This window comes from Strongylocentrotus purpuratus, unplaced genomic scaffold, assembly GCF_000002235.5.
Source record: "Strongylocentrotus purpuratus isolate Spur 01 unplaced genomic scaffold, Spur_5.0 spur5_scaffold_10, whole genome shotgun sequence".
NCBI classification, from domain to species: Eukaryota; Metazoa; Echinodermata; class Echinoidea; order Camarodonta; family Strongylocentrotidae; genus Strongylocentrotus; species Strongylocentrotus purpuratus.
Genome location: NW_022145595.1, coordinates 22,682,114 through 22,950,148, shown reverse-complemented (window position 1 = coordinate 22,950,148; position 268,035 = coordinate 22,682,114). Strand labels below are relative to the sequence as shown.

The following is a 268,035-nucleotide window of genomic DNA, read 5'->3' as shown; positions in this document are numbered from 1 at the left end:
AAAGGAGAACAAAATAAATACATAACGAGGGAGAACTTGCATGGGGATAGATTGAAGGAAAAACAAAGAAATATATAACGAAGGAGAAAAAGGATAGATTGAAGAGAAAAATAGAAATACATGACAAAAGAGAAGAGGATAGATAGAAGGAGAACACAGAAATACATAATGAAAGAGAAGAGAGGATAAATTAAACCCGAAACAAATAACGAGTATGCACACATGTAAAGCTCCAGCAATCCAATAAAACTGCTAAGGGTAATGATAGACTCTGTCTCTAGTCGTTTGCACAGTATATTTGACTAAAGTGGCTAAACAGTTGTGTAAAAAAATATGCGCGTCCGGGGGTAGTTGTCTGGGGGTAGTTGTCCGGGGGTAGTTGTCCTAGGGGGTAGTTGTCCGAGGGGTAGTTGTCCTAGGGGGTAGTTGTCTGGGGGTATAGTTGTCCGGGGGTAGTTGTCCCGATGGTAGTCGTCCTAGAGGGTTGTTGCCCTAGTGGGTAGTTGTCCTAGAGGTTAGTTTTCCTAAGAGGTAGTTGACCGGGGGTGGCTATCCGGGTGTTGATATCCAGGGGTAGTGTCCGGATACGGTGCGTGTGTATGTGTATGTGGGTGTGCGTGTGTGTGTGTGTGTTTGTGTGTGTGTGTGTGATATTTACCTCAATTTTCTTACGGCATTTCTAACTGTAGTTGTTTTTACTTTACAATTATGACATCATTCGCACATGAATGGACACCATAACGTCGACAACGATGGCACAATTCTCAACAACGGCATATTCCACAGCTATTCCTACAACTACACAAATGACCACAGCACCAACTACAGAAATGATCACTGCACCACCTCCACGTATGTTGAAACGTCAAGAATTCGATTTTGATTTGATTTTTTGAATTCACCATAATATGTATAGGCTACATGTCATCTTTTGAAAGTTAAATATCAATGCTTATCAACGTGACATTGATACAAATTTCTAGTTCATTCCCGATATATCTAAAACTGTAAATATTTAAGTTAAACATGCCTAAAGCAAACGTATAAACTATTCGTGATTTACCATGGATTTATAGAAGTCCATGGTTTTGTACGTCGCGTACGTTTTTGACATTATTTTTTTATCCATCCTTGCTGGTGAAATTAAGGGAATGATACTTTGTGGGGATAGGTACCGATTTTCGTTCAAATTTTTTTCTTCTTCTTTTTTTTCTTCTACTTTCTTTTTATTCTTCTAATCTTCTGTTTCTTTTCCTTCTCTTCTTCTCCTCCTGCTTCTTCTCCTGCCATTATTTTGTAGATTACGATGGTCGGAGTTCATAATCACTCCTTCTTCTTCTTCTTCTTCTTCTTCTTCCTTTTTTTTCTTCTTCCTTTTTCTTCTTCTTCTTTTCCTCCCCTTCTTCTCCTCCTACTTCTTCCTCTGCCATTTGTAGATTACGATGCTTATCTTTTTATTTGTGTCCCTGCAAATAGACCTTATGTTTTCAGGCAGTCCTTTCTAACAATGTTGATCTTCGCAATGACAGTGTATCTTTCTCTTTAGAAAATGAACTTGTGTGTAAAGGCGTGAGAAGCTATATCAAATGCGATGAGGGACTTATCCACATCGTTTCTGCCATCTGGGGGCGCACTGACGCCGATCCAACTTGTGGCGAAACTAGTGACGTCACAGATTGTGAATTGGATGTGATCGACTACTTGACGCCTCTGTGTGAAAATATGGAATCGTGTGATTTTAAACCCAAGGGGTCTCTCTTCGGCGGGGGCTCGGAGAACCCTTGTGACGGTGTCAAAAAGTACTTGAATTTTACGTACACCTGCGAAGGTAATAGGCCTTACTCTAGTTATCAACTTAAATAGTTTCGATTGTGTCATTAGGAAGCACAAAAACGTTCATGAATAAAATCATTAGATTTTCCATCAAGATGGGGAATTAATTTAAAGAAAGAGAGAGAAAGAGAGAGAGAGAGAGAGAGAGAGAGAGAGCGAAGTAGCATTGTAATAGAAACTCCATTAATAGAAATAAATTCTAATTGAGTTAAGATTTATTTTTTCCGGGATAGGGTGAATATTAAAGGATTTCTTTGGGTGAGTTTCAGAAAGAACTGTTGGAATTTAGGGAAGAAGAAAAGAATATTGCAGGGAGGGCAGGTAAATTAGCCTTATATTTACAGAAGTGGGGACAAGTGAAGTTTTCATGAAGTTTTAATGGTGGGCTATTGTAGCCTCGTTTAAATGATTTTTAATGATATTTTTAATTTTGTTTTAAATAAGAATATTTCTATTTTTCTGTCGCTCCAATTGTGGGTATATTCTGAGGAGGCTAGGAACACTGTGTGTGGTATATGTGTGGGAGCAGGGGCGGATCAAGCCGGCGGCAGGGGAGGGGGCCCAATTCGTGAGAAAATATTTAGCGGCGAAATAGCCGGCCGATAATTCGCTCTGAGGGGGGAGGGGGGGGGGGGGTAGTGAGCACTAATGTTTTGGGAGCCATCGAAAGAGTAAACTTTTTCCGCACACCCCCCCCCCCCCGAGCGCCACGGGAGGGGGCCCAATTCCAAAAAAAGGTAAATTTTTACACGTTTTTTTTCCCAGGGGAGGGGCCCGGGCCCCCTGGATTCGCCACTGTGTGGGTGTGTGGTCGGGTGGTGTGTGTGTGTCGCATGGTGGGGGGGGGGGGGTAGTAGTGTGTTTGGTTGGATGAGGCTATTTGTTATATGTTACAACTGATTTTTTTTTTCTTTCTTCATCAATTGTACAAGTTGTGTAATGAATATGTTTAGAATTCATGTTAAGATGAAAAACAACTGTATTTTATTTCTAAGACTGATTTCTATTGTTTGGAATCATAAAAAAAACTATTGAAGAAAAAGAAAAGGGGAAAAAAGTGGATAGATGTGCTAAAACTAATAAATTGATTGAATAATCCTTTTGGGCGGTGTATTTGATTATGTTGCATATCCTGAAATGAAATTGATTTTACTTATTTTCTTGTATTATTATGATCTTGCACCCTTTTGATTTAAATTGAAGAACCAACGACAATGCAGCCGACGACAACGACAATGCAGCCGACGACAATAGCAACGGAGCCGGCGGTACCACTGCCAGCAAGTATGTAGACCTATGTTTACCTACAGAAATTGACGATAATACTGGGGTTGTAGCTGTCAGTGTTGTAGATAAAGGAGGCATAGGGGAAGGAGATCACCCATCCCCTTTCCACAATCGAATTACACAAAAAAGGGAGTGAATCTGCGATTGCAAACACTGCCGCAAAGTTGACCTGGGGCTATGTCAATAGCCCTGTCAATCCTCTAATAAAACATAAGAATACTACAATAACGTATATCGTAATCTGAACGTGATTTATATAGGTTGTGAAATACGTTTCTGAAAGCTCCCTTTCGATTTCCTTCAAAGTCGTTCCTTCATTTTAAAAGGGAAATGATCAGGGGCGTAGACAACGGGGGGGATGAGGGGGATGCATCCCCCAAGCTCACAAGGTGGGGGGGGGGGGGATGGCATGTACAATCATTCCCCCCCCCCCCCCAGGTTTTGGGGAATGATATTTGCTTACTTAATAAGTCATAATGATGATAATAATAGTAATAATAATAATGATAACAATTATAATATTAATAATAATAATAATTATGATGATGATAATAATAATCCTCATCATTATTGTAATTGTGTTTATTGTTATTAGCCGCATTCACACGGTGAAAGCCAATTCAGACGGTAAAAAAAAGAAAATCTTACAAGTATTTTGTGGTTATCTTGTGGTTTGGAAACCACAAGATAACCACAAGATTAAACAGGCGCGGATCTACGGGGGGGGGGGGGGTTAGGGGGTTTAAACCCCCCTGGGGGCGGCCCAAAAAAACAAACAAACAAAAAAAGGAAAAAAAGAAGAAAAAAGGGGAAAAAAAGAAAAAAAAGAAAAAAAGAAAGAAAAAAGAACGCACGCTGGAGAGAAACCCTTTCAAGTGCAAATATTGTGAGAAGATATTCAACTCATCTGGTAACTTAACCAAACACATGATAACTCTGGATATAACTGTGTATTTAACCGTTACTTGATTTAAAAAGACGTTATCATGCACTGCTTTTTATGGTCTCCATTGTGTTAATAGATGCCAGGAAAACATCACTTACGGGGTTCAAATAAACACCCCCCCCCCCGCATCGTCATTATTGGTCACCCCCCCCCCCCCCCTTAGCAAAAAGCTAGATCCGCCCCTGAGTCATCCCCCCAGGTGTACGAACCTGTCTACGCCACTGGAAATGATAAATAGACGGAAAATAAATAGAGAGATAATGAAAGACCGAAAGAGACAATCCATGGAAAATCGATGAGAAAAGAAGTCGATAGGACCAAACGTCCCCCTCAAATCAGAGGTTTTGCTAAAGCAGGGAAAGTTTGAACAAAAACCGATTACAAAATTAATGAGAAAGTTATGATTTTTGAAGGTGCAATCTGGTTTTATCTTGCTTTTCCTCCCACTACTGAAAAACTTAAGGGAAATTGTAAATTTGTTAATCATACATTAACTCACGACCCTGTGAGTGTTTGTGTTCCTATCAATTAATTCAAGTGTCGTGGTATAGTGGTCGATTCACTTGACCCTCAATCCAACATGGCTTGGGGTTCGAATCACACCCTTGTACCATGGACCTACTACGCTTGTACTAACGTACCTAGCTCAGGAAGACATTAATACTCATTTGCCATTCTCCACCCAGGTGTAAATGGGTACTTGCAAGGCCTTTGCATATTGATGACGATTAGGCTTCCCTGCATGGGTAAACAAATTATCATTATAAATTGAATTCCAATTCTCTTACCTATTTTAGAATGTTTTAACCCCCCCCCCCCCCCACCCCCATCTCCCTCCCTCAAACTCAAAGCCCCTGTATACCACCTCTCAGCTTTCATTTCTTAATCCTGCTATTTTTATGTAATTTCTATGAATAAGTCCAAATTCATTATTTTCACCACCCTCTGTTTTGTCGTTTATATCATCTGCACAGCGATTATGACTCCAGTGTGTCAAGGTACATTTGGTACGATCGATTGTGGCCTGAACAATGTCGTCATATGCAGCGCTTACTACGGGCGGAATAACAACATCATATGTCCAAGCGGTCAAGCCAACACAGCCAGCTCGTGTTTCGAAGATGTAACGGATATCCTGCAAAACCAAAGGTGCAAGGACAGGACCAAATGCTATCCTTACGCGGTGGGAGCTTACAACGGCAATAAATGTGCATCGAACCCTCAGGCCTATTTGGAAGTCACGTATGCATGTGGTAAGGCACTTGGAGAATACATTTTCGGGGGGGGGGTGTGAGTTTAAAACGTTATGAGCCAGTTAATTTGCTTGCTGTATTTAATATACTCTTGTTTCATGGCGAATTGTTTGGCAAACAAAAATTGACGAGTCTGGTGGGGTCCTTCCGTCTTCTGGTTTTCTTTCCTTTCTCCTCTAATTACTTCTACCCTCGTATCTCTCTTTCGTTCTCTTTTGTTCTCCCGCCGCCCCCCCCCCCCCCATTTTCTTTTCTTTTCATGCCATCGGGGCTTGCAGGGATACATGGGTCCATATGGGAACATTGTATTATCCGCGCAATCTGTCTTACGATGCATAGAGCAAAATCATTTTTGCATGAAAAAGTGAAGTTTTCTAAAAAGTGCGTTTCTTTCCAGCATCGGGGTGCCCGAGAGTCACTTAGGCAACCTTTCAAAAAGTAGAATATAAACACATAATATGCACTTTCTTTGTACTTTTGTCGGAAAAAACATAGCAATCCAGCACAATGTCGTCTCTTTTTGCTTTGGAGAAGAGCAAAATAGCGATCGAGTTTCGGCCCCTCTCACAATTAAGTCCTCACTCGTTCCATTGTGGTCAGGCGGCTTTGGGGTGAGCGGCTAATGAATAAACTAATCGTTAGCTTTATTCTGGTATTACACTTCTTTGGATTTGTTTTATATTGTTGTCGGAATTTACTCATTCGCAAAATGTAACTTTTGCTTCTGTAGCTGATACTTTTTTCTGTTCTTGCAGAGGGCGCTACACAATTTGTTTTGGTGAGATAATGAAAACTGATTATCAAATTTGAAAGAATATACAATTAAAATATCAAAATCAACCAGCCGGCCCGTGTATTGTTATTATTGATTAATTAATTAATTAACCGTCACCGTATTAAAAAAAAGTAGAGTTGAATTGGTATGATCCTTTTAAATCTACATTCACACATTTTGGGGTCTAAAATATAGAAATATAGAAATTCTACAAATTCATCATTATTTTCCTCTTCTTCCTCCGCCTCTTTTTCTCTTTTTCTTCTTCTCCTTCTTCCTTTTCTTCTTGTACTTATTATCATTTCTATCATCAGTTGAATGTTTTATTTGTTTAATATTATTATCTTTAATAAGTAATTCTTTTATTTTTCTTATATGTCTGTAAATAATTATTATCATTTTAAGTTATTAATTTTATACATGTCTGTAAAGGACCCCACTGGTAATAAGCTCTCGAGCTTTCGTGGGTTTTCCTGTTCAAGCTGACTTATTTCTGATCTGTTATTATTGTATGTTGTTGTATGTTGGAAGCTTGTCGAATAAAAATCAATCAACCAATCAAAATTACCTTCATAGCAATTGCAGTCTTAAACAATAATCGACTTTTCATTTAAGCTATAATATAGTTCTACCCAGAGCCATATATTCTACGCCATTGTTGTGACCAAGTGAAACCAATTTGGTCAAATTCTGTCACACCGAAGCTGTGACGTCATAAAAATCTATTTTTAGAATTTCTCAATTTTTTCTTCATTTTCCGAAAGAGCATCAAAATAATGTCCAAATGTTGAAAAACAATTGAATATGTTCAGTATTGGCTGAGATATGACCATCTGAATAAACATATTTCCTGTAGGAACTCAGTGTTATTTGCTCTGGCTCGTAATGGTTAGACAGTGGACAGTATGACGTCACACTTAGGTACTCTTATATTATCATTAATGGTTCATCAAAAAGATAAACCTTATTAATTCTCTTCTTTTTGTTTTCTTCTTGCCATCCTTCATTCGCTCTCTCCCTGCGAATTCGAATTCTTCCATGTGTGGATCTACCATCTGTCCGGTGACAACAGCACCAGAAGGATGTACTGAGCCGGAAACTCTTCCTTAGAATTCCTACATCAGAACATGGTATACCAGCAACTGTTCGCTGTCCCTTTCAATGATTTTTCATCAATTTTATTGTTGAATGTGTAATCAGTAGAACAAACGAACACAAACTGGTGTAATTTCATCCTTTTTTCCAACTGCAACAATACCAAAAAACACGCAAAAACACGCAAATTTAAAGTTATCGAAGATTGTAAATCATGGATTAAAATTAATAACGGGACATTAAAACATGCACAAATTAGCGCATTATCCTAAAATATTGAGTTTTTGTCAGGATCTTATTTTTCTTTTACCAACTCTGGCACACAAATTATGGGCAGGGCGGAGTACTAAATTTGAAAAATTGTTTGATGCACTATTCCTTATACATTCCCCACATAAAATTTATAATTTACACTGAAATTTTTCCGGTAATTTAATATGTTGTAATCAATGTGAAACTGGTGTCTGGCCTCCGAAATTCACCGCAGTGGAAGCGCGGTTCGGAGCATGGAACTTCAAAGCGGAATGTTACACATCCCATTGTTATGCTTTAGAACTCACGAATGCGTTTGAATAAATTAATTACAAGAGTTTTCCACTCCTTTCTTTCATCTTCCTCCATGTACGTACTAGCCATTGCTTTGTTTGTTTGTTTGTTTTATTATATTTTAGCACGGTTGCATACTTCAGCCAATGGCTGTTCTTCAACATGGCCGTGCACAGGCGCGTACACAGGGGGGGGGGGGGGGACTCCCCCCCTTTGGTAATATTTTGTGTGTAAACCCCCCCCCCCTAAATTTCTCTTAAACCCCCCCCCCCCTTTTTTTTTTTTTTAATTAAAAAAAAAAAAAAAAAAAAAAAAAAATCCCATGGTTGACCTAAAAAAGCTGACCTTACCCCCCCCCCCCCCAACGGAGCAAAATGTCAAATTTTCGAATTTAGAGACCAAAAAAAAAAAAAAATGTCCTCTTACCCCCCCCCCCCCCCCCCCCCCCCCCCCCCCCCCCCCCCCCCGCCTATTCAGCGGCCGGCTGAGTCGTTGCCTCTTACCCCCCCCCCCCCCCCCCCCCCGCTTATTCAGCGGTCGGCTGAGTCGTTGCGATTTTTTTGGGACCAAAAAAAGAAAGAAAAAAAAGTGACCTCTTAAGTGACCTCTTATAAATGTTAAACCCCCCCCCCCCCCCCCCCCCCCCTTGAAAAAATCCTGCGTACGCGCCTGGCCGTGCATAGTTACCCATTGCATAGTTACCCGATGCACTGGCACCACCTTGCAAAGAATTCATTTGAGCAACTATATATCTGTTGGGCACTTCCATACAAGCCATGCAAGCGATGGCGGAAGCACTTTGTATTTTGCTATAACTAAAAGGGCGATGTTAACACCGTCAGACAACACAGTCGCAAACGCACGGTACAGTGTTTCGTTTACAATGGAAAGCAGGTTTATGTCTTACACAAAGACAATAAAATTGTAATATTTGATTTTTAATTATTGAAAAGCACTCACTGCTTTAACACAAAATTAACAGAAATATAATGTGTACGGGAATGTCCCTGTCTAAAACAGAAACATGAAAACAATGAAGTAGAACAAAGATTCTTCTAAAAATATAAAGTCATTTTGATTTAATGTATTTCCGGGGCGCTTGCTCCTTTTTAGCTGTCATGGTGGTAAAAGGTTTTAGGAGGAACCTATATTATGCATAAATCAAAGGAAATATCTCTCCTTTGCTGAATTGTATTTTATTTGTTTTAATTACTTCATAATAGAAAAAGAAAAAAAATTGATGAGTTGAATGCTGAATGAATACAACTAGTTTTTTCAGTGCATTGTAATCAGTACTCATACTATTATATATGGTGTCTTAAGTTTTTTGTACTTTCATTTAATATAAACTTCTTGTATGCGCTTCTTGCATAGGAAGATATCGTAATATGTGCCTTGTAAAATACTGCCATAATTGTTGTGAACATTACTGAAGAAGAAAAAATGATACCGGTAGTTCGTTTAAAAGTAAAATCGTAATTATACGTAATATATGAAGTAATCGAATATAATTGTAGCCTATTACTGAATCATATTTGTGTCATAGAATATTTGTTGTTTGGGCAAGAAAATCCTGAAAGTATAATAGGTAACGTTCTAGACTTAACTATTGTCTTCGTCATAGTAAATAATTGAATTTTTCGTAGTTTTGTTAAGATTTCTAGGTTGAAGAACAATGTACTAAAGTGTAACTATCACAATAAGGTTCTAGATTTTTATTAAATATCTGATGAATCCTGGAAAAATCCGAGGTATTCTTTATGGTTATTATAGTGTAACATTATTGTAGGGTATTGTGAAGTAGTTTTAAATTGACATCAAACAGGTCGTTCCACTTCATTTTTAGTTAGATAAAAGCTCCATTAGGGCTATAAATTCAATACAATTATCACGTATACTAAATCTTAGATGTGGTCTGAGACATAGGCCTACGAGACTAATAGATTGTTGCCAGAGCCTTAAAAGGACGTCACATTGCCTTAAAAGGATGTCACATGTGGCAGTCAACGTTCTCGTCGTGCAAATCTAAAAGTCCCTATTATCTGAACAACGCCTTAGTCTGGATCACCCGTTCCTTAAACAAGCATGTCTTTTGCTGCGTAGAAATACTAAATTTCGTAACTAAATAATCAATATTATATAAGAAACTTCTCTTAATGGTAATAAAAACTAGTCATGTAGTTCTTTCAGCTTATAATGTGTTTCAGTGTCATTCATTTCCCGTGTTGTATCACTTGTTCGTTTGCTTTTTCATCTGCGATCTAGTCCCTGTTTCATTAAAAATTTCAATAACAAATGCTAAATATCTAGGACAAATTTGATATGATTTGATTTGATTTATTTTTGTCTGTTTGATTTTCTTTTTCTTTTGCATTTTTACAAATATATAACAAACAAAATATTGCAAATTTTACACATTTCAAAAGAATATAATCAAAGTAAGTAAAGCTTGATAGCATGACCACCCTCAATGGATACATAATAATACGAATATAGTGGACAAAATATTGGTAAAAGGGGAAAGAGAGAGAGAGAGAGAGAGAGAGAGAGAGAGGGAGGAGAGAGGGAGAGAGAGAGAGAGAGAGAGAGAGAGAGAAAGAAAGAAAAAGAAGAAAAAGAAAGAAAGAAGGGGTGTACATCAAAATTCACAGATGTATGTGGTACAATGTAGTTGGATTTCAATTTGATACATGAAGATAAACAAAAAGAGATGCACATTGGAATATTGGGTGACCAACTTGGGATATTATAGAATGAGAAAACTCACGAGGTTTCTGGACAATATAAATAGAATTATTGTGAGATCAGCGAGCTGGTTTATATGTAGACTGTAAACGTTTGTTTGTATACAAAACAGGTTTTGGAAGTATCCCAAGTATGCCACTCTTTATTCATAAGTTTATTCATACCAGGTCATGGAAGGTTATAATGAACGTTTCAATGAATGGAAGCAAAAAAGTAAGAGTACTGAAAATCGAGTTTGGTAACGACGGGTTTACGAGGGGAACTTATAAAGATTGAAAGTAAGCAAATTTTGATGGTGGATTTAAAGATAATGCGCAATAAGAAACGTTGTTACCGTTCTTTTAAAAGATAGCATTGTATTAATCGATTTTATGTCAGGGGGTAGTGCATTCCAGGTATCAGGGCCAGAATGTCTAATTGAGTTTTGAGCTAAGGCTGTTTTGGCGTTAAATAGGTGATAGTCATTGGAATGCCTGGTTGGGTAGGAATGAAAATTAGCATTATGTTGGAATAATATGACTAGTGATGGGGGGGGGGGGGATGCCGGATTTAAATCGAAACATGAACATAGATATATCACTTATTTTTAGAGTTTTTAACGTGGCAAATAAAGGGTCATCCAATCACATGCCATGATTTCAGTAGCTTATAACAGTAGCTTGTAACTTGCGAGTTTTATGAAACAAGTCCCTGGTCCAGTTTTCTTGCTTTTGAGTTCCGTGGTCTCCATCTGGGAAGCACCTACAAAATGTGCCAGATATGTCTTGGAAATGTGTATCTGAAACAAAAATGACATGTTCCAACGTTTGAAACTTGAGCAGTAACTGATAACGGTGGAAAACCAAGAAAAAGTTAAGAATTGGTTGCCCAGCAACTATAATAGGGGAGATATTTATTAGAATGTTTTGAGGCAAATATGCTTACTCTGCATAAAGATGGTGTTTTGAGAAGTGTGAAGTTATGAATTGATGTTCAATCACATAAAAGTTTGATGTGCATATTAATATTGTTAAAAAGTCTCATAAACCTACATGAGTGTGAGTGGTATGATTGAGAGAGTGAGATCATTGTGAAAGATTTAATATAGTGTATATACACAAACCTGATATCAGTATGAACATAGAATCAGATGGATTTGTATATTTATCAAGTTTCCCAAAAGTCACATGTCCAATACCCCCTTACCCCTTAGCTTTCCTTACCCCCCCCCCCCCCCCCCACGAAACCAGCTCTATGGAGTGGAAACGACATAAACATACAGTAGTTTCCAATCATTCGATCAGCAAAAGATGTTTTCTAAGCAAATTTTATACCATGCTCGTTCTATCATTCACACACACAGCCGCCCCTACCACACATAGATCTACATGTATATGCACACATGAAGGCAAGCCCTCCCCCCTCCCACACACACTTACACATAGTAATACCAAATGAAATAATGAATGAAACTAATTACCAAAAAAAGACAGATTTGTGACATGTAAATTCAAATGCCCCTCATGCATATGAACAAACAAGTCACAGGGTCCAGGGTGCGGAGCCCCCGGACACTAGCTCAGGGGTTTTAGGCCGATTAATTACGGTCAGAGAAGGAGCCCCCGGACACTAGCTCATGGGTTTTAGGCAATTAATTACGGTCAGATGAAGGCTCCTAAAATGAAATATTTTTTGCCTGACTGTAAATTTTCCAACACACGCATAAAAAAAAAATTGTTTACAAAGTTGAGAAAAAAATCCCTAAAAATCATGTCATTTCAGCTACAGGCATTTATTAATCACTGGTATCGAATTCGAAATAAACCACGTCTAATTTTTTTTTTTTTTTTTTCTGGGGGGGGGGCAACTTCCCCCCTCCCCCCCCCCCGCAAAAAAAAGAGAAAGAGAGAGTGAGAGAGAGAGAGTGAGAGAAAAAAAGAAGGGAAAGAGGAGAGAAAGGGAAAGGAAGAAGAAAAGAAGGGGGAAGAAGGGAAGGGAAAAATAGGAAGAAGAAAAGAAAGAAGGGGAATATCAGTTGTAATTTTCCCGCCAACAACGTGTGAATCGGGGCGGGCCTAAAGGCCCTTAATTGCCTCCCCCACCCCCCCCCCCCTTTCTCACCCCAGCAAACCTAAAATAGAGAGAAGGAAGGGAAGGGGAAGGGAAAGAGAGAGAAAGGAAGAAGAAAAAAAAAGAGAAAGAAGAAAGGTAGGGGAGATCAGTTGCGATTTTTCCCGCCAAAAAGGTGTAGATCTGGGGGGGGGGGGCTTGGGGAGGCATCCCCCCAATAAAATCCGATACCGGTGATTTACATATGTTACTGAAATGACGTAAGTTTCAGAGATTTTCCTCACTTTTTAGTAAATTATACTTTTTTATGCGTTTCTTTGTTGGAAAATGACAAGTTCCTAAATCTAAAGTCAGGCAAGAAGTATATTTATTTGGAGGACTACATGTCAGGGCCCGCGAAACGGCGGGGCTCTGGGGCCTCGAGCTCACCCCACTTAAAAGAAGTATATTAAAAAGAAATAAGAGAGAAAGAAAGAAAGAATAGTGACCTCTCAGCGTCACATAATAATGCTCATCTGACCGTGATTAAATGCCTAAAACCCCTGAGCTTCCGGGGGCTCTGCCCACAGGAACCCTGGATACTTATCTGCCGTTATTTAATGCCTAAACCCCTTGAGCTTCAGGGGCTCCACCCCCTGGACCCCACGTCAATAAGTGACCTGCCAGTGACACACACAAAAAAATAATGTATCAAAATAATGCCCATCTGACCGTAATTAAATGCCTAAAACCCCTGAACTTCCGGGAGCGCTGCACCCTGGATTCCACGAAGGGCCCTAAGGCGAGCCCCTGCGTGCTGGCTCAGTTTGACGGTAATGTAATGCCTAAAACTCCTGAGTTTCTGGGGGCTCAGCCTCCTGTACCCCCACGCCATTATTGTCCTGCCAGTGTCACAAAATAATAAGAAATCAGAAAAATGCTCATCTGACCGTAGTTAAACGCCTAAAACCCCTGAGCTTCCGGGGGCTCCACCCCTGGACGGATGACCCCACGCCATTAGTATCGTGCCAGTGTCACAAATAAGGTATACAATATGCTCATCTAACCGTAATTAAATTGCCTAAAACCCCTGAGTTTCCGGGGGCTCTGCCCCCTGGACCCCACCTAGGGCTCTAAGGCGGGCCCCAAGATGCTCATTTGACGGTAATTTAATGCCTTAAAACCCTGAGCTTCTGGGGGCTTCGCCCTCTCGATCCGACCAGGGGGCCTAAGATAGCCCCCTGAATGCTTATCTGACCGTTATAAAATGCCTCAAATCCCTGAGTTTCAGGACCCAACGCCAATTAGTGACCTGCCAATGTCATGAATAAGGTATCAAAATATGCTTATCTGACTGTAATTAAATGTCCATACCCCCTGAGCTTCCGGGGCTTTGCCTCCTTGACCCCACGCCAATTTATGCTACGCTCTACTAAGCCTCCCACACACCCACTTTGAAAAACGTCCAGCGGGGTCTTCATGTAAGACTGGGGCGATGCGATTTTTTTTCTTCTGCCCCCCACCCCCAATTTTTTTGTGTGCTCATTACGCCACTGCTGGTCACCATTACCTACCAATATTTGGCTTGTATAATTTCAAATTTGGGCCCCCTAAGAAATCCTGGATCCGCACCTGCCCCCCCCCCCCCCCCCCCCCCCCTCTGCATCAGTACGCAAGTGTTCAGTGGCTCACGTCGTCTTACCCCTATTATTATTAAAAAAAACGCTTTCTCATCCTCTCACAATATTTCCACGATATGCGCGTATCAAAAAAAAAATTACACCTAGAAAATTGCTAATTATTAAAAAAAAAAATCATCTATGAACAACAAATTATTATACATCTTATGAAAGAGTGTTTATCCCAAATCATTTGGTATTATTTTTGCGTGGTATGTGTTCAAGCTTGGATGAATAGGAGGCATTGTTTGCGAGAATGCAAAAATCAACTTGCGCCAAAGTTGCTTATGTGATGTTTTAATAATACAATTGGGATTTGGGTATTAAATCGGTTTTTGCAGATCCAAATAACATTCCTAACAAAATTAATCGTGCCACACCGTCAAATATCGAATATCAAATATCAACGTGAATTTGTGCGCGCGTGTGTGTGCGTGTGAGACTTTGCTTCTGCAAAAAGCATATGCAATGCATTTCATTTGATACATTCAATTCATTCTCCCACTCCGCTAAACCCAACATAATACATGATGTAGGCATCGATCCCCCCCCCCCCCCCCACTCCGGGAACGGAGGGACCACATGCGTGTTCCCAAAATCTCCGGCCTCGTAACAAAGAAAAGGGTCTACCCCTATTGACTTTACACACCGGACTTATGCTAAAAGGGGGGAGGTGCTGGGAACACGCATATGCGTACCCTAAATAGAGTGGGGGCCGGGTAGGCATCACTTTGGCGAAAGTCGATTTTGCACTCTCGCAAACAATGCTTCCTGTTCATCCAAGCGTAAACACATACCACACAAAAATGATACCAATTTACCGTTGATAGATTTTTTAAAAATAAGTAGCAATTTTCAAGGTGTAAACTTTTTTGTGACTCACACGGTAGTTGTTTTTATAGGCCCAAGGGGACGCCGAGGGGCGATGGCAGGATGTATTCTCCCTCTCAAAGCAGTTATTATATCTATACTATCAGAAAATATGGCCGTCTTGCTTTAAAATATTGCGTATAAACGCTCCTAATTCTTATCTCACTTTTATGCAATCAAAATATCGTATTTGGGACTTTCGTGTAATCGCAACTTTTATTGAATTCAAGAGGGCCGTCCGAGACTATTTATCTGTAGGCTTTTGCTATATGTAGTGGTTAACTCACGGGTAGCGATCCTGGGGATGAAAAAAGATTTTGCTCAAAAGATAGAGATAGTAAGATTGAAGAGCGAAAGAAAGAAAAGAAGAAAGAAAATAAGAAAGGAAGAGAGAAAGGAAGAAAGAAAGAATACGTACACATACTCATCATCATACATAATAATACACACCACAATCTTTAGATACTGAAGTGGCATTTAGTGCATAGCTCACTATTCTCAAATTCCGTTCTGCCCGGTTTCTACGCTTCCTCGGGTAGGGAAAGCAACCGTAGACCACCTAAACGGGAGACGAGAACTGTGGTCTTAATAGGCAGGTGATCTTTATGTACAGGTTCCTTTAGTACACATTTCAAAAGGAAACCATTTCAAAGGGAAACAAAAAGTGTGGTCTTTGTAAACAGGTGGTCACTAAAACATGTTGACTGAATAACGATATAATATTACTGAAGATCTGTCAACCGTAATTTTTTTTTTTTTTTTAATTAAAGATTTTTTTATATATTTTGTTTTTATTGGTATATCAAAAGAAATCACATGATTAGAAACAAATTCCGTCAACCGTAGATAACCTACACCTTCAAAACTCAGTAGGAAAAATGGGATGTACAGATGATAGCGGACGTCACAATGAACATGACGGACAAAGAAAGAGGACAAAATATACAGTTCCTCATTCTACCCTCAACAATTGCTGCGGTAGACAAAGGAACATCCCTTCACTGCTATTATGTAAAAATATGTAGAACAGGTGAATATGCATGTGACACCTGTTCGACACACTTTGTCCGTCATGTTCATAGTGCGTGTATGCCTCTCCATGGAAACTGCCCACGTGTCATTAACTCTGAACAACAAAACAAACAAAAATCCCTTTTACAATAAACGAATTACCATGGTAACAAAAGCAACATGTTTACCAACTTCATAAAATTGGAAAAAACATCTCCACACTGATGTTCACCTTTATTTGGTTTTCAGAAAAAAGCAATAAAAAACAAACTGTATATTACATAAAAAACTTTTGCAGTAGTTATTTAAGCCACTGTATAATTGCTTAATAACATTACATAACATGAATACATTAAATGCCGGACATTGTACAAGAAATAAAGATAAACAATACTCAGCCTCTTTTGCAATAATCATATTAAAGGGTCACTAAATTACAAATTCATGTTGACTTTTTTTAAAATCTGTAATAATGTATACATCACATATCTTTAAGTCATATATTTTATATTATTTTTTATATTACTTTTGTTCTACCTGCTAAGCTCCACCCCTAAAAAAACACCTTCAAAAACAAAATGACTTTTGTGACATCATCATGCCAGTCATTCATCATTCAGCTAGATGAACAAAATACATTGGTATGTACCTTTCCATCAACTGACCACCTGTTCACAAAAGACAGTGGCATGTCCTCAGCCACGGAGTACCTTATTGCATTAGCACTGCATGTTTTTCATTTAATAGCCCATTGAAACCCTTCTCTTCATGGTAGTGCTTGGAGATTTGTGAAATAGCAACTGATTAAAATGTAATTGAATTTTGTGAGATGGCATTATATCAAACATGCAATGCTAATGTGAACTCAACAGGTGGTCAGTTGGTAGAATGGGTTGTTTTAGGGGTAGAGCTTAGCAGGTAGAAAAAGAGTAATAGAAAAAGATAATATAAAATGTATGACATAAAAAATAAGTGATGTATACATTATTACAGATCAAAAAAAGTCAACATGAATTTATAATTTAGTGACCCTTTTAATGGTAGTTTAAATTAAGTCGCACGAAAAGACGCGATAGGCATTACACTCCGTAATGTTTGTTAATTGACCCTACCGCAATACGATGTTCAACAGTAGATGGCGACCTTACTCCTAAACTGCGCTGGTCAGCCCATACGCAGATACGATACTGGGGAAGACGATAAGACAAGGATTCTGGCTTCCGTAGAGAATGTGCAGCAGTGTCAACTAATTCTTTGTTTTACCAAACTATTGTTCAGGTTTCATGAACTCCCCCGATAATTTGATGAGATATATATAGACACCATCACAATCTGTTACTTGTGGTTTATTGGTTCCGAAGCTATAATTTCTATCGGCCTCTCCAGTTCTTGACCATTGTATTTGTATGGGAACCAGAATTGCCTTTGCAAAATATACCAATAGCCAGTGCTGCTCTCCATGGCCAAATACCGTAGTTAGGGTAGTGAGAATCTAAAGTTCTTTTTGACAAAGCTGAATGAAAGTTTATGTAATGGAGATAGTACATGCAATCATCAGCTCCACATCTTAACAATGTGGATCTACTTGTGTGTGGTAGAATTATGCATTTTGCCTTCTTTACACGTCTCTTCTTGCCACTCCATTTCGCTAACCTACTTGATTTATAAATACTACGGACGGTATTCTGAAAAAAGTACATTCAAAGCTTATTAAAGAAAATTCTGTTAATATCCTATTAGTGTTCTCTGCACAGAACGATTAGGGTTATGACATCTAATCATCTGTCAAGACAAACAGCATTATATGACCTCACAATGAATTTAATGTGGAAAGAAAACAAGAAGTTACCATGCACGATTGATGTTCAAAATATAAGCAATGACCATGGCTCAGGCTATTGTTTTGTTTCTTACTTTCATAAAGCAAATCCTATGGTCTAGCTTAATTAAAGGTACAGACTGTTATCAACATTTCAATATAACAATAACATTTAAAATGTCTGACATATTCTTACATGCTTGCAAAAGATATTCATAAGATGTCACTTATTTAAATCAACCCAGGAAAAGTAAAAATATTTCTCTGGAAGGGCAATGAATTATAATTTCTGTATTTTTCTTCTTCTCATCTTTCACATAATAACGTCAACATCGACATCGTCTGTTCAGGGCCAGAAGGGGGCGTTAACTCATATGGGAGCTGGCTCCTAAAAGATATTATAACTATATTTACGCAATCCACATTTATGTCACAATTTTGAGAACAATGGAGAATTTGTGTAAAGAATATCATTAAAGAGTTTTTGGTATTAAATTTTGATTCAGCCTTGACTCAAAGTAGTAACATAATATCTCATTTGGTACAAGATGAATATGTAAGCATGCTCATCAAAATAACAATACATAAGTGTTGTTTTATACCTGACAGTGAATTCGCTGGGACATTATATGCCCACACTTTAATGTACAGGTACAGTGTATGGAAGCAGCAAAATTCACACAAAAATAGAATGTGATCCATGTATCGGATCAGAGTGCACTATAAATATTCATACATATATATGTACAAATCTTGACCCCGTTTCATAAAACTTGATATCAATAACAAGTTACAAGCTACTGTTATAAGCTACTGTAATCGTGGCATGTGATTGGCTGAGAGCAAATTTGTCATAGAAATTTAGCATTTGTTATAGATAACAAGTTTTATGAAACAGGCCCCTGGTCATATACAGCAGTTGCAAGAGAGTGAGGCACTTGCAAATGTGCATCATGCTGTTACGTGATGATAAATTTTCTCTTTGTGTTGTATACATTGCAAAAAAATATATATATTTGAATATGTTGCTTTATAATTCAGTTTCCACGCACAGCTTTTTATAAAAGAAACATATTTGATAGGAATTGTATGGTCTAACGCAGATGACCAAACTATATATTTCAACAGAAATTAATTTCTAACCCTGTAGTTATGATTTGATTATCATTGGAAATAAATGAAGATGCTGAAAAGGACAACTCCTCCTGAAATCCGGAATAGTTTTCCTAGTTTAATGGTTGAATTGAACAGATGAAATTACCAGATTAATGTCAATTTTTTGTGACATTTTATTTTGATCTTTTGATCCAATTTTTTTTTAAATTACACATTGTACTTGAGCAGGAAGTGCAAAATCCATTGGAAAATGGAAGTCCATTTTTGTTGCAGTACGTTGTGCCATTCATGAATAAGATAGATTTAATCAAAAAGTAATCAGTGAAGTCTCTAAATTGGCAACACACAGTGAAATTCATAATCACTTAGTTCATGTTCAAATTTCAAATAGATTTTGGAGTAACTTTCATTCACACTGTACATGTTTATCTTTTAACAATAAAAAAGTGGAATATGCAATTGATGCTAATTTGAGGACTCGAGGAAAAGCCGATTTATATTGACCTCTGAACTGCTATGACTTGATCAGTATGAGGAACCAAGTGTTGACATGGACGTCCATCTCACAAAGTAGTCTACACCTCTAGAAATTTTATTGCAATAGAAATATAAAAATTCATTAAAAAAGAGAAAATATGATAATTATTCAAGATCTTAACCGATACAGTCCCGACACACAAGCAAGTGAAGCAACCACAGCACAAGGATCCGTATCCACATAAGAGATTTGGTTTTGAAATAGAAAAGAATTATCTATTGCCATTCAAATTTAAGACCTACTGTACATGTATCCGTATTAGAGGTCCAAACTGGTTGGAATAGCTAACTAGCCTATTTCATCTTGGCTCATAAATTTGTATTCCAAACTGTAAAACAATATTATACCAGACGCAAAAGTGGATAGAGTCATTTTTTGACTGACGCAAATAATTTTCAAAGGAAAATAATAATAATAATAATAGCTAGTTCTTATATTTACAGGTACATATACAGGTACATATATTATTACCCCGGTCATAGGATTCAGGCTTACCCGCACACAATGTATGCACATTCTCCACTCCCTGGGGAGCATTCCAGCCAGGCGTCTTGTACAAGTGCACACTTGCTCATCTAACCACATTAGCTTTCGCATCCTACCGGTTACCCATTTAACACCTGGGTGGAGAGTGGCAAATGTAGATCAATGTCTTGCCAAAGGACATTAGTGCCGCGGTGGGACTTGAACCGCAAACCTTGTGATCCACAGTCCGGTGACATATCCACTCGTCCACGACACCTCTACTGTAAATAACCATTAACATTCCTAGCTAGACAACATAAAAACAAGGTACCGGTATAACATTTTGTTTTTCCATACAATGTTGGTTTAGGTTTTCCTTACTATTTCAACAGTTTCTGTCCATGTGTATTCTGTTCAAATACACAATATAAAAAAACAGAAGTTGATACAACCTAAAATACCAACGTTGCCAATCGGAAAATAAATATTTATCAAAGTAGCCTAAAAAAATTCAAGTCCTGGAAAAAAATAATGAGTGGGCCAGTAAAATTTAAATGGGGGGGGGGGGGGGGGGGGGGGGGGGAAGGGGGTGAGCACCTGACTCACATGTGAGCTAAAACATAAAGACCTGTATAAAAACTGTCGGCAAAAGTGGAGGGTAAAAAGCCCAAAGTGGAAAAAGGATGTTTTTTGATACCCACACTGCTTCCCAAATTGGATACATGTACGATAGATTGCCTTTTGACCTGCATCTGTTGTGAACTTTGACCGGGGGGGGGGGGGGGGGGGGGGGGGGGTGTTTCATAAAGCTGTTCGTAAAGTTACGCCTGACTGTACGAACAATTGGCATATGAAGTGCCAGATATGATGCCCAAAGTTTTTCCTGATGTTTTAACAAAGTGTGACTATATTTCCAATAACCTCAATAAATTATGGCAAAAAATATACTTTGCATTAAAAATGTTGTAATAATAAGAATGTTAATCTATATCTGCACAGTTCAACTTTTGTTGATGCAGTTACAAATTATCTGAGCACCCCATTAGGCTTTTCATATTTAAGTCATTCGTAAAGTCATGCGTAACTTTGCGAACAGCTTTATTAAACACCCCCTGACATACTAAAAATCTACATCAACCATGCAAAGCATATAAATTACATTCAACCGCATATGATAATGTGATATCCCTTGGTTGACTGCATACAAGCAGCAACACTTACATGTATGAGGTTCCTTTAGTACAGAAAGATTCAAACATTTCAGCAATTTTCACTTAATACAAAAACATGGAAAATAGATATATACACCCCAAGTACACACTTTTTAAAAGTTATAAATGTTTTGCTATGCTACATGTATATACAAGAACATTCATGAAACAAAGAATCAAAATCTTTCATATTATCTAACAAGTATTATCAATTATTTAGAAAAAAGTGCATGTAGTTGAAAGTTATGAAATTTAGTGACCAAATTTGGACCAATACTTATTCTCTGATCAAATAATTGATCAAAAACATCAAAAGCCCAGAGTGAGAAGAAAAATGACGCTTTCAAGATATTTAAATGTGAAAATACCAGGGAAATATAATACTTATGTGGCCTTGCAAAGCTGGAGATACTTTTCGGTCAAAATTAAAAAATTGCCTATTCGGTGGGCTTGCACGCTCAAATTCAAACTGAATAGAAACTTTGAAGACTTTGATGAATTGAAAGTTGTCATGTTTTTTTTCAAATGAGAATCCACTAAGAGAAAGCACGATGCAATTTAAGACAACAAACTGCTGAAATGTCAATTAAAGCAAGGTAAATTTAGAAAAGGAAAAAGTGAATCCCAGAAATAGACCCAGACAGCTGGGCCCATCTCAAATTTCACACTTCGTGTAACAAAAAAAATCCATAGGAAGCCGTAAGATCGTGATAGCAGAAACATTAACAATTTAGTACTATCTAGAATCATACTAAATGGTACATATGTAAATATTGTCTCACAAATATTAATTCTCTATTTCTTTAAGCATTCTTTCGACAGCAACATCTTTTTATTCAGCAAAAATAGCAACAAAGATTTTCATTAAGTAAATCGGTCTGTCCATAATACTTAACTTTTATTTACAAATTCAAAATTCAGATCGAGGAAAAGTAATGCTGTATAGTGAAGACAACTTCAAGACAAACTTGCAATATAAATGAAAGCCAAGTTTCTCACAAAGAGGTGATAATGCTTAGAAAAATTTGGAGTACATATTTCTTTTGTACAACGAGCACTTCAAGTAATTAATATTATTGCATACCCTTTCTTTTAAAAGTACTTTACAGTGATAAATGTTGCATGTTCTGAAAGGGGCATATTTAAGCTGCATTCAGGAGTGTCACCTGATCAGTCTAGGAAGGTCACATGTGCAATCACATGAACTGGAGTGTCAGTGGGTTTGGACTGAACTCTCAGCTTAATTGATGAACGTGAATATTAAGCCGCTATGCTGGAAGGTCACCTGTTCATAATTGGTCTCATGTGCAGTCACATGACCTGAAGTGTGACCTTCATGTCAAAGTTGATGGAATTCCTGATTCTTTGGGTTCTTTGGTGAAGACGACGTTTTGAATTGAGACACAAGATTTGCACTAGTTTTAGAGCTCCCTTGGTGTTTTCATCTCTGCAAAAGAAACAAACTTGTTTGGAAACTCTCTCTCAGGTTTCTGCTCAGGCTAATATGTTTATTATCGAAACACAACATAATGGCTCTTGCTTGATTTCTTGAAGCATCATTTCAAAGCTATCCAATTCACAGGCAATTGACCAACTGCACGGTGAGGCAGCTCACTATAATGTCTCTGCTTGTGGAGAAATGCCAGTTGTGATCGCTATCCACAAGAAACAACTTAAAAGAGCAGCACACCTTTAGCTATAAATCACGTTGGAGCTTTCCAAACACAATAACTTTTGGTACATCTGTTTTGGGAAGCCTCGGAAGCGTAGTTCATTCATGATCAAAGACGGGTGCACGGCACAGAAAGACTTCTGATTGTCTCAAAGATTCCACAGAGCAGGACTAGGTGGGATAGAACTCTCATCTTTGGCCCTTGGTGTAGACTGGATGACCTAATAAGCTCAAATTTGTCTGCAGATCGAATGGATTGGAAGAATTCAGTGGGTGGACTAGCGCCAATACCTTACCAAGAATACTTTCTCATATCTGGAAGAAGTGCATAAGCTGCTGCAGGTAGCACATTTTCAAATGATAATATGATTCTGATTTTACACCATTAGTTTTTTTTTTAATTTCCCAGTTTTGGGGCAATAACGTTTGAGAGCAATCTCTTAAAACAGAAATCCATTTCGTTCACACATTTCATCCTAATTTGCAGTTTCTGCACCCATTCTAGACTTTCTGGCGATATTATTCTTTTTTGTTGCGTTACAAATGATTTTAAATCATCTGATCGGTATCACAAAAGCACTTGGTGCTCCTGAGCCATTTCCAGATCAAATACGTCCTGCTTCAAGCATACATGAATTCCAAAGGCAAATCCTATTCCACATCATGTTGCTTTGAAGTGGCAGTTTGACCGGCTATGCGGTAAGTCTTTTTATACAGCTGGGGAAATGTGACACGCTACACTTCCAAGTCGCCCTTCCATGAAATGTCTTCACTATACTGCAGGTAGGTTGTGATCCGTGGACGAGTAGGAGGCATTGGCGTTGAACCCATGACCTCCATGGTCGGACTGGTTGGCAATCTGAGGCATAGTGGTATGGTGACTCTTCTTTGCTTTGAGCTTCTTTTCCTGACGCTCTGATGTCTTTGCTATATAAAAATGAACACAAAATTGGGAGGTGTGTCAGACAGGGCCCTGCTTCACAAAACATGTTATCAACGACAAGATCCGGTAAATCTCTGTGTGTAAGGCGCACCCCTATTTTTTTTTGGGGGGGGGGGGGGGAAAGAAAAAGATTTATTTATTTATTTGTTTAATTTATGCTTGCAAACTCGTCACAAATAATAGTAACAATGTCGTTTTTAGAAGAATGTGTAAGATCATTAATGTAAATTTTAAAAAAACAGAGTACCTAGGATAGAACCTTGTGGTACGCCATGTGTAATAGAAGAAAATTTGAGGAATTATTATTATAAACTACATATTGAGGTCTGTTAGAAAGATTACTTTCAAACCAAGATGACAGACAAATTTGAGTGTTGTTGTAGTTTCCGAGTGGTGGTGAGTCAACACACACATTACTGAGCTGGGAGACATTGCCAGGCATAGCACCGGGCATAAATCTAAACATTTATAACTGTTATAAGCTACTGGAATCCTTACATTTGATTGGCTACAAACAGATTTGTCATAGATTTGTGGCAGATTCAAACCAGAGTGCAAACCTCCGCCATGGAATAAAATAAGCGCATAATCATTAAGCATATAAGTGACCTTTGGACAGGAGGACACGCGCATCCTATGCTTATTAAGGTTTAAACATCCTTTGGGAAGTCGGGACAGTGACTTTTTGCAACTTCTCTCTTTGGTTTAGGGTTACACAGAATTTATCAAAGGCTAAATTCATTACAGTTCTTCTTCAAAGTAGCCACACTGTTTCATATATTTTTCTTTGCTTTGCTTTGAAATTCTACAATCAGTGCCCAACACCACCACGGTACCACTAAACAATCTCATCTTTAAGGTAAAGACCAGTATTGGAAACGCCCCAATTTCAAAAAATGAAACGGAAGCTCTTATTACCAATCATGTGAAAGAATATGTTTTAATATTACATGACAATAACAATTTTGACGGGAAACCGCCTACTAATTGATATATTTGGTAAATTAGTATATCTATATTCTGCTGAGAGATACAAATGCACATGTCGCGCACGTGTGTGTAGTCCCATATACATCTTTCTGTGTACAGTCCTTCTAACTTTATGAAGACTTGGCCAAATTTCTTATAATTTTGAGGATTCCAGAACCTTGCAGTACATCTATGCTAGATGATCAACCTTTTCTGATCGATTTCACAACATTTCTTTCACTATGCAATTGCATGACCATAACTGGTCTTTAGCTTTAAATAGTCAAATTACCATCTTTTCCAGTCAGGTTTGGCAAGTGTGTGACTTCTCTATCGCTCTCCCGGGGCGAAGTATTTGAGACGTCCTTCTTGGATTTGCGTTGGCTGGACATCATGGCATCAAACTGGAGAGTCTTCTCGTGAATCATCGTCTTCTCACTGCCCGACGCACCAACTTTCTTGTAGTAAGAGTTGGTGGACTTCTTAGTCATCTTGTCATTGGGTCTACAATAATAATAGTAATATTGGTAATAGTACCTCCTTGAAAAGAGAACATCACATAATGATGTATTTAACGTCACTATTGGGGATGATAGTGAGCGCTAAAATAAAAAAATAGGTTTTTATAAATACGAGCACTTGCGCAAGACGTTCAAGCAAAGCAAGGCACCTCCCCCCCCCCCCCCCAAAAAAAAAAAAAACGTTTTTGTTACATTTTTACAAGAATTTACATCAATCTCAGGGACTGTCCATTTTTTGAAGAAGAAAAAATAATTTAAATCGGGTAATTGTCAGGCTTGCACTAAGCAACGATCCTAAAAATGCTTTAGCAACGTCTAATCTAGGCTTTGTTCATTAAAGATCTATGATGAAGGTCAGGGATCCGGTTGTGACTGGGTTTTATGTCAGGTTTGAAATAAGGTTTAGGTACTCCAGGCATGAAGTTGGGTATTTTTCCCAACAGCTTTTTCTTTTCTTTTTGAGGGGAGGGTCAGGTTTTTTAGATTGCGTTACTTTCTTTGCCCCTCGATCTCTCCAACGCATATTGTTCTTGTAAGTGCACATTTAGACTATACATTCATGGTATGCTCTACAGATTTCTTTCATTTCATGTCAAAGAAATGCTTTGCTACTACAAGTTTTGGTTTTTTGATAGAGGTATATAAATTCCTACGCAAAACAGCAAACCAATTTTATTGGCCTATTCGGTACCCCCTTTTCAGAGACTGCCAGTATGACCAGGGGGGCGTTTCACAAAACTTGTCATCAGTGACAAATAACAATTTGTGTTATAAGCTACTGAAATCCTTGCTTCTGATTGGATATCAGCAGATTTGTCACTGATTTTTGTTATTTGTCATTGAAAAGAGGCTTTGTGAAACGCCCCCCAGCTGTCAACAATTACCTGCTGATAAGTGAGTATATTCCGCAACTGCACAATTTATCCAAACTAATATTTAAAAAGCACAACCACACAAACCAACCAACCAATAAACAAACGAACAAACAAACAAACCAATATTGACTCACCTTAATGGAGGTGGACCTGCCATATTGGTGGAGGTGAAGTTGGACTTGTTGGAGGTGATATTGCCCATGGTGAGGTTGATGGTGGTCTGGGTGGGACTTGAACCCTGACCTGACGGGTGTGAGGTGGTGTGGTTGGTGGGACCGTTATGACCCCCTATGTGCTGGGGAAGCTTGCTGGACGAGCTGATGGATTGGATGGAAGGACCAGACGTGTTGGATGTGGAGGCGATGGTGGAGGACTTCTTCTGTGACTCGGCCACTGTTGACGGGTTACTCTGTAGAGGTAAGAATGATAATTGTGATAGTATTAATAATGACAATAATTTCTTTAAAGCCCCATTGCAGTATTTATAGCTACTTGCGCCCTCTATATAGCAAACAATGCCTAATCGGTGCCTGTTGCTCCCCCATGATCCCCTTTTTCTTATGTTAATTGAGAGTTGATTTGATGAGATAACTACCTGTCAGTGACCTTGCAGGGAGCTCTTATTCCCCCTGGCCAACTAGTGCAGACGGGCTTCATGACTTAACTTGTATAAACTAAAATTGCACCACATAAGAAAACTTTTGGGGAAAAAATACAATTACGATTCTTCTACATACCTTCTTCACATCATACTTTGGGCTGCTTTCATGGTGCGCATCCCTTGTGGGGTCGATGACCTCTTTAGTTTCTCTGTCTCTGAGTGACGTTTTCTTGACTTTTCCTTTTCTCGTTCTCTCTCCAACTTTTCACTACTTGATTGCTGTAAAATGAAAGACAAAGAAAAGACTTATAATAATAATAATAATGATGATGATAATAAATCTTCACTATCTCTATCACACAGCAATTTTCCCTTCTAAATATTCTTTCCACTTTTTACAGTCTGCATCAAAGTGATACACAATGTTACTTCAATCTGGAAGAATGTAAGAATAGTTTTCCAAGATCGCAGTTAAATATGACCTCATTTACCTTTTTTCCCACTTAAGTGCTTGCCTTTCTAAAGAAATAATGTTAATGATTTAACAGATTTACAGAATGAAGATGGGTTGTGAACTTTGATTTCTCCAACATTCAAGTGCTTCAAAACTATTTCAAAAATAATAATAATTCCACTTTTATATAGCACTTAACACATCTAGATGATGTCTGTAAGCGCTATGCAGATATACTATTACCCTGGTCATTGGATTCAATACTTGCCCGCACACACTGTGTGCGCTATCTCCACTTCCTGGGCAGCATTCCAGCCAGGCGTTGTACTTGACGCTCAAAAACTGTTTGACCAACGACGGTCGCATCCTACCGGGTACCCATTTAACACATGGGTGGAAAGTAGCAAGTGCAGGTAAATATCTTGCCAAAGGATATTAGTGCTGTGTCGGGATTCGAACCCTCAACCTTCGCATCTCCAGTCAAGCGCCTTAAACCACTCGACCACGATATCGCATGGTAAGTTGATATGATTGGACACTCACCTTCTTACTCCTGTGTTTGGGTTTCTTCTCTTCGTCTCCCTTTTCGTCCCCAAGCAAAGACTTGAGGAGGGGATTCCCCTCAAACTCCTTCTGGACCTTGAGACTGAGCTCGGAGGGGAAGACGTCGCAGAATCCGTCCTTCTTGAAGAACTCATGCTTCAAGAACTGTGTGCAGGTGGGTCGCTGGTCGGGGTCTAAGTGTAGACAGCTCTGTGTAAAGAATGCAAGTGAAAGAGCTCAGCGATTAGTACTTTAAATCATCATCATCATCATCATCATCATCGATATACGGGAGTGAGGTAGTCCTGTAGGTATACCGGTCGTCTTTCAAGATATAATTTCAATCGTCAGTTTGCGACTTAAGACGTAGGTTACATGAAATTATTTTTAGCAAGCCAGTGTTTATCTAGACCAGTCTTAAAGATACCTATGTTACAATGACATGTTTACTGAAGAAACAGCCTCTGATATTAAGCTTGCAATGAATATTAAACAGCTTAAATGGAAGTCCACGAGTGAATCAGTAGGATCATGATAGAGCTATGGTCTTTTATCTTTTTGTGTCTGAATAGTTTCTCGACACACCCGCCTTCCCTTTAAAAACATAATCATAAAGGCTGCCTTGGTGACTTAAAAATTTGAAAACAAAATTAAACCAGTTTGTCTTCTCATTTTCAATTAAGCTTCATAATGAAAAATTCTGAAATCCATTATTACAAGTAATAATTTAAGCAATTTAACAATTTTCCCTTAATGTGAAAAAAGAAAGAAAAATCAACCATGACCTTTAAACTTTGAACCTTACCTTCATCATTGAGATGGAGAGACCCGAGAGTGTAGGAAACCTCTTCTCAAGGGGTTCGACATTCTTGACCTCCGGTAACCTCATACCAACAAAGAGAGGGTTCTTGAGGAAAATCTCTTTGTGTCTCTGGATCAGGGTACCTGTGGACAGAGATGGAACCATTTTAAGATGGGTTGTTTGGATTGGTGACCGGATATCTCTCCAGCGACAATTGCTCCAGGCATTACAATGTACAGTCAACCCTGCTTAATGCCTTAGTCACACCTTTGCTTATTTGGCTTGCGTATTGCTGCGTATTTATGGCAAGCCGTTTTAACATTTATTCCTACTGCTTGATATCAAGAAATGATTTTCTGTTGTAAAGCAATGGTAATTCTTGATATCACGAATTCATTTCTTAATATAAAGAATTCAATTCTTGATATCAAGAAATAGGAATACGCAAGCCAAATACGCAAAGGTGTAACTGAGGCATTAGGGACCACAATGTCTACAAAGACCACATTTTTGTTTCCCTTTGAAAATGATTTCTTATTGAAACATGTATTATAGCCACCTGTCTACAAAGACTACCTGCCTATAAAGACCACTTTTCTTGACTCCCTTGGGTGGCTTTTATAGACAGGTTTCACTTAATAATTGGATTACTACAGCTGCAAGGGGTTTTACATGTACTGTACATGTAGGTCAGATTAAAATTTATGTTTTACTCGTGAAGGTATAGTGTTTGATCCTGGTACATGTGAAGTTAGTGTTAACAAATTTGAAGGCAGAGCAACTAACATTGGAGTGTTTGCTGTTGAACTGTATGTAGAACATGAAACTAAACTGACAAAAGCTCACTGGATCACTCTTATTGACATATGTGTGAGTCTGCTTGTTTTGCATTTCATCTTGAGTACTATTATGGTTTCCATATTAGATAAATTTATTGGTACACAAATCATTTGGCAGATATAATTTAGTTTTAGCTATTATTATTCAATACAATAAAAATTGATTAAATCATCATAATTCAACCTTTATATTTATATCCAATATCTTTTTTTAAACAAATTGTACTTTGCTATGAAATACATTTATTGAAAATACTGTACTCAAGAGTCTTATCTATGTGAACCAGTACAAAGTAAAACATGAAATCTTTTTTTTTATAAATATGATGACATTTGTCACTAAGCCATATCGCAAAATTGCTTACAAGTGCTATAAAGTTTTGTTAATTATTTAACTCTTTGATATGTACAAGCAATAATAACGTAATAAAAAGAACGGCAATCTGATCGTATATCCTTGAACTCTGGTATTTTAATCAGAGATATCACATTTCAAAGTCCTCGCTCACAAGATAATGTACTGTTTGTACCACAGATATCAATATACAATGGAGATTTAGCTCTAATGTGAACTATTATACTGCCTTATCTATTAATTTCACACCCTCCAGAATTCCTGACACAAAAGCATCCACATGTACACGTACATGTACAGTGTGTATAATGAGTTTTAAGGTGTTTTCTATTTGAACAAGTTAATTAAATCAGACCGGCAAATAAAATTGCCCCTTGAGTTAACCAATAAAATATATATAAAATAAATGACATTGAAGTGAAGCCTGAGCTTTTCACCAGTCTTGACCACTTTTCTCAGACTTACCAAAGCACCTAATGATGTGATAGAGTTGATCAATGTCACTATCACCAGGAAAGAGGGGTTCACCAGTCAACATTTCAGCTTGTAAGCAGCCAACTGCCCATAAGTCTATTGCTCTGTAGAGATGAAACAAAATGGTGGTTAGATGTTGATTAATAATAATAATACAAATAATAATAGGCATTTCTATAGCGCCGTCTATCTAGAAATTCTATTCCGAGGCGCATTTGTTATAATAATAATAATAATAATAGTAATAATAATCTTTTAAAGTCCACTCCAAATTTTATTAAGTTAAACCGAAAATGGATCGTGAGCCCGGCAGCCACTAAGCAGCGCCAGATCAACGTTGCTCTATCCCTTATTGTTGAATGCCAAACAAGGTAGCAGCAACTCCCATCTTTTAACGTCTTTTGGTATGACGTGGCCGGGGTTCGAACCCACAACCTCCCGGTTGTGAGGCAGACGCTCTACTAAGTGAGCCAACACTCCGGTATTATTACCCCAGCTTTACCCTAGCTGCCATTACAGCGCTCCAGCATTTTAAGGAATTAATTCATTATAGTCTTCATCCAATAACCCAAATACGGAAGAATGGTTCAACATATATAATAACATTTAGTATATCTGTAACTACAAGTAAGTGAACATGCATAATTCACTGACTGTCTTGTAATGGGCATCAACAATTACTAATCACTTCACTTTAACTGTTAGTGTTTCATGTTCACATGCATGTAGAGAATCAAAGTTACACTGTACATGTATATTATCACAAAGACAACATCTGGGTCAATAATGGATTTCACATGTTCCAACAAGAAAGACTCGTTATTTGAATACCGGTAGCTACCTGTAGCACTTCAGTAGTTAATTTGCTACATCCTTAATTTTTTGTTTTGTTTTTGTATGTTTGTTTTGGGGTTTGTTTTTTTCTTCTTTTGATTTCTTCACATTTACATGAATTTGAAGGTGAAATAAACAACAGGTAATCAAACGAAATGTTCAGTGGGAAATCGCTAATTGCTGCTTCTCTTTGGAACACAGACAGCGTTATTTGAACTTGCTATTTGCACCATCTTCTTGTTTGCCATCTCCAGGCTTACAAACACATTCCACCGAGACATGTTTACCTCCAATTAATTAAACACACATTTACATGTTGAGAGACTCTTAATTAACTAAAACACAATAAGTAATTGAGGTGAGGTGTATAGTGTTTATCTTCACAGCAGAGCGATGACACTTAGAACTAAGAGATAGATGTTCATGGTTGCCAAATTGAGTGTACAGGGTCGCTACACTGAGTGGCTTGTATTCATAAAGGCAAACTTAAGTTAAAGCTATTCCACTTTATTCATTTACATGTATGTGTAGTCCAATAATCAATAGAGTGCTACAAATCAAGCATCTTATTCTGTACAAAATACTATAACTCTTTTTTATTTTTTTAAATGAATAAACAAAATGATGAATCCATCAAAAGGAAACTTGGGCTCCGAAAGTCCAGGTTTTTTTTCACAAAGGTCATAAGTTGAACTTATCTCTAAGTTGGACTTAACAATTATGGAAAACCATTAGCATCTTTGAAAATATTTTGTAAAAGTTATTTTAAAAAGGCATAAATGTTGATTCAAATCATATTTTCTTTTATCATGGGAGACTCCATGTTCTTGATGTGGAATTTATGAAACGTCTAAAATACTTCAATTTTTGCTTTTGAATATACTTAATTTTAATACTTCAAATGGCTCTCCATAACTTTTAAATCCAACTTAGAGTTAAGTTCAACTTAAAATCTTTGTGAAACACCCCCAGAATTCTTTACATGGGGCTCATGTATACAGACTGGACAAAATTTATATCTGGAACCCCCTTCCCCCCAAATTAAGTGAGGCGCTCTGCTTCAATCTCAGTGAACATTACTTACTTTCCATATTTGGTATCTCCCACGAGTAGCTCCGGTGCTCTGTACCACCTTGTTGCTACGTAGTCTGTGTAGATTTCACCCGGGCCGGCTATCGTCCGGGCAAAGCCAAAGTCACAGAGTTTGACCACCTTGGATTTGGAAACCAGAATATTCTCTGGCTTGATGTCTCTATGAATAATCTGTAAAGGAGGGATACAATCAAAATATTACCGATTAAAAACAGAGTTGAAAATGAAAACAAATCATAGGAAAATACCTTTTGATACATGGATATTTGTGTATGCAATGGATGTAAATAAAAAGTGGAATTAATCAATTAACTAGTTTAAAAAAAGATAAATCAGACATTCAAGAGAAATTATGGGAAATAAAGCTGTATGTCTCTATGAAGGATCAAGAATGAAAAAATAAGTAACATTCCTGCAGGTTTATGAATGATAGATGTAAAACTTGGAAGAGATCTTCAGAAATTACACAATATAACCTTTTTGTACTTTTTATTCACTTTGAAATAATGAAACTAGTGGAAAAAATAGAAATAGTTTTGAAAGAAAAGGGCAATATTGAAGAAAATATGACTTCTTTTAAAAAAACAGACTCACAACAGCAGTTTAGGCAAATTATGAAATTTCTTCATTCCTATAAGATTATACTTGGTGTTTCTTGAAACTTTGCTCAAACTTTTTTTGATTGGTTTGTCTGATTTTTCTGCTTCTATTGAAAGTAAATTATTTTTGGAGTGGACTTGCCCCTTAATTAATCCCAACTATAGTCCAGGACTCCAGGGTTAAGTAAAATTTTGCCAGTGTGAAAACAGTATGATTGTACTCTTAACCTGCACTCTGGTGAAGCACTTTCTAGAGGTTTTGTTAAAATCCACTGATTGTGTGAACAAAGCAGAAATTGTAAGGGGTCTCATCTTTCGCAACACGGACATCTACCAAACACAAAATCTGCTGTGCAAACACCGCTTTTCAATAGATACACCCAAAGCACACTCGTGTAATTAAAGGTGTATCTCAACCATGCCATCATCATCCCTTGTTCAAACACTCCAAGCAGTTGTCTAGCTTGTTGACAGAAACAAACTGGGAATAAGGAAGCGCAGACCAACCCTGAGAATTGACTTACCGGTATTAAAGGCATCGTTTAACAATGTTAAATCTGAGATGCACGGCCCTACGTATTATCAGTGTCTGTGATATGGTGTAATATTGAAGCCCTAAAAAAAAAATGGTGCTTCAAAATGATCAACAAGTGCCTAAAAAAAGTTAAAATCTTTGAGTGACCGGTTTTGCCATACTCGTTTTCCTCAATAGACTGTAGTGTCATGAAAACCGTTAGGAAACAACAAAAATTGGGTTTTGATTTCCAATCATAAATATCTTGATAATCAGACAGGCGATCTGCTTGTAAAAGTCATGGGTTAGCTGACTGACCTAAAGGTTTATAATTATCATTGCAGCATGAGTTAAATCCAGGAATTGGTTTCAGAATCTGAGACAAAGTTACCGGATCCCTTTAAACCTAAATGATATCCATGGCATGGCGGTCCAATGCCTACTCCCAAATTGCTTTTAACAGTTGGTCTTTAACTATGTGTCTGTTGACAAACCCGGTATTGGAATTACTGATACAAGAAAGTTGTGTGCTAAAGTTCTTTTGCCACTTTCAACAATCAAAGATATTTTGTTACTACATTGTATTCCACCGATGGTTGCTGAAATTCCACTCAAGTACTACTGTACGGGTGGTTTACAAAGTAATTAAGACAAGCACAAAATGATACCTGTTTATTCTTGACATGTAGTCTGTTGCTATGGGCTGTTGCTATGCACATACTGTACAATGTACAAATACCTTTGTGTACAGTTACAGTATATACATGTAGCTTTTGTATGCATATACTGTATATACAAGTCATCCAAGTACATACATGTATATATATTTGGCTTTAATACAAAAAGGTTAATGACAACATTTTTAAAAAGTGGAAAGTAATTTTGACAAGTTGGTTGCTCAAATGATGTTCAATTCTGATACTACCTGTTGGTAAGCATGTATTCCTAATTTCCTACTCCTTTCTCCACAAAAATACCCTATCCTGGAAAATGCTTTTTCTAAGTATGCATTGCATTATATACAGTATATTCCTATAGATGGACACTTGATACAGTCATAGATACTACTATGCAGATGTATGTTTCACGCCCAGTAGATGAGGATGAGCGAGAATCTGCCCGGAGAATTCTACAGGGTAACATCATCCCCACTGCACCTTATAATCAATATCAAATTGGAAAGAAAATGCAGCTGGTTTGCGAAATTGACACCACGTTGTCTTTCCAGGGCTCGTATCAAAGGCGGTAATGAATGATTCATTAGGGGAAGGTTCTTTTTCTTCTTTGGGTTAAGCCTACCTCCTTCACAGTTGAAAATTCTTGCAGGTTCATCGACACATGCACATATTAGTATAAACAGATGCGTGAGTTAGCAGCACATGAATATATTAATGAGCCTTTGATATCATTTCTTGAGAGTTAAATGGGCATTAACCCTGTGTTAAAATATATATGAATTAATGCCCTTCTGGCTCCGATAAACAATACTAATATATTTCCTGCAAAATATGCCACTAAATATCTCCCCTATTATGGTTGCTAGGGAGGAAAGTCCCTAGCAACCAATTCTTAACTATTTCTTTGTTTTCTGCCCTACATGTACATGTAACTACCTTCGCTACTGCTCAAGTTTCAAACGTGGGAACAAGTCATTTTAGTTTCAGATACACATTTCCGGTTCCATGACACATGCTCCGCCGACGATTGCTCCGCCGACATTTACTCCGCAAAACGCGACAATTGCTCCGCGACATTTGCTCCGCGACATTTGCTCCGACGTCAAATGCTCCGCCGACAGGTGCTCCGCCGATAGTTGCTCCGCCGACAGTTGCTCCGCCGACAATTGCTCCGCCGACAGATGCTCCGCCGACAATTGCTCCTCCGACAATTGCTCCGCCGACAATTGCTCCGCCGTCAATTGCTCCGCAAAACGCGACAATTGCTCCGCCGACATTTGCTCCTCCGACATTTGCTCCGCCTGAAGCGACACTTGCTCCGCCGACAATTGCTCCGCCTGAAGCGACAATTGCTCCGGTGACATATGCTCCGCCGACAATTGCTCCGACGACATTTGCTCCGCATGAAGCGACACTTGCTCCGGTGACATTTGCTCCGACGACATTTGCTCCGCCCAAAAAGTGTCCCATTAAATACAAATGCTACTAGTACTACGACAAATTCTTCGCCGACAATATTTTTTTTCACGGGTTGTTTTTGTTTCTTTCTTTTTTTCTTCATTTTTTGAATGCATTTCATGACATTATGTAAATGAAATGAAATGAATGAATGTTGATAATGTGGGAGGAAAAAGCAGTTGCCTAAAAGTCATATACTGAAATAACTTTCCATCTATCACTGTACGTCCCACATAATGTACACTAAACACTCATTACATGTCATGGGAAGTTTTTTTTTTTTAAAGTAGAGCAGCAAGCCACATTCCCCAATACGCACATACCTCCTAGTTAATTTCAAACAGCTCATCAATATGTAAGACCTGAAATTACCTCAATGAAAGAAGACTAATAACATGAGAGGAAAGAAAAGAGCAAAAAAGACAACCGTTTTTTGCTATTCCCCATAATGTTTGATTTAAAAAAATAAAAAATAAAATTATAGCTCCTTACGCAAGTTCTCCGGCGAAAGATAATTACTCCGCTCAAAATCTGTTTCATGTATTACTCATTAGCTGATCCAAAGCTCAAGGCTATCTCTGTCTCTCTCTCTCTCTCTCTCTCTCTCTTTCTCTCTCTCCCATGCTCCTCCTTTTCCTGTTTACACCGCTTTCTTGTCTTCTTTGCTCTTTTCTTTCCTCTCATGCTATTAGTCTTCTTTCATTTCCATCACTTCTTCTCTGCTCCCCCTCTCGAGTTTTATTTCTCTCGTGAAATTGAAACGTAAAGTAATACAATCATGTAGTACATTCTTGTTTAGAATAATATTTTCAATAATATCCAGTCCATTTTCTAAAGGTTTCTTTCCTTTAGTTAAGTGTATGTAGCTTTAATATATATATGTTAGTGTGCAAAACACTCCGTTTCATTCGAGTACTTTGTTTTCACTAAATAATTTAAGGGACTCACGAAGCCACCGGAAGAAGAGCAATTGGCTTATCATGAAGAACTAACATCAAACTGCAACAAAATGATTTGTATAAATGTGAATAAGCAGAAAGGCTGCCATCTCATTTTCCCGTCTGAATGGGTTCTCTTCCTTACGTATATAAGTGCCCTTATTTTCTAAACTTTTTTTTTTAAATATTTGTGTGTTTATTAAATTTTCAATCATATAAAAATTACATATTTACAAGTCATTGGTAATAATTAGACAAACAAAAAAAAACCAATATGTATAAGAACAACTAACAATAATGAAAGGACAAGAAAGTTATAAAAAAAAAACATTATAGTAAAAAAAAATACACTGTACACATATAAATCATAGTTTGAACTCCAGTGCATAAAGGGGAGTGAGGGGGCACAGGAATAAAAGTTAAATCAACATGACTATCATAAGTCAAATCGCCATTTCTTAAAATGCGAAACAAGCTTGTTCCTTTTTTTCGCTGAGAAATATTCAATATCTTTTTGTTTCTTTATAAAACTCTTAATTAAAAAGATCAACACTTGGTAAATCCCCCTTACTTATTTTCTAAACTTCCATGATGACCTATTACATTGTATAATGCTTTACCTAGTAAGATGCATTGATCGAGGTAATTTCAGGTATTACATATTGATGAGCTACTTGAAATTAACTAGGAGGTATGCGCGTATTGGGGAATGTGGCTTGCTGCTCTACTTTTTTTAAAAAACTTCCCACGACATGTAATGAGTGTTTAGTATACATTATATGGGACGTACAGTGATAGATGGAAAGTTATTTCAGTATATTCGAAATGACTTTTAGGTAACTCCTTTTTCCTCCCACTTCATCAACATTCATTCATTTCATTTCATCTACATTATTTCAAGAAATGCATTCAGAAAATGAAGAAGAAAAAAAGAAACGAAAAAAATAGGTGTAAAGAAAATATTGTCGGCGAAGCATTTGTCGTAGTACTAGTAGCATTTGTAGTTTATGGGACACTTTTTGGGCGGAGCAAATGTCGGCGGAGCAATTGTCGGCGGAGCAAATGTCGGTGGAGCAAATGTCGGCGGAGCAAATGTCGGCGGAGCAATTGTCGCTTCAGGCGGAGCAATTGTCGGCGGAGCAAATGTCGGCGGAGCAAGTGTCGCTTCAGGCGGAGCAAATGTCGGCGGAGCAAATGTCGGCGGAGCAATTGTCGCGTTTTGCGGAGCAATTGACGGCGGAGCAATTGTCGGCGGAGCAATTGTCGGCGGAGCAATTGTCGGCGGAGCATCTGTCGGCGGAGCAATTGTCGGCGGAGCAACTGTCGGCGGAGCAACTGTCGGCGGAGCATTTGACGTCGGAGCAAATGTCGCGGAGCAAATGTCGCGGAGCAATTGTCGCGTTTTGCGGAGTAAATGTCGGCGGAGCAATCGTCGGCGGAGCATGTGTCGGGTTACCACATTTCCAAGATATCTAGCACATGTGTACACTGGAGGTACTTCCCAGTCGGAGACCACGGAATTAAAAAAGCCCATGGTCTAATATGCCCATTTACACATCCCAAAAACCATTTTGAAAAATCATCATTTTTGGGGACTGCCATTTACATTACTGGAAAAACCCATCAAAAATGTTGGTGTTAGCTCATACCGATTTTGGGGTGAGTAGTGCACATTCGGCAGGTGTTTAAAAAATCACACTCCAGGGGGGTGTCTCACAAAGATCCTTAGTAGAACTTAACACTAAGTTGGACTTAAAAGTTATGGAAAGCCATTAGCATCCTTGAAAATATTTTGTAAAAGTTATTTTAAAAGGCATAAAATGTTGATTCAAATCATTCATATTTTCTATCATCTAGGAGATTTCATGTTCTGGATGTTGAATTCATAAAAAGTCTAAAATACTTGAATTTCTGCTTTTGAATATATTTCATCTTAAGACTCCAATGGCTGTCCATAACTTTTAAGTCCAACTTAGAGTAAAGTTCTACTTAGGATCGTTGTGAAACACCCCCCTGAGGTGGATTTTTCAATTTTGTTTTTTCGTGGTGTGCTGGTGTTTACTGACGAAACACCGGAATGTAAGATAAAACACTGATTTTTGCTTGTAATTTTGCAAATGCAGCTTAAATGTCTACAAATTTCCCCTGCCTACTTTGAGAGCAACTACTGTATAATCAGAAAATGCATTGATGCATATTTAAGAAATGGGCTTTTGCTTACTTGAATCAGACACGGTACCTAGACTGCAGGAACTATCCTTTTGTTCAATGTCAAGAAAAATCAATTGTTCTGCCATTTGTTTCTGCAACTAGTACTTGAGTATACATCATATTTTTTATGGAATGAGTCAAAATCATCAGTAAATTATAAATAAAAATATTCACAGCTCCTCTTTGAACTATTACATAATTTCTTTGATTTCCTTTTCCACCTTTTCCTTCTCCAAAAGTGAATTCTCTTAAATAAGGTCCCTTTGCAAAAAGGGTAACTTTAACAATTTTTTAAATCTAAATGTGCTTTAAACATATATTTTTCTTGTATTACAGTTCTTCTAGAAATATTTCATATTGAAGTTAATAACATCCATGGTCCTGGATTACAAGCACATGCGGCTATCGAAAGACATCACCTCTGGATTTAATCTCCATGAAGACCTACAAAGAACATCTTTATCTCTAGCTTAAAACACTTTTAAGACTTCTATAAGAAGCTCATTCGATTATTTCACACAAATTACTTACATTGTTGATGTGACAGAACTTGATTCCTTTGAGGATCTGCCACAGTATGTATTTCCGGACCAGGCTCTCCTTAAAGCCCCGCTGTACTACTTATACATGTAGCTACTTAAACCCTCTATAGCAAACAATGCCTAATCGGTGACCACTGGTCCCCCATTATCCTCTTTTTCTTATATTAATTGAGAGCTGAGTTGATGAGATAGCCACCTGTCAGTGACCTTGCAGGGTGGTCTAATCCCTCCTTCACACTAGTACAGATGGCCTTTAAGACTTCTATAAGGAGCTCATTCAATTATTCCACACAAATTACTTACATTGTTGATGTGACAGAACTCGATTCCTTTGAGGATCTGCCACATATATTTCCGGACCAGGCTCTCGTCCAGACCCATGGGGTACTTCTCCAGCTCGTCTAGGACCGTGTGGTCCATGAACTCAAAGACCAGGTACAGACGCTTCTTCCGTCTAAACACCTCGATCAGGTTCACCAGGTTCTCATGTCGGAGTTGCTATATATTCAAGAGAGAAAATAAAAGAGAAGAATTGATGTCAGAACAGGAATACAGTGAATGATGTTTTACACATTCAATGCCTAGAAACATGTTAAAACGGTTTTATTTATTTCAGAGTTACAAGTGATATAATGTTTTTTAAATTCTGGAGAGAGATTTGTGTATTTTGTTTTGTATAGAGCCTTTCAAAGTACAGTAAGTGCGCTTCATAAATATTAAATATTTATTAATATTATTATTATTATGTTATTATTTTTTTTAAAGTAAGTTCTCATGTTGGAGACACTGCTCAAATGAGAGAGAAAGAGAAAGAATATGCAAGGACAGAAAAACATAGGATTGCACAAAATTGAACTACAAGCAGGAGGAAGAAACAAAAATAATTGCAAATTAATGAAGGGAAAATCTATTCAAAAATGTATTTATTTTCTACTAATTTTTTTTTTTTCTTCCTTGATATTTTCTTTTCTTTTTTTGTTTTTGTTTTTGTTTGTAGTCCACACAATTTGAGTGAACTTGAAGCAACAATCAATGTACCTGTAGTCCAATTGCCAATAGTATAAATTTTAAAAGCCAAGGTCTTCACAGAAATAATTTAAACAACAGTGTCTGCTATTAAAAGAGGTCTTTGTAGTTTGAGCATTTTGAGAAAAAAAAATAATACAACAAAAGTAAGATACTGTACATAATGTAATAATAGTTCAGTTCTGTACATGAACATATATGTTTCTACTAAAATCTAAAGCAGCTACATGTACATGTACATGTAGGTGCTGCATATCATGAATGTAGCAAGTTTGTTTTTAATATTGATTTGCTCTTGTTTACATTAAACGCACCTACATGTACATGTACAGTACATGTATTAAAGAGGTATCCCTCAAAATTGACACATGAACCCTTGATACCGATAGTCATCATGTACACACATGTATTATGCATATTAAAAAGCAATAGTTTGAAGGCTGTGGTGAGAGGGCCTCCCTTAGCTTGAAATCTCACCGTGTTATTTTGCAAATAAATCAATGCTACAAGTGTAGCACCTACAGAGTAAAGGGACACTTTTGGGAATCAATGAGGTTTAATTGTGGTCTAACGATACAACAGCTTTGGAGGCCTGGAACACAATGCCTCGTCGTCACATTAACTTGAGATATGACCATGAGAGCGACAGGCAACCAAAGTAAGTGACCACATGAAAAGCGTACAGGATTAAAGTACAACTGAATTAGACGCTGTTCAGTTGCTTGGAGTGCAGTCAAAGTAGAAGAAAAAAATCAATACCGGCGAGAGATGGGTATCGAGGCCTTGAATAGCGGTCGCCCTCACAACACAGGAACAGTATTGATCGGCCGTAGGACTAGACAAAAGCTAGCTGTGCTTTTAGTATAATACGTTATGATAGCCTGGCTGGTTATTACTCACGGAGTGCATGGTGACAGTGTATTCTTTAATTGTATCGGTTGCATAATCTAATTGCAACAGTTTTCGTCACTTAACTTTTGCCATGAAACATAAAACATAAAACCTGGCTCATCTCTTTCAAACTGCTTTCACAAAAAAAAATGATTTCACAAAAACCAGATATTACAGATTTGTTTGTACATGTTCCATGTACTTGTATAACCAGGGCCATAAAAACCTACTAAATTTGTGGCATTTGATTGGCTGAGAGCAAATTTGTCATAGAAATTCAGCATAAAATTTGTTGTTGATGAAACAGGTCCTTAATCAGTTATTAAAGGCCAGTATAATCTTGTGTTGTTATCTGATGTATCGCTTTATTGTTTCATCATTTACCTTATTTTGTACTCTTGATGGATTTATACTGTTATTCTGTCATGCTTGATGCTTGTATTCTGTTTTGTATATTTCATTGGAATGGAATAAACTGAATTGAATTGAGTATGGTGTTCGAGTATTAATTTGTAGCACTTTTGGGCTTACTTTCCTCACTAAATAAAGAAACTCATCTGTTTGAGACTACTTTATAAATAATAAATCATGACAGGGATTTTGCTTTCATTGGGTTGTATGCTCCAGACTAAACAAGAAATTTAGTTCACACTTCTATGGAATGCTAGGTTTCATCTTCCTCCTTCAATATTCATGACAAAGATAATCTATGAAAGACTTTGTTAAAATTCAGTTCATACTCATATTATCTTTTTCTTCCCATTTCATTGCAAAATTAATTTTTTGGGACACTTTTCATTGAAGGATTAAAATAATCTGTACACGGTAAATGAGTTGGCAACTGGCACTCCATAAAAGTGTGGACTAACTTAGTATGCGCTACCGGAATACCACCCATTATCTTTAATACCCTCAAGCCACTTAACTAAGTGGAAATACACGTATGTATGTACAGTACAGTGACAGTGTTTGATTTCTTTTTAAATCTATTATTTTTGTTTTTATTTCTACATATTGGATTTGTCTGTTCAGTATTCATCTCTTTGAAATTGCTTCCTTAATTCCCCAGGAACAACACCCGGCTCAAGAAAATAAGATTGAATCAAATCTCCCATAATTAACATTATAAAAGCACTTTGCAAATAACATTTAAACCCTGAATTGATATTGAGGAGCACCTGGTTGAATATGTATGTTCACCCGTTACCATGGTAACTATCAAATTCAACAACGCATCAATCACACGCTCTTGCTATAGAGCTATATCCTGATCAATCACGATGATCTTTGGGGAGACAATTGTAGGGGAAGTCCTGGCAGGTGTTTGATAAAGATAGATGTGTCTGATATTTGTCTTGCTTTCTATGCGATAGTCATTTTCTGTCGGGTATCACTGCACCGAGAGAGAGAGAGAGAAATCACTGATCAAATGTAGGAGAGAGCAACTTCAGGCAGGGGCAATTCTGGGCAATGTGTCCCATATATTTTATTTCATTCTTATTTTTTTATCCATTTATTTCATCCAAATATAATGAAAGCTCTCTTTATAAAAATACTGACTATTAAATGGCTTTATGAAGTGTTACCCCAAAACAAACAAAACAAAAACAAACAAGCAATGGTCATATGAATGTATTTGTCTTGACATGCTTGTACATGTATGCATGCTGTTTCTAATGTTATTGTCTTTTGAGTTTAAGACTGCATATTGCCACCTTAATTGAACTTGCATGTATTTGCATATCATATATGATTGGAGTCCACTGGACCCTATAAAAAAAAATATACAAAAATTGCTGATCAGGGTGGTTCACCCCACAAGTGGGAGATATAATGAATAAATAAACAAATGAATAAATAAATAAATAATGAACAATAACAAATAAACAGTTCAAGTACCGGTATACTGTACATACACCTCCAGCATTTTCATTGACCGAAATGGAGTACAATGTAACGTAGTAACGCTGGATGTTTTTAACTGAATAAAACTATCCTGTTTACCCCCAACAGCTTAGCTTCAGTGTACAACTGATATTGCACTGCCATGGTTCCTTGACTAGGTACAATGGTGCATAGAACATGTGTAGATCTAATCGAGACAAAACAACAATACTTTTATTATTGAATATCACTGGGCTCTCGCGAACCATCTCTCCAATTTCATGCATCCATTGTGTTCTTGAATGACAACCAGAAGTGTATCATAATTGGATCCCACTGTGTTTACATTGTAATCAGAGATTAAGCAGAGATTCAGGAAAGAGATACCTGTAACTAAATAGACCATTTTTGTAATGCAATCAAATTCAATGCATTTAAATCTTTGATAAGTGCAATGTTACAAATTATTTCATTCACCTGTTAGTAATATTTGTATTTCAATAGTCAGAATAACAAATTGCAACCATTAATTGTTGCTATGTACAGTACATCACGTAGGACAATCAGTTTGGCTTGTCCTACCTAGCAACATGTAATGTATGCAATTCGCATTCTGACAATTGAAATACAAATATTCCTAAAAGATGAAATCAATAATTTGTATTAAGGTACTATTAAAGCAAAGATTTGTGCTTAAAATTTGATAACAGGTACATCATGTAAATGGTCCATTGTCAAGGCTTTTTGTCTTGCACCCATCAGAGTAATTGCAGAAATAAACCAAAATCAGACAACGTGAACAGAAGCTAAAGGGGCAAAGAACGCCCCCCAAAAATAACGGGCTGTGATCGTGCTACATTCCATGTATTCTGGCAAGTATTGTTACAGCCCATTTTCTTTAAACTGCTGGCATTATGTCTACAATGTACTTTCCAGCAGCCAATCACAGACCATTATTTTGTTCCTTTAACTTCTGTTTATATTTTGGGCTTTGTGTTTAATACTCTTTCAATTTACTCTGATGAGTGTAAGATGAAATGCTTCAGTATCTCTGTATTTGTTCTTTGAAATTGCCTACATGTAAGTGTAACCCTTATTCATTACAATAAAAAATAAAAAGTGGTCTAAGTGAACAGGTGGGCTTTGTAAACAGGTTGTGGATTTTGCATTATACTGCTGCACTGCCAGACTGATGAACTTGCAAATGTAAATTTGGTATCATTGTATTAAAGAACATGTACTGTATTTAATGCCCAACTTTTGCTGTGTGTTTGTATTTTGTACAATGTACAATGTACGTGTGACTCAATTTAGGAAAATTGTTTCAGAGAGCACACTCTTATGATAAATATAAAATAATAAATTTGAAACAAGTTACAGTACATAATTAAACTGTTTGACACTTTTTAGACTTGGGGAAGTTTGATACAACATTTGACTGTTAGTGTTGCCTATTTAGGAAAAGCTTTTTCATTCAGCATTTTAGAAAAATTCCTCTCTTTTGATGAGTTTGTATTCAAATCTCTTCCAGAGTAATCTTCTTAAAATACTCAAATAATCTTCTTATACCCTTACACTCAAATGGGCAATTCTTTGGCTGCAATTTGAGAGACTTATAATGTAAGAAGTGCTGCCTATTTAGGAAAAGCTATTTATTCAGTATTTGAGGTGAATGACGAGTCTACATTAGTTTACTTTCGACATCAAAACATTTAGTCGTCTACCACATCCAAATGGTAATTATTTTGCTGCAATTTTCACTGTTCGTTATCACACTCTTTAATGTGAGAGTGATTGATTCTAATTTATAACCCAGTCACACAAAGAGACCGACATCAGACTGTCCACACCGAAAAACACCAGAAAAAAAGAGGGAAAATTGAAGATGACATTGATGGCTTATCTTGTATAGCACTGGTATCCACCTTTGATAGGCAGTCATGGAACTTTCTCTAACTCATACATGTACTGTACCATGCATCCAGGATTGGCCAAGAATCAGTCAATTTGGTTTTGCAGTGGTTTGGTGTCGCATTGAGGGTGCGACCAAGGTACTGGAGAACGACTAATTCATTTGATTCTTACAGGTGTAACCCTTTGATGACAGACTCTCTTAATTGCCTAGTTATGAAAGCAGGAACCACATGTATACTGTAGCTCTTTGGGGGCAAACTTTCTTACTTTACTTTACTTTAATACAGGATGTTGTACATGTAGGTCTAAGCCTGTTCATTGATCCAGGATTCTTCCATGGTTACTGCTATTTGTGGAGGAAGAAGATTGTGTGCTAACATGAGACAAAAGACAACACCTAGACTGGCTCATGTCATACTGAAGGCTTGCATTCTTTGACCAGTGACTATCAAGTCTATTCTTAAATGAGTTGACCAACCCAGCTGCCACAACATCTTCTGGGAGACTGTTCCACAGCTTCCCGACTATTGCTAAAAAAGTATTTTCTAATATCTAGCCTTGAATTAATATTTCTTTTCCAGTTTTCTAGAGTCGTGTACTTTACCTTCAACATGCGGACTTCTCTCATGGCAATCTTCTTGACCATCTTGTCGTCCTCTCCTTCGAGGAACTTCTTGATGGCGACCACCTGGTTGGTTTCCTTGTGCCGGCATTTCAGCACCTGGCCGTAGCTTCCCTCCCCAACCAGGCCAAAGCTTTCGTATTTCTCCATGGCAAGGGCGGGGCCCTTCATCAGGGGGAGGGGGGTTCGCTCTGCTTGGGAACGACCTCCGCTACCCTAACTGTAAAGTGAAAGTGATGGTAGAGATCAATTGAAATACATGCACATGTACACTGTTGGTATACAGTATTTTTACTTATTTCAAATTTTGGTACTTGTAAGCCTGTCAAAGTGTACTTTTAGGAAAAATACTCCAAAAAAGATAAGAAAATTCACACGAAACAGATAAGAATCATGACAAATTTTGAATCATGACCATTAATTGAACAATTGATGAAGATTTAGTTAATTTTCGGTATGTTTTAGTAGGGTATCTCCACGCCGGAGCTCCGGGTCAAAGTCTGGATAGGCTTCTGAACTAGTGCCTAATGCTAAATTCTTCTTCTTCTTCTTCAAGATAATCTGCCTCCATCAATACTGAAGATTCTTGCAGATATGCCGCATACTCGGCCTGATTGGGGTGTGCAGGTGGACCATTACACAGGGGTTTCCCCCTACTCTTATACAAATAGTGCAATGGGTTCTTAACGTGCAAGGGTGGTGACTCTCCTGTACACAGGGCCTCCATTTAACGTCCTATCCGAGTGTTTTTCACTTGACATAGCCTGCGTCTACGAACAAGGGAAGGGGCACGTTAACACACAACGCAGGCTTCAGTCATCCGCCTGGGTGGAAGTCATACCCAGGATCTTTGGTTCAACAGGCACACGCTTTACCGACTGAGCCAACTCGCCTCCTGTTCATAGAAATTCTGCATTTCAGCCCTCAGCCAAACTCTAAAATTGCAAAATGTTCTATGCATCTTATACTAGTCTTACAGTCACTTACAACTACAGGGAATAAATTTACATCCTCAAACTTGATAAGCAAATTAAGCGGATAGATCAATGTTTCAAATGAAATTGTGTACACTTTAACTATGGAAGAAAATTGCTACACACATGATATTTTGTATATTAGCAGTCATATAAAAAATGCATAGCAAATTGCTATGCGATACCAGGAAAATTAGTCCCTGAACTAATACTTAAACTATATTACAAGTACAGACTACAGTCAGATCTGAATTTCATACTGATTTAGAGTTTTTTTTAGATATGCATCATGAGACATGACAATAACAAGTCAATTGACATTAAAAAAAAAGTAAAACTAAGAGTTTTTGTAGATTTAGAAATTAGACTCTAGATTTGAATAGAATCTAAATTATCTAAAATCTTAATCTTATGACTACAAAACTTACCGATGTATTTTTGCAGAATTGGATAATAAAGTTCTTTTGTTTTGTATAATCGCCCTGTATTTCCTTTTCTTGTAACCTTTCATTTTGACGAAGTGAACATTGCTCTGCCTTTTGAATTTCTTTCACAAGCACAATCCGATGAACGTGGTCGTGGTTAAGGTTCCATGTTTACATGATAAGAAGTTCAAAACAGAGTTTGACTTATAACTAAAGATGTAATTCCGTTCAGAGCCGAATTTGTGGGTAGACGAATAGATCGGTACACAATCTTGACCTAGACCTTGTCTATTTTAGCTGAAAGTGGAGAGACCTTGATGGCCACCACGACAAGATTGCGCAAAACACAGGGGAAGATCCGAAGTTTCATAAACTATCACGCTTGATGAGATGGCTAGCTTTGCTGTTTACAGGGTTCCACAGAAGCTTCTTCACCAGCAAAAAATGTATCTAAGCACGGTTTCTGATGTCACAGTGAACGTTTGTCCATCATCTTGAAGTTGTTACAAGGGCACAGATTAAATTTACTCTTCCACAAATGTAAACGAGAAATGTGTGTCAACCTCTACGATGCTTAACGCTATGTAAATGTTCGTACTGTACGTGCGCCGCGCCGAATTTCGCGATGCAACGGTACGGGAGCGAGAGCTAACGGGGGTCAAAGCTTGAGTTACTCGGGGGTCCTGCCGTGCTGAGCCACTGTGGTTGCACTGTATAGAGACTGCATGGGTTCAGTACAGTTGCTACGGGTAACTAACGTCAATAGCTCTGGGATGAGGGTGGGGGGAGGGGATCAAAAGCGAATCGTGTCGGCTATACCAAACTTTCAAGTTAATATGATAGTAAAAGCGTGTGAATTTCTACGATTTCTTATCATTATGATTTGTGTTATCAAATTACCTAACATGTTATGTGTGAGCATTACAGGAAATATGATTCTATAAGTATTTTGGGAAAGTTTATGCCAAACATCAGTTACGAATCCGACTTCACGTTTCAGTACCTCTGCTGAATAGATCGATGGTGTTTCTCTGACCGCTTTGGCATGCAAATGCAGCATCAACTGACTTTCGGGCTGGTCCCATTGAGGGTCTTTTTTTTGTATAGTATTTATATTTAGTGACAGCATGCCAAACAAAAACTCGTTGCACTTTCCATTGATCAAATCAAACGAAGAGGCTTTCATATGCAGGGTATATGTCAGCGGATAGGCCTATTGATAAACTCTGTGATTAAACTCCTTTGGCCTATTGTTGTAAACTGCAAGCCTTGAACGCTTTAACGGCTTAAGAACGCATTATTGGTGCCATGGTGTTTATGATGATTTCATATGATTAAAATGAACTAGGATAAAAAGATCTGTGCCTATTATAAACTTTGTCATCCCTCCAATCCGACCGTTCGAGAGCAATAATTATTAAAGCCAAAGTCAACCACTTACTTATAATATAGAAGCAGAAAAATCAGACAATTAAACCAATTAAAAAAAGTTTGAGCAAAATCGGATAACTAATAAGAAAGTTATGAATTTTTATTGACATGAAATACTTTGAAAATCACAAGACAAATTGGCGACTCACTTATGAGTCTGTGACGTCATGTCTCACTATCCACTAATTGTTTTCTTTAAATTGATAATATAAATTTCCCATTTCCCCCTTAGAATCTTATTTCCACACCATGCACCATCCAAGTTATATTGAAAATAATATGTTTTTGTGTGGATGCACTAATAAAGAGTAATTTTTTTCAGTTGAATAATGAAAAATTTGAATTTTGATAAACCATTTATATAAGAATCAATAATTATCAATATAATATTCAGAAAATAGTATCAATTCTTCAAAGTACATAAAAGATTTTATGAAATGTCAAGCACGCAATATTATATAACCTGGGCAAAGACACGGGGAAATCTTTGGGGATAAAAAGGGAAATTGGATAAAAATATATAAAGCAATTAATAAATAGTGAGGCAATGACGTCACAAACTGATTGGCAAGTTGTGTAGTGATTCATAACTTCCTTATTTGTTATCCGATTTAACTATGTTTTATTGGTTTGTCTGATTTTTCTGCTTCTATTGAAATTAAGTTTTTTTGGAGTAGACTAGGTTCTCGGGTGGGGACGGGAGTCAGTTCCCGAAAAGGGAAAAGTCCTTGGGGGGGGGGGGGGGGCTGGTACTCAGATTTGGTTTGGACGGGGATTCATCTAAATTAACCCATATATCCCATGTTTAAGGGTCATTCTGGCAGAAAATGGTACCGGCCATTCAAAACGCAACCCATGTTTTTTTTTTTTTTGCCGTATAAAATTATTGGTCAGAAGCGGAGCTCAAAATAAATCTGTGTGAACATCGGCGAGGACTTTGGATGAAAAAAGCGAAATAATTTTAATTATTCAGTTGCGGTATTTTGCATTTTGCATTTTCATTTTAGCGAGATTATGGGTGAGATATTATCCTGAAGAAATGGTAACCCATGTTTAAGGCCAAGATCTGAAAAGTGGGAGAACTTTAAGGGGTTTTGCAGCACAAAATCATACCCCCATCATGAGGCATGTTCAGGTATTTTTTTTAGCGAGAAAGGGCCCATTAGAGCGGCGTGCACGTCCCCGTATATTGCGGCGAGTACCCCCCCCCCCCCCCCGGCCCGTGGAAAAAGTTTGATATGATGTTCACATGTTAAAGATGTGGGGGGGGGGGACAGATCGACCCTGTCCCGAGTCAACCTTTCAATACTTTTAATGAAAATAGTATTTTTTTACTGTTTAATTGTGATATATAAGCTCAAATACTATACTTTCATTTTGAAGGCACCATTAAGTTTTGCATGTTCCTACGAATATATAAGCCTATATATATATATATATAATATTATTCTTATTATTCTTTTTTTTTGGGGGGGGGGGATTCAACCTTTTTGTGCAAGGTTGGGGGAGGGGTATAGAAGAACCATATTTTGTCAACCCTCCCTTTCATAAAGTAATGCCATTGTTGATGTATTATGCCTATATCTTCGTATTTATACAAACAACAATTGCTAGTGTATCTTTATCTTACAGAAGGAGAAAAAAGGAAAGACAGAAAGAAAGGAAGACAGACAGAAAGAAAGACAGAGAAAAAACAACAATGATCGCCTTTTGTCCATACACACAAATACCGCTTTTCTTGTATAAAGGGGAATCATAAAAAGATCCAAGACCACAAGAGGGCGACATGTATGTTACATGCAACGGGCGGTAAGCACCGATGTCGGTAAGTGACTATAGTAACTTGGCACTGAGCCACAAAAGACAAACAAACTTGTAAAAATAACAATTACAACAGCAGCATCAACAAAAAATAAATAAACTAAAAACAATGAAATAAACAAAAGCAATAAAAACAAAGAACAAGCAAAAACAAAACAACTACAAACAGACAAAATTATGACACATCAAAAGGAAAAATATGGAAGCAACATTTTCAGACAGTCTCTCTCTCTCTCTCTCTCTTTCTTTCTCTCGCTCCGTCTCCCCACCCCCCCCCCAGAATGTATCTGCTTTCACTAAGAAAGTATCACATTAAAGTACACAAATAATGATGCACATAACAAAGAAGCTTAAAATATTAATTTTATTGAATCATAGATCAAATCTTCATGATAAATCACAAATTGCACAAACTGACCAATGTCTTGTACCCAAACAGGCAGGAATATTTTCTCCTTCTAAACCAGCTTCAAACGATAAAAAAGATATATTCTTGTTATGCTATTCTCACACAACTTATCATGCAAAAGGCCTAAAAAAAAAATGTTGGATTGCCCTTTGCGACCGACCCAATCTTGAGATCTATGGTCGGCTTTTTAAAAGAGCTTTTTTTTCTACCGTTTTTTAGAGAAAAAAAATGTTAGGGCATTAAAAACTGAGAAATATCAACCCAAAGAGGGAGAAAAAAAAGAAAAGAAAAAGTTTTAAAAAAATAATTTCTGATCGACCGACTCATGTTTTGGCACCGAAAGGGCAATACAAAATCTTCTTTTTTTAGACCTAATAGAAGTAAGCACACATCTATAAACAAGATCAGTTACATGAATTTAATTTTCAACATGTAAATCGTGTTGGAGTTATTGACAATGAAAAAAGTTCTTTATAAACTCATGTTATGCTTTCACATACACTGTAAGAAGTTATAATAAGTAGCAGAAGTTAGTATAGAATAGATGAGTGCAAGGTTAGTTATCCATCTGTCCGCAGGTACGCAACAAATATATTAGCACTGATCTGATGTCCAAGAGATAGGCAGATACCATCTCATTATAATGATTCCAAACAAATTTGCTAACAAAGGGTACAGTCAGCATTGTAATGGCTTGATAGCTTAAAAATAGGGCAAGTTATGTACATGTAATTCTGTATTTATGGTAGAACTCTAGGTTCCATATTGTTGTACAGTCAAACATGCTTTAGTGACCACTTGTCTACAAAGACCACCTGTCTTCAAAGGCCACATTTGTTGTTTCCCTTGAAAATGGTTTCTCATTGAATCATGTACTAAAGGAACCTGTCTACAAAGACCACCTGTCTACAAAGGCCACTTTTTGTGTTTTCCTTGGGTGGTCGCTATAGGCAGGTTTGACTGTATTAGAAAATGCATTGAGTTTTTGACAAAATCGCTACAGTTTGCAAGTTTTGATCAGCACTAAAATTTGATTACTTTTGCTAATGTTCCGATATCCAACAAAAACACAAATCACTCAAATTTGGTGTAATAAGAAGTTAAACTATTTTGTGGTTGTTGTTGGTTATCTTACAGCCCCAATATTATTGAATATTTATAGAAGTTTTATATTAAATAAAACTTAAAAATGGCACTTTCAATTAACACTATAGCACTACGGTACACTGCTACATGCTTCTTATCCAAGCAAAACATCTGAGAATCAAAACATGATTAAGTAGACGACAAGCTAAAAAAAGGAAGAAAAAAAAAGGGGGGGAAAAAATCCCTTACAAATGGTTTCTAAATATCTATAGACACCCAAACTATATCCTTACATTATTTTAAAACATAAAACCTACTTTATTAGTATTCAAAAATTACTATTTTTCTCTCATTTTGTGTTTTTCAAAACTGATATCTTTATAGGATTTAAAAAAAAAAGTCTTGTAAAAATAAACTACTGAATAAGTAATAACTATTTTGTACATACATGTACACTTCAGACGAGCACGTATTACGGTGAATTTGTCATAAAAAGAAGTATTTACTTTTAAATTATTAAATACATATATATATTAACTAAAGAGTTGATAAAGTTCATTGCAAAGAGTTGAATAGCAATATACTCACCGGTATACTATATTCATTTCAGATACAAGCAAGTACCTTACTTTTTCAGCCCATCCACTAATATTGTTTGTGAGAACAAATTGGACACTTCATGTAAGTCAACAAAGACTGTAAGCGCTTGAAATCCCATTAATTCAGCAGTTGTATTATTCTACCTATATGCTTCTAAAATATAGTACTGTTTTATAATGACAATATGAGTTTTTTTGATAAAATGTATTGCATGTTAATTCATTATTTATAAAGGGTAGCACCCCCAAAACATATAGATTAATGTTATAATACTGCTCCCTGATACACCATACCCATAGCATATTCAGACCATACCTAGTCTCCAAAATTATGCAAACTCTTCTTTACATCACACTATATATTGCATCTTGGCTTTAGTATAGCCCGAAAAATAAAGGAGAAGACAGAAATAAAGAATACACTTTTCCTACGCTAACCAATAACAAACTTCAACCCTAGACCAAACACTAAACCCAACCCTAACCCTACACCTAAACCTACCCTTACTTAGCCTGAAACCGAATCACAACTCTAACCCTAAGTCCTAAACAATTTCTTTGATGCAAACAAAACTTGAAGTAGTTGTTGCTGGAGCAAAGGTCAGAGGAGATGTAGGGCCAATAACAAAAATGCATCTTGCATTTATAACCATGCATATTTTGGACCCAACTCTCCTGAATGTACATTTATTCGTATACGGTAGTGGTAGTCCAAAGAAAGAATACTTCCTCAGTTTTCAGTGAAATCCAGTTGTCATGCAGTACTTAGTTCTTCTACCACAGCTTCAGTGACATTGTCAATGTCATCAACATCAACGCGACTATCTACTTGTCTATCCAGGAAATCAAAGAAGTACTTCCCCACGCACAGAAAACAGAGACTAGCAAGAATGGCGTAGATGCTCCCTATCAATCGGTCTTCCAAAAGAACTTGTTTGCCCGTTCCGAAGAGAAGAACAGATCCAAAATTGAACATGGCGCTGCCGTAGAGGCTAAAGAGGACACGGTGGGATATGCTAGCCTTTTGGAGACACGGCCGGCTGTAGATGTAGAGTCCGACACCTAGATGAGCATTGAATAACAGTCCGTTCGCAACTGCCAGGTGCCATTTCGGGAAACATCTAAACAAGGATGAAAATGAAATCCACATTACAAAATATGGGTGTATAGTACTTACATGTATCAATATCACATGGCTTTCAGAGCTATATGGACATCATAAAAAAGGGACCTCATATAAATGTTTATAATATACATGTAGCTTATGCAGAAGAAACAGAATATGTTTACTTTGGTTACAATTGAAAAACTTGCAAGCGATAACTTATTAATTTAGTATTTTGAATACAAAATTGATAATCTTTGTGCGAGGACATGAATAAATAATTTGGATTATGCAAGCAACAGTAGAGTCTAGTGGTTAAAATACATTTGAATCCATTTTTGGTCAGGCCAGCGCCAGCCGGCCCGGATTGTTGAGTTTTATTCACAAAATTACTTTCCAAAACGAATTTTATTACAACAGTTCATTATCAGAACACAGACAGTAATTTAATGCTGCTCGTTACATCCATCAATCAACCTGTACTAAGCTTTTTTTGCAGATTAAAAAAAAAAAAAAAAAAAATCTGTTTATTGATGTCTTTGTATTCAACCACAGCCACGCCTACAACATCACCATTCAACCCATTAGCAAAGCACTGCACTGACACGGGGCACTGCACCCACGGACGCGGCGCGGACTTACCCTCCCAAGAGTGAACGATCCAAAATGTGCACTGCAAAAGCGGTGTGGCTAATCGCACCGGTTACAGGCAATATTGAGTAAGATACCCGGTTCAAATATCTTCTACAATTCAGGGACTCCATCTTCCAGCTCCATTTGTTAGCACTCATCTCCTTGTTTATTTATTAATTGGTCAGTCACTCAGATAATCAACAATTAATGCCCAAAGGGGAATCAATACCAGCTGATCGGAGCAAGATGTTGTTGTTGTTGTTGTGTTTTGAGTTATTGGCGATTAGTCAGTGATTTGACTATTGTCGCCAAAACATCTATGGTGTCCTTGAGGAAGTAACAAATAAAAGGAAAAAATTGCAGGATTCAGTCCATAATGTTCACGATGCTTTTGCACTGCCTGAAATAGTTGTGAAATGGCAAGGGTGAAGCACTCTCTCTCTCTCTCTCTCTCTCTCTCTCTCTCTCTCTCTCTCTCTCTCTCTCTCTCTCTCTCTCTCTCTCTCTCTCTCTCTCTCTCTCTCTCTCTCTCTCTCTCTCTCTCTCTCTCTCTCTCTCTCTCTCTCTCTCTCTCTCTCTCTCTCTCTCTCTCTCTCTCTCTCTCTCTCTCTCTCTCTCTCTCTCTCTCTCTCTCTCTCTCTCTCTCTCTCTCTCTCTCTCTCTCTCTCTCTCTCTCTCTCTCTCTCTCTCTCTCTCTCTCTCTCTCTCTCTCTCTCTCTCTCTCTCTCTCTCTCTCTCCTCCCTCCCTCTCCCTCCTCTCCCTCTTTGCCTTTTCTTCAGAGCTACGACTCTTCTCTTGAAAGTACTCATAGCCAATCAACTTTCACCACAGAAATTTGATTCATTCTTGCATTGATGATAAGTATAATATCTATGACACATTAAAAAAAAAGACTCTGTGGTTCCATAATGATATCGTGAAACAAGACAAAGGAACACATTTTGTTGCCCAGAAAATAATTTGTATTTTTTTCTTAAATATTCTCTAGCTGGAAGATGAAAGTTGAATCTGTTTCCAAAGTCATGATTGCATATACATGTATTAATCATAGAGCATCATTTGTCATTTACTATTACTATTAAAAAAAAAAATTAACAATACACAATTAAAAACAAACAAATGATAATAATAATTGCATAAGTCATACCACTATGTCATTAATTCAAAATATCACATCACAAGCAACTAACTTTACTCCTGATTTTATATACAACGTTCTTTCACTTATATTAAAGAAAAAACAAACATATATGCATTGAACTATTGTGTTTCTCAATAACTCATGGATTGCACACATAAAACTTTGGAAGACACTAAGTATGAGACAATACCAATACAGATTTTATCATAGTGAGTTAGTGACCTATAGATAAAGTTTTCAAATTAAAGACAACTTTGAGTTCTGCTCAGGGCATGAGTTACGAATTACGAATTGTTTTTCAGTCACGCAGTAAATGGGTGTCTCAAATCAAACTTTGCATTCAAGTAAATGTAAAATGCTTTACAATAATTAGATAGAATACTTTCAGTTACTTTTTCATCTAGCAATTACAAAAAGAACTGCTCTAATCATCCTGTAAATAAAGTAAAAAGGGAACAACAAAGACTGACATCAGTGAAAGAATATTAAAAAGATAGATATCCTTTGACCATATTTCTTTAAATTCAAGGCACTACATATTCTTTAAAAAAAAAATATTTTGGCAAGTATATTAGCATTTTCATTCAGCCTGCAATTTTATATAGCACCAAGTACGAAAGTTATTCTGTCTAACTTCCATAATCTTCATCTATAGTTCAATATGGTTGGAAAGGCGGATGTAATGCACAGTGATACCATACATGTGTTCTCCTCTGACATATTTCAAAAATATACTTGAACTTTATGATCTTGATGAGAAAAAGAAACTGAAGCTATTTTATTTTAAATATAAAGATAGGTGGAATACTCACTCTACACCTATGCTATCAGTGAGTACTTTCATGACAGAAGAAATGATTGGGGGCAACCGGGGCATGCAAGGCATGAAACACTAGGATCTTTAGAATGTGTGATTTAATATCTGAACAGTGATATACAAATTCACCAAATACACATTTTTAGCTGAGGTAATATGTGATTGGAAATGCCTTGTCTGTTTTTACATATATATATATAGAATCCCTCCATTACTATTTTTTTTAATTGGTGCAAAATATAAAGCCATCATTTTCCTATTCCCTTGAAGAATTACACAAATCATAACAACAATATTAAATTCTTGTTATATTACTCAACTGAGATAGACAAAAATTGAGATGAAACAAAGAAATTGCTTAATTTCTTATCCTTACATGTACATACATGAAAGAGGTCTGTGCAATATAGAGAAAACCTCAACTGAATGGAAAGAATAAAGACACTGCCTGCAATCATAAAACTGTCAGCAAGTTATTCAAAAACATCATCACGCACTTCACGTTGCACATGCAAATGTGCCTAACAAATGGCCTACAGGTAGATGCGGATGAGCACTTTATTACACCAGCATTCAAACGATGGTTAATGGTTATCATCTATTAAGTGCTGTTGAAGGGGAGGAGGAGGGGGGGGGGGGGACAAAGGATCATGCCCTCTGGTGAACAGTGCTATTTTTACATTTGTATACATATTACGCCCCATTACCAGTAGAAAATGATAATGCATTGCTATTTTTACTTTCTGTATTTGTCAGACAATTTGACTTTGACAAATATGCAAAATTTATCCTGGAGCTGCCAATATGTTGTGTTATCCAGATGTGCTTCAAGGCCGATGGTTTTCATTATAAATATCCTCCATGACCTCAAAGAGTTTGGAAGAATCCTTTGCACCATCCTTGATCATTTCCTCCAGAGCGACCACCTGGTCCCTCATTCCCCAGTAGTCCTGAATCCAGTTATGAATCCTGCAAAAGATCACAAAAAGCAAAAAGCATAAATAATCATCCCAGGTATAAAAAAGGTGTCGGTTTGGAAAGAAAGAATCTTGTATGATTGCCAGATTGGTATGTACACGAAAGCTATTGTAACACAGATATGTATCCTCTTAGTCTGGAAGCACAGACTACCGTATTCTTTTTTTCCTTCCAGTTATAGACAGAGTCTATAATAACTTTCAACAGGAATCCCAAACTAGAAAATGGCTGTGTCATACAAACAGAAGCAGTCAATCACAGGGAATCTGCAATATACTAGGCAAGGGTTTAGAATGGACTATAATTGCCTCCTATTCATAAACAGGTATGGATGCATTTCCACCACCCTTGTAAATCCTGATACATTTATTTAAAAGCAAAACACATCACTATAACTATAAGTTTTAAGAAAAATATGAAGAGGGATAACAAAAGAAAAAAGAAAACAGAATGCACTTTTGTTTTGTTATGAATGGTTTGATTTCATCCCATTCTGCTTGGGAGCAATATACAAGGGTGGCTGTTTTTTTTTTGCACCTCTAGATCTACCTACAGATTACAGAATGTATTACATGAATCTATCCCATTCTCACCCTTCGGTTGCAGGTATATCTTCTATGTTTCCAACTGAGGGTGCAGGGGGTGGACATCCCATATGAGAACTATCTCCTATCTTCTTCTCTGGGGCGGGATGACTAGGGTCCAGCTCAGCTTTGTACCGCTCGGAAATCTTTTTGCAGACGTGGCACTCGAAACCAGAGATGAAGCTGTGCAGGTTCCACTGGTTTATGGCATAGTCGCGATTATTCATGTGATCTACCAGGGCTTTGTTTGTGATGCCCGTTTCCTTAAACGACAAATATTCTAAATAAATATCATCATTTTCATCTAGGAGTTTGATGAAGTAGGCAAGCTGCCTTGGGGATTCAAACTGGTTAACGTCGATGAATGATCTCTTGCTCGGAGCCCAATCCTGGGCAGAGGGGGACCCTCGGTAGATTGGTACAGATCCGACGTGAAGCGGGCGAAAGAACTTCTCGGTGATGTAGTCATCGCAAATGGCATTTTCAAAAGCAAGGTGGAATTTGTACTTTGAGATAAAGTCATAGAACTGTTCTGATTCCATTGAGTCAATAGGATTGCTCAGATCTTCTGGAATCTTCTTGTTGTTCAAGCATTGACCATAGGAATCAACTCGTATATGTTTCATAAGCTCCTTGACGAATCTATCTCTGTCTCCTGCTACGTCACAGTGAGACTGGACGTAGAGTATCGGCGCAAAGTTCTTCTTTCGTAATCTGTTCTTTTCTTCAATTGGAACAGGTTCCCTCTCGGTTAAATAATCCACATTTGTAAGAGAGTGTGTCGTTATTGGATAGTCTGATCCTCTTTTGAAAGTAGCTGTGTGGTTGAAGAGCCGCATGCCGTGGACCAAGGCATAATTATTCATGGGTGATTCTTCATGAAGCAGCGCCCACTCGTGCCATGGTTTTCTTGGTAGCGGTGCCTCATATGCTCTGAAATCTGTTCCATAAAATAAAATACCTCTTGTTAGTGGGTCAGACAACACCCGTTTGTCGCTTGTTGTCAAACAAGTATGCTCTCCACAAGTGATGTTCGAGATGTGACCTCGATGAGAATGAGGAAACAGTGCATCAGTCCACCAGAGGATTGTCTGTTTGTCCAACACAGGCTTCGAAGGCTTTTCCTTCATCTCTCCATTTCTCTCAAATTGATTTTCAGAATGCATCAGGATTTCATCTGCTGAAAACCCATCATTATTTTCACGCACATGACCATCATAATCTTTTTGATGAAATGAATCACTTGCTTTTTGTTCCCTGTCATGAAATGTGGCCTTCGTGGGATTTAATTTTTGTTCTGTTTGTCCTGTCATTCTATTGTTAAGTGTGCTAAATAGAGAAATTGGAAGGGAAAATCTAGATCCCAGGGTCACGCTGCCTAAAAACACAACAGCAAACACGAGGAACAAAATAATAATTGCACATTTGCAGTCCACACCATCATGACCATCATCTTGGACTTGGTCATCCTCTTCCTGTTGAATCACATTTTTTGCAGTCTGTTCGGTTTGGTCAAAATCACCACGAGCGTTGTCGGCTGTGACTTTCTTTCTTTGTCTAACTGGTGTATCAGCGGAATCCATTTTTATTTCCAGGTCGTTTTGGAACCTCAAATACAGACTCGCTTCGTTTTGAACCGCCACACGCAAGCAAGGAACTCACAGAACTCTCTACCACTGCGTCAGGTGAAGACACGGGAGAGGAGCGGGGTAGATCGCTGTCGAATGTCTGTAGAACTAACTCACGCCTACTCGGTTGGATTCGAATGATTATAAATGAATTGTTGGCTGAAATCATCCACGTTCAAAGCAATGAATTGAGCTGAGCACTTGAGAGAATAACTGTTCATTGGCGGAAATGAGGTAATAGCCTCCAGGATCAGGACAAAGCCTGTCGATACTTTGTTTACGGAAACTACGGAAGTACACGTTGACACGTTGGGTATGTTCGAGGGAACAAATCATAAATGAAAAATTATACACATGACATGATTGGAATATGATTTAGAGTTTTAGACGAATGATAAGTCCTCCTAATGCTTTCAAAAGAGAGGACAGTTGCAGTTTTTCAACAGTTTCGTGTCTTTATTCACATTATCTCTGCAAGAAAAAAAGGAAGCTTGCGGTTCATGTCGGGTAAGTGCCGACAAGCCCCTGCCACGCCCACTTCTGCCACGCCCACCCGTAACTTGACGATGGTTTTATACTACCAGGAAGCTGTAATGAATGGAGATCCCGTCCAAGAGGCCCCTTTGAAGCCATCCGTGGCACCGCGCGTCTTTTGTTTCCCCTACCGTAATCCCCTTAATCCCCCTCCGAAACCGTACAGCTCCCTAGTAGCACTAGGTCCTCCCTTTCCACACACAGCCCAGCCCAGCGAGCACGGCGGCTTTTGCTTTGTGGGCCCGTATTTGGGGTGAATAGTGGTGATAACTTGACAACTTCTAGCCCTCAATCAATAAATGCGCAAACATACAACACAATTTCATTTAGTTATTTAGGAAGATAAACCTTTAGACTACCTTACTAGCTATGTACAAATTTCGGAAATTTTCGGAAAATGTCAATAATTAGATGAGAAAATCATGATGATGAAAACCTTTCATTCGCTCTAACTCACGATTTCCTTGGTCGATTTCGCTGGTTGAAATGGCCATGTCTTCAGTAGAGCTACCCGAGAACAGAAAAAGCACTTGATGACTAATATAAAGTTGCACTGGTCTTATGTTGTTAATTCTGTCTTTTATATGTTACAGCTAAATACATCTTCACTGAACATGACTTAATTTGTCGGTGCTACGCATGGCTTCAAAGCTCGGTGCTTGCATATATTTGCAAAAGAGTGAATAGAGAACTTATGGAAGCAGATGGCGTTGCGTAACATTTCGTACTATTTGGAATTCCAGAGACGGACTGTGCATTGATATGGACAGCTGTTGATGGAAATGATGGTTGGAGAGGGTTACATTTCTTTTTGTTAAGCCAGGTTAATCTTGAATATTTTCCCCTCGGAAAATTCTTTCGAGACGGTATCTCCATTCATTACAGCTTCCTGATACTACTGAAATTTTGTTCCTGAAAAGTTTGTTTTTCCGCCCCCTCAAAAAAAAAATGCACGAGAAGGGAGGGAGGGAGGGAGGAAGAGTGTGTGGGTGGCAGGAGGAGAAATTAAGAAGGATATATAGATGGGGGGGGGGGGGGAGAGAGAGAGAGAGAGAGATAGAGGGAGAGAGAAAGGGAGAGAGAGAGAGAGAGAGAGAGAGAGATGGGGAGAGAGAAAGGGAGAGAGAAAGAGAGAGATTGGGGGGGGGGGGGGGGGGGGAGAGAGAGAGGAGATAGAAATGGGGGGGGGGGGGGGGGGTATAGGTCAGCTTCTACGAACGTAACTAATCTAGTAGGCTAACTTTTATCCTTTCCTGTGGAATTTTGCCAGTCAATTTTTTATGTAAACCTCACACATTGAAAGTTTTCTCCATGGGGTTATTAATAGTTACTTTTCATTACTTTTCATAATTAATTTTTATTAATTGTTACTTCCTTGGCTTACAATATTTATCATAGCAGGTCAAGGGTGATAAACGTGCAGGTTGTGTTAGAGCAGTCGAGTTGATGAATCCATTGGATTTGATCCAATGCTGCCCTCTCTTGGCAATGCTCAAATATTAATTTTGATAGTGATTTCATACAGGAGTTCACAATTTTACCCGTTATATCATATCTGCAATTTTTCTGCAGAGTCATGGCTTGTATATGAATGCACTCATTCACCCATACATATTAGAATGTAGGCGAGGCTTATGTGACATCAAAGTGAGGGGGTCACGTTTGAAGTGAATCTAAAACTGGTAAATTTAGGGGGAGGGACGAGGGGGCACTTCCGGTCTGTATCCCTTGCATCTTTAAAACCAAAGTCCAGTAATTATCTCAAGTCCTCAACTTTAGAGGTGTGGCCCTTCCTTTGTAAAAAAATTGTGCCCCCTTATTTTACAAAATCCTGGATCCGCTCATACATTATATTTCCATGACAATGATGACGATGATGATTGATCTGCGATTAACCTTTGAGAATTTTCCAAGCTTTAAAGGGAATCGTTTAACAATGTTAAATCTGAAATGCTTGGCCCTACATGTTATCAGTTTTTCTGATATGGTGAAATATTGAAGCCCTAGAAAAATTGCGCTTCAAAATGATCATGAAGTGCCTCAAAAAAGTAAAAATCTTTGAGTGACCGGTTTTACCATACTCATTCCCCCCAATAGACTGTAGTGTTATAAAAACCGTTAGGAAAACGGAAAATTTGATTTTCGATTTCCAATCATAAATATCTTGATAATATCTTGATAATCAGACAGGCGATCGGCTTGAAAAGTCATTGGATTCCTGACTGACCTAAAGGTTTATAATTATGATTTCAGGCGTTTTTGCAGCATGAGCTAAATTCAGGAGTTTGTTTCAGCATCTGAGGCAATGTTATCGAGTCACTCTTAGTTACTTGTATGTTTTCTAATAACTAGGGCAAGTTCATCTATTGGGTGTGATCAGCTTTGTAAGTACTCATAAATGCATTTTATTGATTTTGAAGCCAAGGACAGTGTTGATGCAACCGCTTGAGTGGGTGCTATGATACGTGATCATGCATGAAACCTTACAGTATAAATACAGAACTTTAAAAGTTCATCTCTCATAAAGACGTGCAGCTCAAGTGTTTACTGAAAAAGCAGAAAAAACAACAACAGATCAGAGAAAGTTTGAGGAAAAGGAAGTTCTGAATATTTTTAAAAGTCAAGATCCCTTATGGAATTTGCCATTTGCAATGTGCCCATGAATTGTTGGTATTCAAGGAACTTCTTCAATCAAGTCAGAAGGATGTATATCTATATCAAAAACTATATTAGGTATAACACCCTTTCACTTAAGCCTCTCTAAAGTGTTGGGAGCTCCAAAAATTTGGTGGTAATTAATAACTTAAATTGGACAAAGATGTGAAAGGGTTGTCATTTTAACACACTTCTGCAATGATTTTCAAGCAAATGTGTTTGAAGACGAATATTGATGAAAGAATAAAAAAATCAAGGTTTTCTGCATACAACAGTAAACCAAAATATGGCATTCTGTCATCAATACTCATCTTTGAAACACATTTGTTTTGAAAATCCTTGGAGAAGTGTGTGTTAAATGACAAACCCTTTCACATCTTTGTCTACCGGTAATTTAAAAAAAAAATTTGCCAACAATTTTTTTGGCTCCCAACACCTTAGAGGGGCTTTTAAGACACCTTTTCTCTGATGGAAAAGGCTGTTATCACTCGAGGACATGTGAAGAATGTTTCCTATATTCTAGAAAATTTCGGAATAAAAAACACACATCAAGGTTAAGGGTGAAAGCAATCCTCTGGCTGGTATTGATCCATACTACTCTAAATACTCTCCTTCCAGTCATTCATAAAACAAGAACATTTGCCAAGTTCCTTATTTATTTATGGAAATAAAATAAATGAGGATAAGTGAATAAATACAGATGGTACTCAATATAAAAGAAACACTCCCGGAAATATTTTCTTTTCAGCCGATTTTGTATTTCACTACAAATAACAAAGGGCCACATAGCCATGTACATTTTCATTCAAAATTCAAATAATCTTCCATATAATTGACATGTACAATATCATACAATCAATTTTATATCATCAATATATTACAGCTCTCTATACATAATCACATAAATCATGATATACAGCAAATATTATATACATTTAGAATCAAAGTACACACCACACTTAACTTCTTGTAAGAATTTAGTTGGTTTACCCCTTTCTCTACTGTCTTAATAAAACAATTCAAAATAATATGATGAGTTGCAAATCACTTGGGCATCAAATTTTTACAACTTTTTACTCTATTCTGGATTTAATGAATAACAATGAAAAATAAATGTGCCACCTCTTCTCTCTCTAACTTTCAATATCATAAAAAATTTAAGTTGGAAAATAATTTTAAGGATATTGTATTTTGTATTTTTTCTTTCAATGTTATCCCTTTCTCCTTCATACAAATATGATCCCCCCAAAATAATTTGTGTATGAAAATGCATGTAGCAATGCTACAAGGAACTGGATCATCCCCCACAAGCTGCATACTGAGAACTAAAGGTAACAACCAAAGTTTAGGAGTTTTGTAAAACATTTTTTTCATCTGTTTTCTATTTCCGGTAGCAGTTAATATATACAAATTAATTAACATGTTTATAACACCAAAAGTTGCATGATAATTTTTTTTTTGGCGAGAATTAAAAGTAAGTTTAGGAGTTAAAAATATTAATGCCGTTTTTACAGATCACATTTTGCTTTTCTATTTATGAGTAGCTTGTATTTGAATCATGAAAAGATGAAGTTTAGATTGCCCAATCAAATTTTGATGGCAGACTAATTGCCAGTCACATAATTTGGATGTGGTATTCTGAGAGATTTATGATTTTCTTGTCAAATAGTCTACAAGATTCCCCGGCCACCAAAGTGTATGAGAGAGGCATAAAGCAAGAATAATGTACAGTTTCTCAGCATGACATGGACATTGCCTTTTTCCTGATAAAGTGACGTACTATGTGAAGTCGTTTATCAAGTAAATGTATTCAAATTTATGGATGCTTCCTTCCCAGGTGTGCATGGTGATGAAGCATTTCATTCACCTGCTATCAGTGAAAAAAATACACGGGGGCTCGGGGCGAATTAGCCCCCGAAATGCCTAAAAGAGCCCCCGAAAATCAGAAAAGAGCCCCAGTAAATTTGCATAGAGTTCAATGCAAAACAAATTTTAGAATGTTATTTTCATGCAGGCAAGGTTGAAAAGTAGCCCCCGAAAAATGAATATTAATTTTTTCCCTGCCTGCTATTATCGTTTGTACTACAATTACCATAACGCAAATTGCACAAATAAGTTGTTGCTCTTTGGGGTGAAGGTTTCTCATAGTCATAATGAAATTAATTTGTCAACTGCTATATTTTAGTATTATTAAATGAATTAGTTACAACAATTGTTTCCTCTGTAAATTTTTTTACCAAATCTAATTTCTTTCTTCTCAGCTATGAATTTTCCTCATTGAAAAGTAAAGGTTTTGTTATTGATTTAAACAATATTCCCAACTAAAGCTTACTGCATGATACATGTACAACTTCATCTGGTTACGTCACATTTTCAAGAAAATGGCTACGCCCATGTCATGCTAAAAGGCATGACATGCCAAGAATATCTTCAATTATATATCTCTTGTACATTTTCATCAGGAATATTGTACATCAAAGGGCAGGAATACATATCATTGCTCAGAATACCTAAACTTATTCTTTGGGCTGAGGTTTCCTTTAATGCTCTTCTGCTTTTAGCAGAGGAAAATGTTTATTCTTCTTTTGTATTCTACACAGCACAGCAGCAGTTCAATTAATCTGGCATAGCTCAGAATTAGCCACATCAACATCACATCATTTGTTAACTGCTCAAGTGAATTGAATTCAAGCTATTATGAATCAAGTCAGCTGCTTGAGAAAAAAAAGAAATGCACATATTATGTCATGGGTGTACAGAGGATTCATAATATAAGATTGAAGCGCTGTTATTTAAAGAAAGTAATTGTGTAAAAGTCAATCTGATAATGCTTGATTGGTATAAATTATGTGAAATTTGTTTCTTCAACAAGCCTGCTTCCTAAACATTGCAAAATATATTCAAAAGGTAACAAATTCTCTATAAACATTATGGATTCATAATATTAGTTTGAAGTGTTATTATAAAAATAAACTAACTGAATTGTGTAAAAGTCAATCTGATAATGCTTGATTGGTATAAATTATGTGAAATTTGTTTCTTCAACAAAGCTGCTTCCTAAATATTGCAAAAATAAATTGACAAGGTAACAAATTATTTATAATCATGTCACTCAAAGAAATAAAGAATTAAAAAAACACAATTAACTTAATTCCCCTTCCCATCACTCTATTACAACTCAACTCTTATATATTACATCAAAATGAAATTGACAGGGTGAACATACTATATTAAATTCTCAAGAAAAGAGTGACCATGATTAAGTTTGTACAACATTTAACAATTTGTCCACTGATGCATATTGTTTCAACACAATAAGGAGGGTGGACTAATGCACAATTTGGAATGTAGATTTCGAAGAGGACTGTAATACTTGCATCACATATTATGCATGTATTTGTATGATGCATTAAGCCAGAATATGTCACTGCAATTTAATATAAATTGTGATAGGTTCCGGTAGTCATGTTTGTGGCAATATTCTATGGCATACATGTATGCTATAATACGTCAAGGTGGAATATATATCCCCCAAAATATGCTTTCAAGGGAGCAATAATCTAGTTTCTTTCAAATGGATTGAATATCATTGATCGTTTAACTTATAATCTTGCAGACAACATTGAAATTGAGCCTCATTACACATTCGTGCTCTCAATTCTTTCAATTGGTTACATTACATTGAAGGTTTTCACCCTCTATTGTTCGTTTTACAGCAAGAATCGGCACAAGACATCAAGGAAACACAAAGAAAAGAATGATTCATTAATCTAAAACGTTAACAATGGCAAGTGAACATAATAAGTACAGTGAGACAATGTGTCTTGAGGTGGAATGGAAAAGGTGGACAAATAAATTTGCAACAAATAAATCAGTTAAAGGCCAAAATGGTTGATCCAAGATTATTGAAGATTTTCAAAAACTTTGACATACTTTTTAATTTTTTACAGACACCAATTTCCTTTGCTGCAATATTCATTAAAAAAAAAGAAGTCATACTTGAATTAAAATGATATACCGGTACATGATGCATGTGAATGTTCTTTTTTAATAATTAATTTATCAATACTAATACTCACTGTATCCAATGCTTAACTAATGAAAGCTTAATTTATAGGTAAAATGACCTTTGGTCTTCGACCTAATGACCCATCTATGCAAAATTGAGATGAGGAGGGCATTTCCTTACACAGCTTTCAAAAGTATCATTTTGCGTTTATTAAATTTACAGGTATAAGTGCATCTCATGATTGGACTTAGAATTTTTTTTTTTTTTTTTTTTTTGGGGGGGGGGGATCACCTACACATTACATTTGTAATAGATATACATTTTATGTCGATGATCCCAGCACTGTTGATGGTTTATAGCAACAAAAAAGTTAAAAGTATATATAAAGAAAACTATATCACTTGATGACACTGATGTGCAAATTTGATCTGAAAACTTCTCAAGAACAGTCAATATATGAAGGTATAGACTTTTTGCAGATTAAAACAAATAATTACTTGGACTTTGGGGAAAAGGATCTAAAAAAAATATATTGAAGACTGGGCGGGGGAAATATATCATCTGTAATGGTTAACGCCCTTGTACATGTAGCTCCAAATAAACAAATTTGAAATAAATGTTTACGTAACAGCCCACATTAACATACATGCAATAATATAACTCAGTCTGAAACTAGCTCACACTGATGACCTTACTGGCTTGTGAAATTAATAGTACAAAGAAATAATTGAAAACAAACACTCCAACATGCACGCATGCATGATAAACAGAAGGAACACACACAGTATAAATAAAACACACACACACACACAGCAAGCAATTAGTGAGAGCTGGCCTATGAATAAAATCTCATAATGTATAACAACTGATACATACAAAATTCATAATAAAGAATTATCATTTCATGCATTTTAAATTTGTAACCATAACTACCATGATCCTTGATCCATAATTAATTCATAACTGATGAATTGAGGAGGGATGAATTTAGAATTGCTACATCACCCAACCATCAATCACGCACAATAATGCTATTTCAAAAAGTACTTTCATGAATTATTCCAATGTCTAGAAATAAATTATCAGCATTTATTCCCTGGCAAGAATCAAATAAAAAGGGGAGGGAAAAAAATTATTCTGGACCAATGGACTCCTGAATTCTCTCATCCTCATAATGTTCATTGCAGGATTTCCCCTTGTTCCAAAAGCCAATGGCTTAAAGCCCCTCTGCACTAGTTTGGCCAGGAGGATTTGACCTCCCTCCACTGACAGGTGGTTATCTTATCAAACCAGCTCTCAATTAACATAAGAATAAGATGATCATGGGGGACCAATTGTCACCGCTTAGACATTGTTTGCTTCATAGGGGCACAAATAGCTATAATTAGTGCAGTGGGGCTTTAAAAGGGAAGTCCACCCTAACAATTAGCTGGTATCAATAAACGCAGAAATAAACGAGAAGTAAATTAGTTAAAGTTTAGGCATTATCCGGTTCAAAGTAGTAAAGCTATGAATTTATTGGCAACACTGTATGTGTATCTTGCGAGGAGGCCAACCTAATTTGCTTTGTACAGAACTTTCATAAATTGTTCATCTTCTTAGTTCAATACTGGAGACAAAAAATATTTGTTCCATACAGGGGTTGTATAGAAACATATTTGCAATAATTATTTTTACGGTGCATGTACATGTATGATTGCACATTTTCTATTGGGAAAATAGACATTTTTGATTTTGTTTAATAGTACAGAGCAATAAGGAGGGAAGAACATCGCTAGATCGTCACAGAGTTGCCAATTTGTGTTTGATTGATCGCAATTTAAAATTAATCATAACTTTCTTATTTTCATTGGATTTTGCTCAAACTTTCACTAATCTGTTTCTCTCTATTTTTCTGCTTCTATTAAAACTAACTTAATAGCAGGGTGATCTTCCCTTTTAATGACTTTCAAGCTGCTTAATCAATCTATACAAAAAAAGGAATGTGTAAGAGTTGTATACAGAGTGTTCACATCATATGTGAAAATTGTGAATGAATACTTTAGTTGAATGACCCATAGAAGTTAGGGATTTTCTAAAGATCAAAATGAATCAATGTTTCCTCCTCAATTTGGCAACTATTTTTCTTACTTTCCACTTCTTTAACATAGTTTTCAGTATGTTTATAAAATGAACCAATGTGAATGAAGATGACTAAATTCAACAAAAGAATTGCCAATATGAATGCAAACATAGCATTTGTAAATATAAGTTTGTTTATGTTGACCTTTGACATTTGACCTCTTGATGTTTCTAAGAGCATCTCTACGGAGGAGTATGTACTGGTATAAAGTTTTTAAGAAAGGAAACATTAGGGTTCTATTAGTATTGCAATACCAAGAATAATATAAAATGTTCATTAATTTAACCAATAGCATTTCAACTCAATACCATTGGTTTTATAATTATCTCTGGAAAAAAAAAACCAGGTCTACTATTTATCCAAACTAATGCCGAAATGGTAAGATGCAAATATGATGAAATAAAATATAATATGATGAAATAAATAAAACGAAACAAATCAAAACATTACGCTATAACAATCTGTGCACAGTGGGGTGTTTCATAAAGAGTTTGTAAAGTTATGCATGACTTTACGAACAACTTGTATATGAGTGCCAGATAGGATGCCCAAAGTTTTTTCAGATATTTCCAATAACCTCAATTAAATTATGGCAAAAAATATACTTTGCATTAAAATGGTTGTTATAATAAAAATGTTAATCTACATCTGCACAGTTAAACTTAATAAATAATAATCAATAATGATTGAGCAACCCATTTGGCTTTTCATATACAAGTCGTTCGTAAAGTCATGCGTAACTTGACGAACAGCTAGCATTTACATGTACACTCTATTTACATGCACTGGGCAAGAGCACACACACACAGCTATAATTGTAGAAATCAAACCAAAACAAAATAAAGTAGTTGAAAAGTACACATAAGAGGCCAGTCTCACGATTCTTATACATTCAACAACTGAATTATTCATAACCTTTAAATAGTAAATTCTATGTTTTTCGTAACTCAAGGTTGAATTAGGGCCTTTGTTGAATACTTTTGAACGTAAGCTTGAATATGTCACATTTTCGAGAAATATAAATAGTGGCAAATCAATTTTTCGCTTTCTTCAAAATTTACATAACTTGGTAAGCCAAGGGTATGAATAATTAAGTTATTTACTGTATCAAATCATCAAATCACTGATAAATGCTTCATGATTTTCAGATATTTTGAACAATTATATATGAATTTAAATTCCTTATTAAATATGTCTATTTCGTGGCTTCAAGCCTACCTATTTTCAGTACTAATAAACTTAATCAAGGTTGTCATTTGTTCAACTACATTGCAACTGTTCATAATGTCACATCATACAAATAATTAGTTTAAGTTATCACTGTTTGTAGCAACCAAAAAATTACTTTTTTTTTTACGAGGGCTCTTTTCAGATTTTCCCTTAAAAAAATAGCCCCCCTTAATTATTTTGCGGTGGCTATTTTGGAGCTTAGGGGGGCTTTTTTTTTTTAAAGGTTGTATTTTTTTTAAACGCGGTTTTACCTAATTAAATTCCAAGCAAAGGCAAATATAGATCTAGATACAATTGTAGCGTACATATGTCATGTAGAGTATTGCAGACATTCAGATACCCATGATTTATTCACTTTGTGTTAAACGTGTGGCTTTATGATTTACATATACATGTAACTAAAACTTGTCAAAAGGAGTGTTTTGTTTAACTGTTCGTTTTTCATATCCTAAGAAAATATTATCACTGACACGCGGGCTAGGAATTAATTTTTTTATGGGGGCTACTTTTCCCCATTGCCTAAAAAAAAACCAAGGGGCTACTTCCTTAAAGCCATATTGTAAGCTGTAACAATAAGTTGTGTTTTTCCTTAGCCATCATACTACTAGCAACCAAATTGGTAGGTAATATGTTATTTAGTCTTTTTTTCTGTCCCAAATTTAATTGTTATCATGGACAATGCAATCCCAATAAAAAAAATGTAGACCAACTCCCTTTAAAATTGTGTTATTTAGACCATTTTATAACCATTAAACGTGAGTAAATATTTTTACTGTTGTCCCACATACCGATGTAGGGTCTATTTGTTGTGCCGAAACATGCAAAATCATGGCCTTATTTTTTTTTATAGACTCTAATTCTAAAGGCCAAGCCAAAGCTAGTTTCATTTCGTAGACAGAAATTGATGTCATCATCACTCATGACAATTGGCCTGGCATCGATCGTATATAAATAATTTAATTTAATTAAACAGTTGTAAGAAAGATTCTGAGGAGTAGGAACATCCTTTATATATTTATTTACGGTTTTTTTATAACAAAATTCAATTTCTGTGTACGAAACTTGCTTTATACCGATTTTACAGGAAAAAATCCGGCATTGATTTTGCACGTTTCGTTATTACAAATATATCAGTATGTGGGACAACAGTAAAAATATACTCGCATTTAATGGTTTTAACTTATAAATAACACAATTTTAGACGGAATAACATTTTTTTTAATGGGATTGCATTGTCCATGATAAAAATTAGGGCCAGAAAAAGAATAAATAAACATATTACGTACCAATTTGGTCGCTAGCAGTTGAGCTCTCGTCACTCGCAAATACTTATTTGCTTCATACAAGGAGCGTGCGGGCGCGCGCGCGCTGGAGCTGAGCTAGTACGTTTCTGTGTATTGTGAACGTGTGCGAACTGCGTATGCATTCATGCTGTGCACGAAACTACATCGGGGCCGGTGGCCTGTCCGGCCGCCGGGAGCTTAGGCGCAGGCAGGCGGATACCGCTGTAGATCTAGCTACAGTAGGTACGACCGCCGATCCGCTGCAACTCACAAAATTTTTAAAATGTTGATGGAAGTTACTAGTTTTGGAGTTGGTATTTGGAACGGAGATTTCACTCAGACACATCAATAAATTGGTTTATTAATTCATAGGGAATATCAATTTATGGCGGGGGCGATTTTTCAAGATATATTGATTTTTTTTCGCCCTCGTCTTGATTTTTACCGTGGCGATTTCAGAGGTTTAGGGGGCGAATCGCCCGTCGCCACCATGTATTTTTTTCGTTGGTTTGTAGGGAACTTTTTTTGCACAGTAGACGTGGTTGGAAAGAATGATGCATGGTCACATGGTGTCATCTGACCAATTAGATTGCTTACAGTCTAGAATCTGCTTGATAATTACATTTAACACATGAAAAAACCATCTGTCTGAATTTACAATGATATAATAATAATTAATAACCAGAGCATGATCATGAAGGGCTATACTAGCATCTACAGCACACTGATGGTAGGCTTCAATATGAATGAATTTACATTCATTATGAATGAAACAAGTAAAGAGTCTTCATAATTACTTGGATAAAACTGTAGGTATGTCAAACAAATAAAATGAAGAAAGAAATAATATGTGCTATTTCATAATTTGTGTTCGTGCTTTACAGTGTACATATTTTCTACAAAGTTACCGGTATGTGATTTTGTGTGCATTCTTTGCTGATTCAAACAACCTCTTAGTTGAGGATGATCATTTACTATACGAACAACTATTTAGAGTGACGTTTACCATGTTTTGTAGGCGATACCTACTTAAACTTACTCGAGAGTTATAACTTGAAGTAAATCTCATTCATATTTGCATTATAAAATGCAGGAGAACCAATATCAATTATTTGGGAATGCCTTCAGAAGCTGTTGTCCCTTCTCCATCAGCTTCTCTACAAATTGCAAGTAAGGTCAAACCAGCTTTAGTGACCACCTGTCTGCAAAGACCACATTTTTTGTTTCCCTTGAAAATGGTTTCTTATTGAAACATGCACTGAAGGAACCTGTCTACAAAGACCACCTTCTACAGAGACCACTTTTTGTGTTCCCCTTGGGCGGTCACTATAGACAGGTTTGACTGTACTCAAGTTTACCTAGCTATTTTTTTGTTAGCATAGTATGAAGAAACATTGACATTAGGAATTTTCGTCCCTGGTCAGTTGCCAATCTCCATCTATAAAACAGTTCCTCTCGTACTTGCAAGTAGTCAAGATTACCTAAGAATTTAACCTCATTTTGGGTTTCATAACATGCAAAAATAAATATCATTCCAGTCAGTTCACCTGTAAAACAGTTTTCTTGAATTTAGAAATACTTAAGATTAAAAGTAGTTAGTCACTCCAATTTCTGTATGGAGAAAATGCAGGAATGGCAGTTATTTGGGAATGTCCGAGGAATTGTCCCCCATTAGGTTCATGATCAACATTTATAAAACAGTTCCTCTCAAACTAAATCTTGACTTACTTAGGAATTCAGGCCGATTTTCTGTTTGCATAAAATGCAAGAAAATTACTGACAATTCCTGGGAAATGTCTGAAGAAGTCCCAGAGCCAGTTGATGATCTACATAAAACAGTTCCTCTTAACTAAAATTTGAATTACCCGAGAATTCGGGTCCATTATCTGTTGACATACAATGCAGGAAAATTACCAATGATTATTTGGGGAACATCCAGGAGTTGTCCTCTTGGTCAGTTGATGATTTCCATTTGAGGCTTGGGGGCTTCTCCCAACTGGTTCTGTTCCTTGACCTTCATCCTGACCTCCGGCGGGCAGTTCTGGACATAGATGACCCTGTTGTATGCCTTCAGCCGCCTCCAGAGCTGGACGTAGACCTTACACTGGACGTACATGAACACCAAGCCACCTGTGAAGTAGTACGAGAAAGACATTAGACGTTCAAGTGTTGTCAATCTCTCGACCAACCCTAAAATACTCTTTTGGGCCCTTTTCACGTTCATTTTAAATGCTGGCCTAAGAAGACAAATCTAGAGGCTACAAATGCAACTACCGATACTGTAAACGTGGTAATATTGGCGGTACATTAATTTTCGCCAAGTTTGTGCTTCAGTCGGTGTCCGCAAATTTTAGAACTCGCGAAAATGTAAGCATGACTTCTTGTGCATGTTTTGAATGGGATGAATTGCATGCAACGCAAAGTTAAGAACCAGCGAATATGTTTAGGGGTCGCTCAGCGCGACAAATCTATCACCCGATTATCAATGCATTTACTTTAGATGTCTGCATGACACATGCCCCACGAGAAAAATTCTCTACAGTTTTTATCCTGCAATAGCTGAATTCTACTTAGCCATGAACCGAAAACTATACCTAACCCTAAAGCTAAGCTAAAACCCAAATGTAAACCTAACTCTAACCCTAAATGTTTGACGAAATTAAACCAGGAGCAGCTGTCCCCATAGCAAATTTCGGATCACCTTTTGAATGCCTTCAGAGGCTTTTCGGGACATTCTACATACCTCCGCATGTATATGATTTGAAAGGGTCTAAAAATCACTGATTTTAAGAGAAAGGGTGCCTCATTCAGCGTGGGTGTCTTCTGATTCATACAAAGGGTAATGTATGCATCAATTGTTAGGCATGCTATATTCATTGTATTCAAATTGTGATTCCCCATACACTGGAGAGTGTATGGACAAAGACTAAGCACAAACAAATCCCTTGCTGCAACACAGATTCCATCTTAAAATGACACTTACTGCATCTGTAGCTATCACTATATTGCATTGTAATGGTTTAATGAGATTAAAATAAATGAAAATGCTGCTAAAAGCTGTAATTGTTCAACTTACAGAGTGAAAAGAACATGGCATATAAATACATTAAAAAAAATATGTTTCACAATCATTAAAAGAGAAGAAGTATTGTATTTATGAGCAAATTACAAATGTTGGTAATTCTTTAAAAAAAAAAACAACATGATAATCCCATTTTCAATCACTAAATCATCATTATGTACCTGTAAACCCGACAGCAACCACTACCAGCTTCGTCCAGAATGGCCATTGCATTTTCTCGTCTTGAATCTCATTGGACGTTTTGTCTATCAGCACGTATAGGGCCCATATCACACACGTCACTGCTATCAGGTGGAACGACACCGAACAGATGATCTTACGCCTTTCTGCCGCTGACATGTCCAGCTTCTCCCACTATAGAATTGAAAGAAAAAAAGATTTTGTGACTTAAAGCCCATCTGTACTAGTTTGGTCAGGACGGATTAGACCACACAACGTGATCACTGACAGGTGGCTATTTCATCAACTCAGCTCTCAATTAACATAAGAAAAAGAGGATCATGGGGGACTAATGGTCACCGATTAGGCATTGTTTTCTATATAGAGGAAGCAAGTAGCTACAAGTAGTACAGTGGGGCATTAAAATGATTAATTAATTAATGGAAGTGACGAGCTTGAAGTGGTTCATTGATTCATTCACTTGACTTTCTATGAAAAAGTTAGGGGTTCAAATCCCTTCCTGGCACTAATGTCATTTGGCAAGACATTATTCCACATTTGCCACTCTCCACCCAGGTGGGAATGAATACCTGGTATAGTAATCTTGTCATTACAAAACAAAAATTAGAAAGTATAATGTTGTATCTTACATTCAGGAAGAGAGGGAGGGATGGAGAGAGAGAGAGAGAGAGAGAGGGAGAGAGGGAGAGAGAGAGAGATAGAGTAAGAGGGAGACAGCCACAATGAGAGAATGATTAAGATAGATGTAAATATTAAGATAGATGTAAATATCTTGAATCTTGAAAATCTTGAATCTAGAGAGAGAGAGAGAGAGAGAGAGAGAGAGTCTGTGAACAAAAAGATAAAAAACTGATATTTAAAAAAAAAGAGAAGGTTGAGTTCTGGGAAAAGGGAAAAATAATTCATGAGCGTTATCATTGTTATTATGCAAGTGTGGTAGAACATCAGAGACCAAATGCTCCCTGAAAAGCTTGGCTTTTCAAACACTTTCATATTCTAAATATGACAAGTAACAGCTTAAAAATGAAGCCCGGTTTGTATGCCACAAGTTTGTGTAGTCTCATATATACATCTTTCTGTGTACAGTGCTTGTTTCTTTACCAAGACTGGGCCAAATTTGTTATCATTTTAATGGCTCCAGAACCTTGCAGTACACACCAATAATTATACGCTAATGTACATTATCAACTTTTTTTGATCAATTCCACACCGGGTCTTTCCCAATGCAATCGCATGACCAGAAATCAACTTTGTCTTTAAACATGATGAATTATACCTGTATATATATATACTCATTACAATTCACAAGGGGAAAAAATCTCAAGGCAGCAAGCACTCGTCTAATTGCCATTGAGAAACGTACTCAGCCCTGATGATAAATTTTCTTTCCAATTACTTGTTGCCGTCACTATGACATAATGCAATTACTGCCATCTCGCTTATTTACCCAAAAGATTTTCTGAAAGCAGACGGTCGCTATGGCAACCGTTTGTAAAGCCATAAATTACCAAACCTGTTGCTTGCAACTACGCTGCTTCTAGAGTCACAAATATGCTTACCGTAATAAATATAGAAAGGGATGAAAATTGTAAGCACTATCGTAAGCACTATTGAAACGGCAATGAATGCCCAACTACATCGAAAACACAATTCGATTGGGAAAATTACAATTACGAAAGAAAGGGGTGAGCACACATTAGAGAGAAGGAGGTGAAAAGAGAAAGAGAGGAAGAGAGAGAGAGAGAGAAAGAGAGAGAGATAAAGAGGGGGAGATGGAGAGACAGAGAGAGGGAAGGAGATTAAGAGAGACAGAGAGGGGGAAGAATTCACATTCTGTCATCAAATGAAATCAATACTGTAAACTTGGTAATATTTGCGGTGCTTTAATTTTGACGGATTTCGCGCTTAAGTCAGGGTCTGCGAATTTTAGAACTCACGAAAATTAGAACTCGTGAAAATAAAAGCATGACTTCTTATGCAAGTTTTGAACCAGCTGAACCCGCGAATATGTTTTGTGGTCGCTCAGCGCAAAAAAATTAATCATGCAGAATTAACAGCCTCATTTTCTGCACCCTTCCAAATTACGGGTCAACAGGGGTCAAATTTGCCGAAATTACAGTGATGACATTACATGTACATGTGGACATTACATTACATGTTCTCAATCCATCCCCCCCCCCCCCCCCCCCCCCCCCCCATGGCTGGAAAAACAAAAGGGAACTCATTTTCTATATTTTCACAGATATCAAGGATAGTCTGGAGCCCTGCAATATTTCTCCCATTCTGGGGGCTTTTCACATGCAGAGCTTAATTTTCCTATTTCTTCAGGATTACTTTGTTGACGAGAAGTCTCTTATAAAGCCTCCTCTCCTTATTAGTCCGCAGGCAGAGATTCTGCTTTGACACTTTAACACAATTACTAAAGCCTTGAGCAGAGCCTACATCTGTCAGTTTCTGGCTGCATCAAATAAAACTGGTATGGAGGAGCATTGAGTATGTTTTCAGCCTAGTCTCACTGTGCAGACACTGTTATACACAGCGACTGATAAGGGTCTGTGCTTGCAGACTATCTCCCGTGTTTGTTGCTCACATGTGACTAGACAGGTGAGAGATTGAACATGGATTTACAAACTGAAATGTCACCTACCGGCAAACCAAGTGGAAGTAATATCAATGCATGCGAATCATTACACCTGTCACACGCAAAAAAATGGAATTAAACACAAAAGACTTTGTCCATTTCGTAACGCCTACTGTTGAATTAGCATTGATTTGCCTTTCAATAAAATAAAGAAAAGGTTTCAAGTGCGTTCCTTTACTCAAAACTGTAGTTATTTCAAATTCTCATTACCTGAAAGACTAGGATATACATGTACATGTTTGTAATTTGTTTAATTTGTAAACAATTTTTTTTAGAATCTCTGTCAACATACACGGAGGCAGCTTTATATCTGGTGTTTTACATTCAATGCATTCCTGCCAAATCTTTAGAAACATTTGGTTTCACTGTGGGTTCTCATAACTTTCAGTAACAACAACAACAATATACTCTGAGAGAGGAAAATTCTTTTCCTTAAAAATACAACAAGGGGCTTCTTCGTAATTTCTAGAGTACATGTACCTTTTCTATATTTTGAGTATTCACAATCAGGGCCCGTTGCACAAAACTTACCATTTTTATGGTAACTTTGCCATCAATGGTACCTGTAACTACCATGGAAATCTTGATTTTTATTGGCTGTTGAGCCCTGTTGCTATGGTAGTTGCCACTAATGGCAAAGTCACCATCAATGGTAAGTTTTATGCAACTGGCCCCAGGTATTCACAAAAGGGTATAATCTAGATGAAACGGGTCATTTCTACTCTGAATTCATAGGCCCTACATGTACATACCTCATCAAATTACACTTGGGATACTGCCGAAACCCACACCCAAACAATAACACTACGCAAAAACAAAACAATATGATTCAATCACAAAAAAGCTTGAAAGAACATTGATTTAGGTGAAAATAAAGGAGATTCTGTTTTGACACATCCCTCAAAATAGGAAGGGGATGTCGTCGTACCCACCTTGCCAAGAGGTTTTAACTTGCTCTGCATGATAAACTCAAATCGACAGAGTTCACAGTTCTTGGTGTTGGAGCTCTTGATCCACTGCTGGATACAAGCTTGGTGTACAAAATGAAGGCTTCCTAGGCATAGGCACGGGTAAATCAGAGGCATTTCCTCGTCTCCTTCACAATGGCATATCCTGCAGATATCGCCCTGACTCGATACAATCGATGATACGATGGATGCCCGGTGCGACCACAGTTGCGGGCCGCCTCGCGATGACGACGACGCCACCGACGCAAAGTTTGTTTTGCTAAAGGATCCTGTGGAGTTCCGGGCTTTGCTTCCCCGCGATATACTGCTGGCTGTCGAGGGTCTGCTGGATGACTGGGTCACAGAGCCGGGGAGATAACTGCTGGACTGGCATACGACAAAGGGCATTGCGGTAGCTGGGCTGCTCAGGGTTCGTAACTCGACATGAGAGCTGGTTGTAGTGCGCCGTCTCTCCGATTGTGATCGACATTTTGCTGAGGGTCCTTTGCGGGAAGGTGCTGTAGTTGGCTGTCGGAAGAAAGAAAAAATGACACATACAAGTTAATAAATGTTACGAGAAAATGAAAATTGAACTCCCGTAACCGTGACTAGTCTATGTCTAGTCTATGTACATGTGTAGGGAAACATGGCATCTCTGTTATGTCACTGCCATGTCATTTTTTTTTAAACAACACCTACTGTATGAATGACCACATTATGTTCCTTCCCGCACCTTTTACATACATGTAATAGACAATCAATTTTGTCAATATATGATGATCTATCAATATATAAATGTACATGTACAGTAGATTATTATTATTTTTATTATTATTATGTAATTTTATCCAGAATGTCCATTTTCTTGTTATTTCTGAAAGAAAAGGGAAAGGAAATGAACAAAAAAATCAATCTAACATATATTTTTACAGATGGAAAGTATATAGTGAGGGTATGACTGACATCACAGTCTCACGATTGAGTTGCCAATTTGCTTGCAATATAATAATACCCAACATCACATCACTGTGATCTACTCTCATTTGTATAGTTCTTTGATAGTCTTCAAGTCTTCAACCCCCTTTCCCTTTATTGTTTACATGTTTAAAATTACATGCCACACAGCTTGCAGTATATTAATACTCATTGTGATCATACAGCCATACATAGGATGTTTGAAGAAAGCAATTTCAATTCTGTTTACCAAAATGGGGAGCACTACCATTAATAAACATTTCAGGAGTTATTCATCAGAACAACGATGTAGTGAAACTAAATTATGATTGCCATTATAATTCCTTGCATTGATCCCGGGCTGGTTGCCATGGAAACACGGTGTCATTTTAAATGAATCGGGCAAACAGGCTAGCCAAGGCAAGGCTGCGCCATCTCTCAGACTCTCACCCCGGCCAGAGCAGCTATTAGAGATCAGATGACAATAGAGATTCAAGCATGAATAGATGTAGATGCATCATGACTAAAAAGTACAAGGCTAAAATGCAGAGTCATATTTCACTACCAGTAGTTACATCAGAGCACCACAGGTTTATACAACTGCCACCTTCTACTTACAGTACAGACTAAGTCACATTTGATAAGTCAAATGAAATGGATTCCTAGTTTTTTGTCTCCTCCTTTCTTTTTCACACCACTTCAATTTTTTCAATTTAATACTGCATTTGATATTTTTGTTTTGAAATGATACTAAAAAGCAATCTGAGGATATATAGAGAGAAGATGACAAAAATCTTTCACATATTGCAATGCCACCATGTTTACAATCCCTGCATAAAGCACAATAATTTTGACCAAATAGCATTTCTATGCACAGGAAAAAAAATCAAATATCAAATAACATGGAATGCTCTCCTGAGTTTCCTCAATTAAAAAAAATCCAGATGAGAATCTAGTAATCGATTTTTACTCCCCCTAACTAGTTCATCTTGCCCTATGCATGTACAGTATATGTGGAACAGCAAGCAGCATCTCTGTTCCCAAGGTGGGGGGGGGGGGGGGGGGTTATAAAAGGGTGCTGAGCCAATGAACTGATTTTTTTTTATTCAGAGTTTCTCATTCTTTCATTCCTACATGTTTAAGGGTCCCTTAAAAAAAAAACATGTCTCCATTTATTTCCATACTTTTGTTATTCAATATCTGTTTTGGAATTAAATGAAGTATCATGTTGCACAATTTTCCGGATTCAAAGTCCATACACGTACATGTAGGTATGTATATTTTGTCAGTGTTTTCGATTTCACATCTGTGTTACTGTTAATGCAAATTCAGACACAAGTTAAAGTAGGACTTAAAAGTCCTCTACATTCCCTTCGTGTCTGATAATATGGGATATTTGCATTCAAATACAAAATATGTTTTAAGAAATTAACAGAACCAATGTGTGTCAGAAAAATAATGCAGGAAAAGGAAATTCATCTCATTGACTCATCTGCCTCAGTGCTATAATGTGTGAATAAACAAAATTCATATTTCATTCATATCACAGCCCCCCCCCCCCCCCTCCTCCCTCTTACCTCCCCCAACTCTATTGCCTCACTGATTGGAAGAACTCTTGAATAGGTCTAAACATTTGGTAATGAAAAATAACCTGAGTCATCTGCCTCAGTGCTTTATAATGTGTGAATAAACTGAATTCATATTTCGTTCATATCACAGCCCCCCCCCCCCCCCACTCCCTCTTACCTCCCCCAACTCTATTGCCTCACTGATTGGAAGAACTCTTGAATAGGTCTAAACATTTGGTAATGAAAAAATAACCTGAGTCTCGCCCAGCATGTGTGTGGTACATATTGCATATATACACATGCATAATACATGTACAAATACACAAAATTGATTTTCTCATACATGTAGATCTCTCTTCCTCAGGCTCTGATATTACACATGGTGAAAGAGCAGAACTATCTCTGCTTATTTATAAACAAAGGCAATGTTATTTCCTGCCTTTGGAAGAAACATAAATTGTTTTTTGCATGAAAAAAAATGAGATTTGAATGATTACAAATTTCCAAGATTGGAATCCTTCTCACCATTGCGTAAATGTGAATGGCCCTTAAATAGCGTCAAGAAAACGTTAAATTTGAAACATGATTTAGAAACCCTTTTGAATGTCACTATTTTATAGCTGTGTCTGTGTTAAGAACTCCACAATATTGAGGAGGATTTGATAAGACTTCTGTACAGTTATTACAGTATCAAGTAGTAATTCATAATCCCCATTACACGCTCTCTAAAATGTGCTCTGGGCTTCTTGCGAGATGAAACAGGAAGCTTGAATTTCCAAAGTAAAAGGTGAGTTTTCTTACAATTACTGCCACGTGCATGGCTAGCACATGTCAACAAACACAATTACATCTCATCAAGGTAGCTTTAGGACTTCAACAATTCCAAATACCGGTGTAGTAATTAAAGGGAAATCTAACCCAAATAGACAGCTACCGGTACTCTAAAGCCTAAACGAAAGCATAACAATCAGAGTCTAAGCAAACTGATAATAGTTTCTATTACATCTGACTAAATATAAGAAAGTTATGAATTTTTGAAACTTGTAGTCACTATGTACATGTACATAGGAACTTCAAATTGGCGGAAGCGGTAATGTCAATGTGATGTACATGTAATGTACAGTACATGTAGTGTCGGGCTACTTTCCCATCTGTTCAAAAATATAAAATGACTAAAATTTAACTTTAAACAAAATTCATGGCTCAGGAGGGTCTTTTCTTTTTAAAGGACCTTCTGACCTAGACTATAATAATATGCCCCAAGGGAGAAGTAACTTACAGCGTACATGTAAGAGAAAAACAGAAAGTAATTATATTTTTGTACACTGCAAATGGGGGAGTTATCCGCATCCTACATCACAATCCACTGACCAAACTACCAATATGAGATTCATGTAGTTATCTCATATTTCAAACATTCATAACTTTCTTTACTTTTGGTCCGATTCTATTCCAACTTTTGCCATTCTATTTCTGTGTTTTTTCTGCTTTCATACTTGTCAACATGAATTGCCATTTTAAAAAAATACACTCAAGACCCCAAATCAAATCACTATTCCTAACTTTAAATTTTGTCTCTTAACTTCCTCTCCTTGCACATATCAGACTCATAGTAAATTTTGTCTCATTTTTAAACTTTGTACATTTATGTCTGTCTTGTCTGATCAATTCATCATTTTGCATCCTATTTGTCATTTATTTGTTTGTAATTGGATATTCATTATGCTCTTTCAATCTTTTCACTTTTTCGTGAAACTTGCTTTGTGTGTACTGTACCGTGTAATTTGTGTATTGTTTGAACGGCGTAGTCTACATAAGTAATTATATTAATTTTTTCTTCATCAGCTCCTCGGAACTCAAGATATTTTGCTCAGCGTTCGCATTCATGTCTGTCTTGTCCGATCAATTCATCATTTTGCATCCCGTTTGTCATTTTGCAACTGATTACATTAGAAATCACTTGTTTGTTTGTAATTGGATATTATTATGCTCTTTTAATCTTTTCACTTTTTCCTGAAACTTGCTTTGTGTATTGTGTAATTTGTGTATCTTGAATATCTTGTTTGAACAGCGTAGTCTATGAGTAATTATATTAATTTTTTGTTCATCAGCTCCTCAGAACTCGAGATATTTTGCTCAGCGTTCGCGCATAGTTCGAGTTCGAGTCCTCGGGCTGGTGAAGACGCACCGGATAAATAGCGGGATATTTTGCAAACTAGCCCAAGATATCTTGGGATGATTTCCCGAGCAATAGGCCGCTATTTTCGCCTTCACCTGCCGAATGGCCTGCTATTTCATGATCGGGTTAATATCTAGGATCAGAAATAGCGGGCTATTTGGCAATCTCGAGCTGATGAAGCAAGCCTAATGCGCTCGTGCCCTTTGCCTTTGGTAAGGCATTATATAATCCTCATTACCAAATCCCTCTGGGAGGACTTAAAGCCGTTAATTCCCTGGTTGTTTACTTACTAGCAAATACTGTACATGCTTTCTTTAGTAGTCAGGTAAAACAATCATCATCATCCTCATCATCAAACATACATAATTTATGACAGTGTTGGACAATAAACTATAAATTATTATCTTGAAAGTGTAAGTACTATACAGCGTAAGTACAGAAAGTACTAGGTTCAATCATGTCTATGCAACATATTTGAATGAAAATCTCCTGAAAATCGATTGCAAAATGAGGAATTGTAAATTCTGCAGCGTGTCTGCCAGGTTTGACAAATTCAAATGAAATCTGATGAAAACGAAAGGACAAGCGTTGAAATTGATTGACCATTGAACAGCTTGAATGACAAATATCTAAATTAACTTTGACATTTGCACGATTCGAGGATTCCCAGGACAAAACTGAAGGGCACAAAGATGAATTTGAATGAAGAAAGTGATCAAACAACAGCTCAATGACACAGCAAGATGCATCTCATGGCAAGATTTCTTTAAAAAATCTCAGCGTACACGTTAAGGCTTCATAAATGTACCGGTACATGTTTTCTTTCATACCTGACTTTCAACCATTTTCTCATCTGAATCTTCAACTTTCTTCTCATATCTGATTTTCAACCTCATATGAATTTACATGTGCATGCATTTTATTTTCGTCTAATGGCAAAAGGAAATAGATTGTTATCTCTCCTAGAGGACGCATGGACAAATAAGTTTTTTTTTTTTCTCATTTCATTTGGAACTTAATTAACATCTTCTCTCTATCTTTGATTGAAGTTTAAAGAAAAGTATACCCCAATCAAGACGATATTCTAATTTTTCTGTTCTCTTTCCTCTCCCCCAAATTTGTTCTTCTTAACTGTATTAAAGGGATCGTTTAACAATGTTAAATCTGAGATAAACGGCCCTACGTGTTATCAGTGTCTGTGATATGATGTAATATTGAAGCCCTAAAAAAAATTGCGCTTCAAAATGATCAAGAAGTGCCTCAAAAAAGTAAAAATCTTTGAGTGACCGGTTTTACCATACTCGTTTTCCCCAATAGACTGTAGTGTTATGAAAACCGTCAGGCGAACGGTTTTCAAAATTTGTAATTCCAATCATAAATATCTTGATAATCAGACAGGCGATCGGTTTGTAAAAGTCACGGGGTTCCTGACTGACCTAAAGGTTTATAATTATCATTGCATCATGAGCTAATTCCAGAATATGTTTTTAGAATCTGAGACAAAGTTACCGGATCCCTTTAAGCTTCTAACTTATGTTACAATTTCACTTTTTTCTAGCCAAACATCGCGCAGAATTGCTCCGAGGAAGATGAGGTTGATATATCATCACAAAATTATCGGCCTATTAATTGTTGCTACAACAGTAGGACAAACATTATGGCTTGGCGTACTTGACACATAATGCAATTTGCATTCTGACTATTGAAATACGATTATTCATCACATAAGAATGAAAAGTTTGTAGAGAAGCACTGAACAAAAATGTGTGCATTAAATTAGGAAAAATGGCTTATTACTAATTAGAAAGCCTTTTTACAAAGAGAAAGTCTGCTCTACAGTATAATGTACATACACGTACATGTACTGTACATAATAAAAATAAGTGGTCTATTTTGAGAAGAGTACCGGTATGAAAAATTCAACAGGCCTTGGGAGTAACAATCGGTGGACTGTACTTCAATCTGTAATCAATACTTTCACAACACACAGATGATAAATGTCATGTTCATGTACTATCAATGATATCATACAGTAAAACATAATGCTAATCAGCTCTGTCAAAACATAGATGGAGAGGGGGAGAGAGGGGGGGGGAGAAAGAGAGAGAGAGAGAGAGAGGGAGAGAGGGAGAGAGAGAGAGAGAGAGAGAGAGAGAGAGAGAGAGAGGAGGGAGGGGGAGGGTGGAAAGAGAAGGATACATGGGGGAGGAAAGGAAGTGATACAGTGTATGTGGGAGGGAAGGGAGAGGGAAGAGGGAAGGGAGAGGGAAAGGGGGGGGGGGGGAGGAAGAGAGAAAGAGAGAGAGAGAGAGGAAGAGAGGGTGAGAGAGAGGGTGAAAGGGAGGGAGAGATACCGGTAGATGGGGAGGGAGGTAAGAAAGAGGTAGGGATGGGGGGAGAGGGGGTAAGAAGTGGTTCTAGAGCGGGAGGGGATTCAAGCTCCCTCAAAAATACTTCTCTAAAAAGATGGACTTTGTAAACATCAGGGATGAGACGGAGGAATTCAACAGGAATGGCAACATTTACACGTACATGTATGGAGACATATTAAGCCAAGAAAAACCATAGCATGGAATGAGATGTCGGGTTTTGCTTTGATACAAAAGCCAATTAATTAGGTGCAATCATCATTAGTTGATTATCAGGGAGTATTCATCATCTCCCATTGAGTATACATGTACACTGTAGTATGGCTTGCCATGTGATTGATGATGTGTACTCTTGTTACCATAACGATGACATCTATAAAGTATTGATGACCCTACAGAGCCAATGAATCCAATTCAAGCTTAAAATTGTTGCCTTCAATATGAGTGTACATGTACACGTACAGTATGTACAATTTGTACATGTACATTGCAGTTAACCTTTAATAATAATTCCCTAAATAGAAGCCAATATTTACATGTAGGCATAGTCAAATGAGTATTTTTAAAACTAGTTTATTCTCCTTCCAATGTTCCACACATCCGTTTCAGCTGCTGCATCACATGTTTTCTTTTCTCTTTTTATGGAATAAAACAGATTGATTAAAAATTGATGGAAATCTGAGTGATTTTCTTGAGTGGTGCTTTCTGACATGGAAATTCCTCCTTTGGCAATCTTTCGGAGCATACATGTAGGATCAAGGAGCTTTTAGATTTTTGATAAAGTGATATATACGTAACATTTTACATACATGTACATGTACTATTAAATCCTACATGGCATGCAATTCTGTCAAAACAACGTCTGGTGAAAGCAATTGTCAATCTTTTTATTTTTTATTCTTTTTTATTTTTTGGTACAGTTGTTGAATTCCAATGTCAAGTAGCCTTTGAAAGTACAATCACAAATAAACATACATGTACATGTGTCTTCATCACCTTTCATTTCACACGTTCAAATGAGTGACTATAATTTATTCTATTCACTCTATTGGGCTTATTTTTCTAGCCAGTATTGATTACCGTATTTGCCGGCGTAAAGGCCGCACCCCCGCATAGGCCGCACCCCCGATTTTAACATTTAAAAAAAAAAAAAAAAAAAAAAAAAAAAAAAATCATATTTTGTTGTTGTTGTTGTTGTTGTTTTGCTGCCGAAAACCCACGCGTGGAAGGACCTTCCTTTAACATCGAGGTGCAGTTAAAGGCGCTGATTTGTGCTTGTAAACTTGTCACAAATAATAGTAACAATGTCGTTTTTAGAAGAATGTGTAAGATCATTAATGTGAATTAAAAACAATAAAGTACCTATGGTACCAGTGGTGTACCTTGTGGTACACCATTTGTTATAGGAAAAAATTTGAGGAACTATTATTTTAAACTACATATTGAGATCTATTAGAAAGATTACTTTCAAACCAAGATGACAGTCAAATTTTAGTGTTGTCGTAGTTTCCGAGTGGTGAGTCAACACACTGATTACTGAGCTGGGAGACATTGCCAGGCATAGCGCCATAAATCGAAACTAAAAAAAAAATAAAAAAAAAAAAAACTTTTTTTTACTCTTTCGCCGCATAGGCCGCACCCCGACTTTTTGATATTTTCTCTTCCGAAAATACTGCGGCCTATACGCCGGCAAAATACGGTAATCTTACATGTACTTGATTGACTACCGGTAATGTTTTTATCACTATGAACATGACTGACAAAGAAAGCGGACAAAATATACAGTTCCTCAGTTAGACAAAGGAACATCCCTTCACTGCTATTATGTAAAAAGGTGAATATGCATGTGACACCTGTTCTACACATTTTTACATAATAGCAGTGATAGCAAATAGCAAAATATTGACAAAACATTAGCAAATTTTGCAGTCATTTGCGTCTGTTCCGAAAAATTCATTTTGAGAGCAGATTTCCTCAAAAAAGTAAAAAGTGGTACCAACTGATTGTATGATATCTTGCATTGCAATTTGCTAAGTATGAAATTACCTTATTTTTTATGAATCACATTTTTCATAAATCAGCTGTAAACCCATGTGCGCAAAGTAAGGTCAGGTTGTTTTTATGACTTTTTTTAGTTGCAGCGCATCAAATTTTCAGATGGCTATATCTACGGAATCTCCTGACGATAAATTTTCTAGTTGAACCACTTTGTCATAATACTTTGCGTATTTGGTAATAGATCTACATCTAATTGTAAATTTGTAATAAAAAAAATTGTGTAGAATATGACAAATCATAGATCAAATATCACATTTTTTAATATTTTCAAAAATCTCAGCAAACTTTGGTCACCTCATCACACTAGTATTAATTCTAGTAGTAGTAGAGTAATGGAGGGAGTTTTCGATCATCCCGAAAACGAGGATCGTCTTCGTAAACACGGACAGACGCGTGACGCGTCCGGAAAAATAATGATCCTCTACAAAAATGAGAATGATTCTGATTTCTGATCTGCACATTGGTGATGCGAAAAACAGATTCTGCAATGATTTTCTTGATGCTTTCACATCGACTTTGTACAGAGACTTTCACGTTGTGAGCGATAAATCCTCGGGAAGATGGAAAAGCCATAAAAGTAGACAGTGAACTGGAGGTATTTTATTATGCGGAATTCGTTTTTCACATTGCCAGCTATCGCGCAGAACTTTATTTTCTAGGAAGCATTTTGTCCACGTTTACGCGGATATCCTCGTTTATGCGGACGATCCTCCTTCTCGGACCAGGTTACTGATTTGACTTAGAGGTGAATTTGAATTTCCTGAAGTCAAAAGATCAAGAATGACCAACCAGGCCATTCCATATCTTTCAGTCATACTATTACTAGTCTAGACCCTGTAATATAGACCTCTTGTCTCTAGACAGTATGCATGTCGATGTCCATGGCATGATTAACAAAATGAATTATCCTAAATAAATTTATACACTAAATTAGAGGACTTAAGTTTTAGCTTTAGAAAACGAAATGTCTAGCGTGTTGCCACCCCATTCCCAACCCTTGTCCTTCTGCAGTGCTGCAGTCTTCACAGCAAGTTTCTGTGCGCCCGTATCCCATCGCCTACAGCTACACCTGATATCAGCCCGTACCGCCCGGCTAACTTACTTACCCGTGATCCGCTACGGTCTACATTTTCTCCTGCTGCTCCCAATGGGCCAACTGGAACCACAGCAATTTGCGTTACGGGCATGATCACTGATGATGGACGGTACAGTTCTCCAATATTACATCACAAAATTACACTTTATTTATTCTGCTGACTGCTAGAACTCATGAATAATATACAGTCTTGCCCGTAAATGTAGGGAAACCTTCTAAAAATGCACATCTTTGAAAATTACTGCACATGACGACGTGATCTGTATCCGAGTCGGAGACGACATCCTCCCTCCGAGCTCCGAGCACTGCACCATTCTCTAATCCGCTATGTGACGTAATATGACGCGTTCGATCAAATTGCGGCTATATTTATACACGGAACAGTGCTACGTTCATCTGTTCATATATTCAAATCATTATCATAAGATATTCAAATCATTATCATAAGATATTATATAAACATAAACATGTTACACTTACACTGTCATTTGATTACTTTCTACTTTCTTTCTATTTTTCTCACTATTTCTTTCCTGTATATCATTCATTTCCTCTATATGCCGGTATTGTATTTATTGGTACCACCAGGGATCCCTGGTACCACCAATTAACCCACTACTACTCACCCCACACATATATATTTGCAGGTAATATCTATAAATGTTTTTGTATGTGTTATTGTTTAATTTAAAAAAAAAACTATTGTATTTTGATATTGTAATTTTAAGCAGGGGATGATCCCCGATAAACCTCTGTGGTTTTTGATCACCCCCTCTGCAGGTTCATCTTTTGTTGTAATGCTCTTATATTTTATTGTAAATTATACTGTCTTTTATGAATCTGTGGAAATAAATGAAATTGAAATTGAAATTGAATTACAAGTTGACATAAAAGTAATCTAGTTCTCTATAAACAATATTTCTCTGCCGACATATCTAGCTGCATATATATTTCAGGTTTATATGAAGTTGCTATTATTTTCTTGGGATATGACCCATATCCTTATCTTTCATCACAAATTTATAAACTTGAGTATAAAATCATCATCATCGTCGTCATCACCACATTTCAATTATTTATTTCTCAATCATTGTCATGTATTGCCATACTCGTATTAAATAACAATTACACTCAAGTCAAACACTGTACTCCACATCTAAACAACAACCATGATACAGCCATCTATCAGCAATATCATTAGACCAGGGCCCTCCATCTTTTGCAATTGATATCAATCACATCTTTGTACATAAGAAATAGGGAACTGCGAACTTAATTGCGATCGATTTGAGGACTTGCGATTGATCCGCACTGAGCACCATTTCAAGAAACCATACAAAATAAATTCTCGCCAACAACCCATTCAAACATGTTTTAAATCTAAAAACACGCATTTCAATGGGATATTGGTGAACTTGTACATGTGACTTTTTTGTGAAATGATGCCCTGTTAATTCACTGATCCGGTTCATTCATTCATTTAGTCAATCAAATCAAATTTTATTTTATTTTATTATCATTATATCATACATTATTTGTTGGGGGGGGGGGGGGGTGCATGTGCCCCCCTGCAAGACCTAATCTGTCATACCCTCAATACATATTAAATAAGAAAGAAGACTGCCTCCACTAACGGACGTCCCAATTTTAAGCCAGAAAGAAAGGCACTTAATAAAGTAATTATCTTATCTTTGTATTCTTGTCACCGATTGTTCATGCAGAGGTTATTTAGCTTTATCTATTCAGGAATCTCATGCCAAGATTATATTAAAGTAAACTACTACAGTGTCAATTTCAGAGACCAAAAAGAAACTCTATTCATTGCATTACTGTTTCATAAATTTTTATTCAATTCATTACAATCATTAGATATATTGTTTTATCAGAGAGAGAGAGAGATAGAGATACAGAGAGATTGAAGACAAAGAGGAAAACAAGACAGCTATAGACTATTAAGACATGTACACAGTTGAACAATATAACCCAGTCCCCTCACATGCTGTAATAAAAACATAAAATAAGAAATTCACTACCTCCTAAAAGGCATTTCGACATGAATGGTTAGAAAAAAGGTTATTCTTTAAGATAATATATATATGCATTAAAACCACCATATCCAATCGACACATTCAAATGTTTAAATTCACCTCTCAAAAGATTAAAAAGGACAAAAAACTTGTAAAATACCAGTATCAGTGACATCAATCTGATTGAAATCACCTTTTCGTGCAAAACTTTTCAAGATGGAAAACTATGAGTCATAGAAACCTTAGCAGAAAAAATGAGGGCAGAGATGACACAATTTTCATTATAAGATCTACTAAGTACAAGAGAAGAAGACCTTCATAATCGGAATGCCTGCTATAGGCCTACCTGTACAATGATGTATGCAAAATTAAATGCATGTCTTCAATCATTACAAGTCTCAATCGGTTTTTATCAATTATACACACACATTTATTTACGGAGCTCTTGTATATAGCGCCATCTACTGTCAAATATGGTTCAGTGTGTTTATCATCATGTCCAAATAAAGTTGATGCTAATCATAATTTTATGACAATTACAATCGTTACTTTGATAGTAAAAGTCTAGCCATCACATTATAACTAAACCTGCCAGAACTTCAGCTGTGCTCAATCCAGTCTTAATTCTGTTCGCAAGATAAAGACTAATTAATCCTACCTACATGGCGATATTGCAGTACTTTTTGACTCGTATTTCTCCAGCTATTATTTTAGAAAACCTGTGATGAACCATTTCCCCTACAATTTAATGTATGGGGATTCGCTAGCCCTAGGTTTTTACACCTCAATGTATGGGAATAAACTAGCTTTACACATCGCATTAAAAAACGTAAGATTAAACTTCATACACCCTTTTCGCCTCTATAAGTACTTAAACTCTAATGTTCAAACATATGGGTAAAACCATTAATTCATGATTTGTTCTTTCAAGGGTATCGTTTCATGAAACTGTCATCGGTTCACCGACATTCCATTGAAAATGTGCTCATTTTAATACATGTGTTACAATGAGATGTCAGTAAACTTGTATTTTTAGTGTTTTTTTTTTTAACGATACCCAGATCACTAACCAACCAAAATTGTAGGTACATAAGAAAACTGCATTTATACAAAAGAAAAAATGGTGAAATCATTTGAGAGTTGATACATTTCATAAGCAATGCTACTCAGTTGCCATTCTCATTGATTAATAGATATAAAAGTGTTGTGTCAGTGCAGTGAGCATCCTACATTAAAGGCAAATCAAGCAACAACCACCTAAAGAGAACAGCGAACAGTTCATGAGAGGTTCCAACTTAACATTTTGAATAACGTTGTTAAAGTACAGTAACCAAGCCCCAGCCCCCCCCCCCCCTCCCCTGCAACCCTACACTCTCTGCTTTTTATAGATACATGTACATGAAAAACCACCTTCACTGTAATTAGAAACTCTGATGCAGGTACTAAACTCCTCATGTAACAGTGAAAAGTGACAATAAACCAAAGCAATTTCTAGGAATGCACCTTAAAGGCAAAGTATACTTCAACAAAATATTACTCAAAATCATATTAAAATAATAATGCACTTATAAATCTTACAGGAATATATTACTGTCCTATATAACTAGCTATACATGCTTTTTCCCCTATCTACTAAATTAATTTCACAACTAGGATTCTTTAAGAGATGAAATGAATATAAACAAAAATCTTTGATCTCTTTTAACTTAGACCTGTAACTGCAATGAACAGTAAACTGCAATAACTCCAATCCTAAACTGCAGAGCAGTGAGCATATATAAATCAACAATGTTGTAGGTTTGCTCTATTCTCTAATAGAAATCAAACGACAAACCGAAAACTGTTGCCTCAGTGAAGCTAACATTTTATCTTATTTGTGATAGAATGACAGCATGTTAGTACCGGGAAAACAAAGTGAAGGGTTGATGAAATCCTGTTCGAGGTTTATATTTTGTCAGAATAATGATATCAGGTGAAATATGAATAAGCTATTAAAATCGAAGGTCACACAAACTTCAGCATTACCAGTAAATAGCCTGGCAGAAATGAGCTGGCAGGGGAATTACAGCCAGAAAACTATGCAGACAATAAATGACCATGGATGTATTAAAGCCTCACATTTTTCACAATTTGTGAGTCTCTTTCCATGAAATTCAATGGTAGATGTTCATGATTCGTAATAGTTGAAAGTCAGGATAGGTTTATGGTTTAGTCCCCAGAGTACATTTTGTAACTGACCAATGCCTAGGAATAAAATCAAAAGCCACATTATGTTCCAACATGAAGTGACACCTGTTACAGATGCAGAAATGCACATGAGACTCACTCTTATATGTATAGCATCTCTTCACAGGGTTACTAAACAGCCCATAATAAAAGATATCAACCATTTAATGGTCTTTACATCAAGCACAAGCGAATACAATTGGCATGACTGTGAGTGCAATGGCTAAATCAACCTTTTAAATGAGTTGTAAGAATCAAAGTATTCCCAAAATGAAAAAAGAAGAAGAAGATAATTAAGTTACTTAGAAAATGCTTTTGAAGTGATAAGTGATCAGGGATGAATATCTACAGGTTTGAAAGATCACTTCAACTTCAGAGTTTGGGGGAGTAATTTATAAAAAACTACAAATAACATGGAGATATTTTGGGGGGTTTCTGTCTCACAACAATGAGACTTGGAAAACTTGTTTATGCACCATTCCCAGAGCAAAAAGATTAAACTTCTGTTATTATAATACCTTCCATTCCATTATATAAAAATCACAATACCTAAAACCCAAATTTCAGGGTCTCAAAAATATCTGCAAGTACTTAGATCATGGCTACTTACAACTGTTGTTATACAGAACTTGAAGTTCTCATTGAAATGCAGAAAGAGTAAGACTCAAAAGGAGAATGTATGACTATCGCATTCCTACTAAACTTTACCACATGACATACTACACGATCCGATGACAAACAAAGTTTGGAGAAAAAAATATACGTTGGTTAACAAAGAGGTCTTTAAAAAAACAGATTAAGTATTCATTTTCAATGTTGACAAAGTAAGAATGATTCTAAGAATTGTAAAGCGCTTCACTGTATCAAAACATCAAATATGTAATACTTTAATTAATATGAACAACAAAACTCTGAAGAGAAAGATTTTTTGATTTCTGTCTTTCCCAATTAATCCTCACAGACATTTCTACCAAACTTTGTTCATAATCAGATCAGACACTGTCTATTGGGTTATACCCTAAATTCAATATTTGTCGTAATTCGGTTACAAATGATGTGAACAGGATTCATGACTTTTAAGAGTTTGTGCCTTCAAAGATTTCAGATTTGGACTACTAGTATTGTAAAACTGTCACTAGCCCAGTTCTCAGATGGGTCCAGGATCTATTTAATTTCTTTCTGTAGATGCTGGATGAACTCGTAGTAGGACTTGGATCCTTCTGCTCGGTCCTGGATCAAATGGCCTAGGAACAAGCCTCGGTCCGGGCTATCATCCCTGTTGATGAAAAAACAAAAACAGATAGAGCTCAAATCAGAATATTTGCCATAACAATATCACAGGATTCTTTTCATCATTTTGATTGAAGGTGTGATAGGTGTGAAGGCTAAGTGGTAGAACAGTGGTCTTGTAAACTTGAAGGTTCCAGGTTTGAAAACAAGTTGATGCGCTAGTGCCATTTGGGATGGGATTAATCCTCAATAAATAACCCAAGTCCTTTATATAGAACTTCAAGAGAAGGTTGACAAAATTACCTTTCTAATTAGCTTTCTCATTCATTTTGAAATATATCATAGCAACTTTGTGCCCTGAAAAGAGTTTCTTTTCAGGTGCCCTAAAATTTGATTTATGACAAGAAAATCTAAAAAGTTAGTACCAAACTTTCATGCCAGATGCGTGAAATAACCGGGTCTGGAAGAAAAACTAGGCTCTAAACCCATGCTTTATTGTCGGGTCTTAGTTTGGAATATGGTGGGGTCTTAGTTTAAAAGTTTTTTTTTTTTTTTTTTTTTTAAACTTTTGAATAACCGGGTCTGGAGGAAAGACTATGTACGATTCTCATGTTCTCAGCGTCAATTTTTTTTTCCCCTCCTTTTTTCTGCTTCCATTTAAAAATATTAAAAAACTTGAATTCGGCCTAAATATATTCATAATTGAATGACACACGCCCTTAAGACTAAAACAACAACAACAACGTTATTCTATAGGAAAAGGATTATGGGGTCTTAGTTTTGAAGATTTTTAAATTTTTTGAAATAACTGGGTCTGGAGTAAAGACTGCGCACTATACCCATGCTTTATTACAGGGTTTTAGTTTTGAACAAATTCGACAAAATATCCCTTCAAATTTATTACATTTGTAGGTAAAGTCATTATTACATTTGTGGGTGATTCAAAATTATTACATTTGTGGGTGAAGTGGTTATTACATTTGTGGGTGAAATTATTACATTTGTGGGTAAAGTGTTATCACATTTGTGGGTGTTATTAAATTTGAGGGTAAAGTGTTATTACATTTGTGGGTAAAGTGTTATTACATTTGTGGGCGTTATTACATTTGTGGGCATTATTACATTTGTGGATGTAACATCCCCCCCCCCCCCCAAGATCTCGGCCGTTTCACCGCCGATCGCCGCGAAAATGTGCATGCATGTCAAGTGAAGTGTATAGAATACTATGGTAATTTCAAATTTCTGAAAAATTCACTCACTTGCATATTTATGGTAATTTATGCAAGTAAGGTCATACAATTCACATTTTTGCCCATAAATCATACATTATTCATATTTAAGTATTCTTTTTCACTACATATATGTATTAGACCATTTGGAATAATAATACATGTACAACAAAAAATATTGGAAGAGCCAGGTTGTTCCTTATGTTATCTCTTGTTTTTATAACTTCTTATGTATTTCATTATTTTTTAACTTATGTATTTTATTGTTTTTGTTGTTTTATTTCATTTATAACTACAATTTAACTATTTTGACCCCAAAACAAACATCTAAACTTTAAACAAGACGGAATAACCAATGTTTTATCTATTTTTAGGAAAAATGACTTTTACATATGTTTTGATCACAAATCACGAAAATGAGCGATTTTCGGGCTGACATGCAAAGACAAAAGGTCACGTGACCTTGTAACCGTAGGTCGGATTTTCGAAAAAATCATTTAAAAAGATGCGTAAGACTCGAAAGTAAAAAGTCATGAAAGGAAAATTTTATATCTGCCGCAGTTTCGGAGTAGTCCCAAAATTTCTACAGGGGGGGGGGGTCAAATTGAACCCCCCCCCCCCACCAGTTAACATAGGGTTAAAGCTGTTGCACCACTAAATGTTAATCTCCAACTGCGATATTTAAATCCATTCTATTATCAAATGAAGGAGAGTTTCAATGTCGGAGAATATAACTCACCTGATGACCAATAGAGGAGCATGGTACGGTCTCTTTTCTAACAGCCAGCTCACAAATAACCTCAGCTGATCAGACCTAGGGTTATCCAACTCGGGCAAGTCAATCTAAACAGAAAAATGAAATATGACAGGTGGCAGGTGGTAAGACAATGTATAAAGCAACCCACAGAAACAATAACTATCGGCATGCAAAGAATCCCATTGGTACAAACTATGCAATATCTACAAGTGTTGTGCAAGAATTAACTGTATAATCAAATTCAATTTTGTTTCATTTCATTCATTCATTTGTCCAATACATATTTGACATGGCTATTGTTTTTCACACAAATTTACGTTGCAATATGGAACATAATTTTGAGATAGATGGACATCACATTGTTCACCTGGCATCATAAAATCAAACGCAAAAAAAAATTACTTCACCTACAATTAGGGTAGCTATAAAGTTTCAACATAGCACAGTTTTGTCCTATTCAATAGTTTTCCAATGATATACCAGTACATACTATTTGATTGAAGAATGTACCAGTGAAACAAGCAAAGAAGAATGAAATTTATCATTCTTGCTAATTCAAAAAAAATTTGATTAAACCACTCCTTTCTTAATCCCCACTGTACTACTTGTAGCTACTTGCTCCCTATATATAGAAAAAACAATGCCTAAGCGGTGCCCGTTGGTCTCCCATGAACCTCTTTTTCTTATGTTCATTGAGAGCTGAGTTGAGATAGCCACCTGTCAGTGACCACACTGGGTGGTCTAATTCCTCCTGGCCAGACTAGTACTGACGGGCTTTAAAATCGTCTTCATTGAGGAGTGACTAACCTGCCCTTCTGGTATGCTAGCAAAGTCGGGTGCATCAAGAATATCACTGCAGAAGTCCGGTGAGACGTTCTGACCCACAAAGAGATACATGATGTCACCACAGTCCATGAGGAATGCCCCTTCCCGGCTCAGGTACTCCGATGATAGACCCACGAGGTTGGGCTGCGGGATGGCCTGGTCTTGAAGCAACAAGGCACCCTGTAGGAAGAGTTAGGTATCGGTTAGCATAATCAGTGATCGGGGCCCCATTTCACAAAACTTGTCATCAGTGACAAATGACAGTTTTTGTGATGAACTAGTGAAATCCTTGCTACTGATTGGTTCTCAGCAGATTTGTCACTGATTTTTCTCATTTGTCATTGAAAAAAGGCTTTGTAAAATGGGTTCGGGGTCAACAGCTGTAAGGAATGTAAAGCTGTGCTGTATTAAGATGAATCCAAATCAATCGCAACTAAATATGTGATTTAAATCAACTGTAACTCTGTACTTTAGAGACAGACAAGTGCAACTTTCTGATCATTTTTAAGGCCTCCCAATGAATTAGCTTTAAGACCTCTTTTATAGCAGTACAGTAAACTCTGTAAAAGTGACAACTATAATAACAATTAATAATAGCTACATCTATAATTAGCACATATACATGGCCCCAATGCTGGGGGGGGGGGGGAGGGGGAGGAGAAGGAAGTGGGGACCATGTTTATCCCTTCTAACATTAATAACAGCTACACTTATAATGGACACATACATTGTAGCCTCCCTAAGAGAATCTAGGAAACTACAATTGATGGTCGTATCTTAGCCAAGGTGTAATATTTGTATTAAGCGCTATATAAATCCAGATTATTATATTATATTAATCTTAAGGTGAATATTTACCTCATCAGTGAGATTGTGTACTGGGTAGAGATCAGGATGGACATGCAGCATGTTGTAGAGCAGTGGCATGCATTTGAACATCTCCATCGCAAACACACGGGTATCCAGCTTCGTGCTCATACCAATGCGAAATGCAAGCTGCACAGATAAATGAGATATTAATATCAGGTCTCAAAAAGAAAAGACATAAGGATGAATTGGAATAAATTACCATGATAACATAATTGTTTCATAGTTATATTGTTGTTTATTAATTATGTTATTACATTTTATTTTAATTTAGTGACAGATCAAATTATTCAAAAACATATTCATATGGGCATTTGGCATTCCATACTTAGTCGGTGGATTAAACCATGGACTAAAGTTAGTCTGCTTTCGAGAATACCACCCATGGTACTTACATTCTTCAACAGTGACAGTGTGTACAGGGGCAGCAACCTCATGTTCGGTGGACACATGAGAGCGCCCATTGTATGTGAATTAGCCAGAGTCGTCTTGTACGCAGCCAACGAATCCAGACAGACATTGACCAAAGCATCACGGGCGTCACCCAGAGACGAGGTTTGGCACTTGTCAACAGCTGTGATCAAAATCAAAGAAAAGGCCAGAGGTCAAAACAATAAAAAGTATTAACAATCAATTTAAAGACAATTCTTGCATTCAATATCATATCTAGAGACCGTGTTGACAATTCGACTCACAGATTTGAAGTATGGATTAAACAAATCCATAATTTTCTCATTTATTGTCCGATTTTTCTCAAACCTTCACTGATTTGTTCTTCTCATTATTCTCCTTGTATTGTATCAAAACAATCTTATTTTCAGGGTGGACTTCCCTTTTAACACGCAGTCAGGACTAGCTTGATTTTCTTATCTTCATTTACTCATTACTCTGCAGCTATTTTATATTTTCTACTGGCAGTCTTAAATGTGTTATTAATATGCAATCTTAAAGATTCAGTTAGATTATGGTTTGAACTTTATTTTCCCACCAATTATCAGGACATTCTCTTTTTCAATCAAAAGCGAGCAAAAACTCTACGATTCATTGGAGAACTTTTGCATGAATTAGGAACAATCACAAGTCTGTAATGTATACCTGAAGTTGCTGTTACCTTAAAAATGTATTATAAGATGATGACGGGGATCCTAATCAAATGATTGGTTGAGAGCGTACACATGACCACGCATTTATTTTGCCTAACGCGTAATTTGGATAATGACCAGTCATTATCCAATGGTAATGACCGGTCATTAGTAAAATCATGTTATAAAACATCATTTTATAAAACAAATAAAACATTATCTTATAAAACAAATAATACCCATCATTTTGTTCGGGCATTAGTAAAATTACGCACACTTGGTACCTTCGAAACAGTCCAAACACCCTCGGCAATACCTTCACTGATGTGTATTATTTGTATACTATAATATCAATAAATCTTACCCATTCTAGCAAGGAGCCCTGAAATGGCCTGTGCATCAGCTCCTATCATCACATCGGTCAGCTGGTTAGTTACAGGTAGACACATGGTGTGTACTCGGATACGACGCTCACCTACAAATAAACAGACACAGATGTATAAAACAGGATTTTTCTTTTCCTACCAGGTTTACAATTAATTCTCGCATCGAGAGTGACAAATATAGGTGAATGACTTGCCACTGGACATCATGGGCACTGTGTCAGGGTTGAAACTATGAATGGTCAAATGCCTAAGTAAGCCATTCGACTATATCGTCTGCTGAAAGCCATATAGGTGTTAAGTCATATTATTTTACATTGATATTTTGTTTACATACATTTTACATACATATTACATACATATTACATACATTTACATACATTTTACATACATATTACGTACATATTACATACATTTTACATACATATTACATTCATTTACATACATTTTACATACATATTACATACATTTACATACATTTTACATACATATTACGTACATATTACATACATTTTACATGCATATTACGTACAAAATACATATTACATACACTTTACATACTCTTTACATATATTGACACCTTTCTTCATTACATATTTATCCTACCTTTACTGCTGGTATACAGCAGAGCAGCCTGAAAGCATGCTAATGATGAACTGTTGAGGTTATCTTCGATGGAGACCTGCATTGCAAAGCCTGCATCAGGATTGATGTTGGGTAGTGAGAGCAGGTCTGTCGATCTCACAAAGAAGTTCCCATGGAATGTGTGTATGCTCATCCCTAAACAAATAAATTAAACAAATTCTATTAATTTACTATATTCACCTGTATATTCATCTTATTATCCCAAGCCAACTTCCTCTTGCAGATAACAACCACATAGAAAACAATTACTTTACCTTCCTTTTTTCTTTCTGTTGAAGGGTGAGGGCTCTAAACCTCCCCCTTCATACAGTAAGTGCTAAACAGCGATTTCTTTGCCTTGTAAATTACTGTTCTACCTTCAATCCTCGTTTGTATAACAGTCCTTCTTTAAGATCAATTTATGTTAATTTTACAATGTCATTGAATTTGTTGATAATGCACCAACTACATATTTCACCGATAATAACGATTACAGGGATACCAATCAGATGGTTTTACTCAATAAGCTTGAAAAAACCCAACTGGAGCCTGTAACTTCTGTTCAATATGTTACCTGAAAAGTCTGACTCAGCTTGGTGGCAGAGCCTGAAGTCAGGCAACAGCCTGGGAAGTTACACCCCTGTGATTATCATTTGCATACTAAATGTTGATCTATCCATGACAAGAAATAAATAAATAAAGTCAAAAGTGGTAGAAGAAAGGACCCCCCCTCCCCCCCCCCCCCCCCCCCAAAAAAAAAAAAAAAAAAAAAAAAAAATGTTTGCTTGAAATCAGGCAATAACCTGAAAATTGACATCCCTGAGGTAATACAAAGTTTTGTGAAATTTTGAAAATTGGCTGGATAATGATTCTTTACCATTTTGATATATTTGGATGCCCATGTGGATGTATTATAAGCACTAGAAAATTCGGCTCCTAAAACACTTCTGCTTTCAAGAACAAGGGAAACGCTCTCGGCGGTCTCGCCTGCATAACGCAATTCAATATGATAAACCAGAACGTCAATGACGTAGCGCTCATCCGCATCTCATAACAACAAATATCGTAAATTTATGTCGTACACTTTTGAACTGGTCAAAAAATAGAAATTTGATGCCCTGGAAGGGACATAATTTCATTTCAATTGCATAAAGTACCATAAATAATCAATGGAGCAAAATCTCACAATTCTGTGTAGAAGTTTATTGTTCCAAATTTAGCTCTACCAGATAAGGCAAAATCGGTCAAGAAATGAGGGAAAAGAAGCAATTTTTGTTATTTTTGGAATAAATTTGCATAAATTACCATAATTAATTAATGGAGAACAATTTCAAAATTCTGTGTAGAAATTTAGTGTACCAAAGTTAGCTCTACGATATAAAGCAAACCAAATCAAAATCGGTCGAGAAATGAAGGAGAAGAAGCCTTTTTTGTGATTTCGAATAAATTTGCATAAATTAGCATAGATAATGAAGTTCACGATTCTGTGTAGAAATTTTAAATCCCCTCCTAGCCCTATCATATGAAACAATCAGAATCAAAATCGGTTGAAAAATAACGAAGAAGAAGCATTTTGAAAATCTTAATGTTGATGCCACAACAAAGTCTAAGTTTGTTGACCTTAAATGGCCTTTGACCTTAACTTAGTAACCTGAAATTCTACTCACATGATTGGGGAGACTTGATAACCCTACAGTCCAAGTTTCATTGACTAAGAACTTATACTTTCAAAATTATATCAAAAATTCAAAAACTTAACCTTAGGTTAAGTTTTCAATGATGATGCTACAACATAGTCCAAGTCTGTTGACCTGAAATGACCTTTGACCTTGACTTTGTGATCTGAAATTCTACTCACATGATTGGGGATACTTGATTACCCTATAGTCAAAGTTTCATTGACTAAGAACTTATACTTTAAAAATTATACCAAAAATTCAAAAACTTAACCTTAGGTTAAGTTTTTGATGTTGACGCCGTCGCCGTCGCCGTCGCCGTCGCCGTCGCCGCCGCCGTCACCGGAAAAGCGGTGCCTATGTCTCGCTTTTTGCTACGCAGGCGAGACAAAAATGGAATATTAAAATTTACCGGTGCTCCCGGTAAATTTTGATGAATTTCAAATAGCGCTTACGGCCATACTATGGTAGCTGCGACCATGAAAATCTCAGAATATGTAGTTGTAATATATAATTTCCAAATGGGAATAGCCAATTGGTTGATTTTAGTCAAGAAACAATGTTTTTTGGCTTAATTAGAGGGAGTTATAAAACATAAAGAGGTTATTATTTACAATTTCATAACTCTAGACTCGATTTCAACCGCGACAACGATCACTGCATTATGTAGGATCGTATAATTATGCTTCCAATATGTTCATTCAAACCAAATTCATGGCCCCATACCAAAACTTTGTATTACCTTTAATAATTATAAATCACCCACATCGTTTTCCTAGATTTCAAGATGCTTGAAATAAGTTCAGAGTATTTACCCTTGGTGCATCGTATCCTCATGACAGCTTCGAATCCAATCTTTCTCGTCAGGTATCTCTTGAGATCAGACTCTAGCCTCTCAGCCTGGATAGGGTTCTTTACTGTGTGGAAAGCTGGGTAATAACTCAGGCTTCCACCAGAGAATTTGGCAATGCCAGCTGCAAGAAATGAAATTGAATGAATATTCACTGTGAGCTTGTGAAATTAGTATTAGGATGACAGTGTAAAAAAAGAAAATACAGACTTATGTATTGCATACCTGTCAACATTTGAAAATAAGAATTAGGAATTTTTAGCACGTTATACCTTCAAAAATAAGAAATTGCACTTACAGCGGCAGTGTAACTGGCGATACGTGGTAAATCTGTACCAAAAAGCGAATACAAATTTGCTGCTCGATCATGCAGCCATTCCACGCTCGCAATACGTGAACTCTCAAATCACAACACATGATAAAAACAAGCTTATTTGGCTTGTGCACAACAAAAAAAAACAAAAAAACAACAAACAACAAAATTGAAAAATCTGAATACCGTAAATCTCCGTGTATAAGGCGCACTTTTTTGCCGCCGAAAAAATTTGAAAGTCGGGGGTGCGTCTTATACACAGGTACAAAAAAAAAATTTTTTTTTTATAATTTTTTTTTTATTATTTTTTTTATTTTTGATTTATGGCGCTATGCCTGGCAATGTCTCCTAGCTCAGTAATCAGTGTGGTGACTCACCACTCGGAAACTACAACAACACTCAAATTTGTATGTCATCTTGGTTTGAAAGTAATCTTTCTAATAGATCTCAATATGTAGTTTATAATAATAATTCCTCAATTTTTTTTTCTATAACAAATGGTGTACCACAAGGTTCTATCCTAGGTACTCCATTGTCAGAAATTTAGAGGATGCTATTCATATCATGCATGACTATTGATGTTTGGCATAGAACACAGTGCTTCTGCTAGGTGATGTGAAGAGGCTGATGTGGGACACTTGGTATCATGAAGCCTTAGACTGTTGTTACTATTATTTTTGACAAGTTCACAACTTCGACTGCACCTCGATGTAAAATGAAGGTCCTTCCCCGCGTGGGTTTTCGGCAACAAAACAACAACAAAACAAAAAAAACGATTTTTTTTTTTTTTTCTTCCCAAAATAGGGGTGCGCCTTATACACAGGTGCGCCTTATACACGGAGATTTACGGTATTCAGAATTTTCAGGTCCTAGAAATCCAGAATTCAGAATATTCTGGATTATTCGAAAGGGTTGGCAGGTATGATATTAACCTTTGATGGCTTTTACAGACATGTTCGGCTGTATAACTTGAAAGCTTACCCAGGGTAGCGATGTCCATGTACTGTGCTCCCATCATGAATATATCTGCACAGATCTGTTGACCAGAGAAATCTAAAGACATCTTCTTGTAGAAGTCAGTGGCAGGACCAAGATTGGGTACACTCTGAATGATTAAAAATAAAAAAATAATGATAAAAAAATCACACAATGTACTGGATACTGGAATACTTTGCAGTAAGGTTAAAGACCGTCTGTACTAGTTTGGCCAGGGGGATTAGACCTCCCTGCAAGGTAACTGACAGGTGGTTTTCTCATCAAATCAGCTCTCAATTAACATAAGAAAAAGGGGATCATGGGGGACCAATGGTCACCGATAAGGCATTGTTTGGTATATAGAGGGTGCAAGTAGCTATAAGTGGTGCAGTGGGGTTTTAAAACAAAATGCCTCAAAGCATTGAAGAGAGGCTGAGTTCTGGTACAGATGCAAAAGAATTTGTGAGATTTTTCATTATTATATGTCAGTTTGGAAGAATATCGTTGTAAAATTGTCCCCTGAAACAGAATGCTCTCCAGATGCCTTCAATTTCACAGTATGATGAGAAGTACATATAGCAAATTGCCTTCTCTCCCCATCAATTTTCTCCACAGCCAATCATAACCATCCAAAAAAATTCTCATCTGAATAACAACACTCAAGAAACATAGAAATCAAGAAAAATAAATCAGTGTCAAATATTTGTTGAACAAAACTGTCAACCATTATTTGATTCCAAACATCATCCAGTGGGTTATCAAAGATAAATATGGGAGCAATACCTCAAAATTAGAGCAGTGGTCCCATTACCAAGATGTCCCGAGTACGAAACCAGGTCGATGCGCTAGTGCATTTGGGTAAGGCACTAATTCTCATTGCCATGTTCCTCTGAGAGGACCTTAAGCCTCCCCTGGTTGCTTACTTCGGCATACACATGCTCTCTCTAACCAGTCAGGTAAAAATCCAACCATCAAACTAACTAACCCTAAAAGATAATTACGAAGAAATTAAGTTGGTCTTACCTTTGCTGTCGCTCTCTGGTTAGGGTCTTCCCTTGCTTTGAGGGCTCCGACTCCTACAGATGGCAACGTACACTGGAAGATCGTCACCCGGCCTCCAGTTGGACTCTGAAAATTGACCACAGATATGAACTCCTTAAAAATAGTTCACATGACAAAGTTTTAAGGAGAGAAACAAAAGTGGGGTCCTGATACCCCACCTGATTTACATTGGTTCCTGTGTTATAGTGGTGGGATATAGTTTTAACGAGAGCTTTTCGTAATAAACAATTCAAGTTTGAACATTGATATTTCTCGTTCTCATGTACTAACACAATCAAATTTGGTATCATTGAAAGGCCTATTTATTCCGCTTTACAGTGATGCCCAATTTGTTGCGATTAACTTATCACAAAATGACTATCACACTTGAATATCGGGTCAATTAAAAAATGAATTGTCGCAAAATGTATTCATATTATCACCAGTGAATCAATAATTTTAGAGGGGTTTATAAAGATGCTAGTAATGTAAACTGGAATAATCTCGCTCAACCTTAGTTTCCAAAGCTCTTTGAAGCGCATAGAGATGTTATTTCATAACGTATTATGCGCTATACAAGAACTGAACTATTATTATTATTATTATTAACAAGGACTCTGGATCCAACCACAGAGATCACAGAGATCACAGAGATATTGAACCTGATAGATTGATAGCTCTTATCAAAAAGGTAACACTTATACTCAATAGATGTAATTCTATGTCAACCTAACTTGAAGAGAGAGAGGAGTAAGGTTAAAATTACAAATAATAGTAAGGTAATCCTTTGTTCTTTTGAAGCACAATTCAGATAAAAAGATATCATTACAACCCGTGAATTTATTGGTTGACCAGGGACCCGTTTCACAAAGCCCGTTTTCAATGACAAATTACAAAAATCAGTGACAAATCTGCTGATAACCAATCAGAAGCAAGGATTTTGGTAGCTAATAACAATAAACTGTCATTTGTCACTGATGACAAGTTTTGTGAAACGCCCTCCAGATAGCCATCAAATTCAGTGTAGGGTAGAAGTTACAATGATAATGGGAAAACTGGGTAACGTACCAAGAGTTTATGGGCAGCCTGAAGAGCTGGTCCAAGGGCTGTCTGTGTGTTCTTGTTATCAACAAACATGGCTGGTAGCTGGTTCAGCAACTCACATACCAACTAAGGGTGATAAAAAGACAGATAAAAATTGATAAAAATTGATAAAAATTGATCATATGTGAAAATCATTCATCCCTTATTACAATCTCTTTTTACTAACGTCAAATAAAGTCCGGCAGTTTCAAGTATTATACTTTGCCTTGAAACACATGGTGTACATTAAAAGCATCGGTATTTTGCAGCTCTGATTTACAGCATATCATATCATCTAATGTATTCCGTCTTCATGGGTATGAAGATGGTAGTCAAACAAAGGTTTGCAATTTGAAAGCTTTAGCTTTAAATTTCTGTAATGATGTTGATATCTAATTAGAAAATACCCATTATGCTTGGTTTTCTTTGGTACGTTTGGATAAACATTCATCAGTTGGGGTAAGTTAAATAATAATCAGGATTCAAATAGCTCTGGCTTTATACGGAATACGGTCTCTAAGCGCTTTACAGATACTATTACCCTGGTCATCGGAGTAATTCATGCACAATGTGCACCATTTTCCACTCCCTGGAGAGTATTCCTACTATTTGGTCACAGTGAGGACATAGGCAATTACTAACACAAATGCTTTCATCATCCTACCGGGTTCCCATTTCTCTTTTGGGTATTGAGTGGCAAATGTATATTTTAAATTGCCTTGACCTTGACCAACCACGACCTTTGAATTTCAAGTCAAGTGCTTAAAACAACTCGACTACAACACTTCACAAAATGAATTTAGTCTTACCTCTTTTGATTCTTGTATATTGACTAGAAGATCACTGGGACAAGGCAGGAATATATCTGTAAGAGGGATAAACATTTGGGGTTTGAGATAAGCATTCAGTGGCAAAAACAATCTATTAATCTATGAGAATGAGGAGGAAAAGGTATAAAATGAAAGGATGTCAATAATTTTACAATAGCTCTCTTAAAAATCCTAGGAATCCCACAGGTAGGGAACAATGCATGTAGTCCTACAATATCACAATATAATGGGTGCTATAAAAAAACAAACAGAACATTCAAATTTTTTGAATAACTCTGAAGACTATTTGATTTCTTTTTAGAATCAACCTTAATTTTGTACGCATCTTTTGAAAACTGAATTACGTTTATTTTTTATATATTTAATCTAGCTGTAGCTAGCTATAGAACCAGGACCCCCGTCTCATAAAGAGTTGATATTAATCGCAACTTATTTGTGATTGATATCAATCGCAAATATGTACATAACAGATAGGAGACTGCAAACTTGCAATTGATTGGAGGACTTGCGATTAATTCTTTATAAGACAGAGCCCAGATCTGTATTTTCAATGCGTAAGGAGAACTCACCATCAATGTCTGAGACCACCATCATCTGCGGCCTTGTTGCGCCCTCTGGTAACGAGTAGAAGTGAAGCATGCTATCGTAGGTGACAAAGCCAATCATCGTCCGCGCATCTCCGGGCATCTTGTCCAGGTTATCAATGATGGTTTGACAGACGACCGAGAGGTAACCCGACTCTATCGCACTGAACGATACGTCCAGGAGGAATAGATAAACTGCTGGCTGGGGCGGACGTAACTGTTCAAAAAAATAAGTCATGTGGAATTAGTTTTATTTCTAATGCATTTATTGATAAATCAAATATAAAACATTGAAATAACAATAATAGTATATAATATAATTGATTTACATAAAGAGTGACAACTTAAATACACACACAAAAAAATGCATATATATATACATATAATTGAAAACTTGAAATTATGGAGGTAAGTAAAATAATCAAGATAAATGTAGAGGCCAAGTATGATAAGACAATTTAATCACTGATCATTTGAAAACAACAGAGCGGTAGTCAGACTTTGTTGGAACAGAATGGCATGTCGAGTAGGAAGAAATAGACAGCTGCCTGGGGTGGACATAGCTGTCAAAAACAGATTTGCACAAGAAAATTTCATCAGGGCTTGTTTTATAATACAGATTGTGGGAGACTTGACAGTTAAAACAGATTAGCATAATAAGACAATTTTATCAAAGACTTCTGAAAGATGGAATTGCCGTAGCTACTCCATTGCAATGAGTGACACGTCTATGTGCAAGAAATAGACAGCTGGCTCGGGCAGACAACTGTCAAAAACAAGAACAGGATCAGTAATACAGGACAATTTAATCAAAGATTTTTATTTTTAAACAACAAAAGGAGTGTCATTTTCTCTTTCAAGCACAATTTAAGAGGACTGAGGAGGCCCCTTTCCCCTTCCCCTTCCCCTATTCTTGAAAGCTAAGGCAACCTACCATGTACTCTGATGGTGCTATGAATTCAATCGTTGATGACTTGATCTCTGGTCTCCGTTGGGGGTCTCCATATGTCTTAGTTACAGGGTCAAAGGTGAACTCTTCTGGTACTGAATACAAAAATAAATCACAAATAATTATTAGATAGCTGTTGAGTGTGATCACGTCAAAGTGACATGACAGATACTATTTTCAAGATTGCTGACTATAAACATGATAGCTAAATAAAGTTAAGATGAATTAATCTCATTACATTCATGAATTCTCACTATTGCATGCGGGCCAACATTTCACAGCAAATATAAGGAATCTCTCCAAGGCAAAATAAGGAATACGGTCTACTTTGTATAATTTTAAAACTGAATATTTCAGAAAAAAGAGAGAAATCTTGGGTTCAAAACAGTAGCTTGAAGACCAAAATAAAATAGGAATGGTTGGCAGCTGAGTTATCTAATGGAATAAGATATACTGATGTTACTTACAATCGTTGACTCTGAAGCATAGATTACATCTCCATCTCCTCTGATCAATGAAGGCTACAAAAGGGTTGATATACGTCCTACAAGACCGACATCGTACTATTACACTTGATTGTATAACAGGCAGATGCTGCAAAGAGAACAATTAAATAAGTATTGTTAAGTGTTCCATTTATTTAGCTGATATCATCTGTGCTAATTTTTCAATAATTCACTGAGACTTCTCGCCTCTGAATGTTAATTGGCTTAAAGAAGGTACCAGTAGTTGCACTGCGTAAATGCGAAATATAATCTTCATTTGGAAATGAGTTATCGAGACATCTTTGAACATTGCATCAACTTGAATTACATGTACATACCTGTACTCTAAGCTTTTACTAAAAATCTCTCCAAATAATAATAATAATAATAATAATAACAATATTTATAAAGCGCAACATATCCATCTCTAGAGATGCTCAAGGCACATACAAATAATTTATTACTTAGAATGTACTTAGAATGTACTGTACACGTAAATAAATATGAAAAGTTGATGACCCCATTTTTTTTTTTTTAAATGTATAAAATCACTTTAAAGCCCCAGTCCCATATAAAGCCGGACCAGCACGGACGAGCACGGACCACTCCGGACCATCCCGGACCATGGTCTGGGGTGATCCGGGATGGTCCGGGATGTTTTGTTCAAAAAATCGCAACCGCCGACCGTCTCCCCGGACCCAACACGGTACCACTACGGACCGCCCCGGACCGTCCGGGCATAGCCCCGGCAGCAGTACAGATCATTCCAGACCCAGCACGGAGCCGCCATGGACCGTCCCGGACCACCCCGGTGCCAACACGGTGCCAACACGGATGACACCGGACCATCCCGGATGGGGTCCGGGATGGTCCAGGGTGATCCGTGTCGCCACCGTGCTGGGTCCGGGATCATCCGTAGGGGCGCCGGGGTGATCCGGGGTCAATAACTCACTCCCGGACTGCCACGGATCAACACGGACCGCCCCGGCGCCACTACGGATGACCCGGACCCAGCACGGTGGCTACACGGATCACCCCGGATCAAACTATTGTCCCGGACCACCCCGGCAGTTTTTGACCGTCAAAAACATCCGGGGTCGACTCCCGGACCACCCAGGACCATCCAGGACCATCCAGGACCACCCCGGTGCCAACACGGTGTCAACACGGACCGAATCCCGGATCACCCCGGATGGGGTCCGGGACGTATATGGGACTGTAGCTTAAGGAACACTTCAAGCTTGTTCCCAATTATTCTTTATTAGTTTCACATGAAGGGGGAAGGGGGAAGGGGGAAGAGGAAATGGGAAAGGGGATAAGCCCCTGTAGCTCTACCACCTAGTCCCTTGGATAGGATACATACCGATAGATCTCTGAACGGATGGATGATCAGACCAAGAGGCAGTCGAGACTTCTGAAGCAACGATTGAGACTCAGGTATCGCATTCAAGGTGGACCGGAAAACACTGCAAGAAGTAATAAGAAACAGGTTCATAAGTACTCGTTCGTATGGTCTCCTTAGATCAAGATTAATGAAAAATTCCTAAATTATATTAAATTAAATTAAGTTCTTCCATTGCCCGATGGCTGCGATGGCCGTCTCATTTAAAAGGGCCAGGTCATAAATGCTGACAGTGAAGGATCCACAAAGAATTACATTGAAATGAACCGACAATTTTTTTTAATACAATCTATCTTCACAGTGTAAAGAATGAATAGACATGATTTATTATCAGAACATGTGCCATTGCCTACTAAGAACCCTGTTGGATACCTTGGGTGTCCTGGGGGGGGGGGGGTGTTTCACAAAGATGCTAAGTTGAACTTATCTGTAAGTTGGACTTAACAATTATGGAAAGCCATTAGCATATATGAAAATATTTTGTAATAGTTATTTTAAAAGGCATAAAATGTTGATTCAAATCATTCATGTGTTCTATTATCATGGGAGATTCCATGGTCTTGATGCGAAATTTATAAAAAGTCTAAAATATTTGAATGTTAACTTTTTGATATATTTATTTTAATGCTACAAAAGGCTCTCCGTAATGTTTAAGTCCAACTTAGAGTTAAGTTTGACTTAGGATCTTTATTAAACACCTCCTGGACTACCAAGCAATCCCCAACAGAGAGCCCTTCTATATACAATCATTGATATTTAAAGGTAAAGATAAGTTTTGGAAACGCCCCCCTCTCAAAAAATGAAATGGAAGTTGAATATTACCAATCATGTGAAAGAATGTTTGAATAATATGTGATGATACAAATTTTGCTGAGAAACCGCCTACTAATTGAAATATTTGGTAAATTATTATATCTATCTGGACCAGATAGATATCGTGCACGTGTCGCGTAGTCCCATATACATCTTTCTGAGTACAGTGCTTGTAACTTTACTGAGACTGGGACAAATTTCTTATCATTTTGATGATTCCAGAACCTTGCAGTACACACCAATACTTATATGCTAGATGATCAACCTTTTCTGATTGATTCCACAACGCTTCTTTCACAATGCAATCGCATGACCAGAACTTACTCTGGGCTAACTTGAATCTTCTGGTAGTCTGGATGTAGCTTGGGTTTAGGAGGATGGAACTCCTTAGGAGGCAGGACATGTCTCTCTTGCAGCAGATTGAGCGGTCTGGTCTCTTGCAGACGAACATTGCTCATTCCTGCGTTGATGTCGTTCATCGTCGTCTGCACATTCAAAGGGAAAACAAAAATGTACCAGGTATGCTCAAAAGTATGTCCCAAAAGACACAATTCAGTATTTTCTACTCAACATGATAGTATGAATCATACAGAATTTTGTTTCTTCTTAAAATGTTGTTTTATTTAAATTGACAATGTCATTTTAGTTAATAGATATCATTACTCGTGTTAAAGAAAAATTGCTCCTTTGTTTATCTCTATTTCCAAAGTATATTATGAAAAGACTAAATGAAAAGAAAAACTCCCAATACTTAAATCATTCATATTAATAATATTATTTTTAAAAACCCTTCTTGTCTGTTTTGCATGTTAAAATTCACATACACATTAAGAACACAGGCAAGGAACTCAGCATTTGTAAGTACCCTTTTTACACCATACAAAACAAAAATCTTTTGCATAAAAACATAAAGTAATCAGTGTTCTGGAACGTCTAGACATTAATCTTATTATGTACTATCATAACAAAAAGGAGTAAATGATATGTTTTCATATAAGAAACAAGGAAACTAAAATTTTGCAAGCATTGAAGGGACACTGAAATATTATCACATAGGAAAGCACTTCACATTTATCCACCACTGTACAACGTTAGTCATTACATCAAGCCAAAAATAAAACATGCACATCAACTAATTTTCACCACGGCACAAGGGAGAATAAAAATTAATTTAACCCTTTAGCAACTAAACCGCTCCTCCTTTTACTCACTAAACCGCCCGTCCGTTTTCAATGCGCTGTAGTATCCGTTCTATGGGGTCTACAGTGATAATGTTCTACAGAAGGATTCTGCATAGAAAAATAGCGCATGTTTCATATTGTTTAGGACAATGTCAAAATGATGATATTATGCTTATCTTCCAATGAGTAATAGGCAATTTTTACAAAATCTCTAGTTGATAATGAATTAGTACACAAAAGGAAACAATTATATGTCAGTTTCTTATGGAAAAAGCAGTTGGAGCACATGTTTTACTTATACACTGCACACTGTCACAAAGGGAACTGGTTGTAATACAAGACACTCAATCTACACCAATCACAAAACAACATAATTGCCAAGGGGTTCATCCTTTTTGCTGATGTGTTTTTCTTTTTCTTCTTTTCTTTCTTTATTTAAACCAAAGAAAAGGAAAAAAATAATGTCAAGACATGGTTTAAATTTTTGCTTAGTAGAGGAAGTCCTCTCAACTCCATTAGGTAGGTCTCATTTTAACCCCAAAAAACATTTTGGACCAATCATGTTTACAAAAAAGAAAAAGTAACATAATCTCAATTATTTCAGAAATTTACTGAAGGGTTGCCTACACCAGACGTTGTGTTTATTTTCTGTAATATTAATTATCTGTTTGCATCTGTTAATCAAAATGAGCTTGCGAGCTATTAACGGACATAATTAGACATATCAAAAGCAGAGGTTTCCACATCCAGTGTTTTAGTGCTTTGACCAAAAAACATGCAGGTTAGTACAAAATCACAAATAAAACACTTCAAAAATCAAATCATGCACGGCAACATCACATCAAACATGCTATCACTGGGAAGACCATGCACGTAAACAATCCATGCATCAACTCACTGACTCCTTCTTTATCACATTATTCAGCACCTGCGAAGCTGGCCCACTTTGACCACCCACCTGGGAAGGTTGGAACGGTCCAGGCTGCTGCTGCTGGGCGGCGTTAGTGGGCGGCTGGGCCGTACCACTGCCGGGCTGGGGAGGAGCCGAGGCCATGTAGCCGGGCTGTTGGGGATATTGCCTTTTCCCTGCAGAATGACAATGTTAATATTGAGATTTGAGAACATTGTCAATGATGGAAATTTACAATGTAAAGTTTTCCAGCCATAACACAAGATTTCATGAGCATAACACAAGATTCCATGAGGCATGAGCAAATCTTTTTTTAAACTTCATTACAAAATGACATCAATATTGTTGGGTGAATTAGAATTCCAAAATCATTCTTGTGTTTACAAAAAATAGTTAATTCAACTTTGTATGTTATGAATCATGGAAATAGTTCATACTACTAAGTCATCACTCGGTACATATTTTTGTTCCTCTGCAAATCATAATTTGTCAACACTACAGTATTTTTTGCTTTTACACCTCTAAAAGATTCAATATCACTACCCCCTCTAAACCAACGGAACAATAGTATGCTGATATAATATGAATGTGCTGAAAAAAAAATCATCTAAGAACATGGCAAAGGGCTACTGTGAATAGCAAATAATTGATCAAGAGAGGAGTTTCAAAGGATTGATGTTTGAAAATTTAAAATCAAGCCTAACAGGAAATAACAAAAGGAGGATGAGAATACATACCAGCAATGCCACTCGTCCTTGATAACTCCTGCCCAGTTGGGGGTCCTGTTGGGGGTCCGGTAGGGGGCCCTGTAGGGGGACCAGTAGGGGGACCAGTAGGGGGGCCAGGCATGTAGTTCTGCCCCATTGGAGGGGCACCGGTTGGTGGTGGTGGGCCTGTGGGCGGGGCACCTGTGTGTTGTGGTGGTCGCCCCCCTGGTGGAGGGGGACCCAGGTACTGCCCCCCTGCATGAGGGGGTGGACTGGTGTAGGTGTTGGGCTGCTGGGGGTACTGTCCTGGAGGGGCAAAGTCACCTGCAGAAGGAGGGGCACCGCCTAGACAATACATACAAAAACAGTGAAAATAATATTGAAAGTTTCAAATATTCAAATATCTTTGGGCGTTATCCTCAAGATAAGACTCTAGTCATGACAGCATGCAGTACACATTTTTTTTTTCTTCAAATTTTTCAAGTTTTTCAAGTTTCACTTGCTATTACTTTCATGAAAACAAAATGACTTATAATCTTTTTTCCGTATTTTAATGAGGAAATATGTCATTCCCTTGTTGGTAACAGGCTATCTGCTATTTGTAAAGAATTTCTTAAAGTTTGTAATGTCCTATGAATTTATAAATCAATACACATCAGTTCCGCTGTTGTTTTAACCTGCTAAATATAAGCCTGAGAAAACTGGAGGAAGAATGAAAATTTCTGACATGACAAAACCAATTTTTTTTTAATCCTTTTTCTGATATGAAATTTTCACCGAACAAAGTTTACATACCTTGTGAATTAGGGAAAAATGGAATACCGCCCTCTAAGTTGTCATATTGCTGAGATGGGATGGGGGAAGGTGCTGCCGATGACCTAGCTGAAGGAGGACCTGCATGGGATGTCAAAGGTCATAGAATGTATAACAAACTAAGAATCTTCTTAGGCATAGGAAAGAAAATACTACATGTATGTTTCACTTAATAAATGATCAATCACAAAAAGTATATATTTTGCTCTGAATATATCAGATTCCGTGTCAGATATATAATCAATTATCAGCTATACGTGTGACTTCTTTAAAAGAAACTGAACTTTTGAATACTCTCTAAATGAAGGTCAAATGGATTGTGCTTAGACTACTCAGCACATCCATATGCCGAGCAAAAGCATGAAAACCGGTCCAGTGCGAATGGTTTTTCTCTCAACTTTTTTTAACACTCCTTAACCGTTCAACCGTTCAACCATAGAATTTTAGGTACAATGTAATGGTATATCTAACTTGATTTTGTTTGTACTATATATATATTGTAGCTGTACACAAATCATTTGGGTTGATTGATTGCACCCCTTTAAGCGTTTCTTTTCTACTTTTTTCTATACACAATTTTTTTAAAAGAATTTGGTGAAAACAGAATAATCATACAAAAAAAATATGAAGAAAAACAAATTGAAATAAAAGCAAGAAGTGAATATTAATTCAAATATAATACAAACATGTCACAATGAAAATACACATACATGTACACTACACTTTCTAACTTATTTTGATGGTTAGCATCTAAAGTTGAAAGGAAAAATATTCTAGAAAATGTTAATCAATAGGAATTAGGAAAGAAAAAATGGCACATAAATTTGACAAAAAAAGAGAGTGATAACATTCAGCTGTAATGTCATGACAAAAATAATCAAAATCTTGATGTATCAGGCCATTCCAAATTAATGTAAATACAAGGTTTGAAGAACCCGTGGTGCCACATCACTATCCTGTTGGGACTATTGTGATACATTACTAAATTCATTACTAAAAACGATAATAATGAAAAATGAATCTATAGACATGATCCAAAGATAAACAAACACCACTTCATAATTTGACAATTTTTTTCTTCACCAGTAGTCATGAAAATCAAAGATTAAAGAAGAGTAAAGAAACAGGTTAATGCACATTTTTTTTTTAAACAGAAGAAGAATTCAACTCTTCCATTGGCAACATGGGGTACAGTACAGTGTAAAAACAACAGATGACATTGATATCTTCCTAAAAATTGTAATTTGGGGGTTCTCCAATTCACAAGGTGTCACTGCATACATGTACATAACACTTCAAGAATGAAAGAAGCAAAGAAATACATACATGTACATGTGTGGCCAATTTGAAGAGCCGAGCTCTCAGGGCATTCTGCCAATAAGGATATCCTTTTCCCCCAAAGTATTATTTACATTATATACCGACATGTGTACACAGTTCAAGAACGATTGTTTGAAGACACAATTTGGCACTAACCAGCCTCATTCACTAACTATCTAAAGAGAAACTGCAAACTGGCAACTCCAATCATTTCTTGTTCACTTAATATAATGACAAGATAACTGATACCATGATCTTTTGCGATACTGCCCTTGGCCGATTAATCCTGTATTGTATTTCACAACATGTAGCGTACCAGGTCAATGGGTAAGCTTGAAATGAGCTTGAAATGAGCTTGAACCGAGCTTTTTAGATCACTTTCATGCAAGAGATTAAATGACTGCTACCAGCAAGAAAGATAATTTTCTAATGCAAACTGCTAGAGACAGAAGACTTTTCAACATGAGTGAAGTATACGTATACAAAAAGGAAGATTGTTTTCATGTTAAAGGTAAAGACCAGTTATGGTCTGCGATTGCATTGTGAAAGAAACGTTGTGGAATCGATCAGAAAAGGTTGATCATCTAGCATCTAGCATCTGCAAGGTTCTGGAATCATCAAAATGATAAGAAATTTGGCCCATTCTTCGTAAAGTTACAAGCACTATACACAGAAAGATGTATATGGGACTACCCTATATCTCTCACAGACCATGAGAGAAACAAATTTACCAAATATATGAATTAGTAGGCGGTTTCCCGGCAAATTTTTTATCATCATGTATTAGTCAAAACAGATACTTTCAAATGATTGGTAATAAGAGCTTCCATTTCATTTTTTGAAATTGGGGCGTTTCCAATACTGGTCTTTACCTTTAATGCAAAATGTACTCACGTACATGTATATGATGATATCATCTCATATTTGATATTGTTAAACGATGCCGTTAAGAAAGTACACATGTATTACATGTACATATATGTGTGTTGCTCTATTTTATGTCTTGCTCGAATGAGCTCAGAGTCACTGGAGAACAGTGAAAAACTTGTGCCTGTAGGGATATATTTCTCCTGGGCCAAACAACTTTTTTGCCACGTACAGTACAAGTACTTTACATGTGTGTACAAATCTATACTGTTCTTTACTACAGCAGTGTTGGAAAGATGAATAATATTGAATGAGCAGCACGTATGTCGAATCTTCTATGGTTGAATCATGATGACTCTGAGGCTTTGATTTCCAATTAAAATTCACATAAGCTCTTTAAAACTACATACTGCACATGTAGGACACTTGACAAACACAAAACCAAGCTGTATAAGCTGTAGAGAAATGAAAGGAACCCAGAAAAGAAAAAGAAACCAAGCTCAAAGGTTCCAGTGCGAATAATACTATACAGACATGTACAGAACTACAGGTAACTGCAAAAGAAACTAAAGCTTCTATGAACTACACCTGTACATACATGTATACATGTAGAGCTAAAACTGCATGATACTAATATGCTCTAAGTAAAGGATGGGAAGGATAGACGAGAATTGCCACACGATGCGAATCAATGAAGAAACAATGGAAAATAAAAACGATATATGATTTATGCAATACCTGATCCACAAGGCGAGGGAGTGCCAAGCAGGTCCCAGGTGGGGGATGGTGACATGATTTCCACATGGGGGCGGGGCAGGGAAACAAGGGAGGAGCTGGAGGCAGACTTATGCATGGGCGGGGCAGGGGGAGGGGCCAGACCTAGGCCTGGGGGAGGGGCTAGGCCTGCCCCTGGGGGTGGGTGCTGGATGTAGGGTGTGGCTGAGAGGTGGAGGGGGGAGGGGGAGGGGGAGGGGGAGGGGGAGGGGGAGGGGTGTGAAATAAAATAAATGAAACAAACAGAAAAAAATCATGATAATATATTGTTATGTAAAGCAGAGGTAGGCGTTAACATCAACCAATTTCACAAACTTTTGCTACATGACTTTTTGTGTGTACAGTATAGATGCAAGTCAATTTTACACAATTAGGTCTACTTGTTTTAAAACCCAACAAATATATTACAACAGATGCGTGTTAATAGTTTGCAGTCTCTCTTTTATACTCCTTTCAAGAACTGGATATGAAATATTATTTTGGTAATCCACATTGGGTTTTTTTTTCTTCTTTAAAACACTAGAGTATTGTATTAAAAAGACAAATGCCATCTTATAAAACATGCTTTCAACAGTTTCCACACAGTTACATGTATGTACATGTACCAATATTGAGATCCAAGCAGCTGAAATTATTGACTTTGATAGCCTGTAAGCAAATTTGATATAGATTTGTGGCAATCAAATACCTTTTTTAAGAACAAGAGAACTGTGGGAATTCAAATACCATGAAAATCAATACTTTACAAGCACATACAGTGTACACATGCTGAAGGGACCAAGCTATACCAACTTGTATCTTTTGGTCCAGGTATTAAGGTGCGTTCACAAGTGACACAGCAAAAACCACAGCAATTTTTTATTTAAATGATGAAGTAAAGTGTTTTTAATATTTCTTAGCCTATAACACAGAGCTCAGTCCTTTGCTGTGCGCGGTAGCCATACATTTACATGTTTAAAAATCAGTGCAGCATTTTTGCAGCGGTACCACACCCTATCTGAACATGCCTGTTAAGTGAGGGATTGCAAATATTGTACATGCAAATGCAGTACTTATTTTTCTCTCTTTAACATAAATCAAAATTGTAAAGAAAGAAAAACAAACTTTGACCTTACAGATGACCTTCACAATGAAAAAAATTGTCTTTTACATACATGTACTTAACCATCAATCTAGGGTTACACAAATAGACAAAAATAAGCAGACAACTTTGTTTGCTTTCAAGATCTAGTGGATTCAAGAGTATTTTAAAAGTACCTAATAACATTCCTATATTAACTGCCTACATGTATGTACATGTATAGGCTACACCCCTCAATTTGAAAAGACATGAGACGACTTCTTGCTATTTCTTGCCGTTTATCTACTCAAACTTATTATATTCATTTATGTACTTTTGAAACAAAAATTACTTACATGTGTTCAATTACACAACAAACCAAGAATTTGTTCATTTTCGTACATTACGAAATAAAGACCATAAGTTGAGCTGTACACTGTACATTACTTCACATGACAGGACATGCAACTTAAACTTACGTTGTTAGTTGGAAAGGAAGGATTTCATTAATCCAAATTGCAAGCCATCACAAACTAATCTGATATCATTACCTTAATCTACAGTTCTACACATTAAATCCCTCATAAATCTCCTTTATGTATAAAGCATGACTGCATGAGTAATCAACTAAATGTGTCTTAGAATAGCTGTAATGGATACATGCATGCCCTGTATATATGTGTTTGTTTAATTATTTAGTTGAGTTGCTTATCTTAGGTTCAGATACATGAAGGTGTACTTGTAACCCTATCTGAGTACATGTAATGTACCCGTAGTAATATTAGCTTTTGCCTAAACTAAAAAGTAAGAATACAATTGAATGCCAGTAACTACCACTGAAGTTAATGACTTCTGAGGCAAAAGCTCCATCACAGAAGCGATTAACATTTACATGAACTTGTCTGTAAATCCCACCCATCGGTAACTGCTCTGGCCACTGTAGAAGATATCGATTAAGAGTAAGACCTTTTCTACAGCACATGCTTCAGCGACTTTTGCTCTTTTGTAATCCTACAATTATAACCATATTTCCACTTTCAACCCTAAACCGTATACATGTACTGTAATCAAACCTAGCCCTAAACCTGAAGCTTCATTGCAACTTGATCCTAATCCCATGTTGACCATAAAGCCCACAGCAAATGTCTGGTCACCACTAAGAGGTAAGGAGTAGAAGTGCGAACTGAAAACATACCTGCCAACGTATGAAAAAAAAAAAAAATAGGAATTTCTAGCACGCTATACGCGAACTCTCAAATTGCAGGCACGTAATAACACAAGCTAAATTTGGCTTTGAAAAAAAAAGGGTCTTTCAGAATTTTGACAAATCTGAATATTTTGAATTATTAGGCCCTAAAAATCCGGAAAATCTCAACATTCTGCATAATTCGGAAGGGGTTGGCAGGTAAGCTGATGTGTACAAAGCGCACAGTCTCTTATTTTGCTGGGGTTTAGGGCTCACTCGACTGGATATTCATTCACCTGTCACTAATTTGCAAACCAATACAAACATAAATATAATAAAAACTCTGGTGAACCACACCGATAAAAGAACATGTACCTGAAATCTGGAGATTTTAATGTTAAAGGTTAGATACTGTATCACTTTCAACCACAGCACAGCAAAATTTGTTCTGAATTCATATTTTCAGACGAAAGAAGACCAAGAAAGTCAAAGTTACTATTATTAGTACTGTACATCACTGGGTTAAATATAGCATGCTTTCATGCCTATCAAGACAGTGAAAAAAATACACGGGGGCTCAGGGCGAATTTGCCCCCGAAATGCCTAAAACAGCCCCCGAAAATCAGAAAAGAGCCCCAGTAAATTTGCATAGAGTTCAATGCAAAACAAATTTTAGAGTGTTATTTTTATGAAGGCAAGCTTGAAAAGTAGCCCCCGAAAAATATATATTAATTTTTTCCCTGTATCAAGACAAATGGATGTGGAGTTATGGATGTGGAGTTATAGCAGTGGAAGCAGGATTCTCCCCATTGCACAACATCCTCTATGCTAATACCAAGTGTGTGAGTGTGTGTGTGTGTGTGGGAGGGGGGGGGGGGGTCCTGAAAAAAAATGCCAAGAGCAAATGCTCCCTGATAAGTGTCCCGACAAAAATAATAAATATGTCTATGCATACTTGCAATAAATGGTTTGGTTCTCCTATACCCTCTCCCTGGAATGCAATTTGGGCACTTTCACAGTTTCACTCCGTCTTGAGAAGACCGAGTGAAAAAGATCATGAGCCAATTATACATGTACTTACAACACCTACATGTACATGATTTATGAATGCAGTTCAGATTCTCAAAGTAAAACTCACCTGATGAATTTAAACTAGCATTCAGATCACCCGCAGAGCTGGGTCTATCCTGTTGTATCGTCGGGGGAACCTGAGCAACAGGAAGGGGTATAGAACCCCCAATGGGTGGGGTCCCACTTGGAGGGGGGCCAGAGTTTGGTAGTCTCTGCGTTGGAGCTTTAGTGGTAGGAGGGGGGCCACCGCTACCGTTTGGAAAAGAGTTTGTCATGGCCCCGCTGGAAGGGGCAAACCTATTGTGTGCATTCGAAGAGAAGCGACTCGAAGGAGGCCCAGAGGCATGTGGCCCCGGGCCCGCATGAGGTCCCGCTACCCCATTGGGCGGAGCAGGCCCAGGTTGATAACTGGATGATGGTGGGGATGGACCAGTTCTATAATTAGATTGCTGTCCTGTTGATACAGGCATATGTCCTACAGGTGGCCCTGCGCCTGGGAGGGGCTTTACGCCATACTGATTAGCGCTTGTAGAAGGTGGTAGAGGACCACGAATTAGTCCTTGACCAGTCCTCTGCTGACCGTCCATCATTTGGCCAGGGTACTGTGGTCTAGGACCTCCTGATACAGGAGGTCTGTACATTCCTGTGGGATTCATTCCTGGACCTGCATTCGGTGGCCCCATGTTCCCTGGAGGAGGCGGTCCCATGTAGTTTGACGGCGGCTGTTGCATTCTAGGCTGCATGTTGTTCGGGTTGTATCCCCCTGGGGGTGGAGGACCTGGTTGCATCATAGGGTTGTATCCCCCCGGTGGTGGAGGACCAGGCTGTTGCATTTCTTCACTTACTCTATAACGAAAAGATCATAAAAACAAGGGAAACAACAAAATACCACCGTTAGTAATATTACTTTAACAATCTATAAAAACCTGTGGCATAAAATGAAATTGATTTGGAGTCAAAGCCCCCCCCCCCCCCTCTACAAAATAAAAGTATTGAATTTATCTTTCATCTGCCCTCCCCCCCCCCCCCCCCCAGCTTTCAATCATATTCTACATGTGAAAGTACGGCGTGAGGTGTCCTTGTGCCAGTATATATAAAAAGAAGATAGTCTTATTAGAATCATCAGCGAAAATCAGACAATCTTTATTTTCGCAGACGAGTCTGTCCGCGTTTACGAAATTCCTCGTTTATGCAGATGATCCTTATTCTCGGATCACCCTAATGTTGACAATGACATGTTGAGTGGTAGACCTACAAGAAGAACACATCATTCATGATCAACTTCTTCTTCTTCTTCTTCTTCCTCCGCTCTATCGGAGATCAGTATGAAAGTCATGATTGAAACTGGAATCCATTGAAACTGTATTTCAATAAATGTCAAATGTTGAATGTTCCACGACACTAAGATCTGTAAGACTACAGTAAGATTAAGAACTCATAATTGATATCAAGTTATATTCTGATAATATTATAATTTTATTGCCACCAAAGTCAAGTTTGTTACCATCCACACTTTACTATTCAGTTCAAAGTCAACTAGTTTCAATGATTGAAGTTGAACAACACAGGTCAAGAGACACGACTTACGAGTGACTCACATTCTCAACTCTCACAACAGTGCACAGATTGACTGATCAGGCTGATTCGACTTCACAAATTCTGCCATGAATGGTAAAACTGATCTTGTTAAAGTCTAGACTATTGTTAAATTATACCATTTTAAAAGCTTAAACAACTAAATCTACGTACCACTAACACATCTGACTATCAATATTAGAGTAGACACAGTGAATAGACTTCAAATGGCATGCAATCTGCTTTATGCCACAGTCATACAAAGTCAATGCATTGGTCATCCACGTAAAAAAGTCGCGATCGCTCGGTCAGCTGCATAGACTAGACGGGTACACGGATTCAATCTAGCCAAGAGTTTCCCCGTAAGTTGTACGTGTACTTGCGATAAGCCAGTCGGGCGGTGGTGGCGTACATGTAACTTGCATGAACCGGATGTAATTGTTACAAAGAGGTGAGAGGGCAACAGACATGCGCTGTCAAGGTGCGAGTTTCAACGTGGCAGTACCAATTTTAGGGGTGCCTGTACCTATGGAATGACGTGGACTCGTCAAAATTAGTATTCTGTGTGTAAAAAAGTGAGAAAAAAAAGAAGTATACAAAACGAGAAAAGATTAAAGTATTTTTTTCTGCAGAGCCTATGTCGAACTATGAAAAATAGAAGGATACAAATCAATGATTGATAATAATGATAATGATAACTAAACATTTAATACTTAATTGTTATGGAACATTAAGGACAAATGCCCCACCCCAAGGACAACCAAGCACAACTACTCATAAAACATTTAACCCCCCCACCCCGCCAGAAATTCCTATGTAGGGCCAGGCGCGTAGAAAGGGGGGGGCGGTGGGGGCAGTCGCCCCCCCCCCCCCCCAAAAAAAAAAAAAAAAAAAAACGCCGGCCAAAAACAAAAACAAAAAAGAGAGAGAGAAAGAAGAAAGGAAGAGGACGTAGGAAGAAGAAAAAAAGAGAAAGAAGAAAGGAAGAGGACGTAGGAAGAAAAAGGATTACGAGTCTAGAACGGTATACGAATCGTCTTCTTTCTCTAAGAATTGAATGAAACGTCAAAGCATCCGCGCTTCGCGTGGTAGGGGGGGGGAACTGAATTCAGAAAAGGATTAAAAGTCGAGAACGGTACAACGAATCGTCTTCTTTCTCTAATAGTTTAATCATGGACCCTAGTAGGGTCCATGGTTTAATGAAACATCTTCCGCGCTTTGCGCGGGAGGGGGAAACTGAATTCAGACAGGGATTAAGACTCGAGAATGGTACAACGAATCGTCTTCTTTCTTTAATAATATGAAACGTCAGAGCTTCCGCGCTATGCACGGAGGAAGGGGAACTTGATTCAAACAAGGAGTTGAGGCCTACCAAGAATGCCCTTATAGAACAGAATGTCATTTGGTTCATGCAGGTTGGAGGTGTCCACGTCTCGTATTCACTTGACTCACAATCCAAGGCCGGTTGACGGCTCGAATCCCAGATAGTTATATGCTCTTTGACAAAATTCTCTCCCAGGGCCCAGGTGTAAATGAGAATAATATAGAATATATAATCTATTGTCTTCTTCCATGCCAAACAAAAGAAGAAACTTCCCATCCAGGTGAAGCATATTACATTAAACAAAAAATATATAAGTACATTCAAATCAAAATATGCATAACAAGTATGAACAGATAAATAATATAATACAAATAACAGAACCTAGTACTCTTTCACTCTCTCTCTCTCTCTCTCTCTCTAAAAAAGAGATTTTTCACTCTATTTTCACTTTCTTGGGAGTGACGTCAGGGATCACTTGTTTAGGAGTGAATATCGATTGATTTTAGAGTGCTCTCTAAGAAGAAAAGAGTGATTTTCACTCTATTTTCACTCCCCAGAGGAGTGACGTCAGCGATCACTCGATTTTTGTTGTTGAGAGAGTAAGGATAAATGGAAGAAGACTATAAGGAAGAAAGTGAGAAGACTCAAGAGGGGATTAAAAGAAAATGTAGCCCCGGGGACTGAAGTAACTCAAACAACACCCCGTGACCCCCCATTCCGGGCTTCACTTTCCTTCAAACAAGTGACGAAGAGACAGAGAGACTAGGGAGAGACGGAGAGAAATGGAATGAAGGGGGAAAAGAAAAAAAAGAAACAAAAATAACAGAAAGAAAAGAAGAAAAGAGAGAGTCAGGAGAAGGAAAGGGGGAGAAAGTATATTAACAAAAAGAGGTTTACAAAGATATGGGAGGGCAGCTGCATGCATGCACTGCTCCTCGTGCACGGGAGGAAAAGTACTCAAAGTGATAATGAGTAGATATACCTGGCAAATGCAGGGGTAATTGCAAGATCCGCAAGAAATGTGGCTACCCTGGGTAAATAAGACACCATTTAATAATTACACAGGCTTTCACGTGACTTTTGTCAAAACATTTCTTTTTCGTTTTCACGCTTGCGTGAACTTCTTAAGGTATTATTGGTCTTTAATACCTTTCTCGCAGGCACTTCGAGATCATAATGGGCTGACCATATATAGTCCAACACTATTGTCACTCATCAGGAATAGTATTTTTTCTGAGAAAAGGGATAGAAAATACTTCAGGAGGCTTCGTCTTTAGACTTTTCTCATATCCTAATGAAAACTGCGAATCACTCTAAAGGTGAAAAAGGGGAAAGAAAACTGAAGAGAGTTATAACTTTATTTGCATGCCTGCTGGCCAGGGTGCTTGTTTGTGATGCTTTTGGAATAATAACACAAACCGCATTTTTTTTCTCAAAGTCAGATAGAAAGCCAGTAGTTGTACCGTATAATAAAACCATGTATATTTAAAAAAGAAAGGCTATTTCACAACTTGATTGCGCAACCCTATTTCAAAAGCACGTTTTTGATTGAACAACAGTATCGGGACAGTTACTTTTTATAGGAGTGGCACCGAATACGATGGTTCAGTGAACTTTTTGCCAATGAATGCTGTGAACAGATAAGTCATGTTCTGATTGGACAGTACTCTTCCTTCAGAATATGCGATTTTGATTGTACATCGACGTACATCGATTGAAATTATTTCAAACTTTAACAAGTTAGCAGGTCTTTTTTTATTGTTTAACCTCGTTTGGGAATTATTGTGAGATCAGCTAAGAAGAAAGCATTGAATTACTTCCAGCAGAATCAGATACTAAAATGAAAAATAGGTTTTATGTCATTGCATTGAATGGAGATTCCATGATATTTCGTTGTTTTTATTGACCAATAGGAAACGCTGTTAGTTAATCAGCTGTTCGAGGGATGACGTCAGCACCATAGTCAACCATATTGTAGTTCCTGTCATCAGATTGTGTACGTAGCCGGAGCGAGAAGCCGTTGAATGACGCAATTTTTCCCATAGAAGTAAATATTGTGATTTTATATTGTTTTTATGCTATGTGTGAAAGTGGTCGAATGAAATTAGATCAATTGTATGATATATTATTTTGAGAAAATGTTAAATGTGTCAAAATACGCCCCTGTTACGACGACGGGCCGGTGTTTTCACTCCTGCGGTGCGTAACCGATGATAACGTTTGAATGAACGACATTGACATCTTAAATTGTGTGGGCTGTGCCGTAGCGCTAGCAGTGTACGTGTGTAGCAGCACAAGTTCCATGGCTATTTCTCGAGTCGGCTATAACTAGGGCAAGATGATGCCTAGACCCCTACTTAAATTGGCACCCATTACTCATTCCTGGCCTGCGTAATCGAGTGATGTAAACAAAACCTAGTAAATGTTAATGTGTTGGTAATTGGGTCGCTGGTCCGAGAATAAGGATCGTCTGCATAAACGCGGACAGATGTGTCCCCCATTTCGCTAAGGATTCTGATTTCAGGTTCGCGCGTTGGCCATGCGAAAATACGGATTCCGCATTGATTTTCATGATGCGATTCATGCTACATGCTACAGAGACTTTCACGCTATGAGTAGGGTGTCTGATCGCGCACCCGATGTTGTGTGCTAAAATTCTTCCCATAGAGATTACACGCATCCCTATGCAGCCTACGTGCATTGCGCGACCATGCAAAAAAAGTCAAAATTTTTTTTTCAAATCGAGATTCAAACCTTTATCAGTTGTGATCCTGAAGGTGATAATCAATGAATGAGGTGTCATATGAAAGAGCAGGTGAATTCCAATATTTCCAAAGGGGCGTAGCCCCCGAAATTCTAAAAATATCTTGGTCAAAACAGCAATTTAAACATTGTGTCCTGGCTAACTCTGAGGTTTGTCACTTTTGAGATATGACGCCCCGATCGATAAGTAGTCCCAGTCCTAAGGAACAATTCTATGTGATTATATTTTCGCTAGCCCCCAGGGATCACAACTGATAACAGTTTAAAAATACCCTTCTCGCTATTTGGTGGATCAGCTAATTAGGAGGCGTGCGCTCCGCTCAGTCCAAACCATGGTTACATCGCGTAACATCTCCGCGCACGAACGAAACCCCAAATTCAATTACACGTTATAGTGACTGAAATTATGGTTGGCAATTCCCTCGATAAACCCGGAAGTGAATACACGTTATAGTCAATGGCAATATCGCGGAGACAACGTGCGTTGTCTCCGCGATATTGCCATTGACTATAACGTGCATTCACTTCCGGGTTTATTGTGCGACGAACGCCAACCATACTAGTCAATCGCACATGTCGCGGAGACAGCGTAGCTCAAGCTGCAAGTCGCGGATTGGCTTAGCAGCATGCGTACGATATGCATACGCTTGCATATCGCGCGATACAGCTGTTTGGCTAAATTTAGCAAAACAACATCACTCTGCGTGGACGTCTTTTTCGTCGATTTTGACCAAAATGATATGAATATACCAGCGTGTTGGAGGGGCTGTAACTTTTGATAGAAACATCGGTGAGACTTGAAATTTGAAATGTATTATTCTGATAACATTTTTTATTCAAATATCAAACAAAAATGGTGAAAAACGATCCCAAATTGAAAATTGAAAAATCGTTCAGACACCCTACTATGAGCGATAAATCCTCAGGAAGACGAACAACCCATACAAATAGACAGTGAACTGGGGGTATTTTTTTATGCGTAATCCGTTTTTCGCATTGCCAGTGCGTGGATCGGGAAACCGAAACCCGCAGAACACCGAAGGAAAAAAACGTCCGCATTTTAGGTCACATTTTGTCAGCGTTTACAAGGATATCCTTGTATATGCGACGATCCTCATTCTCGGACCAGCGCTCCTACTGGTAATCATACCTTCCCAAGTTCTTGCCTGGCTTTGCGCTTCAGAGTTCGCTAGTGCAGTCATGGACTCTTCATTTTTCTTTCTGATACAAAGCACTTGGAAATCGGTTAAGAATTTTAACCAAAAATATGAGATAATGATACTTGAGTGATAGCAATTTGCTTACCTACCAGGTTTTCCTGATGATAATTAATTTAGGGTGCGTTTTACATTGCAGAAATGCTGACCTCTATGATGAGAATTTGCGATGTTGGTTCTGGCTAAAATGCAAATAACTGTTTTTGTGTTGCTTAATTAATACTTTCTTAACGATAATAGCGATAAGTTTAGTCTACAAGGGCGCAAGCAGGGAGTTCCTTTAATTTGCTAGCACATAGTTTGCTGAATTTAAGAAACTCCATGCGTGTGCCTTTTTTTTTTTACACAGGCAATCGTTTGGCTCAAATTGAAATTGTGATAAGTAGATTCCTCATAAAATTTTCTATTTTTGACCATTTGGTTAAATTCACTGTTGCTGGTAGTTATGTTTTCATAACACTTTTTGTTATATGTACGATCCATACATAAAACAAATGGGCTCCTGACCTCATAGGGGCAAGAATTTAGCTGGTAAAAGCTTCCTTGTTGTTGGTGTTGTCTCATTTCTCCTTTTGTAAGCTAAATATCCAATATGGGAGAAAGTCAAATGGGAGAGAGTCTCCCAATTCAGCGATGCAGCTCTACTAATATCTAGTGAAATTGTGATAGAGACAGGCGGACAAAAAACCCACAATTAACAAAAAAATTATCATGCACTTTTGTTACTTCTCTAGCTACATTAAGATCAATAGATCCTTCTGTGGCTTGTGCACTAAAAACACACTTTCTTTTTCAATGGAGATCATGAAATTTGTGAAAGACAAATTGGAACCTAGTCTGATCAGAGTGGCAAAGAGAAGTCTGAAGATTTTCATGACTGAAGTAGGAGAATAACAAGGTTATGATTGTTTACAGGGAAATATTATACTGTCATGATGATGACTTAGCACTTCTCTGATGTCAAAGGCAAAGTCCAGGTTTACACTTCTCAGACTTTTGTTCATAACATCTTGCGAAACGTGTGGTGATTCATATCAGAGCAGTATCTTGTTGTACATGTAGCTGATGTATACATTTGATTTCGCTATATTTTTTCGTCATTGCAAATAATGACCATTTGTTTTTATTTCTTCTTCTTTTCCATCAGATTTTAGACACATTCACCAAAGAAGATGAGTTTTATATGGAGCGGTTGGAATTATTTTGTAGAAACTTTCACGTCTATACTGAAAGGTTTAGGTAAGTCATGCATCTTATACATTTCCTAATTGATATTTAACTGAAGATCTATCTGGTGCTCTGCAATTGGTTTTCTATTTAAACGACTTGAAATTTATATTCAATGAAGTGTGATGAAGGGGTCAGATGTCAGATGCCTTTTGTAGCCAAGAGTACTTGAAGAATAAAAATTAAGAATGTGACATGTTGCAGACAAGTCTGTCAAAGTGCAAGTTTCAGTATATGAAATAAAAAGTTTTGTTAATTAACTTTTACACTTGGTGTGGAAGATAGCAAATTAACTTTTCTTAAAGATACTATGTCCCATTTGCAGGCCCAAAAAATGAAAAAGTTAAATTCCAACTGCATTTGAAAGATAATACTAATTTAGAACTTCCCTAAAAAAGGTGGGGCTTGAAAATGTCTTCAAGTGGGAAAATAACGACTATTAGTTGTCAAATCGACTCTAGGGCTATAGAGCCCAAAAGTAATAGTCTTGATTTTCAGACAATCGTACCGAATGGTCATACGTTTTAAGCTGCGCAAAGATTCAATCAGTTTAATCTTGGCCATCACAAGAAGTGGGTTATTGTTGTAGACAAATGCTCATGTACCCTTTACAACTCTTTTCATGTATGTTATTACCAATGAAGAAAAAAAGCCAGTCAGTCACTCAATAGTGTCTGACAGTGAAGTCTAGCAAGTAAACAGGTTTCCTTGCATAATTTGAATATGAGGACACTGCTAACGTTTAAATTTCACAGATAGGACATACATGACACATTCATAATTCCTGCAAAGTTCTACAGAATTTGAGGTTGGCTGCAAAAGGGACATAGTACCTTTAAGGCTCGTTCAGATATGACAGAGTAAACCACGTTTAAACGTGTAAATGAATGGCAACTGCGTGCAACAAAGGTCCGGGCACCTATCCACTGCACTCTGTGTTGTAAGATGTATAAATTTGAAGCGTAAATATTACACTTCAAGTCATCATAGACACCAGGCGCAGTTTTGCAGTACGATATGTGAACAAGGTTTTACGATCACAGTGCTTAGAAGTATATGGTAACTAAGGCCTTGTTCAGATATGACACTGCCAAAAAGCACCGGTTTATAATGATGTGAAATACAATGTCACCCATTACTCAGAATGGGTGGTATTGTCATAAGTTAAGCCGGGACTAACAGCCTTTTCACACACAGCTAAAATTCATCGTATCTAGTGATGATTAGAATCATCGTAAAATTTTAAACATGTTTATAGACAAAATTTCCCAGTGTGAACATCGTTTATACGATGTTGGGATAGATACGAAGTCGCGATCCATACGCCCCTAAAAGCAGGCTGCAGATACGAAGTTCGTATCTAGAGAGCTTGACATTTTGTGTGTGAAAGGAAATTCTTGTTTAAACGTGTTTAAACTGGATGGAGCGTGCGCTTTGATTGACATGACATGACCTTCAATGCGCAATGGCACTACTGCGCATTTTACGAGCAGTAGTTAATCACGAAACAATTAACGATCGCACCGAAATTTCTGTGTGTGAAAGGCTCGTGAGTAGTTTAAACACGTTCGAAACACGTTTATACTAGTCATGTTTATAGAATTTTAGCTGTGTGTGAAAAGGCTGTATGTCCAGACTAAACAAGAATTTTAGTTCACACTTCTATGGAATGCTAGGTGTCATCTTCCTCCTTCAACATTCATGACAAAGATAATCTACCAAAGACTTTGTTGAAATTCAGTTTATACTCATATTATCTTTTTCTTCCCATTACATTGCAGAATTAATTTTTGGAACACTTTTCATTGAAGGATTAAAATAATCTGTACAGGGTAAATGAGTTGGCAACAGGCACTCCATAAAAGTGTGGATTAGTACCAGCTATCGATATACCACCCAATGTATCACATCTCCTCTCACTCCGAATCTAAAACAATCACTGGTCTTCTGCCAACTTTTCTCATTTATTTGCTAAATCAATGAACATTTAAGTCAAGATCAGCTGTTCAAGTAGGCAACGTTCAACTAATCAAGGTCAAGTTTTTGGGTTACATAGATAGGACGTTGCTGCCAAAAATAATAATAATAACATTGCTGGGTTCTGGTATAGCACTCATGTCTGTCAGACTAGAGAGTAGACACTCCTGGTGCTCTACAATTGATACAAAGTTCAATATCACTTTCATGGATCATTGTAAAATGTAAACAACTGCAATATACATGTATAAGTTTTCTTGTCAAAGAATTCAATATTCCACGTTTTATGAAAAGATACCGGTAGATTCTTTTATTGATCCATATTAAAAACATAGAAAATTGGCCTCCACTGGCAGCACATAAACAAACAAAATATGATGTACAATGTAGTTACAAAATAATTGATAAACACTTGGGTGTATACGTCACATAATGTACATAAATTCACACAAGAGTCATGTATGACATTAAAAACATTTTTTTTATTATTAATAAACATACTGGTACTGTAATCATACCGGTACAAACTGGAACTCACTTGTTATATTAGGTAGTAATACTAAAGCGAGCGTGGCCTGTAATGTAGTATTGGCGTGGCATGCTTTTACTACTTACTGTAAAAGTTCCATATGACTTGTACACGGGCAAAGTTCAACAACACTTTCATGGATTATTGTAAACAACTGCAATACATAAATGTACTTGTAAACGAATTCAAGATTCCAAGTGTTGAAGATTATGTTGAGATGAAGAGTATTTTTTGTTTGCAGGCATTTTACCAGAGCTCTTTTGAAGCTTTTTTAACAACTAAATCGCTCTCCACTTTTTTATATTCTTTCCTCTTTTCCTTTATGCAAGGCCTTTCTGTTTCTGAAAATGTTATGATTTAGTTGAAACAAATTCTCTATTCTCTTATTCTCTATTTTGCCAGGACTATGGGGCAAGACAGGCAGATTAGTATTTCTGGGATTAGACAATGCAGGCAAGACGACGTTACTCGCAGTCTTAAAAGATGACAGAATGGCCTGCCATGTACCAACATTACATCCAAGTGAGTATATTGAACCAGGGCTTCAATATATCGGGGGTTTTAGGGGCTGTGGACCTTTTCCAATCCTGAGTAAACTCCAAAATTCCAAATTATAAGTATTTTCTATTCAGATATTTATTTTCTTTTAAAAATATTGGAATAACCCAATAATATCCTAGTCACACCAACAAGACAGACACCAGACCAAACAAATTTTATTACCAATATTATCAAGAAATGTTCAGTTTGCGGTCAGAAAAGGAGTTGCCGTGGCTGTGTATGACTGATCTATTACCAAGAGAAATTTAGAAATCCTACCCCAAGTGACATTCATATCACTACAGTTCGAAACTGAGAGATTTTAAAACATTTTCTGTTAGTCAATATTTCAACTGTTGTATAGATGATAAAGATATTTTTTTGAATAAATGTAATGCTTCCTGGGAGAGATTTCAATTGTTTAAACATATTTGTTGCTTACACTCAGTAAAAACAATATTGATCGATCTGTAATTGGAAACAAGTCAGAAAAAATCTTGGAACCAGCAGGATTTGATAAACATATTTGTGGCTTACACCCAGTAAATAAAGATTGACTGATCGATCCCTGAACCTTTAACTGTTTTCTTACAGCATCGGAAGAGCTGAGGATCGATGGAGTCACATTCACAACCTTTGACCTTGGGGGTCATTTACAAGTTAGAAAAGTCTGGAAAAAGTACCTACCCGCAGTTGAAGGAATCGTGTTCCTGGTAGATGCAGCAGAGAGGGAAAGGTTTGCAGAAGCAAAAGCAGAATTAGATGTAAGTCTCCTATGCCCCCCCCCCCCTCTCTCTCTCTCTCTCCCTCTCTCACTCTCTCTCTCTCTCTATATATATAAACATTTCTTTATCTCTCTATCCCTCCCCTTTTTCCCCCCTCCTTCACTTTTATGTTCTCAGATAAGTAGAGGTAGAGTATTTCAGATGATATTCTTTCACTGCCAGAGAGAGAAAGAGAGAGAGAGAAAGAGAAAGAAGTGGGTGAGGGGGGGGGGGAGGGGGGAGGGGTGAGGAAAACTGTGTTACCTACAGTAACCTACCCCCAACTCTACCCCCTATCAAATTTCAACTTGGTTGTAAATTATGAAGGCTATAATATTGTCTGACTTACGATGCCCAGGGCCCGTTGCACAAAACTTACCATTGAAATCTTGATTTTGCTTGGCTGTTGAGCCCTGTTACCATGGTAGTTGCCATTAATGGCAAAGTTACCATCAATGGTCAGTTTTATGCAACGGGGCTCAGGTGTGAAGACACTTTGCAGTTATCACTCCTGTCTGTTGATGGTAATGATTCTTAACCTTTTCCCAAATTACCACTTTTAGTAATCCACCACAGTGCCTTTTACAACCTTGAAAGCATTCATTCTGCTACCCCTGTAATGCGTATTTAGATTTCAATAATAATAATAATAATAATAACAACATTTATAATGCGCACATATCCACCCCAAGAGATGCTCAAGGCATAAGTTGGATTTGTTTCAATAAGTTGGATTTGTTTTGTGGATAACCCTTTCATTTCACAACCTCCTGTTAAGAACCATTGCACAGTGAGAAACGTTAATCTTTATGTGCGATATTTTCTTTTAACAGAGTTTAATGACGGATGAAATGATAGCAAATGCCCCCATCCTTGTACTGGGCAACAAGATTGACGTATCTGGAGCAGCTAGTGAAGAAGAATTAAGATATCAGATGGGCCTCACAGGACAGACAACTGGAAAGGTAAAGCCAATGAAACGTTGCTTGCTTGACGAATCCCTTCTGTGCCCACCAAGTTTTCAAACAGTTGTCACTGATTAACTGTCAAGAACTGAAGTTTTACTGTTATTTTTGCAGTCCAAACTAAGCCTATGCCTACATGTTTTGAAACTAACTGCACTACTTGCAGCTACTTGCGCCCTCTATATAGCCAACAATGCCTTAGTGGTACCTGTTGGTCCCCCATGGTCCCCAAACTCAATATGTTTGTAGGACATGAAATCATGAAATTCTCAATTTTCAAATGAATTTTTAAAACATTAATTATTTTTTTAAATTTCCAAGATATTGTACATCTCAAATGAAATGGCAAATGTAATTTAAACATAAATATGTTTTGTTTCGTTTCTTTTTCTCCACAGGGCAAAGTCCCCCTCAAAGATTTACCAGGCCGTCCTTTGGAGCTCTTTATGTGTAGTGTTCTCAAGAAGCAAGGTTACGGAGAGGGCTTTGTCTGGCTAAGCCAGTACCTCTAAAGAGAACACCCACGCTTGAAATAATGGACAAAAATATATGAGACAAGCGGAGAGAAATCAAAACAATCGGATCATCTCAAGTGTTTCTTGTTGCTCGTTTCATCATCGAGTGTGATTGGGGAGGCTCTGGAGAACACGTGGGCATTACAGACTGATATGGCTGTAACATCGTCATGCTTCCCCCAAGCGAGGGCGCAACACATATATATCAGGCTGCATGTACACACGATCAACCCTGCCTGTACCATCTTCGTGTTTGAGCATGGAGACATGGGCTGCGTGGTTGATTTTTCTACGTTCATAAGAGGAACATTATCACTGCGATCTTCGTCCACACATTTTTTTTTATCATCCAAGAGCAATTAATAGAGAATTGTAACAGTTGAAAATTTCATCTTAAATTTTTCTTACTTTCCTGTTCGAATCAACTTGAGGAGCTTGTAAACCTGATAGGCTTTTTGACAGTGGTCCACAGAATGCTAGAAAACAAATTCATGACATTTTCAACTCTTGATGCCCGGTTTGATAATGAAGCTGCAAGAATTTATGAAATGTTGGACCCTATCTATGTGAACTTCTTTATGGCTTATGCCTTTAATATTCCCCTCCAATGTAGATAAAATAATATGATCGGAGGCATTGATGTCCTGAAAATGATTGGAAATATAAATTCATTTTTTTCCCGTAGTTTCCTTGAAATTCTCATGAGCCCATTTAGTAAAGATATATTATGTAGAGCGCATATGCCATATTGACCCCTATCGGACAGTTTTACGCATATGCAGACTGTTTCTTTCCCCTTAATTGGCATTTGTAACTCAGCCACACTGCTAACCCGACACCAAACCGACCGATTCTTGGCTATTCGAGGTTTGTTAGTTTGTCTGTCAGTCTAGGACCCATTTCACAAAGCCTCTTTTCAATGACAAAAATGAATGACAAATCTGGTGATAACTAATCAGAAGCGAGGATTTCAGTAGCTTATAACAAAAACTGTCTTTTGTCACTGATGACAAGTTTTGTGAAATGGGGCCCATTTCACAAAGCCCTTTTTCAATGACAGATGACAAATCTGCTGATAACCAATCAGAAGCAAGGATTTCAGTAGCTTATAACAAAAACTGTCTTTTGTCACTGATGACAAGTTTTGTGAAATGGGGACCGGGTGTGACTGTTGATTCAGCTCCACATTCCCCTTATTTGATATCTTGATTTACTTCCGTCGAGTTTGAATCTTTGGTACGTAACCAATTTTCCGAACATGCCGTATATTTGGGAGATGTTAAAATTTTAGGACGGGGAACATGACATCGACTTCACAGTATGTCTCATGAGCAAATGTGTGTATTGATATTTTTTATGTACAAACTCATTATAATTTAAGCTTGCATTTATATTTACAAAACAGGATTGTTAATTCTTTATCTGCAGATGTTCATGTATAAGTCATATATGTAAATACGCATACATGTATACACGCCTACAACTATTCTACACAGTGGTTAATTACTTAATTTAAATACTTATTTTGCAAATCTGACCGTATGCCAATTTCTTTGCAACTGCTTCATTTTCTTTGAACACACTACTTGTTTCATACATCAACATGCTTTGACCTTTAAAGAGAAAGAAAGAGTCTTGGGGTGAAAATTGGAGAAGTGAAAATATTGCAAAATATAATGTGTACATGCAATAGCAGTTTCAGGCAAGAAATACGCATATGTCGACAGTTTCACAAAGCTGTCATCTGTCGAGGTTCATGGGACATCCCACAAGTACATGTGTCATAGAATTAGCATGCGTTTTAATTGGATGTCCATGAACTTCGACTTATGCTGGTTTTGAGAAATCGGCCCATGGTCTCATTGGGTGGTCTTTGATAAATAGATGTTCATGATGAAATTATGTATTAAGGGAGACTTACAGAGAAGAAATATTTGTCAAAAAGAGAGGGCAAACACAGTTTTCATCTGCTGTGATTCTCAAAATTTGTAATACCGGTACAAAGTATTGGAATACCGGAAAACAAGGTACGATTCAGATCTGTATAAAATGCATTCATCCATTTCTTAACACAATTGAAGTATCATTTTATTGATAGCTCTTTTTGTTTTGGATTACTCTACAAGTTTTTTGATATTTTCTTTTTGATTTTCTTTTTGAGCTTTATTTATGTATTACTGTTTACTTTTCAGTTCAATTTTTTTTATTTTTACAAACATGGCTCATAGTGGTGGTTGAAACATTCATACTCTTGCAAAAATAACTCCAGAATGTCATGACTATAGTAGTCATAAGAAAAAAATATATATCTTGCAAACAGCTGATCAGCAGGTTTGAATCCTTGTCTGTTTATAATTGCAAGGTAACCTAAGGAATTGGAGCTGCAAGAGGGAACTCCAAATTACCTTACCTGAAATTTAAATTTCAAATTGAAGAAATATGAATATTAATTGGATAATAGTATACCCATGGAAAATGGATATTCATAGCGATTATTCAAATAGTTTTTAGACTATGGGTCATTATTTAAGCTGCCTTTTGGGATTTAGGCCGGTTTGATTCTTTGAAAATTGAAAAATTCCTTTAGAACTGTAATTTAGTAAATAATCCACGCATCCACTTTGTACAATCAAGAATACTTCTCAACAATATGTGAATTTGGTATTCTTTACACTTTACATGAACATAAAGTGTATTGTACGATTCATTTGATCATGATAAATAAATAATGGCACATTTCTTCAATCCAGTCCAGGTGCAATGCACTAGCCCTACTTCTTCCATACCACGGAACTTTTAATTTGTTGTCCTCGTCCGAATACCGCCCAAATATTTAAGTGGTCCAAAAGCAATTATGAGAAGACTAACTAGAGATGGAGCTTGCCATAAAAATGTATCGATAACATGTGTAATGCTTATACATGCATTTTAATTTAGTAGTGAGTTTTAGAGTAGGTATATCTTTATATGTTTTCTTTTTGTTTAATAATTAAGTTTAGAAATATGGCAAGTAATTTTCCCCCAAAAGAACGTAAACACCTGAATCGTATTTAAAGACCGATGTGATATTGCATATCGCAATGTAAACAAAGTTTTCTTTAGCCTTTAATAGCACTATTTGATTTTCTCCCTCAAAATTGTTTTTGTATCTGTCTACGCTTACGCCCCCTCCCCCTTGTTTTTAAATTTATTGTTTCTAAATTTATTGTTTCATCTCGTAAGAAATGTTATTTATCTTGTATTATTATTTTTATATGGAATGTCAAGAGGGTAACCGTAGCGATTTATCTGTAAAATCATTTCATCACCCAGATTATTATTTGAACGACATACCAATAAAACAAATATTTGATAATGAATACCAAGTTTACTTGTACAAGTCATTCTGTTTTGAAGTCCGTAGAAACTGAAACACATCATATAGCAGGGTTTTGCTGGGTGGGAGGGGCTGGTTGGCAATTTCAAAAAGTTGCTGATTTTATCTCATACATATATTTTTAATGAATGAAAATTTTTAAACTTGGTTAGATCTCTCTTCTTCCTGCCCCCACCTCCCCCCCCCCCTCCTTCTTTAGGAAATTATGGGGGGGGGGGCTGTGTCTTTTCAATTTTGGATTGAGTAACCCTTTTCATCATTTTGGAATGCAGATTTGAGGACAAAATACATATTCTTATTAGTATTATTACAGGTGGGGATAGGCCAAGGCAGAGAGAGGGGAGGGAATGAGAGAAGAGAGAAAGAAAGAGGGTGTTTTACTGTTTAAATTGTAGTTAACTATATTATTCATACCCTTATCAAATTGATCTTTCCTGATTTAGGTTTCTTGAGAATATAACGTATTAGAGCTTCAAAAGTATTGAAAAAAAGGCGTCAATTCAACCAGTCCGCCTTTTATTATCGAGTTATGAAAAACCACAATTCAAGGGGTAAGAATGTTGTGGTTAACTGTAATGATATTAGAAGTTCATAATACAGTCGAACCTCTCTATAGTGACCACCAAAGGGAAACACAAAGAGTGGTCTTTGTGGACAGGTTCCTTTAGTTCATGTTTCAATGAGAAACCATTTTCAAGGGAAACTGAAAATGTGGTCCTTGTAGACAGGTGGTCACTAAAGCAGGTTTGAATGTAAATTAATTACAGTTATTAAATACGTATTGATTTTAATTTTATATGAAAGCTATGTTCAATTTGTGGACAATTTCAGCATTTATCTGCACATTAATGTGGGTATTTTTAATGACAATTAATTAACAATAACAACAAAATACAAACAAACAAAATGAATTTTATATCAAATTATATTTACATCTATCACATGAGCTGTTTTTATTGCAATGCATCAAAAGGCTCACTGTATTTAAAGAGAAACTTGGCAAACCGAAAATGAACTTACACAAGTATCAATTTTGAACAAAGTAGCTAATACTGAGAATGAAAAGCATTCCTATTGATACACCTAATACATTTATTACCATATCTAAATGCTCTACAATTTATATCTAAACATACAAAAATCTACTGTTTCCCTTTAAGTACATGTATTTGATGTGCTTCCTAGCTTGTAAAAACATCAGATGTCCAATTGAAAGTTTAAACATCTGTAATTTCATTTCAAATACAAGTAGAATACAACTTACCAGTACAAAATAGCTTTAGACAATTAAAAAATAAAGATGAAAAAAAAGTTCATTTACAGCATCATACATTATATACAGGGTTAAACAACCATAATGTAATCTTTAGGGTTTTACTGTATGTAAGAAGAAGCAAGTCTTAAGATTGTGAATACACTCAATTTGTTTATGACCAATATGTGCACACACATCGTTGTCCTACAAAATAAAAAAACAAAACAAAAATTCACCTTCGGAATAAGAATTCATTGTGGGTAATTAGTAATTACATTTAATACAACCTTGGCCTACTTGCCCTGTGAGATACATCACTCAGGAAATTCTGATATTTTCTGTTCATACATGTTTTTTTGCGAGACCCATAATTACGTTGGTGCATTTGCTCCACAATTTACTACGTGGTAGATGTAGCGTTAGGGTAAGCATTGCTATTTAGTTTTAGAAAAGGAGTAGTGGTAGGATTAGGATTGAATCTAGTGTTGGTTCTAATATTGAAGTACCGGTAATGAATTTGGGTATTACTGAATGTTGATCATGGAGCAAATTGTCACCAGAGCATCATGTGTCATGCAATAATTTTGATACCTGTGCGTTGAACTCTAGAGCATGCACATTGTATTCACACTACATTTCTATGTACTCCTTAAACAAATTTACAGTAGGCTTGCGGTGCACCATGTGAGAGAGAGGGAGGATTGAGGAGTCCTGACTGAAAGGACTCTCAGTAATCTTTAGATAATCAACAGTCTTTTGCAAGACTACACCAACAGTCCTTTTCAGGTCTACACACCCTCGAGAAAGATTACCGAGAGTCCTTTTCAGGACTCCTCAATCCTCCCTCTCTCTCACATGGTCCACCCGCAAGCCTACTGTATATCTACATCACCATGCAAGCCGATACTTACAAGCAGCATGTAAACAAATTTGTTTCTAAAAACTTAAATTAGAGTAGTAAACACATCACTTCAATGCCAGTTAACTTGCAAAACATAAACATTGTATTCTTAAAAGTATTGTTGGGTATTTAAAGTAAGTTACACTTTGATAGATTATTCACAGTTTATGATTGTAATAATGATAATAATCGCATGGCATGTGAGATGCCACACTGTGATATTTAGGTAACATTTTAAGTTTCATAACCATATTGTTTTTGAGTTCATTTAAAAAAGGGACTAAACATGGAAAACATATATCAAGCAACAGTGACATAGACTGTTTTATCATGTTTACATGATATACGGTAGACGAATATTAACATGATGTGATAATTGTACCAGTAGGAATCGCCCTGATGTCGATGACAATGTTGAGAAGATGATCAGGATGATAATCATGACACCAATGATAGCAAGCTGATGATGATAATGATGATGATGATGATGATGATGATGATGATGGTGGTGGTGGTGGTGGTGGTCTTTGTTCGTGATGTTGTTGTTGTTGGTGATGATGTTAACTCTTATCGTGCCATAATGAATACAGCCCAGAGCCACAGGGCTAATCCCCATTGTGCCAAGTCACAAATCCCCCCTGTGCCAAGTTTATTTTGAGATAATCTGATGGTGCGATCTATAGCGCGTGGGAAGCACTCCGCACAGTACAACGGGCATGAACAATAACTGCTATTACGAATGCGAGCAAACATTTATGAAGCACTGAAGCGGTAGCTCGCTCGCGTAAATAAAGCAGCCAATCGATATCGCGCTCTCATGTACAAAGCACTTTAACGGATAGTGTGCATGCATCCTTATGGCAGGATATGAGTTAATCATGATAGAACAGATGGCATGATGATGGTGGTGGTATTGTTTTTTGTGATGTTTTTGTTGATGATGATGATGGTGAGGACAATGTTTTCACAAATTCCTTTGCGATGGAGATTTATATTTCATGCCGATGTAGTCAAAGACATCCTCCTCTGATGTCACTGGTAATGGTTCTCCAGCAATACCTAAGGTAAACATGAAGAGGAAAGAATTGAATCATTTGTAAAAGAAAACAGTGAATAAACATTCTACAATGCATTGTCAATTAAAAAATTTCAATGAACATCTTTAGTTTGATCAGTCTTATTCATTAATGAATTACCATGACCCCATTTCACAAAACATGTCATCAGTGACAAAGGACAAGTTTTGTTATAAGCTACTGAAATCCTTGCTTCTGATTGGTTATCAGCAGATTTGTCATTTGCCATTGAAAATTAAAAGGCTTTGTGAAATTGGTCCCAGGTATACATAATTCATGGCATTCCAAATAAAACAAAGGTTCCAATTTATAGATTTCAATGAATATCTCTAGTTAGAATTGTAATGTTTATTTCAATTTTAATAAGAATTCATCACAAATGTGACACTGCATCTTGAAATCACAGGCAGTGCACCTCAAAACATAAAGGGGTGTGAATGTCAACTAGATATGCTCCAAGACCTTACAGTAGAGACTATAACCCTATAAAACACTTTTGTGTTGAGAGTCTGAAAGTAGAATTGTCCAAACACCTTTTAAGAAATAGAATAAGAGAGAAACACATTAGGCAACCTGTATTTTATAGAATGAAAATGGAAGAAAGTAAAGCTATCTATACTTAAAAAGAGCTATAATGATCAACCCTTTTGATTATCGGCATTAAGGGAAAGACAATAAAATTCCTAGTTGTAGTGTATTTAGTGAGAAAGCTAGGACATGTGCATGCTTTAAAGAGAAGGTTGAGTTCTGGGAAAAGGTGAAAAATAAAATGTGAGCGTTTTTGTTGATATTATGCAAGTGTGGAAGAACTTCAGAGAAAAATGTTCCCTGAAAAGCATGGCTCTTCAAATGCTTTCATATTCTAAATATGACATGTAACAGCTTAAAAATGTGGGCCTCATTTTCATGCCACATGTTTGTGCAGTCTCATATACATCTTTCTGTGTACAGTGCTTGTTACTTTACCAAGATTAAATTTCTTAATCATTTTAATGATTCCCGAACTTTGCAGTTACTTTCACATTGCAGTCGCATGACCAGAACTGAACTATATCTTTAAAGGTCAATTAGTATCATGATGGCTATAAATTGTTCCCTCCCACGTACAAAGGAAACGATTTCAGAGGCTAGGACTATAGCAAGTAGAATAGTTCTGTCACTGAAGGTGGCATGTATAGTGATGGAACTATTCTACTAGCTATGGTCCTAGCCGCTGAAAATGAAAGATGGTTAATATATTGGCACCCACCTGTACTCCCCATAGGCCTTATGGTGTATTCATTGATCGTAAAGCCTTCTTCTAAGGCCTTGGCTCTCATATCCTTGTTGAACATATCACTGCCGGTGAAATAGAGAGTTCCACAGTGGTACTGATCATGGGGTATCAGACGGATATCAAGACGACGGAAGTAAATCTCTTCGCCCTCCTTGGCATCTTTCTCTGGGAGGCGGATGATGCCCTGTGAAGAAAGAAATTTGAGTGTTTGCATTTTCAGCAACATTAGAATCATCATCATCATCATCTTCATTAGCAGGATTATCAAAATGATGATGATGATCATCATCATCAGTATCATTAACATTGGCATTATTACCACCATCATCAGTTGATCGGTCATCACCAGACCACCATCATCATAAATTACCGGTAATCATTATCATCATCATCATGATACCCTGTGAAGAAAGAAATTTGTGTGGTTGAATTTTAAGCAGCATTAGAATTATCATCACCGCCAACAACACAAACATTATAATTATCAGCATCATCATCATCATCGTTAGCAGTATTATGAAAATGATGATAATCATCATCATCGTCATTAACTTTGGCATTTTTACCATCATCATCAGTCAATCAGTCGTCACCACCATCATCATAAATTAATCATTATCATCGTCACAGTTATCATCATCATCATCAATATCATCACCATCATCATATCATCATTATTAATCTTGCTATTACCATCATCATTAGTATAATTTATCATCATATCCTCAGCACCAATGTCATTACTATCTCATAACACTTACCGGTGATGAAATCAGTAATAACAATGTAATGGTGATCACCTTCAATATTGTAACTGTACATGTAAGTAATATCACGATAAACATTTACATCATATTAATGTACGTACCGGTAATAAGCAAAACAAACAGGAACTCATCACAAAATGGCTTTGGTTACCAAGGGAAATTATGAAGGGACTTCTCTCTAACAATTTCAAATGAAATTAGAAGTAAATTCTAAAGCATGGACCTGGCAGGCTGCAAAACAATAATTCAGGAAAATAATATAAGAGAGAGCTAATATCAGTCAGATGTAAAAAATGGCATTCTTACCATAAATTTGGTGTCTCCTTGTGAGATGGTGTCTGTGACCAGCTTGCTATCTATCATTCTCTTCACCACACTCACCAACAGCTCAGGCTGTTAAAAAACACAGGACAATAATAATAATAATAATAATAATTATAATAATAATCTTTTAAAGTCCACTCCAAATTGTATTAAACCGAAAATGGAAATTCTTTTAGCCCAAATGATCGTGAGCCCGACAGCCACTGACCAGCGCCAGCTATACATGTATCATATATATCATAATTAGACTCTTACCGAACTAGAGTAAACAAGATAACAAGTCAGAAATATGTTGACCCATGGTAAAAATGTAAACGAAAAAGACAAAAATCAATGACAGATAAATTAACAATAAACCAAACTTGTAATGTCTCAAAATGTGTGCTTAACTCTGGCATCAAAGTAAAAATGTAGGCAGGGCTTACATAAATCCAAGGCCACCAAGGCCATGGCCGTGGATGCCCTCATGATTGGCCTCAATGCCCCTCTCATTGGCCCATTGGGCTTTAGAAGCCCCCCCTGCACTGAAATTTTGTGACTTTTTTCTTTCGAGTCTGCGCATTTTTTGAAAGAAATTTTTTGAAAATCGGACCTACCATTACAAAGTCACATGGCCTTTTGTCTTTGCATGTCAGCCCGAAAATCGCTGTATATAATGTAATGTAATAATGTAATTTATTTTTAAATGAAAAAAAAAAGAGGAATAAGATGGTAGGTCTTAGTTTCGAAGATTTGTTTAAATTTCTATTTCCTTTGAAATAACCGGGTCTGGAGGAAAGACTACGCTCTATACCCATGTTTTCTCACAGGAATGAGATGGTGAGGTCTTAGTTTGAAGATTTTTTTTTTTTAAATAACCGAGTCTGAAGTAAAGACTATGCTCTAATCCCATGCTTTATTACCGGGTCTTAATTTGGAAGATGGAGGGGTCTTAGTTTAAAAGGTTTTTGTTTTTGTTTTGTTTTGTTTTGTTTTTTGTTTGTTTTTTAACTTTTGAATAACCGGGTCTGGAGGAAAGACTATGCTCAATACTCATGTTCTTCCACAGGAATAAGATGATGGGGTCTTAGTGTTGAAGATTTTTAAAAAGTTTTGAAATAACCGGGTCTGGAAGAAAAACTACGCTCTAAACCCATGCTTTATTACCGGGTCTTAGTTTGGAAGATGGTGGGGTCTTAGTTTAAAAGTTTTTTGTTTGTTTTTTTTAACTTTTGAATAACCGGGTCTGGAGGAAAGACTACGCTCGATTCTCATGTCATAATTGAATGACACACGCCCTTAAAACTAAAACAACAACAACAACAACAAGTTATTCCCAAGGAAAAGGATTATGGGGTCTTAATTTGAAGATTTTTTTAATTTTTGAAATAACCGGGTCTGGAGTAAAGACTACGCGCTATACCCATGCTTTATTACAGGGTTTTAGGTTTGAACAAATTCGACAAAATATCCCTTCAAATTTATTACATTTGTGGGTAAAGTCATTATTACATTTGTGGGTGATTCAAAATTATTACATTTGTGGGTGAAGTGTTATTACATTTGTGGGTGTTATTACATTTGTGGGTAAGGTGTTATTACATTTGTGGGAGTTATTACATTTGTGGGAGTTATTACATTTGTGGGCGTTATTACATTTGTGGGTGTAACAGGGGGGGGGGGCGAGGGGAAGGGGTGCGACTGTAAATCACCTTTTTCTTATCCTTGGACGTGTAGGATGGATGCGTTAGGAGGACGTCCATGTCACCACTTGAGGCAGCCCCTCTCCTATAGCTCCCGCATACAGTAGCTACGTAATCTTCGTCTTCCGCTGCTACCTGGGATTTGAGGATACCTTCAAGTCTTGTCACCTCTTCCCGCGGTATCCTCCTCTCAAAGTCTTCAAAATGCCTGAGGAAAAAAGGGAATTAAAGGAGGAAACAAAAATTGTACAACTAATATATGACCCGGGCCCCCGCCTTATAAAGAGTTACGATTGATCCAAATCAATTGTAAGTCATCCAATCAATCTCAAGTTTTCAGTCTCCTATCTCTTATGTTCATATAGTCGCGATTGATATCAATCACAAATAAGTTGTGCTTGATATCAACTCTTTATAAGAGAGGGCCTGGTGACAACTGCTTCATAGTCAATTTTTTACGCAACTCAAATTCCTTGCTCAAACTAAACCTTGATGAAATAGTTAACTTAAAACTGGCCGTAAACCTTTTGTTTTGCACAATCCAAAGCCTGAAAGAGCTTGAAATAGCATTTCCCCGGTCTGAAATGATGAAGAAATGCACCAAGCCTGAAAACCTACATCCCTGATAGTAGAAATTTGGTTGTTGTTGGTGTTGTTAATTCTTACCGTGTTAACTTTGATATCACTTCTACTTGGTCTGGGCCCTGTTCCATAAAACTTTTTATCAATAACAAGTTACAATAGCTGTTAAAAGCTACTGAAATCATTACATTTGATTGGTTGAGGGCAAACTTGACACAAAATTTTAGCATTTGTTTAATGTTACTGATAAAAGTTTTATGAAAAAGACTCCCAGAGGTTCTTTTCTTCTGAATCGCATTTCACTTTTTAAACTTTTATTCCTTAATAAATAATCTTAAAATAACTTCATTTTAGATTGAGAAAAAAGTATGACAGGAATCCACTTTCTAACTGATTGCAAAATGACTGTCATCTTAACTTACCGAAGCCCGATTTTTTGATGATGATTGAGTTTATCTGTGTTCTTTCTCAGATCTGTGAAATGAAAAAAAAATGAAAAAATGAATAACTAAATAAAATAAAATAAAAATAAATACATATAAATATAAGACAGCTCTTTCTTAATAATATGTAATAATGTGTAATCTCAAGTATATGACTTCTGGCAGGTAGAATTGAAATCATAAACTCTAATCGATCTATCAGCCATATGATGTAATGTAAAATAAGAAGAGATTTAAAATCATCAAGTAAATATACTGCTTATGGCCCATCAATGGCAGCAAAGCACTGTCAGAATATACCAACTAATTGAATTTAGATAACATTTAAAAGTTCATTGATTAATAAGCTGAAAATCCAGGAAATCTTTCTCTGCATTCTCAACCTCTATGATCAAGTAGTGGATAATTCAAAGAATGCGTACTCTCATTTCAGAACTTATTTCATGATAAACGGAAAACACTTAAAAAGTAAACGGAACCCTGAGAAGACGATTAAAAATGGCTCAAGTCCAAGACCAAACTGCATTTTACACATTCACAATGTTGGCAAAGCTATAGCTGTAAAACCCGCTCGCTTAAAAACAAAAACATTGGAATTCATGGTAGAGAGACAACATCAGACTTCTAGCAATCAAGAAATTGGGACATGGCCATCTGATTGCTTTAAATGATAATAATAGGCGCGTCTTCATCACCTCGAGATTGCCAAATAGCCCGCTATTTTTGATTTGGGAAATAATCCCGAAGTTACAAATCGCCTCTTCATCAGCTCGAGATTCGACCTCGAAATTTGAAACTCGACCTTGAGAAATTAGCTCAAGATATTTTGCTCAGCATTCGCGCATAGTGCAAGTCTTCGGTCTGGTGAAGACGCACCGGACAAATAGCTGGATATTTTGCAAACTATCCCAAGATATCTTGGGATGACAATCCCGACCAAATATCCAGTTATTGCAACTTCGGGCTGATGAAGACGCAAATTAGCTGGATAGTTTGCGATCAGGATAGTTCAAATAGCGGGATATTTGGCAATCTCGAGATAGTGAAGACAGGCCCAATGACAGAAAACTTACCATCAATAGACATAACACCATCATCCATGACTAGTTTCCTAGCAGCAACAGGCCTGTAATTGAAGTTGTGGTATTTTATAAATAAATAATTTACATTTAAGCTCCACTTCACTAATACAATATCTGACAATGGAATAGGTGAAGAACAAAAAATGCTACATGTAACTCACTGAACGAATTTGTTTTCCTTCAATAGGTCTTTAAAGATAAAGTTGAGTTCTGGTCATCCGATTGCATTGTGAAAGAAACGTTGTGGAATCGATCAGAAAAGGTTGATCATCAAGCATATAAGTATTGGTGTGTACTGCAAGGTTCTGGAATCATCAAAATGGTAAGATATTTGGCCCAGTCTCGGTAAAGTTACAAGCACTGTACACAGAAAGATGTATATGGGGCTACATGCACACATGGCATAAAAGTCTGTCCCGATTTTGATGATGTTACATGCTATATTTAGAATATTAAGGCATTTGAAGAGCCATGCTTTTCAGGCAACATTTTTTATTTGATGTTCTTCCACACTTACATAATACAATGATAACGCTCACAATTAATTGTTCATCTCTTCCCAGAACTCAACCTTCTCTTTAAATACAGTAGAAGTTAATTTGACACTTACACTGTGTCTTGATTCAAGCCTAACTTAAGACTTTGTCAAATTAGGCTTCAATAACTCATCTGTTCGGGGCCAGAAGGGCATAAACTAATTCTGGCTCTGGACAGATCAACGGTTGCCTAAATGTGCCTACAGCATGGATGTCTTAAACTCTTAAATTCCATACATGTATGATTGACAGAACAAGACAGACAGAACAAGATGACAATTTCAAACTCTTGGGATTCTCTCCACTGAGAATAACAATAATAATACAATGGGTTTATGTAGCACTTAATACATCAACAATGTCTATAAGCGCTTTAACACTGATATATTTTATTACCCTAGACATCAGATTCATGCTTGCCCGCATACAATGTATGCACATTCTCCCGTCCCTGGAGAGCATTCCAGCCAGGCATCATTTAACAGACGCTCACAATGCTGAGCAGACTACAATGACTTTTGCATCCTGCCAGGTACCCATTCAACACCTGGGCTGAGAGTGGCAAATGTGGATTGATGTCTTACCAAAAGATGTTAGTGCCAGGCTGGATTCAAACCCTCAACCCTTGGATTGAGAGTCAAGTGAATGAACCACTATACCACGACATCTCCACAAGGTAGAAGGGAGAAAATCCCCCTCCCCCTCACTGTAGACAAATTCTAACTTAAATCAACTTGGAAGCTAGACTAGTGCGCTTTCACAAAGACGACGGGAGAATTCACTCAACCGAGATCAATTAACGTATGCAGTTCGGATTCTGTCTATTGAAATACTATTATTCTTAGCAGGTGAATGAAATGATTTGTATTGAGACACTTCACAAAGACTTGTGCATTAAATTTGGTTACATTACGAAAATGGCCCATTGTACGGCGATACAGCTCTTCCGTCGTGTTTAGGGAACGAACGCTATTATGGCCGAGAACGGTTGTGAAATTCAACATGATGGAGAAAATTCTGGTTCGCGCATGCTCAGATTGATTGTTTCGCTCGGTTACCCTCGTCTTAATCTTCCGTCGTGTTTGCGAAAGCGCTCTATATACAGGTTACAAATGAAGACGGGAGCATAGTATAGGACAATGTCGGATGAGTGAATTCTCCCGTCATCTTTGCTTCCGTCGTCTTTGCGAAAGCGCTCTACTGTCTCTTACCCAATTCCTGATACTCTGGTGAGCAGGTTGATGGCTTCACTCTTGTCATCTTTGCGGATTTTCTCAAGTTTCTCGAGCTTTCCTGTAGCTATGACCTCGTCAATCTTTTTGGCGATCTGAACACCAATGCCATCCTTTAAGGGTTCCGTAGTTAAAAACAAAATAAATAATTTACAAATGTCAAGATTTGGTGAGTTCTTTTAGAACTTTTTGAGTAAATTTGAATTGCAGCACTGACATGGTTTAGTTTATCACTTGTCTGGAAAAAGTGTCTCATTAATAAGAATATGTGGGCAAAGATTTATTTAAAAAATATATACATTCTTGCCAGGTTTTTAAAATCATTCAGTTACATTTGCTACCTACAGATTGCTCTGAGAAGATTGTTTGAATTCCTTGTATGTATGGCTGTCTTAACAAGCTTTTCCTGTCATAACAATTCAACAATAATAACACAGGAAATACATGGACATGTACGTGAGTGTCTTCATATGAAAATAAAGATAACTGGCAAGAAGGAAATAAAAAAAGACGAGACAATGGGCTAATCCTTGAATGATAAGATCATATTAAGAGAAATATATTTTTTTAAAATTACAATTACTGTTTTCTATAAGTATTTAATTACCAATCTTTTGGCTTCGTCTCCGCTCTTGATCTTTGTTGGGTATTTGGCTAAGACGCTGGCAGCCTTGCGATATGCATTGTGTTTATGCATTGCTCGATTGACATTCTTCTCGTAGTTCGCGAGCTCTGAAATGCAACAGGAGAAAAAACGAAAGAAGAAATGAAAGACATAAATGCTAATTGTGGCCACATCACATCCATGAAATCAGGTATTTTCACCACAAATGTAGATCGAGCTCTGTCCCGGAATGCTACCATGAAAAAAGAGCATTCCCCTGTGCCTGACTGTTATTAAAATTGGGTGGAATGTAGATCTACTACATTAATTTTTACAAAGGGGACATAGATAATTCTACAAGGTCTAGATACTGTCTAGTATCTTTAGGTCATTTTCCATCTCCTCCTTAATTATTCTTCCCCCCTCCTCCTCCTCCTCCTTCTCCTTCTCCTTCTCCTTCTCCTCCTTCTTCTTCTTCTCCTCCTCCTTCTCCTCCTCCTCCTCCTCCTTTTCCTTCTTCTTCTTCTTCTTCTTCTTCTTCTTCTTCTTCTTCTTCTTCTTCTTCTTCTTCTTCTTCTTCTTCTTCTTCTTCTTCTTCTTCTTCTTCTTCTTCTTCTTCTTCTTCTTCTTCTTCTTCTTCTTCTTCTTCTTCTTCTTCTTCTTCTTCTTCTTCTTCTTCTTCTTCTTCTTCTTCTTCTCCTCCTCCTCTTCAGCCATTTTTAGGGCAATTAGGCTTTGGTTTTAGTTTTTTACTTTCTTGGCACATACCAAATTCCGCCATTTATCCAGGCCATATGATTATCCGGCATGATTATCTATAAAATAATGTGTCAACTTACCGACCAGAAAGTCCACGAACTCTTGGTTGGGATTGTTGCTATCTGGTGCTTTCCTCTTGCTCATTTTGAATTCCTGTTCAAAATTACTAGCCCTAAATTACCAGATGCACATACACAGACAAATAACTAGTAAGCAGATCAGCTATATAGAGTCTAACGTTAGGCCTAGATTCTTTTTGTTACGAAGTTGCAAGCTACAAATTACAACGCCAACGGACCACTGACACGGGCACTGAGATTTGCACAGCGGATACGGATGATGCTACAAATGCAATAATAACGATATGCAAAATGCGTATGCAAACAAAAGGAAAAGGGGAACATGTTTCAACGTGTGTAGTATGGAACGCCAAACGGGTCTTGCGCAACTCCCTACCAAAATACACTGCACATTATTCAGATATCAGAAATTGGAAAATGAAGTGATTGGACCGGGGATTGGACGTAAAAACGAAGGTGAAATTAACCAGTGGCGGATCCAGGGGGGGGGGGGCCGAAACGGCCGCGGCCCCCCCTATTGGCGGCGCAAAAAAAAGGAAGAAAAAAAAAGAGGAAGAAAAGAAGAGAAAAAAAGAAAGGAGAAGAAGAGAAAAAAAAGGAGAAGAGAAAAGAAAGGAGAAGAGATAGGAAAAAAGAAGAGAAAAAAAAAGAGAAGAAAAAAGATAACGAAATTATTGAGTAGAGGGGGGCCGGGCCGGGCCGCATAAAATCTCGAGCCGCGGATTCAAAGTTAAACGTTAAGAACAGCCCCTGCGCTACAAAGGTCATCACTCTTTAGTGAGAAATTTGAAAAGGGCAAAATATTTTGGGTGTCTTTTAAATAGAAGTTATATACTCAACAGTCAAATTTTAAATTAACGGTAGGGCCGCTTCACAACTCTTATTTTGCCCTTCATTTGGATTCAGCTCATACAAACTCGCTTGTGCTTGTATTTGAACTCATGTTGGTAGTAATCATGGACAAGCTAGGGCGGCACTCCTGGGCCCGATAGGGGGACAGTACGTCCCCCAGGAAATTTAGAAATATAGCTAGATCGAAATATAGCGGAAAGAACGTATATATTAGGATCAGGGATTTTCTAGAATGCATAATTTCAGCATTCATCATTACAAAATCTCGCTTGGTCGCTACGCCCAGGCCCTCGCCCGATAACACAAATTAGCTATAACGCTCCCGCCCAGGACCAAAATCCAATTGAAACCAGTTGAAATCTCCAACTGGTTTCAATTGGTTTCAACTGGTTTCAATTGGTTTCAATTGGTTTCAATTGGAATATAAAATTTCCAGTTGAAACCAATTGCCGAACTGGAAAATATTGTTATGGGTACTCATTTCCAGTTCAAACCAATAAGAAGTGCAACTGGAACCAGTAAGGTAATTTTTCCAGTTACTCAATTGGTTCCAGTTAGAAGTCATTTCCAGTTACCCAACTGGTTCCAGTTAGAAGTTCAACTGGAAACAGTAAGATGATTTTCCTGTTACTCAATTGGTTCCAGTTAGAATTCATTTCCAGTTACCCAACTGGTTCCAGTTAGCATTCATTTCCAGTTACCCAACTGGTTCCAGTTAGAATTCATTTCCAATTACCCAATTGGTTCCATGCAGTTAGAAGTCATTTCCAGTTACCCAACTGGTTCCAGTTAGCATTCATTTCCAGTTAGAAGTCATTTCCAGTTACCCAACTGGTTCCAGTTAGAATTCATTTCCAGTAACCCAACTGGTTCCAGTTAAAATTCATTTCCAGTTACCCAACTGGTTCCAGTTAGCATTCATTTCCAGTAAGAAGTCATTTCCAGTTACCCAACTGGTTCCAGTTAGAAGTCATTTCCAGTTACCCAACTGGTTCCAGTTAGCATTCATTTCCAGTAAGAAGTTATTTCCAGTTACTAGGTTACCCAACTGGTTCCAGTTAGAAGTCATTTCCAGTTACCCAACTGGTTCCAGTTAGAATTTATTTCCAGTTACCCAACTGGTTCCAGTTAGCATTCATTTCCAGTTAGAAGTAATTTCCAGTTACCCAACTGGTTCCAGTTAGAATTCATTTCCAGTTACCCAATTGGTTCCAGTTAGCATTCATTTCCAATTAGAAGTAATTTCCAGTTACCCAACTGGTTCCAGTTAGAATTCATTTCCAGTTACACAATTGGTTCCAATTGGAAATATTTCCAGTTACCCAACTGGATCCAATTGAAACCAGTTAATTTGCATATTATCTGCTTGTGTGCAGATCAATGTTTTATGTAATTTATTTTGATTTACAATGTACTTATTAATTAATTTTCATTTGCAAGTAATGCATTAGTTTTAGATAAATATAAAGATTAAATAGCAATGATAAGCATGTTCATTAGTAACATATTTTTGTAATTACACAGATTAAAAGTTGATTAGTAAAACACTAACCATGTACAAAATACATCAAATACAAACATATATAATGGCAATGCCTTCCTTGTTAGGTATATTATATGGTCTGCATATTATAATGCCCTTTACATTGTACTTAATGTAGACACATATAACAATGCTTCTGTGTTGACATGAGCGATAATTAGTGCAAGAGCTAATTAACTTATAACTAATTAAGTTTATGCCAACTGTAAGTTTCAAATGGATCCAATTGAAACCAATTGAAACCAGTTGAAACCAATTGAAACCAGTTGAAACCAATTGAAACCAATTTAAGCCAACTGGTTTCAATAGGGAAATTGGAACAACTGGTTCCAGTTGAAACCAATTAGGCAACTGGAACCAGTTGGCAATTGGTTTCAACTGGTTTCAATTGGAACCAGTTGGCAACTGGTTTCAATTGGAACCAGTTGTTCCAATTTCCCTATTGAAACCAGTTGGCAACTGGTTTCAATTGGTTTTGCTCCAATTGGTTTCAACTGGATTTTGGTCCTGGGCGGTCGTGATTTATCCATGGTTGGTGTAATAGATCTTGTTTCCATTTCATTTTTGCTAACCTAATTGTGTGCCATCACAATCATGATTGTTTCATTTTCCCTTTACAGCAGGCGCGTAGCCAGGGGCGGTAGGGGCAGTAAGATGACATAAGGACGAAAAAGGAGCAGACAAAGAAACATTTTTGAAAATTCTGACAAGTCGAGAACGGTACAACGAATCGTCTTCTTTCTCTCATAATTTAATGAAATGTCAAAGCTTCCGCACATCGCTCGGGCCGGGAAAATCTGAATTCAGACAAGGATTTAGAGTCGAGAATGGAACAACGAATCATCTTCTTTCTCTAATAATTTAATAAACGGTCAAAGATTACGCGCTACGCACGGGCAGGGGAAAGCTTAATTTAGACAAAGAGTCGAGAATGGTACAAAGAATCGTCTCCTTTCCCTTATAATTTAATGAAACGTCAAAGCTTCCGCGCTTCGCGCGGGAGGGGGAGGGGAAAAAACTGAATTCAGACAAGGATTTAGAGTCGAGAATGGAACAACGAATCATCTTCTTTCTCTAATAATTCAATGAAACGTCAAAGTTTCCGCACATCGCTCGGGAGGGGGGCAACTGAATTCAGACAAGGATTGGGCGTCGAGAATGGTAAAACGAATCGTCTTCTTTGTCTAATAGTTTAATGAAACGTCAGAAGTTTACGCGCTACGCTCGGGCCGGGAAAAACTGAATTCAGACAAGGATTTAGAGTCGAGAATGGAACAACGAATCATCTTCTTTCTCTAATAATTTAATGAACCGTCAAAGATTACGCGCTACGCGCGGGCAGGGGAAAGCTTAATTTAGACAAAGAGTCGAGAATGGTACAAAGAATCGTCTCCTTTCCCTTATAATTTAATGAAACGTCAAAGCTTCCGCGCTTCTCGCGGGAGGGGGAGGGGAAAAAACTGAATTCAGACAAGGATTTAGAGCCGAGAATGGAACAACGAATAATCTTCTTTCTCTAATAATTTAATGAAACGTCAAAGTTTCCGCGCTTCGCGCGGGAGGGGGAAAACTGAATTTAAACAAGGATTAAGAGACGAGAATAGTACAACGATTCGTCTTCTTCCTCTAATAATTTAATGAACCGTCAAAGCTTACGCGCTTCGCGCCGGAGGGGGAAAACTGAATTCAGACAAGGATTAAGAGTCTAGAACGGTACAACGAATAGTCTTATTTTTTTAATAATGTAATGAAACGTCAAAGCTTCCGCGCTTCGCGCGTAATGGGGGGGGGGGGGGGGGGGCAGCGAGCCCGAATAAGAGTTTTTGATATTTTGTCTCGTTTATTTTGGTGATAAATAACACTTTCACGATATTATGCTCAAATTGTTGCTAGCTCGCTTCGCTCACTAGCCAAATTGTGAAACCAGAAAATTACTTTAGGCAAGAGGCTATAGCCCCCCTCCCCCTCCTCCGATGAAAATGTCAAAAATTGTACCGGTATGGTGCTTCTAATATGACCTTGAAAAAACGGTCTGCGCAATTTTCAAATTTCCGGCCCCCCCTATTGGAAAATCCTGGATCCGCGCCTGAATTAACGTTCTGCAAAAACAACAAAAGGCGTTAACATGTTTGATGTCTTATTGATAACAGCAACAACAATACTGATCGATTATCTCGCATGAAAACAGCCGGAACGGAATCATGACATAATTATGATTAAGAAAAATGAATACTTTTTAAGAGCGCTCCCAGAAAAACACCTTTAATTGATCAAAGTTCTGGCGGCCTGAGTTTGTTTGTTTTTTAAAAAAAAAGGGGGGGGGGGGGTCCTAAAAAAAACACTATTAATTGATGAGTTCTGGAGGCCTAATTTCTTGTTATAGTCAGTCATCATCATCATGGGCTAAAAACAAACAGACAATTTAACAATGCGCATTAGCTATTTTGCTCATGATTGTCATGAGTAATTAAAATACATTCCGTGATTGAGAAGGGAAAAAAATCCTTTTCTTTTCTTTCTTTTTTTTTTCTCCGATGAAACAAAGTCTAACACATCAACACACTAGGAATTGACAGGTCAAGCGTGGTATTTTATTCGTTTTTTATTGTTGTTTTTTTTTCGTTGCAAAAATCCCTAAACGTATGATATCTCAAGTGTGTTGGACAGGAGCGGATCCAGGATTTCTTAGGGGAGGGGGCCCAACTTTTTTTTTTTTTTGCTCCCGAAAATTTGAAAATCGCGCCGGCCGAAAAGTCGCTCAGTGGGGGGGGGGGGGGGGGGGGTGGGTTGGTGTCATACAGAGCACATTTTTTTTTTTGGGGGGGGGGCCCTCAAAAATTTGAAAAGCCAAAAAATGTAAAATTAACGTGTTTTTACACGCTTTGTTCCCAGGGGGGAGGGCCGGGCCCCCTGCCCCCCCCCTGGGTCCGCCTGACGCTCACCCCCTCCAAGAGCATAAACTGTGATGTTAACACCGGCGTCGCTATGCCTTTTTCAGTGGGGGGGGGGGGGGGGGTAGATGCCACCAATTACCGACGAATATATTAATGCCAATGTCCCAATGTCTACAAATTTAACCTTATAAACCCGGGGCCAGGACCCAAGTTATTTTTCAATTTTCCTCCCCAGCGCGAAGCGCTGAGGCTTTGACACTTCATTAAATTATGAGAGAAAGAAGACGACTTGTTGTACAGTTCCCGACTCTTACTTATTTTTTTCGCCCCTCCCGCGCAAAGCGCAGAAGCTTAATTGACGTTTCATTGACTTACTCTTAATCCTTGTCTGAATTAAGTTTTCCCCGACCCGCGCGAAGCCTGGAAGCTTTGACTTTTCATTAAATTATTACTCTTAAAGTGACTTGGTAACATTGTTGAAGGTTGATGAAAAAATTGCTTAAATTTTGTATAAAATGTTACTTACTATATTCCTTGTACTGTACTTACCCTCTGACATGCAAAAAAATCCTGAAAAAAAAATCTCAAACCACGAAGATATCTATGGTTTTCTTTGAAGGCGTCGATACGACAACCTCTAACAGTGATTAACAGTAAATTCTCCCAACCATTTTTGAATTTTCCCAACCATTTTTCCATGAAAAAAGACATAAAACAGACTATTAAAAACACTTAAATGTCTGGAATGGAATGTAGAGCCATTTTATCGCTTTGTGAGATTTCCATTCACTTAAAATGTAATTGGAGAATTAAGGAATCGATCAGATCAGTTTTTCCTAATTTGTACCATGAATAATGGTCAGTTTTCACGCTTTTCAGATTATCTGTAATTGTACATCTAGCATTGAAGTCACTACCTTATATAGCACCACTATCTTTCATCTAAACAATGTTACCAAGTCCCTTAAATCCTTGTCTGAATTATTTTCGCCCATCCCACACAAAGCGCGGAAGCTTTCACTTTTCATTAAAGAAAGAAGACGATTCGTTGTATATCATGGGGGATGTCCTTGTCTGAAATCAGCTTCCACCCTCCTGCGCGAAGCGCGGAAGCTTTGACGTTTCATTCAATTATTACTTGTATTCGTTGTACCGTTCTGTATAATCCTTGTCTGAATTCAGTTTCCCCCTCCCGCGCAAAGCGCGGACGCTTTGACATATCATTAAATTATTACTCTCTATCCTTGCCTAAATTTTGTATCCCCCCTCTCGCGAGAAGCGCGGAAGTTTTGATGTTTCATTAAATTATTACTCTTAATCCTTGTCTGAATTCAGTTCCCCCCTCCCGCGCAAAGCGCGAAAGTTTTGACATATTTTTCAATTACAAGATACAAGACACAAGATACAAGATATTTTATTTGGTCTTTGCAAACAAGTTACATAGAAAATTGTTTTCCACTGGCGTTACAGTCATATTCAACAAAATACATAATTACAAGAGATAAATACATCACGTTTATAGAATGAAATAGATGAAATAAGGAACAAATACATGCAAAAGATAATGAAGCGACAAAAATGGTCATTGGTATTTCAAAGCATACAATTAATTTCCGACGCAGAAGTTTAACGTTTAACCTGTGAGTTGAATTTATGAACAGAGTCGGGTACACATGAATATCTGAATCGTGAAAGCCGGGTTGAGGTGGGGCGAAGTCGGATACCAGAACGTTTAAATGAATAAAATAAATGAAGTGGATGGGTATTGTCTTTCATGATTGCACAGACTTTATCAACAATTTGTTCAGTACAATGACCCTCGACAAAAGCTAATTCTACCCCAATTATGCGCTGTGCTATTTTACGTGGCCTTTCTAATTTCTTCTTGTCCTGTTTTGAGAGATTGCCAAATGATGAACATATAATATTGAAAAGCAGGACACTATCATTATTACAGAAAGAAGACATTTAAAGTGCATGTACGATGGATGGGCGAATCTTTGCACTCTCAAAGAAGCCTGGCAGTAGGAAAAGACTGTCAACAAAACTGTCAACAAGACATTAATAAAATTTAGTTCTTATAATGTGCCTCCTGGTTGAGTTGATGGCTCATACTTTTTTAAAATTATATTGTAGGGGCTTCATTGCCTGCTTATTCTATTTTCTTTTTCTTTGTTTTCACCCATGTTGCATTATTTGATATGCTATGTTCCAATTGTAATTGTTTAGTGGAAATTGTAGATAAAACAATCATGTTTTGCTTGCTTACACGAAATCTCAGAATGTGACATTAATGACACATGCCATTGTTTTTCACCTGCTTGTGTACACTCTGTTTTTCCATTTAGTAGTCTAGATAATGATATTTTTTGTGCAATATTCAATGATAAAGAAGTTGATGCTTTTGATATTCGCTCACTAAATTCTTTGTCTCATGTGGGTGATGATGTATTTAATGATGACGATGATGATAATGACAGTATACTTTAATTCACTTATTAATGATTTCCGGCTAGACTGTAAATACTAATTTCTTGATGAATTTTCTTCAATGTATGACAATCAAACTGATAATTTTAGTATACTTCATTTCAATTCACGTAGTTTAAACAAAAACTTTGATTCAATATCTAATTTCATATCTACTATTCCTTTTCAATTTTCTATTTATGGTTTTTCTGAAACTTGGATACACAATGATACGCCTATGATATTTAACTTAGATGGGTATTCTGATCGTATTCAAGGTCGAGGCGGTGGAGTTGGTCTTTTAGTTTCTGAAATGTATGATTTTAAATTCCGAACTGACCTATTCATTTCTTCTGTTAACTATGAATCTCTTTTTATCGAAATTTTACAACAGAAACAAAAGAACATCTTAGTTGGGATTATACACTGTTGCTCATAACGGTGGAATATTTTTTTTATCCCAATTTATGGAATTTTTTAAAAAATAATTTAAAAATACTAGATCTAGATAATAGTATACAGTCTCAGATTTTATTGAATAATAATTTGCCAATATGTGTTTTGCGTGACTGCTAAAGCATGTATATTATGCTACTATGTTTATTAACTAGGGGACCTATGCCCTTAAGTCATAAATGACAGTAATGAGGATTAATGCCTCACAAAAGGGCACTAATATAGCACATCGACACGGTGTTGATCCTGGGGCCTCACAGTTACGAGGCCATTGCTTTGTTACTGAACCATGACTGTACACAGCGTGGGCTATGGTAGGGGGCAGTTTTCATAAATTAAAAAAAAAACAGAAAATGCAATAAATTTTCAATAATTTATTGCATTCTACCCCGGTCCCCAACATAAAAAAATCTTCTGTGTGCCCATGCCTTGAGCCATAATGCATGGCCGTCCAGAGGATTTTTTTATGTTGGGGACCGGAGTAGAATGCAATAAATTATTGAAAATTTATTGCATTTTCTGTTTTTTTTTTAATTTATGGAAATTGCCCCCTACCATAGCCCCCGCTGCGTACAGTCATGGTTCAGTGACAAAGCAATGGCCACGTAACTGTGAGGCCCCAGGATCAACACCGTGTCGATGTGCTATATCAGAGCCCTTTTGTGAGACATTAATCCTCATTACTGTCCTTTATGACTTAAGGGCATAGGTCCCCTAGTTAATAAACATAGTAGAATAATATACATGCTTTAGCAGTCACGCAAAACACATATTGGCAAATTATTATTCAATAAAATCTGACACTGTATACTATTATCTAGATCTAGTATTTTAAAATTATTTTTAAAATAATTCCATAAATTGGGATAAAAAAAAATATTCCACCGTTATGAGCAACAGTGTATAAGCACAATCCAATCTTAAAAAATTTACAGAAGAATTTGAAAATTGTTTTAAAAAAATGAATCGTGAAAACAAGCGTATTTATATCACGGTGATTTTAATGTAAATATCACTGATTGAAATTGATTGAAGACAATTCGTTGAACCGTTCTCTACTTTTTTATCCTTGTATGAATTCAGTTTCTCCCTCCCGCGAGTAGCGTGGAAGCTTTAACGTTTCATTGAATTATTACTCTTAATCCTTGTCTGAATTCATTTTTCCACCTCCCGCGCGAAGCGCTGAAGTTTTTACGTTTCATTCAATTATTAGAGAAAAAAGACGATTCGTTGTACTGTTTTCGAGTCTTAATCCTTGTCTGAAATCAGTTTACCCCTCCTGCGCGAAGCGAAGCGCGGAAGCTTTGATGTTTCAGATTATTACAGAACGAAGACGATTCGTTGTATTGTTTTCATTTCTTAACTTGTCTGAATTCAGTTTCCCCCCTCCCACGCAAAGCGCGAAAGTTTTGACGTTTTATTTAATTATTACAAAAAGAAAACGATTCGTTGTACCGTTCTATACTTTAAATCCTTGTCTGAATTCAGTTTCTCCCTCCCGCGAGTAGCGTGGAAGTCTTGACGTTTCATTGAATTATTACTCCCATTTTTCTTTTTACCGGGGGGCACGTGTCCCCTGTGCCCCCCCCCTGAATCCGCCACTGATTATGGTCCCCAGGAAAGAAACATCCATAAATTTACACTTGAAACTAAGATAAGATAAGATAAGATAAGATTTTATTTGACTCTATCGACCACCTTCAGGGGTATGAGAGCACAACATTATTTACAGCACAATACAGAAAGATAATAAAATACATAGACATGATATATACATTTTTATATTTCTAAAACACAAAAATCATGAGCTAAAGACTAAGTATACACTATTATACAGTAAGGTGTAAGTCTAAAATACCACGTGGTTTGGTTTGTCTATACTATACCACTATACACAAAATAGGACCACACTTTTATTAACAAATATAGGACCATGCCTTTTAGCCTTATGAACCAATATTAACGAAAATAATTTTATTATTACTGTTATGAATTTTACAAGTTTTCTTAATTGTAATAACGCTAGATCTGTTAAACAATTTGTCCATGTGAAATGTGCTAGCCTCACAACAAACTGTCGATCTAAGTACAACTGCCTTTCTTTCTTGAAAAAAGGGCAGACAAAAATATAGTGAAATTCATCTCCAAAAACCTTTAAATTACAACCAGGACATTCAATTTTACTTTCTTCAGGATTATTTCCAAACCTTCCATTATTAATTGGTAAGCGGGGTGACCTGCATCGGAATCGACACAAAGTGATTGCACCTCTTCTATTCAACTTTACCAGATACTTTTCAAATAAAATTTCGTTCTTGATAATTCGGTAGTTAACACAAATGCGATTTGACCAAACATTTGACATTATTTCTTGCTTTGACATGTCAGTCAACCCGAGCTTAAGAGCATGAAGAATACATGTATTCAGGCGCGTACGCAGGATTTTTTCAAGGGGTAAGAGGTCACTTTTTTTTTTTTTTTTTTGGTCCCAAAAAAAATCGCAACGACTCAGCCGACCGCTGAATAAGCGGGGGGGGGGGGGGGGGGGGGGGGGGGGGGGGGGGGGGGGGGGGGGGGGGGGAAGAGGACACATCTTTTTTTTTTGGTCTCGAAATTTGAAAATTTGACATTTTGCTCCGTTGGGGGGGGGGGGGGGGGTAAGGTCAGCTTTTTTAGGTCAACCATGGGATTTTTTTTTTTTTTTTTTTTTTTTTAACTGGGGGGGGGGGGGGAGTTTTAGAGAAATTTAGGGGGGGTTTGCACACAAAAATTACCAAAGGGGGGGGGGTTTAACCCCCCAAACACCCCCCCCCCCTGTGTACGCGCCTGCATGTATTACTGCATTCCCCTTGCATTTGCCACACATTTCCGAGCCCATCATTATTTAATGTATTCTCTACACATGACAATCATTTAGATAATTGAGACTGGGAACCTCTTTCCATAAGTAATTTTAAAAGATTATAGAATCTAAAGGAATATTTACAATGATGACTTCCTTTAACTACTTTTAGCCCCAAACCTACCATTCTACATTAATTAACCTGAACATCAATTTTAGTACGGCTTGTCTCATACAGTCAGGTGTATATTAATTGACATTTATATTATGGCCCTTAAGAATTTGCGATGAAAAATTTCAATCTGACTTAAATTCTCAACAGCCATATTATATAAGAGTATTGGCAGGATTAACTGATCACATAACTCACACTGAATATCCAATGATAATCTTAACCTTGCACCTTTGAGGTCATTGCAAATGAGACTTTTCTTGCCTGAATCACCTGTTTTGATAGCGGCCTTTTTAAAATTACCATTCAGTAGTTAAATTTAACCCCAAAATACACAAAGTCATGTACCACATTGATCCTTAAAAATTGGGTGCGTCCCTCTCTATATATAATTATCTTTGTTATTTCATTATTCACACACAATTTCCATTTCTCGCAGAGTCACAGTAGTTAGACTGCGGAGCATCCAAAGCCATTTGGAGTTCATCTGGATTTTCTGCCAAGATAATAGTATCATCTGCATAATTATATAGCAATAAATGTAACTTAATAAATAAGTCTTCATCAGAAATTGTTATCAAAAACATCAGAACACACCATCATAATAAAATACCGTCAATATCCAACAAAATCATTAAAGGTAATACAAAGTTTTGGTATGAGGTCATAAATTTGGTTCGAATGAACATTTTGGAAGCATATGCGATCCTACAATATTCAGTGGTCGTTGTAGCGGTTGAAATCGAGTCTAAAGTTATAAAATTGCAAATAATACACTCGTTGTATAGCTCCCTCTCAAGGTCAATATATTAATTAAGCTATAAAACAATGTTTTTTTTTTACCAAAATCGACCGATTAGCCAATACCGTTTGGAAATTATATATCACAGCTACATATTCTGATATTTTCATGGTCGCAGCTACCATTGTACGGCCGAGTAGGCGCTATTTGAAATTTATCAAAATTTACCGGGAGCACCGGTAAATTTTTATATTCCATTTTTCTCAAAAGCAGAAGTGTTTTAGGGTCTAATTTTTTAGAGCTTATGATACATCCACAGGGGCATCCAAATATATCAAAATTGTAAAGAATCACTATCCACCGAATTTCATAATTTCCCAAAACTTTGTATTACCTTTAAGATAAATTGCGAAAAGTAAGGGGGATAATTAAATTTATCACCCTGCCTTACCCCAATATTACAAGTAAATGTTTCGGAGGTCGTAACACACGAGGCATACATATTCTTAATGGCATTAAATACCTTGCCGTTTACGCTCGATGATCGATCTTATCAAAGGCTTTTCTAAAATCCACAAAGGGTCAAAGGCGCAATAAATCCTCCTTCCCTTTGACAAATAAATATCCAGTAAAGATTTCAACACAAATGCATCCATTGTGGAATAACCTTCGCGAAAATGCATGTTCCGTGGCGCACACCGTAGCCTACGTACGTACAGGTGAACCACGTACCTGCAAAATTTCGACCTATGCACACACTGTAACACTTAGTTTTTCTACTCCTTGCAGTTATAGTTGCACGTGCTGCACCGCGTATAGACTCGATTTCAACATAACGACTTCGCGAAGAAACTTTCCTCTGTTCCTTTCTTTACCCAGTTTTCTTTCAAATCAAATCCACCATGCCTTCGTACAAGCTGACATACTTTGATATCCGTTATACCCCGGAAATCACCCGTTTGCTGTTTACCCTTAGTGGAACCGAATTCGAAGATGTTCGGCTGGGAAGAGATGCCTTCGCTCAAATGAAAGCTAGCTCTGGGAGTAAGTGTGAATTTTTGTTCAATGCAATATTTAATTCTGAAATTTTGGGATAACCTCATAGTCATACTACATGTAAATAAAGAGTTCAATTCCGAGGCTGTTTTTTACATGGGGGTACTCATGGCAATGGTAGTGTGGATTAGTTATGAAATTTTAAAAAGAAAAAAAGATATTGCCAATTAACAGTGATTATACCGTTAACAATTGACATAGGTCTAATAACATTAATGACTGAACATATGGCATCTACATGATGGTCATGCCATGCCTCATGGATGAAAAGAGAAAATGAGGTAAAGCAATAGTCTAATCATCTTGATTCTTGATTTTTTAGCTTATCCGGCCCGAACGGCCTGATGAGCTTAATTATGCCATGGCCTAGCGACCGTCCGTCCGTCCACAGTTTTCAAAATGCTTCTTCTTCGTTATTTTTCAACCGATTTTGATTCTGATTGTTTCATATGATAGGGCTAGGAGGGGGATTTAAAACTTCTACACAGGATTGTGAAATTCGTTATTTATGCTAATTTATGCAAATTTATTCGAAATCACAAAAAATGCTTCTTCTCCTTCATTTCTCGTCTGATTTTGATTTGGTTTGTTTTATCTGGTAGAGCTAACTTTGGTACAATAAACGCTACACAGAATTTTGAAATTGTTCTCCATTAATTAATAATGGTAAATTATGCAAATTTATTCCAAAAATAACAAAAATTGCTTCTTCTCCCTCATTTCTTGACCGATTTTGATTTGATTTGCCTTATCTGGTAGAGCTAAATTTGGACACTAAACTTCTACACAGAATTTTGAGATTTTGCTCCATTGATTAATTATGGTAATTTATGCAAATTTATTCCAATATTAGACCTAGACTCTATAATAATTTAAAAATCACATAAAATCAGAAATGCTTCTTCTCCTTCATATTTCGACCGATTTTGATTCGGTTTGCTTTATATCGTAGAGCTAACTTTGGTACTCTAAACTTCTACACAGAATTTTGAAATTGTTCTCCATCAATTAATTATGGTAATTTATGCAAATTTATTCCAAAAATAACAAAAATTGCTTCTTCTCCCTCATTTCTTGACCGATTTTGATTTGGTTTGCCTTATCTGATAGAGCTAAATTTGGAACACTAAACTTCTACACAGAATTTTGTGTAGCGGACTCAAAACTGCAAGTCCTCCTGCCCTTAGTATATAAAGACTGCCAAACAGTTGTACGAAAACCTAGCTGTGTCTCTCTAGCACAGGCATAGCACAGGGTTAAAACATTAACGTGGGCGGCGCCGGCGTATTACACAATCAATTATCCATCTGCGAAACCGTGTGTAACATGTGTAATGAACTAATTGCGGATTATTTAAAGTTGATACTCTAAGACAATCCCAAATACTGAGATAATTACATAAATAGAAAGCTTTTAACCCCCATAATAACACCAAATGGTGTCCACCCGACAAAACAAGTTTAGAATAATGAATTTATTCGAGTAAACTCTACCAAAATATCTAAGTCTGAAACCCGGAAGTGCACGTAGAGTCGGGCCTCTATCCGTGACGTCACGAACGGGAGTCATGGGCTCAGTGAGAGTGAATGGCAGTGATATCCCTACGTAAATGCTATCCTGTCAGAGCTTAGATTTGTTGTTGTTAAGGAGTATATTTGATGGATTTTCTGTTTTCATTTGAATGAAGAATAACGAAGCAACATTTTCCAGTTGCTGATTTCTTTTTATATCCTCATATTCACCTATTTGGTAGAGATTTAAGACGAGTTTACTGCTTAGGAATTAAAGTTAAATCGTGCACTTATGAATAGGCGGATGCATTATATTGTCATCAGATGTACATGAGCAGTTTTGTAAAACGAATAGGTCTAGAACTATGATAGTACTTATCATAGATGTGTGTGACTGCCTCAAAAAAGGATACAGTACCAGTTAAACATTTTATGTTGTAAAATATCAAACTTGAACGAGATCATGCAAGCGCGCTTCCTCTATAATATTTTGGCGAGTGATGCGGCTCTTGCATGAACGTTCGTGGAGCGAGCAGAATCGGGAGGTAAGACCAAGCCGCTGCTCTAGGTGCTGCTTGCTTGTGATGGAACGTACGTGCGCTAGTTATATGTTTATCGGCAATTGCAAGAGAATGAAAGCGACGTTGCCAGCTAAGAAAAACAACTAACAAAGACTTGCTCCTGACTACCGGTGTCAGAATTGGTAGATGAAGGATGTTCAGGGCCAAGGAAGGCGAAAGACATGGGAAAAAGGAAGAAGAAACCATCATGAGATCGCTGTAGTGTATGGTAATGAACTGTGCATGGGTATACTGTTCACTCCGTGCCTGGGCCGATTTCAACACCAAAACAAAAATTACATGGTGAAAATATCGACTAATAGCACATCGTTGGCATGTATATGTCATAATTTTTAAAAGGGGAATTGATATTAATACTATGCAGTACTAGGGGAAGGTAAAGAATTGTACATAGAATTATGATTTATTAGACTTTTCAGCCTTTGAAACAAAAATATGCAAAAAATCGTATCACCCTGCACATGTTTGCTATGGAACATCCGGGTACGTGAATATACTCTCTCCCGGACGTGAGGTCATAAATAGTAGACCAGCGTCGTGACTGATTTTCTATGCAAAGAGAGGCGGATATTTTAGACATTTCAATTGAGGATTTCGAGTAGACAGAATTTTTTGTGATATACTAAGTAATTGAAAAACTTAAGAATAACATATACTTGCCGTAGGTAACAAATTAAGGGACATTTATTTGCTTAGAGTATCAACTTTAACTGTTTCAAGTGCAAGTTTAATGACCCCGGCCCCAGCCCGTGGCACTCCATTCCCATGGTTACTACTAACCACGTGCTTTCTAAACAACAGATAACAGCGCTATATAGATCGTGGTTTCAGAATAACTAGTCTGCATTTTCAGCCACTATTAGAGATTGCGCTAATAACACAAGACAGAGAGATGTAGATCTGCAAAACTTATTCTTGAGACAAAAATAATAACAGAAGGGGATGCAGGAGGGGGAGAGAAAGGGAGAGAAAGGGAGAAGGGGAGATGTTGACCTGCCACATTTATTCTTGTAAGGAAAAAAAAATAACTGAAGGATACAAGAGATATATAGGGGGTGGGGGGAATGTAAAGGTAAATTGTAGACCTGTCAAACTTATTTTTAAGAAGAAAAAAACCTGATGAGGAGAATTCAAGGGAGAGAAAGGAGGAGGAAATTGTGAGTTGTGTGATTTAGTTTATTTGAGGAAGAGAACTAAACGTCTGATGTCTAGGGGAAGGGGAGACTAGGGAGAGAGAGAGAGACAGAGTACAAAGTCACATTAATCAGTTTGCGCACGAGAGAAAACATGAATCAACTTGATCAGACACACTCCAAGAGGAGAAAAAATGGGGCCATTCACCAAAGGTCAAACGTTCAGCTGGGGGGGGGGGGGGGGGTGGGCAATTACAGACAACACGTAGCAGTGCTATACACATCCATAGCACACACACCTCACTCTGATACACAGTACTATACTACGAAGGAGTTACACACACAAATGTGTATATCAAAACAGCATGCTGCTAGTGCGCCCATCGCTCGCATGCATTCTGCTTTGACAGAGCTGATTTTGTTCATTCTCTGTGCTGTGGAATCGACTCCAGTTCGTTCGGGCAATGTTCCTTCGTTCATTTTTGCAAAGTATCTCTTTGACTTTTGGTGCTGTGGAGTCGACTCCAGCGCCAAAGACTCGGTTCTTATCGTGGAACCGAGCCTCCTTTTCTCGGAACCGACGTGCTCGAGTAATCGGCTCTCTAGATATTGGAGTCGACTCTTCGGTTCTGGATTTCAGAATCGGTTAGAGTCGGGTACTCGGCTCTCGCTCCCAAGCCTAGTCACCATGCACCAAGGATGTGAAGTCAAGAGCATACACAGCCCTGGTTCGACCGCAGCTAGAGTATGGCGCTGAAGCCTGGAACCCTCACACTTCTGGTGCTGCCGAAGGTCTGGAAAGGGTACAGAAAACAGCTGCTTGTTTTGTCTTCCACGACTACCGAAGATCCACGTCAGCTACAGGGCTTGTTTCCCAGCTGGGATGGGATAAACTGCACACACGTCGTCTTCTAGCACAAAGCACCATGCTCTTTAAAATACACCACCAGCTAGTCAACATTTGTCTTCCTCACCTCATAACCAAAGCTACATACATCAGCAGAAGAGACCACACACTCAAGCTCTCTGTTCCTGAGGCAACAATCGACTCCTACAAGTACTCATTTTACCCCCGCACCATTCGCATCTGGAATCAACTACCATTCACTGCAGTTACTGCCCCATCAGTTGCTGCTTTCCAGATGACCGCCCTCCCTGTCATCAGAGGGTTGGAACCTCCTGTAGGTTCCAGAATGCTGTAAACCATATAGCAGCATGATTATTTTTACTTGCATGTCACTATTTTACTGTATAAAGCAATTGTACACCCAGGGGCGTCGCTAGACCTTTTTCAGTGGGGGGGTGTAGAGGCCAACGATTACCGACAAAAGTAGCCACCAATTACCGACAAAATTAAATTTCCAATATCTACAAAGTCAACCCTATAAACCTGGGGCCGAAGGCTAAATTGTTTTTCCTATGGACTATCTATAGTACTTGCATATGCGCAAAATGGTCATTTTCCTTGACGACATTAATATATGAATTATTTCTTAAATTTAGTCAGCATCATAGCTATATATTTTAATGCAGGCGCGGAGCTAGGATCTTATTTTAGGGAGGGGCGGTAGTGAGCAAGAGAATCACTTAAAAGCGCGCTCATAAGGGGGTGTGGGTGATGGGCCTCCCGTGCGAAGCGCGAAAGCTTAGACGTTTCCTTAAATTATTAGGAAAAGAAGACGATTAATTGTACCGTTTTCGACTGGTAATCCTAGGCTGAAAGAAGTTTCCCCCCCCCCTCCCGCGCGAAGCGCGAGAGCTTTGACGTTTCATTAAATTATTATAAAAAAAGAAGACGATTTGCTGTACCATTCTCGACTGTTTATCCTTTTCTGAATTCAGTATTCCCCCCCCCCCCCCCCGCGCAAAGCGCGGAAGCTTTGACGTTTCATTAAATTATGAGAAAAAGCAGACGATTCGGTGTACCGTATTTGCCGGCGATAAGGCCGCACCGCCGCATAGGCCGCACCCCAACTTGGACATTTCAAAGAGGAAAAAAAAAAAAAAAAAAAAAAAAAAACCAACGGACAAAACAAAATTATCGTAATTTTCTTGTAAAACACTATTTTTTTTTTACAAACTGATACCAAATTCATCAATATTCTTATAATTTACCGGAAGTTTAGCTCAAAAAGTGATCGCGGGCAGATTTGGTGTCCGATACCCCTACCACAATGTACGGTGTAATGCGAAACTGCATGAAATGGAAAAACAAAATGGCGACTTCGGATGGATGCTTCGCGGCAGCTTCGTTAAATGGTCCCTTCCTTTACTTTTGCAATGCATTGGCACGAACTTAGATCAAGATCTATCGGTAAATGTTGGTTTAGCAATTTATTTTTCGTATTCATGTCAACAATGCAAGATAAAATTGTCGGTAAGATGTGTTTAAATGTCCTGTACAATCTAGTTATTGTACCGTTAGTAGATCTAGTCCCATACGTGCAAATTCGTGCTGGTTTTGACTTTTTTTTTTTTTTACTCTTTCGTCGTAAAGGCCGCACCCCAACTTTTTGATATTATCTCTTCCAAAAATACTGCGGCCTTTACGCCGGCAAATACGGTACTGTTCTCGACTCTTAATCCTAATCTGAATGAAGCTTCCCCCTCCCGCGCGAAGCGCGAAAGTTTTGACGTTTCATTAAATTATTAGAGAAAGAAGACGATTCGTCGTACCGTTTTCGACTCTTAATAAGCCCTACTCATCTGAATTCGGTTTCCCCCTCTCGCGCGAAGCGCGAAAGCTTTGACGTTTCCTCATATCATTAGAGAAAGAACACGATTCGTTGTACCGTTTTCGACTTTAAATAAGCCCTATTTATTTTGTCTGAATTCAGTTTGATTCCATGACATTTGCTCCGGCGACAATTGCTCCGCTGTAAATTTCATACACTAATCGAATGGCTAACTTCAACCCTGGATTCAACACTATACCCTACCCTAAACCTAACCCTAAACCTAACATAAGACCCTATTGAAACCCTAACCCTAACCCTACATCTTAGACGAAATAAAGCCCGGAGCAATTGTCGCAGGAGCAAATGTCGTGTCACCTTCAGTTTCCCCCTCTCGCGCGAAGCGCGGAAGCTTCGACTTTTCCTTACATTATGAGAAAAAGCAGACGATTCGGTGTACTGTTCTCGACTCTTAATCCTAATCTGAATGAAGCTTCCCCCACCCGCGCGAAAGGCGGAAGTTTTGGTTTTATTAAATTATTAGAGAAAGAAGACGATTCGTCGTATCGTTTTCGACTCTTAATAAGCCCTATTCATCTGAATTCAGTTTCCCCAAGCTTTTACATTTCCTCATATCATTAGAGAAGGAACACGATTCGTTGTACAGTTTTCGACTTTTAATAAACCCCATTAATTTTGTCTGAATTCAGTTTCCACCTCTCGCGCGAAGCGCGGAAGCTCTGACGTTTCCTTAAATTATTAGAGAAAGAACACGATTCGTTGTAACGTTTTCGACTTTTAGTAAGCCCTATTCATCTGAATTCAGTTTACCCCTCTCGCGCGAAGCGCGAAAGCTTTGACCTTTCCTTAAATTATTAGAGAAAGAAGACGATTCGTCGTACTGTTCTCGACTCGTCTAAATGAAGTTTTCCCCTTCCGGGGTTTCATCACAATATAGAGAAAGGAAGACGATTCCTCATACCGTTTTCGAATCTTATTATTATTAAGCCCTATTCATCTGAATTCAGTTTCCCCCTCTCGCGCGAAGCGCGAAAGCTTTGACGTTTCCTTAAATTATTAGAGAAAGAACACGATTCGTTGTAACGTTTTCGACTTTTAGTAAGCCCTATTTGTCTGAATTCAGTTTCCCACTTTCGCGCGAAGCGCGGAAGCTTTGACGTTTCCTTAAATTATTAGAGAAAGAAGACGATTCGTTGTACCGTTCTCGATTCGTCTAAATGAAGTTTCCCCTACCGCGCAAGGCGCAGAATTTTTGGCGTTTCATCACAATATAAAGAAAGGAAAATGATTCGTCGTACCGTTGTTGACTCTTTAACCCTGTTTGAATTTAGTTTCCCCAAAAATTTTAAACCTCTGATTTCTTTAGCTGATATTATAGGAAAGTGAAACTTTGAGAAAATACAAGTATTGAAGTTGTAGTCACTCTCGAAGTCGTCACAGCGGATAAGAAGTCGCAGTTCGTAGGGAAAAAACTTGTCGGCCGACCGACAATATACATCTCACCGACTTCAAACTTATGCATTGATGAGGATCGAGCAAGAATACCGACACAGCTGACCCGACACAGCAACATATTTACCCGTGTCTTTCTTGCTCCCTCGACGAGACGACTCCACCCAACAACCCCATTTTCTCTTTTACTCCCACTCCTCCTCTCTCAGACTCTTACCTCCCCTCTCTCTCCTCTCTTTCATCCCCCGTTTCTTTTGTTTCCCTTTCACTCTTTTTTTCTTCTTTTTTCCTTTTCTTTCTTTTCTTTCTTTTCCTTTCTTTCCTCTCCCCCCTCTTTTTCTTTTTTCTCTTTCTTTCTTCTCTTTTCTTTCCTTTCTTTTCCTTTCTTTCCTTTCTTTTCCTTTCTTTCTTTTCTTTCCCTTTTCTTTTTTCTTTCCTTTCCCTTCCCCTCTCTTTTTTTCCCTCTCTTTTTTTCCCTCTCATTTTTTCCCTCCCCCTTTTCTCTTTTTCCCGACGGCAGCGCAATTTTACCGACAATATCCTGACAGGTGTGGGGGTGTCGCACCCCCCCACACCCCCCCTTTGGCGACGCCCCTGGTATCAAGAAAGCAAATTCGTGATATCAAGAATTGAATTCTTGATATCAAGAAATGATTTTACGTTGTAAAGCAATGGTAATTCTTGATATCAAGAATTGATTTCGTGATATCAAGAATTGATTTCTTGATATCAAGAAATATGTTTAAATGATAAAACGACTTGCCATACTGGCGTATTATCGTACTTGTGCTTGTCGAGTGCCCAGATGAATAGTGCAAGTTAAAATCTCACTACAAGTTGATACTATGTGTGTCTTTACAGGAGGCAAGCGAAAGGAAATGGAGCAAAATTTCCTGAAATATAAATCAAAATTACTCGACTGGGCATGTGTGGGCACTAATCTGACATATAACATCATAAAGAACTGTACATAAACGAATTCACTTTTTATTTACGTGAGCCGCAAGTAATCGGTAAAGTGTCAAATTGCAGCTTTTAGGACTGTAAATCTTTACTGTTTTTCACAAATTAAACCATGTAAGCAGATTTTCTGGACATAATTAGGCTTTCGTATTCATATTTTATCATCTGTTTGTTTTTCCCCTTGTTAGTTCACATAAAAAGTGAAATAATAAGTAGATTTCTTTGTGACAAAAATTCAATTCAATTCAATTCAATTTATTTTGCCAAGCAATAAAAAACATACAGGGTAAAACAAAAGCAGTATACAAAGTTTCACACAATTACAATTACTAACATACATGTAGATAAACACAGAAATACACAGAATCAATTTACACACATGAATAATACAAAGGAAATTGCTAATGCTGGTAGCAGCCAGAAAGGAGGTGGTCCTTGTATGCGGCTGACCAATTAATAAAATATAAAAAGTTAAGCTGTAATAAAAAGTGAAACAAACAACAATTACATGTAAAATATAATGAATTTAACAACCATTAAAATCTGTAGTTAATATCAATATACGTCCAAGTATTTTTTGTATTTATGTTTGAAAGTGTTAACAAATTTCAATTCACGTATTTTACGAGGTATATTACTCCATAAACAAGGTCCATTAAATATTACTGTACGTTTATAAGAAGTTGTATGTACAAGTGGCAAGTGAAAATTCTCAGCATTTCTAGTACTATAGTGGTGTATATTACAATTTAGTATAAAAAGTTTTAAAAGTGATTTGGGAAGGATTTGTAAATAGCACTGGAACATAAATATTGCACATTGATAATTATACATATCAGTAAAATTCAATATTTTCATTTCTTTAAAAAGTGGATGTGAATGGGCAAGATAAGAAGTATGACAAATAGTACGAATTGCACGTTTTTGCAATAAAATCACTTTCCTAATATGGGGTTCATGTGCATTCCCCCATGCAAGTATTCCATAATACAAAAATGGTAATATCAAGCTGTTATATATCATCTTCAATATACATTTAGGAAATGATTTTAACTTATACATAACACCAATATTTTTCGATAATACATTACAAACAGCATTTATATGATCAGTCCATTTCAACTTATTATCAATGGTTATGCCAAGAAATTTAAGTGAAGATACCTGTTTAATTCCTGTATTACACAAACGAATAATAATAGAATCAGTGTCACATTTTTTATTAGTAAAAATCATATAATGTGTCTTACTTATATTAATTGACAATTTATTTACAGAAAACCATGTGTTTATTAACTTAATTTCTCGATTAAAGATATCTTGAAGTGATTGTATATTTTGATGAGATAAGAAAATGCTTGTATCGTCGGCAAATAAAATTGATTTTAAAATTCTCGACACACTAGGAAGATCATTGATATATAAAATAAACAATAATGGGCCTAATATGGATCCTTGAGGTACTCCACATTTAATTTCTTGGTAATTTGATTTTACATTCATACAAAATCACTAATCAAGCTTTCCAATGATATTGGCGGCTTCGAACCTCGGTCATCAAAGGTAACAGTACAACAGTAGAGTTTATTGTGCAACCATAGAAAACGGCAGCTGCTTGGAATAATTTGTTGCCAGATAGGCCTCCATCTCTTAAAACTGCTCTGATGCTCCTTTTATATTTTTGTGACGGGATAACATAATGTTACTTCGTGTTTTGAAATCTGCTTATAAACGGGTTGTACTAGTGTCATGCATGGCCGACCATAGTCCACCGCCTGGACTGTGAATTCCCATGGCGCACGCCCACCCAACCACCTGAGGAAATAAAGCACCCTCAACGCTAATAGTAAAACCGAGACCTCACAGAGTTGCTCATTTATTGTTTGATCGATCGCAATTTCAACATTTCATAACTTTCTTATTTTAATCGGATTTTGCTAAAACTTTCACTGACCTCTTCCTCTCATTTTGTGGTCCTATTAAATCCAACTTAATATCAGGGTGGACTTCTCCTTTAAATATTACCTGCGCTTATCAGGGCCAGGAGCAGATTAATTAATGCAGACAAGTGTTAACGCACAACATGTATACGTCAGGTTCTATTTTAAAGGTAGTGTATCCCTTTTGCAGCCGGCCAACATCAAATTCTGTAGAACTTTGCAGAATCATGAGTATGTCACATTTATCCTATCTGTGAACTGTAAACGTTTAACAGTTAACAGTGACCTACCCCGTGTCCACACACAGCAAATTCATCGTATAACTATCCCGAACGGTATAGTTTCGGGATAGTTATATGATTTCACCATATGACATACATGCCTTCATACTTCATAATGATGATGATGATAACGTGAAGTTTTAATGTCAATTTATAGAGTTAATGCTAACTAATGTGCCTCAAATTTAATAATAGTATACGCATGTAATAATCGGCTGCCATATTTAATTTTATTCAGGCTTCGTTTGTCCATCATCTCCTCCGTTACTTCGACTTATGTTACGGTTACTTGGATGCCTTAAGGCATGAAAAGCACAAGAATGACAACGACACAAACATGCATTAATACACTTTTCCCCCCTTATAATTATTTATATCTTCCAGTACCTTTTATCAAGGCTAAAATGATTGTGCAGTTTTTTAATTTTCTGAATAGTTTTTTTACGTTAGGATTCGTCGCGTGAAGTCTGCGATACATACGATTCCTCTGTCTTTCATATTTAGGGTATGATAGCATAAAATGTTCGATAGTTTCGAAAATATGACAATTGTCACAAAGGCCCATATTATGCCTATTTAAAGACGGAATTGGTGTAAATTCTTTCATCCTTACGACAAAAACCTTTTATCAAACACGTATATTTTACATCTCGTTGTATGTTGTAGAGATATCTGCCTTTCTCAGCAGTTTCCCATAATTTCTGCCACCCAGCTTTGTAAAAATCATCTTATTTATTCAAAAATTCGAAATACGTTTCGAAACTGCGTCCTCGGCTGAATCAGTTTGTAACTTCCACTGTTAGCTGGATTACGGGCGCACGCCACAACGCGTTTTTATACTCTATGGGTGGACCGGCGGTCAAATAATTCGATCAATGATTAGAACAATAACGGACAAGGCCCATTGGTCGAAGCACACGGTTGATCAACCAATCAACGGGCCGTTGACTCGGCTCGCCTTGTTCTCGAATAGATAAATAAACATCAGCATTCAGTCAGTCACAAAAATGAAGTTGAGTTACAATTATGTTATTGCACCAGAATTATACACGTTGTTTTAAGAACAACTTTATAAGAAAAATGAAGAGCACTCAAAAATATGTGCACAAATTTTGAATTTTGGATCGATCTTGAGTTCAATTAAACAAAGTAACAAAACAATAACTCTAATATTATTTTTTTAAAGAAGAAAAACAAATAGGATACATTACTATACATGATCTACAACTGAGCATTAACCAGTTTTAAAAGTGTAGGGACACTTGATTTTTCTGTATCATTCAGTTCTTGCATAAGGAATGCGTAGGTGGTTAGAATTCCTAAGTCCACCTAGATCCATGGTTTTAGCATAGGGATAAATCGGTACGATACCTAGTCTAGTAATCAATTCGCATGACAAAATTATTCTATACACATTTATTGAAACCTGTTGATAGAATACTATTTGCAATCGACATCTCTTTATGCAACATGAGTAATAATAATAATAATAATAACAATAATAATAATAATAATAATAATAATAATAATAATATGTCTTGTTTATACATGGTAGCCTCATCTATAAACTGTGGAACGCGAAGATATTACTGGACTTCCATCACATAAAGAAGACCAGATAAATCCCCAATGAATTTAGGGACTGTTTCACGTAGGGTATATTTCCAGATTCCGTTCTGAGCACGCATGAGAATGTCCGTGTCGAGTTGACCATTCTTGAAGTCGGGACAGGTGTAGACGAATGCCTCTCGCATAACAATCAAAATGATACAACCTGATGGGGAAAAGGAAACAAAATATCAATAAAATGGAAGAGGGATGAGGAAAAAAATAATAATAAAGAAATGGAGATAGAGATGAAGAATTATATAAAGAAAGAAGGGGGAAAAAATTATTCAAGTCTTCTTTAAAATGGATAGCCCTTTTAACAACAAATATTGATCTTCCAGGGGGTCCTGTCTGTGCAATTAAAAAAGCATACAAATATTACAACATTATACCTGAACGTAAAGATTCGGGTTAAACTAGACATTTCAGCTTTCAAAGACTCAATTACTCCTTATACCAAATTAATGCCAATTTCGATTCAAAATGCATTCTTACTTGAACAAGTAATTGTCAACGAGTTATTACATTCACCTACCATGTATTATTTCGATAGTCAGAATGCGAATTGCATGCATTAGTTGTTGATATAGGTAGGAAAAACATTATAGCTTGCCCTTTACCTATGCTGTGCTGTTTTTTACTACTGAAAAGCTTGCCAGAGGCATGCCCGACAAAGCAAAGACTAATGTATTCAAAATGACTTCCATTTATACAAATTAATATGCCGTTTTGGTTAATCAAACAGCTGTGTTAACACGATGTAACTTTTGGTCGGCGTAAACGTCGTGTTTAGAGCTAGTCAGCGTACATAATGGTGAGGTCGGCGTAAAGGACGGCGTAAAGGTCGGCGTAGTGATCGTCTGAATGATAGTCGTGTTAGCTACGCCTACCTTTACGCCGACTGATTTACTCCTGGATTTCCCATGAGTGACGCGCTAACGCGACTAGAGGATAACGTAAGTTAACCGTGTGGATGTTCTCACTTGGCACTCGGAGTATCTGTGACCTTTCACAAGGGTTGTTAATTTACAATCGAAAATGAAAATTAGATTTCGCGCGGTTTTGGATGCGGAAGCTGGGTTGAAGTAGACGAGCTCTTAACACGACCTTTACTCCGACCGAAATCGTTTTTACCTTTCTTTGCTACCCGGAGCAGTTCTGGAAACACTGCTTGTGTTATATTCCCCTGGTTGAATGCCCCTACACACAGGATAGCGTCATAGGTACCTGTAATACAACCACGAAGGAGGACATTATGAGCAAGAACATGATTGGTTATTAGAGGGAATTGGGATTTCAGCTGCGATGCATAGTGTATTGTCGTGTTCTGAATGGATTGTTAATAAAGGCCTAAACATATTTCATGGCCTTCATTCGTAAAAATTGTAAAATAATCTAATCAAATATTCAAATCAATATTTCAAAAATGTTAGTGTCATTCAACTTGTTCTCAAAAAATTTAACACCCTAAACAAACTTCCACTTGAGTTTAAAGTGAGTCGGTAACATTGGTGTAGGTAGACGAAAGAAATGCTTAATTTGTGCATGAAATGTTTACTGTACTAAACCTCTAACATACAAAACATCCTGAACAAATTCTCAAACCACAAAGATATTTATGGTTTTCTATGAAGGCGTCACTATGCGACACCCTCTAACAGTAAATTCTCCAAACCATTTTTGAATATTTCCTACCGTTTTTCTATGAAAAAGGATTTAAGACAGACTTTTAAAAATCTTTCAACACTTTACATTCACCAAATTGTAATAATATAGTTTGGAAAATTAAGGAATCGATCAGATCAGTTTTGAACCAATTTTTAATAATGGTCTGTTTTCACTCAAAGTTTCAGATTATCTTTAATTGTAGGCCTAGCAGTGAAGTCATCACCTTCGCACCATTTTCTCTCATATGAACAATGTTACCAAGTCCCTTTAAGTTTTACCTTTTAAATGATTGGAAATCGATACAGAACCGAGTTCGCCAATAAATAAGGAAGCTTGGACTGTGTCGAAGACGCCGAGGATGGATGAAATTGAGGATAAATATAATTTCCAGAACAGTATGAGAAATATTTGTTTTTAAAGTAACAAGTGATTTTTTGCCAATTAATCACCACATCTTAAAGCCCACAAAATGTAGCCAATAGAAAATTTTATTCCCCGACATTCCTAACAGGTGACGCATTACGAATTAAATCAATCCTAAAGCCCCTTTCGTACCGGGCCATACGTTTAGTTGCGTAGTGTTGCGTACCGACTACGCCGAGCGTACGTTGTCCTATGCTGGCCTACGTAACTATACGCTGATGGACGCAGAGGGGTAGCGATATGGATCGCATACTTTCGGCATAGACACTAGACCCAAAACGTATGCATTTCGTACGCAAGTCTAGGCAACACTACGCTACTGTACGCCATGCCTACGCAATAGTTAGCTTCCCTACGCCAGTGTGACAAAGCAGTCAAAGCGTATAAATTAATTAAGGTGTCCTAGATCCTATTTGCGCATACAGTTAGCAACTGTGCGCTAACCTCCGTACCCTTTACGCCAGGCCTACGTAAACATACGCAACCCTACGTCTGTTATACCCAATGATAGGCGTAGGTACGCCAACGCCAATTGCATACGCGTTAGGTATGCGGTCTATATGCACAGGGTATGTAACCATATACGCAATGGTACGCCAGCCTATGCATAACCGGCAGGTACTACGCCGAAGCAACATTTTGTTCATGAATACGCAGCCTAATTTCGGCGTACTCGGTACTCCACACTATGCAGATCCAGTGTGAAAGGGGCTTAAGTCATCTGTTCCTTTTCAACGAATAAATTGATCATGATCTACTCTACGTCATTGCTTCCTCCAGATTAGCCTCACCATCCGGACAAGAAATCCCTTGACCTATGACGTCACAAGCCTCGAGTCGGGAATAGACTCCTGTTTGTTCCGCATGAGTGAGCATGTCCTGAACCAGATCAACACCATCTATATTCACATAGCCTTGTGAATGAAGCTAATATAATAGGGGAATCGTAATGGAAAAAACAGTTAGTAACACCATTAAAGGTAAAGACCAGTTATGGTCATGCGATTGCATTGTGAAAGAAACGTTGTGGAATCGATCAGAAAAGGTTGATCATCTAGCATCTAGCATCTGCAAGGTTCTGGAATCATCAAAATGATAAGAAATTTGGCCCATTCTTCGTAAAGTTACAAGCACTATATAATATAATAATATAATATTGGCATTTATATAGCGCTCTTACAGACATACATGTGTATCACAGCGCTTTACAACATATTATTATTACCCCGGTCATCGGATTCAGGCTTACCCGCACACAAGGTATGCACATTCTCCACTCCCTGGGGAGCATTCCAGCCAGTCGCCATTTTACAAGCGCCACTTGCTAATCAAACCACATTAGCTTTCGCATATACACAGAAAGATGTATATGGGACTACCCTATATCTCTCACAGACCATGAGAGAAAAAAATTTACCAAATATATGAATTAGTAGGCGGTTTCCCGGCAAATTTTTTATCATCATGTATTAGTTAAAACATATTCTTTCACATGATTGGTAATGAGAGCTTCCATTTCATTTTTTGAAATTGGGGCGTTTCCAATACTGGTCTTTACCTTTAAAAGGTTGGGTGAAATCCAAATATAAGTTGATTCCTGTTTATGTGCAGGGCTGCATTCAACTCATATTTTTGTTATTTAAACATCTAAGTATGTTTCATATATTTTGTTAAATACTGCTTTTAATAATTTGCTCCGACCTGCTAAGCTCCACCCTTAAAAAATGCTACAGATCTCATTCATCTTGTGACATCATCTGTGAGCTAATAAGAGACAGTGCTATGTAACTTTCCGCCACTCAGCACATGCTCACAAAAGAATTTCATTTTTCACAGGTGAATATGCATGTGACACCTGTTCTACACATTTTTACATAATAGCAGTGAAGGGATGTTCCTTTGTCTACCACAGCAATTGTTGAGGGTAGAATGAGGAACTGTATATTTTGTCCTCTTTCTTTGTCCGTCATGTTCATAGTGATAGTGTTTCTCTCCCTGGTGATGCTACAGCATGTCTGACATTAGCCATGTTCAGACGGATGCTTGCTAGTCGGCGTAAGTTAATCCCTGCAGCAGTAAATATCTCATGTATATTTCAATTCAGAGGCGTAAATCCGTACCGAGGAGTGGGGGGGGGATGATCGGCGATAGCCATCACATACAAGCAGGAGCACACGCCCACACTAATTTACGCAAGCGCGCGATCGCGCACGCACAAACACACAACACACACACACACACACACGCTCATTAGGGGTGTGTGGGTGATAGGCCTACCGCGCGAAGCGCGGAAGCTTAGACGTTTCCTTAAATTATTAGTAAAAGATTTATTGTACCGTTCTCTACTGTTAACCCTTGTCTGAATGAATCCCCCCCCCTCCCGCGCGAAGCGTGAAAGCTTTGGCGTTTCATTAAATTATTATAAAAAGGAGACGATTTGCTGTACCGTTCTCGACTGTAAATCCTTTTCTGAATTCAGTTCGCCCCTCCCCCCCCCCTCCCGCGCGGAAGTTTTGGCGTTTCATTAAATTATAAGAGAAAGTAAACGATTTGTTAAACCGTGCTCGACTCTTAATCTTTGTCTGAATTCGGTTTACCCCTCCCGTGCAAAGCGCGGAAGTTTTGACGTTTCATTAAATTATAAGAGAAAGCAGACGATTCGTTGCACCGTTTTCGACTCTTAATAAGCCATATTTATCTGAATGCAGTTTCCCCCTCTCGCGCGAAGCGCGGAAGCCTTAACGTTTCCTTAAGCTATTACAGAAAGCAGACGATTGAGTGTACTGTTTTCGACTCTTAATTCTCGTCTGAATTCAGTTTCCCCTTCCCGCGCGAAGCGTGAAAAGCTTAGACGTTTGATTTAATTATTATAGGAAGAAGACGATTCTTTGCACCGTTTTCGACTCTTAATAAGCACTATTTATCTGCATTCAGTTTCCCCCTCTCGCGCGAAGCGCGGAAACCTTGACGTTTCCTTAAGCTATAAGAGAAAGCAGACAATTGAGTGTACTGTTTTCGACTCTTTAAGTCTCGTCTGAATTCAGTTTCCCCTTCTCGCGCGAAGCGCGAAAAGCTTAGACGTTTGATTTAATTATTATAGAAAGAAGACGATTCGTTGCACCGTTTTCGACTCTTAATAAGCCCTATTTATCTGAATTCAGTTCCCCCCTCCCGCGCGAAGCGCGGAAGCCTTAACGTTTCCTTAAACTATTAGAGAAAGCAGACGATTGAGTGTACTGTTTTCGACTCTTAATTCTCGTCTAAATTCAGTTTCCCCTTCCCGCGCGAAGCGCGAAAAGCTTAGACGTTTGATTTAATTATTATAGAAAGAAGACGATTCGTTGCACCGTTTTTGACTCTTAATAAGCCCTATTTATCTGAACTCAGTTTCCCCCTCTCGCGCGAAGCGCGGAAGCCTTGACGTTTCCTTATCGTGACATACTGTATACGTGTAGGCTATACATAAGCAAAATAACTCATTTCTCATGCATTATGCTGCAATTGAAACAATCACATTTTTTTCTTCTTCTTCTTCCTTTTTTTTCCTCTCTTTTTTTTGTTGGTAATATCAGGGGGGATGATTGTACAGGTCATCCCCCCTACTTCAAACCAGGGGGGGATGCAGCCCCCCCCCCACCCCCCCCCCCAGGATTTACGCCCCTGTTTCAATTACACCATTACTAGTTGCTCACACCCTCTTACTCGGACCTTCTTCCTGTTCGTACCAACTTGATACGATTAAAAATAAAGTTGAGTTCTGGTCATGCGATTGCATCGTGAATGAAAAGGTGTGGAATGGATCCGAAAAAAAGTTGATCCGTGTAGCATGTAAATATTGGTGTGTAATGCAAGGGGAGTCATCAAAATCATAATAAAATTTGGCCCAGTCTTGGTAAAGTAACAAGCACTGTACACAGAAAGATGTCACAAATGGTGTCGGACCTACATATCTTGATTTCCTTATCTTTCTGTGCTCATTACTCAGCCAGTATACATTTTCTACCAATTTTTTTGTGCAAATGACATTTATTTGTAATCTTGAACATTCAGTGTAAGTTTCGTTTGATTGTGTGAGAATTCATTTCTTCTTTTTTTTAAACCAGAACTCAAGTTTATCTTTAAGTTTAAGGTATAGACCAGTTTTGGAAACGCCCCCCTCTCAAAAAAAAAGAAATGAAAGCTCATATTACCAATCATGTGAAAGAATATGTTTGAATAATTCGTGATGAAACACATTTTTCCGGGAATCCGCCTACTAATTGATATATTTGGTAAATTATTATATCTATCTGGACCGGATAGATATCGCGCACGTGTCGCGTAGTCCCATATTCATCTCTCTGTGTACAGTGCTTGTTACTTTACCAAGACTGGGCAGAAATCTCTTATCATTTTGATGATTTCAGAACCTTGCAGTATACACCAATACTACGTACCAATTTGCTAGATGATCAAACTTTTCTGATCAATTCTACAACGTTTCTTTCACAATATCCAAGCATTTCAGATGATTGTTGTCAAATTTTGAATATGGGAGAGCAATCCATTGCAGTGATGTTTGTTCAATAATTGGCCTATTCTTCCAAAATGACATAAAAACAACGAGAAAGTTCACATATTACTTTACATCTTTTTAGACAGACCTCAACCTTCTCTTTAAAGCCTCCCTGCACTAATTTGGCATGGATGGATTATCCCTCCCTGCAAGGTCACTGGCAGATGGTTGTCTCATCAAATCAGCTCTCAATTAACATAATGAACAGGGCATGTGGGCCCAAGTATCGGCTTGGCGTGGTTTTCCTTCCTTCCTTCCTTCACACTGATGTTCTATTCTTGTCATCACTTTCAATGTGTAATACTAGAATATAAGAACATTTCTATCTTGTCTTTCTTTTATTTTGATGGTTCTTCTATGATTATAAACACAACGATATTTATTATATATATATATATATATATGATCTTTTGATCCCTTGCTGACCATACATTGCGAGACAAACGAAAGTCACTAACGATATTATTCTCGATATATATTACGTGTTTGTACAATGTGTGACCAAAACAAATTCCCATGTATTCTTGTGAATTTGGATGAATAAAAATAATTGAATTGAATGGGGATCAACGGGTACCGCTTAGGCATTGTTGGCTGTATAGAGGGCGCAAGTAGCTATAAGAAGTGCAGCGGGGCTTTAAGATGGGTTGTATTATTTACCTCTTTGCCGACCCCTCCAGTTCCACAAGCCACGTCTAGGATCTTCTTGCTTTTATCTGCCATCAAGCTGGACAGTTTTTGTGCTGCTTGATGAGGGCCGTTAAATTTCATTTTGACCTGATCCTGAAACGAAAAGACGGTTTTATCATTATTTGTATTATCATTAGTAGTAGTAGTAGTAGTAGTAGTAGTATCATCATTATCATTATTAATAGTAGTAGTAGTATTAACGTTAATACGTGTTCTATATACTGTATGTTCTGCTTTAATGTCTATTGTTACTGGTGTTGTTATTTTCATTATTTTCATCATCATCATCATCATCATCATCATCATTATCATCATTATATATTAGGTCCAGCGCTAGTGAGAATAGCAGGACAACGGGAAGGGAATAACATTATCGGAGTTTTAATAAGATTCTTTTCACCGACAAAAGCAAAATACAAACCAAACTAACCAAACAACAAACCAAACAACAATCAAAACATATAACATTGCTGATATAAATGCTTACAGTACATAGTACTTGTATATCATATTCAGAGAGCTCTGTACATGTTTACACAATGGGTGAATGATGATTTTGAGATATGACGACATACGAGAAGTGTTAATCCAAAGAAAAGTAGGTATAATAAGGTGATAATATGAAATTAAATTTAAACGAAATTTGCTAAAATTACATTTTACAATGAATAAATAGTATGTCACTACATAATTTCTATACAACCCATGAATGAAAAAAATCTATTCTGTCATTATTAACGAAGTATATGAAAGTTTATGGACTTTTAATTACAGAGCAAATCGGAGGGGAGCTCGTAAGATATTCACAGAGTTGCCAATTTGTGTTTGATTAATCGCAACTTCAAAAATTCATAATATTTCTTATTTTCAATCAGAATTTGCTCAAACTAGGACTGACCTGTTTCTCTTATTTTTCTGCTTCTATTCTAACCAACCTAATATCATGGTTGACTTACTCTTTATAGCTAGGTGATACTAATATCATGTTTCATTTTATTACCGAACCCTTTACGCTAGGTAAAATGTAACTGGCTTGTGAAACCATTAAAGAAGAATACAAATCAAATAATTGAAAATTAAAGAGTTAGATATGCGTTATGCTATGACATCTAGCTCTTCAAGCCGTTAGCATAGATTTCTTGCATGCTATTATCGGAGATGAATAATAAATGAAAAATATATACCTCATCATATGTCTCTGACCATCCCTTGTAGGCTTCCTCAAGGCGCTTTAGATCAAGATCCCCAGAGGTTGCAGAATACAAATTCTTCCAATGTAAATCATCTTCACCAGTCGCCATTGACATTGTGTTGTGATATATCCAATTCTCCAATAAAGCGCTTGAGGACAACAACTGCTGACTGGCATGTTCTGAGCATGGACTTGGTCTGGGGCTGCTACACTATATGCTCCCTATTATACTCAGTCAGTCCGCAGAGAATCTCGTTCCGCGCGTCCTGCGCTGTAATTGTGTCATAGCCGTTAGAAATGGCATGGTTAGTAGTTTGTGAATTGGAGCATGCGATATAGCACAAACAGAGTGGATATTGTATGTATACATACATGCCAACTGTTCAGATTAAAGAGGAACATTCCTCTTTTTGGGAGAAGATAATTATCATTTTAATGCAGGTGTTCCTCTTCCTGTACAAATTTGTCTGTAGTATTGAATAGGAGAGTTAGGATTGTTCCTCTTTTTTTTGAAAATAGCATAATTTGTACAGATTTCTGATTTTCAAATGTTGGCATGTATGTGTACATGTATATGCTTTTGATAAGGGACTGCCAGTGTCAAGGTCGGTCATGTAGTCATCAGAGGGGCGTCTATTTTTCAGGCCTCTGATTGATCAAATTTAGTCAGCGCTGACAGTTGTCGGTGGACAAATGTTGATGAAACGCCCCCCTGGTCTGAATAGAGCGAGTGTCGACTGCTGACTATGCTCCCTGTGGTCAGGGGCGTCGCTAGACCTTTTTCAGTGGGGGGGTGTAGAGGCCAACGATTACCGACAAAAGTAGCCACCAATTACCGACAAAATTAAATTTCCAATATCTACAAAGTCAACCCTATAAACCTGGGGCCGAAGGCTAATTTGTTTTTCCTATGGACTATCTATAGTACTTGCATATGCGCAAAATGGTCATTTTCCTCGACGACATTAATATACAAATTATTTCTTAAATTTAGTCAGCATCATAGCTATATATTTTAATGCAGGCGCGGAGCTAGGATCTTATTTTAGGGAGGGGCGGTAGTGAGCAAGAGAATCACTTAAAAGCGCGCTCATAAGGGGGTGTGGGTGATGAGCCTCCCGCGCGAAGCGCAAAAGCTTAGACGTTTCCTTAAATTATTAGAGAAAGAAGACGATTCGTTGTACCGTTCTCGATTCGTCTAAATGAAGTTTCCTCTTCCGCGCGAAGCGTGGAATTTTTGGCGTTTCATCACAATATAAAGAAAGGAAAATGATTCGTCGTACCGTTGTTGACTCTTTAACCTTGTTTGAATTTAGTTTCCCCGAAAATTTTAAACCTCTGATTTCTTTAGCTGATATTATAGGAAAGTGAAACTTCGAGAAAATACAAGTATTGAAGTTGTAAGTCACTCTCGAAGTCGTCACAGCGGATAAGAAGTCGCAGTTCGTAGGGAAAAAAACTTGTCGGCCGACCGACAATATACATCTCACCGACTTCAAACTTATGCATTGATGAGGATCGAGCAAGAATACCGACACAGCTGACCCGACACAGCAACATATTTACCCGTGTCTTTCTTGCTCCCTCGACGAGACGACTCCACCCAACAACCCCCTTTTCTCTTTTACTCCCACTCCTCCTCTCTCAGACTCTTACCTCCCCTCTCTCTCCTCTCTTTCATCCCCCGTTTCTTTTGTTTCCCTTTCACTCTTTTTTCTTCTTTTTTCTTTTCTTTCTTTTCTTTCTTTTCCTTTCTTTCCTCTCCCCCCTCTTTTTCTTTTTTCTCTTTCTTTCTTCTCTTTTCTTTCCTTTCTTTTCCTTTCTTTCCTTTCTTTTCCTTTCTTTCTTTTCTTTCCCTTTTCTTTTTTTCTTTTCTTTCCCTTCCCCTCTCTTTTTTTCCCTCTCTTTTTTTCCCTCTCTTTTTTTTCCCTCTCTTTTTTTCCCTCCCCCTTTCCTCTTTTTCCCGACGGCAGCACAATTTTACCGACAATATCCTGACAGGTGGGGGGGGGGGGTGCGACACCCCTTTGGCGACGCCCCTGTGTACACCCTTTTGTTGTCTGCACCTTCACCTGCTGTCACAACACATCCCATCCCAGTATAGCTTGGAAAAGCTGCTTCAGGAATTACCACATCAAGTATCAAGTATCAAGTATTTTAAATTGGACTTAACTACATGTATGGCAGGCCGATCATGCCACTGTTTTCTCTCACCAACTACTGGCATTGGTCTCTCAAGGGACGTACAAATCATGGTCACAAATCTACAGAATTTACATTTTTTGATAGTTCATTATTGAATGAAAAAATATCTAAATATCATTCATAATGGTGAAAGCAACCAGTGGCATGAATGGCCTGCCAAGTTCAACTTAAAGTCAATCTTAGTCTTTGTTAAAACTCCCCTGGTGCGTATCCAGGAGTCGATGGGAAAGGCCAAAGGGTCATGATATACTTCACTGTTTTCACATTCCTTTTTTATCCTTTCCTGTCCAGGCAACTTCAGGAAGTGCAGCAGGGAAAGCTGATTCATTTAGTATTAGTATATTTGTTCATATTGTCATTGTATCCTTTCATTTGAATGCCAAATGAAAAAAATTATAATTTTAAAATTCCAAATGAGCAAGAAAGACAGATCACCAATTTTTAATAATCTTGGTCAAACAATAGCGACTGCCATAAGGTAATTTTCACTGGGAACCTTTTCCAGGGGTAGTTGTTGCAGAGGTAATAATTCTTGGAGTACACTGTAGGCCTAGCTGCATACTTGTCAGGGATGTATAGTTGTCTGGCAGTCAACGTCCGAAGAGTAACATTTGCATGAGGGTTTTTACTAGGAATAATTTGGATTTACAAAGTATTTACAAGGATTAACAAAGATGAGCAAATATTGATATTTTTGAGAGTTTTATCTCGACAAGCAGTGGCGTAATGAGCAAAAAAATTGGGGGGGGGGCAGAAAGAAGAAAAAAACATGAAAAATTATGTAATTTCAGCATCATTTGTAAATCACTAGTATCGAATTAGAAATAAACCATGTTTTAATTTTATTGGGGGGGGGGGGATTGCCCCTTCCAAGCCAACCCCCCCCCCTTCCATCCATCGTTACGCCAGTGTTGACAAGGGAGCAAAAGTCAAAAAAGAAAATTAGCATATTTATGAATCGTGAGACTTGTGGGTTACAAAGAAATGTTGTAGTGTATTGACACTGCACAAGGTAAAAAGGTGAAGGTACACAGAGTCCATGCATGAGTGTGCATTCCTTCATTCATTCTTGCAAAGCTAATATCAAAGGTTGTGGGCCTACATGTAGGGTATGTAAGGGGAGGGACCCACCCCCCCCCCCCTCCCTTTCACCGAATCCACAAGTCTTGTAACTGGAACTCTGCATTATTTTCTACATTCATATGTAGAAGAAAATTAATTGTGCTAGATCATAAGAATGCCTCGTAGGAGGACGATTAGGTTATAATTTTAAAGGCTGAATAACCATAGATCATGATCCCTAAAATAAAGTCGTGCTCAGAACCAATATTGTCAGAAAAGGGGTTTGGAGTTGAAATTTTCCCAGGCTTTAAGTTCTCATATAAATATATATGATTTTGTGAATCCTGCTCAGAGCTGGCCATTCCCCAGGTTATCTCAGTGGCAGGGTAGGGGGCGGGTGTCCAGCAAGAGAAGAATTTTTGTTGTTATGCCATATGTTATCCTAGAATAGGGTCTATGCCCCCCCCCCCCCTCCCCTCAAATAATACATCAGTACAGTATGTCCAGTTATTGTTTTTCACGTCACCCCAATGCTCAGAAGTTTAGCCTTGATCATCCAAGCCCAGCATCTACCCTCCCACGTGTATGCCTCTGTCTATGCCGGCCTAATCTCATTATTCATAACTGTTATATTTACGGGGTAACTTGTGTAGCACAAAGCTAATAAAGATTCATATTGCTATAGTACCTTTGAACATCTTTTAGATTAAGGGTGTACTGCGGCTACGTGGAGAGTGCTACTGTATTCCAATCGAGAAACAACTTCAGTTAAAGAATCTTTCCATTCACCAACAAAACATACTTGTATTCCACCATGCCTTCGTATAAGCTTACATACTTTGATTGCCGCTATAATACTGAAACTACCCGACTGATATTTGTGGCTTCTGGCACAGAATTTGAGGATATTCTACTGCATATGGATCACAAGGATTTTTATGTTCTAAAAAGCACTGGCAGTAAGTTTGTAAAGTCTAAATGTGAGTTCAGACAATGATCTGCTGTCATGGCATTGGCGGTATTTAACATTATTAAACGATGCCTTTAATAGAATCAATATTTAGCAATTTTGTGTGAGGAAAATCACCAAAAATTTCAGATAATCGTGCATGCGTCCGCACGGTGTTGGCGTGCCATTTTTTTTTACATTCATAGCACTGCATAGGAAATTACTGATTTATTCCCCAAATTACTTATTTTGAGCCTTGTGATTACTGATTTTCTGTTCTGGAGGTTGCCAACTCTGCTCTATGATCTTCAGAAGGGTGGCTTGTGATGACAGGTTGTCCTGATAGCCCATGGCTTGAAGAGTTTGCAGGCACACTATTAGCTCATCCGCCATCTCCCGAAGGGCCTTCTCATTATGGGGTTGGATCATCTCGCCCTTTAATAGTAACTTTACGTAGCCAGAAATGTTGGTGCACTAGGAATTTGGCCTTCTAATATCTTTCAGCTAGATCCATCACCACACAGCCATGCAGCATCCATTTGACTTCACTGGTACAATACCTAAAGATGAGCAAATATAAATATTAATATTTCTGAGGGTTTTATCTTGACAAGGGTCGAGGAAAGGTGAAAAAAAATTTTTTTTATGTGTCCTGGGACTTGTGGGTTACGAGTAGAACATTGCACAAAGTACAAAGTCCATGAGAGTGAATGTATTCCAACAAAAGGCTGATATCAAAGGTTGCACGAGGTAGGTTAGGGTGCAAAAGGGGAGGGAACCCCCTCCCCCACCTTTGCTCCGAATCCACAAACCTTGTAACTGTAACTTTTGCTTTATTTTCAACATTATGCTGGAAAAAATCAATTGTGCTAGATCACAAGAATGCCTCCTAGGAGGACGATGAGGTCATAAATTTCAAAGGCTGAATAATAATCCCTGTAATAAAGTCATGATTGTCAGAAAGGGGGATTTGAAGGTGGAATTTCCCCCGGCTTTAACTTCTCATATAAATATATATGATTTTGTGTGTCCTGCTCAGTGCTGGCCATTCCCTAGGTTATCTCAGTGGCAGGGTAGGGGGTGGGTGTCCAGCAAACGAAGCAATTTCTTTTTTATGTCATGTTGTCCAGCAAACGAAGCAATTTCTTTTTTATGCTATGTTATCCAGGCTATGCCCCTCCCCCCCCCCTCCTCCCCCACCTCTCACCTGAATCTGCCTCTGAAGAGTGCATTAAGATAATGAGCAATATGTCCAGTTATTGTTTTTCAATTCCACAACATCCCAATGGTCAGAAGTTCTGCCTTGACCATCCAAGGCCAGATCTACCCTCCCCCTTATGCCTCTGCCCAACTGCTATATTTACAGGGTAACTTGTGTACGTGTAACACGAGGCTAATAAAGATTCATATTGCTATAGTACCTTTGAACATCTTTTAGATTAAGGGTGTACTGCGGCTACGTGGAGAGTGCTACTGTGTTCCAATCGAGAAACATCTTCCTTTAAAGAATCTTTCCATTCACCAACAAAACATACTTGTATTCCACCATGCCTTCATATAAACTTACATACTTTGATTGCCGCTTTTATGGTGAAACTACCCGACTGATATTTGTGGCTTCTGGCACAGAATTTGAGGATATTCTACTGCATATGGATCACAAGGATTTTTATGTTCTGAAAAGCACTGGCAGTAAGTTTGTAAAGTCTAAATGTGAGTTCAGACAATGATCTGCTGTTCATGGCATTGCATGGCGGTATTTAACATTATTAAACAATGCCTTTAATAGAATCAATATTTAGCAATTTTGTGTGAGTAAAATCACCAAAAATTTCAGATAATCGTGCATGCCTCCGCACTGTGTTGGCGTGCCATTTTTTTTTACATTGATAGCGCTGCATAGGAAATTACTGATTTATTCCCCAAATTACTTGTTTTGAGCCTTGTGATTACTGATTTTCTGTTCTGGAGGTTGCCAGCTCTGCTCTATGATCTTCAGAAGAGTGGCTTGTGATGACAGGTTGTCCTGATGGCCCATGGCTTGAAGAGTTTGCAGGCACACTATTAGTAGTAGGAGACCAGCCTGTTGGTCAATTTTGACTTGGGCTGATTGGAACTACCGTATTTGAATTTCTATCCCTGTGTGACCTTTGTTGACCCCTCACGAAAATGCCTGGGATTTCCAAGGGGGCAGCCCAAGTCAAAATTGTTCGGTATTCATCAGGGAACACAAAAACACTTTCAACCTTTGTTCCCAGAGATTGGTCATGGAACCTACAGGCTGGTCTCCTACTATAGCTCATTCGCCATCTCCCAAAGGGCTTTCTTGTTGTGAGTTGGATCAACTAGTGTAACTAACTGGGCGGGGCTTAACGTGACCAGGAGACTTAAGGAGACCAGACCTCTCATTTCCGCTTCCATTTCATGATCGCAGTAGCAAACTGCGCACCTAAACGAAATTTTGCTGTAGAGTTTCAGGATTACTTTCTTCTGTGTGTGGACATCCTGGAATTTATATGATGATTATTTATACAACGTTTCTTGTGTGTGGACACTCTGAAATTTAAACGATGATTCTTTATACCACGTTTCGTTATAGAGTTTCGGGATAAATTGTTTTGTATGTGGACACGCTGTTAGTGACTTTACATAGCCAGGCCTCAGCAATGTTGAAAGAGTTCCTGAAATGTTGGTGCACTAACTAGAATTTGGCCTTCTAATATCCTTTAGCTGGACCCATCACCAAACAGCCAGGCAGCATCCGTTTGGCTTCACTGGTACAATACCTAAAGATGAGCAAATATAAATATTAGTATTTCTAAGGGATTTATCTTGACTGGGATCAAGGAAAGGTGAAAAGAAAAGAGGCGTATTAATGTGTCCTGGGACTTGTACAAAGTACAAAGTCCATGAGAGTGACTGTATTCCAACAAAAGGCTGATATCAAAGGTTGCACGAGGTAGGTTAGGGTGCGAAAGGGGAGGGAACAGGCCCCCTCCCCCACCTTTGCACCGAATCCACAAGTCTTGTAACTGTAACTTTTGCTTTATTTTCAACATTATGCTGGAGAAAATCAATTGTGCTAGATCACAAGAATGCCTCCTAGGAGGACGATGAGGTCATAATTTTCAGAGGCTGAATAATAATCCCTGTAATAAAGTCATGATTGTCAGAAAGGGGAATAGGAGTTGAAATTTCCCCCAGCTTTAAGTTTTCATATATATATATATATATATATATATATACATGATTTTATGGATCCTGCTCAGTGCTGGCCATTCCCCAGGTTATCTCAGTGGCAGGGTAGTGGGTGGGTGTCCAGCAAACGAAGCAATTTCTTTTTTATGCCATGTTATCCTAGAATAGGGGCTATGCCCCCCCCCCCCCTCCCCCACCTCTCACCTGAATCTGCCTCTGAAGAGTGCATTAAGATAATGAGCAATATGTCCAGTTATTGTTTTTCAAAGTCAAAACATCCCAATGGTCAGAAGTTCTGCCTTGACCATCCAAGGCCACATCTACCCTCCCCCTAATATGCCTCTGCCTATTCACAAGTGCTATATTAACAGGGTAACTTGTGTACGTGTAGCACAAGGCTAATACAGATTCATATTGGTACAGTACCTTTGAACGTCTTTTAGATTAAGGGTGTACTGCGGCTAGGCGGAGAGTGCTACTGTATTCTAATCGAGAAACATCTTCAGTTTAAGAATCTTTCCATTCACCAACAAAAGAAACTTGTATTCCACCATGCCTTCGTATAAGCTTACATACTTTGATGGCCGCTATAATACTGAAACTACCCGACTGATGTTTGGGGCTTCTGGAACAGAATTTGAGGATATTCGACTGGGGACGGATTACAAGGATTATCATGATTTGAAAAGCACTGGCAGTGAGTTTGTAAAGTCTAACTGTGAGTTCATACAATGATATGCTGTTCATGGTATCGGCGGCCCTCAAGTTAAATCGGATAGACTCGGTGACATCATTTTGTTTCCAAATGCCAACTGGCTGCTGCACATGAGGCATTATTTTGCTAAGATTTCTCCAATACATTTCTCAATTTACATTTTCATATCTCCTTTTTTCTTTTTGTTTTCTTTTAGAGTTGCCGCTAGGTCAGGTACCAATTCTGGAAGTGGATGGTCGTCTTATGTGCCAGAGTCGGGCTATCCAGAGATATGTTGCCCGAGAAGTAGGTGAGTTACGTACCCAGCTCCCCCACTCAGTGTTATTTAGGGTACGCGTATACATCCATGTTCCCTCCCTTTGAAAGCATCCCCCTATCTCCGGTGTGTATTAGTCCATACAGGCAAGACTGTTGCATGAAAAGTACCCCTTTCCTGGAGATTTTGGGAACATGGATGCGGTCCCTCCGACCCTGGAGTGGGGGGGGGGGGGGGGGGGTTACGTACTAGCCCCATTCCTTCCCTATCCTATATCATTCAATTTGAAGCTGAATGTCACACCTTTCCTTTATTTAAACACTTCTATTGTTATTAAAGATCAAAGAATATGTTATCAAGTATTTTATTTGTCAAATAAAACACTTATACGTAAGATATGATTGCATCGTTTACCACAAAAAGTCCACAATATTGTTCTTTTTGAAGGTGGGGTGTGAGGAGATGGTCTCTTGCAAACATATTGCTTTTATTCATTTGTATTGTTTGGAATCAATAAAAAAAAAAACTATTGATTTTTTTTTTTTTTGTCAACAGTTTCTTAGACTAATAATAATAGTTACATTTGTATAGGGCTTAAAACTATGCTTCTAAGTGCTTAGCACTTTATTTATTATTACACCTGTCATTATATTCAGTTACCTATCCATACATTACAGTGCACACACTCCGCTCCCTAGGGAGTATTCCTGCCAGTCGCTATTTTACAAGTGTACACATGCCCATCCAACCATATTAACCTTTCGCATCCTTTAAGTTACCCATTTAATACCTGGCTATAGAATGGCAAATGTAGATAAAAGTCTTGCCAAAAGACACTAGTGCCGTGCTGGGGCTCGAACCCATGATCTTTGCAGTTCAGGTGTCGTGGTCGAGTGGAAATGTCACCGGACTGTCGATCACAAGGTCCGCAGTTCGAGTCCCGCCGCAGCACTAATGCCTTTGGCAAGACATTGATCTACATTTGCCACTCTCCACCCAGGTGTTAAATGGGTACTCGGTAGGATGCATAAGCCAATGTAGTATGCTTAGCGATTTGAGCCTAGTAGCTCTTGCTAGAATGCTCCCCAGGGAGTGGAGAAAGTGCATACATTGTGTGCGGGCAAGCCAGAATCCGATGACCGGGGTAATGATGTAGAGCGTTTAGGAACTAGGACATTGCCGATGTTTGAAGCGCTATATAAGCAGAAATATTATAATTATTGCATTTCCAGTAAAGTGTGAAGCAGGGGCTACTTTTCCAGCTTGCTTGTATGAGAATAGCACTCTTGAATTTGTTTTGCATTGAACTCTATGCAAAATATGGGGTCTCTTTTAAGACTTTCGGGGGCTCTTTTGGGCATTTCGGCCCGAGCCCCCGTGTATTTTTTCCCCTGGTGTGTAGACCATTAAAATACAACACCTTTACAAATGCTTCAACACGTCTTTCTTTTCTTATCTATTTGTGTTTGGCCATTGTATCATGAATACTTAGTGGGGCAAACTAAATTAGTCACCCTAAAAGGACAATTTGTCAGCTTATTAATACTCAAAATTAGGTTTATGACACATCAAACTTTAGGTTTAAAATGTACAAATACCTAAAAAGAAATGTATTAAATAAAGAATACTGCGAAACATGCATGCCCTATATTCTGTGCGAGTGCTCTGGTCTACGCTTGCGCCACCTAGTCTACTCAACAAGTCGTTTTACAGTGCACCAAGAGTTATTAAACTGCAATCTCTTTGTAGAAGTGATATTTGAAACTCTTGCTTTGAATACAGTATAGCGACATAGAACCCCTTAGAAAAACATGTTTTGTGGATTTGTACATTTTAAGGGGTAGTGGCTACTCTCATGGTTCATCGTACAAATTAAGAAGAAAATAAGTGCAGTTTACCCTCATTACATATGTACCTCACCAACTACACAAACTTTATTCTCATTCTATTTTGAAAGGCAAGTATGGCAGCAGCAACGGAGAAGCTGCAACCATCGATGAAGTCACAGAAACATGCGATGAACTCCTAGAAAATGCTGCACCATGGTTGTATCGGGAGCAGGACCCTGAGAAGAAGGTACGCTCTAAGGCTTGTCTAAGGGCCTTCTCAGTAGCAGATCTTGGATTCCACAGTTGATTGGGGGGGGGGGGGGGGGGGGGGGGTGCACACTCTGAAAGAAAATGTCATCAAGTTTTTGGTGAATGAACAATCACCAGGATGCTTACCACTGTATGTAACACCAGGCAGTAAGGACCCAGTCAAATGACCCCCAATATCCACAGATCTTTTACTCACGGAGAAGTCCCACTTTGTGTATTTTAGAATAATCAATGCCAAAGTCATGTTATGTGCTTCATGAAAAGCTTTTGTTTGCCCTCTTGAATCATAAGAATGTACCGTAGGTGCACACATGAATAATAGGGACTTTTAGATTTGCACAATGACAACGTGGATTGCTACGATCGAAGTCCTTTTAATGCACTGCCTTGAATGGACGTCACACATATCAGTCCACGCAAATCTAAAAGCCCCTAATGATTACATAACATGAGCACATATTCCTGTGTGTGGGTTTTACAATTTTATCAGAAATGACCTTTATGTGGTATTTATGAAAAGGCTTATTGCAGATAAATCCCTGACCGTTACCAACCTGTGACCAAACACTAGCCAGGTTAATACCATTTAAGAACATCTTTCCAGCTAAGACACCCAAGACAAATCAAGCCAAATATTAATGCCTTCTGGAAAATACTTATTCCACGTCCTGTATAGTATATGTTTTTTAGGGGATTGTATTTTGGGGACAGTCCTTCACAAATTTCTGGTAAATGATCCGAGACATTTGCATTTACCATGATGACAACTTGTTACTTATCCAACAAGTCGTATGTACATGTATACAGTAGGCTTGCGGATGCACCATTTGAGAGAGAGGGAAAAGGACTCTCGGTAATCTTTCTTTAGGGTGTACTGTTAGTGTAGTCTTGAAAAAGACTGTCGGTAATCTTTCTTAGCTCATAGTTCTAAGGAGAACTATAGCGCTTGGAGAGTCCTTTTCAGGACTCCTCAATCCTCTCACATGGTGCATCCGCAAGCCCACTGTATATCTACTGTATATCTACATCACCATGCAAGCTGATACTTACAAGCAGCATCTAAGTCATATGTATTTTGAAAATACTTCTCTCATGGTTTATTCCCAAAGGCTGCTATCAGGAAGGAATACTTGGAGGAGAAGGGGCCGCACAGACTCTCTTACCTTGAGAAGAAGCTTCAGAGCAATCCATCAGGATACTTTGCCGGATCAAGCGTAAGTCCTCTCCAATACTACAACTCAGGGGCGTTCTAGGATGGGAGGGGGGATTGGGGGGGGGGGGGGTTGAGGTGTGACACCCCATACATACCTGCCAACCACCCCGATTTAGGCGGAGTTCCTCCGCATTTTTCATACCAACTCCGAATTCCGAGTGCATGCCTCAAAACTCCGATTTTTTAAAATTTTAAAATATTTTTAAAACAAACGACTGTTGCATAAGACAGCACAACACAGCACTGATAACCAGGGGGGTGTTTCACAAAGATCCTAAGTAGAACTTAACACTAAGTTTGACTTAAAAATTATGGACAGCCATTGGAGCCTTAAAATGAAATATAATCAAAAGCAGAAATTCAAGTATTTTAGACATTTTATAAATTCCACAACAAGAATATGAAATCTCCTTAATGATAGAAAATATGAATGATTTGAATAAACATTTTATGCCTTTCAAAAATATTTTTACCAAATATTTTCAAAGATGCTAATGGCTGTCCATAATTTTTAAGTCCAACTTAGAGTTAAGTTCTACTTAGGATCTTTGTGAAACACCCCCCATCACGCCGACATCAGCGCTCGCGCTCATAGAAGATATTGCATAGTAACTGCATGCGTATAGCCCACGTGTATTTATATTACATGTGCAGTTGATACACCGTGCATAAACACTGTATACATTGCCGTGTTTTCTTCAATGCTTGTGCGATGACTGCGATCGTGGAAGCTTGTTATTTACCGGACTTCCTCGGATTTATTTCGGATTACTACTACTATATTCTTCTTCTTCGTTGATTTCTCCATTTTTGAAGGACAAAATGGGTAAGACTCGTGCTGTTCATAATCAGAAGTATAAGAAAGAATACGGGAAACAATTTCCAGTTGCAGAATCAGCACTCGGACTTCAACACGCATTTTGCATTGTGTGTTCGGCCCACTTCAGTATCAACCATGGGGGAATGAATGACATTCAGAAACACATGAACTCAAAGAAACATAAAGCTTTCAGCGAAATTAAGGACAAGGCTCGTCCAATTTCAACCTTGTACATCAGCTGGATTGGTTGGTTCCAGTAGCCAGTAATTCTGAATCTTTCTACCTTTGCAAAATAGGGCTCCTAACTGAGGTGGGTAGTGAAACATGTAGTTTTGTGAGTGTTCACATTTTGATATTTCAAAAATTGTTTATGTGTGGGGCGAAAAGGTTGAAGGAAAAGGCCCTTTTGCACCATTAAAATGGAGAGAAAAAAAAATAGACCCTAAAGTCCTGTGTACCCCCCCCCCCCCCCAATCTACGGGCTACTACCCCAATCCTTCGGTGGTTCGCGACCTCGTAGTCCATCCAGAAAAATTTACTCCTAATTTCTCTTGTCTCAGGTTGGCAGGTATGCCCATAGCATATGTGTTGCTTTGGGCCATGGAACTTTTAGAACTTCACTATTGGCTCTTGCTGTCGAATCGGAAATTAGAGCTGAAGACCCTTATGAAAATCCAGAAGACTCATGTCAATTTTTCAAATTTTAAAGAGAATTGTCCATTTCTTAAGGCAGTACTGAATACATTGATTACAGTACTCCCTTTCTTATTCTGTTTTGTTTACTCAAAACTTTTTGTGCAAAATAGCTGAACAATTTCACTGAATAAGTGCTTGTAGTATTTTATGAACTGTTTCTCTTTTTAGATCAGGCACCCCCCCCCCCCCCTCAAGAGGCACATAAAAGGATGAGCATTTGATTTGAAAACAATGCTAGTTACCTCTTTTCCCTTTAGAGGCCATCTGTACTAGTTTGGCAAGGAGGGATTAGACCACCCAGGGTGGTCTCGATCATCAACTCGGCTCTCAATTAACATAAAGAAAAAGAGAAGTACAGTGGGGTTTTAAGGTTGGGTGACATCCAAATATAAATTTGATTACTGATTTCCTGTTGATGTGCAGGGATGCATACAACATATTTTGTTATTCAAACATCTAAATATATTTCATAGACTTTTAAATATTTTTCAAAATAATTTTCTCAAACCTGTTATTAAAGCTCCACCCTAAAAAAATGCTCCAGATCTCAGTCATCTTGTGACCTTGTATGTCAATCATTAGTGAGCTAACAAGAGACAGTGGTATGTATAATATAACTTCCCCGAGCTCAGCACATGCTCACAAAAGAATTGCATTCTTTCATACAATACATTCACGTTACCTTTCTTTTCCTGGTGACGCTACAGCACGTCTGACAAAGCAACTCCTATGTTGGTATTGTATGGTCTATTGTAAACAGGTGGTCAGCTCTATATGTAAATAATATGTTATTAAATCGGTCTATTTAGTATCTTAGTCTGTAAAACATTGCTTTAATCATACATTTATCTCCTCTCCTTACTGAACAAATTTAACCATAGTACCTGGTATTCATGGAGGCACAACCACTATGTGGAACATATTTTTTGACCAATGTCTCTCTCATTTTTTTTTGCCGCTGACCGAAGCTGATGCGAAACATATTTTTAACCAATTTCTCTCTCCCATTTTCTTTTTTTTTGCAGCTGACCCTTGCTGACCTTGCAGTATTCAACATTCTGGACATCCTTAACGACAACATGCCAGAGGTTATCACAGCCTACCCCTCCCTCCTGGCGCTGAAGGCCAAGGTCGCAGCCGACGAGAAGATTGCCAAATACCTTACAACAAGGCCAAAGACTGAAATGTAATTGCTGTAGTAACTGAAAAGCCAGAAACTTTCGCGTGCATGATATGTTCGCGTAATTCAGGTGCATGAGAGCCTTATGCTGCAAAATAATTCATTGACATCTGACACAAGAATAACAATGAATTTCCACTATTCGCATAAAGTTTTAAAATCAACATCATTTGCAGTTAGCGATAGCTTCATGTCGCTGAAGTTTTTTGGTTTAACAGTATATTCACTAACTTGTAAGCCATCATTTGTACTAAAACTCCAAAGCCCAAAACATGCCATGATTTTATTCAGTGGTTTGAAGTCCAAGTTTGGACCATTCATAAACCTGAGACATTCTATTACTTGTACTGTTGTGGAGCCTTATGTAGGACCATTTTCATTTAAATAGATGTAATTATAAAATAAATGAAAGCACACCAAACGAAACAAAACAAAAAGAAATGAAACAAAACAAATGACAGCTGTCAAAAAAGAACTTCTGTGTATTTGCTGAAACAAAACATGATTAACACTTTGTATTTTTACCCCCAAAATGGTGCATTTTCCAAAGATTAGTTATAATCGTAATAATTGGTAACTCTTTAATTTCCTTATCACAGTACTTATTATTTGTTTCATTTACAATGTTATCTTACAATGTAATCATAAACGGTCATGTTTGTGTTTGATTGTAGTGAATCATAACTCTGATAAATAACAAAATTGTTTAATTGTCAGTGTATACATTCATTTGGTATGCTATAACCATGGTAATAGGAAACCTTTTTGATTTGTTTTTCATAGTACTTGTCATTTGTCTATGATGTAATCATACATTTATGATATCATATGATCATGTCTGTTCATTTTTGTCTCGCCTGCGTAGCAAAAAGCGAGACATAGGCGCCGCTTTTCCGGTGACGGCGGCGACGGCGACGGCGGCGTCAACATCAAAAACTTAACCTAAGGTTAAGTTTTTGGATTTTTGATATAATTTTTAAAGTATAGGTTCTTAGTCAATGAAACTTTGACTATAGGGTAATCAAGTATCCCCAATCATGTGAGTAGAATTTCAGATCACAAAGTCAAGGTCAAAGGTCATTTCAGGTCAACAGACTTGGACTATGTTGTAGCATCATCATCGAAAACTTAAAGATAAACTTTAGTACCGGTAATGCGATTGCATTGTGAAAGAAAAGGTGTGGAAAGGATCAGAAACAGTTGATCATGTAGCATGTAAGTATTGGTGTGCACTGCAAGGTTCTGGAGTCATCAAAATCATAATAAATTTGACCGAATCTTGGTAAAGTAACAAGCACTCACATAGAAAGCTATATATGGGACAACACACATGGTGTCGGGGCTGGTACTACCTTGATTTCCTTGTCTTTCTATGCTCATTACTCAGCCAGTATACATTTTCTTCCAAAATTGTTTGGCACATGTCATTTATTTGTAATCTTGAACATTCAGTGTAAGTTTCGTTTGATTCTGTGAGAATTTTTTTTTTTTTTTTTACCAGTACTGGAGTTTATCTTTAACCTAAGGTTAAGTTTTTGAATTTTTGATATAATTTTGAAAGTATAAGTTCTTAGTCAATGAAACTTGGACTATAGGGTTATCAAGTCTCCCCAATCATGTGGGTAGAATTTCAGGTCACTACGTTAAGGTCAAAGGTCATTTAAGGTCAACAAACTTAGACTTTGTTGTGGCATCAACATCAAGATTTTCAAAATGCTTCTTCGTTATTTTTCAACCGATTTTGATTCTGATTGTTTCATATGATAGGGCTAGGAGGGGGATTTAAAATTTCTCAACAGAAGTGTGAAATTCATTATCTATGCTAATTTATGCAAATTTATTCGAAATCACAAAAAATGCTTCTTCTCCTTCATTTCTTGACCATTTTTTTTTGGTTTGCTTTATCTGGTAGTGCTAACTTTGGTACACTAAACTTCTACACAGAATTTTGAAATTGTTCTCCGTTGATTAACTGGTAATTTATGCAAATTTATTCCAAAAATAACAAAAATTGCTCCTTCTCCCTCATTTTTTGACCGATTTTGATTTGGTTTGCTTTATATCATAGAGCTTACTTTGGTTCACTAAACATCTACACAGAATTTTGAAATAAGCCAGTTCACGGTTTCAGTCTGAGCATGAGCAGATAAAGGTCATTGCAGAACAAATTTTGAAATACACGGAGATGAAATACTAGATACATGCTCATTAAAGTTATTTAATCATTACTCATTCATGCACATTCAGTGCACTCCATGATACACAGGTGGAAGTATTCTTTGACAAAGGGAAAACAAACTAAGGCTATTTATAAAGCACCTCCATCGCTATAGGAATGATTACCGGTATTTCAAAAATGTACAAAGTGGGACCTCTTCATGCTTTGAAGATCTGTGGATATTCGGGGTCATTGCAGTAATGTGCTAACCGTGAACTGGTCTATTGTTCTTCATTGATTAACTATGGTAATTTATGCAAATTTATTCCAAAAATAACAAAAATTGCTTCTTCTCCCTCATTTCTTGACCGATTTTGATTTGGTTTGCCTAATCTGGTAGAGCTAAATTTGGAACACTAAACTTCTACACAGAATTTTGAGATTTTGCTCCATTGATTATTTATGGTACTTTATGCAAATGAAATTAAATTATGTCCCTTCCAGGGCATCAAATTTTTATTTTTTGACCAGTTCAATAGTGTACCACATAAAATTTACGATATTTGTCGTTGCGAGATGCGGATGAGCGCTACCTCATTGACGTTCTGGCTTATCATATTGAATTGCGTTATGCAGGCGAGACCGCCGAGAGCGTTTCCCTTGTTTGTGTTTGATTTTACTTAATTCATAAATCTGATAAATTCAGAAGTGTTTAATCATCAATATTTCCATCTAAGTATTCAATGTGCTGTAACCATGGTAATTTATACCTCTTTATTTCTTATCATGATTCATAGTACTTGTCATCTGTCTTATTATGATGTAATCATACATTAATGATATAATCATGTTGGTTCCTGTTTGTAGTTGATTGTACTAAATCAAAACTCTGATAAATCAGAACAATGTTTAAAAGGTTTAATTGTGAACTTTAATTTGAGATTTTAAAAAAAAATCTATAAAGGACATTTGCCATTTTTCTTTCCAAACTGACTGTTCTTTCTCCTTAATCATGTATTTCATTTTGTCTAACCACTGTATGTAAATATCTTGACATGATGTTCAAAAAGAAATTATCTGCTTATATGAGAACTTAAGATTCTGTTATGCCAAATTCTATCCGGATTCCATATTTTTGTTTTTAAAGCTTTGTTTTGTTTTCATTTCATTACCAATTTATATATTGAGGAGTCTATCTTTTCAATTGTATATCATTGTCGGTGTTCAATAAAGGAACAAAACTGCCTAAGGCTATCAAGCTCTTTTCAAAACCACTGCCTTCTGTATATTGTTTTTTTTTTACATTTAAAATAATATCCTGCGCTAGATCGTGTCGAACTTTTGCTGATACGTGGACAATTAAAGGGCGTTGTAGGGATTTACTAGGTCAAAATCTCAAAATTTGTAAAAGGGCCAAACAAATTCCTAAAAATGTATTATGACAAAGTATTCATTATTAGCAAAATTACAGTAATTTTTCTTTTTATATTTGAATTTTGCACCTGGCAGTTTTCACTCCGAGAGAGGAAACCGTCTTTATATCTGAAATTTTGCACATTCACTAACTCATCTTGCTGGTAAAGGATACATTTTGAGATTTTCTGAGGGCTTGCAAATTCCCTGACAGGGGCTTTAACATTTTCATATGAGGTGAAAAAGTTGAATTGATAATCAATTTGGCTTGGAGTGTAAGAAAAATCATCCAATCATTAAAGTGATGAAAGAAATGTTATCTCCTGAAATGATGAATGGAAGGGAGAGGGTGAGTGAGAGAGAGAGAGAGACAGAGAGTGAGAGAGAGAGAGACAGAGAGATAGAGGTGGGGGGGGGGGGGTGAGAAGAAGAAAAGAGAGAGGGGTGGCGACTGAAAAGGAGGGACATAGGGGGTAGGAAGGAAGAGCAAAAGAACATGTGGAATGATGGTGAATGAGATGGAACAATAGACAATTCGAGTAATTACAGTGGAATGACGGTGCTGCTAACAAATTGATGGTGAGTTAGATATACAATTTGCCGGCCAGATTCCTTTAAAAACAAAGAAAAGCAAAGATTTTCACAGTATACATGACTCAAACTATAATCATAATCGCTAATACACTCGGTGTTAGATCCTTCATGTCATATTTCCCCCTACTATCTCTCTGGTTGCCGCCGTCAGTTGCTGGCGATTGGCGACCACATCTGCACATCTTCTTCTTGTCTTTCTCCATTTGTTTCTATCCTGTGCTAATCTTTTGGCATCTGAATATGTGAGACCTGTCCATTCTTTGATATTATCGAACCACTGCTTTCTTTGTCTGCCTCTTTTTCTTTTTCCTTCTACTTGGCTTTCTATTATTTGTGCTGCTAAGGGGCTTCCACTGCCACACAGAATGTGTCCAAAGTAACCCATCTTAATTGAGGCAGGCCACTTTTCCAAGGAGATCTCTTTCTGTGATTAGTTCTTGTAGAACACTGAGGTTAGTTCTTTTGTCCTTCCAGCTGATCTTTAGAATTTTCCTCCAGAACCACATTTCTGCTGCCATGATGTGATTTTCATCGGCTTTGAGCAGTGTCCAGCTTTCAGCACAATAAAGCAAAGCACTCCAAACCAGGGTTTTGACCAGTTTTATTTTCAGACCTGTTGAGATGTTCCTGTCATTCCAAAGTACATGCAAGTCAACCATTCTCTTCTTTGCTATTGCTATTCTTATCTTTATGCAGGGGCGTTAATCCGTACCGAGGAATTGGGGGGGGGGGGATGATCGGCGATAGCCATCACATACAAGCAGGAGCACACGCCCACACTAATTTACGCAAGCGCGCGCGATCGCGCACGCACAAACACACAACACACACACACACACGCACGCACACACACACCACCGCTCGCTCATTAGGGGTGTGTGGGTAATAGGCCTACCGCGCGAAGCGCGAAAGCTTAGACGTTTCCTTAAATTATTAGTAAAAGAAGACGATTTATTGTACCGTTCTCTACTGTTAACCCTTGTCTGAATGAATCCGCCCCCTCCCCCTCCCGCGCGAAGCGCGAAAGCTTTGGCGTTTCATTAAATTATTATAAAAAGGAGACGATTTGCTGTACCGTTCTCGACTGTAAATCCTTGTCTGAATTCAGTTCCCCCCTCCCCCCCCCCTCCCGCGCGGTAGTTTTGGCGTTTCTTTAAATTATAAGAGAAAGTAGACGATTTGTTAAACCGTGCTCGACTCTTAATCTTTGTCTGAATTCGGTTTACCCCTCCCGCGCAAAGCGCGGAAGTTTTGACGTTTCATTAAATTATTAGAGAAAGCAGACGATTCGTTGTACCGTTTTCGACTTTTAATAAGCCCTATTTATCTGAATTCAGTTTCCCCCTCTCGCGCGAAGCGCGGAAGCCTTGGCGTTTCCTTAAATTATTAGAGAAAGCAGACGATTGGGTGTACTGTTCTCGACTCTTAATTCTCGTCTGAATTCAGTTTCCCCTCCCGCGCGAAGCGCGAAAAGCTTAGACGTTTGATTTAATTATTATAGAAAGAAGACGATTCGTTGCACCGTTTTCGACTCTTAATAAGCCCTATTTATTTGAATTCAGTTTCCCCCTCTCGCGCGAAGCGCGGAATCCTTGACGTTTCTTTAAATTATTAGAGAAAGCAGACGATTGGGTGTACTGTTCTCGACTCTCAATTCCCGTCTGAATTCTGTTTCCCTTTCCCGCGCGAAGCGCGGAGAGGTTAGACGTTTGATTTAATTATTATAGGAAGAAGACGATTCGTTGTACCGTTTTCGACAATTTCCCCCTCTCGCGCGAAGCGCGGAAGCCTTGACGTTTCCTTAAATTATTAGAGAAAGCAGACGATTGAGTGTACTGTTTTCGACTCTTAATTCTCGCCTGAATTCAGTTTCCCCTTCCCGCGCGAAGCGCGAAAAGCTTAGACGTTTGATTTAATTATTATAGAAAGAAAACGATTCGTTGCACCGTTTTCGACTCTTAATAAGCCCTATTTATCTGAATTCAGTTTCCCCCTCTCGCGCGAAGCGCGGAAGCCTTGACGTTTCCTTATCGTGACATACTGTATACGTGTAGGCTATACATAAACAAAATAACTCATTTCTCATGCATTATGCTGCAATTGAAACAATCACATTTTTTTCTTCTTCTTCTTCTTCCTTTTTTGTCCTCTCTTTTTTGGTAATATCAGGGGGGATGATTGTACAGGCCATCCCCCTACTTCAAACCAGGGGGGATGCAGCCCCCCCCCCCCCCCCCCCCCATCCCCCCGGGATTTACGCCCCTGTCTTTATGTCACTGGTACAGCTGGCATAATCCCCCTATGATACATTCTAATACATTATAATACATTCTAATCTGACATTACCTTATATATTTCTCCCTCCATATTTTATATCATATTTTCGCAGTAGTGAAGAAGAAGCTTCTGTTAGCGATGGGGCGGGAAAAAACCACAACAACCCTGTACTAGTGAATGCGAAGATGTAGATATCTTTACAGATATTAATTGTCTTCTCTTCTACGAATCTCTTTTTTTCTCATTCAATTTGGTAAGTAACACTGTGTCTCAAAGGAAATTTAGCCCTATGCCTATATGACTTTATTTGGTGTACCTGTAGGGTAATACAATACGGTTTAACTCAAGGGGTAATTTAAATACGTTATTGTATATATCTCATTGAAGCCGTGTTGGCCGGAATTCGTTACGCGATTGTTGTGTTCTCACCTTTCAAAAGGTGATATTCTAGGCTGTAAAAATTGACTGACGTGGAATTTTCGGAAATGTCTGGGACTGTAATTACTATGCTACGGTTTTATGGTCTTGAAAATTAGAAATGCTCCACAATCCACACAAAATCCGAACGGATTTGCCATTTTGAATTCTTAAAAACTAGAGGACTAGGAAAGAACGATAAAGAGCGTTTCGCAAAGTTCCCCCCTTCTCTCTCTCTCTCTCTCTCTCTCTCTCTCCCTCCCTCTCTCTCTCTCCCCCTCTCCCTCTCTCTGTCTCTCTCTCTGCCTCTCTCTCTACCTGTTTCTCTCTCTTAACACCCCGCTTACCCCTCTCATTTCCCTAACACCATCCTTACCACCTCTACCTCTTCCCCTATTTATTAATGTCACATAATTATGTACGTGGGCTCGATTTCAAAACGGGGGGGGGGGTAGAATTTTGTAAAATGACCGTTCTATATACACTGTTTAAAAGATAAAGAGAAAAAATGCTTGAATGTGAAATATTAGGTTAAGTCATTACCTTCAAATAATTTTTTAAAAAAGAGTATGGTGGTAGTTGCCTCGTGCACCACTAGGGGGATCATCAGGGATTTTCCCATCAGCCGTCGGGAGTTTCGATCCGTTATGGATAATACTTGCTCTTGGCAGGGCAATTTACCACCACCCCCTGGTGCAAATAAAATTGAACAGATATTATAATAGTATGATATAATACCATCATGATAATTAAATGTATGTACATGTGTTTTCTTTGCAGGATATCAAATTACATTATACAACAGGACTTCGGGCTGCCTATGGAATCTCTTGAGTCGTCGCGTGGAGGCAGTTTTGGTCAAATATAGCTATTTTTGCTCGCATGAGTAACAACAATGACGTCATTCAGGCTACCGACATACTTTTCCCGTGTCACTCTATTGTCTCATATAGGACCAAAGCTATAACTTTCTGTTAAACCGATGAAGTTTTTTTTTCTCGAAGAGAAGTGTAATCAATGAGGAGAAGATGAAACCATATTTTCCTAGAGAGATTCAAAAGTTTTCATGAACTAAGGCTCGAAGATGAACTATGTGCTAAAGAACATTTGACATTGACAAAGGCAACAGGGTATTTTTTAATCTTATTTTCAACAGGGTAACAATTTCCAATAGCATGTTGGATGTTGCCTTTATATGAACTATATTGATACCAAAAATAAAATAACAACTTATTACTGAGTATGACTTATGATTATTCCATTGCTTTATTGTATCTGGACCCCGTTGTAAAACTCTTCAAAAGTTAACAAAGTTACCATTATTGGTACCTACCATGGAAACTTCGGTTGAGTGATGTTGCCATGGTAGTTAATATTGATGGCAAATTACCATTACTATGCAACGGGGTCCACGATTGTTAAATTTAATAAATTTGATAAAATAATTGTTCGATAATTATTGCGTCATCCGTATCTCGATTCTGACCTTATTTAGTACAATCCCAGTAGAATGAAAAGCATGGAAAGAAAAGCTGAATTCAAAAGATGGTTAGTAGCAACAAGCCAACAACAGACGTAGTAATCATGAGATGTATTCCCGTTGCACACGAATTCCCGTCGGACGAATTGTATTGCGTCAGCGAACGACAGGTCAAGGCTTACATGCTTCATAATTATGGTTTTCACTCTCCAGAGATTTTTTAGAGAGAGAGAGAGAGAGAGAGAGAGAGAATGGGGGGGGGGGGGGTATGGCGCGCCATTTGACCAATAACCCCGATAAACAAGTTTATCGACGAAAAATAAGGTTTATCGACGAAAAACAAGGTTTATCGAGCGAAAAACAAGGTTTATCGAGCGATAAACATTGTTAGTCATGAGAAACTCTGTAAATCGACTGATAAACACAGTTTCAAACAAGGTTTATCGAAAAAAACAGTTATTCGTATTTCGTCAGGAGTGGGCGCTTTTTAAAGTTGCACCCAGCTCAGAGCACTGCTCCGCACGTGCGCTTTACACCGTAACATATACCAACACCGTAACACTTGCTCGCGCTCATGACCACGATCGACATTTTCTGAGTAGAGGTACGGCGAAGTATTCTTAATTCCAGGCTTTTCCCCAATTTGTGAAATTTTATGTTTATATATCTCTCTCTAGCTCTCTCTCTCTCTTTCAAACTTTCTAGGTTTTCCCCTTCTCTTATCTCTCTCACTCTCCCCCTTTCTTTCTCTCACTCTCTCTTTCTCCTACCCTCTCAATATAACCCTTCTGTCTCTCCCTCTCTTTCTTCTAATTCTCTCTTTCCCTTTCTCTTTCCTTTTTCTTTTCTTTCTCTGCACTCCCTCTCTGTGTTTTTCGATAATCGAGAGAAACTGTGTTTATCAGTCGATATACAGAGTTTCTCATGATAAACAATGTTCATCGCTCGAGAAACCTTGTTTTTCGTCGATAAACAAGGTTTATCGACGAAAAACCTTGTTTATCGACGACAAACAGTGTTTATCGGGGTTATTGGTCAAATGGCGCGCCATAATAGGGAGATGAATGAAGGGGGGAGGGGGGAGGAACACAAAGAAAGACAGACGCAGCACAGAGAGAGAGAAAGACTTCGAGAGAAAAGGGTGGGATATGGGGGAGAAAGAGAGAGAGATAGACAGAGCGGTAAAGGAGGGGGTGAATAGTGAGGGGGAGAGGGAGAACAATTTAAGAAAGAGAGAGAGAGAGAGAGAGAGAGAGAGAGACGTCGAGAAAAAAAGGGAGGGAGATGGGGGGGGGGGGATAGAAAAATAGAATGAGAGTGAGTGATAGAGAAAAGAGAGAGAGGGGAAGACGCAAAGAATGATACCGATATAGAGTAAAAGAAAGAGAGATAGAGAAAGAATGAAAGAGAGAGAGAGAGAGAGAGAGAGAGAGAGAGAGAGAGAGAGATAGAAGGGGGAAGAAAAAGATAAATAAAGACTTGACACAAGACTTGATTAAGATGATACTAGACTCTCTTGTTTTCGGATCTTCTTAACAAAATTCAAGAAATATGATGCGTCCATTTCGCCCGTGGTCATAGCAATACCAATACCTTGTATGATCATTTTTCACTTTCCTTCCACATAAAAAGTACATTTCGCAAAATTTTCCTCGGCCTACAAGTGCATAACAAATAAATGGGACGAAGTTTAAAGATACTATGTCCCTTTTGCAGCCAACCTCAAATTCTGTAGAACTTTGCAGGAATTATGAATATGTCATGTATGTCCTATCTGTGAAATTTAAACGTTAGCAGTGTCCTCATATTCAAATTATGCAAGGAAACCCGTTTACTTGCTAGACTTCACTGTCAGACACTATTGAGTGACTGACTGCCTTTTTTTCTCCTTTGGTAATAACATAGATGAAAAGAGTTGTAAAGGGTACATGAGCATTTGTCTACATCAATAACTCACTTCTTGTGATGGCCAAGATTAAACTGATTGAATCTTTGCGCAGCATAAAACGTATGACCATTCGGTACAATTGTCTGAAAATCAAGACTATTACTTTTGGGCTCTATAGCCCTAAAGTCGATTTGACAACTAAATGTCGTTATTTTCCCACTTGAAGACATTTTCAAGCCCCACCTTGTTTATGGAAGTTCTAAATTAGTATTATCTTTCAAATGCAGTTGGAATTTAACTTTTTCATTTTTTGGGCCTGCAAATGGGACATAGTACCTTTAAGGCCCTGGTCGATACTGCCGAGATGTAGACATTGGTTTAAAAAATATATATATTTAGCTGTAGGCCTACAATTTATTCACAACGAGTACCTGAAGCACTGCTTCCGTCCCAATTGCACACATTAAGTCATAATTCTTCGAAAAAGCTCTCATCGAAATGTTTATCGAGGTATGCTTACAATTTAGGAAAGTTGTTATTCCAAAACGATCAACATTCTTGAAGCTAACATACAGTGTATACATAAAGGGTTGGATATATAGATAGTCTGCTTGTTGAAAGCAATGATGAATTGAATAACATGTTTTTGTTCTCTTCCTTTTATAACATATGCATCTGGGAGTACATTTTAAGTGATGATGTAATTAAGACATGTCTGTTCCGCGAATTCTTATTCTATCGAAATGTTATCGCTATTAAGCCCTAAAAAGAAGCAAAATATCATCTGAAATTTGTCAACATCGATAGGAAAACACCTAAAATTACCTGAAAAAGGATAAAGTTTCTGTTAAAAAATGATCACAAATTATATATATATTTAAATAACATATATATTTATTTGTCATGATTCATGAACCAATGGAAATACATTAAGACTTTATTCATCATGCAAAACAAGGTCAGAGTACTCATGATTTCATTAAAAAAAAAAATTCACTGTCATCTATGTTCGTCATAAATTTGTCAAAAATCTGTCGAGTCATAATGATCAGTTTGTGGGATTGATTGCATTCATATGTTTTATTTGTATATTAATCTATTGCACACGTAGGCCCATATTGATAACGAACTGCTGACTCACTGTAACAGTAACATACTCATGTACTTAGACCATGATAGGCCTAAATGTGTTAGGTTTAGCTACAGGGTGCAGGGAGACACATGCCCCTAAATAAATGTCGAAACTCGAAAGAGAAGGAAAGACGGAGAAAAAAGGCGAGGAGGGGGAAAGCTGAATATACCTTTCCTTTCGACATCTAAACCCTATCTTGCCACAAAACCTTGATCATTCACATTCCAATCTCCTTGTAAAATTGCTGCCATGCACCCCCGACAAAATGGCCCTTTAATGATATATAGCTAGGTTTCCGCTACGCTAATGATTTAGGCTATCATGGTCGGCCCCCTCATAGGGGCGGACTGGGACTGAAAGTCGGTCTAGATAGACGTTGCAGCTGAATGACTCTTCCTAAATATTGACCAAGCGGCCTCTTGCTTAGAAATTCACTGTCCCTTCGATGGAGAGAGAAAAAAACTTCACAAATCTGACTATTACCCGTCTGCCCCTGCCCCTACCCGCCTATTATGTACCCTTTCGTGCAAATCAATTCTTTTCCACCTCATGACCCCCCCAAAAAAAAAAAAAAAATAAATAAATAAATAAAAATAAATAAATAAAAAATAAATAAATAAAAAAATAAAAAAATAAAAAAATAAAAAAAATAAATAATAATAATAATAAATAAATAAATAAAAAATTAATGCATGAAATAATCAAATCAGCTATTAATGCAAAAACATTGCGGTAGCCCTACATGAATATGATTATTGTAAAAACATACCCCCTTCCTTCCTCCCTCCCTTCCCCCTCTTCTCCATATACCTATCCGATAACAATAGTATGACTACTCGACTACAACAATTACTAGGTCTGAAAAACGTGCCCTTTGAGACATGAATTCATATAGACTCATAATAAATGTGGAACTTTGTACTTTGGTATATACAAGTGCTTTCATAAATTATCATCCATGTATTTATGTGCAGGGGCGGATCTAGGGGGTTCGGTGGTTTAACCCCCCCCCCCCCCCTTGGACAGCCAGGTGAAAAAGGGGGAAAAAAGGGGGGGGGAATGAAAAAAAAGAAGAAGAAAAAAGTAAAACAGTAAAACGGCGCGATTTTTGGAAAATCCTGGATCCGCCACTGGGTCACCCCCCCCCCCCCTCCCCTGGCAAGAAGCTAGATCCGCCCCTGATGTGCACCAACAAGGTAAATAGCCACTCGTACTGCATGTGAGAATATAATAGACTCCTGCTATCTTCTGCCACAGTTCCGGAACGCAGGAGTAAGAAGGACAGGAACGTTATATCCTTAGCAGAAAGTAGAAGAGATTTGAAGGATGCCTTCCTACAAATACACCTACTTTACCTTCAAATCCAGGCCGGAGGTCAATCGACTTCTGTTCTTGTTGGCTGGGGTGGAGTATGAGAATAATTGTATCGATCACAACCAGTATTGGGCTATGAGGTCCGATGGAAGTAAGTAACATCATACAGAATATTCTGTAGCCTCATATTTGTACCTTTGTCCTTTCTATGCTTTAAATTCAACAGATGCATCAATTAATGAATATTTTAATAAATTCATTTCCCCCTTTAAAATTTAGTATAGACCTCACGGTTTTAACTTTGAATTGTATCGTATACTATGCTCATTATTAAAATCGTCATTGTTGACTTTATTTCCTATTGCTTACTGTATGATAAACTATGTTAAAGGTACTTTGTCCCATTTGCAGGCCAATAAAATGAAAAAGTTAAATTCCAACTGCATTTGAAAGATAATACTAATTTAGAACTTCCCTAAAAAGGTGGGGCTTGAAAATGTCTTCAAGTGGGAAAATAACGACTATTAGTTGTCAAATCGACTTTAGGGCTACAGAGCCCAAAAGTAATAGTCTTGATTTTCAGACAATTGTACCGAATGGTCATACGTTATATGCTGCGCAAAGATTCAATCAGTTTAATTTTGGCCATCACAAGAAGTGGGTTATTGATGTAGACAAATGCTCATGTACCCTTTACAACTCTTTTCATGTATGTTATTACCAAAGAAGAAAAAGAAGCCAGTCAGTCACTCAATAGTGTCTGACAGTGAAGTCTAGCAAGTAAACGGGTTTCCTTGCATAATTCGAGTAGGAGGACACTGCTTACGTTTAAATTTCACAGATAGGACATACATGACATATTCATAATTCCTGCAAAGTTCTACCAAATTTGAGGTTGGCTGCAAAAGGGACATAGTACCTTTAATGAACAGGACTGCTATGTAAAACAGCCACGAGCTGATTGTTTTATCATAGCAAAATATATATGTTACACAATTAATGAATAAATTATAAGCTAATTAATTTTTTGAAATACTTTAAGACGAGGAGTGACGAGGGAATAAAATGTTTTTGAACCCGTCTGAAGTAATGTTGTAAGTAGGCGTATCTTAAGTGACTTTCTGTGAAGTTGTGTTATTGATATTGCAAAGTAAGTTTTTACCAGGCGCTTACGGTAACAGAATAACGACATCTGAGGGTAAGCTAATAGCCCAAAACATTACGACATTGTAGGTCAACTTGACATCTACACAATAAGGTTGAATATAATCAACATCTATGACATCTATTACAACACCAAAAACATGACTCAGTAGTTATCTCGACGATTTTTATGATTCTCATGGTAATTATACAAATATGATAGTCATAGATAACATGATAACATTACGACATTGTAGGTCAACTTGACTTCTACACAATAAGGTTGAATATAATCAACACCTATGACATCCCTTACAACACCAAAAACATGACTCAGTAGTTATCTCGACGATTTTTATGATTCTCATGGTAATTATACAAATATGATAGTCATAGATAAAATGATAGTGTCCTTTTAGATATTGTGGAACCAACATGCTTTCTACTTTTAGATTTTGACTTCAAATTGATTTTGTTTTTTTGTTTGTTTATAGAACTGCCTCTATTACAGCTGCCTATTCTCGAGACAGATGGACGAATCATCATTCAAAGCAGAGCGATCCAGAGATATCTGGCCAAGAAATTTGGTAATTATTATTACTATTTTAAAATTAATGGCCCTTTTAATATTCTGGCGCCCATTATACATAAACATCGGTGCGCGTACGCGCGTGTGTGTGTGTGTGTGCGCGCGTTTGCGTGTGTGTGTGTGTGCGCGCGTATAGATACTTGATAGATATTTGTTTGAAAGAGGGATTGTTCAATTGAATCACTTGATTCGAAAAGCTCATGTTATATTAATCTGTTCAATATTTTATGAACCTCGGTATGAAAGGTTATAATTTGCTTTGATTATTGATATTTATGATGCGATACCCAGGTTTTCCCAGAAAGAAAAAAAACGATAATATTTAATAGTTAAGATTTAGTGGTCAGGAGCAGCCTCAATTACATCCCCACAACATCACCCCCTTTCCGTTTGTGATGATTTCGTTACATTATTCCCCCAAATAAAATTCACAACATGTTCAATATTTGAAACAGAAAATTTGCTAAACACACGATTAAAAGGACGATGACTTAAAGTCATACTTGACAATGAATAAATAAATCTTTAGTTCATATTTTGTTGGTCACTGTCATCAATCACGGGACATGGAATACGTTATGTCACCAGAAACATCCGTGCCCCGGGCCCGAATACAAATTGCGGTTCAGAATATGTTATCAAACTGACTGTTGAGTAGTTATTTTCCACCCTTGTTTATGGTTTAAATGGCAGTGATATCCGAGGATAAAATCCTGCATGGAGACATGTTGGACTAATATTTTTGCCCAGTGTTGTGACATTTTAAGTGAATGAGTTTCGGGAACCAATATTGTCTTATGGATACGTTTATTTATGATAACTACTTTGTTAATGTTTTAGAGGGAAGAGACACGGCTACCAAATTTGCGATTTTATGGCTGCATTTACCAGATATATGTTTCAATCCTGTAACATTTATTTACATATTTGTCATTAAAAAAAACCTTACTTTTACACAGTCATGTTTTTGTTGTTGGTGAATAACGTGAGTTAGGTAGTAAATCATAAAACAAATCAGTCCATCAATCCGTTCAACCATCCATCAATCTATCAATCAATCAATTTGCCATCCTATCAATCAATCAGTAAATTAATCAATCAATGAAACAATCAGTCAATCAATCATCCATTCATTCTCTCATTCATTAAACCAACAGGCCAACCGACCAACCAATCAATCAACCCACCAATCAATCAGTCAATCAACCAATCAATCAGCCAATCATCCATTCATTTATTTAATCAAGCGAGCAATCAACAAGCCAACCAACCAATCAATCAATTAGTCAATCAACCAACCAATCAATCAACTAATCAATCAATCAATCAACCAACCAATTAATCAATCAATCAATCAATCAATCAATCAACCAATCATCCATTCATTCATTCAACCAATCAAGCAAGCAACAAGCCAACCTATCAACCAATCAATTTATCAATAAATCAATCAATCAACTAACAAACAAACCAGTCAATCGTTCAATAAATCAATCAATCATCCATTAATACATTCAATCGATCAACTAAACAATCAATCAACCAACCAATCAATCAATCAACCAATCAACCAATCAATCAACCTATTATCCATTCATTCATTCAACCAAGCAAGCAATCATCCATTCATACATTCAATCGATCAAGCAAGCAATCAATGAATCAACGCGAAACAAATTATTACACTCACTGTAGCTGTTGAGTTTATCACAAAATACAATGACATTGCATGTTAAGCAATTTAATTCGATACTCATGACTTATTGTTTACAGAAGGCATTGTCAAAGAATCAATTCGGTTGGAGGTTATATAAACATTAACGTTGTCATGATCAACACACTCATTCAAAAATCTCCCCCCCCCGCACCCGCCCCTCATCCCACCTCCTGCGTGTTACCATTACACCTCATTGGGAATATATTATTCCTTTAATACGTAACTTTCGAATGTTTTCTTTTTGATATTTATTAATTTGAGCTGATTTGTAATTATTTATCCTCTTAATCTATAAAAAGGGATACAGAAACGATGCACCGCAGTAATACACACGGCAAAGGAAAAGAAGAAAAAAATTAAAAAGAAGAAAAGGAAACATTATAGCTGGATATTCCACTGATATTGCCTTATTTCCCTTCTGTTTTGTTTATAATGTAGCCCGTTTTCGCCGTGAACCCTTTTTCTCTTGTATTGGCTGTTACTTTCTGTCTTTCTAATGCTGATGATAATTGGTTGTTGAAATCTCTTGTTCGTTTGAATATACGAGATTATGGACACATATAACAGGTATCTAAAGAAAAACAAATGTTTTGAAGTTCTCAAGGGAAACAAGCGAAATTTCTTAGAAAAGCGCGAAGCTTGTTCGAGAGCCATTTGGCGACGTATTTAAAGGATTTAAAAGCAACCGGTTTGGGGGATTTGGGAAATGACAAAGGAAGGTGTTGAGAGTGATGTGATGATGAAGTGCGTGTTCTTTTGAATGTTAAGTTTTTTACGGTTTTTATCATTTTAATTGTTTCATCCTTTTGGAAATAGTTTTAACAACTTATTGATTTTGACAATTTGTATATGTTTCAAAAAGAGACAATAAAAAGGTGAAAACGAGGGGTCTATCGAAAAGTAAATTGTGCAAGTGAACGCCCCTTCAATGACATTCAAATTCAACATTCAAAGTCCATGATTTTTGTTTAGATTGCCACTATTACCACTGGTACTAATACTAATTCAAACGTTAAACACTTGATGACATACTTCAATTTTGTCCACTAATTTTGGATAACAGGTTTCTATGGTAACGGAGTGGAAGACGAACTCCTGATTGACGAGGCCGTTGAGACAGCGGAGGAGATCCTCGACTACGCCTTGCCATGGATCTATCGAGAGCTAGATGAGAAGAAAAACGTATGCCCCATTGGATTTTCAAAACAGACAATTTTTTATTCAGAAATTCACGTTATACAACATTAATTTATTTGTTTCCCCCTTTTGCTATAATAATTAAAACAATATATTGCATTAAGCTTTCTTGACGATTTTTCTAAATGTGTGATTAGATAAGTTTTTAGGCATTCACGAACAACTGTTCATACTAAAAACATGTATTAAATGCAAATTGATTAGAAAGGTATTGGCTGTTTTTTTTTCTTCTTCCCAGATTTCAATCAGCCACTATTTCTATGACTTAATTTCTACTTGATTATGGATATGCAGAAGAGGGCTATTTCCCACTTCAGAATATGATAATCATATTTTATTAGCGTTGTAAAATTCCGTACATTACTTCAAATTTCTGCTGTTCGTCCTTATCTTTCAACATTTCTTTTGGTAACCATGGAAACAGGCCGAGATCAAGAAAGAATACTGGGACTACCATGGGCCACGCCTTCTTCCATTCCTAGAGAAGAGACTGGAGGGAAGCACTTCTGGATTCTTTGTAGGAGATAGCGTGAGTTTATATATATATATATATATATATTAAGAAAACATCTTGAAGTTCTCAACTTTAAGGCGTAGTAAATTAATGCAAATCCTGGGCATTTGATACTCATGAAATATCCGGCGCGTATTTTTAAGGTAAGGTAATTTTAATTTTAATTCCTTACAGTCCCCAAAACGTCATCTTTGCTTTATGGGTAAATCTTGGATGTGATGTAGAGAGAGAGAGAGAGAGAGAGAGAGAGAGAATGAGAGAGAGGGAAAGAGAGAGAGAGAGAGAGAGGGAAAGAGAGAGAGAGAGAGAGAGAGAGAAAGAGAGAGAGAGAGAGAGAGAGAGAGAGAGATTACATTACAGAGAAAGACTGACAAGGAGGGAGACAGACATGACCGAGGGAAGTCACGAACCACTTACTGTTTATTTAATACAATGTTGTCGGTTAACAGTCTCTTCTAATCTTCCCCCACATTAAAAAAAAATATCTCATTTAACTTTGAAAGCTGACGGTTGCAGACCTCTCTGTCTTCAACGCCATTGACATACTCAGCGACTGCGCTCCGGAAGAACTGACTTCCTACAAGAAACTCCTGGAGCACAAGGCTAAAATCGAGACCAACCCGAAGCTGACGAAGTATATCGGAGAGAGGCAGCTCGTCCCAATCCGACAAACTTTCCTGGGGATCATTGCCCTCAAAGAAAAGGAAAAATCCAAGTAGAAATTAGTTTCATTTTTTCATTTTGTTGAGAGCCAAAATGGGCATTGAGCCCTTCTGGCTCTCAGCTGATGAATGTCAACATAAGAATTATGTCGATCAATTAATCCACAATTATACGTAGAATTGTGCGCTAAACAATGTTGAGGTGATCACACCAGTCATAAACACATTGGCCCGAATTCACAAAGGAGGTTTGTCGACAAACCTTGGTTTTCGTACGTCATACGTTTTTACGCGTTTTTTACAAACCTGGTTTGTAAAAACGCGTCGAAACGCGTCATATGACGTACATAAACCTCGGTTTGTCGACAAACCTCCTTTGTGAATTCGGACCATTGTATTTGTCCTGCTCCAGTCCGTTTCTTTAATGATTTCACGGTGAACCTCATGCACAGGCTCTGTCGTTTAAAACCAGTAACCTAGACGACGAGCGAATATGACTTCGGTACTCGTTGGCATAGTAATAGTCAATAATTGGCGCGGGTGTGAGTCGAATCCGCTGCGTGACTGAGGATATGCACGTTTCTTATTCCAGATAAATTATCGGTATTATTTGATTAAAAAAGGAGCAAGTTCATCATTCATCATCGTATTAAGATTAATTATCCTTTTAATGAAATATCGGTCCGAGTGGATTATTAAAATTTATTCATATAGTTACAGCTCCGTCTCTCCCCCATCTCCCTTTTTAATTGAAAAGTTTGTGTATCATGATTTTCTATAGAAACCACAATAACTCATAATTTTGTATTTTATGCTGATATTTGCTATGTTCTGGTATTTACATTCCATTTCAAAATCTGACGTGTCTGCTTTCCTATTTCATTATCAATACTTCTATATGAAGAAAAAAATGCCAAAGGAAATGCCTGTTCATAATGATAAACTAATTGATTTTCATGTGTATGTTCTTTTTGCCTCATCGATTGCCATTTTAGTAATTGTGCATGTCAAGATTATTTTTCTTTTAAGCAATGTTTTGAGATTTGGGTCCCGACCGCTTGCCATCTTTTCAATCCATTAAAAGTAAGCTGGTTCCTTGTTTACATTGAATATTTCTGATAGAAATTGTTTACATCATGGTCAATGACGTGTGATGTTATGTCATATTAAAGTTTTTTCTGAAAAAAAGTTTGTCAACAAATGCTCTAATCATTATCCGATGGTCAATAAAAAGAATAACAAAAATGATCGATTAACTCTGATTCATAAATACGTCTGGAAGTGTTTCCTATGCTTTCTTTGTGTTTATGGCAAGACGATGACCAAGTAGGTAGTATCGTATGTTTTTTGTATAACATTTTAATCTAATTCGTTCCTCTCTTATTTCCTTTTCTACTGAACTTTAAGATTTTTCTGGACTTGTTATTTCACGCTCAAACAAAGGATACGTTTAGCTTTAATTTACACAAGCGGTAAACTAGCACATGAATTTGTTAATGATACTGCCGGGTATTGCCGTAGCGAAAGGGAGATTACGGTACACGTGCCCCCAACTCGGTGGCGAAAAAAATGGACAACGGGAAGAAAGAAAGAAAGAAAACGAAATGTGGAAGAAAAAAAAAGGGGAAAAAAAAGAAAAGGAGAAAACAAAGAAAGACAGAAAGTGATAAGGCCACGGAAACAAGTAAAGGAGATGACACGATACCCTTTGTGTGTCATACTAAATTTCTAGTGCCCCCGCAATATCTGAAAATATAAAAATACAGGGGTTACGAACTTAAAAACATATGGAAACGTTGTATCATCCGCTCAATCTGACTTGCGTGCATAGAACAAATACGCATTTTTGCATGAAAAAGTGAAGTTTTCTAAAAAGTGCGTTTCTTTCCAGCATTGGGTGCCCGGGAGTAGCTTGGGTAACCTTTTAAAAAGTACAATATTTAAAAAAAAAAGTGGCACTTTCCCTGTTCTTTTGTCGAAAAAACATAGTAATACAGCACAATATCGTCTCTTTTTGCGTTTGAGGAGAGCAAAACAATGGTAAAGTGATCACACCAGTCATAAACACATTGGCCCGAATTCACAAAGGAGGTTCGTCGACAAACCTCGGTCTGTCGACAAACCTCCTTTTGTTTCGACAAACCTCCTTTTGTTATTTACAAACCAGGTTTGTAAAAAACGCGTCAAGACGCGTCATATGACGTACATAAACCTCGGTTTGTCGGCAAACCTCCTTTGTGAATTCGGACCATTGTATTTGTCCTGCTCCAGTCCGTTGCGTTGATGATTTCACGGTGAACCTCATGCACAGACGAGCGAATATGACTTCGGTACTCTTTGGCTAAGATATTGTCAATAATGGCGCGGTTTGGAGTCGAATCCGCTGCGTGACTGAGGTCTGAGGGTGCACGTCCGTTTCTTATTCCAGATAAATTATCGGGATATTTTGATACAAAAAGAAGCACGTTCATCATTGAGTTGTACTAGTCTTATTAAAATTAATTTTCCTTTTAAAGAACTATCGGTCCGAGTGGATTAGTGAAATTCATATAGTTACAGCTCCGTCTCTTCCCCATCTCCCTTTTCTAATTGAAAATTTTGGGTAACATGACTAGTTTAAAACTAGTAACCTGGACGACCAGCGAATATGACTTCGGTAATAATAATAATAATAGGCATTTCTATAGCGCCGTCTATGTAGACAATTCTATTGGGGGGGGGGGGGCGGTGGGGTGTGTAGTGAGCACTATTTTTTTTTTGGCCGGGGGGGGGGGGGGGCATGTGCTCTCTGTGCCCTCCCTGAATACTACTATTATGAACAATGTAAATGCCAAAGGAAATGCCTGTTTGACAATGAACAACTGATTGATTTTCATGTGTATGTTCGATATATGCCATATACAATTATTTTGGTATTGTGCATTTCAAGATTATCCCTTTCTTTCTTCTATTGGGAGGAGATTCAACAGACTCTCGGGGTTAATTCTCTGTTAATTATTTACTTTTTATTTATTATTGTTAAATTGTACCTTTCTGTACGTAATAATTCTTGTTTCATTTCTTTTCCTATTTTTTCCTCATGAGTTACTCATCCCCTTTAATTTTGTTTCCTCATGAGTAACTCTCCCCTTTCATTTTTGCGAATATTTTAGTTTTGTTACTGGCCTTAGTTTGGATTATAATTTGAATATCTTTATTGAGTTCACACCAACTTTCAGAAAAACAGCCGTTTAGGCTAAGAAAGTTACCGTGTTTAATTAAATAAATGAAATGAAATAAAATATGGACACTACACCACTCTTTTTTTAAATTTTTAAATACGACCGTTGCTTTACCGTTATTTCAGTGAGAAAACTAATATCTTCTCACTGCGAGGTGTTATATTGATCATTTTGACATTAAACGTGTCCAGCGGAATTTTCTCCTGTTTTTCTGTTTTGTCAATTATGATGGTCATGTTTAAACAGATGAGAAGACAAGAAATTAAAGAAAATGAAAGGAAGCTTGATAGGAAAGAAAGAAGACAGATACAAAGAGAGAAAGAGAGAGAGAGAGAGAGATTTACATAGATAATCTGTTGTAATACGATCGTTGGAAATTCGAATATTGAGTATTGTTTATTTTTGTGTGACAAGCGCACAATGGTTTAATGTTACATCAGCCCATACTTTTTATCATATACAAATTCAAAGTTTGGTACACTGTAAACATTTCTCAGAATATGATGAACTTCTGCAAAAAGATGTCATACATATCCAAAGCTACCTCAACGAGACGCCATTATTGGGGCTTTTTTCATCATGCCTCCAGGCACAGTCTACCTGTACCCATTAGTTGTCGTGATATAGCGCCCTCTTTCGTATACATTATATTCTCTTTTGTTGGAATCAAGAGGCGAAGCGAGGGCTATAGTGTGTTGTGGTGCAAGGGTCCCCTCCCCTCAGTTGAATATCAAAAAAGGGAAGGCAGAGAGAAGAAGAAGCGTAAACAGGAAAAGAAGAAGAAGAGGAGGAGGAGGGGAGGAGAAGAAAAAACAACAACAAGAAGAAGAAGAGTCGCTTCCTATCATTCATCCATATAGTACGACATGTGCGGCGCCCCTTCATCGTGCATAAGCAGGGGCGGCTCTGGAATTTCGTTAAAAAAGGAAGGAGGTCGAATTCTCCCCAGATCTGACATACAAAAGAAGAAGAATAGGCAAAATAAAGAAAGGTGTATGAGGCAAAAACTGAATCACAAGAAAAGAAGTGATGATAACAAAAGGTCCATCTAATTATCTAAACATACAAAGAGGGTCCAATACACAAAAACAAATTAAAGGGGGGGGGGGGCTCTTGGATTCCCTTGACTCCAACTCACTTCTTCTAAGAAACTCTCTTTATATACACGTATCTACCCTTTAATTTCGTTTTTTGTGTGTTTGGTCATAAATTGATAAGCCTGCCCCGAAGGTAGAGTATCATATCGCTGCAAAGTAACGCTCTCTGAAAACAAACAATAGGTAAAACCATGAGCCTAAAACAGAATAAAAAATACCCCGCTTCCCAGCAAGCTTGCAGTGAAGATTTTTAAAACTAAAAACGGATTGAGTGATTCCAACTCAACAGGAAATCAAATAGCCCTAGAGCAAATTATTTGTGTATCATCTTAGAATTTATAGTTTGTTTCGAAATTTTGTGGAATGGAAAAGTCAGTTAGTTACATCAAGTCGGATTTGATACATGCATTTATAATTTAAGCAACGGGTTAGAGATTTTTCCCCCAAGAAATCAGATGAACTGATGAAAAAAGAAAATAATTTAAGATCTTACATTTCATAGGTAGAGCAGCGGCGTCGTAACTGGGAGGTTCCGAGTTCGAAACTAACTCTATGCGCTAGGGTCCTGGAGTAAGGCATTCCATCTTATTGCCAAGTCCCTTGTTGAGGACGTAAAGCCGTCGGTCCCCTGGTTGCTTACATCCTATTTCTTAGCAGCCAGATAACGCTATCACATTGATGGTGCGAGGGCCTTTTCATTAGTTTTTGTTTTATTGCAAAATTTTAGAAATATAAGGCGTTTTACAAAACGCCAATTCGTCCAGTGATACTAGAAAAACAATTTCCTGATCTTCATCGATTTGTTTACACCATCATTGATCATAAGTCCTGCTTAAAGTCGATCTTAGTCTTTGTGAAACACTCCCCTAGACTTCTAGGAAAAACAGAGTTATTAAATTAATGAATCTGAATAGAGCGATCCACCCGTATTATTTAAAGTCCTTATCATTTTATTATTTTTAAGCTCATACAAATTATGTATGTATATAAGGACAAAATAAATTAATACGGAAAATAAAACCAAACCAAACACTTAACAAATACCATTTCACCATACTTCATAATGAAACGCTAGCAGATTATAGGGTCAAATCTCGATGTTATTTTCATGACAATCGTCACAAAGACTATATCCAGGCGCGTACACAGGGGGGGGGGTGTTTGGGGGGTTAAACTCCCCCTTTGGTAATTTTTTGTGTGTAAACCCCCACCCCCTAAATTTCTCTAAACCCCCCCCCCTTTTGGATTTTTAAAATTTAAAAAAAAAAAAAAAAAAAATCCCATGGTTGACCTAAAAAAGCTGACCTTACCCCCCCCCCCCCAACGGAGCAAAATGTCAAATTTTCAAATTTCGAGACCATAAAAAAAAAAAAAAATGTGTCCTCTTAGCCCCCCCCCCCCCCCCCCCCCCCCCCCCCCCCGCTTATTCAGCGGCTGGCTGAGTCGTTGCGAAATTTTCGGCCCGATTTATAAATGTTAAACCCCCCCCCCCTTGAAAAAATCCTGCGTACGCGCCTGACTATATCTATTATAGTTGAACTTATCTCTGACATTTCGAAGATGCAGCGCTTATTGGTTGATGAATAACCTATGTCTCCGGTGCTAAGACGATTAAATTGCAGAAAGCCGGAATCGGGTTCCCCATTTGGGACCATTTTTGAAAGATCATCGTGATAAAATGTTAAATATTTACCTGACGCAATTCATTAGGGGGTAGTCGATCTTGAACTTTCGTAATTCAAATTCATGACTTTACTGTGTGTGTATAAGGGTACAGTGTCAACCATCCATAATCAATGTAATACCACTACCATGCAAGAAAATAAAAATAAAAGAAACGATACTCAGTCCAGACTGCTTTGTGATATCATATTCAAAGGGATTTGGTAACGTTGTCTCAGATTCTGAAACAAAATCCTGGATTTAGCTCATACTGCAATGATAGTTATAAACCTTTATGTCAGTTAGGAACCCCACGACTTTTACAAGCCAATCGCCTGTCTGATTATCAAGTTATTTATGATTGAAAATCGAAACCAAATTTTGCGTTTTCCGAACGGTTTTCATTACACTACAGTCTATTGGGGAAAACGAATATGGTAAAACCGGTCACTCAAAGATTTTTACTTCTTTGAGGCACTTCTTGATCACTTTGAAGCTTTGCGGCTTCAATATTACACCATATCACAGACACTGATAACACGTAGGGCCATGCATCTCAGATTTAACATTGTTAAAGGTAAAGACCAGTTATGGTCATGCGATTGCATTGTGAAAGAAACGTTGTGGAATCGATCAAAAAGGTTGATCATCTAGCATCTAGCATCTGCAAGGTTCTGGAATCATCAAAATGATAAGAAATTTGGCCCATTCTTCGTAAAGTTACAAGCACTATACACAGAAAGATGTATATGGGACCACCCTATATCTCTCACAGACCATGAGAGAACAAATATACCAAATATATGAATTAGTAGGCGGTTTCCCGGCAATTTTTTTTATCATCATGTATTAGTCAAAACATATTCTTTCACATGATTGGTAATGAGAGCTTCCATTTCATTTTTTGAAATTGGGGCGTTTCCAATACTGGTTTTTACCTTTAAACGATGCCTTTAAGACAAGTCTAAAAGTATGTTCTGACCAAAGTATTTCTTGACAAAATTTAGATTTGTATGAAGAAGTTGAAATTTGAGATTTAAATGTCTCAAAGATACTTGACAGCCTTATGAATTTGTTTTATTGCTGTTAAAGATGTATTTTGATAGACGTACATTTTTATACAACGAGGCAGTCAAATAGATTATTATTAATAGATTTCACTTATAAAATCCCAAACTGCTACGGCACATAAATCAATTATACATCGTGGCCCGAATGTGGAATTCCCTGCCTTTTAAAGTTTGCATTCAAATTAGCAGTGAAAAGAATACTGCTCTCCCAATATACTGTTTAATCATGAATGCTTATGTCTGCTTTATTAGCAACGATATGTGCAGTCATCTGTTATTACTTCTCACTTCAACCCATCTCTCTCTCTCTCTTCATCTCTCTCTCTTTCTCTCTCTCTCTTTATCTCTCTCACTCTCTCTTTCTTTCTTTCTCTTTCTCTCTCTCTTTCTCCCAATCTCTCTTCAGTCTTTACCTATCATCATTTCTTCTTTGCCGTACTTTTGCATCACCAGGAACCCCTAATTTACGTATTTTACTCGTACTTAATTGTCAAGGCTCACAAGACTTGAAGCAAGGCCTTTCTTCGAGCCCCGGCCAGTTCTGTTTAATTTTAAGAAAATATTTCTCCATGTACATTTTAATGTATACAGATTGTATTATGTATTTAGAACTGAAAAAATAACTGAAATGATAGAAAACTTGAAGTGTTATGGCTCGTCTTGATTGTTAAACTATTTTTCGGCAACAAGTCTTTACAATTAACCAGTGGCGAAGCATTGTTCCAGACATATATTAGCAACTGAGTTGATGAAATGCGAAACCACGCCTTTCTGACTCTCAACAGACGGCAGTTGTCTTTATTTCTCGTTGCCCTCACCCCTTCTCTTCTCCTCTCTCTCTCTTTTTCCATATTTCTCATTCTCTTTTATTAGATGGGGGGGGGGGGCGCCCGAGGCTTCACCCCTGCATGTGCAACTCAATAAGGGATAATACTTTAATAAAAAATATCACAGTTCTAACGATAGCAATAGAAGAGACACGACAAAGAGTCATGCAAGATAATTTGATAAAAATTACTCTCACGTGCTTTTTAATTGAATACAAGTGAACACAAAATTTCATGTACTTTTCATGTTTAATAAGGGCACACTATTTCAGACAACTTTACATATCAGATCTAGTTTTCTTCAGAATACTATCCATTTTCATGGAGTTGAATTCTATTGACAATTTTCTTATCAATAAAAGCATATCATCTCGTTAGTGAAATTCGCTTCCAGTGAATTTCAGATATAAAATTAACTACAATAAATGAAACTATATTACAAATTTGTATTGTATACTTTCCTTCATTATAAAATAAATATATCACAATAAATATGAATATACAATATATAACAATTCGGTAAACTTGTCATCCGTTGGTCAATGATTGACATGGGCCTAGATTTCAGCAGTGCCGAAAACATCCATACGTACTGTTCAAAATACTTTACAACCGCTCTTAAAGGCATGGAATTCTACTGACAGATTTAAGTTTACTGCCATCTGCTGCTAACAATGTGTCGACAGCTTTGTCCCAAAATGCATCACCAACTGCATGATGCGTGACTGATGATGCCTGGGTACAATAAGCGGGAATGGCTCAAAGGGCGCCTTCACCGAAAGCTGGTGCAATTGAAAACATATTACTGCAGTGGTAGCGATGTCGGTAAAATACCCTGCCTTTAACATGAACCATTATTTTCCTGATATAACAAAGAAAAAACCACACAATCCCTAATAGTGCCATTGTGACGATTCCCGTTTGGCGACTTTCGCCATTAAGTTACTGCGAACTACACAAGGTGAATATAACATTGAACTGATATCACTATGCGTTTTAAAACCTCTCTAAAGTGTCGGGAGACCAACAAATTTGATGGCAAAAATTCATTTCACTTCAAAAGAGAATGTTAACTAACACTGGCTTCCGCAAGGATGTTCAGAATGAATGTGTTTGAAGACCAATATTGATGAAAGAATACAAATTTCAGGTTTTTCTGCGTACATGCAACACAAAACCCAAGTTTTGTATTCTTTCATCAATATTCACTATTTTTTGAAAATCCTTGCAGTGTTGAATGTTAAATGACACCCTCTTTCACACCATTACACAATTTAAGTGACTTTTTGCCATCAATTTTTTGCAAATTGTGGGCTCTTAACTCTTTAATAGAGGGGCTTTTATAAACAAACACGAGCTCTACCCTCTGGCAGTGGTCTCATTTTTATCATGTAAACATCGGTATCTCTTTCTAGTCTGTCGGAGCGAAGATGATGTGTTTTTTTCGGACATTGATACTTCTGTTTAGTAAGAAAAAGGTGATTTCTGAATGGAAGGCCTTTCTGTTATTTAACCCTAAGTGTTCATCAAACATCATAATACATTCTCACGTCTGCGAGAATTTGACCTTTTTATTCTTCAAGTCGTCGCTGTTTATCACGTGGACGGCGATCATATGCATGCAATTCATGAATGGGAATCCGTCAAATTTCAAGTAGTGAAGAGGACACTCTTACCTCGGTGTTGGGAGAAGATTGGGTATGTGTGGGCGAGCATGTGGGTGTGTGTTGGTGCGAATAGGTAATTCGTATGTGTGTGTGTGTGTGTGTGTGTGTGTACATGAACGAGGGAGAAAGTGAGAGTCCTTTATTTCTTTATTTTTTTGCAGAGCATGCAAAAACTCCGAAAATGCTCTAAAACGAGAATAATATTGCCAATGCCGTATATAAATATAATAGGACCTTTGTACAGCAAATTTAATTCCAATATCTATGATTTACAAGAAAAATAGATAATGGTAACAATATCAAAATAATTACTAAAATCGCAAAACACTGATCAAAGCAACAATCGATACTCTGAATGAAGTTTGTTTTCATTTAATATTTGCATATTAATATTAAATAATCATATATATGTTTGTGTTTTCATTTTCCTATTTAGATCAATAAAAACTATTTTTCTTACAGCGGGAATGGCCAAAAGCGTAACTAAAATCGGTATGGTAATCTGATCCTTGAGTTTGCAATTCGATCCATTAATGATAGTTGTTTATGACATGTGAACAGTCATTTTCCACACCCTCTAATGACTGTGGCTTCCTTAAAAACCACAAACCATTTACAATCATCATATTTTTTCGACAAACTTGAGCGACTTTCCAAGGCAATGGGCGTCCCATTTCTCTCTCCCTTCATCCGTTGCTTGTCTATTGATGTTGAACGATGATGATCGAAAGAGCAGACGACCAGGGGAATTTTGGCGCGCGTTTCCCCAGCGGTCTATAACTTGTATTCTGTTTGTCATGGATCGAGGAGGGGTTACCATAGCAATGGGAAAAGGAAGCAGCTTAACGTATCATGCATGGGAAAGTTTGGCAGTTGGTAGTTCTCACCCCAAAAAAGGTAATAGCAGATGAAGATTAAATCTCCATTTGCATTTTTTGATCGTTTTTGGAATTAAATAAATCCATCTGTGGTTCCATTCAGAAGTATATTTTATGATGTAATATATTGATAGAGTGATGAATCAGGTGTATCATAATTCCACAGCAATATTGCGATATTACCTGAAGTATTATTTAATATCTTTTCTCTCTTAATGCAGCTATATCCACGTGCGAAGATAATGATTACTAAGAAGAACTTTATTCGTTTTTATTAATATGAAGCTATATGACAATAGTAACACAAAGCAAAACACTAGTAATGACCGCGTAAAGATAAATTGATACACATGTATATAAAATAAAGAGGGTCTGGAATACTCCAACAATAAAATGATGCATATCAATGCGACGATAACTCTTATTGCACGACAGCAAAATTGGCGTCAACACAAGCGTCGGGAAAGATTACAAATGACGAAGAAAGAAGGTTGGGAAGATAGCCAGGTTTGGTTCTCCATAGAAAATCACCGGAGCTCATACCGATAAGTTGTCTGATATCTGATAAAACATGACATCTGGTAAATCCACTTCAAATCTAATTACTAGTCCTGTCACCCCGACTGACCATACATCCAGTGGCGGATCCAGGGGGGGGCCCGGGGGGCCCGGGCCCCCCCCCCCTTGAGAAAAAAATCATGCAAAATCACGTGATTTTTACCTTTTTTGGGGTTGGGCCCCCCCCCCTGGCGCTCAAGGGGGGGGTGCAAATTGAAATTTTTTTGAGGATCAAAAAAAAAAAATGTGCTCACTACCCCCCCCCCCCCCCCCCCCCCACTGAGCAAATTTTTGGCCGGCGCGTTTTTCAAATTTTCGGGAGCAAAAAAAAAAAAAAAAAAAATTGTGCTCTGTACCCCCCCCCCCCCCCCCCCCCCCCCCCACTGAGAGACATTTCGGCCGGCGCGATTTTCAAATTTCCGGGAGCAAAATAAAAAAAAAATTTGGGCCCCCTCCCCTAAGAAATCCTGGATCCGCGCCTGCATACATCATCCACAAGAATTCGGACCATGATAACGATTCGTCTGAACTCACCAGAATGATTTACATTTCCTATATGTATTGTTGGCCGGATGGAATATAATAATCAACGATTAATAGTATAAAACAGTAATAAAGTGCATAGAAAGATTAGCAAGCATATTACGTTGTGGTTATATAATTATACGTTATAGGATCAATATAATGAAGTAGGATTCGAGAGAGTATTGGAATAGGTGAAGTAGGAGAGCAATTAGTTCCTGGTAAAAATAGTAAATTACATCAGCATATGCTTTACCATTCAATGATAAACCAAGTATGGGGTAATAGTATAACATGTACCATTGTAGTGTAAATCGGAGTAGCAATACGGTAATTACAATATTCATGTACGGCATATAGATATGAATGATGATAGATAGCAGATGTAGTGGTAGTGGTAGTAGTAGAAGTAGTCATAGGAGTAAAGATAGAATGGTAATATAACTACGTACATGAGCAGGAAAACAACTAGTAGCAGCAGAAGTAATTGTAGTAGCAAAGTCTGTATTGGTAGAAACAGTAGTAGTAGCAACTGCAATACAAGTGATAGTAGAAATAGCAATAGTAGTAAATTGTTTTAACACCATACCAGAGCAGCAGTACTTACCGAAGTATCAGTAGTAGTATTAATAGTAGTAGTTGTATTGGTTGGTAGTAGCAACAGTAGAAGTAGTTAGCTGATACTGGTGATTAGTGGAAGTATAAAGTATATCAAAAGTTTTTAAAAAAGGGAGCCGTAGAGATAGACGGAGGCTAGTAGGAGCACTAGCCGTTATAAAAGTAAAAGTAAAGTAACAAGAGCGATACTTGTAGTATTATTAATAGTAACACTTTAGCAATAGTGGTAGTAATAGTTATTGTAGCAGTAAACAGTAATAGTAAAATTAGTATTAGCAATAATAGTAGTAATAATGGTATGGTCGAAACAGCAGCATTTATTTTAGTAGTTGTGGTCGTGATATAGTAGAAGTAGTAAAAGTAGTAACAGGGGAGCAGTAGACACAGTTTTAGTCGACGCTGTCGTCATCTTACATAATATAGTAGTATCAGCATTAAAGATAAACTCCAGTACTGGTAAAAAAAAAAAAAAAAATTCTCACAGAATCAAACGAAACTTACACTGAATGTTCAAGATTACAAATAAATGACATGTGCCAAACAATTTTGAAAGAAAATGTATACTGGCTGAGTAATGAGCATAGAAAGACAAGGAAATCAAGGTAGTACTAGCCCCGACACCATGTGTGTTGTCCCATATATAGCTTTCTATGTGAGTGCTTGTTACTTTACCAAGACTCGGTCAAATTTATTATGATTTTGATGACTCCAGAACCTTGCAGTGCACACCAATACTTACATGCTACATGATCAACTGTTTCTGATCCTTTCCACACCTTTTCTTTCACAATGCAATCGCATTACCAGTACTAAAGTTTATCTTTAAGAGCATAGCATAGCATAACAAACAAAAAATAGTAACAGTGGTAATCAAAATACACTCTAGCGGCATTATTTAAAAAAATACTCCACTGAAACTAGCATTAAGAAGCCACGAAAGTTGTATTTTTTTGACGTAATAACAAGTATCTTGTTCGAATTGGCTAATAAAGATACTGACATGCATCATGTGGTAATACAGTAGTAGCTGGATGAGTAGAAGTCATGACAGTCATGATAGAAGCAGTAAATGTAGACGTCATCATCATTGTCGTCGTCGTCGCCTTGGTAGTAGTAGTAGTAGTAATAGTAGTAGTAGCAGTAGTAGTAGTAGTTGCAGTAGTTCCAGTTTATAGTAAAAAGAAGCAATGGTAGTACAAGTCTGCAGTATTATTATTCGTGGAGGGAGTGGTCGTAATGGTGGTAGAAGAAGTAGTAGTAGTAGTAGTAGTAGTAATAGTAGTAGCAGGATGAGTAGTAGTAGTAGTAGTAGTAGTAGTAGTAATAGTAGTAGTAATACTAGTACTACTACTACTATTACTTCTACAACAAGAAGTAGGAATATAAGTAGTAGTAATAATAATAGTAGTAGTAGTAGTAGTAATATTACTACTACCACTATTATTTTTACTACTACTACTCCCTCTAGTGTTATTATCATTCATAATGTTATTATTATTATCATCATTATCATCATTAGTAGTGATAGTAGTAGGTGTTGTTGTAGAAACAGCAGCAGTAATATTAGTTTTAGTTATAGTAAGAGAAGCAATAATAGTAGTAATCGCAGCAGCAGCAATAGTGGTGGGGGTATTGGTATTCATTGTAGAAGTCGTAGTAGTAGTAATTGGTGTTTTACAAAAAGCGGCAGCAGCAGCAATATTAGTTGACGTAGTGGTAGTGGTGGTGATGGTGTTGTGGTGTTAGTAGTAGTAGTGGTAATAGTTATAGTAATAAAATTAGCAGTAGTCTTACATGTAGTGGTGGTTGAATACAATTTAGGAGTGATGATTATCCATCGTATAAAAGAAATATGTTTCTATTTACACATTTACCCGTTGCAGAATTAATCAAACGGTTCCTTAATTTGCTTACAGGGGGAATGTTTTCTTAATTTATTTACACAACGATATTATTGAACCAAGCATTCTTACTTCTTGTCTAAATCCACTCTCTAAATTGTGTATCCGTGAGAACATAATATTAACCAAAATGAGGGCAACATACTTTATACTTCGAGGCACATACAATCAACGCTAAACATATTTACACTAGAAAAGACGAAATTCTCAATACAGAAAACAGTCAATGTATTTATACAACCAATAAATTGATCGGACGTGACCATAATTTTCAACAGTCGTGTTTACAAAATAGGAATAATCATTTGAAATACTATACAAGCTTATCGCCAGCTGACCAGTCATAGTCTATCCTCTCTCAGTAAGTCGGTAAGATGTCATGCTAAACTTTATCATTCACACAATCATTAGTTGAGTTTTAACTCTCGAATTGAAAGGTTCACACTGTACAGTGTTTCCTGTTTTATGTTTCTATCATTCACATTCAGATTCAAATAGAGAAAATCGTTTTACATTGGTGTTATATGCAATAGAAATTTATATAAAACATGGTGTTTTGCAAACTAGAAGAAGGGCGTTAACACTTTGTGAGAGTATATGTAAATGAGTAAACACCTTTTCCGGCTTTCAGGAGGCTATAATGGTAAAACATTCTAGTCACATTCTGGATGCATATGTTCTCTCTACGTCCATATCCCGAAGACACTATAGAGGTTCTGAGGTTCGAATCCTGGTTCTTATAGCTGAGCATACCAGAGGGTCGACCACAAGACCACCTCACATTTGCCCTTTTCCCTGCTCTGAATTAGCTTGTACTATGACGTAAGATCAGCCCATATTCCTATTGCTGCATTATACGTGTTTATACCAGTCATGCTGTTTAGGATTTAAAAGATTCATTGACCTTTTAAAATCAATACGTTATATTTTCATCCGCTTTTCTGGCCAAAATGAATATGATTAAGGGTGTAATTGACGTGTTGTTTGCGACGAATTTCATGACGATTTAACGTATATTATTATTATAACAGCATGATCAAATATACAAGATAATCCTAAGTATGTTTACAGAAATTTTGTCGGCAAAAACAAAAAGGGCTTTTTACTTTTTGATTCGCATAATCGTATTGAGCAAAACAACGGTCAGATGATAATATCAAAAGCAGTAGAGCAATTAAGCTCCAAGTAATATAATTTGGAGTTTAATTGGAACTTAATTGCTCTACTGCTTTTGATAAATCAAGCAACGGAATTTCGGTAGGCCCGACAATGATTTTTTGTTGTCCTACTTTTGGATGGTTTGTATTATTTGTGCTTTGTTACTACTGACTAATGTATTATTATTGTGCCATGTGATTAAGCAGCCATAAAGCAAGGAACATTTGACAAAACTGAACATTTCTTTCTCATCGACAGCTAAAAAATCAACATGTGTCGGTGATGAAATTGCGTAGAAGCTTTGAAGTATTTAGTGTATTCACTTGCTAATGACGACAAATAAGTTCCTAAAAGACCGTGCTCTGCTTTTTGCCTGATATACTAAAGAATTAAGACTAAGTCGACATATTATTATTATTTATTTAGCGGAATTTTACCCAAGTGAAATTGCCCGGGGTTAGCAAACGAGTCATTCCTAGTCCATGTCAGGCTTATATCTCAATTTGCCGAATAAAATAGTTTCTCGGCGCTCCATTTTCACTCCGGGGATTTTCCCAAATAACATTTCCACTCAAAGATGAATCGATAACTGCTTCTCTGCATGGCCTAAAGGGAAAGTTGAGTATAAGTAAGGATGAAGTAAAAAAAAAATATGTTTTTCGTCATCTCTTCTTCCCTCATTATTTCCGTTGAGAAGTCATTCACAATACGTACGTCCGGATGATATCATGTTCTACCGGAAGGTTAGTAATGTTTTCAGTACGTGTTAAATTCACCTGGATTTAGTCATTCTGTTCTTTGGGGGATGGTTCTAAAACCTCACAATACACATTTATTCCTCCTTCTTGTTTACTAAATCTTCCAGATAAGCTACTGGCCAGGTCATTTGAGAATGAAATTCTAGACCACTAGTACTCAGCTAACCTTTACAATTTGCACCAAGCCTGAACAACTTCGCTGGCTCGATACGAAATATCATCTCTGAAAAGGGCATAGCCTCTCTATACTAGACATTTCCTTCAATTTTATCTCAACTTTCAAAACCTGCTCCGTCATTTTGCTGTTATGGCTTTTTGATAAAAGTACATCGGGCTAAAACGGATGCTCACACATCATTGATCTCGTAATGGCGTTTTAAAAGTAGCACTTGACCGCAATAACTGTATTCCATCAATAACTTAACACGGCTTTGAAATCAGTGTTAAGTGTTGATTTAGTTTTAGCCTCGAGGTATGGAATCGCTTAAAGGTACTATGTCCCTTTTGCAGCCAACCTCAAATGCTGTAGAACTTTGCAGGAATTATGAATATGTCATGTATGTCCTATCTGTGAAATTTAAACTTTAGCAGTGTCCTCATATTCAAATTATGCAAGGAAACCCGTTTACTTGCTAGACTTCACTGTCAGACACTATTGAGTGACTGACTGCCTTTTTCTTCTTCTTCGGTAATAACATACATTAAAAGAGTTGTAAAGGGTACATGAGCATTTGTCTACATCAATAACCCACTTCTTGTGATGGCCAAAATTAAACTGATTGAATCTTTGCGCAGCATAAAACGTATGACCATTCGGTACAATTGTCTGAAAATCAAGACTATTACTTTTGGGCTCTATGGCCCTAAAGTCGATTTGACAACTAATAGTCGTTATTTTCCCACTTGAAGACATTTTCAAGCCCCACCTTTTTAGGGAAGTTCTAAATTAGTATTATCTTTCAAATGCAGTTTGAATTTAACTTTTTCATTTTTTTGGGGGGCCTGCAAATGGGACATAGTACCTTTAACACCGCTTTGCCGTTTTAAAACACATACATATTTCATAGCAAATAACAGATTCATGATGAAATCCGTTAGTTATAGCGTATTTCAAAGAGGGGAAAAGGAAAAATGAGGGGATTAAGAGGGGGCCGGGGGGGGGGGCCTGCTTCTCCTGACGAGAAAAAAATAAATGTAGAAAATTTTATCGCCTAATAGTTAGCAGTTAAGGAATCTCCTTTTAGTATCTAAACAAACGCACAAAATATGATAATTTCTTAAGACATGGGATGACGGCGTCACACGTTACGCTACACAAAGCCCTCGAAAAAATGAGTTCCTGACGGAAAAGTATATGGACAGCGACTGATCAGAGCGTTCTCACGTAGAAGTATGAAATATACTTTTGATATTTGTAATATTCTAATCAAAGGACGTCCTTCGTGCTTCATGCTTTAACTCGTCCGTTACTAATTGGTTTTACATCGTTCTCTGGGATAATAATGACCAATAGCTACAACTTTTAATAAGATGCCGGTAGATGGGTATTTTGTTCAATATCCCACTGATATGAATTTAATACATGTATATCCAATGAATATTTCTAGCCGATAGCCCTGCCTGGGCTGGGGTCAGGGTCATACCAAACATAACAGAAAACATTTATTTCATCATACATTTTCCATATTTTCCATTATAATGGGTAACATATGGGACATCTAAAAAGATAAAATTGCGTCTTCCCCATCCCTGAATAAAAATATAATCTAAAACATTCGCTTTTCGGATATCATAGACATGCGGTCTTCGCAGAATGTGGTTCAGGAAGGTGAGAGAGGATGGGAGGGGTGCAAAAGTTCTTCCCAAACAAAGTTGAATGCCAATATATAGCGGCACCATGCATAACTCATTGAAAACACTTTTTTCTTCAAAATAACATTACCGCATATTTCTGCTTGTAATATTCAAAATATGATCTGTGATTATTTTCTGAAGATATATTTTACAGGCCTAGAATCGACTTTTCACTATTGTCAAAAATAGCATTTCGTTATTCGTTATTTTCGTTATCGACAGGGGGCCCATACATTACGTCGCACAACATGTTGTTTCAAGAGGCAACATCCACTATGATTGAGCATGACGGACAAAGAAAGAGGAGAAAATATACAGTTCCTCATTCTACCCTCAACAATTGCTGTGGTAGACAAAGGAACATCCCTTTACTGCTATTATGTAAAATAAGTAGAACAGGTGAACATGCATGTGACACTTGTTCTACATATTTGTACATAATAGCAGTGAAGGGATGTTCTTGGGTCTACCACAGCAATTGTTGAGGGTAGAATGAGGAACTGTATATTTTCTCCTCTTTCTTTGTCCGTCATATATCGTCTGGTCTGTAAGATTAAGACAATTTAGCAATAAAACCACCTCAAAAGGCATGAAGTTTGAGTAATTTTCTCCCTATTGCCACATACAGTAGGACTGCATAAACCCTCTGTCGTTAACACTAGTCCAATGGCAACATGACGCTATACTTGGCAACAGTAGAACTTTGAATTTAGACTGACCGAATAAAAAACACTTTATCTTCTTTTTTCGTGCCTTATTAAAGGTGTACACAGAATACTTATAAAAAGATGCCAAAAAACGCACCAGTCATGCTCATGTTTGTTAATCACATTACTCGAAAAAAACATAAACTGCGAAATATTTCACCCAAATATGAATGCGTATTCTATGTTATATACATAACAAGAGACAAAATTGTTATAAATCACAATGCGTGCGTATACATAATGGAAACATGATAACAAATACATCGACTTAATGTTCCAGAATGATATGTTGTGTTTCAATGCGCAAAGATGATTATCCTTAGAAAGGTTAACTTCGCACATTTCTTGTGAACTCTGTCTGTAATTCGTTGAATATCGACCATTCGAGTTCGTATTCTGTTGTGCCCAATCGATCAAATTAACATAGAGTGTGTATTTAATGTACCGTTTTTCTATGACGTAGGTGACAATTTCCCAAAATGGTACCGGTACTTAAAGAGATTAGATATTTTAAATTATCATTTGAAAATTATAATATACATAGCAATATATTTAACGATCGTTTAACAATTTTTGTTGAAAGAATAGGAGCCTCGCAAAAAGCAGCATTGTTATAAGCCCTCTCTCCTCAATGCTTTCTGAAATTAACCACTTGTTCTTGACGTAAGCCTGCTTTGAATTTTTGGCCGATATTCTGACTGCCACTTGATGAAGAACTAAGTGGACCACGTACCTGGAGAAGCAGTTTAACGTGAGTTTTTAATGTATAACATTACGCTGACTTTCGCTGTAAGTTGATGACTATGCCAATTCGATGAAGCACTGATTAATGAAAGACGGTCCGAATGGTCTTTGAAAAACCAGCTGAGTGGAATATAAATTTATGTAGTTGACCATGTAGTGTTCGGTTTTTAAACCATTTTTTTTGGTGCCAAAAAAGCACAGAGTAGTGGTCCGCGTCTGTCAGCGTAGTGTTTGGTTTAATTTTGGCCGCAATTTTAACAGATTTACTGTTCTAAATAGTGGTCTGCATGATGTTTAGTTTTAGTTTTTGTATTTTACTGGCAATTTGATGCAGTGTTCGCCTTACAAAAATCAAATAAGCCGGTGTTCGGCTTGAGTTTTGGACTGCTAATTTGAAGAAGCACTTAATCCTGTAGTGGTCCGTGGGGCGTACAGTTTCATGTGTTGACTGTCAATTTGAAGAAGAACTGAGATTTCTGTAGTGGTCTGCGGATTGCGTTCGCACTGATCTCTACGAAAATCAGTCAGTGTTCGTCATAAGGTTTGAATACCAATTTTCTGAAGCACTGCTTTATGTAGTGGTCCGTGTGGTGTTGAGGCTGGACTGTAGGCTCAAGCGTCCCTGGTACCGCCCCTTCGGTTTAATACTCTCCTTCCAAGGACCACAGCGACGAAAAACACGCCTCACATCAGCCTAATAGAACAGAAAACAAAATAAAACAAGAGAAATATTCATATGTTATTAAAGTACAACACCTGTTTTATCATAACAATGACAACAATGGAGAGGTATCGTGGTCTAGAGCATTCGTTACCGGACTTTGGATCACACGGTTCGCGGTTCGAGTCCCGCTGCAGCACCAATGTCCTTTGGCAAGATATTAATCTGCATTTGCCACTCTTAACCCATTTACCTCACCTGGTGTGGCAAACGCATCTTAAAGGGATATTTGAGTTCTTTTGCAGAGGGCGCTACACAAAATATTTTTTTGTGAGATAATGAAAAACTGAGTGTCAAATTTGAAAGAACATAATATTTAAACGACAAAATCATCTTTGTTTGATCAAAATCGGTTCAGAGGCGGCTGAAATATAACGATTTCTAATATTTGTGTACCACCACAAATATTAGATATTTTGAAAAATTTGAAAAAAAACGTTAAAAAAAACCGAAATAACGCCTTTTATGTCGTATTTCGGCCAATGCCGATGTTGGCTTATTTGTTGGCATTTTCGTGTTGCTTATATTACCCACAATTAGCCGGCTCATGTATTTTTATTTTTAATTAAATAATTAATTAATGGTCACCGTGTTTTTTTTTAAGTGGAGCTGAATTGGTATGATCGTATTGGCTAAATTTCACACATTTTGGGGTCTAAAATTACCTTCATAGCAATTTTAGATTCTAAATGTCAAAGATAAGAATAAGAGCAATAACCATGCACTGTGAAGGCATTTGCGGTCTGAAACAGAACTCAACTATCCCTTTAATGTTTTGCCGCAGGAAGGTAGTGCCGCGGCAGGGATTTGAACCCCATACCTTGTGGTTTACAGTAAGGAGAATTATCCACTAGAGACCAACGTGTAATTTTATTTATCATGATCGGGTAAACATTTTAGTGCAATTGTTATGGGTAAGATTATCTCGATTAATCCGAGCTCTTCTTATCTTCCTCTCTTTCCATCCATATTTCGCCTGCCCCTTTCATGCCCGTTGGTTGTCCTTTTCACATCCAGATAGTTTTTATTCGGCCATGTTATGTCTATTGTGTGTATTAATGCAATTTTCAAGTCATTTTTGATTGATTTTGATTTGTTTTAAATCTTCTGTAAATTCAATTTGTTTCCACATTGTGGCTTCTAAATTATTTATAACACGTTTTTTCTTCTTCTAGCAACCAGGTCAATTTCAATCAATCATGATTACAGTCTTTTCAAAATGTATGCACTGTATAAACGATGCTATCACTCATAAACCATATTTGCAAGCCCTGACCAGACTGCATACAAAAAGGCATGGGCATGGAATGAATGCATAATTGCCATCTGAAAGATCTTTACGTGAAGTGTTTGTCAGTCGGATCAGACAAAACGCAATACTTAAAAAAAAAATCAAGTGAACCAACAAAAATAGTAATCATAGTAAGAACAAAAAAATCCTAATGACCGTTGCACATGAGGCATCATTCGCCTAATACACAGTCACATCGACGAGACTTACATAAGGGGAGTGTTTCACAAAAACTAGGATCGACTTTAATTTGGACTTAACTATGGCAGGCTGTTCATGCCACTAGATCCCAAACTATCCCTGGCATTGGTTTTTCAAGGGACATACAAAGCATGGTCACAAATCTACAGAATTTACATTTTTTGATAGTTCATTATTGAAAGGAAAAAATCTAAAGATCATAATGGAGAGACCAATGGTGAGAGCAACCTGTGGCATGAATGGCCTGCCATAATTAAGTCCAACTTAAAGTCGATTTTAGTCCTTGTGAAACGCCCCCACAACGAATACAAAACAAATATTTTACCCACAATTGCTACAAATCCATCGGTCTGGGCCATTTTTTAATAAACGATTAGTATTAGTATAGTAATTCTTACATTTATTGTAAGATTGAAATACGCGATCCAGATTGGTTGAAAAAAACCAAGTTGCGTTTAAGATGTGAGTTTGGACAAAGTTGTTCCATTATTTTGCAAAAGGGGGCCTTGGAGCCGGTTTAGAGTAGATTTTTTTCAGTGTGAGTGGGGTGTTACGTGGGGGCAGTTTAAGTGACTGGGGCGGACTTTGGCGCGCTATTTTAGAGTGTGACAGAGTACAAAATGCATGTGATCGCAACATGAGCGGTGAAAACAGGGTTGCAAAATTTGGCGTCTGGGTTGAGTGCCTGCATGGGCTTGAGCAACGATGGTAATTATACAATCGAAATGGACATAAACTATGTGTAAATAATGTGAATACCAAGTCACCCGCTACTTTTCGTGATCACAAACGCGAAATATAAGGAGCTTTGAATTTCATGCAATACAACGTTTAGTAATGTTGGATGTTGCCCGAAAAAAATTAATCGTTTGAGCACGTGTTTTACGTACGTATTTTTGTGATAACTGCATCATCCTCTCTTTTTTGTTAAAAAAAAAAAATATTCCACAGTTAAAGACCTCAAGATTGCGATTTTGCCATGCAATTATTATGAATTTCTGGACAGACGTTAAAATATGTGGTGCCTCGCCATATTTTCCCTTGAAATGCTAGATTTATAAGTGAAACCAGAAAGTTTTTAGTCCAACTTTCCTCTTTCTTCTATAATTCTATTTGAGGTATTTTGTGTCCGCCCGATTGCATTAAGCTTTCAGAATTGTACTTATTACAGGACGTTGACAAACATTTCGTTAAAAACTCACATCGCGGTGTCGAACGCATTCTAATAGGACATTTAATTAAGAAACGGTATATCTGTGAGCCCAGTTTGCCGAAACACAAAACAGAATATTGATTCTATTCCATTCTAAATGCTAAATTTTAAACTAATTTTAAACTATCTTCCCTCAAATTACACAGAAAATCCAAGATACCGTTGACAGCAAAGATAGATTAAAAGATTCAATGAATGACAAAGATAGGAAATCTAACACTTTGTGCTTGAGGGGTATTTTGTCTTTTAGTTTTACTTATGGTCAACTTTGTTGTTTTGACCAGAATTGTGGCTAGATATCTTCTTGTTGATTGTGGTTAATGGATGATATGTCACCTGCTGGCAGCCCAGCCAAACAAAAGAGCGCGTCACAACAAACATTTCTATAACTTTATACATGAGATTGTTTACTTGAACATCACGAAAATGTCAATTTCTGTCAACCGAATGATATTTCAAAGCTCAACGATGACGACGACGACAAGAACTAGCACTTGTGTTTCATTTAAATCAATCAAGTATTTTGTGTTACACAATCTAAAGACATTCGTTTTAAAAATAAGTATAGTTCTGGTCTTGCAATTGCAATGTATAAGGTATCGCAGTATGGTGTCAGGGTTTTCGAACCATCGAAATAACGTTACATATTACACAACAAACATTTATATATGAGATTGTTTACTTGAACATCACGAAGATGTCAATTTCTGTCAACCGAATGATGTTTCAAAGCTCAATGACGACAACGACGGCAAGAACATGCACCTGTGTTTCAATGAAATATTTCATGTTATGTAAAGGCATTCGTTTAAGAAAAAAGTTGAGTTCTGGTCTTGCGATTGCAATGTAGGGGAAGCCGTGTCGAAATGATGGAAAGATTGATAATGTAGCACATAGGTATCGCAGTTTTATGGTTTACGAACCATCAAAATTACGCCACATGCGCACTGGACATGCGCACCGGCCATTAGGAATGTTTCTTCCTACGAAATCGAGATCGAGACGGATAACGAGGTCCGATCAATCTCTTCACTGCTTTTGACTCGAAGGTTATAGAGATCAAACCGTAATTTAAGAGTCTATACCTGATACCGTTTCCAATTTTGTTGCACAATTGGGTTTCAATCCAGCGCCATCCGCATAAAATCGGGTTTCGATTCTATACATAATTATCAAAAGACTGTGATAGTCCAACACAAAATATGTATGTATTGCCATTGTCTTTGCATCTCCAGAATTTAAATGTTGTAATTTGCGCAACTGAAAAAAGTGGCAAGACTCATAGTAAAATCATCTTCGTAAAAATAAGACATATAGGCAAACATTACCTTTCTAATCTCAATTATCGCTTTTTAATTATAGAAATTCCACGCCGCCCCTCCAAATATGAAGAACAAAATAATAAGAAAGTAATATAATCATTCGCGGTCACAGCCTGGAATTGCAAACTTTTACATCTTCCGCCGTCCTCTAAAATTATAAAGAACGAGGAAGAGCATTAAGAACATGAAGAAAAATACTCGAAAGAAAACTGTACCATAGATAAGTATAAAAAACTGAATTATCCCTCTTTTTTTTGTATGTGTATATATAAATATATATATATATATATATATATATAAAACTCCTTTTTTTTCTTATTTTATGTAGTTGCTACATGTCCCCGAATTCACGTGTGCCGTGCCACACCCATTAACGTCATAAGCTATACTTTGTGAGCTAAGGTTTGTTTTACTCCTCAGTAAGTAGGTGTATAATGCGTTATGGATCTAGCCAAATTTTTAAATCAAATCTTATATGATATGAAGGATAAGCTTCTTTTTTTAATGAAAAGTGTTGTTTCTTTCGTAATTTTTGCGACGACGCCACGAAAATCCGTTTTGTGTCTGAAGAAATGGAGGGTAATGAAATTCAAGTTCATGATAATCCCAAGAAATCGACTTATCATAATCCCCTGATAGTTCTAAATTCATGAGTAATATCACGAAAAGAAAATGATTGATCTGGTGATTACATTAATCTCTACTCCTGACCTCCTGACTACGTTCAATCTTTGCTTAATTTCATGAAGATCTACTGACTTCGCTCAATCTATCAGCACTCTCAATAAAAAATGCTATTTACGAACTAGGTGTCGTTTAATGAATTGCCGATGATGCTCGCTGCATATGGAAAACACTGGCAAATTTCTGTCAGACCCATGCGTTGTATATTACGAGATTAAATCTGCTAATTAGGTTCTATAAACGGGTTATTAAGGGTAAATTGACCATAATTCTGAGCAAGTCTCAATTTGTTTCATTTCGTTTTGTTGATTGTTCCACATTCCAAATAACAAGGTTGTCTCATGAATAAGATTTGACGAAAGAATGCATGATAAAAAGCAATTATAAACATGTAGCATAGCAAAACAATACCGCGAAATATGGGGAAACTATTAAAGTAGCAAAGTTTGTATATTATAGGTTCCTGAGTCAAATTACAAATATTGTCACTGAATTCGATAGCAATTAAGAAAGGAGCTCATGTAATAATGGTTTGAGTCACTAACACATTCTCATTATTTCAATAAAGCTGCAGTGGTTATTTTGATAATTAATCTGTTATTGAAGACAAAAGATGTTTCTAGGCAACACAAAAAGGCGTTTCCACTCACGCACACAGGCACACACACCTTTTACAGACACCCACAAATACATTAACGCATTCAAAGATCATAAGTTTTCCATTTGTTTTTAAACATTAACGCTTTCGTTTATTTTGGTTTAAGTTAAGTCAGGTTTGGCTTTTGTAAATGCCTTTGAGCACGTGTGGTAAAGAATTGATGATGGTGACGATGATTAATACGTTGATGGTTCACAGCATTTATATTGCGCCGTATTTCTGATAAAAAAAAAGCTTTAAAAGGCGTCGACTCCTCCCGTGAAGTTAGCATATGTATGCTTGAAAGTAAGCAACCAGGGGACCGACAGCTTTAAGTCCTCTCCGAGAGACATGGTTATGAGGATCAATGCCTTACCAAACTGCACTAGCGCATCGACTTGATTTCGAACCCGGGGCCTCCCGGTCGTGAGACCACTGCTCTACCACTGAGCCATCGCATGTTCCCCTTCTGGCTCTGGACAGTCAGATTTTGAATACGAAATAAAATAGATTGCACCCACATCATTTAAGAAAGAGTTAACGCCCTCTGGTTCTCAAGAGATGGATTACAAACACCAAATGAATTTAATCGTACGTACCCTGAAGCCGTCGTTGAGAAAGCCGTATATAATAGGATTGATGAAGCTGTTAGCCATGGCCAACCAGTGGATAGTGAAAAAGAGTGGGAAGGTACTGGAGGGGTTGTCTACCAGCACCTGCCGGGCGACGTTGCCCAGGAGCATGTAGAGGTGGAGCGGTAACCAGCAAAGGGCGAAGGTCAGGACGATAGTCACCAGCATCTTGATCACCTGGTCAAAGAAATAAAGGACAAAAAAGTAGAATATTATGTCAGCCGCATATTCCCTTTGTTGTACTGCTACCTAACAAGCAACTTCTTAACAGTGTAATATTCTTGGTATGCATATCACACTAGCAAAAACTTAAAGAGAAAGTTGAGTTCTGGGAAGAGGTGAAAAATAATTTGTGAGCGTTATCATTCTTATTATGCAAGTGTGGTAGAACATCAGATAAGACATGCTCCCTGAAAAGCATGGCTCTTCAAATGCCTTCATATTCTGAATATGTCATGTAACATCGTAAAACTCCGGGGTAGGATTTTTACGCCACGTGTTCGTGTAGTCCCATATACATCTTTTTGTGTACAGTTTGTAACTTTACCAAGACTTGGCCAAATTTTTCATCATTTTTATGATTCCAGAACCTTACAATACACACAAATACTTATGTGCTAGATGGTCAACCTTTTCTGATCGATTCCACACCGTTTCTTTCAAAATGCAATCGCATGACCAGAGCTCAACTTCATCTTTAAAAAAAATCAGGGTAGGGCCACTTGAAATGTGAGAGCTTTACAATGACATGTTACTTCATTTTGATATGATACGCTGTAAGATGGGAGCATCGATACTAGCCTTAAATTGATCTCTTGGAAGTCTGTGCGACTATTTTGTATATGATTCCTAAATTGAACAGAACTGGCAGCACCTTTTCTATTTCTTATATTCGTATATTGTCTTAATGACTCTTTAAAAAGTACATGTATGCAATTTATATTTTCTTCCTCTTTTACCTCTTTTCTTCATGTTTCTCCTCTCCGTTTTTATGACTCCATGTTATCTTCTGTTTTCTTATTTTTTGCTGCCCAAGCAATCTTATCATAATAGGTATATATATTTCAATATTGACAAAGCAATTGTAACTGTACTTTATGTTTGAAATATGCATTGAGTGTTTTAATTGTATGGCATGACCAATTCAGCCATTGGGCTGCGACACATGTTTTTAGTAAACCTTGAATTGAATTGAATTGAATTGAATTAAACTAAAATACAAAATAAACATTCTATATTTTATGATACTTGTTAACATTCAATAAAAAAAGGTTCTGAAAAGCAAACGATAGTGACAATCTCATGAAATATATTTCCATACCCTCGTCGAGTTGTGATGGCATTTATGAGTATGGAGTTATTCGTACCTCGTTACCGTTAATCTTTAAATAATTCTCAATGAAAAATCTACATTTAACTACATGTTAAATTTCAAACACAGTACTTGTCTTCACCTCAGTCGTCTCCAGTCTTACAATCCAATGTATTCATTTTTAAGCATAAAACTTCCTTTCGTCATTCTTAATATGTAATGTAATTTTTAAATGTATTTTTAACAATCTTTTTAACGTGTCAATATTTAAAAATGCGAGTTATCACTTTATTATGTCAACATGTAAACATGAATAATCCAGCTTCGGCTACTTTTCTTCTAAAATGACAATTACGATGCATGTATTTTGAAATTGCATAATAAACCATTATTGAATTCAATTGAATTGAATTTTCTCTCTACAAGGGTGTTTTCTTCCTACTTTCTGAGACAGTTTGATGAACAATTCACCTACTTTGACGATAAAATAAAAGCCCTAAATGGTACCTTTAAACGAACGCATGAAGCATGTTCATTTTGTGTATTTTGTTTTGCTCAGTGTGATGTCCACATTAACTTTAGTCATAACCTTTTCCCAGTATCTTCACTTAATTCAGTTGCCTCGCACGAATAATCACAATATTACGGAATGATGTATCACGTATACAGATTAACCAGATCAAAACCATAATCGGCCATTATATTTGTCCGATCGGTGCATCCGGTCAAGAGAAACATTTGGCCCTCGAGGGTTCAGTAGACTTGTCATGTAATGAATGGGGCCCACATGACTAATTCATCCGCTCCCATTGCATTATAGATTGGCGGAACAAAGTTGATATGATATCAACCGATTAAAGAAGTTCCTATTAAATCGGGTTACTGTCCTCTGTAATTCCTGAATTTGTAAATGTTTAAAAGTAATAGGCTTCTCTATTTTAGCCCGAGGCTGTACCTTCCTATGCATGTTGTGTCTGAATAGTATTAAAGTAAATACCATTCTATTCAATTTTTCATAAGAATTTGGCACACCCCCGAAAAAGGAAGTAAAACATTAATACGTTTCATGGCTGTGAGTTTTACATAAATATATAATATATATATCTACAATATATTATGTTATTTATATCATATAAATATCATATTCGTCCGAGCTCTGTGTTTGGAAGGGGAAGGCGAACTTGATAGTTACAATCCTCAAGTCTCGCCTCCGGATTTCCATATATATATATATATATATATATATATCAAAGTATATAATCTTTCTAAGATATTCTTGTTCTAATTCTTTAAAATCAAGCAGACAGTATATATCCCATGCACTAGTTGTGATATGAAATCATAATTCCTTCATCCCACGATGAGTACTTCGCAAACGAAATCCATGGAGGCTAAAGGTAAACAAAGAAGCCTCTTATCTACCAAGAAAAGAGGATTGAATTCTTGATTTTGGAGTGCGGTAAATAGAAGCAGACTATGTGAGTATTGGCGCTAAAAGGCGCTGACATTTTGAGCTGCTCTTTTATTGTGTCCTGAGAGACTTTCGAGTACTTATCCCTTCCCACTTGAATATTTTTTCATTTTTTCATTTTTCTTCATTTTCTAACAAAACAAAAACAAAAACAAAAACAACTCAAGCAGGAAGACTTGGACACGAGCATTACGGTGTGTGTGAAACCTGAAAATGGTTTATTTATCGTGATATCCTTTAAAAGAGCCTTTGTTTCAAAGTATAGTAATAAGAAAGAGACGCCGGGAGTGGTGTTATTATCCCATGCTGTATGACCGTGTACTCTCCTCGAGGGATGCTTAACGTCCTGAAGAGCGTAACAAGAGTAATGACGCCATTTTAAAGGTAGGTAACCTCGTCTCGAGAAATGAGGGTCATGGCGACATCTTTCTATCTCTCTCTCTCTCCCCTATTGCACTCTCTCTTTCTCTTATATCTGCCCTTATGGTTTAATTTCTTTTTATAAATCTTACAGCATCTCTCTCTCTCCCCTCTCTCTCTTACCCCTATCTTTAAATTCAAAAGTTGGATTCTGTCTGTCGCTCTTAGTAGCGCTCTCTCTCTCTGTCTCTCTCTCTCTCCTTTTCCTCTTCCTATCCGTTTCAATTTTTCTCTCCTTCTCCATCTCCCATTTTCTCCTTCTCTGTCACATTATTTACTTACCCTATTAAATAATTTCTACTGAATAGTTTTCTCTCTTCACCCCTCCCCCTTCTCTTTCTCTCTCTTTTACATGTACATGGACCTGCAATATCTGCCATTAATTATCATCTTGTTGTTTCGTTTTTATTCTGACTCGTACGAGAACCCCCAATTCACCCTTCTCTTTTTTTCTGTATACATCATACAATATTCTCACCCCGTTCTTTTTATCCTCATTTTCAATAAAGTACACTCGCATTCAACGCGTATCTCATCCAGGAAGAACTGATGAGGATACCCTAGGTAAACAAGACATATATTTTATCCTTGTTTTTTATTATTTATGTTATTATTACTATTACTATTACTATTACCAATATTATGGTTATTATAATGATCAAAATCGTTATTATTATTTATATTATTATTATTTATATTGTTACTATAATCCTGATTGTAAAACCTTTCGAAAAGGGTATGAAAGCACTAAGCGGAATGTAAACAAACAAACAAAACAAAGATGGATATTTACAGAAAGATTGCAAAACTGTATCAGCAATTATACTTGTGTTGTATTATATATTGTATTATACAGGAGAGGCCGGAACGTTTACTTTGAAAAAATTGGAGTGTTCAAAGCAGGCCTCGCGCCTGAACAGCAGAGCACGGAATAATGTAATGTAAATAAGTAATTTAAGGTAACGAGATATCTATCGCTGATGATTCGAATATTCAAGTTAATAACAAAATCAAAAAATAAAAGCTTGTGCTATTATTCTCTCCTTATACTGTGAGAGCGAACCTGTTAATTTACCCCAAGTTTCCCGTTTTCCAGACGCAATAATACAGGTAAATCAGATCTTTGAACACCTTAATAATTTCAATTTTTGCCCGACCTTTCCAACAACACGTATATTATGTTCGAATCTATAACTCCCCTGCACAACCACTAAAGAATGTTAAATGGTAATGTAAATCGGTGTGTAAAACTGCTTCAAACATGTTCAAAGTGCTACACTACTGTCAGAACGGCATATTAAAGCTTATCTGCCGTAGTTTACAGGAGGGATTAGACCGCTCTGCAAGGTCACTGGACAGGTGGTTATCTCATCAACTCAGCTCTCAGTTAACATAAGAAAAAGAGGATCATGGGGGAATAATGGTCACCGATTAGGCATTGTTTGTTATATAGAGGGCGCAAGTAGCTACCAGTAGTGCAGTGGGCCTTTAAACGGCTGTCAGAATATGATTGATTGAAACACAAGTGAAAGATGACAGAGACGCAAGTCCCAAGTGTTATTACCGATGTTACCAACAGAATAATACATTGATAAAAAGTATGTGGTAAATCGGCATGTGGTGAAGAAGTTATGAATGTATGAAATATAAGATTAACCGAAATGTCGAGGGATTTTCAAATTGATAAAATTGTTCACGCGTCTATGTTGTGACGTGTTAAGATGTTTTGATGAGAAAACAAAATACCTTAAATTCCCAGTTGCCTTTCTCTCAAGGGTAACTTGTCATTCCATGTCAGACAACAACAACGTGAGTCTTTTTCTCTAATGAAAATAAAAAATAAAATATAATTTGAATTATTGCTCATTCAAAACAGACGATCAAGAAATTAACTCAAGTGCGATTTCAATACCCTATTGACTTGTAAGTGCCTTGAGGAGATAATATTCGGATTATTTGATACGTCGTTGTATGATTAGTTGCGTAGTAACTTTGGAGCACAACTCCCATTGGCTTTGGACTTAAGAATCGATAAATTTCTCATTTTCATCATTGCTGATGAAGAAAATAGATCATTTTATCATAGCCAGGATGTGTAAAACGTGTGTCCAATAATAGTGAACTGGTATCATGAATATGTCGAATCCTTTTCCAGATTTTCTTTGAAAATATCAATGACCTGCTTTATTTTTTTTTCGAATGTTTTTTTCTTTACTTCTCATGCAAAACATAATACAAGAATAATTATATCACAACAAATATGCAATGAAAACGATAAATATAACGGAAATAGCACGAGAAAAGAAGAACTAACTTGAAGCAGAGCTTGTTGAAGTGTCAGTTCCTCAGGTGCTGTTTTTACAATAAAACTTGAACAAAGTAGGCTTAGAAATCAATGATAGACAAATATGTAGCTCAGAAATTCTAAATTGGGGGGGGGGGGGATACAAAAAAGGAGGAAAAACGAACAGTAGAAGACAAAAAGAAAGAAAGATACAACAACAAAAAAAGGGAAAATGAATGATTGCAAAAGCTCTAGAAAAGGGAAATTAGATCAGTAGAATGAGGGAGAAAGAGATTGAGAAAGAAATTGAGTCGAGAGTCAAACAAACCGAGATTCGATCATGTAATTGTGTTTAAATGTTTAATCTTCATTTTTGTTTAAATGTGTATAAACTGGTACTTTGTTTAAGAGATGGATCTATGGTATTCCAAAATACTGGACCGGTGTAAATAATTGTTTTTTTGTGGGAAAGCTGTTCTCATTCGAGGAGTATGGAAGTGGTTCGACTGTCTTGTGGGGTATGAATGTATTTCGTTATTTTTTTGGAAAATGGAGGAAATCGGGAGAGCTAACTCGTTATTCATCAGTTGGAACATAAAGATACCGAGGTACTAAGAATACGAATCATTAATTTTAAGAATTTAGTCTCGTAAAAAAGGGTGGTTAGTGTGGGAACGAAAGTGTACATTATGGATTATTCTTAATGCACGCTTCTGTAAAATTAATCTTCGGTCAATTAGGGTTTTAGAAGGATTTCCCCATGCTAAAATCCCATAATTTAGGTAAGGCAAACTAAGGGTTGATGATAAAACCGGTAAAGGAAATGCAGTTTTAACATGATTTATGACACGAATGTTTCTTGATTATAATTTACAAAAATAAATTAATATGCACTTTCCATGTCAATTTGCGATCAACATAAATTCCAAGGAATTTTGTACTTTGAACACGTTCTAGTTCAATACCATGCTTTTAGTTGATCTAGCTTGATTCCAGGGAAGGATTTCCTCCTTTCTATCGATTACATCCGCTCAAAATGTGTAAATTCGCAAGCGTTATTTTCCAGTACATCTCATAATAATTTGTGAAAATCGTTTGCAGGTATAACTTCGCATGAAAAGAAACGAAATGCCGCATCCGGTGCCCCGCTTGTATTCTTCGAATGGTGTAATTTGTAAACTTGTAACTTATCTTGCAATTACAAGACGGCTACTTCACCAATTTTATTTCGTCCTTTTCATTGATGTGTGTTGTATTGATATTGTATCGCCTTCATCTAAATGTAGATGCTAAATATACTCAAAACTGCTGCAAAGGAGTTCATTTTCTCCTCAAAGTTTATATATCGTATAATGCACTTGATTGTTATGAAGAAAACAAACGAAATGTATCAATAGGCAATCCAAAAAAGAGATCGCTCTGTAAGTCATGCTATTTCTGTCCACGAATTGCAATTTAATTTGCGGAACGCTTTTTAGTAAATCCTAAGAGAAGTTAGACTTGTTTTTAAAATTCAGAATAATAGTGTGAAAGCTGGTCTGAAGTGGAGAAAATATATAATAGCCCTTTGCCAACTCATTAAAGTTAAAAGACTACTCTAGTTCGAATCCATGTAATTTTGGAGAGGATTTGGATAGGTTTGGACGCCATGATTGCCTCATAAATCTCCTGTTTCTCGAGAGATTTTGACCGTTCCTTACGGCATCGCAGGTTGTCCTATATCTCTAACTCTAATGTAATCGATCTGAAGAATTATTTGTTTCTCGTTAACTAACTGATTTAAGAATAAAGACTTATCTTACCCGAGGGAGACGCTCAAATTTCATTGATTATACAATGAGCGGAAATATTTCAATGATTTCCTTAGGATAGATCAGTATATCCTGTTTTCCGAATTAATTTGGATGAAATTCTCTCTCCGGCGCATTGAAAGACACAACAAAATCTACTTAAAAATGGAGTAAACTGGGATATTTTTCATTATTTATATTCCTTGTTATACATCAGAATGATTACAAAGTTTCAAACTAATCATATTTATTATCTAATTGTTTTGGTTGTTACATTCTACATGTCCTTTCTGCGTTCAATCATGGTAACTATCGATGCCACTATCTTCATCTTCCCCTTCTTCTTTTTCTTCTTCAGCATTATTAGCATTATCTCCTTATTTCTTCTTCTTCACCCTTTCCTTCTTTTTCTTTCCCTTCTTCTTTTTCTTTCCCTTCTTCTTTTTCTCCTTTTTCTTCTCTTCCTTCACTTTTTCTTCTCTGCCATCACTTTTTCTTCTCCTTCCTCTTATTTCTGTTTCTTCTTTTCCTCCTCCTCCTTTTTTTCTTTCTCCTCCTTATTCTTCTCTTTCTTTTTCTTTGGACATTTCAGATGGTAAACAAATCATTGGTGTTTGCGAGTGCACTAATAAATACAAAATTGCGCGCATGTAAAGTCACAATGGGAAAATGAACGAGACTTGTCGAGGTAATCATCCGGTAAACCGTGAGTTAACCAAGTGCAGTGCGTAGTACTAGCTTCAACGCGTGACAATATAAATATGAAGACGAGAAAAATAATCGACAAATCCGATCAAAATGCCCCAAATCGAACAACAATGGGGACCGCCATTTGCTTTGATTGCCATCACAGCATTTTCATCGTGTATTACTTTTTATAGCGCCAGAGATACGCATACGCGCAGCGAAGCCGTGCATTATCATCATATCGTGCGTTATCACTTTTTAATGGATCTCTCTTGCACGGTCACGTGCGTATCAGGACAATTACCCCCTGGGCAATCACCCCCCGGAAAATTACCCCCCCGGAAAACTACCCCCGTAGGACGATTACCCCCCGGAAAATTACCCCCCGGAGAATTACCCCCCGAGGACAATTACCCCCCAAGGACAATTACCCCCCGGAAAATTACCCCCCGGAGAATTACCCCCCCGAGGACAACTACCCCCCGGGGACAATTACCCCCCGAGGACAACTACCCCCCGAGGACAACTACCCCCCGGGGACAATTACCCCCCGAGGACAACTACCCCCCGAGGACAACTACCCCCCGAGGACAACTACCCCCGAGGACAATTACCCCCCGAGGACAACTACCCCCGAGGACAATTACCCCCATGGACACTACTGGGCCTGGTGGCTCAGAGGTTAGAGCGCCCGTCTCATGTACGGAAGGTCGTGGGTTCGAACCCCGGCCGAGTCATACCAAAGACTTATAACAATGGGACCTTTTGCCTTCTAGCTAGGCGCTCAGCATATTAGATTGGAGAAGGGTAGTAATAATTATGTTATGTTATGCAGGGCCCGCTGGAAGAGCAGTTTCATAACTGAAGTGGCTACCCTGGGTAAATAAAACGTTATTATAATTATTATTATTGTTATTACCCTCGAGGATAACAACCCCCGAGGACAAGTATAATATGTTTTCGTGTACGTTAAATTGCCTTCAAGTTATATGTACAGTGCCCTGTCAAAAGAAAATAAATATCCGCTCTCTGGTAATTCATCTCATTTGATTTTGTTACCCTAGCGCAGCGTTTTTCAACCGGGGTGCCGCAAGAGAATGATTTGTAAAACGTTGATTTTGTAAAAAAAATCAAATACCAGAAACGGTTAAAATATGTAATTACAAGAGAAAATAAAATTTGGAAGATACTAAAGTGTCTTCCTTCCTCGCTCGCTGACAATTTGTTGACAGCAAGGCAAATGAGGGCAACTAGAGGCCCGAATATCCTCATATTAGTGTATCAAGGTCATGACCGAATATATCACTTTTTGTATGTACATTCGGCGGCAGTGGCGTAATGAGCAAAAACGTTTGGGGGGGGGGGGGGCTGACCAAAAAAATCCGCAGCACCCCACTCTAACATGCAGGCCCCGCTGAACGTTTCGCAAAGTGGGGTCTAGGGGCAAAGCCCCGGCGGGGGTCAAGGGGCGGAGCCCCCGAAGCTCAAGGGGTATGGGCATCAGTGGCGGATCCAGGAATTTCTTACCGGGGGGGGGGGACCAAATGGCATGGGGTTAAATATATGTAAAACGATGAAGCGACAGAACGAGGCTTTAGCGGCGAGGGAGCGGAGCGACCAAGCGGGGGTTGGTTTGGGAGTGGGTTCTGGCCCCCTCCCAGAGTAAGAAGCATTTGAAATTTTAGAACCAAATTAGATGCATTTTTAGGCACTTCCTGGAGTAATATGACGTAAAATTGCTTTCTCCTACCCCTTCCAAGAGTAGGGATCTTTAGCAATTTGAGAACCACATTTGGCGCATTAATGTCCACCGGCACTTCCTGGAAAAAACGAGGCCTTCTTATTGGTTAGAAGTTAGAGAAAAGTGATCTGTCACGTCTTGAGACGTTGTATATGCTTTGATGCCGCACAATGCACAAAGACGGTGGTCCGGTACTTCATCAGTAGTACTTGCAAAAAAATTCTCGAGTGTATAAACTGTGTCGTTATCAGGGGCGTCGCTAGATCTTTGTCAGTGGGGGAGTGGGGAGGGTGTAGAGGCCACCGATTACAGACAAAAGGAGCAACCAATTACCGACAAATATATTGATGCCAATGTCCAAATGTCTACAAATTTAACCCTCTAAACCTGGGGCCAGGAACTAAGTTATTTTTCAGTCTCCCCCCTCCCGCGCGAAGCGCGGAAACTTTGACACTTCATTCAATTATTAGAGAAAGAAGACGATCCATTGTACCGTTCTCGACTCTTATTTCTTGTTTGGATCCAGTCCCCCCCCCCTCCCGCGCGAAGCAGTTTTGACGTTTCAATAAATTATTACTCTTAATCCTTGTCTGAATTCATTCTCCCCCATCCCGCGCGAGACGCGGAAGCTTTCACGTTTCATTAAATTATTAGAGAAAGAAGACGATTCATTGTACCAGTTCCGACTCTTAATCCTTGTCTGAATTCATTTTCGCCCATCTCGCGTGAAGCGCGGAAACTCTGACGTTTCATTAAATTATTACTCTTAATCCTTGTCGGAATTCATTTTCGCCCATCCCGCGCGAAGCGCGGAAGCTTTCACGTTTCATTAAATTATTAGAGAAAGAAGACGATTCGTTGTATCGTGTTCTTGTCTGAATTCAGTTTCCCCCCCCCTCCCGCGCGAAGCACGGAAGCTTTGACACTTCATTAACTTATTAGAGAAAGAAGACGATTCATTGTACCGGTTCCGACTCTTAATCCTTGTCTCAATTCATTTTCGCCCATCTCGCGCAAAGCGCGGGAGCTTTGACACTTCATTAAATTATTAAAGAAGGAAAACGATTCGTTGTACCTTTTACTACTCTTAATCTTGTCTGAATTCAATTTTCCCACTGGGCCCCCTTAACTGTACATATGTGCAGTGTTACATGATGTAAGTATGGAACGCCCGGCAGTGCTTGTCACAGTTGCTTCTGGAAAGGATTTTTTTACTAGTGTTACTGTTAGTGGCCACGGCCCCTTAGTGACTATAAAAAAACACATATGCTCTTCCTGGCCATTTGGGAATGTGTCAGTTTGCAACAGAAATGGAGAAACGCACATTTTGTTGAAAATCATGTGATATCACGAACATTTATACATCACTTGTATATGGAATTGAAAATAAGTCATGGTTCTATTTTATTTGGAGGGGGGAGGGGGCTGGCGCCCCCAAGCCCCCCCCCCCCCACCAGTACGCCAGTGCGGCAAGGTGCCCGCATGCAGTACTTTAAATAGTTTCTAGTGTGTGGATTACAAACTATTTTTTTACCAGTTTTATTCCTAAATGTGCCCATACGTGTGTGCATAGTACTTGACGAGAGCCAGAGTCATGCAAAATTAATAGTCTGTAAAGACTTTGGGATTTGGGAGAAACTTTTCATTTCTTAAGAGGGTACCGTGACTAACAAAAAGCTAAAATAACGCTGCTCCAGAGAAATGTAATTCTATGCATTTAGAAAAGTGCTGGACAATTACCTAAAACTTACATCCTTCGTGGAAATTAGCAACCGCGCTGGCGTTGCATAAATCATAATAAAAGGGAAATGTGTAGTAATGAGAAAGACAACGTGCTAGAGTATTTGAATGTGTCAGATCGTCTTTTGCTATTGAATCCTGATTGTCCACGGGAGTAGTTGTCATCGGGGGGTAATTGTCCTCGGGGGGTAATTATCATCGGGGGGTAGTTAACCTCGGGGGGTAATTGTCCACGGGGGTAATTGTCCTAGGGGGTAATTGTCCTCGGGTGGTAGTTGTCCTCGGGGGGTAATTGTCCTCGGGGGGTAATTGTCCTAGGGGGTAATTGTCCTCGGGGGGGTAGTTGTCCTCGGGGGGTAATTGTCCTCGGGGGGTAATTTTCCGGGGGGTAATTTTCCGGGGGGTAATTGTCCTTGGGGGGTAGTTGTCCTCGGGGGGTGATTCTCCGGGGGGTAATATTCCAGGGGGTAATTGTCCTTTGGGGGTAGTTTTCCGGGGGGTAATTTTCCGGGGGGTGATTGCCCAGGGGGTAGTTGTCCTAGAACCGGTCACGTGGTGTCATTTGACCAATTAGATTGCCTACATTGTAGAACCTGTTTTTATAATTGCATGTACACCCGTTACACACGATGCGTCAGCGACTGGGGGTGCAAGATTAACATGTGTAGAAAATGGCCTGCATTACTTTTGTAGGCTTTTTTTTCAACTAGCTCGATTTAATTAGCGTATTTAATGACGCAATCGAAATGATGCCTCGTGCGCGTTTATCATGTTCAAATGTCTCTATGACCCTCTCTAATTACCATGCGTCTTGAACGACATCTCGCCAGACAATTTTACTCAACCCTGTCCAGAATTTAGCGCTAAAGTTTAATTTTGCGTATGTTAATTATTTCCGAAAATTAACAACATTAGTCACTATCTGATATGTTAAATATCATACAAAACCACATATTAGAGTGTTCACAGTTTAGTTTGTTTTAAATTCCAATAAAAAATTATATAAGTAACGTAGCCACACAATGACAACTATAACCTTAATAATGGAGGTGCTTTAAGAGAGCGTAGCCTATGTGTCATAGACCCCGAATGTTCTAGTCATTAATCATTAACAAAGGCAATGACAGAAATGTTTTCGCAATCTCTGTGGGATCGAGCTATCTGAATAAAACATGATTGTAAAAACATGTGATTGATTGCGATCATTTTCACTATTACTTTATCCAACCGCATGTTCTCCCTCTATAATGTATCACTCCATGTGAACCGTCTTGAACTGTCATTATCCCTCGTATTTCATCTCTCTTTCTTAATCTGTGTCTTAAATCTAATATTCTCTCTTTCGAATTTTCTCAACTTATTTGTCTTCAGTTGCAGTTCATCGTCATGTGTATTGTCGTACTGTCGAGGTGCAGTGCATACTTTTTTTCCATTTCATTTATTGGTTCAACCTTTTTTTTTTTAAACAAACATTCAAAATTACAAACGATGTTCGAAAGATATATACAATGTCTGATAACAGGTACAGTTAAATGCGTGTGATTAAAAAACAACTATCCCGTTTTAAACGGAGCTCTCCCTCGCCATCACATGAAATTCCGTCGATCACTTTCTCTGTATCTTATCTCTCCCTTCTCTCTCTCTCTCTCTCTCTCTCTCTCTGTTTTGTTATGAAAATGTCCACAGCCCCTTCCCTCCCCCTCTTTCATAATGTATCAGTCCCTCATTCGCCTATCTCATGTTTTTCTTCCATTTCGTACTCATTTATTGTATCTCTCTCTCCCTCTCTCTCTCCCTTCCTCCCCCATCTCTCCCCCCTCTCTCTATTTCTCCTCCCTCTCTCTTCTCTCTGAACTCATGTCACTGACATTGTCTTACATTCCCTCTCCCTTTCTCTTCATTAATACACTTTTAGGGCCTCCTCTTTCGCATTATGAGTGTCTCTCTTTCATCCCGTGAAGTCAGGCCTATCAAGCATAATGTATATCACAATATAGGTCTGTATCATCTGTCAAGGAAACTCAGTCCTCACGGGACACACATAAATATTCTTTATAGAAGGTCAGAGTCAATATCAATTATTCATAAACACATTAAACAATTATGTGTAAATCGCGAATGGCTGATTCCAATGCGACTTAAAATCAATATTTGAATTGTTATTGATGCGGATCAGTCTGCAGCGACAGGATTCCGTCAAGTTTGCATTCATTCAATGATCTTTCTTTCTTGAAGAGGAATTCTACTTTGATATCAAGTTTTTCTTAAGGAAATCACACAAATCGAAGAGTGATAGTGATCGTGACTTCAATATAGAGAGAATGAGACTGACTCCGAGTTATACCATAGTCACACCAACGAGACAAATACCAGACTGAAGACAGACCGAACACAAAATATACCACATAAACCCGCATGGCCTAGGATCAGTAGCTTTTAACCCATTGGCTACTAAATTCTCTCATTCCCATAGGCTTTCTACAGGGACCACCAGGTTCCAGGAGACAACGGGTAAATTCGGTGTGGAGTTGATTTAGAGTCGCTTTTAAATGTGAATACCGGACAAGGTTTCGCCGTGTCATATCTGAACGAGTTATTATAGGCTACCCAATTAAAGATAAACTTGAGTTCTGGTAAAAAAGAAAGAAAATGAATTCTCACAGAATCAAACGAAACTTACACTGAATGTTCAAGATTACAAATAAATGTCACGTGCCAAAACAATTTTTGGAAGAAAATGTATACTGGCTGAGTAATGAGCAAATAAAGATAAAAAAATCAGAAAATCAGGTAGTACCAGCCCCGTGACACCATTTGTGTAGTCCCATATACATCTTTCTGTGTACAGTGTTTGTTACTTTGCCAAGACTGGGCCAAATTTATTATGATTTTGATGACTCCAGAACCTTGCAGTGCACACCAATACTTACATGCTACATGATCAACTTTTTCTGATCCATTCCACACCTTTTCTTTCACAATGTAAACGTATTACCAGAACTCACCTTTATCTTTAACCATTCCTTTGTTCGGGGTGTTCTTTTGCATACTTGGTCTGATTTTAAACAATAAATTCACGTGAAGAAGACTTTCCGGTTGATTTAGTTCCTTTTTTTTCTTCTTCGAGTAAAGTGAAACCTTTCTATGATTAATTGACGTATGAATGAAAATAATCATTAATCAGTTACATGAAGCATTAATAATCATTTATGTGTGCCAGTGGATACAGTTATTCAAAATGCATGCGTGTGTGGTGTGTGAGTGTGCGTGCGTGTGTGTGTGTGTGTGTATGTGTGTCTCTCTCTATTCCCCCTCTCTCTCTCTCTGCTTATCATCATTCTTTTTGATTTATTAATATGTTACTTTTTATGATTTGGGTGTGTGTCTGTACCTATCATCTGTTATTTATTTTGATTGATCAATATGTTATCTTTTTCTGCTTAGGTGTGTGTGTGTGTGTGTGTGTGTGTGGGGGGGGGGGTTACAATGAACTGGTCATGCATGAAAACATGTTAAAGGGATTGTTGAGTTCTGTTTTCAGACCGCAAATGCCTTCAAAGTGCATGCTTATTGCTCTTATTCTTATCTATTACATTTCTAGTGCACTTTTGGGAACTAAATTTGCTATGAAGGTAATTTTAGACCCCAAAATATGTAAATTTTAGCCAATACGATCATACCAATTCAGCTCCACTTTCAAAAAAATACAGTGACCGTTAATTAATTATTTAATGAATAATAACAATACATGGGCCGGCTGGTATTATAACCAACACGACAAAGCCAACAAAAATCCAAAATCGGCATTGGCTGAAATACAACGTAAAAGGCGCTATTTCGTTTTTTCAACGGTTTTTTCAAATTGTTGAATATTTGTGGTGGTACACAAATATTAGAAATCGTTATATTTATGGATATTTGAGCCGTCTCTAAACCGATTTTGATCAAACAAAGATAAGTTGTCATTTAAATTGTATGTTCTTTCAAAATTTGACACTCAGTTTTTCACAAAAAAAATTATTTTGTGTAGCGCCCTCTGCAACAGAACTCAACTATCCCTTTAATATAGTTAGTGGGCTACCAACTGGAACTTGTGGGAATGCTACACCGACAATCAATGTCGGAGGTAGTCTTGGGGCCAAATGAATAAAGGTACACTGGGCTTTAAATAGTTTACTATCTTCATTAGATCGTTGCTTCAAGTCCGTCCCCCATTTCCCGCCCTTTAATTTTCGCAGAAGAACATTCGCCCATGGCGATAGACGAATATCAATAAACTCCCTTCACTTTTCGGCCATTAGCGGATTTATAATCCTCTTCACCTGCTTCCCGTCCACGTACCAAGATCCCTTGCAGGTGTCTCCTTTTTAACCCTGTTTTTAAAATCATCCCCAAACTCTTCCAGTTTGATTACAAAATCAATTCCTTGATCATACAGACATTCCTTCGCTTGTAGTTTTAAAATCAGTGCCTTTTCGAAAAAGATAAACATTGTATTAAATGCTGTTATTATGTAGGAGATTTGGCGCCTATAGCTTTCCGGGCTCTATTTAGCAAATGCAGTTCTTCGATTGTTTATCGCAATCTTTTTTCTTCTTTCGCTGTAAAAGATATTGATGAAAACGCCTGGGTGAGGTAAAAAAAAAAAAAGGAAAAAATTAAATATTTAAGCTTTAGTTAAAAGAAATGAAATTTTTGAAAAATAAACAGAATGTAGCCTTTGTCCAATAAAAGATGAATGACTTTCAACCTACAGAACTGGACTCTAAATAAAATCAGTATTATTTTTGTTGCCTAGATTTGTGCAATTCCATTACAAGATATGTTATTAATAATTAAGACGCTGTCTAAAAGCTTAAACCTCATTATCAAGTCCCTCGGAAAGGACCTAAAGCAGCCGGTCCCCTGGTTGCATACTTTTATAGATTTATTAGTTGTCAGGAAGAAGGTTTGCAATGTAAATGAATGGAAATCCACTCTATGAGGAGTCATATTAGGGCTCACTTCTGTAAGGACTGTAGGAAGTGATCCCTAACGATTCCTGAAGATAGTGGATTTTAAAACTCTCTTGCATTAAAGATAAAGTTGAGTTCTGGTCATACGATTGCTTTGTGAAAGATATTGTTGGAAGCTTGGTAGGACAAAATTTATTTTCACAACAAACTAAACTTGGGCAGGATTAATAAAAATTAAATTCGTGCTTGTGCAGACTGTTTTCCCAACACGAAATACAACACCGTTTTTGAGAACACCACCCCAAGATTTTGAAAAGAAGGACCACAACAGGAGGCGCGATAGCTCAGTCGGTAGAGCAGTGGTCACGTAATCCGGTGGCCAGGGTTCGAAACCAAGTCGATGCGCTAGTTCCCTTTGGTAAGGCACTAATCCTCATTACTAGGTCCCTCGGAGAGGACCTAAAGCCGTTGGCCGTCTAATTGCTTACTTACAAGCATTTATGTATTCTTAGCAGTCAGGTAAAATAACTACAACCACAACCACATACAAGCATGCATACCTTTCTTTTGGCCCTCTCCTGCGTCATGTCACGGCTTAAGTCTGCGTTGCCTGGCATGCTCCTACCCCAGAGGCGCATCCCCACCACGGTATAGGTGAAGGTCAGGACTATAAGAGGGACCACATAGACCAAGACCACATTCACCATGTCAAACATTAGTCTCATGAAGTCACTCCGCCAATGCTCGCTGCATACTGTTACCAACTGCAGCGAAAAAGGGATTTAAAAATAGGAACAAAGAAATGTTGATATGATTTTATTTCCCCATGATTGAGGCAGACATTTTTCTACAAAGGCTGTGCGCCGATTAAGATGTATTAAGCGAATCGGATTTGAACTCACAATTGAACATTTCTCGTTTATAAGGATCGATAGAACTTGCCGCTAAAGGACGGCCAGCAACACATATACATATTGGTTAACACTACAACCTACCCAACCTTAACCCTAACTTTAAATTTATCATAAACCCATTCGTAAATCGATCCCTAAACAGTACTCGGATCCTAACAGAAAAAGAATAGCAGGCCCTACCAACTCTAAAATACTTAAATTCCATGAACGATCAAAGACATTGGATATGTTTGCCTCTCTATAGATTATAGCCTTGCAATATTGACCCCACCGCTCCCTCCCCTTTCTGACAGGCCTGCATTGGCTGCTGGCGACCCTATATCTTCGACGAAATAAGGACGGAAACAAAACAAGGTATCGGATAATCATTACCTGTCCGCAGAAGTCAAATTCGTTGGTGCGCGCAATGAATAACTCTACTGAGCCGAGAAGTATCGAAGCCACCCAGCTGATCACGATCATGCTCCTGCGATCAATCCTGCGAGCAATACGAGACTTGAGGGGTCGAATTACGGCGAAATAGCGGTCCACTCCAATAGCCGTCAAAGTGCAAATGCTGACACAGACAGAAACCTAAAGAGAATGAAGAAAAGGAAATGATTTTAAATAGCCTTCGATAGAGTATAAACAAGTTTATGAAGTGATTCCATTCAAATTTATGTATCAACGAATAAATGCATTTATAAGATTCACGGAATGAATCAAAAGTATAATGATTATTATTTATTTATTCATTTCACATATTTATACAGGGTTACAAATTCGGATTTAAAAGTGGTCTTCCTTGCCCTGTCTTATTAAAAATACTAGACAAATGTCATAAAACAAAATAAATACAATAACAGTTAGAAGAAAAAGACAACAATTAAAGAGATAAAGCATAACATCAAGGTACAATGATAAAGCAAGTATAGTAATAGTGTTCGTAGTTGTAGTAGTAGTAGAAGTAGTAATAGTAGTAGTAATAGTTGTAGTAGTAGCAGAAGAAGCTCTAATAAGGTAATGGTTTTGGCGGCAGTGCTTTATGGTGGTACAGGTAGTATTTAAGGTAGTTGTAGTACTGTCAATAATGTTCTACTTCCATCTTAATCCCAATAAGCGCGCGCTTTTTTCCTCTTCTTCCCCCCTCTCTCTCTCTCTCTCTCTCTCTCTCTTCTGCCCCCTTTCCCTCTCTCCCTCTTCTTCTACCCACCCTCTCTATCCCACTCTTCTTCTTGCGTTTTCCTTAACCTGTTGAAGTTGATGCAGAGAGTAATAATGATGAGCGCGGCCTAAACCCTAATGGAAAGCAGCCATCTTGAACTTTCCAATTTCTCTCTCCAAAACGCTAACTTGGCGTGCTCAGATATAACATTTTCAAGAAATGCCCCTCTTAAAGAGGGGGATTAGAATTCGCATCTGGGTGTTAAGTGGGGTAATCTATGCCGGACCGCATCAATTTCTCTCCCAATCGGACTCCTCAATACATGCTTAGGTTAATAAAGGTTGTGTTGCCAAACTTATCGGCATGTATAATGCCTCCAGATTAACCTTTTAGGATGTAATTTTTCTTCGACTTTCGCTACACAGTCACTCGCTCAGCACATACATCTGTTGAGCTTGATGGCACTAAGGGTGCGTTCAAGCGATTTTTCACCCTAGTAACACAGTTTTCAAAGACGTTTAGTTTAAAACATGAAGGGTCAAAAGTCCGAAAATGAAAAGGGGGTCGCTATTCCGGTTCGTAATTCCGAAAAACGATAGAGAGCTCAATGGAATTTGTGGAAATATCAACATTCGAAATTGTGAGACCTAATTTATTTTCGGAAATACGAACCCTATTTCATTTTCGGAATTATGAGCACTTTTTTATTTTCAGGAAAAAAAAACGAAACCTGCTGAAATATGAACCTCCAAAATGTTGAACCTTCAGAAAACGACATGTCACTTTGCACCTCACGAAGAACAATGGGATTAGAAATTAAATGACTGAAACTGAGCTAGTTTGGTTAGGATGGGCTTAAATGCTTAAATTTATTTCAGATTTGAAATGTTACATTTGAAATTATTAAAAGAGTCTTGTACGCTATCACACCACATGATCAGCTCCGGTCAAAACCTAAAGGTAACTATTATTAGTACTGGTGTGGTTCTATACCCTTGATTTATAAGACCCAATTACGTTAATTTGTATTATTTAATGAAATATGTATAATTCTAGAGTTTTGAACTAAGATTGTTTAATGTTAACACCCGAACGAGCAACGGCACAGTATACCGTACCAAAAATTCCACAGACGCGGAATGTAAATGACATTCTATGATTGATAATATATATTCTAGCCCCTAAAGCAGTTCATCCAATGTATCTTTTGCTTTATGAATGTTCAATACTTTCTTTTCTAGGACACGGCTCTGAACAGGATCAATCACTTCATCATCATCATCGCAACGCTCTCTCCTTATATTCGGAACAACACTTCAGTGGCCTAGAAATATCTAGGTCGTAGTAATATGTCCTACTTCGTCCCGCCATCCCTCGTGTAGTTCAACTAAGCTTAAACATCGATGAGAAATGATTGTAACTAATTTAATCACACATAGGCCTCGGGCATTAGTCCACGATTTCCATTTCGCAAGTTTGTGCTCTTTATTCTGACCTATATATATTTTAGTCCAACCTCTAGAAGTCCATAATTTCCCAAATTTTAGTCTATTACTGAAAATAAATGATCCTGCTAAGTGAAAAAAGGACCAAAATGGCGGCCGCAAATTGTCAATAAATTACTATTGATATTATGAAGGAAAAAGTTTGTACTCTATTTTGGGACATGTAAAACATTGCCATCAGACTACCCCTAGCGGCTAATATAATGGAATCTGATTCCTTATCATGCAGTACTGTACGCATTGTGACGTGGAAGGGCAATGTTAAGCATCGAATGTGACGTCTACCACTGTAGAACAAGTCTACCTGTCTGGGTTCTTTTCAAGTGTAAGAAAAGTACTTGCATTTTGCTCAAATAGTGGCTCTTATGCTGATTGAAGGAGCATGTTGAAAAATGCAACATCGTTCGGAGATTGCATCCCTCTTACTCGTCTCTCCCCTAGTCTGTTTGACAGACATATAAGTGAGCAGACAAGACACGTGGAATCGGTTCATACTTCATAGCCTCCGAAACATAAAAGGTTATAGCCCACGCAACATGTCACCCGATTCGCTTTGAAACCAAATCCAAGACCTAAACCTAATACCTAACCCCAAGCGAATGGGCTCCATTTCAGAATAATTTATACCCTCGTATGACGTAGGTACTTCCGAAACATAATATGACTACAAACGGATCTGATGTGGAAGTTATTGATATACTTAATGGATATACCACCTGGCATGCATACAATTAAATTATTATCGAAAATAATATCGCTAGTGATATTCGTTTGTCTCCCAATGTATGGTCATCAAGGGATCTAAAAGATCACGACGTTTCGTGCGCCGCTGCAGCACTTCGTCAGGTGATAAGTATAATGTAAGCAAGCGTGTTTAAATTATTGTTTCGCAAATAGCCTTTCAACATAATTCTTACGCGCCATTTTCTTTCTGAGAGCCGTGAATTCGCTTCTTTAGACCCTTGTAACAAAATGTCCTCATCTGCCACGTAATGCAACGAACTTTGCAGGCATGTAACGTCCATGTAACACTACGTAACCATGGTAGCGCCACGCCTATTTCCCCCGCAACGCCATGTAATGGCTGTATGCAGTGTAACAAGGCTGAACGTAGGGTATGTCAACACCTTTACAATAAGGACTTTTAGATTCTGCACGACGAGAACGTGGACTGCCCTTTTAAGGCAATGTGACGTCCTTTTAAGGCACTGGCAGTGACGTCACATTGCCTTTAAAGGGCAGTCCACGTTCTCGTCGTGCAGAATCTAAAAGTCCCTCAATATGTGTCACGTTGACTTTCAAGTGCCACCATAATAATTATGCTTATTCCATGGGGCGGAGACGTGGACACTCACCAAAAAGGAAATGCAGCGTTTGGAGGCGGTCCAAATGTGGTGCTGGCGCAAATTACTAGGTGTGTCTTGGAGGAACAGAGTTTCGAATGAAAAGGTGTTGCATCGAACTCAAGAAAAGCGAGTGCTGCTTCAAACGATTAGAAAAAAGCAGAATAAATGGCTCGGACACATAATGCGGCATGATGAGGGCTTGATGATCAGAGTCATAGAAGGTCGTATTCATGGAAAGAAGAAGAGGGGAAGACCTCGTACAGGCTTTCTAGACGATGTAATCACAGAATGTGGAGCAACAGGGTATGAAACGCTGATACGGAAGGCTCAAGACCGGGGAACTTGGAGAGACACTTGATATAGAAATTTGATTGGGTCACCGAACCTGTCATAAAATGACAGATCACTATTGATTATGCTGATTCATCAATATTCCCGTCTTCCAATATTGAGATCTGGGTCCTTTCTAATTACAAGGGAGTCCCCCAATCAATCGCAAACTGACAAATTTCTATCTCCATAGTATAGAGGTGCGATTTATTCGAAGATCAGACTATTCTATTAGCGGAAATTCAGAGTATCAACGAGGGCTTATGCCATCACCTCCGATTTGAATCAATTGCAACGTCTAAAAGACGTCTATAAGACGGGGCTTCGGGCATCATTTCACGAAACTGAAAGTATAAATTTGCCGACATCCCATTGAAATGTATGCTAATTTTAATGCAGGCATTTCAAAAGGAAATATCCGCCAACTTGTAGTTATGACCAAGACGAATGTTACATGTAACGATTCCAAAGGGTCAAATGTATTATGTAGGTACCATCAGTAATAATAACTCCCTATAAGCAATCCAAAATAAATATATTCATTCGATCTGATATTATTTCTTACAGTTAAAGTAAAAGTACTCTTATCTTCAGGGTGCAAAAGCTGAATTCCCCTGGTCGAAATTGTCTGTAATATGCATGTACACCCCTAGCCATTTTGCACTATTTGATCTATAAATTAAAAGCGTCATTTATTTTCTTCCATTAATTTTCTTTCTATACTTAAGTGATTAATGTGTACATACATGTAATGACAGAAACACGTTTAAGAGTATATTATAACAGAATATTATAAAACACAAGGAAGAAGACGTGAATTCTAAAGAGCAAAGGTTTCTGTCGGGTACGCCTTATACAACAACAACACCCAATAAATATTAGAACGGAAGAGGAAAATAATCTGTTATGACAATTTTAGGGAGGGGAATGAATTCAGATAGGCATGAGCAGAGACTTATCTTCAAATGTTAAAAAAAAACAAATTATGAACATTTTTAAGGTATTCACAGAGAATTATTACCGCACTTTGCATCTTTAAGTGCACTTATGAAAAGCAGTTTATAAAAATGAACATTCTAATTTCTTTTCATACAGGAATGGTTTACTTTTGTTTGTCTTCGCCTGATCTTAAGATTGAGATGGCATAATTTCCCCCTGATCGTTAAGCGTTACCTTGTATCTATATGTAAATACATACATTTAAAAACACACACACACCGGTATTCAAATCACGATTCCAAGATTCATAAATTGCTTTGAGATATTATCCTCAAGAGCGCATCTAAATGCAGGCGATGAGATTTTGGCGCCGTAGAAATTTCAGGTGTAATTTGATTGAATCAATTGCCTGCGAGATACTGCGAGGAAGGTTCATTGCAAGACAAGGGTGAACAATTTACGCGAAATATGGAAATAGATATGATTACGGTGACCACCATAATCTCCTTTGAACGCTCAATAATGATCTTGACTTTGGGTATAACTGCGTTACCAGAGAGGAAATGCATTGGCAATATGAAAGATAAAAGTTGTTATGGGATTCGGAGCGGCAAATTAAAGAGAGTAAATCATACTACTTAAGGCGTCATCTCTGCACCATCAGGCATCACATGTCTTTCGCTTTATATGTGTCGTTCCTTTCAAGTTCAATTCACAGGGTTGCTCCTAAGGTCCCTAGAGCGATGACTGAGGAAGTTGCTTCCTAAGACAGCGACCTATTAAACCATAATAGCAATGATGGTGATAGGATGTGGGATGGGGAGGGTTATATCCGTAGATTTACCCTTCATCTATGGCTGTTGGCCTTGCATGTAGGGCGAGAGTTAATTAAAATAAGTTCGTTGATGGTCGAGGGGAGTTCACTGTACTTCACTTGGTGAAGGACTGCTCACATGGCTACATTATCAAAGATCACGCTTTGCGCCATATTTGACAGACGTTGCAAATCGGCCTCAGTGACATTTAAAGTGACTGGGTTACATTGCCTCAGATTCTGAAACAAAATCCTGGATTTAGCTCATGTTGCAATCATAATTAGATCCCATGACTTTTACAAGCCGATCGCCAGTCTGATTATCAAGATATTTATGATTGGAAATCGAAATTTTATTTGTATGGGTATGGTAAAACCAGTCACTCAAAGATTTTTCTTACTTTTTTGAGGCACTTCATGATCATTTTGAAGCGCAATCTTTTTAGGACTTCAAATATATTTCACAGACACTGATAAACACGTAGGGTCATGCATTTCAGATTTAACATTGTTAAACGATGCCTTTAAAGCTTATCTGCCGTAGTTTACAGGAGGGATTAGACTGCCCTGCAAGGTCACTGGACAGGTGGTTATCTCATCAACTCAGCTCTCAGTTAACATAAGAAAAAGAGGATCATGGGGGACCAATAGTCACCGATTAGGCATTGCATATTGCTCCGATTGTCTCATTTTCGCTCGCGTGAACATTGCCAGCACAAACCACTGACCTCTACCTCCTACACGGATCATCGCACATTCCCATTCGCTATACGTTACGTACTAAAAGGCTTTATTGTCTGACCGTTCATGAATATTCATGTTTTTGCTTACCTCGGCTAAATGTTTGCTTTTACTAAATTGAAAAATTACGGTGGGGGGTTGGATGAAATGGACATAATGAAATAGGCAGAAGTGATCTATGATAATTCATGCTTTTTATGTTTCGTGTGCTCGACCTATAATCTTCAAATCGCTTGGCAAACTGAGTCAAAAGTTAGACTTGTTTCACATGTGTATTATAGGCAATGACGAGCTTGCAACCTATTTTGAAAAATTACGGTGGGTGAACTTTCAAAAGTCAATGAGACATGAGGGCTCCAATGAAAGAGCTAGTGATAACGTACGTCGGGTGGATGTGCTTTTCGTTTAAACAAAAAATGAATTTTTAACGATTTTTTTTAAAAAACGTCCATAGGCTAACATGTTAGGCTGCTGACCCTGACCATGCTCTGACGATAGGGGGCGTTGTGAAATGAGACTAAACGGAGCAATATGTTTGTTATATAGAGGGCGCAAGTAGCTACAAGTAGTGCAGTGGGCCTTTAAGGATTTAATGTAACGATCTTGGTATTGTTTCGTTAATGTCTGCCATTTCTCATTTCATCCGGCACGTAAGATGCTTTCATTTGGTCTATTGAATAATTAAAAAACCTTGTCACCATGTAAAACTTTAACAAAAGAAGTGATGTTGGACAAATATTAACCTATGAGATGACATGAAGTTATTACAATGAAATATAAGTATCAAGAAATTTAACTCCAAATCTTCACTAAAGTTGATTCTTATTAGCAGGACCAGTCCACATATATTTTGTTTTCACCCCCTCCCCGTGTTTGACTTTCTCGTAATCAAGTTGATATGGGAAATATGTTGTGATTTCTAGGTGATAACCTCTTCATTGCCTCGTGAACTTTCACTGGGTCACCATCAATTACGGTAAATCGCTTTAACTCACATTCCATCAACCTTTCTCTTGACTTTTTACGAAAACAACATCCCTTATACTTATGGAAGATGGCTGTCACGTGCAATCGTTCAAAATATCGATATTGATATAATTTCAGAGTTGAGATAAGGCTTTGCAAACTTTTTATGACAAGACAAACGCAAATATGACAAACATGAGAAAAAGAAAAGGAAATGACAGGCTTATATATAGAACATCATATGTCAGTAGGAGTATCCCTTGTGATCATTTATTTTCGTTTACGTAAACACATACTAGATTAATTGATACGGTATCCATGACGTCCAGTTAACTCGTCGAGTCCCTAATGAATTTCGACATGACGTTCGCCTGTCCTCTTTATGGGAATGAACAGTTGATCTTTAAAGTTCAAATGGCCTGATTTAGAATACACGAGCACCACCATACTGCATTAAATAATATAATAAGTTAACAACCTGATCATATTTGTTCAATGCTTAACGTTTAGTACTCAATATAATCGCTTTCCATGGTGATATTTCCTTGATTGTGAGCGTGTTGAATAGGTTCCTCGACATTAACACAAAATAATAGAAATACTAATCTGTACAATGACAGAGAACAATAAACCAGTTTATTTACTCCCTCATAAATGTTTCATAATTATGTCACAAATAATGTCACATGGAAACTGAATTTCAACTTACGTTCATCTTTTCAAGATTGTGGGATAATAAATTATTGTTACACCTGAAAATAAGTCGAAATAATAAATCAAATAATCATCTCTTGATTGAATAATATGTTGTAACATGCTTCATCAGAATATAAACAAATTAATTAAGTCTATTAACTTTAATCATGCTG

The 268,035-nt window shown here is 37.5% G+C and overlaps 10 protein-coding genes across 17 annotated transcripts in view; 4 read left to right on the top strand and 6 right to left on the bottom strand.

The window, feature by feature from the left end:
* The window catches only part of LOC105442458 (rhamnose-binding lectin-like), an 11,849-nt gene extending 4,409 nt beyond the window's left edge, over window positions 1-7,440 (top strand). The window contains exons 4-8 of the mRNA XM_030979802.1: window positions 787-852; window positions 1,547-1,828; window positions 3,037-3,117; window positions 5,041-5,319; window positions 7,167-7,440. Coding sequence (XP_030835662.1) covers window positions 787-852; window positions 1,547-1,828; window positions 3,037-3,117; window positions 5,041-5,319; window positions 7,167-7,204 — 746 coding nt within the window. The 3' untranslated portion in view covers window positions 7,205-7,440. The remainder of the gene's footprint in view (window positions 1-786; window positions 853-1,546; window positions 1,829-3,036; window positions 3,118-5,040; window positions 5,320-7,166) is intronic.
* A 17,735-nt stretch (window positions 7,441-25,175) lies between these two features.
* On the bottom strand, window positions 25,176-47,620 carry LOC578803 (cyclin-dependent kinase-like 2). The gene is made up of 10 exons (XM_030979801.1): window positions 46,870-47,620; window positions 45,450-45,687; window positions 39,434-39,628; window positions 32,184-32,362; window positions 30,257-30,369; window positions 28,601-28,740; window positions 27,796-28,005; window positions 26,935-27,077; window positions 26,332-26,606; window positions 25,176-25,305 (listed from the first exon to the last, which is right to left on the bottom strand). The coding sequence occupies exons 2-8, from the start codon at window positions 45,636-45,638 to the stop codon at window positions 26,940-26,942; spliced, it is 1,164 nt and encodes a 387-aa protein (XP_030835661.1). The 5' UTR covers window positions 45,639-45,687; window positions 46,870-47,620; the 3' UTR covers window positions 25,176-25,305; window positions 26,332-26,606; window positions 26,935-26,939.
* A 3,267-nt stretch (window positions 47,621-50,887) lies between these two features.
* Window positions 50,888-54,217, bottom strand: LOC100890508. Its single transcript, XM_003729478.3, has 2 exons — window positions 53,960-54,217; window positions 50,888-53,333 (listed from the first exon to the last, which is right to left on the bottom strand). The coding sequence occupies exons 1-2, from the start codon at window positions 54,106-54,108 to the stop codon at window positions 52,967-52,969; spliced, it is 516 nt and encodes a 171-aa protein (XP_003729526.1). The 5' UTR covers window positions 54,109-54,217; the 3' UTR covers window positions 50,888-52,966.
* Window positions 54,218-54,890: 673 nt separating this feature from the next.
* On the bottom strand, window positions 54,891-59,417 carry LOC578938 (alpha-(1,3)-fucosyltransferase 11). Its single transcript, XM_779075.5, has 2 exons — window positions 57,481-59,417; window positions 54,891-56,878 (listed from the first exon to the last, which is right to left on the bottom strand). Exons 1-2 carry the CDS (start codon window positions 59,052-59,054, stop codon window positions 56,737-56,739), a joined length of 1,716 nt encoding a protein of 571 aa, XP_784168.4. The 5' UTR covers window positions 59,055-59,417; the 3' UTR covers window positions 54,891-56,736.
* A 12,028-nt stretch (window positions 59,418-71,445) lies between these two features.
* Window positions 71,446-88,297, bottom strand: LOC579071 (E3 ubiquitin-protein ligase MARCH8). The gene is made up of 4 exons (XM_779205.5): window positions 88,017-88,297; window positions 77,768-78,310; window positions 74,176-74,368; window positions 71,446-73,062 (listed from the first exon to the last, which is right to left on the bottom strand). The coding sequence occupies exons 1-4, from the start codon at window positions 88,095-88,097 to the stop codon at window positions 72,887-72,889; spliced, it is 993 nt and encodes a 330-aa protein (XP_784298.2). The 5' UTR covers window positions 88,098-88,297; the 3' UTR covers window positions 71,446-72,886.
* A 1,530-nt stretch (window positions 88,298-89,827) lies between these two features.
* On the bottom strand, window positions 89,828-122,175 carry LOC579127 (protein transport protein Sec24A). 3 transcript variants are annotated; one of them, XM_030979798.1, is made up of 23 exons: window positions 121,896-122,175; window positions 120,214-120,992; window positions 116,794-116,994; window positions 113,851-113,949; window positions 113,086-113,400; window positions 112,337-112,524; window positions 110,582-110,742; window positions 109,406-109,508; window positions 108,025-108,151; window positions 107,543-107,652; window positions 106,594-106,825; window positions 106,004-106,059; window positions 105,180-105,281; window positions 104,094-104,198; window positions 103,077-103,200; window positions 101,748-101,906; window positions 99,239-99,412; window positions 98,614-98,724; window positions 97,563-97,741; window positions 97,159-97,296; window positions 96,283-96,480; window positions 95,458-95,561; window positions 89,828-93,535 (listed from the first exon to the last, which is right to left on the bottom strand). In XM_030979798.1, the coding sequence occupies exons 2-23, from the start codon at window positions 120,977-120,979 to the stop codon at window positions 93,424-93,426; spliced, it is 3,864 nt and encodes a 1,287-aa protein (XP_030835658.1). In that variant the 5' UTR covers window positions 120,980-120,992; window positions 121,896-122,175; the 3' UTR covers window positions 89,828-93,423. The 3 variants fall into 3 exon arrangements, with proteins under 3 accessions (XP_030835658.1, XP_030835659.1, XP_030835660.1); XM_030979799.1 differs by having other exon boundaries at window positions 112,397-112,524; XM_030979800.1 differs by lacking the exon at window positions 116,794-116,994 and having other exon boundaries at window positions 121,896-122,174.
* Window positions 122,176-124,960: 2,785 nt separating this feature from the next.
* Window positions 124,961-136,907, top strand: LOC582657 (GTP-binding protein SAR1b). The gene is made up of 6 exons (XM_030979797.1): window positions 124,961-125,092; window positions 128,173-128,264; window positions 131,161-131,280; window positions 131,893-132,062; window positions 132,896-133,027; window positions 133,426-136,907. Exons 2-6 carry the CDS (start codon window positions 128,198-128,200, stop codon window positions 133,537-133,539), a joined length of 603 nt encoding a protein of 200 aa, XP_030835657.1. The 5' UTR covers window positions 124,961-125,092; window positions 128,173-128,197; the 3' UTR covers window positions 133,540-136,907.
* Window positions 136,908-139,646: 2,739 nt separating this feature from the next.
* Window positions 139,647-149,755, bottom strand: LOC582628 (DNA polymerase beta). The gene is made up of 9 exons (XM_003729476.3): window positions 149,518-149,755; window positions 148,682-148,806; window positions 148,054-148,187; window positions 146,298-146,350; window positions 145,204-145,255; window positions 144,209-144,407; window positions 142,500-142,586; window positions 141,400-141,610; window positions 139,647-140,133 (listed from the first exon to the last, which is right to left on the bottom strand). The coding sequence occupies exons 1-9, from the start codon at window positions 149,579-149,581 to the stop codon at window positions 140,039-140,041; spliced, it is 1,020 nt and encodes a 339-aa protein (XP_003729524.1). The 5' UTR covers window positions 149,582-149,755; the 3' UTR covers window positions 139,647-140,038.
* A 12,517-nt stretch (window positions 149,756-162,272) lies between these two features.
* Window positions 162,273-205,944, top strand: LOC105446747 (hematopoietic prostaglandin D synthase-like). 6 transcript variants are annotated; one of them, XR_004063084.1, is made up of 7 exons: window positions 162,273-162,531; window positions 191,562-191,654; window positions 193,579-193,697; window positions 194,830-194,934; window positions 197,475-197,635; window positions 204,184-204,324; window positions 205,269-205,944. XR_004063084.1 is itself a non-coding variant. In XM_030979796.1 (5 exons), the coding sequence occupies exons 1-5, from the start codon at window positions 189,000-189,002 to the stop codon at window positions 197,637-197,639; spliced, it is 627 nt and encodes a 208-aa protein (XP_030835656.1). In that variant the 5' UTR covers window positions 188,857-188,999; the 3' UTR covers window positions 197,640-197,678. The 6 variants fall into 6 exon arrangements, 1 of the variants encoding a protein (XP_030835656.1); XR_004063083.1 differs by lacking the exon at window positions 162,273-162,531 and adding an exon at window positions 187,151-187,462; XR_004063082.1 differs by lacking the exon at window positions 162,273-162,531 and adding an exon at window positions 188,852-189,144.
* A 4,270-nt stretch (window positions 205,945-210,214) lies between these two features.
* Window positions 210,215-216,385, top strand: LOC575696 (glutathione S-transferase 3). The gene is made up of 5 exons (XM_776082.4): window positions 210,215-210,453; window positions 211,940-212,032; window positions 214,815-214,933; window positions 215,373-215,477; window positions 215,966-216,385. Exons 1-5 carry the CDS (start codon window positions 210,315-210,317, stop codon window positions 216,179-216,181), a joined length of 672 nt encoding a protein of 223 aa, XP_781175.1. The 5' UTR covers window positions 210,215-210,314; the 3' UTR covers window positions 216,182-216,385.
* Window positions 216,386-268,035: the final 51,650 nt, after the last annotated feature.

Excerpts from the sequence above, each read along its gene's own strand:
- LOC578803 (XM_030979801.1), bottom strand. The coding sequence starts at position 45,638 with ATGAAGGGCCCCGCCCTTGCCATGGAGAAATACGAAAGCTTTGGCCTG. Across the intron at positions 28,006-28,600 it reads TCTCCATCTCAATGATGAAG|AGCTGTCTACACTTAGACCC; the intron begins GTAAGGTTCAAA and ends TTCTTTACACAG. Across the intron at positions 27,078-27,795 it reads CCAAACACAGGAGTAAGAAG|CAATCAAGTAGTGAAAAGTT; the intron begins GTGAGTGTCCAA and ends TTCATTTTACAG.
- LOC100890508 (XM_003729478.3), bottom strand. The coding sequence starts at position 54,108 with ATGAGTGCTAACAAATGGAGCTGGAAGATGGAGTCCCTGAATTGTAGA. Across the intron at positions 53,334-53,959 it reads GATCGTTCACTCTTGGGAGG|ATGTTTCCCGAAATGGCACC; the intron begins GTAAGTCCGCGC and ends ATCCTTGTTTAG.
- LOC578938 (XM_779075.5), bottom strand. The coding sequence starts at position 59,054 with ATGGATTCCGCTGATACACCAGTTAGACAAAGAAAGAAAGTCACAGCC. Across the intron at positions 56,879-57,480 it reads GATATACCTGCAACCGAAGG|GATTCATAACTGGATTCAGG; the intron begins GTGAGAATGGGA and ends GATCTTTTGCAG.
- LOC579071 (XM_779205.5), bottom strand. The coding sequence starts at position 88,097 with ATGCCCGTAACGCAAATTGCTGTGGTTCCAGTTGGCCCATTGGGAGCA. Across the intron at positions 74,369-77,767 it reads AGTTAAAACCTCTTGGCAAG|TGGGAGAAGCTGGACATGTC; the intron begins GTGGGTACGACG and ends TCAATTCTATAG. Across the intron at positions 73,063-74,175 it reads GGTTGCTGTCGGGTTTACAG|GTGGCTTGGTGTTCATGTAC; the intron begins GTACATAATGAT and ends ACTACTTCACAG.
- LOC579127 (XM_030979798.1), bottom strand. The coding sequence starts at position 120,979 with ATGCAACAGCCTGGTCCTCCACCACCGGGGGGATACAACCCTATGATG. Across the intron at positions 103,201-104,093 it reads ACCAGAGAGCGACAGCAAAG|AGTGTACCCAATCTTGGTCC; the intron begins GTAAGACCAACT and ends TTAATCATTCAG. Across the intron at positions 97,297-97,562 it reads CACTGTCACTGTTGAAGAAT|CTTGCATTTCGCATTGGTAT; the intron begins GTAAGTACCATG and ends TTATCTGTGCAG.
- LOC582657 (XM_030979797.1), top strand. The coding sequence starts at position 128,198 with ATGAGTTTTATATGGAGCGGTTGGAATTATTTTGTAGAAACTTTCACG. Across the intron at positions 128,265-131,160 it reads GTCTATACTGAAAGGTTTAG|GACTATGGGGCAAGACAGGC; the intron begins GTAAGTCATGCA and ends CTATTTTGCCAG. Across the intron at positions 133,028-133,425 it reads CAGGACAGACAACTGGAAAG|GGCAAAGTCCCCCTCAAAGA; the intron begins GTAAAGCCAATG and ends TTTTCTCCACAG.
- LOC582628 (XM_003729476.3), bottom strand. The coding sequence starts at position 149,581 with ATGAGCAAGAGGAAAGCACCAGATAGCAACAATCCCAACCAAGAGTTC. Across the intron at positions 145,256-146,297 it reads TGGTGTTATGTCTATTGATG|ATCTGAGAAAGAACACAGAT; the intron begins GTAAGTTTTCTG and ends TTCATTTCACAG. Across the intron at positions 140,134-141,399 it reads AAGGCCTATGGGGAGTACAG|GTATTGCTGGAGAACCATTA; the intron begins GTGGGTGCCAAT and ends TGTTTACCTTAG.
- LOC105446747 (XM_030979796.1), top strand. The coding sequence starts at position 189,000 with ATGCCTTCATATAAACTTACATACTTTGATTGCCGCTTTTATGGTGAA. Across the intron at positions 189,145-191,561 it reads TGTTCTGAAAAGCACTGGCA|AGTTGCCGCTAGGTCAGGTA; the intron begins GTAAGTTTGTAA and ends GTTTTCTTTTAG. Across the intron at positions 194,935-197,474 it reads GATACTTTGCCGGATCAAGC|CTGACCCTTGCTGACCTTGC; the intron begins GTAAGTCCTCTC and ends TTTTTTTTGCAG.
- LOC575696 (XM_776082.4), top strand. The coding sequence starts at position 210,315 with ATGCCTTCCTACAAATACACCTACTTTACCTTCAAATCCAGGCCGGAG. Across the intron at positions 212,033-214,814 it reads ATATCTGGCCAAGAAATTTG|GTTTCTATGGTAACGGAGTG; the intron begins GTAATTATTATT and ends TTTGGATAACAG. Across the intron at positions 215,478-215,965 it reads GATTCTTTGTAGGAGATAGC|CTGACGGTTGCAGACCTCTC; the intron begins GTGAGTTTATAT and ends TAACTTTGAAAG.